Source organism: Chiroxiphia lanceolata, chromosome Z, assembly GCF_009829145.1.
Source record: "Chiroxiphia lanceolata isolate bChiLan1 chromosome Z, bChiLan1.pri, whole genome shotgun sequence".
In the NCBI taxonomy this organism is placed as follows: domain Eukaryota; kingdom Metazoa; phylum Chordata; class Aves; order Passeriformes; family Pipridae; genus Chiroxiphia; species Chiroxiphia lanceolata.
The window spans coordinates 22635396-22923753 of NC_045671.1; the positions used below are offsets into that span (position 1 = coordinate 22635396).

At 41.7% G+C, this 288358-nt stretch overlaps 6 protein-coding genes and 2 long non-coding RNA genes across 23 annotated transcripts; 3 read left to right on the forward strand and 5 right to left on the reverse strand.

Annotated features, from left to right (window-relative positions):
* Positions 1–44718: 44718 nt before the first annotated feature.
* On the reverse strand, positions 44719–57295 carry LOC116780534 (translation initiation factor IF-2-like). The gene is made up of 2 exons (XM_032675679.1): positions 56588–57295; positions 44719–44877 (listed from the first exon to the last, which is right to left on the reverse strand). The coding sequence occupies exons 1-2, from the start codon at positions 57293–57295 to the stop codon at positions 44848–44850; spliced, it is 738 nt and encodes a 245-aa protein (XP_032531570.1). The 3' UTR covers positions 44719–44847.
* Positions 57296–83624: 26329 nt separating this feature from the next.
* LOC116780697 lies at positions 83625–90365 on the forward strand. The gene is made up of 3 exons (XR_004354580.1): positions 83625–83736; positions 83890–83895; positions 90355–90365. It is a non-coding gene; the product is annotated as an uncharacterized LOC116780697 (long non-coding RNA).
* Positions 90366–99434: 9069 nt separating this feature from the next.
* ARHGEF28 (Rho guanine nucleotide exchange factor 28) lies at positions 99435–209187 on the reverse strand. Of its 10 annotated transcripts, none has more exons than XM_032676555.1 (28): positions 209126–209187; positions 153980–154110; positions 151293–151570; positions 148665–148809; positions 147228–147339; positions 142346–142391; positions 141664–141787; positions 140136–140268; positions 139721–139776; positions 138224–138275; positions 137514–137658; positions 137292–137413; positions 136288–136428; positions 135585–135835; positions 134580–134702; positions 134081–134198; positions 132989–133243; positions 132005–132081; positions 131155–131333; positions 130401–130501; positions 129387–129569; positions 126740–126871; positions 126075–126160; positions 122678–122716; positions 122541–122588; positions 120284–120763; positions 116734–117034; positions 99435–100585 (listed from the first exon to the last, which is right to left on the reverse strand). In XM_032676555.1, the coding sequence occupies exons 2-28, from the start codon at positions 154028–154030 to the stop codon at positions 100425–100427; spliced, it is 3939 nt and encodes a 1312-aa protein (XP_032532446.1). In that variant the 5' UTR covers positions 154031–154110; positions 209126–209187; the 3' UTR covers positions 99435–100424. The 10 variants fall into 10 exon arrangements, with proteins under 10 accessions (XP_032532446.1, XP_032532445.1, XP_032532443.1 ...); XM_032676554.1 differs by lacking the exon at positions 209126–209187 and adding an exon at positions 180822–180884; XM_032676552.1 differs by lacking the exon at positions 209126–209187 and adding an exon at positions 177486–177532.
* A 4869-nt stretch (positions 209188–214056) lies between these two features.
* On the reverse strand, positions 214057–222599 carry UTP15 (UTP15 small subunit processome component). The gene is made up of 12 exons (XM_032676560.1): positions 222370–222599; positions 221934–222026; positions 221665–221849; positions 220326–220504; positions 219417–219542; positions 218644–218779; positions 217470–217554; positions 216314–216463; positions 216030–216131; positions 215700–215833; positions 215178–215236; positions 214057–214685 (listed from the first exon to the last, which is right to left on the reverse strand). The coding sequence occupies exons 1-12, from the start codon at positions 222457–222459 to the stop codon at positions 214462–214464; spliced, it is 1563 nt and encodes a 520-aa protein (XP_032532451.1). The 5' UTR covers positions 222460–222599; the 3' UTR covers positions 214057–214461.
* A 60-nt stretch (positions 222600–222659) lies between these two features.
* Positions 222660–231099, forward strand: ANKRA2 (ankyrin repeat family A member 2). Of its 4 annotated transcripts, none has more exons than XM_032676561.1 (9): positions 222660–222699; positions 223402–223790; positions 225742–225900; positions 227261–227326; positions 228707–228804; positions 228966–229091; positions 229485–229551; positions 229641–229721; positions 230764–231099. In XM_032676561.1, exons 2-9 carry the CDS (start codon positions 223502–223504, stop codon positions 230817–230819), a joined length of 942 nt encoding a protein of 313 aa, XP_032532452.1. In that variant the 5' UTR covers positions 222660–222699; positions 223402–223501; the 3' UTR covers positions 230820–231099. The 4 variants fall into 4 exon arrangements, with proteins under 4 accessions (XP_032532452.1, XP_032532453.1, XP_032532454.1 ...); XM_032676562.1 differs by having other exon boundaries at positions 222697–222748; XM_032676563.1 differs by lacking the exon at positions 222660–222699 and adding an exon at positions 222744–222766.
* A 2020-nt stretch (positions 231100–233119) lies between these two features.
* On the reverse strand, positions 233120–240700 carry LOC116781032. 2 transcript variants are annotated; one of them, XR_004354750.1, is made up of 3 exons: positions 239185–240700; positions 234456–234613; positions 233120–233652 (listed from the first exon to the last, which is right to left on the reverse strand). It is a non-coding gene; the product is annotated as an uncharacterized LOC116781032 (long non-coding RNA). The 2 variants fall into 2 exon arrangements; XR_004354749.1 differs by having other exon boundaries at positions 239108–240700.
* Positions 240701–247828: 7128 nt separating this feature from the next.
* Positions 247829–255387, reverse strand: BTF3 (basic transcription factor 3). 3 transcript variants are annotated; one of them, XM_032676566.1, is made up of 6 exons: positions 255285–255387; positions 254879–254947; positions 251580–251693; positions 251181–251382; positions 248730–248786; positions 247829–248187 (listed from the first exon to the last, which is right to left on the reverse strand). In XM_032676566.1, exons 2-6 carry the CDS (start codon positions 254945–254947, stop codon positions 248141–248143), a joined length of 489 nt encoding a protein of 162 aa, XP_032532457.1. In that variant the 5' UTR covers positions 255285–255387; the 3' UTR covers positions 247829–248140. The 3 variants fall into 3 exon arrangements, with proteins under 3 accessions (XP_032532457.1, XP_032532458.1, XP_032532456.1); XM_032676567.1 differs by lacking the exon at positions 255285–255387 and adding an exon at positions 255053–255177; XM_032676565.1 differs by lacking the exon at positions 255285–255387 and having other exon boundaries at positions 254879–255031.
* Positions 255388–266130: 10743 nt separating this feature from the next.
* On the forward strand, positions 266131–269076 carry FOXD1 (forkhead box D1). Its single transcript, XM_032675807.1, has 2 exons — positions 266131–267417; positions 268787–269076. Exon 1 carries the CDS (start codon positions 266151–266153, stop codon positions 267393–267395), a length of 1245 nt encoding a protein of 414 aa, XP_032531698.1. The 5' UTR covers positions 266131–266150; the 3' UTR covers positions 267396–267417; positions 268787–269076.
* Positions 269077–288358: the final 19282 nt, after the last annotated feature.

Consider the following 288358-nt stretch of genomic DNA (forward strand, 5'->3'; position numbering starts at 1 on the left):
CTTGCTGTTCTTTAACATCTCCCACTTGTTGACTCAAGCTTTTGGGTTAAAAAGATCCAAATTATTTCAAATTCCAAAATTGTTACAGCACTCATTTTTTTCAAAACTACCACACTGGTTTTTGTGTGCTACATTGTAAAGCTAAACCCTGGTATCTGAGCCATTCTGAACTTTTATTCCCTGTCCATAGTGAAATACAGATCTGACATTTTCCTGCTTTGAAGTCTGATTTTACAAAAAAACTCAAAAATAAAATCTGTTCTCTTCACCTCATGGAGTGATGGCAAGATGCATAGATTAAAATAAACAAAAACATTCTCTTCAATCTTGATTATTATGATGGTCATCCATATGGATGTGAGAGTAGGCTAACCAAGACCTCCATTTGAAGTTGCAGTGGGAATTTTAGTTAGAGAATTACTTAAGTTGATAGCGGGGGTTTGTCTCAGCCGGCTTTTGTCTCACTCAGGTTCTTCATATGATAGATCACCATGAGATTCACAATGATCACAAGTTCCCAAATCTCAGCTTCAGTCTCTAGTGAAAGTCCATTTCTTACAAAATATGAAGAATAAACAATATTTCCTTACTGTTTATGTGGAAAAGATCTACCACTTCAATCCATGTGTTTGTCTTTTTTTTGAATCCTCTATGTCTATCACTTTAAATGACTTCTAGGCAAGTAATTTATCCACGCCAGTACATCTGGATAATCGTATCTTCCCACAGGTCCAGAGGTACATCTTCCTGCACTACCTACCTGTTTCTTCATACTCAGGCAAGACAGTGTTGAAATGCAGAATGATAAGTAATGGTATAGTTTTATATAAACTGTGAATTTTAAGTTCTGTATTATTCAAGCAGTCAAGCAGTCTTGACACAATAACATTACAGCAGGAGAGCTGGAGACTATGGTTTCCATTTTCCAGTTTTTTGCAGTAGATACAAATTTCAGTGTAATGCTGAAGTCACTTTACCTTTCAAGTGGGAATTCAGTGATTTTTTTTTTAATACCCTTTTGTTTATATTGCATATTCTATGACTGTAGGAGCTCTGTCACGGATACATTATTGTAATTAAACAGTGCTGAAGGACTTTATCCTGGAAGTAGTAATTATGCAACAAGCTCTGTTCTCCTGCAGTGGACAACAGGATGAGGCACAACCTTCAGAAATTTTTGGTGTGAAGGATGGTAGGAGCTCCTGAGCCAGAGGCTCAGCTCCTCAGAGGTCTTCCTACCAAGAGCTATGACTAAACCAGAAAGATTAACAGAATTAGAAGAGTCAGAAGGAGAGAGAGAGAGAAAGATGGGGGGGAGGAGGAGGGGGAAAGTGTTGAAAATGAGCCTGACATCTTCACTCAAAATAGAAAACTCTTTCCACAAAGTTTATTTTTCAGCATTGCAACACTGTCTAATAAGAACTGAGTTTTGCTCAGAAGAAAAAGGAAAACTTTTATAATCTGACAAGGCATCAGTGTAGAGACACTATCTGACTTGACAGAGATAGCTGGATTGCGAGGGGGTCAGGGTAAGAAGAAACTCAGACGAATGTGATGCTTCAGACAGGTTTATGGACCTACTACATTTTTTACCTTCAGGACCACAGTGATCAGTTCAGATCTTGTACATGCCAACACTGCCAAATTCTGACTTCTTGGAATAATGAGTCTTTTGTCAGAATAGAGATCCTGCCACTCTCTGAAAAGCAGAGTGGCTGCATTTTGGAAAGCTGAAAGTAATTTTCTCTGGGATTACATGGTTCTAATTGTGCAAATGATTGTACAATCTTCAGATGGGTTTTCAGGAGGGACTTGTGCAGGGCACAGGTAAAGATCTCATGATTGGGCTCAGAGTGCCTAGAGGAACAAGTTGTTTGGGCAAGAACAATGTTTTACGTTTTAGCAAGCTACTTGGCCACTCTAATCCATGTTCTCAATTTAAAGAAAAGTGAATTTGCTATCACATGACTAATGTTGTTTCTTGGACCTGCTGAGCTTTTGTATGCATATGGCACATACTGAAGAGGGAAACTGGCACATGGCATATTTCTGGGTCAAAGTTCCTCACTACCAGTTTTTGGTTTCACATCCGTCTATTTCCAGTTTCCTGTGCCAAAGCAACAAGTTCACCTTGTGTCGTGCATTTGACAACATACTACAGACAAGTTCCTGAGAGGAAACCAGAGGAGGAAAAACAACAAACAAAACCAATACCAGCCAGAGAACATAGGGACATACTCAGAGAAGCTGCAGCTTGTCTTGTGGTAGGAGTTTGCTCTCATCTTGCTTTCCTGCCAGCCTGCATCACTTAGCAGAAAGCTAAAGAATGAAGCCCGAGAGGCTTCACCATCTCTCACAGGCTATGGAAGCTCCTTTGAAAAAGAAGGTTTCTCTGTTCAAGTGACTCTAGCTTCTGTCCCCTGGGAAAGCTGAAATAAATTTGCCTGGGAAATGGTCAGTGCCTTGTAGTGCCCAGTGGGACACTACTTATAAAGTGCCTGCTTTAATGAGCACCCCCAGGAATCTCCTGCTCCATTAACACACAGTTAATGGATTCATTCATTCAGAACTACTTGAGCAGGCAGAACAGGCTGTGAACTGTAACTGTGAAGTATACAAGACTAGAATACCTTGAAGGTTCAGCACAAGGATATGGCTAGTTTGTGGGTACAGACACTTGAACAAGTTGTGGGGTAAAACAAGACTGCATGAACAGAGCATCAGAACAACCTCCATTAGCTGCCAGTGCAGGGCAGGGAGGGGGGTGGTGCTGTTTGTCCACAGTGAAATTGCAGATAATTGCAGGTTATTTATCTTTCAGTAGAAGAGCAGTTTGAGGAGTAGGAGATGGTACACAAGCAATTACAGCAGGTCAGTAGATACGTTGAAAGTTCACCTTCTAATTCACCCTGCAATGATTCATTCAAGTGCCTACACGCAGTGTTTTTTCCAAAAGTCCTTCAGGTTACTTTAGCTCATCTGTTTCAGTTCCTTCTAGTGTTAAAGGCTGTTTCTCACATTAAAGGTTCAGCTGCTGTAGTGCTTCGCTATTGTAGCCCTCAGCATGGAGCATGTGTCAGCATGGAGCATGTGTCAGCATGGAGCATGTGTCAGCATGGAGCCGGCTCCAGCAAGACAAGCAAATGCCATTCTGATACCTTGGGGGGGAATGGTTTAGTAATTTCTATTTTCCCATCTTTCTCTTTATAAAAAGTACTTTCTTTTCCTTTTTTACAACCTTCTCCTACTGATTTCTTCCTTCTTTGCTAAAGGAAGACAATTAAGGATCCTTACACTTCACATCCAGATGGAAAACCTTGGAGCAACCATCTACTGAACTTACTCTCATGAACCAAACAGGACTACTCCTTGGCATACTCTCATAAGTATTAAGACTACCACGTTATGATTAGATAGCGTATAACTGGTTAAATAGCACCCAAGTCTAGTTGCTCTTAGAAATATAAGACTGTAAATCGTATTAACATAACATCAAAATACAAACCCTGGCATTGTCACCTGAAACGTGGAGCATATCATGTATCATCTATTCCCAAAACTGACTACCAGCTGTAGCTGAAGGTTTGTTTAGGTATCAATCAATATTTTATTTTTTTAAAGAGATTCAATAAGCAAAAAGTATAGGAAAAGAGAAATCACAGATGATCAGCCTATTCCATCTGGATCCAATTTTATTTAATCAATTGTTTGGGGTGGAAATTACCGAGTTACGGGCACTTGGTATGGGATGACTAATGTCCTTCAGGTAGACTCAAGTTCTGACTCTGGGGACAGAGATCTGTTGAGGTAAGATCTGACATTTTGCCCTAAAAGTGTAAAGGAGTTTTTGAGATTACAAATGCTTTTACTTGAAATATACTCAACTTCCTCAAAACAGATGGGTCTCGCTAAGAACAGAGCCAAAGCAGGCTGCTGGTGTAACTCAACTTTTTTTTTCAGTACAGAGCCAGGTAACTTTTCATTTTCCCTTCACTCACCAAGTTTTCTGTCAGCCAGCATGGTTTCTGCAGTTGCTTGGTGTGGCTGTAAAAGCTGGAGTGACTAAGAGTAACTGAGTGAGCGTTACCCATTTTCTAATTGACAGACAATATTCCTTTGAACACATGAACTCCAGCAGGAGTCAAAGAGAAGCCCAAGAAACGTTTGCGATGAAAGAGCCTTCATTGCTCAGTCTCGGTCCTTCCCAGTTGTGATTTCAGGAGGCAGGAGAAGAGCACGACCCCAGGAGCACAGGAGGGCAAAGCTGCTGGCTGCCCATTGCATTTTTTATTACAACTAGAGTGAAAAATAAGAGATGAAACAAACTTCGCTTCACTATGTAGCTCTAATAAAATCTCGATCCAGGGGACTGAATCCAACAGGTATACAGTGCTCAGTGCAAGTTAGAAGGTTTTCTTGTACAGTTTGACTGCTTTTCTGTTGTGTAGCCAAATTCTATCTCTTGAGCATATGGAATAGGCTGGAAATTATATGCACAAAATCCTGTCTCTGTAAGGCTTCTACCTTCTGTTGTGAATGGAAACATCATAGTAATATCCTGTGATATCACAGTGATGTTGTGCCTGGGCTTCCAATTTCTGTCATACCCACCTTTAAGAAAAAGATAAATAAGATCCGTTTATTTTTTAACTTCTCTCTCTCCCACTCCCTATCCGTAACATATTTGCTTGCACCTTTGTGAAAATCTTTATGTTTTTACGTTTGTTCTAGTCATTCACTCCTAGGGAAAAGAATACTTTAGCATAGGCCAGATCCCATTTTTGCTGGAGTTTGTGCTCTCTCTGCCGTGACTGTTGACAACTGGATCTGCATGCTACATGTTGGCTGTTTACTCAAGCCAGAGTACTGTCTTCCTGCCTTCTGAAAGGTTTTTAGGCAGCCTGAAATGTAGTCTTGCTACATCTGGGCTTTATGATATATTATTTACTCTAGTAAACGGCTTTAAATTCCTTACGGCTTTTCATCCCATCTGTAGTTGCACGTCCTGTTTCTACAACCTGACTCTGGTTCCCATTTCTGCCTGCTGGTTGCCACTCCCTGTGGCAACTGGAAGTTACTGGACCCTCTTGCCCACCCATTAAGTCAACCCTTAACACTTCAGCCCGCGCAAACTGGACTAGCACAAGTCTACTACTTCTGCTAAGTACCCTGCACATTGGTGTAACTGGGGGCAGAGCTGATGCCTGCAGCCTGGCTAGCTGCTACTAGAAGGGGAGGAGAAAGGGAGCACAAGGTCCGCTGCCCTGCGAGCACAGCCTCCTGCTCCTCCTGCACTGTTCAGGGATGGATGCCTGGATTAGAATCTTAGCTGCTGTTCAAACACTTAGCATATGTGGGCTTGCGTAGGGGAGGGTTTAAGTAACAAACAATTTATGCCTTCTCCAGTTTCATTCTTAATAATATTCTTTCACATGAAAGCCAGAGCGAACTGCAGATTGTAGCCAAAAAGAAGCAAAGCCTGCCCTTTTATGAGTGCCAGTTCCCCTTTGTGCAGTCCTCTCACATTTCCTTATCTGCATCCTCTCTGTAACTTTTCAGTGCCCAGCCTTACCACTACAATTTTTCATACCCTACAGAGCAATTATAACCTTTAATAATTACAACTACTTGAGTAACTTTTCCCTAAGGCAAACAGAAAGCTGGCAGCTCACCAGCAATCTGTGTGAAAGAATTCTGTATACCGTGCAAAACACATTAAACAGTTCAGCGTTACAGTTGGGAGAGAAATTTCATTTATGTTGGAGAACACTTTCATCCTTACAAAATGTACATGATGTAAGATGATTTATATATGTGGTAGGTCCAAATATTTGCAAATACAGACACATGTATATTCATATACCTAGAAATATTCCTAGTGCACCTGCCATCAAAGCAGTCCTGGGTATACGCATTGCACAAAAACTCTGAGGCTGACTGTGGTATCTCAGCTCTCTTCATAACTGACTGCACACAGTTTTGTGGATGTTCTCCCCAGACAGTTCAGTTTCCACGTAGTAACTCTCTGCGTGCAGAGGTGATATTATTTAACATATACAAATTGAATGTTGATCATGTTCATGCTCAACATGTAGACACTGTACAGAGGCAGTGTGGACAAGTGCAAGCAAAAACATGTTGATGCACAGAGTATGGAGGGAAGCTGTTTATGCTCTACAGTGTGCAAGTCACACTCATTTTCTTTAAGGATGCCTTCACTACTTGTTTTCAGAGTTACTCCTCTGTTTCAGCCCTTAAAATATTGGGGAAAGCCTATAGAAAGACAAAGTAAAAAATAACCTTCATGATACAGATGAGTATGAAGCTGCACCTAGCAGGGCAAGTTTTATGTCCTGCAAATGTTGCACGAACAGGGCACACAGCAATCATTTGAGTAATAATAATAATAATAATAATAATAATATAAAGGTAACATAAAGGTAATGTAATCATTTAATATAAAGGAACCTTATTCCATTAGGGCTACAGAGTAAATTGAGTTTCTATGCATTTATATCCTGAGAATCTGGACCACTTATTTCATGCTGTATTTTTATTGGCTTTAGCATAATATTGCTCTGAAATGTGCAGTTAATTACACAACTTCCTGTTTTAAATTCCACAGTAACTCTTTCCCTACCAGAAGTGGATTGCTTTTAATAGGATTGTGTCCCTTTTTGGCAGTATGGTCTATGTATACTCTGTTCCCATCATTATTATTTATGTTCTGTGTCAAGAGACTACAAGCTCACAAGGTGAAATTCAGCCTTTGATAAAGCTAGTGGCAAGCCTCCCAGGCATTCAGGAAGGCGATGTTCCCACCCGGTTGTTGCATTCCCGCCACACCCTTCTGCTTGTCAAGCTAATGAAGCATTTCCAGTAATTGCACTGGAAGAGAAAGCCTGGTTTGTCTATAACCCTAGAACAGTCACATCATTTCTCCTCAAAGTGAGTAGGCTTGACTATACCCTTTGAATCTCACAGTCTTTCCTGCACTTTTAACCTCTGGCTGTAGTCATGCAGCAACCATCGGGAGATGCCTCCCCCAGCAAAGTTCTGGAGCAACCAACAACTCCTAGCCACAACTGCCTAAACACATAGCAGGTGAAGAGAACACCTCCCAAAGAACACGTGAGGAATGAAGATCTGACAGCACAGACTCTGCTGTCACCAGGGTTTTTTTTGTTCCTGTCTGCTCTTATGTTGGATAGTTCCCTTTTGAAATGGGGATAATGCCTGTGTGTAATCTGGCTGCCTTGTAGATTCAAAATACGCCTCCAATAAATTTTCTTCAGGGTTCATATTCTTTGTTTTTCTCATTGTTTTAATAAGCTTTTGTTGGGAATTTCAAATGCTTTAGTAGCAAGCCAAGTAAGTACCATGCATAAGACTAAATGCAAATCGACTACTTTGTGAAATGTAACAAATACAGAATAGAAAGACAAGCACATATATGCATATATATATAGATACATTTTGGTATAGCACAAGACAGTATATTCTATTTATCATAGAAACTTAATACAATAAGATAATAACGTGTAAGTGTAAATTATTTACCTTCACAAATGTATTGTGTACTAAGTGTTTGTGTTCATACTCTGGACTTTCCTCTGGAAAGTATTGTTTGAAGAACTTACTGTCAGGGCAAAACATTTGCTACAAAAGTTTTTCACAAGCAGATTTTTGGAGCTTTATGATGCTAAACATGCAAATTAGTGATACCTTTCTTGTGAAGGCTTTTTTGTTTACAGAAACAGAAGGAAGAAAGGAAGAGATATTTCCATGTATTTTCAATTAAAACATTTTATTCTTTATATTTGAAGTACTATGCCTGAGATGGATTCTTCTCCAGGGCATATGGAGCTCCTTATTCAAAATTGATACTGCTATTCAAACAACAAGGTATCTTCTGCATGCAAAAATGGATAACTGAGCTAGTAAGACCCATTAGTGAAAGGAGTACACTGTGAAGCCTTAAGATATGAAATAAAAGTAAGGTCAGGAAGTAAATGTTCAGCTGTTAATATAGCTATTAGAAAGAAAGAGTTTTAGAAATCTCTCAGAAGTATCAGGAAACTAGAAGATGTGACAACCCCATCCTAAGAATAAGTTATTTCAGAGTTGACCCCAGAAAATGTGGTCTTCAGGCATTCATTTGCCAAGTTTTGGGCCAACAAACTACTGGAAGCATTTTCCATGGACCACCGTGGCTCTTCTTTGCAACTGCTGAGCTAAAAACATTCAGAATTGAAGAGAAAAACCCCACTGTGGATCTCAAGGGCTGCTCACCACTCACATTATACAGTGTGGGAACTGCTGCTATAAGGTAATCAAACACCCAGCTGCCACAGCATTTGATTCACCTGCTACTTGAATGCTGTGAAAATGAAAACGAAGCCTCATAGTTCCTGTTCTCACTGGAGACCCACAGTTATCTTGTCTACTCGGGGCCATGGGGAATTATGTGGGAGTGCTAGAGAAAATCATAACAAACTCACAGTGCCTATCTCTCCTACTTCAAACACCACAGTACTAGCAGTGGCATTTGAGTGGGGAAAAAGTCACCATCCTGCCGTGCATTTGTGTGGGAAAAGAGGTGACGAGGTCTGGTCATTACGAGACAAAGTTTGATGTGTTTACACTGAAGCCTTCAACATACTGCTCATTCCAGCATAAGCAGATCAAAGCAAAGGGCATTATTATATATTTGTGTAGCCCCAACATGTGCTAGGCACTTAATTTGCCATCTGAGGCTGTTCCTTTTGCTGTGATATTTCAGGCAGGATTTCCCATTCATCATATTGATCCCATTCTAGGGCTGGAGCACAAGGTCAGCTATCATTGGCTCTGTCATGCTCAAAGGCTGCAATGCTCTGGTAATTAAGACTGTTAGATGGGAGGGCCTCTTTTCCTGCTATTTGATGTAGAGTAGGTGCAGATGAAAGATTTATAGTTTTAATTCAAATACAGGATTTGTCTTTGACAATTTAATTGTGTTTGCAGAGAAGTTCTGGACCCTTTCTCTTGCCAAGTCATTACAGAAAGGGCTCACATCTTGGATCTACCAGGAAGCTGTTTGGATTAAAGAAATAACCGAGGGGATTCTGCATTAGTGCTGATAAAAGCAATAAACATTTGCTTGTCCTTCTGCTTGTAGCAAATATGTTGCTTAAGATAGTACATTTTTATACTTTGACATCAAAGTAAGTATATGTTTCCTAACTTGTTTTCTGTGTCTATATTCATCTGTCTAAAAAAATTTTCCTTTTTTATAGCGCCCTTATTAAAATCAGTTACAGGCTGGTAAAATGAAAGGCTAGACTGAACAGAATTCTAAAACCAGATACTTGTTCCTTTAATAAAAATGTGATTATGAGTAACAAAATATGGTTTAATGATATAAGCAAAATTGCTCTTACATTTGTTTTGTTACACAAAGTCATTGCAACACTTCACTTTTATCAAAAAGATTTTCTTTGTACCCACTAGTAAGTGGTAAACATCAGAACCACAAAGAAAATTCCCTAAAAGTCAGGAATCACCCAAGGCACCAAGCCAATATATGCAGCTTTCTCATGGATGGGTATGTAGTATTTGAGCTCACACTCTTCATCAGCATTGGCTTCTCCTAGCAGCTGCTGACAGAGGCAGGCTGTTGCACTCCGCATACACAGAACAGCAGATTGTGGAGTCAATCCCAATATGTGAGTTGGGAAATTCCTGGTACAGGAGCACCTGAGTCCTGTGCTTGGTTCTGGGAGAGGTGATGAATGGTCAGATGGCTGGAGATGACACACCTTGCTCTTTGTTTGGTTCACTTGTTTTGGTCATGGGACCTGCAGAAGTGCAAGTTTGGAATCCTGGACCTTGCTCCAGCTCTGTTTGGTATAACCCCTCAGCCCTTCATGCAAATTGGCCCTTTTAAAGCAAGGAAATTCAGCTTGTTGAAATTTTTTTTAAAAAAAGCTTCCTACATTTTTTACACTGGAAAATGTAATGGAACAAAGTTAGCTATTCCATTTATGCAGCTGTCATTACAGAGCATCTGAGTGTTTTACAACCATTGATGCAATTTGTCCTGGTAAGAGGAGCTGAAGCACAGAGACTTGAAGACTGGCATTTAAAAAGGCACTTCAGCCTCTAAAGTGGCTAGTAGTTTCCTGGTGAGATTATCCAGAAGTCCTTAGCCAGGCATTTTTCTCAGCATAGATGAGTATCTGCAAGCTCATAAAAGCTTTCAGACTGTTGCTATCCAGAACCTTGTGGGAAGCAGAACAAAGAATTTAACCCCAAGCTCATGCACTCCCATTATCCAGCATTTTCTCCACATACACACACTGCCAGTGAGGTATGGCTCAGGGCATAGGATACACTCCCTTGCAAGTCCTCTCTGAAAGGAAACGCAGCAGCAATATGCAAAGGAATGCATATGCTATTGAGAGGAAGCGTGAGTGCTACCAGTGGGACCCTCTCTGCAGGGAGATCCAGGGAGGAAAGGACATGTCACCTCCCCAGGACCCTCAGCTCTTACTGCATTTGGACAATGGTACTTTCTCTCTGATCCCACCATCCCAGTAGCTGTGGAGAACAGGCCCCATTTAACTTGAAGGAAGGACAGTCACTAAGTGCAGGCACTTGGAAAAGTTAAAAGCAGTTGGATGCACTGGAGAAAAGACTTGTTTGTTGGGGTTTTCTACAGCCTAGTATTCCAGTGAACACTGGGACTATGCAAGCTGGGTGCCACCGTGGATTCTTGCCTGACACCTCAACATGTGGCCATCCCCCACACCAGGAGGCCTTCTCAAGGGCTGCTCCCCTCCCACTCCAGGGCAGCCTGCATCCCAGGCAGAGGTGAGCCATGCAGTTTGTGTTTCAGTGTGGGAGTAGGAAAGGGAAATGACCTTTGCCATTTCCTAAATGTCACCTAGGGTTTGGGTGAAGGGTTGTGACCTCTGAGCCAGAGGCACACAAACGCAAGGAGAGGAGAGGAAGCAGAACAAGAGCCCTTGGCACCTGCACACAAAGGCAATCAGACAGCAGTGGGTGTCTTTCTAAGGCTTAGGGGCCAAAAGAAATGTCATTTATTGGAGTGGGACTGTCCACTCCAGCAGATGAAAGCTGTGCCCTCTTGCTTATCAGCTTGTCTATCTCCCTCTTCACTTTTACCACATGGTGGTACAAACTTCTTCACACATCTTAAAATCTAGATTCGGGCTGTATATCAATGGGACAAGAAAGGTCTTTCAATCAAGAAGTGTTTTTCCCTCATCTCTAAGCATGTACTCACGAAGTTGCCATGTCACCTCTGCAGGACGCAACCTGAGGAGAAGATTCTTCCACCTTTTGCAAAAAATGGCAGTTCTTTATGCACTGATTTGGCCTCCCAGATCAGTATGATCTGGAGCCAGGGCTGCCCAGTGGTGTTTTTCCATCAGATGAAAACACTGGATCTACTCTTGTGGGGTTTTTTAACCTCATAATTTCTTTTAAGTTTATACATCCACAGATTTTACGTTCCAGCCAGGTGTAAAATCCAACTTTCCTCTGCAATCTGACAGCACACACGAATTGCACACACATGGTTGTAGAATATGATTTTATAAAGCAGGGAGTTTACAGTCCTTGGTTGTAGTGTGACTCACACTACAATTTAACGGTAGACCAGAGCCTGTCATGACACCACGTGCCAATGCTCTTGTGTTGGAGAGCAGGAGCCATCCAAGAAAACATTTGGTCCACGTGTTTAAAAAGGGCTCAATTTCCTTTAATGAGACAATGTTGACAGAACGAGAAGTGTATTACCAGTGTAAAGGAGAGAAACATCTGTAGGAGATGAAGGTTTTGATGTTTTCTAAAGTTTTCTGATTAAGGTGATCTGTGCTTTGTGCACTAGGAAAGGAGTGCTGGAAAGGCAACTTTTCACCACCTCTGAAAACCTGAAAAATTTTTCTTTAAATACCTGAAAGTAGATTTAGGAGCTTAGCATTAGCCATTGAGCTTTGTAAATGCTGGCCAATAATGACACACTTTCCCAAGTGTGTCTTAAATCCATCACTTCTTGTTATAACCTCATAAAATTACAAGCATGATAGATATTCCTTTAGCACATCCTTTTGTGTTTCCGTAGTCAGTTATCATCTATCAATTATTCTCCACAACATTCATTGTATGTGTAACACTCTCCTGAGCTCTAGACAAGGTCCCAGATAATTCTAGCTCCACAGATGTGAGATTTTGGCAGGACTCCTCATTTGCTCTTGCCTGTTCCTCAGAAATAATCCTATCCTGGCAGAGGGATGAAATGTTGCAGTGGATCCTTTCTAATTAGCTGTGAATGCTGAAGGGAGAAGTCCTTCCCCAATGTAGTCATTGCACTGCTGGACCCTGCTCTCTGGAAGGTGGTAAGAAAGTGTCAGCTGAAAAAAATCAGATGCAAATAATTCAGAGAGCCTTTTAAAAGGTGAATACAATTTCAAAGTATTAATATGCATCTTGATTGCTTTTTAGCAGGGTACACTAGTTTGCACTGAGCTCTGAGCTGTCATGACAAGGCTATTATCAACTTCAAACCAGTTCATTCGAAGCTACCTCATACTCTCTTCATGTCTAAATAACTTTTGAAAAGACACACTCTCACACTGTCTATGTGTGATCTGTTTTGATCAAATACATGCCCAAAAATGCCACAACATAATAACAAATCTTCAAAGCTGTTTAACTGAGTACTACTGTTTAGACCACCTGGAGCCCTAGGATGGTAGCAAACAGCAGGAAGCCATGAGCTAAATGTATGAACATTTCTGACAATGTCACAGCATGTCTGTCTTTCTATATCTTTCCAAATATCCCACATGTTCTGAAACAGGCCAGCCATTTGCAGCTTGGAAGTATGGAAAAGAATACGTCAGAAGAAAAAATGAAACAATATAATGACGCTACAGTGAAGAATATATTTCTACCAGACTATTTCTTAATCAGATCTGACTTTATATGTATGGACAGCCTATTTCTTTATTGAAGATATGGCAATTCTCACCTTATAGAGCACTATAATTTAAAAAACAATTCTGATTAATAAAACTCAAAAATTAGACATAGAGATAGCTGACTTCCTTCCTTCAAATCCACTGGGAAAGTTGCAGACAACATGTGTAAACTCTGTAGAGGATGGAAAAATGATGAAACATCCCAGAGCATCATTATTCCTCACTACTTCCTGAAATCTGTTCCTCAAATCCCCCAAACTAACAAGCCAGCAGATTTATGATTTACCAAGAGGTCCATGGTTTTCTGAGACCATTCACCTAGCTTTGTGAGGAAGTGAGGGATTACAGGGAACTACACAAGCAGGTCAGCCAAGGTTCGTGTCTTGACTTCAATGTAAGTTGATGGTGACATTTTCCAGATGTTTATGGGGAGTTCATCTTGGAAGATGCTCATTTTATAGACAATAGGTGGAATTTTCTGAAGCAGGTATTTCCAATGCCATGTGCATCCTTGCAGATTAGCAAAAAACTTCTGTCCCACCAACTTTTTCAAAGACACTTGGAACACTGGGCTCTGTAGGTTAAAGAGGAGAAAGCCCAAACGTGCCCTTTGCCCCAGGTTGTCAAAGTGATGCAAGAAAGCAGTGGAAGTCTAGTTCCCTCCTCTCCACACCAGGAAACTGTGAAGGTCCTTCCTTCACAGGAAGCCTTCAATTGTACCAGGCTGGTACAATTCTTCCTAAAGACCTGAAAAGCACTGATAACTGTCAAACAGTGTCACTGTAAAAATTAAGGTTTATACCAGCAGCAGTGCAGGTAGGGCACTGCCAAATGCAAATGATTTACTTGCAACTATAATTGTTTTGCTATTCTTTGAAGGGCCAAATGGTCAGTTTATGCAATGATCTAATTGTTCTTCATAAAAAGCCAGAGATGTGCATGTTGCTTTACAGGTAATTTAAAAAAGGTCCAGTCTGGACCATAGATGACTTCCAGTCTGGATTGGACATAACACAGCAAGGGATGGGAATAACCCAATTGTGAGTGAGGGCTGGAGAAGGTGAGGACTGGAAGAGTGAGGGAGCCCTCAAGACCTTTCTTGCATACACCGGTTGTTTCTGTTCTCAGGAGTAATTTTGACTAGGTGTTTAAATTAAGAGATTTTAAGCAGGACAGTGCTCTGTGGACATGAACTAGTTCAGTACTAGCTGGAAAATGACTGTCACAATTCTTGCAGATGCTGGATTTCAGTGTATGCAGATATAATATTTGTTGAAAGATAGGATCAGTTTTCTCTTGATGAATATGTTATTCCTGCTTGCTGCAGCTGTTCATAAGTGTTTCCAAAAATGATAACCACTCTTGCCAGCCCTCATTTGCTATCATACTCTTTCACAATGCTGAGAAAATTTGTGTAGGCAGATTTTCAGGTTATCATTGCTCCATTTCTCTGTAGTCTGCACCCACAGAAATCTGCTTCTCTTACCTGTTGGCCAGCAGTAAGTTCTTCAAGGAAATTCCACAGATATTTGGTACACCTGGGAGCATGGTGGGGTGCAGACTCAACTGACACTGTAGGTTATACTCTTCAATACACAGAAAGATATGGCCCTTCAGATTTCTGATTTTTATTGCAATATTTATAGGTTTATCTCTGTAATCTAAATGTAAAATCTATTGAGTGAATGATGTTGAAAGGAATCCATTTTATTAGATCTGCATAGAACAAGGAAGATTTTATACATGATGTGAGCCCAGGAGTGTCTTGCAGTTAGCAGTACTTAAAGTGACAGCAAAGCACAGTTCACAATTCAGCAAAGTGAGCACCAGCATATAAAGGAGGAAATGCTACTGTATGATGCTAATATGCTAGCTATTCTAAGTTGGACAAGCCTGCAGTGGGACTATATTCTTTCTTTCTTTCAGAGAACTTTTAATTTATTTTTTTTCTTTTTCACATCTATTTGGTCATCTGGTGGTCACACAACTATATAACTTTGAGAAAAGGAGCAAAATGTTTTTATTTTTAGGATGGCTCTCTGAAGAAGGAAGTAAAGGGCTTGAATTATTCTGACCATGGCCTGCTGTTGCATCAGAGTCACTTCAACCAATCATGAAACCCAATTTTTTTGCTTCAACAAAAATATAATTTGCAAGGCATAGTTCTCTGTCTGTAATAGAGAGCACAAATCCCATTACCTATAAACAAGATTTGTGGATCTACCTCCCATAAAGGGACTTGGAAAATGTATTCCCATAGGCCTCTGCCAAGGAAGTTCAGTTATGCTGGTGGTTTTAAAATTGATTTAAAGGCAAGACCATAAATTTTAAAATGTGGATGTTAGCACTGGCGTGTGTGAACCCTGAATCAGGGCAACAGCGTTTCAGAAAAGAAAAAATCTATTAACAAAAACAATTTGTGGAAGAATGTCATTGGCTTAAGTTACAGTATCTGTTTAATTGAATCAATTCTGCTGAAATCTATTAAAGTGTGGAAATCACTATCATAAATTCTTTACTTTAGTCAAGGTTGTATAACCATAACAGCTTTTGGAACCCTTTCCTAAACCTCCTTTTATCTTTCTTTCTCCTTTGGGGTTAAATAAAAGGTAGAAACAGCATCTCTGAATCGTTTTCTGCAGTGTCTACGCTGCGAAGGAGGGATGCCTTCAGACAGAAAGTACTGTAGTGCCAGTGTAAAAGTCTGTGACCCATTTAGATAGTCAGCACTTCGCAAAAGCTGTGGCTGTAAAACATGAATGGTGTGTCTGCATTTCACATACAAAGATGCACTACTTTATCTTCCTGCACAGTACTTCCCAGCTTCTCTGTTGTACATACTCAGCATCACATTACGCTACAAACTCTAAAGAGTTTGCAGAAACAAAGTACAATGAACTCCATGCATGATGCTTCTAAAAGAACACAGCATTATCCAGTTCCCCAATCCTTCTGTCTCTGAGTGCTTATGTTCTAAGATGCAGAGAGAGTTAATTACCACAGTATTGGAGCTCTGAGAAGGCTGGATGTGCTCAAGGAGCCAGTGAATCTTGCCTATCAACACAAGAACCATGCACTGTAGGGATCTTCTACCGGTAACAGTAGGTGGGAATCTCTTGGTCCACTTCATTCATATACTGATGTTTCCAGATACAGAGATCTGCAACTGGGATCCATCAAGGAGTCTGACTGAAGGGTCCTGGTCCTTTAAAGTCAGTGGAAACCTGGAAACTACAATAGATGGAGTCATAAGTGTTTGTCATCATATCTTCAAATGTGTCTCTAAGCTGAATCAGAATAATTTTAACTCCTCTAAATTCAGAATTATGACTAATTAGGAATATCTAGAGTTTGAGTATCAAATGAGCCAGGAGAAAGACATTTCTAGCCTTAATAAAGGTGGAGAAGCAATAAGAGAAATCCTTTAGTAACAGAGATTCTCTGTGTGCTATCACTCCTCTGGATCCCAAACAAACAGTGCTGAGGCTTAATTACTTTCTCACGTGAAGCTTGCCGGAGTTCAGATAAGTGGATTTGAGATAAATGCCTTTACTGGTCCACGCAAGGGGTGTCTGCCAAAAGCTTTACTGGACATCCACGTATTCACCTGCTTTGGCAAAGAAGCATTGTGTACATGAATGCTCCCTTTCTGGTTGGGCTTTTGCAAGTGCCTAAGTGTCAGCTTGCAAAGCTAGTGTCATCAGTTTTTTCCAACCCTTTTGCCATTATAATGAAATCTAGTTTCAAGAGGAGATCAAATGGTTAGAGATTTTTTAAATGGATTTATTTAATATGCTTTTCACTTCAGTTACGGCAGGAAAGACTTTTTTCTTCATGAGCATCTGGCTCTATGGGCTTCAACTCTCTGGGCTGAGCATAGTAAGGATCTTTTACTTTCGATTTTGTCAAGAGTTCCTCCCATATGGTAATCAGGAAAGTGCAGAACAAAAGAGTGTTTCCAACAAACACCAGCTTCAGCAAAAGCTTTTAAGTTTCCAGCCAACTTTGGGTCTACATAATAAAGCAAAAGGAATAGTAAAACGTGAAGAGCTGTGCTGTGTAAACAGATTGCTCTTGATGTGTGTTCCACTGCTGGACTTAAGGTTGCATTAACTTGTTCTGATGTGATAAAATTTTAACATCCAAGCTTCACGCGCCAGCTGATAAATGATGGGGGACAACTTGAAACCAGTTTGTTTGCACAAAACAACAATGTATCAGGAGTCTGTCGATTAGTTGCTAGCACAGAACACTGTCATTATACGAGTGCCTTCTGGCTATAAATACTGTTGAGCAGCTCTACTAGAAACCTGGGTCTACAGAATTGCTAGTAGGAGGCTGTTTTCAAAGTTCATTAGACTAAAACTCGGCAGACCAATTCTCAGGCCAGATGTGCATTTTTTTTATTTTTTTAAAAAAATTCTATCAATCTATTTAAGCACCTTTGATCTAGAATCTGGCAAACAGCTCACAGTTTTCAAAGTTTCACATGGATACTTTTACTTCAAATTTACGGGTTTTTTTCCTTAAAAAAAAAAAAAGGTCTCATAAACAAAGCCTTCAAGATAGCTGTATTGGACTCCTACATGTTTCCCCTTCCCCCTCCTCAAATATTGCTTACAAATGGCAAACAACAAAAAAGCATGAACATGCCTTGTCGACTTGTTGCCATGCTTCAGTGCCAAATTGAAACCATGCCACCCAATAACAAACCTTGACCTGCAGTGTAATTGCTCCATTTTTCATGGTTTCCTTCCCTGTCCTAGCCACTTCAAATTGCGCTGACCTGCCGCCCACTATTCCAGACAAGTTACCAGTTAGGAGTCCGACTTTTAAATGAAACAGGGTTTTAACTTTAAAAAAGGCATGAGGAATTTAACTGCTTCAAGATGTATCATGTATTGCTAACCAAAGCCTGGAGTGCTACATAATATATGACATCCCCATGGAAATGTCAGCAAATGCTACTGCAGTACAGAAATAGCAGAAGCTGCCTACAGTAAAGAGAATAAAAGGGAAGATTATAGCTGTACTGGTGAACTTCAATGCTGAAAGTTTTCAAAATAGGTAGCAAATAGAGATAGATTTTTACTGAATCATGTCAGATCTCCAGAGGATTTTGAAGACTGAACAATATAATTGTCAATACGATATAAAAAGGCACTGGATCATTAAAATCTATTTTTAATGGACAACTAGTCTTTTAAAGCAGGAATGAGTAAGCCTCAGTAGAGCCACAGTTTCATGCTGACATCTGAAACCACAGATTTTCTACAGTCCTCTTGACAATTTTGGAGGTCTCTGTTTGTATTTAGACCTGGCTTAAAGGTGCTGCAAATACTCTTCACAGGACCCTAGCTCCTACATATACACAAGGGTCTAATTTTCACTTTCATTAGTGTTTAGGATATAATATCTGTTTCTAGCCCAAGCTGATACAAAACACACCTTGGAAATATAATTATCTGCCTTTCTCTGCAGGCAGCCTGGGACAAGTGTTTGTGCCATATAAGCCATCTGGGCGTCTTAAGCTTTGTAATATTTAACTCCATTGATGTATCAGAAACAGGGGGAGTCTGTGGCAGAGGAAAATGCTGGCTGGCCCAAAACACTCTGTAATGCAGACACAGCACATGCCTAGGCAAGTTTAGTGCAGGACAGACATATGGTCTGGCCTTAACAGAGTAACCCAGCAGTGCCACTCAAGTCTGCCTGAAGAAGGCTACTGCCCTGCCCAGAGAAGAGGAGATGTGGTTGTGGGATGCTAAGGAGTATTCCTAGGCTGGGAGGATAAGCCCATATTGCCCCAGCAGACTGAGCTCTTGGGACCTCCTTAAAGATGGTGATGGCTTGGGAAGGGGTACTGGCTCTCTGAGCAGTGCAGGTGCAGATGGCTTCTTGTGCTGTCCTAAGGCAGAACAGCATCACGTGTGGGGAAAAGCACCTGTTACTCCTGAAATCTGTTTGGCCCTGCAGAGACTCTTTTGACTTCAAAGAGGGGCCAGGTGTTTGTATGCTGTCAGGCTCTTCAGCATTGCTTCTTCTTTAATGGTATTAGTAAGGCAGGTGTAACACTGCCCAGTTGGTGTTTGGTCCCTGGAGAGGTGTAATACAGAGGAGTGGGACAAGGATGTTCATGTAGTAAATCTTTTACTGTTTAAATAGGAAACATTTTTTATGGGGGATATGAGCGATATTTAAAAACTGCAGAGCTAAACACTCCAGGGATCAGATGTAAAAGAAGGGTAAGCCTTGTGAAGGCTTCTACCATGGCTTTTTTATTGGGATTGCTATAGTGACAGAGGCCTTAATGTTTTATAGCCCTGACCATATGTCTACATGGTTTTGGAGAAGAGGGTTTCGGTAGGTGAAAGCAGGGAGGGAAGGAAGGTTGTTGTTAATGCTGTAGTGCAACAAATACGCTCAGTTTTCCCATTCTGGTGTGTCCTAACTTAGAGTATATGGACACCAATTCCACGTTCTTTACAGGGAAATCACACGGGCATTGTTAAATCATTTAATCTAAACCTTGAACAAGAAAAATAATAAGATGATTAAGGACAATCTGAAGCTACTTGATAATGTTGTGCAGAGTGGATGGAGTCACCTTTCATTACCAAGCTAGAATGAACATTAGCTGCTGGATGCAGGGAAAAGGTAGATTGTGGATTTTTCTGATTTTTTTTTTTCAACAGGGGAGCTGCTTATGTTCTTTCCATTATGAGACAGATGTAAGAGGTTCAGTGCCTTTTACAGATAGCTCTATTAGTCCTGAGCTGAAATTTAACCATGCTAATTTTAAAGCACTGCTATACAGCCATTTTATTTGCTCCAGCTGTGAGTCTTGAGTTTCATTTCGAAAGAGGGGGTAGAAAGACAGGGTGAAAGAACTGCAAAAAAATAAGATACTAGAATTGAAAGAAATTATTAAAGTATTCTTCTGCTTCTCTTGGAAATGAGCACGATCCTTGATCTCCTCTAAATATTTAGGATGGAAGATTCAAGAATTCCTTTTCCACATGAAAATCTTGTTAGGATGTTAAAAATATGGGGAGTGCCTAGAGTCCTTACAGAGTGCATGCAGTAAGGCTTGCTATTCCAGTTCTTTTCATTGTAGGTAGCTGTGGGAAACCTTTACCTAGACACAAAAGGGAATTGGGTATTTACTTCCCACCCAGTGTCTAAATCCCCTCTGTGCCGATGGAGACCTCTCCTTAGAAAAATAACAAATGAACTCTGAAGAACCCATTTCCAGATGTGAAGTAGGATTTATGATACTAGAAATTCTCAACAAAGGCAAAGTACTGAATTTGTAGTTCACATTTGGATTCTTTGAAAAAGGCTCACTCGGTAGAACTTGGTTGGAGGTTTCTTTCGTAGTCATTATAAAAGTTAAGATGGGAGAAAAATCAAGGATTGATAGGCAGGTGCCCATGTGTTTTCAGGCATTTGATTTGATGACACTTATGAAATGCTAGAGAAACTGAGTGTTCCTGAAATATTAGCTCGCACCTTGCAGGAAGTCTAAATAATATCATTCTACAAAAAAACCAAAAAGCTTATCTTACTTTAAATCTCTAATGAGTTGTGGCACAAGCTGCATGAAGGATTTAAAAGCTAAAACCACTTTGAGAATGGCATTATATCTCTGCTTTTTTATTATCTGCACTAAATAAATGCAGTTTAATGCATTGTACTTAAATTATAGTGTTGTTCAGTCTTATTTTTTGAAGTAGTGTGTCTCAGGCACTGCACACTGGCAGTGCGCAGTTTAGGTAGTTCTAAGGATCTTTCACAGTTTGGAAGTGAGTAAACATCAGTGACGAAATTGTCAAATTGCTCTGTGAGTGTCAGTGCTTTGGTTTTGCCAAAACAGACACCTTCCATCTGTATGCTGACTGCAAAGTAAGAAGAAATGGGAAGAATTACTGAATAACTCCTGGAAGTGACAGAAGGGTGGCCGCCATAAAAGGAATGAGTGGGGGAAAATGCTGACCACTCTAGCAGTACTGTAGGCAAAAAGGGCTTAAAAATGCATGGGAAGTCATTAGACAATTCAGTCTGAATTCAAAGAAAATGAGAACCTCTTGGCAACTAGTAAAGAAACACTGGGTTCCAGAACTCAGTGTCCTGTATCCTTTACTTAGTCAAACTCCAGCTTCCTGCCTTATCAAATCTTCTGATCCTACTGCCACCACATGAGTGTTTGTACCTGTCATATACACTTTTCAAATAATTTTGAGTTGTTTCATATTATACCAAAATACCTGTCCTTTGAGAAAGGCCTCTGCAGTGCACCTGAGGGCTGATGATTACCACTCCAGTCACCATGCTGTAGCTGTTTGAACCGTTTTTAATCTGAACTGTGAAAGTCCTGGAGTACTTTGTGTAGCAAAACTACCACCATAGTAACCATAACAATATGGTCACTCTTCACCAAAATAATAGTTAATTTTTCACAGATCTTTTCACTCAAGTCCTTGCTCTTGATGAAGCTGAAATAGTCTTTTTAGACACGTGAGAAGGATCAGATTCATAAAATCGTGGAACAGTTGGTGTTGGAAGATCAGCTCGTTCCAAACCCCCTACCATGGGCAGGGACATCTTCCACTAGACCAGATTGCTCAGGCCCTATTCAGTCTGTCGCTGCCTACATTGCGTAAACAATTTTAAAGGAGATATACCCCTTTATTTTTATTAGTAGTTCAACTTTAAAATAAATTACATAATACATTCTTTGGAAAGGAAATAATTTCTGAGAAAAAACAAAAACCCAGCTTTCTGGATCTTAGAAATAGCACTAAGATCTGTTGAAATGCAAACCAGCTGTTTAAGAAGCTCCTCAGAGGCTTCTAAAAGACATAAAAGATTTGACAACTGATCTTCAAGCAAAAGTGTTTGCATTAAAAAATAAGTAGCATTAACATGACTTTAATGTCTTATTATCTAAAATTAGGCACTTCTTAGCTCACTAATTTCCTCTGGTTTTCATAACCCAGTGCCTTAACTAAACACCAACTGGACAAGATGCACAGATTGACAAGATGCAAATCACAAACAATACAATTTCTTAAGAGGTCTGTAGAGAGCAAAAAGTAGCTTTTGTTCCATTCATCCAAATGCACTTGTGCAAGAGCTCTCCCGGTTATGCTAGCAACCCAAAGCTGCCCTACCAAATCAGTTAGCTTCTGGGGTTTAATCACTTCAAGTAAATGAGCTATTCTAGTTACCAGCAGGGAAACAGTTGCCAATCACAGTGGAGAAGAAAGCAGACCAACTGCAGGGCATGAAATTAAATTTTTCAGGTAGTAGCCAGTAATTGATATCACGATGTGACCTTTGCCTAAAAAAGCCAATTTAGAGCCATATGGAACTGCAACTGGGGTAGGACAGAGTCTGTGACCACCAGCAGGCTTGCTAGAGGAAGAATTACTCTGACAGTACTTTCCATCTCTACCTGCACATAATTCTGTGGCTTTGTAATCTGCATGAAATGAGGCTCTAACCTGATGCAGACAGCATCCCAAGACTATTTTTATATTATTTTAATATAAATTTTAATAGTTATTTTATAATATTGCAATATAGGTGTACAGTAGATTTGCATACAAATGACAAGGAAGTGATAATTTTCTTTGATACTAGGATATTGCATGTGCCATTAAGCAATGATTTTTTTTCCCAACCTTATAACTCAAAAATTAAGGAATAACCTGTTGTAGTACTCCTCATTGTACCCCCTTTAGAAATCAAGCATAGCTTCTTCCAGGAGGACTCTGTATGTGACTTTTAAAGTGCCAAAGTCTCTGGGCTCCCACTGACCCAATACCAAGTGAAGCAGGGGATTCTCACATGAAATACACACTTAGCCTCCAGCTCTACCCACAAACCAAGGATCCTGAGTAAGGCACACAGCGGGCCCTGCCATACCAGGTAAAAGAAACATGTATTGATGGAAGGGTATTTATCTCAGCTGCACATTCAGGGAGCCTCCAGAGGTGCCCATATCACAACTGTTGTTGCTCAAAGAGAGAATCAAGAGTCACCAAACTCCCAAATCAGGCCCCTCAGTTAAATGACCGAAGCAAAGATGGATTAGTCTTCATCTATACGCTGAAGTCAACAAAAGCTTTTTCCAAGAACTTCAGATGAGGACCTAAACTCATCATCTACCAATGAAATCAAGAGAAGCTTTGTCACCAAAATACTGCTGTCCAATTCAGGCTAAAAAGCTGACAGCACACATAAGGTAGTTGCTGTAATATGACTGTCTTTCACATCTTACAAGATGCAGCAGCTGCTTAAAAACAAGTCCTCGTGCCCACACTACTGAGAGCCTTCCTATGGATTTTCTCCAGCACATTTTTTCCATAGTACTAGGACTACTTGTGTGTTTAAAAACCGGCACGATTTACCAAATTGCTGTCTGGAACAAACCCAGTGTTACAGGGGCTTCCACACAGAGCACCATTTGTAGTACTGAATATCAAACCTGCTGCTGACATTTTTACTTCTCTGCTGTAGGAACAGCAATGCATTCTCTTGTGCCACTAGAGTCTGAAACTTTGCACCAAATATGAAATTAATAGACCCAAGAAATGCTGAAAATGTTATCAGCTGAGAGAAACTAGATACATATAATTTAGAAATGCTTCTCCAATCCCAGTTGTTTCCCAGGTTATTTCTTCTTACAAGTATGCATCCATAATGAGACATGAAATTCTAGTTATTTGATTAGAAATGCTTTCTCTATTTGAGCCTATTAGAACACAAAACTAAGTGCAGAAGCAGGAAGAGATTTTTTAAAAAATCACCACACAATTAGATTTAGCTCTCTCAGCCATGCCATTTTATGATTGCGGAAAACTGGGAAATTATAGCTCTCTATTCAATTTAGATTGTAATCAGATACAAATTCAGATTTCAATTAATATTCTAATTTTAGTAAGGGAAAAAAGGGCACAATAGCAGAGAGAAAAATGAGCTGCAAGGACTCTCCATGCAGTATGAAATTAAGGTCAAAGTTCAGAAATGCAAGGATGAATAGAAACCCCATGCTGTTCATTATGACCACTGCATACTAGAGAAGACAACTAAGGAGATGTCCTTTTCCATTTTGCTTGGATTGCTACAAAATAACTTCCCAACTGTCTCTCATCTCGCCTTCCTGCAAATGAGACCAGTGGATGTCATAAACTTCTTTGACATGGTGGTAGGACCAAAAAGGAAAGACGACACTTGGCTGTCCTACTATCATAGCTAGACCTCACTCTCAGCCTGCTGTAACTGAACTATATTACACTAGCACAGATGGATCAAGTGTCTCTGAACCACATATAAAAACTGAATTTTGCTGCTCCAGGAAAAGGATGAAATTACTTCCTGGTGCAGGGTATGTGTGACATGTTTTCTTCCACCCCTGCATCCACTCCTATAGGCACACAATAGTCCTTTTTTCCTTCCTGGCACTGAGCAAATCTTCTGCCACAGCCCCTCTGCCTGGGGTGATGCAATGTCCCCTGCTAGGGCAGGCCCCAGCACCTCCCCTGCACCCCCTCTCCTTGCAGCCTCTATTTGTGTGCCTTTTGTACCTACTCTTCTGGCCCAAATGACCCTGCAATGTACATTACCTAAATAGCTAAATCCATGGAAGAGCGGCTATGGACATACATCAGCATGTATAATCAGGTAGGCTTCTGCTTCTGCTTGGCTTTCAGGTTAGTTGTGGTCTTCTGCTCGTTCAGGAGCTTCCAAACTGTGAAAGCCAACACAACAGGGCTAATGGAAAATTATAGTGCTGAGGACCTATGTACAAAGCAATAAACATTTTCCCTGCCTTTAACAGTGAGAGAGTCATAAACAGTTTTCTGTGAAGCAAAAGCAAATTCATTATAGGATATGGCTAGAAAGAGAATTTTTTGTCAAGAAGCTGGTTGAAGTCATGATGTGGAAAACACCTCAGATAGTATACAAAGCTGAGATATAAAGCATAGGATAGCTTTTAACTGACAGCTTATTCTTATTAGTGCAGGCTTGCAAAGTCAAAAACATTTGGACATTATGCTCTGCCATTTGCCCGTGACTATCAATATTCAGTGTAGTTGAGCTAAAAGTACCCCCAGGCAGAGGTGATACCATGACGCTGTCTGCTGTGGCACTGAAAGGCAGTGCTTTCCAGCACAGAGATAGAGGCCAGGCACTGGGAGACTGAGGCCAGCCTATGCCGGGGAGCATGGATAGATGCCTCATCAGAAACAAGGTGCTGGAGCTCTTATTTCAACAATAGCTCAGGTGAGGAGATTGCTAGTCCAATGTTCCAAGCTGATAAAGCATTCAAAAAATTAGGGCTTATCTTCTGAACTCCCAACTGGCAGAGCAAGTCAGCACCAGCTTTGCACAGCCCTATGTTCACTCTTTGCTTTCCATGACTGCTTAGGCTTCCCAGTGCTGGTCCTACCATCCTCTCTCTCACAGTGTAGCTGTGCTCTGCGCCTGACATTGAAAACCACATTCCTGTGCTTTGCTTTCTATTTCAAGCCACTTGCTATTGAAGAAAGAGGGAGCTGCAAGTGCTTTGCTCCATGTAGAAATCTGTTTATAGGACCCAATGACTGGAAACATGATTTCTACCTTCACATCATCTTGCCAGCACTCCTCTCCCTCCCTTGCTTTATGATTTGGGTTTGTTTTTTTTTCTCTGTCAAGCCACGGTATTTCAGTGTAAATCCCTATGAGGGATAAAAACAGACAGCCCATCTCCCGAATTTACTCATCATCAACTAGACAACCTCCTCATGAAAGGAAATTCAGCAAATGTATTATTTCTGTCCTAATTAAGTCCTCTTTCAGTTGAGTTAAAGGCAGTACACCCTTGGCCAGCCTTTGGTAGCCCTGACCTTTTCAAGGTGCCTAGGCATGGAGATTGACAGCCAGCTCTCTGCATAGTCAGACTGGGACCTTGTTGAACTGGCACAATGAGGAGTTCAATAGCCAATCAATAAGACAGCCATCAAAATCGATGTTAAGGGCTCTCATACAGAACATAATTAATTTTATGATAACATCAATGAACCAATAGTGGAGTGTCATTAAGAAATGACTTCGTGCTCAGAGACTTTGGTGAAAGCAATTATCTAGCTGTGTGGAGATTATTGTTCTGCCTACATCAAAAGTTGAGGGAAATAAAGTGTGAAAACAATAGTTTCTTTATAAGCAACAGTATGAACTGTGTTTCACAGCTCAGTGCTTACATTTGTGTAGCCATGTGAATCTTGGTGTCAAGTTTTTGAGACCTTCTTCCCTAGAGACTCTTGTTTGGTTCACTGGTACAAGCCCTATCCTGAGCTAGGAGTTAACATTTTTTTTAAACTGTTTCATAAGGAAGGGTGATATTTTAAAAGTGTAAGAAATAGGTTTAATTTATCTAGTAATTATGGTCAAAATTAATATCCTATTTGAAATGCCATTGATGTCTATATTTGTTATTATTATTATTATTCCTTTATATGTATAATTATGCATAAACATACACATTTTTGTACCCATATAGCATTTCATGAAATAAACAAGTTTTTTAACCTCAAAGAATGCTTTTATCCACATGAGCCAGTAAAAGCTTTATTTGGACAAAATCCAGATGCAGTTCTGAACTTCACAGCCGTCACTGTTTCCTTCAGCAAGCAAATCCAAAATACCAGGTTTTAAATGCTCTTCCCATACACAGCAATATGCCTTGATCAGGGTCAGAAATTCCTGAGTTTATGGCTTCAGTTTGATCTTTTTGTATGTCTCTCATTCAGATACAGCCCAAAATGGAAGGCAATATAAGAGGTTTTCTGCTTCTCAAGATGGTAGAGTTATCACAAATTTGACCATTTCCCTGGTATTTTTATTTTGGGATAAAATTTAACAATACAGATTTTGAAATTTTGACAGGATTAGGCCCTAGTCTCAGTTCAGATGTGAGCTCTCAGCTATGCCAGCTTCACACAGCCTGATATTTTCCAGTCATATTTTAGAACATTACTCCATCCAATCTCACAGACTTCTACTGTGCTATTCATCAATATTCTAATTTCTCTCTTTAACTATCTATTTCAGCTGTTTCAGAATATGGACTGAACCTGCTTTGCTGTGAAACCTCAGGTAGGTTTTCTTTTCTCATTGTAACGATAGTATAATGGATTTTTTTCTTTTATTTCACTGATGATGGGAAGTGGCAGATTTTTTAATGAATTTTTTGTGTCATGCTGGCCTTCTCAATAATCTTTTTACCTGATGGTGGATAAAGAAGTAACACAAGGTATGGTATTCCAGTTGAGGTCTTCTGATCAGAAATAACTCAGTTTGTACCTGCAACATATATGAGGGGGAAAAAAAGGAAATAACAGAAGTGAAAAGGCACTGTTGAAAAATGTGGAGTTTGGGTTTCTTTTTTAAAAAACCAGACTGTATTTGTATTTATTAGGATTATAACTGTTGTTTGTGTGTAATTTTTAACAAGAAATAGAAATAGTCCATATATAGACAGTTCATGGACTTGAATTTCTAGACTACTGCAAGAACCAAAATCTGCAGGGCACCATCTCTATTGCTTGCCTGATGAGAATCTTGAAAACAGCCTTTTTACAAAGAACCACTGTGCCACCTTAATTACAAGTTTAGAAAAAAGCGTAAGGAAATTTCTGGCAGCACTCACACTGACAGAAAATTCAAATGTCTTCAAGCACATAAGCTAAGCACATAAGCCAATGAAGCTGCTGAAACAGAACTCAGTCAGAGCAGGACTTTGTTTTGATGTGTGTGAAATGAGCCTGAGGATGGAGGTGACTGTGTCAAACAGAATGAAAGAGAAGGAGCGGGAGGAGGAGGATGGAGAACCATAACTGTGTTTGGTGGGTATTTCCATGCCCAGCCTGCTGCCACCCTGCTCCACCTGCAAGAAGCCGTTTGTCCTCGGGCATGATGCCAGTCTAAGCAGAGTAGCTGGTACTTACCCAGCAGGAAATCAGCATTTCCTGATGCCCTTTGGGGCAGACGATGCTCAGAGGGCTGGCATGAATTCTCCTTTCCAATATGTGCCAGCAATTTACAGAGACTGACACTGTTATTTTATTGCCTTTACATGTTTCCTCTGTTGACACATGGTGCACCATCTCCTCAAATTGTTAATTATCAGTACAAATGCTCTCTTGATTCTTCTGAATTGTTTTTTTTAAAATCCTACATTTTTTAATCTAGTTGTATATTTATTCTTCCTGATCTCATTTGCATTTATGCACATATACACAGACTCATCAATTTTACAACCACTATTAACATCAGCTTAGGGTGAACTCTGTCAGCCAGACAAAACACAGCCCATTTGATCTGTCAGGCTTCAATGAGTAGGATCTATTCAACTGAAAGCAGTAACTGCAAGGTAATACAATGGCGTGGAAACAAAACCTTTTACATATTGTATAAGCTAAGATTATTTGGGACTAAAACATTAGGAGAATGAAAACATGCAGAAGTCTAATTTGCTTTCCTGAGCAGTAGGGGGAAAAAAAAATCAAAACTAAAAAACAACCAACAACAGATCACAAAAACAGCTAACTTTACCATCAGTATGCTATTCAGTCCTTTACTCACATCGAGGAATTTGACTTAGGTATTTTCTAAGTCTCTTTCATTTTCTATAGCCATTGTGTTCTTGCTATTGCATTTACATGCCCTGCTCTCTCTTCTGGGTGGATTATTCCTCACAGCTCAAATAGCTGTGAGCTTTTGTTTCTAAAGTGACAAATCTCTTTTCACTTTATTAAGATTTCTTGGCAAACACGAAGTATTTTCTTTCCTCACTAATAAAGAAACTACACAGTTATTTTCTTCTTGACAGAGAATGACATCTGGAGGACTATTTGAGCTGAATTAGTAATCTTAGCTAGTGACTCATTGCAAAGTGAGAAAGACTTCGCACAGGCAAGCTCTCCACATGCTGCTTCCTATGTAAGAACTGGCAGCAGTATTCTTCACCAAGCTCCCATCAGCTCAGGAAGGGACACAATTGTGATGACCTACTGGCCATTCCTGCTGCTGAACAACCAGTAAAGCTGTCAGGGGCAAAAAAGACTGCACCCTGAAATGCAGCTCAGAGAGCACATGCTGCCCCCTTACTCATCTGAAATTTTAAGGAACACTCGGTGACAGGGTCTAACAGCTGGAAAGGTTGTTTTCTTTTAGGAAACAGCTGAGCATATAGCATTGAAGGAGGTCTGCTGAATTTAGCATTTAAATTATTAGTAGTAAATCTACACAAAAATGAAACATTGATGCTTCTGCATATTCCACGTGTGGATGATATTGAAATGCTGTCACAGAAGTTGTAATATTAGTGTCCAGAAAATTATGATTGCAAATCACTGTACAACTAGACCTTAACAGACCAGGAAGAATTAACAGCTAATTTTTGTGTTATCTGAATGCATATATCAGTTCCTTATATTGTGAATTAAAATACAGCTCTTCACTGGGCTGAAACCAATGACGTTACATTTCTATAACTGAGAAATCAGGCCTTGACCTTTTTATCTGCTTGGAGCCAGGTGCTATTCTGCTGCCTTCTGCTACTTGCTCCTATGAGTTCTTTTCTCCAGCCTTAAGAGGGTGGGGTTGTCCCTATAGGGACAGCAGTAAGTGACAAATTCAGGTAAGAAGGCTCCTTTACCTCAGTTGCCCTTTTCTACCCTGAATTGACTCTACTGTGTCTCAGCCTCCCCTGGAGGCTCCCTCAGCATTGCCACTAACTGGTAATGATTGCTATTCTGCAGCTCTCATACATTCTTTCCCACCGTTTACTAATGGCTGTCTTTCCCAAGCATTTCAAAAGTGGAATAACACATGCTTTGCAATTTGGCTTGTATATGTCTTTAATTAAATCTTCCTGTTCTGCTGAACTTATCTCACACTTTCTGCACCCTGCAGATTAGTTTGCTGTTCATTTCTCCAGCTCTCTGATGAGACAGGCTCTTTTTCAGTTCTGTGATATTGCTTTCATGGCTAATTTACTCCAATAGAATAGGAATTTTATGAAACTACTCACATTGCAAATCTTCTTCCTCATGTTCTTAAGGATTTTCAAACTTCTAAGAATTGAAACTGTTCCTTTCTCTCACTCAATTTCATAAATATTACCATTTGCTACAGTATATTTTATGGTGTGCTTATGCAGGAGTAATATGTATTTATAGGACACCCATAATTCTATAAGCATTAGGCAAAGAATCAGTGTAGGGAAAATGAGGATGTAAGTACATTCACCTACTTCTTAGATTACTCCTCACAGTTTATAAAACACTTGATGTCTAGACCATAACTTCAGTGGGAACAGAGGGTCAGCTCTGTAGCCAATAAAAGCAAATGAAGCTCAAGCAACTCCCGTCATTTTATCTGTGTGCAGTAGCTGGGACTTGCTTACAAGTTGGAAGCATCTGGCTTCCTCAGAAAGAGAAAAATCCTGCTTTCAATTTTTTTCTCCAAATTGTGTTTTCCAAAACAAACAAACAGAAGGAAGGCTCTGGGATTCAGTCTGAATCCCTGATCTGGCCCTGAGCATAGTTCCACACCTCACTGTATCAGTGGCCAGGCAGGGAGTGAGACTAAATGTTATTTGGGATCAGAATGAGTGGCCAGAGGTAAGAAAAGGTGGGAATCTTTTGAAAAAATTATATTGAGTCATTTCTCTACTAGATTATGTGCTGGTCATTTAGCTCAAGAACACCCACAATCCAGTAGTTATGACTAGTCCATAACATGAAGCAGAGATATAGCTCGAATTTTGCTATCTCTTCCAAAATTGTGACAAAAATCTCCTCACACTTTACCCATGTGTTTGGGAGTCAATGGGCAACATATTCTTGAAAGTTGAGGTGTTTAGGCAAATTGATGTTTGGGTTTGTGACTGAGAAATTAGTGATTCATCCTGATACAGAAATTCTTATAGTATATTTACTATGTATTAAGAATACTTTCTTCTAGGAAATCTGAAAGCTTGTTCAAAATAGTGGCAAGGAACACATGACTTCGGGCAGAACTGAGGGGCAGAACTGAGGCAAGGTCAACAAGGAAAGAAACTCACTGGCAGACCAGAGTGGCCAGGAGGACATAGTGTGTTTATATGGGCTCCTCAAGTACATTGTGATATAAGAACCATGATGCCCCTAAGCAACCTTCTCAATGAATTACCCTGGAGCTTATTATCTAACTTTATTTGGGTAGCAGTTTGGCAACAGCCCCTGAGCTGTTCAGCCTTTGATTGCTGCCACTTTTCCCAGCTGGGCTTTCATGGAGACCTGGGATTTCCAGAGGCTGGACTCTAGTCGGAGACTGAGGACAGAAGGTCCTCCTGACACTTGAGAGCACAGTCCTGTACGAGTAAGACCAACTCATTCATTGTGCTTAGAGCTGCCTCAGATGTCAGCAATGGAGATGTCAAGACCTGCAGTCAGCTGCTGTCTACCTGCTCTGCAGCAAGGCACAGCAGCAGATGTGAAGAATGTCTGGGCAGCTGAAGACAGCTGAGTGCTTTTGGCTGTACAGACACCGTGCTTTCTGCTGGCATCTCCTGCCCTCCAGCCACTTGTGGTTACACTCAGTGTAGGAACCAGCTTTACAGCGGAGACGTTGACAGTGGGTTTGCAGGATTACATGGTAGTTGTGTATTACAAGATAGCTCAAGTATTTCTCCTTGTCTGCTGCCCTAAAACATCAAAGAGTAGAAGCAGAAGTAATTGATGCATCACTGTTTGTCATAGAAAAGCTAAGTAGGAAAGGGGTCAGAGGGCAGCAGGGCCAGGATAAAACCCAACATTTTCAGTAGATGAGGGAACTGTAGTAACCTAGACAATGGCTCCAGGGGTCCCTCTTGCCTATAGCATGGCTGGCATCAGGCTGTCCCGGCGGGCACCCATTCAGAGCACTGATTTTACTCCTCAACTCCATGAGATCTTACTGCTGAAAAAACAGCCTTTATGAGGCTAAAGGCTTCATTTCTATTCCTAGCCACAAGTGCTCCCCCTCAGCAATTGTTATTTATGGGCTGAAGTGCTGCTGAAACCATAAAAGTTGAAGGGCTTGACTGCTTTGTTTGCCTGGGGTGAGAATGAGGTGGCAGCTTTTGCAGCCCCACTCTGGCCATTTTCTTCCTGTCAGGGTGCAAATGCCAGCTGAGGTCCAGCACCTTGTTTTATTGTGTGAAGACTGGACAGAGATTTCTCAATTAGCTTTAAATTAACTGCCTCTTGTCATTATGAGTTCCCTCAGGATGGTTGTGAGGGTGGTCTCAAAAAGGTTCTTAGGCAGCCCGCCTGTGTGTCCACTATCTGGGCACCTACCAGACTGCATCTGCCGTTTCTCATCTCCAGGTTTAAAGCTTTAATTAGGAACCTTCTGCATGTCTGGTCTTCACAAGGACCATCTGGCACTCCGCAGAAAATATGCTCCATTTTAGTTATTGGTAAATCCTAGGGAAGTCATTTTTATGTGTTAGAGGCAGGGACTGGAGGTGCAGAGGATAGGGGTAAAAACTTCCCAAGCATTTCAGAGTGGAAAGAATCTAATGGTAAAATGAAACCTGCATCCAAGTTTGGGTTAGCACTAAGAATATTTATGAATATGAAACTCTGTGCAAACATTTTCATTGTTGGGATTTCTGCATATACACTGTGCTGCAGCACGTTGGAGAATGACCAGGTTTACCACTTCCCAGGGCAGAACTGGAAAATACAAGACTACTTCTTTTTTAAGACTTTGCTTTTCAGTGTGTATCATCATCAAGATTCAACATTTTGTCTCCTCAGAATTCAGGTACATAATGGATTTTGTTACAAGCTAGGGCATGTCTGGTTAAATGCAAATCTTTGAACTGTCTCTGCTCCAATTTTGTAATACCTTCCGCTCGGGAATGTCTGTAACTTCTTCATAATAATACATATGTCTTTCATTTCTATCCCTCCTCCCAGTAGACTGCTTAGCTGTAGATTGTAATTCTAAATACCCAACTGTAGCTACTGAGACAAGACTCTGATTAGCAAACCTGTGAATGAAGAACAGCCACCACTCTGTCCAAAGTCTTGAAAGCCTGTCAGAAGGTGGTTGTCTCTGGTTGCCTGCAATATCTGTCAGTCCAAAGGATAACATTTTCCAAGGCATGTCTTGGAACCATTACATTAGACAAAGAATCCCACAGACTATGATTTGTATTTTAATGCCTCTTTCTCTAATAGTCTGCTTTTGAGATGAACTGTGATTGCTCCAGCCTTGCCTACCACAAAAAAACCTGCAGCAATGGGACAAAAGTGTATCCCAACCAGGGCTGGCTGTTGAGAGGTCAGATTTATCCACAGCAACCTCCATGACAGCAGGTAGCACAATTAAAAACACCACTCCTGAGATCTTTATTCAGTGCTGCATATTATACAGAAGAAAATCTGGAGTTTTAACAATTCTCCTTCAACAAAAGCATCATGAGTCCAACTAGAAAAGGTAAAGAAAATACAATTAGGATAAAGGGACAGAGCCTTAGAAAAATATGTAGCACTTGAAAGGAACATTGGCAAACACAGACCTGGTTGGATTACATTTCTTATTGCAGGAATACTTTAAAAGGTGTCTCTTCTTGAGGTTTATTTTGGACCATTATCTCTGCAAGGGGCCAGCGAAGACAGTTTTGGATGTGACAGCTTTCACAAAGAGAAGCAAAAAGGTCCTATTTACTTGCAGTCATTTTGAAGGGTACCTGCAGTGCAAGTAGAATTGTTCAGGCTAAACTATAACTGAGCAGCAGTTTCTCTCAACCCTCCTTCTGACCTTGTGTTTAAGCCTGTTTTTTTCTGACATCATCAGATGTGATATTGCTGTAGAGCCATATTTTATGCTGGAATTGGCTGTACTTTCATGATTAAAGTATTTTATATCAAAAATAACTGCAGGATCGTTAGCCTAATGTGTGCTAAAATATTACTAATGTTCAATTTAGTTTGAGTTTTGGATATACGTTCCATGGGAACTGTTGGTCTTAAACCAGAGTTTAAATCGTCAGGTGATAAAAAATGCCATACAACCTTTCTCACTGAGGAAACCAAAACAAATTGGGCCATTATTATTTGTGGTTGCACACAGAGGGGAAAGAGGTACTCTTTTCTCATCCTTAATTTGGTTTCCTGGTATTCCCTAGGGAGATCTGGGGGGGCCCTGCAGACACATATGAGAATGGCACTCAAGAGTTAGGTTTCCAAAACTCACCTTCGATGGCTCTTCACCAAAGCATTCACAGGGGGGCTTTTCAGAAGCAATCAGAATCTGGTGGGTGCCTGCTCACTCTGTTGAAAACCCACCCCTAATTGCAGGCAGTGAATGGTCTGGCAAAACTGCTCCCTTCTCCTCCCCTGGAAACTCCCATGCTTTTGAACTCTCTGGACGCAATTACAGGTCAAAGTCTTTGTGACCAGTTCTGACACTATGGTTTCAATGGCATTTTGCCTGGGGGCATTAACATGTTCTTCTCTCAAGTCGAGCTGAGAGGAAATCTATTAGCACTAGATTAACTGTTGTTTTGTTAATCTAGTGAATGGCTCTTTAGGAAACAACAGAGAAAATGTTTTTTAGTGGTGAATGCTTCACCCATTATAAAACACCATGTCTCCAAAGAGATCAGAAAATTATGAAATATATAAGGAAATGTTACTTTGACCATAACCATCAGTCTTAATTATTTACCATAGCACAAACATTGTTGGATCTGTAGAGAAGGTAAAGGCCTGCAGCTCACAAACCCATGGTAAAAGGCAGTGACAGCGAAATGGTTATTTAAGTGAGGATTTTTGCCACAAAATAACATTCACTGCTGGGTTTGGCTAGCATACTGCACAGATATATTGTGCCAAGTCAAAAGTGAGCAGAGAACTGGATTTTATGTCACTGATACTCTGAGATGTCTTTATTATTTTTTGAAAGACCTAAAATGTACTAATGTTATCTGAAAAAACCCTTTTTTCTTGGAATGTGAGGCATTTTTTGAAACTCAAGCAGCACTTACAGTGCTACTCCTATTCCAATAGGAAAAAATAAAAGTAGAATTGCTCCTTACCCCATACCCTACTATATGATTTTTCACATCTGATTTATCACACTTAACATAATGACTCAGCTGCACTTCTCTCGTACATTATTCACTCTCAAGAGAAAGATGAAGCAACATACTTGCTTTTCAGTTACAGCCACAGAACAATTAACATTACCTCATTAACTTCTGTGGTTCCTTGAAAGAAAAAAATCCCAATTTTCCTCTCTCCATCTGCCACTATTATTCAGCACAGATGGTTGGGTGAGAAGTGAGTTGTCTTAATTTGAACAAAATCTTCAGGGCAGGAACCCATGACTGCTAAAGTGACTGTCCAGACTATCCTACTGCTCCCAGACTGGCTAACTTGGAAGGCAAAACTCCATTTGTACACTGGTAATAAGGCAGGAGACTATTTAATTCTCTCTGATTCTTTTTAGGTTTTTTTTTTTAATGGTGGCACAAGTGAAACACTTTTGTAAAACCCCAGAAGAGATAAGGCAAACGTACTGCATAAACAGTCTCCTGTTCAATTTGTTCAAAAGCCTGTTGTTCAGGACTCCATTTGAAATCATTCTTTTTCCATGTCACATGACAGAGAGGGCTTACAAACTGACTGTACTCTGGAATATGCATCCTCCAAAAACCCATAACGCCTAGGAAAGCCTGTGTTTCCTTCTTGCTGGTTGGTGCGGACACAGCTGCTATTTTGTTGACCATGTCCAGCGCAATCTGATAATGTCCATCTTGCCATTTTACTCCTAAAAACTAATTCTCTGGGCAGGTCCCTTGACCTTACTTTGCTTTATGGCAAAATTGTCCTTCAGGAGGACACAGATTATCTTCTCCCCTTTCTCAAAATCTTCCTCCACTGTGATGCCCTATATGATGATGTCATCAATGTATTGCAAGTGTTCTGCAGTCTCACCCTTTTGCAGTGCAGTCGGGATTAGTCCACGGCAAATAGTGGAGCTGTGTTTCCACCCCTGGGGTAATTGATTCCAGGTATACTGGATGCCCCTTCAGGTGAAGGCAAACTGTGGCCTGAACTCTGCTGCTAAACGAATGGAGAAAAATGCATTGGCAATGTCAATGGTGGCACCACTTTGCTGCCTTGGACTTCAGCTCCTACTGAAGTTCCAGCATGTCGGGCACAGCAACACTCAGTGGTGGTGTGACTTTGTTCAGGCCATGATAGTTTACTGTCAGTTTCCCCTCTCCACTGGACTTACGCACTGGCCATATAGGACTATTAAAGGGTGAGTGAGCCTTGCTGACCACCTCCTGGCTCTCCAGTTCACAAATCATTTCATGGATGGGGGTCACAGAGCCCTGGTTGGTGCAGTATTGCTGATGGGGCACTGATATAGTAGAGATCAGTACCTGTTGTTCTTCCACCCTCAGAAGTCCCACAGCAGAAGGGTCTTCTGAGAGACCAGGCAAGGTATTCAGCTGTCTAATTTTCTCTGTCTCCACAGCAGCTATCTCAAAAGCCCAATGATAGCCTTTTGGATCCTTGAAGTACCATGTCCTGCGGTAATAATCTATGCCAAGGATTCATACAGACTCTGGATGTGATAGACTGGAATGTTAATGATTAATGACTTAAAAGAATCCTCCATTTGCAGAGGCAGCAGGGTGCTTCGCTGAGGCCAGGTTTGCACGCCTGCTTAACCAAAGGGGAGGAGGAGAGATTTTTGTGCACTGAGTTTTGAGCCAGATAAGGGAGAAGGCTGATAAGAGGCAGACCCTATGGAGGCAGGATAGTGTTTTTTATCATATATGTCCTCACACTGACGTGAGAGGCAGCTGTCATGTCTTTGAAGGTGTCATAAACCACCAGAGAACCCCTGAAGTGTCTCCTGACTTGTTTCTGGCGCTTTCCACCAGGGGACTGCACAAGATCCACAGTGTAAAACTCCTCTCCCCAGGAGAGGTATTTGGGTGTTCTGCCTAAGCCTAAACTTATACTAATCTTTTGAACTTTGTGTTTCATAAGCTTTCACCCACCCACGATGGATCAAGACTGTGACCATCACTTCGACCAACAGACAGTGAAATTGCAACAAAGCAATCCTGATTCCTCTCCCTGCTCTGAAAAAGATGCCCACAAGAAGCACATATGGGAATATATATAGGGTTAGATATCACACCCCCATGAGCAGAACAAGCAACATTGTCATCATTGACTCCATACCTAATACACAAATGCCTAGATCACATTTGTTTCCAACCCACTCTGGGCAGATCTGTTGTTGCCTCAACCCTCGTGTCCCACACTCATCACCAATTAAGGCTGCCATGGTTTAGGAATGGTTTAGGGAGTTCAGTGCTCCCACCAAAACTGCTCCAGCATTGGCTTCCCTATACCTCCAGCTGATAAGAACAATTTACTAGAAACACCAATGAGGTAAGAAAATGAACAATAACGACAACAATACTAAAAACTAAAGTGTACACAGAGGGAGACTGACATGCAAAATGCTCACCAAGCCTGGGACAATGAAACAACGGTTGACAGACCCTCTACCTGCAATGCTTTTTCTTAGCCAGAAAAGAACACCTTTTCTGGAGAGAGTTCCTTTTACCCAACTGTTAAGGATCTGATTCAGTTGTGAAGACAGGGTAAATTGGTGTTGAATAACATAAGATGGTGTTGGATAACATAATGTCTTGGCCACACCACACTGATTTGTGCCAGAACAAGGACATGAATATAGACAGTACCTTTTAACCACCTACCCAGTCATAACTCTTAATTTTTTTATTTTAAGCAAGAGACTCAGTTTCAGTGAGGTAGTGTGGCTCATGGCTCATGTATTTATTTCGCTTACACAATCAAAAGTTTGAATGTGAGTAAAAAAAGAGCAGCACAGCAGCAGCACTGCACTGCATATGACAGAAGATATGCAATCAGTAAATCTATCTGGAAGGTAAGAGGAATTCAGCATTTGCTATCAAAACCAGAATTCACGTGGAGATCATTACAATTCAAACAGCTTTTTGCCCTTACTTTTAAAAAGACCAGAGTAAAGCAGTTCGATTGGATTCCCCAGGGAATCTGGTGTTCAGCTGGGGAGGCTTTAGCTTTGTTAACTGTCTATGCACTGGCAAGTGTTTAAACTGGAGTAATAAGGTTTGAATTGCCAGGGTCAGCAGGCAAATGTAAAGTGTATTTTTAAAAGAAAAGCATGCTTTATAAAGCAATTAATGAAACTCAGACCCTAAGGTGGCATCTGTTCCATTCATTTCAAAAAAGGCCTTACAGAGTATCAGCAAATTGCCTATTTCTTTGTTTGGGTTTATCTGAAAATGTATCTAATTGTAAAACAGTCCCTGGAGGTTTGCCATCGGGTACAGCAGTCATATGTAATTGTCCTGGGCTGGCTTTGTATAACAAACCATAAGATGCATTTCACTGAAACTGAAACCAAACCCATTGTGTGGGCGTGACAGCCACACATTCTCATTTTCAGGTAGGTTGGTGCTACCAGACAGAGCAAACTAACTCTGTTCTATTATTATTATTATTATTTTCTTTTATTTTTTTCTTTTTAGTTATAATAATCCACCAAGCGACAAAGAAGTAACACTTCCCATTTTAGGACATCTCAGTCTGGCAAGAACTGTAATTACATGGACATTAAACTTATTAATCATCTATGACTTTCGCTCATGCATCTGAAACATTAATATCTGGCTTGATTCATTATGGGTTATACAGTAATCTTTTATGCAACCACCACTGGCTTGATCATATAGATGCACTGTAAATCAAAGGCATCTTTAGGTTACCACAGAGTAAGCCTTGTCTTTGTACATATGCTGTAAATGCCACAGAGCTTTTATAAATCAAATAAACTATTGGACATTGTCAAGATTTATGTTTGTACCGCTTTTTTCACAATTCTAGGCTTGCAAAGAGTATTTCAGTCTCACAGACTCAGTCAACAATTAAACTGCATTAACAAATCATTACAAATTTGTCACAGAAAGTAAAAAGTAAAATAAATATACATTTTTCATCTTAGAAAACATTTGTTTAAATTTCCCAATATAGCGTGATCACTTACATCATTCATTTCAGGCCCTGATGTGGATTTAGCTGCACTGCAGAGACTGTGCAAGTAAATTAACAATGCATTCATAACCTGACCTCTGGACCTGAGCTTATGGAAGGTATTACCATGAGAAGCCTGCAGATGTGATCTGAGTGTCTGCACAGGTGATAATCAGAGAATGTTTTCAGGAGGACACATGTTACCTGCAGGGTCTGTTTATAGGTACCCCTCTCCTGTTAAACTCGAGGTACCAACATATTTTCTCACACATTTATCTAGTTCTTATGGTGACAAGTATAAGAACCAAGTATATGACAGTTCACTTGAACTGGTGTTATGCAAGAGTTTACCCTGACCTCACAACTAAATCAGATCCTTAACAGTTGCAAATGGGCCGTTACCCTGTCCAGGCAAAATTTCTGCACAATAATTGACGCTATTAACTCTGCAGCAAAAGTGCATCATATGGAACAAACTATGTCTGAAAACACAAATCTGAGACATTCATTTTTATTTATTCTGTAAAGTATATATTTAGAATTAATATTCATGGTTGTTTTTCAAAGAAAATTTGACCAGTCAAGTCCTACTTCAGTGAAAATGCTGTTCAGTGCCTTAAGACAATCCTTCTCCTTGCTCACCCTTTGAAGATAACTTCTACTAATCATTGAAATGTGTTAACCTTAGCAATTATGGTAGTTCAGTTGTGTGTGAGCCTGCTTGGAAGATGCAGTTTTTACCTGCTAGTTATAACAGTCTTGCAGAAAACTATAAAGAGTAGGAAGAGTTTTGATTACACTTTTTTGGATGTGAAATAAATTAAATCCAAAGTAAATAATGGGCATGGGATTTCCAGGGTTAACTCACTTTGAATCAATAATCACTTCTTTTACAATCACTGTCTAATCCTGGCAGTGATGTTCATGACTCATTATCTATAGTTAATTCTTCAGAAAATTGCATGTAGAGGGTCAGCTTTGTTCAGCTATTTTTAAAACCTCTCCCTGTGGGTATAATTGATCAAAACTACTTCTTAGTTAAGCTCTGTGTTCATAAGATAGTATAGAACAGCATTCTATCATGAAACATAAAAGGACTCAGTGTTTCTCCCTTGGGTAAACAAACATCTTATGCCTTTAGAGCAATCTAAAGCCTAAGGTAGGACATGAACTTGCCTCCTTGTAGTTTCTATACTAATCACAGAGTACCCTCCTCAGCTTCCAGAGGCAGGTGATGGGACACTCTTCAGTATTAGATGTCAGAGTAAAAGGCCCCTACCCTTCCCTTTTGTCATCTCAAACAGAGTCATAAGGAAGTAAAGTGAAGGGTGTTGGCTTGACACAAAGAGCTATGATTTTCAGTCATTATCTTCAAAGCAGGCAGCATCTCGTCACCTGTTGTCTGTTTTACGTGCTGATTAAGGTAAGACACCTTCACTTTGATGTATAAGGTTGGCCAACAGCATAGCTTCTTCATGGCATTGTTCACAGTATGAGGAAATGTTTAATTCAAAGCTATTCAATGTTTATTAATAGAACAAAGGAAAACACACCCATGTCTCACTTTTTCATGTACATAAAGCATTACCATGGAATGCTGACCTGTAAATTGGCTTTTAAATAGTATTAGTCACTTGATTTGGGGGATAGCTAAATGTCACTTCAACTGGGGAGTCATGCTTCTTACAACCCCATCCCCTCACCCCAGATGGAAACATTGTCACTTACAGTACCACAAGGATGATGACCTTACTGAATTTCTCCAAATACTGACACAAAATGGAAAAGCTGCTAGTAGTTTAGCTTTGTGTGTTTTCCAGATGATACTGTTGCTCCAGGACTGCAACAGGAATTACAGCATCCCATGTGATCTACTCTTATCCCATGTGAGTTGCTGGTTGCTTAGCGGTTTCCCAGGCTGGTCACTTAGGCTCACATTTAAGAATTTAGGATGGCAATTTACAGTGAAAACTTTCAGGTACATCAGTAATACTACTTAATGGTTGGAACCTTATTTATAGGAGTTTCAGCAGAATAACTGTGTCCAGATATGGAAATCTTTTGTGAAAAACTGTTGTTGCCCCTTACAAGCATGTCCCATTATGAAAAAAACACACAGGATTGAGGAATAACATCACTAACACAGAATCAAATGAGTTCATCCCATCAGGGCCCATGGACTTGAGGACATTAAGTTTGCCAAGGTGCTCTCTAACCTATTTTCCTTGACCAAGGGAAATTCTTCCCTTCAGCATTCATTTACCCTTGTCTCCTAGGTCAGGAATTCCTTAGGGCTTATCCTGTCAGTGAAGACTGATGCAAAGAAGGTGTTCAGTAACTGCCTTCTCTGAGTCCTCTGTTACCAGGATCACGTCTCTGTTTACTAATGGGCCCATATCATCTTTAGTTTTCCTTTTGTTAGTGATATATTTGAAAAAGCCATTTTTTATCCTTGACATCCTGAGCCAGATTTAACTATAGACAGGACTTGACCTTTCTAGGCTCATTTCTACTTACTCTGACCACCTCCCTAAACTCATTCCAGGTGGAGACTCTGCTTCCACCTCCTTTGTATTTCTTGCTTATATACTTGAGTAATGGCAGGAGTCCTTTATTCGTCCATGGAGGTTTCTTGCCCCACTGATCCAATGTTTTCTCACTGGGATGCATCATGCCTGAATGCAGTGATTCTGGAATACTGAACCACTCTCTCGGACCCCTTCCTGTCTGTTCCCATGGGACTTTTCCAAGAAGATCCTTAAAGAAGCTAAAGTTAGGTCTCCTGAAGTCCATGGTTGTAAACCTCCTCACTATCCTGCTACGTCTTCATTCGATACCAAACTCTATAATCTCATAATCACTACAGTCAAAGCTGCCCCCAACTTTCATCACTGCTGAGTCATTGGGAACAGGAGTTTATTATAATCTGTACAGCAAATCATAGTGGATAACATTAAAATCCCATCTTTATCTGCATTCCTGTAGAGCATTTTGTATTTTAATTCTAGGAAGAAATCAATGTCACTGTAAGTAGTTTGGATAGTGAATTTTACAATACTGTTCCATTTGGGAAAGTACCAGTGTTACTGTCATTGCTGCTCCTACTAGCTAGAAAGACTCACAGTCAAAAAAACAAGTAGTGTGAGATACCCCCTGAACCTCCACGTAAATGGATGGACTGGGAGAAGCAGGACACACTGAAACTCTTCTCTTGCCACTGAGGCTGCATGTGGGAGGGTGAAAATTTTGTGTGGTATTGGGCTGAGATAAACACCCCTCACCCAGGTCTAAGGAAACTTGCTAAAGGCAAAAGCTCTTTCAGTAGCATATCAAATCACTAGGTTCATAGAAAGGAAACTTCGTGGCTTGAAAAAAAGTAGAAAAATCCTGCGTAAGGAAAGCTGAGTTCTACAGATGAACATACCGCCTTCTCTAGGAGCCACAGATTGTGGTATCTGTCTGACTCTAAGTGGGGAGATGCATACAAAGAGACTCTAGCTGTCTCTCAGGCAGCTAAATTTCACTTTCCTCTGATTTGTTGTTGGATACTTCTTTAAACTGCATTTTGATCTCCATTTGAGGATCATAAGTTGCAGTAAGAGCATTCAGTGGCCTAATATTTTAGGATGGTGACAGCAGGAGTAAGTCAGTATCTCTTTCTTCAATAATTTGCACAGTGCCATGCTTCAAGACAATTTGACAAAATTACAGCCAACCCCTGTGATCCCTCCTCCTGACAAACCCTGCAAGTCACTGCCAAATTCAATGCAATCCATCATTTTTGTTCAATTTCTCTCTCAACATGAGCTCCTGCTTTCTTACTTTGGCTTCTATGAAACAAAGCCTTTGGCTAGTAAGTAACAGCAGATCCTTAGCACTATACCAACAGCTCTTTGCCCAATAAAAGACGCTGCATGCAGCCATGAGAGAAATGCAGCCAGCTCAGATGGGTGAGACCCTTGTTGCAGGCCATGAGAAGACCCACCCTACTGCCTGTCTTTCCCTCTGTCAGGTGACAGAAAGGACAGCAGCAGAGCTGCCAGTGCTTGTTTTTGAATGATCTTCAGGGGTCTTAGGTCACATGCCCCACTCTGCTCCATCACCCATTTCAAAGCCAGGGCGATGTGCACAGTGCCATTTGCAAATGCATTTAACAGTCTTGTTTTTCACACCATACACTCCTGTTACCATCCTACAGCCCCTTCAGTATTTATACTCTCAGCAAGGGAACCCACTGCCTCTCATTGGCTATAAAAGATGTGAAATGGTAAGGGCATAAGCCTCATGACTGGCCACAGCTGCAGGGCATTGGCTGTTGGCTGCCCTTTGTGTGTGGCCCGCAGCCTCGGCGGGCGCTAAGGACCACATGCAGAGTCCTGCATGTGGGTTGGGGCAATCCCAAGCACAGATACATGTTGCATGGAGAATGGATTGAGAGCAGGCCTGCGGAGAAGGACCTGGGGATGCTGGTTGACGAGAAGCTCCACATGACCCAGCAATGTGCGCTTGCAACCCAGAAAACCAATTGTATCCTGGGCTGCATCAGAAGTGTGGCCAGCAGGTTGAGGGAGTTGATTCTCCCCCTCTACTCTGCTCTGGTGTGACCCCACCTGGAATACTGCATCCAGCTATGGGGTCCCCAAGGTAAGAAGAACATGGACCTATTGGAGGAGTCCAGAGGACACCCATGAACATGATCAGAGGTGAGGGACACTTCATCTATGAGGACAGACTGAGAGAGTTGAGGCTGCTCAGCCTGGAGAACAGAAAGCTTTGGAAAGATCCTGTAGCAACTTCCAATACTTAAAGGGGCCTGCAAGAGAGTGGGAGAAGAACTTTGTACAAGGGCATAGGACAAATGAGAATAATTTTGGATTAGCAATTAGGAAGAAATTTTTTACTGTGAGGGTAGTGAGGTACTGAAAGAGGTTGCCCAGAGAAGTCATAGATGTCCCACCCCTAGAAGTGTTCAAGGCCAGTTTGAGTGGGGCTCTGGACAACCTCGTCTAGTGGAAGGTGTCCCTGCCATGGGAGGGGGGTTGGAAAGAGTTGATCTTTAAGGTTCGTTCCAATCCAAACCACTGTATGATTCTCAATTCTATGAATTCCTCAGCCTCTCCAGGGATGGGCCAGGACTGGAAGTGGTACATACCCTCCCCAGTGGGATGCCAGGTGAGAGTGTCAGTACAACTACTTTGTTTAGGAGTAAGAAAATACAAGGATCTCTAGAGCATAATTCAGAAAAATAAATAATTAATTATTTAATTTCAAAAAGAGCTGATTTTAGCTGGATAACTCCACTTCTACATCACACTACTGGGATAATATAAAGATCTCCATTCTTAATTCCTGAAGAGAGCACTGTAGAAATAGATGTTTCAGCCTAAAGGACAGTCTCTACTCAGCAAAATCAAGGAAAATAAAGGATATTTAAAAACTCTTTATGTTCAAATGATCTCGAAACAGGCTATTTTAGCTGGAGCCCCAGAAACCACTGGAACAATCTACAGGGTAATCTAATCTATACTCACTGCCCACGTCGACAGAAAAACTATTTCTGATGAGTTCAAACAAGGTCCATGTGGTGCTTCTAACAGCTTTACCAACATCCTGCAAATAGAGAGGTCCCTCCCTGTGGGGGAACATCAGCGAGCAGCCATGGCTCTGCCAAGATGGAGGAGTTCCAGCTGAGGAAGCCATTATCTGGTGTTTGCATTGGTCATGGTCATCTGAAAAGAGAGAGGAGATCAGCATTTAGTTTTCTGGAGTTTTTGGGAGAAGAAAAGAGAAAAAAATATGGGCAGGCAGAACTAAACTCTCCCTCAAATCTCCCAGCTGTCACATTTGACAGGACAGCTAACATAATAGAAGAGCAATCAGGAACCAGGAATCCTTGGAGCAGAGTTACAAAATGTCCAGAAAATATGCTGTCTTGGCTTGAAGGGCTCCCACTTCCCACACTGGGCATAAAGGTGGGAGACCTGCCAGGAGCTGTCCGTGCTGGAACAGGGTGGCAGAGAATTCAAACTTAGATACTCAGTGATGTGTAAAGCTTTTGATAATCCCAGAGCTGCTGTTTTTTAAACAGGCTGTTCAGACAGCACTGCACCTGACCTTTCCGTGCTAAATCTTAGGCTTTGCCTCTGTGACTTTGATCCTCCCTCATGTGCTGTCATAAAACAGCATGTTTTCTTTCACAACCCACATATGAAAAGGTGATCTTTTCTTCATTCTGCACGTTACCTGTTGTAGGTACTTTGGCACATGTATAGTATTTGTTCTGAAAGCAACTCAGGAGGAAGGAGGCAGGAGTCACAGTTATAATTCTTTTCATTTCCATAACCAGCTGTACCAGTGGTCTTCAAAGTGCATGTGAATGAGATTCAGAGATTTGCTGCTACACATTCACCCTTCTGCCAACCAGCATTATTCTGTTATCAATATTCTGCAGGCGCCGGCCCTTGGCTTTTGTGTGTGTGTGCCTGCATTGAACATCACCACTCCCTTCCCTGGGTATGGCTGTAGTCAATTATAATTATGCAAAGCAAACATGTCAGCTCACACAGCAGCAAGCTCTGAAGAATGAAGTCTCTACACTTGCCTCTTAGCAATAGGAAGATCACGAGTCTTTGGTGTTTGATTCTGATCTCACACTTGTTCCTTGCTAATGGAATTTCTTTGACTTCAAAGCAGACACAATTTAAGCTGGAATGAGATCCTTGTACGGCCCCATGAGTGTAAACTGCTCTCACACAGTCACATATGCTGGTCCAGGAGAGAAATAATCACTGCAGGACAGAGTTCTTTCACTCATTTAATAGCTACATCCCACTGAAGAGTTGTTAACAGCAGTGAGTGTGTGTGAATCCTTCATTTTCCAGTGTCTGACATCGCATCAACACCAATGGCATTAACCAGTCAGGGCCAATCACATCTGACTATGATGTCAGATTTTAGACCTGCCTCAATGCTAAGAGCTCAGCACTCATTTCTAGTGGCCAGGGACAAAAACATGACAAGGGCTTAATAATGACTAATACAATAATAATCCTGATGAGATCCATCCGAGAATACTTAAAGAGTAGGCTGATGTCATTGCAAGGCTTCTCTCAATGATTTTTAATGGTCTTGGGAATCTGGACCAAATTCTTCAATTGACTGGAAGCTGGGTAATGTTGTACTCATTTTCAAGAAGGGTAAGAAGGGTGACCCTGGAATCTACAGGCCTGTCAGTCTCACTTCAGTGACTGGCAAAATTAGGGCAAGATTATTCTGGGAGGTATTGAAAAACACCTGAAGGACAATGCAGTTATTGGTCAGAGCCAGCACAGGTTCATGAGGGGAAAGTCCAGTGTGTCAAACTTGATTTCCTTTTATGACGAGGTAACCCATCTAGCTGATCAAGGGAAGCCAGGTGATGTAATCTTTTTGGATTTCAGAAAAGTTTTCAATACTGTCTCTCACAGTATCCTTCTGGATAAACACATCATGTGGGGGTGAGCAACTGGCTGATGGCACAAAGGGTACAAAGGATTACAGCAAGTGGGGTAACAGCACGTTGGTGACCTGCTGTGGGGTTCCACAGGGCTCCATTCTAGGCCCAGCTCTCTTCAACATCTTCATAAACAACTCGGATTCAGGACTTGAAGGTTTACTAAGTTTTGCTGATGATACTGAAGTGGAAGGAGCTGTTGACGCCCTTGAAGGCATGGAGGCCCTACAGAGAGACTTCAACAAATTAGAGGACTGGGTAATCACTAACCATATGAAGTTTAACAAAGACAAGTGCCAGATTCTGCACCTGGGAGAGGGCAACCCTGGATATATGACAGACTAGAGAATGAGAGGCTGGAGAGCAGCTCCATGGAAACAGACCCATGGGTCCTGGTTGAAGGCAAACTGAATATAAGTCAGCAGTGCCCTGGCAACCAGGAGGGCCAACAATGTCCAGGGGGGCACCAGGCAAAGCATCGCGAGCTGGTCAAGGAAAGGGATTGTCCCGTTCTGTTCTGCGCTGGTATGGCCTCACTTTGAATATTGTGTGCAGTTTTGGGCACTGCAATGTAAAAATGCAATGCAATGTAGAGCTATTAGAGAGCATCCAAAGGAGGGCTACAAAGACAGTGAAGGGCTTAGAGGGGAAGCCGTATGAAGAGTGGCTGAGGTCACTTGTTCTGTTCACCCTGGAGAAGAGGAGACTGAGGAGAGACCTCGTTACAGTCTACAACTTCTTCACGAGAGGAAGAGGAGGGGAAGATATTGATCTCTTCACTCTCATGATCAGTGACAGGACCTGAGGGAGTGGCATGAAGCTGTGCCAGGGGAGGTTTAGGTTGGATATCGGGAAAAGGTTTTCACCCAGAGGGTGGTTGGGCACTGGAACAGGCTCCCCAGGGAACTGGTCACAGCACCAAGCCTGTCTGAGTTCAGAAAGCATTTGGACAATGCTCTCAGGCACATGGTGTGATTCTTGAGATTGTTCTGTGTGGGGCCGGGAACAGGACTTTGATGATCCTAGTGGTTCCCTTCCAACTCAGGATAATCTATGATGATATGATTCTAATATTAATTGCAGTTTCCAGCTGGAGAACTATGGATCTGGTTAAATATTGTTATGGGCTTGTAAAAAAACAAAAGGCCATGAATTAGTAATGGCAAAAAAATATTAGAAGCTTCTTCAGGTACCAGCAGAATAAAAAGCATGCACAATTTTATTTCTGTGTACATTGTTTGCCATGCTGAAAGAAAATGGTCTGCTGAAAGAGCCAACATATTACAAGGGAAAGTCTTTATCTCTTTATCTCAGACCTATGAATAAACACAAGGCCATGAAGGAGATGAATAAGAAAATTGGTTTGCTACTGCTTTCAGATGCTGTGTGTTTTATAATGGGAGTAGGTACATGGCAAATTTTACAGAGTCATAATAGCTTTCTTCATGAGGAAGAACAATGTAAAATAGCAAGCCAAATCTTTATTAGATAAAGTATTCTACAAGTGAGTGAATTCCTGCATCTAAATAATTGTTTGTTCTTAAAAAACCCTCTAGCAATAGATGCTGACTAAAATGACGCATTGGAATATCAATTTGAGACAACAATCAAGATCAAACCTGATAGCTGGAAATTTCCACCATAAAATTTGCACTAGTACTGTTCATGTAAAAAGCATCATGGCAACATCACAGCAAGCTATAGGAAAAGGACAATAAAAGACATCAGAAATGGATAGGGAGGCTTCAGACTACCATCATGGTCAGATGAGCTTGCAGACAGCTTTCCAGATTCCACATAATGGCAAAGAGAGAAGCACCCTGTTCCCCAGGGCAAAGACCTACCTTCTGTTTTTTGCAGACAGCCACCAGACAGGAGCATGCAGTGTTTCCCCAGTGCAGCTGATGCACTGCCAGCGCACAACCTGCCTTATGCTGCAGTGACTTGTTCCATCTCCAAGCACTTTCTCTGTGTGTGAACTGTAAAATAAGGAAGGTTGTTTCCTGACCATGTGAGAGCATATCAACATTTTCATGTCTTTGCAAACCATAAGCAATTGATTGAGCTGAAAGAACAAAAGTAAAGTTACTTATGAACAGAGGATGACAGGATTGCTCCAGCCAGGACTTGCTGCATCCTCTACCCAGCCTCCACTAAGAGTGCTGGCAGACCCCAAAGGTCTCACTTCTTCCCAAAGATTTGGGGAAACCTTTCCCCAAAGCTTTCAGCATAGTACTGTCCAGCCATCATCTGTTGCTGAGCCTCCAGCCTGGGAGACACATTTGCTCATTTGCTATCCTTGAGAGCTGCATGTTTCTCTGTCACTGCAGCTGGCACCAGTGTGGGAAAATAAAGAATTGATAATGTTTGTTATGGCTGAAAAGCAAGAAGAAAATGCATGATGGTTGGTGGGTGACAGCCAGCATAGAACTAACTGCAGTTCTGCTGGTTTTTCCAAACTGGATTGATCTAAATGGCAGAAGATATCAGATTAAACTCCATGCAAACTATAGAATATGCATAAATATTACATGCATTAAGATATATGCAGATTACAAGGCATAACAGTGAAGAGGCACCAGATCAACAGAAGCATAGAAATACCTAATAGACTTTTAAATTCCCACTTTCACATTTTACACACTAACAGTTCCCTAAATATCTCATGCCAAGCTCATAAACCCAGCAGATTAAGCAATAGATTTTGTCAGACTTTCCCACTCTCCCAAGTTATCTAGGTTTGATAAACCTTAATGATGTCAGTTTCTCCATTTCCCCACAGTGTTTTACCCTCCCAAAAAGGTTAGAATTCAACTTTCTAACACTGCTGTAAAAACAGTGTCTAGAACCGCAGTGCACTGGAGCCTCATCTCTGTGCTGCCACATAGTACAGTGAGTACTTTCTTTAAACTGAGGATCCCAGAAACCCCAGAGAATATGTGGAGTCTGCAGAAAGCAACTGAGAAAAGTAAGACTGTGTCATCAGGCTAAAATTTACTATGTAGGCATCTGTGCTATCATTAAAACCAAACAAAAAACACCCACACCCACCAAACTACAACAACAAAACCCAAATAAAAATCCTCACCAACTCCCCAAAAAACAGCAAAACAAAACAAACAAAAAACCCCCCACCAAGCAACCCTACTCCCCAAAAAACAACCCAAATACCTGGTATAGCATAAATATAAATTACAATGAGTTTTTTGCCTTAGTGTCTATGCATATGGGACTTGGATTTTTCCTCCAAAGAGGAAGCAATATTTTGCACTTAAGATAGAAAGAGAGGGTGAGGTTTCCTGTTTGTTTGTTCTTCAATGTCAATAATAATCTACAATCCACGTCAGAAATTACTTCACTATAAACTACAGAGGATCAAGGGGTACTTGCATTTTGGTGACACTCCTATGTATTTTGAGGATTTTCAATGTTTAGAAAACTGTGTGTGACCACTGCCCCAGAGAGATAGTGTAGGCTAAGAAGTCATGGACCAGTTAATTGACTGTGGAGAGCTGGGCTTGATGTTGGATTGGTCCAAATGGTTTGAGTGGCACTAGTCTAACATCAAACAGTATTCAATACCTCAAGAGAGGAACAATTTGGAAATGGACACATTTTCAGGCTCAGTTATTTCTCTTTAGCTCAGTCTCAGTTCATTCATCACTACAGTGATGTTATTGTGAAGCATATTGAAAGTTTTAGCAGGCATCCATCACTGAAAGGGCTGCCCCTTCCTTTGGGGGAGGTACTCATCTTTGCCTCTGTTTTCCTCTCTCAGCTGTTGCCTCTGGCTCCCTCCTCCTGCCCTACAGCACTCCCCTCTCTGTTGGCGCAGCATTCAGCAGTCAGGCTTGCTATCGGTCTGAAGTGGGCACAGTGTCAATCAGAGAGCTAAAAATAGAAAGATGGCTGGATTTTTTGTTTCCTCAGTAGTCTATAATACCTGTCAAAAATGAAGTAGTTTGTTCTTAGGCTAATGTTTGCTAACTTGTGTTCCTGTACCAGGCAGTGATCCCTGAGACCCACGTTTCCATTCTTAGCCTACCTATTACAATGAATCAAGCACCCCATGACAAGATTGGTATGTATTTTATAATAGATATAGGTTAGGAGATGCAGGAAAGAAAGGACAGCTGAATTCTGGAATTCATGCCTCCCTTTGTTTAAATGCCAATACAGAGGAGCTACACATGCAAATAATTCAAAGCATGTCAAGTGTAAGCAGCTATTTAGCACCAGCTAACACTGCATTAATATTGAATGAGTAGCAGCACACTATCAGGAAATTATTAATGTTGTATGGTCGGTGGCAGAAAGCCGTTACAGACTTTTTTATTATTATGACTTTTTGCTGAAAAACTTCACCTTTAACCTTACACAAGTGTATTATTTTGCCCTAAGATACAAAATGTCCTCATAGGTAACTGGCACATTTCATTTGTGCTATGATCCTTTTGACTTCTCTGTCCTCCTCTCCTCTGGTATATCTTTAGATGCTCCTGGTGATAGAGATGTGGTGTAGTGTACTGAAGAGGGGAAGAAGCAATGATGATCTAACACTCTCAGACTGTGTAATCTTGCTGTCCAATTCAGTGTGCTACCACTTTGTCAAACTTTGATATCATAACTAGCCTATGGCCCCTTTGTAGCCTGCTCTGTTCAACTCACTGGAGATTTTGAAGATTGGTGCTGGTATCTCAGTCTCTCATTACTGTTGCCATTATCTGAACCCTAACTTGTAATCACCACAAGTAGGAGGACTGGGAGAGTCTGGGCATGCAAATAATCCTAAGATTATTTGTACCACATCAAATTTTTCTTGTCATCTGATGCATACAAAAAGAAGAGGCTCTCAAATGAGGTAATGCACTTGGAAGGCATTGATAATATATTGTGACAGATATAGTAAATTAATCTGGAGACTACTATGAGCAGTGTGAGAACACAGATTTTATTGCAGTTTCTTCTGTGGAAAGATGGCAAAATATCTCTTTTCTAGTAATTTAAGAGACTGTAGTTGCTTCCAAAAGACTTTGATGAAAACTTCCGCTTCTGAGACAAGGGAGACTCCACTTGACTGGCCAGAGTCCAGCAGAGCTGTAGCAATTTAAAGCAGCTGAAACCACGGCCCATAATGTTGTGTTTACACCCTCAGCCCTGGAGAACATTTAAACAGGACAGATCCAAGTTTCTACAACCAGTGGAAAGACTAACATTAATTTCAGAGCTAAACTGAGCCGTTTGCCAAGCTTTTAGATGAAATGGAGGCATAGATGGAAATAAGTCAGATTACCAGTTCTGAAAGCACAGTTTTCAGAAGGTGAACTGATTAGTGAGGTCAATCAGTCTAAGGAGTTGTAAGGTACTTCAGTTGAAGGAGAACTATAATTTATTTTCAATAAAAGCTGCAAGGAACTCTCTGGAATTCATTTCACGAGGAAAGGAGGAAAACTTGCGAGAAGGGGCTACAGACAAAAATGGATGGAGAATCCCCTTAGAAAGTCCAGCATAGCTAATAAGCAAAGAAAACTTTGGTTTGGAGGCCAGGAAGCACAGGGCTGGGGTAAACATTGCCAAAAGTCAAACTGAGTTAGAAATTTACAGAGGAAATTAAATAGTAATAATAAAAGGAAATAATAAAAAAAGTCATAAAATATTTTAGAGACAAGAAGTCTCTAAAATAAAAAATATTTTAGAGACAAGAAGAAAAGAAGTGATGTTTTTACACTGAGAGGATTTGAGTTGGTGTAGGTGTGTGAAAACACTAAATGAACCTCAGCTTTGGTTTTCTGTAAGAACATTAAAATCTGGAGAAAAGGAGGACAGATATGGGATGAGTGTCAGGAAACTGAAAATACCTCCTTGGTGGAGATGCAAAACTCTGAGAGCTGGCAGCGAGCAAATCCCTCACTGCAGGACTCTCGGAGACCTGGCAGCCAGTCCACATAATTTTGTCAAGCTGTGAAGGAGAGGAATCCACATGACTTGAGAACTATAGTAAATATAGTAACCCTAATTAAGAAAGTGAACTTGTATCTAAAGGCCCATTAGCTTGATTGTAATAGTATGCAAGAGTACATGACAAATTTTAATGGAAGGGAATGATTAATGATATGATGATTAATGAAAAATGAAAGAAAGAACAACAGCTTGTTGTTCTTCCAGCTGAAGGGTATCAGGCCAGCATAACACCTCTGCTTTCAAGAGAGCTGGTTGATTGCTTTAAGGAAGGTAGTTGCATCCAAGTGAAGCTGTCCAAACATCTGAGAAGTGCTTGGGATGTGGGAAATCATTAGGTGAAATGGAAAAGACAAAAAGGAAAAACACACAAACTGTAGAAAGAAAGAAATGGCTTTAAAGTGAGATGGCAAGGGTTGTGCTGAAGGACATCTTGTAGCTTTTTCTGGGAACCAGGATCTTTTCACAGCTCTTTCGATAAAGGACTATGGTTGAAAAAATAGATGTGTGTTAATGAAATCTGCTCTTTAGGCATTTGCAGGTGACAACATGGCGCAGAAACACATCTGAACATGGTGCAGGTAGAAACAAATAACCTACAGGTCTGTAAAATAGTAGTACACTCATTTCAAGATCTTGCCTTTAACATCTAACAGGAGGATTTCTGCAGTAGTCTGGGGGTTCACTACTACATCTCTGCAGGAGTCTGAGGAAGTGACAGAGAAGAAGAAAGAACAGCTACTACTGTAATTCACTTACAGGAGTTACTGTGAGTAATAGATTCATGCTCAAAGTCATCCTCATGGCTGGGCTTTGCAAACAAAGATTTGAGAAGGACTCTACCCACATTTGCTACAAGCGTGCTGATGGCTAAAGAGACCAAAGCGAGATAGGCAAATACGGTTGCAAAAGGCACAGCAGAAAGACTCCTTGTATGGTATTGGCAAGACATGATTCTTTGTGCATTGTATTTTCTCCTCTAGAGTGATCCTGCGTGCATTCTCAAAAGAAGAAGCAGCATTATAGTGTGTCTCCAGCCCCTCATCCAGGAAAAGGGTGAAAAGGGCTGAGTGCTCTCCTCAGCCTGTCTGTCCACATTTCTTAAGAGGGGGTTCTAACCTATAAGATGTAGGTGAATCTGGGGTATGGACATAATTCACCTTTTGTGTTCAAGTAATGCCAATTGGCATCTGAAAACTAAATCTTTGTGAGGTTAGGGGTAGAGGAAGTCAGAGAAATGAGCTTATAAAAAAGGGCTTGAGTGAGAGGAAGATAGGCAGGCAGAACAAAGAGCATGAACCTTGTTCTCTTAAGAAACTGGAATATATAGTTAATTAAAATGAACAGTTAGCCCTTTCCCAGAGACAGGACTTATACATAAAGACATAGCTAGTGTATCCCATACACACATGGGTGTTGGAATGGGTGACCATCCAGCCATCTTATCTATCTGTCATTTGGGTTAGCTCTTTGGGTGGAATTCATACCACCTGATCAACATGGGGAGTTAGGTGGCAGCTAGTTATCCAGGTGCCTCCATGACCAGAGAAAGGAGACAGGGGTTCAGCATTCCTGCCTGGTATGCTCATTCCACATTGAGGCCAGCTTGCTGTCTTCACAGGTATCTTTGATGGTTAGAGGGAGAGCTGGACAGCCAGCTTAGATGACATACCCCGTGTCTGAGAGCTAACAACAAGTGAGACAAACCCCACCATGTGCGCCTTAGCGCACAAAGATTCCAGTCATGAAAACTTGGGCTCCTCTGGGGTTCAGCTGTTTTGGGGAATTGTACCTGGCAAAAAGTGGGATGGAGAATGAAGATCAGCCTGCCTGTGAGAGACTTCAGGCCAAACAGTTGTGGATCAAATAGTTTAATAGCTCAATTTCTTCACTGGCAAAGATGATAGACTTTTGCGTGTTCAGCAAACCTAATCTCTTCATTTAACTTCAAAAATTTACAAGCTCTTCTGGCACAGTTGGTGGAGCTTGTAACCTTTGTGATCAGATTAAGCCAAAAGAATATATGTATTATGATGTTCGTTTCCCCTCCTTCCACATTTAAAACAGAAGGAAAATAAAAGTAAACAACTACCATCAAGAGTAAAAACCAGATCATTCAAATCCCAGAAATCTCACAAATCAGAGAGCTCACTGCAGAAATAATTCTCATCCCATTTATCTATCTCCTTTCTGTGAGAAGTGTTTATCATCTATATGTAGCAATACCACAGAGATTATTATTTTACAGCTGGCGACATCCACTTCAGAAATATCATTTCTATTTCAGGGCTTGATTTCTCAACCTGATTTTTTTCATTATCTTTAATGGTTTGCTTTTCATTATCTTCCCATTAGGAAATGACAAAATAACTAGGAATGCCAGTTTTGCGCAGGAGTTAACTTACCATACACCTATTCATTTTCCTGTTTGCATTTGTGTAACTAGGCTCAGCATGTACAGATAAACAAAGAAGAGTCCTGTAGGTCCACACATAAGTCAAATATAAAGAAAGAAGCAAGTAAGCCAAGCCAACTCCTGCCAAATAATGCCAAATACTTCTGAGTTCGTTGGATACATCAGTGTACCCAAGAAGCTGAAGTAGGTTAACAAGGAAAACGCTAAGATGGAATATTGCAGGGGGTTATGCCTACTCTGCATTCGGAGGCCAGTCTTGCTGCCCCAGTGTGTGCCACACACAGCAAAGATGCAGCAGTCCTAGGGAGAGGAGCAGTGAAAACGTACCTCCTAGGCACATGGGAACCCTGCACTTCAAACATCCCTGAGTGTCCATTGCCCACGCACACCTCTGGTACAAGCCACCCACAAGCAGCCTCTGAAGGTTGCCACTGCAGTGGGGTGGACTGGGATAGGGTGGGAAGCATGGATGTCCTGGAGAGTATTTTTCAAGGCAGTAGAAAGCTTTTGAGTACAAAGTTTGATTGAAAAAGACTCACCTCAGAACACTTTACAGGGAAAAGCAATATCAAAGCCTCAGGAGTGCTTAAGGTGGAAATTCTGGTATCACCTTTAGAGGTTTCACACTGTGGGAGTCTGATCCAACAACCAGGATGGGAAGAGATTAGTCAGGATCCTTTCTATGGGGGTAGAGAAGTACCCAGCACTGCAAAGGTGCCATTAGAAAAGGAGAAAGTGTCTTTCACCTCTTCTTCTTCAACTTATCATTGTTGTGAGGATTGTTTAAAGCAACAGCGTTCTTGTGCCTCCTCTGACCCTTGTGTCAAGATGAAGCTCTTGCTACATGAATAACACCCCAAAACACCTCTGGTATTGACAACCCACTGCTTAACTGAACGGAGCCCTAAGCCATGGCAGTTTCATGAACACCTAATTTTTTTTCAGAAGAGATAGTAAGTATTGGCTTCCAGGAGTCAAGATTGGTGAATTGTTGAGGGTTGACCTTGGCCAGATTCTAGGCAACCATGAAAATCACTAAGAGCTGGGAGAGGTCACACAGGCAAGACAGACTCAATATGGGGATAATACTAAAATTTAGTATTCACAGGATAAGAGCTAAAGAGTGAGAAATAAAACAGTCTTAAAAACACTTTCCAACCACCTCTCCTTCCTTCCATGTTCTCCCTCCTCCCCCTGCATGAGTGCAGGGAGAGGAGTCCATCCATAGGGCAACAGGTCTTCCAGGTTTGCTGTCCTGTGAGTCACCCTTCCATGGGCTGCAGGAGGACAGCCTGCTCCACCACGGTCTTCACCACGGGCTACAGGGAGCTAAAGCTCTGAGTCCTTCCCCTGTTCTCTGGAGTCCGTCCCAGGGGAAACAGTCCTTGATGGACCTCTCCCACGTGGGTTCCCCTGCCAGGCCGCAGGTCTTCCATATCTGCCGTCCCGAAGTTCATTCCTCCATGGAGTGCAGGGCATCTCTGCACCTCGATGGGTTTTCCATAGGATGCAGTCCTTGATGGATGAGTTGCATCGATGTGGGTTCCCCACATGGCCATGAGTCGAGTCTTACTTGGGAGTAACCTGCTCCAGCTTGGGCTCCTCTCTCCACGGGCCACAAATCTCCTGCAGGAGCCCACTGCATACTGGGCCTCCCACGGGTGACTGTCTTCTCCCATGCACCCATCTGCTCCATCATGGGCTTCTCGTGGGGCGAGCCCGGGGGCTGCGGGGCCACTCTGCCTCCCTGGCCTAGGCCACGGCACCCCCACGTCTCTCGGCCCAGCCGCTCCCGCCCATGGTGGGGAGGCGGCGGGGCCGCACCAGCCCAGCCGACTAGGCTTAGCCGACAGGATCGGTTCCAGCACAAGCTGTTCGTGGGGCGGGCCCGGGGGGCCTGTCTCTGCGGCCCCGGCCTCGGCCCTGGCCCTGGCCACCCCTTCGCAGGGGCCACTGCTGCCTGCTTCGGGCTGGGTGCCGAGAGGCCCGGGCCAGCTTGCCGCTGCCCTCCCACAGGGGGCGGCGGCGGGGCAGCCTGGGAGCTTCGGTCAGCTTTCCCTGGCTCAGTCATAGTCTTTTTAGAGTATTGAACAGCAGCTTGATAGGCACAGGCCAGGCCCCAGTACAGGGTGAGAAGTTGCTGGTTTTGATCGGGGTAGGCAAGGCATCCTTCCATCAAACGACGTGTCAGTTTGTTGGGGTTGAATACTTGTTCTGATGTGAAGTCCCAAGCAACAGGGGGTGTTAGACGCCCTAAGAACCTGCTTAAATTCATCCACATCCCTTGCCACCCAGGAACTGGCCCCTTTGCAGAACATCCCAGTAAATTCTCTCTCGAGGTTAGTTTTGTCCTAGTACAAGACAACAAAAACAACACTACCTTCCCTACTCCCCATAATGTTTTAAGAGCATTGGTTATAAGCAGTAATATAGCCAGAAAACTCAGGTAAGGATTAGTAAGAATAGCAGGTCCTTTCATTACCAGACCCTCTATGTCAAAATTAAGAAGGGAAAAAAATTGATTTTTTTTCCCCCTTCTATGTCCTTTAAGGGATAAGGTCCACATCCTATCAAAACTGTTAGTAAAATTACAGGAACACCCACCAGAACTGGGCGAACTGCCATGTTTTTGTTATATGTTTCCAGGTTAGCAAAACAAATAGATAAGTGAGGCAGTTGTTATAAAAACAATCTTCCCTTGGCAATCCTGCCAGGTTTCGGCACCAAAATTTGTGGCTCTTTACTTTGGCTGAACGCCAGGTGTCCACTGAGCCTGCACAGATTCCCCCCACTGGCCCCCAAAGGTGAGACGAAAGAAAAAAAATGTGAAAAAACCAGGGCTTATCAAGGAAAAAAGTTTATATTCACATGGAGAAAAAAGAAGAGACTAATAACGCTACAAACACACAGGCAAAGAAAAATAACAGTAAAAAAATTCTACACCTCCCCCCCCCACATGGAGTGGCATCTCAGACAGGTGCAGCTGTCTACCGGGCCATCCTGGAAAGAGAAGAAGGGCCGAGTTAACTCTACCTTCTCTTTTATAGCTGGACAGACATAAAGTGGTGTGGAATATCCTGTTCCTCCCGGGAAAAGGAAGTGTTATTTAACTACACAAACCCACTATCATATTTTCCGAAAGTGCAACTGTAAGACAAAGATCATCATGAGAAAGGACCCACAATCTCAGTCTAGGACTTTTAGCTTCTGTCTGGAGTAAAATGTGAGGAGTAGTAGTAGTACTAGTAAAATCCCTACTACACGTCAGGCATGTCAGTCTCTGTGAGCCATGTTGAGTTCATTGCTGAGTTAGGACATTTGAATATGAATCTAGGTATACATGTTCTTTTCCATAAAATCCAGAAGAGACTAACTAGAGCTTTGGTTTGAGCTTGTCTTAAGAAAACTCGTTCTTTGTTTTCACTGTCTAAACTCACTTTTGAAGCTATTCCACCATTTTTGCCTATGTGCATATGCGTTCACATGCATATATATTACTCTTCCACCTTTTTTAAAGAATGACCTTCTTTTCATAACTAAAAATCAGTATGTATGCCTGCATTTGATAGCTTGCAACTTAAGAGCTTGCAAACTGATTATTTTTACCATTACTTCACTAACCTCCTAAAAAAGCTGGATTTTACTATCTTTCTCTTAGGCCATCTTTCACAGGAGCTTTTCGACTCACTGCTCATTGCAATCACATTTGACAGAAGGACAGAAAGTTTTGATAAAATTAGTATCTATGTAGAGGAAAAGATTCATTTCTTCAGTGAAGGCAAATTTTCAGGGTACCAGTTCCTCCATCAGCTGGCATATTTCACCTGAACACCAAGCTCCCCAGCTATCTACTGGTGGGATTCAGCAAAGAGTTCAGATGGGAGGACTGGGGCATGAGTGGGTGGAGGGCAGGGGAAGAAGCTGGAGTCTTTTTGGGGACCATGACCATGAGTTACTGATGGTGTTGCTCTGAGATAAAGATAGGCTGTTCTCATATGCTGAAACTAATTAAGAAACGTGCTACAACCTGGCCACGTTGTAAACATGGAAAGAAAATGGTATCACGCCCCCTTCGAAGACAGTGTTAGTATACCTAAACAGTTCCCAGACAACCTTTGTATTCCACCAAACTCCCGTTTATTTTTCTATTGCTGGGAATAGACCAAAAATATATCACTTAGAAGTGATTTTTCTATTTCTGAATGAAGGGGAATTTTGCTTTTTATATGTCTTCTTGGTTGGCTGAATTATATACAAGTGCCTGCTTCCTGTGGCTAAATATGGAATTAACCTATATGCAGGCCAGCAATCTCTTTTTGATATATTTCTACAGTGGAATAATAATAAAGTTCTCACTAGATCCCTGATTTTAGCTCTTTTTAAAATTAAATGTAGTGTCTTTTTTGCCCTTCTTTAGAAATAGGGTGCAAAAGAACATTGGTGACTTGTAGATCAGCTCCGGTTCAAGTCTTTCACAAACAGGACAACCCAATGTTGCCAAGATCAACAGTACTTATTTCCTTATGTGAAAGTGGATGTATTCATGCTTGCTCTTTCTGATTGACAGGCTCAAATCTTTGCTGTTGCCACCCATAGTAAGCTCTGATACGTGTTTAGGCATCAGCTTTAGCACTAGGGCTCTGCCTGCATCAGCACAGTGCTATTCTGTTCCCCATCATATGGATCCTGAGCACTTTTTCTCTTAGTGATGTGGAGTCCAGCTCAAGTTTCAGTTTTATCTTCTCCCAGGACAACATGTTTTGGTGGCAACATACAATCCTCCTGCAGAGCATGGAGGAAACTTCATGGTCAGCTGCAGCAACTTCTACTGTGACATAGTTAATGCTGACAATAGGCACCATTATTAGATATTGAGCTGATCCTGCAGGATGAACCTGCAAGAGGAAAGTGCAAGTGATTTAATCACAGTTACGATGTCACTATCATCCCCCATCTTCTTTCTGCTATTTCTTCACTCTACTACAGTTTCATTATGACTCTCAAAATTCCATCATAGGTGAGTTCATAACTTGTTGTGTCTGAATTAGTGGTAGCTATGTAACTTGTGCAACAACTTATCTTATTCTTAGTAGTGGCTAAAACTTTGCCACTTTTCTTCCTGGCCATATCTTTACATCAGGTACCAGGAAAACACCTTCTTGCAGCATCTCAGAGCACCCAACACACACATGTCTCTGGCTGTTTCCTTACGTGCTGCATTCTGCTGAGCAGGAGTATTCACAGTCATGAGTCAAGCCTCAACCCTGCTTGAGAGTCTCCTAAAAAACAACAGTAATTCTAGGTAATTGTATTCTCAAGCAAATTTTGGGGAATTACAGCTTGCAACTTGTTTTATAGGAATGTAGGAGGCATTGTTCTTATGTTCCTGTGAATCAGGTTCTCCCATCCCCACAGGAGCCCAAGAATCCCACTATTTTAATTGCAGCCTGCTCTGGGTCCGGAGAAGCATGGAAAGCTCCTGCAGTGCCTTTTGTTCTGGCCTGCTCTGAATATGAAGGCAAATGAGACTATAGAGTTAATCTTTACCAGGGAAGGCTAGACAGAGGACCTTGAGCTATCTAGCTGCCAGCTAGTGCTGCCTTGGCAATAGTTTAATGGGCAGCAGCCTGTACTTGGATGATTTCAAGAAGAGATGTAATCAACCATTCACTATCTTTCTTCTTTCCATTAAGTTCAAAGTACTATATAATCACTTCAATTTTCTTTCAGTGGTGATAAGGCTCAAGTATAAACCACAAAGCCTGAACTCTCAGTCAGCTTCCATGATTTATCCTGGATTTATCTTCAGCCATCATCAGATTCTGTCTTTCTGCCTGACCCCATATGGAAACTAGCCTCCAAGGAGGGTCAAGTATTCACTTTCATACTCCTCTGTGCTGAAATGCTTTTCCTGGCAAGATTAGATAAAGCAATTCCTTTTCATTTCAGGCCATCCCAAGTAGATGCTTTATTAAAAAAAAATCAACCTTAAAGCAATTCTTTTTCTTATTTGCTATAGGTTTATTGAGTGAGACAATGGCCAGGCTATTTTTATAGTCACTGGGCCAGGAACAAAGCCCAGTAATTTACTCTGCTTGTAGGAAAAAACCCACATTTTTATCTCAAAAAGGCATTTAGAGGGTACTGTCAAAGACTTGTTTTCCAGTCACTACCTGTTCAGAATCTGCAATATGACTCAGACACAGACCCAGTAAAAGCATTAAGGGGTACAGTTTAATTAAGTACAAGTTAAATAAAATTTGCATTATTCATGCATTTTATATTGAAAACCCATTGATGGAATAGAGTGGCAATGTTGGCAATGGAGACAGTATTTTCCCTTCCCTGAGTCCATGTGGCGCTCCTCTTGCTCAGCAGAAGCTTGTTTTCCTTGCAGCGGCACCAACCACGCTGGAGAGGAGAGTGTCACTAGTTTTCTAACAGCATAGAGTGGGAACACCAGCTGGAACAGTCTCCTGATATGTGGGAAATGAAAGTTAATACCTCTGTGAAGAAAATATTAAGGACCTCCCTTCCTGTGTGGATGTCCTTGCCACTTGGCTCTCAGTGAGTTTGTCTTTTAAAGGTGGGATCACACTTTCCAATGGTTTCTACAATGTGCCTGAAAGCCTGAGGAACCACCACCTTGCAAGGACTCATGCACATGGTGATTCTCTGTCTGCCCAGCTGCTCCTCAGCCCCACTGGTCTGTGACTCCTGGACCCCACAACTGCTACCCTAGACCTGTGCAGAGCAGCTGCTCCTGCTCCCTAGACACAAAAGAGTGTTACGACCATGCTGACGGGTGTCGGGCTCATCCTTCTGTCTGGACATCAGACAAACATCCACCTGCAGAGGTACATAGCCCATGCCCTCAGCCTGGTAGTGATACTGCACCACTTTGAATGATGCTGCTGTCCTGCCATTCTTTGCTGCAGCTCACAAGAGGGATTTCTACATCTCTGCATCTTTGATGCAGTGGCTGTGATGCCAAAATGTGGTCAAATTGACATTCTTCCTTGGAAAGAATGTCTCCACACTCTTCCTCTCCACACTGTCTGAACTGTAGCAAGTGTGAAGACAGGGTCTGATGCATGCAGTGCGCTGTTGATTTGGCCACACCATGCCTCCTTGCCTGGGGGAAATTTCTGGACCCAAAGGCCATGCCTCCACTTTAAGTGTGGAGGCTACTGCAGAGAAACTGTCATGAGCAGCAAGGGGTATTGTCTTCACTGGGGAGTGAAACAGCAGAGTGAAACCTCCTACTCTGAAACTCATTGTCAAATACCAGGACACAGTCATAGATCTGGAGTGAAATCAGTCATGGGGTAAGTATCCCTAGCATCCTTGCACATGTGTATGCATGTATGCTCACACACGCTTGCAAGTATCTGCACACACGCATACCCACCTCCTTCTGTACACATGCAAGTATGATCCGGTGCACAGCTGGTGAACCCCACTAGCCAAATTACACCCCAGAAATGAAACACAGGTGTGTATTCCCATCAGAGTGTCTTGTTCATATAGAGAACAAGGGAGTTTTTGCTGTGTAACAACATGACAGGACATACAGCAAGGACATAGAACACTTGTGACATGCTTCAAAGCAGTGAAATTTAATATTACAGGTAGGGCTGGAATGGGCTTCACCCATTCTTAAGATTACTTTCCATTGTAAGACCCTCTTTTCAATTTCTTATACACGGAATGCCTGGGCTGCCGTTTATGTGTGCCAGATGTTTGTGTCAGGTTTTTGCAGTAATGTTTTCTGCAGTTGTATAAATCACATAAAGCTATAGCTCAGGCACTTAAAATTACATAAATAGGGAAGATACATTGCTTTTCATTTGTTAAAAAAGTCTTCCTGAGCCCTTTACTCTGAGCAACTGAGGAGTTCTGTCATCTTTAGGCAAGATTGACAAGCTAAGACTGCTTTCTCCCTGAACATCTACCTTCTTGTGAATTTGTTCACAAATTAGTCTAGCTTGTAAATTGAAAAAAATCACCCCCACCAAGTGGAGACCTTAATGTTATCAAATGTAATCCTGAAGACTATTTAATTACCAACTGCCCTGCACACATCATGGTGTGTTCATACTTGCAGAGCTCTTAGGTCCCCTCTCCACCCACCTTCAGTGGCTGAGTGACCAAGTCCAGTGGGGGAACAAAGCTCTCCCTTTTACTTCCTTTCCCCATGACCAGGGCATTAGAGCCTTCAACATTAGATACAAGCTAAAGCTGATCTTCACCCATCTGCATGTAGCTTAGCACCCGCTTCACCCTGCCTTGGATGGAAGAGACCTCATGAGATTGAGGAACCTCTTTTGATTGAAGCAGAAACAAGGGACAGGTAGCCACAGGAGTGAAAGGGATCGCAGCTCTTGGAGACACCACATACACACTTGCCCACCTGGAATCATACTAGCCTGCATCTTAAAAGCGCCTTTCTTTGCCCATTCTTTGGGTGGAAGGCTACTCCATATTTTTCTGATATTTAAGTATCTTCAAATTATAGCATAAATGTCTCAGTGGGAAGTTGGTAACTATTTGCTGTCATGTCAGTGAGAGCAAATAGTTACCTAATGTCTTTTAACCATGGTTTTCTTGCTTAGGTATTTTTCCTTGGATACATTTGTAGGCTGCAGTAATATTGGTAGACTGAACAAAGACAGGGCCAGCATGAGGATTGCAAAAGGAGAGACTGGAGTTTCAGTATGAGGAAAAAGCCCTGACTCCAAAGTAGAGATGGCGTAAGTCGGTCACGGTCTAAGTCCTAAACTGGAAGTGCTCACTATTCATCCTCTACTAGATTAAAAAAAAAAAAAAAAAAAGGTGAAAAATCTAGTAGCTCATATACTCAAAAGTAAGTGCCTAAACTTAGGGCATACTTCTGATCCTACTAATTCTATACTTTAACTTACCAGCTTTAAGATGGAAGTAACTCTCACCGTCATCCTACAGAGCTAGTGGGAGAATATATTCATTATTGTTTGCAAAACAGTCAGGCTTCATAACAGTACATACCACAGAAAAGCCTGTAAAGAAGTTGATATCTTCATCCTCACTTCAGGATTTATAGGTATGAATAATAAATAAGGTGTAAAAACTCATATTGAATAGCAAGGATAGACTAAAACACTGAATAATTGTTCACTAAAAGGACTCAGCTGCCCTGTGCACTTGATGAGGCATAGGTATATGGGAAAGTTAATATGTGATATTCTTAAAACTGTATATGCTGCATATGGGTATAAGAGCAACAGAGATAAGAGTGCACAGGCAATCTTCATTCTGGCATTGCCTACATTTTAGTTAATTGATAGAGCAACCTTAATAATGCGCTTTATCATGGTTTCCCATCTGTGTGTGTGTGTGTTGTAACACAAACATAGAGAAAAAAAGATACCCATTTGTACACCTTCAGTACTTTTATTCTTCTGGTAAGCTTTTCACAGGGTTTCTCTATAAGGCAATTGAGTTTTCTGATACAATATCCTGGATTTAGGTGCTTGTCCCACAAAAAAGAAACAAGTGCCAGACTGGGTCTCAGCCTGCCCAGCAAGTTAGATAGGAAGACCTGCAAAACTGCAGGTTTTTTTAAAACCCTCTCACACCAATGGGATATCTGACCACAGTGTATTTTTCAAATGTTTTTAAAAAAATGAACTATTAAAATTAACATTTTATCAGTACCTACTGAGCCAGCAACTTTCCCAACACCAGCCCTTGTCTCTGCTCACAGTGGATTTGCTGGCAGTGACAATGGCACGTGCATACCTCAGCTTGAAATGACCAATTATTTTTTCTCCTGTCTGATTATGGAACTGACATTGGAAATGGGATTTCTTATACTAGTCCTTTTTAACTGCTTGCTCTGGGTGAAAAACCTGTGAAGGAGTGAGTGACAAAAGTAACTGAGGTCTGTTCCCTGCTGCAGCCAGTTGTGGTGGTACAGATGGGCCTCAGTGCTGGAGTACGGCATCCCCTCCAGCCAGCACTAGCACAGGCAGAAGCATGGATAAGGACTGCAGGAGGGCATGATCTGATGGCTGATTCACCATATCTCGGGAACGTCCTGTAGGTGTGTGGTGTCTCTTGAGTATTAATGATCTTGAGAGCTACTAAATCTAAAGTAAAAATTAAAATGGACAATGCAATTTGGTTTTCCATTAACACAAACAACTTGCATTAAGCATCAAAAGGGGAAAAAATATAACACTCCATGCATTCATATATATGTACATATACATACAAACAAACATATTTATTATGTCTCTGTGTTTCATGTATAGCACAGTCATAGCATGTATCCTGATGAGGAGGTAGCACAGTGTCCATAATCACACAACAGGCCAAGGGCGTGCCTAGGTAGAGCAGGCAGGTTCCCTATTTCCAGTTCAGCCTTGTTCCCAGGACTATGCTTTTTAGTATCACGGGAAAACAGCTTGTTAACAATACTGGCAATCTGCAACTCAAGCAGCATGCTGTAATTAAATGATGACTGTTTCTTCTGCTGCAAAGAAGGGCTAAGAACTTCAGCCATGCACAAAGAGAATACTCACTCTCTCAGTGCACAGCCTGGACCTCTGGAGCAATGATATGGACATAGTTGCCAGTACACAGCCCTAGCTCAGGTTTCCAAGGCAATATCTGGAGCTTAACATGCTGACGTCTCAAAATACAGGTCCCAAACCACCTAGTGTAGTGGTATAGATTCAGCATTGTGTTTAAGATAATTTTTAATATATCTCCTTTATTGTTGTTCTTTCCATTTTTATTTCTCCTTCTGTGCTGGAATAAGTATTTCATGTGGTTTCTTTGTTTTCATACTGAATTTTAGAATTCTGTCTCTTTTTGTTGTTGTTGTTGTTGTTATTGTTGAACTGCCTGCTCTGTTGCAAATTATTACAATATTCTTTTTTTCTTCTTTTCTTTTATAGGGCAGCTTATATGGTTTCCTTGATGTCTCCCTGGAGATCATGGTTTCAATAAATTAGTTTCATGTGGCTCTTATATTGTTTCTTCTTTTTTATTTTATATTCAGGAGATAAAGAAAACTAGATCTGGAAATCAAAGAACACATCCAAAGTGATAAGTGGGAAAGAACCTCATTCTCTCTGGAGCAACAGCATCACTTCCCAGAAACTGCTGGGCAGGTCCTTCAGGACCAAAACAGGAGATGAGGCATTTATGTCTAGCATCACTCTCTCCTTTTTTTATGAGTTGCTTGTTGTGGGCACTTAGTTTATTTCTGAGCTACTTCTTTCAGGCTTTTCAATAATTCATGTTTCAACAATTAAAATTGCCATCTGCTGTACCTCCATAAATTCACTAATGACACCTCAGCTTTTGAAAGCTGAGACTACAAAATCCTCCCAGTGATATCATTTAATGCCAAACTCCTAACTTCTTGACAGCTTTCTGAGACTTACATGGACAACTTTTATTGTTTAGTTTGGCTGACTGAGTCTTGGATGAGGAAAGCAAGCTCCGTTTTAGAACTGTTCAAAGCCTCATCTGAGGACTGCTGATTGTATCAAGATGCATGGCAAAGGTCTGAACTTTTGTGGGTCTTTCCTCAGTCCTTTTTTTATTATCTCCATCTTAAGAAAAGCAGGCCATTGTCTATACAAAATGACTTCGTGTTATCTCCCTTTGCCTCATGTTCTGATGCAGATGAGGCCATTCTTGGCAGCTGCCAATTTGTATGACAAATACAATAAAATGCATCATCTTTGCGACAGAGAAGTTGCGAGGGAAATAAATCTTTGCACCAGCTGATTCAATCAGGTGTATGAGAGAGATATATAAAGATATAGCAGTCTTCACATGAAGACTACACACAGCATATTGCATGCAGTGTCTAATAAAACATGAAACGTTTAATGACAGTGAGAGATTATCCTCATTTCTTCAGAACCCCTAAATCTGTGGTAATTTGATGAGGGAAGATTTGAAAAATGATACATGAGAACAGAAATGATGAAATATACCACACAAAAAAGTCTCCCACCTAAACAAGGGCACTGTAGTACTTTTGAAAGAAACCTCCAAGTTTTCATCCAAAATTAAAGGCATCTCCTCTAAAAAGAGTAATGTGCTTCTGGATCAAGATACAACAAATGCCACTGGTTACACTTAGAGGCTTCTTAACAGATCTATTACTTTTCAGGGATAAAACAGATTCATTAGTAAAATCGGTGGAATGTGAACTCTCATGTGTTTAATCAAAATTATTATTCACTTGAAAGTCTGTTGTAAGGCAGCCTCACTGCATTGTCTCTGCTCAGCCCTGCTCATGCCTTTATACCATCAGGATTACAATAGACGTGTGATTTACTGTTCTATCACCCAACACCATATTTTAGAAGGGGCTTAAGACAGAAAGAACTAAACTAACTAACCTGTCTGGCTATTTTGCAGAAGAGCTGCCTCCCCATCAGGGCTCTGAGAACAGTATGGAGGGCTGTGATCTGGCAAGGACACGAAGACCCCCTTATGGTCCTTTGCAGAGCACCCATGCTGATGTGGTAGTTCTGAAGAGATGGCTCCAGGAGGAAGACCAGGAAATGGAGTCATGCAGAATGTTAACACTGCATTCACCTTTCTCCTTTGATGAGTTTTGCATTTTGGTCTCCCCTGCCTTGCAAGATACCACTAACTGATGACAACTGTTACAGTTCAGGGGCAGTACACAAGTGACCACTTGAATTGTACACGTTAATCTAGTGCTGAGTATGCAATGGTGTGGCAGAGCATGAACACAAGCAGCTACAATTTCTTTCAGATGCCAGTTTGCTTATTTAAATGGAGTAAAGCTGTGCGTGCTCCTGAAGTAGCCACTTATAAATGAGATTGGTAGTAATTAAGCTTTGCAAGTAATGACGCAGCTGTGATGGCATCTATCCAAAAGTCCTTAATGCTCGTCACCTAGGTACTAGGAGATTCAGTCCCTATTTCCCAGGGTGTCTGATAGCATCTGGGGTCTAGCCACATCTAAGTGCCTTCCTTTTAACCCTGAGGCCTCTGATATACAACCATAGTTCAGCCTCTGCCCAACAGCCTATTTTCTACTCTCTGTTCCTCAGATGCAGTCCTTGAGTGTAAGCACAACCTCTCCTAAAAAGCTGAATCTTCTGTCCTACAAAATATCTTTTTGAAGCCTTGGACAGAGACGAGCAAGAAGACATGCAGATATAAATAGGCTTTGTAGAGACCATGTAAATACGCTGTTGTGTTTTCTTAAAAAATAAACTGCTGGAGATTCAATGGTATTACAAAAATCAGCATATCCCCTAAGTGAAAAATCCCCCAAACCAGCTACCCTCTCTTCCAAGGTCCCTGGGACTCCACAAGAGGCTGTCTTCTCCAGGTTAGAAGGATAGCCAAAGCCAAGTTTGTGTGGTCAAGAAGCCCATACCTGCCTACATCCTTAGCTTCCCCTGTGTCTCTCACAGTGATAGTTTTAGTTTGCCTCTCTTTGTCTTGAAGTTGGTAATTTTTCATTTTCTCCATTCCTTCAGACAACAGGAAGGCCACTTCAACCCATCTTTGATAAAACACCATTCTCAAGCCCTTCATCTTCTGTAGGTGATGACAGTTCACACTACCACCTCTGATGACAGTTCACACCACCACCTCTGCCTTGACAAAGACCTCATTGAGCTTGTGGGTCTGTACAGGTTGCCAGGCAGCACCAAATACAGCAGTTCTATGGGCAAAAATCTCATTGTGCCTGTGTGGATCCACCAGCCTTACAAAGGGGCAGTCCTGGCATATTAACTGCTTCTTTACCCAAAAGGCCATAGACTCCAGACATAGGCAGGATTTCTTGGCTTGCCTTGTTCATTTGCCTCCTGAGTGGGATTTACACAGTCTGTCTGATATAACTAAATGGTAAATAAATAAAGAAAAAGGTAACACAGCTCTACACCACGGGCATTTCTACAGCTAGCTGACCAAAAGATACTATTACAGGAACCTGAACTTGTAGTCTATTATCAGTGAAAAATACTGAAGACGCTGAAATGTTTTTCATGAGATTTTTTTTAACAAGACTAGGAACATCTAAAAAGCATGATTTGTCAGATCCTATCAGGTGAATTTTTGATTCATGAATATATATCTCATTTTTATTGCAGATTAAAAAGAAGCAAAGACAAAGCATTTAACTTTTCACCTTGCACTAAGATAAGATATTTTTACCCCTATGCCTATGGGCATAATGTAACACAGGTGAGGCTTTTCGGGAATAAGTTGTCATGAAAAATATCTTGCATTTTACCTGAATATTGATCAACAAACTTTCTCTTTGTGAGTTTGGCGCATAGATGAGATACACACACTCGGACTGCACTCTCTATATTACTCCATGGTTATTTGGGGTTTTGTGTTAATTGCAACACTTGTAAACTGCAATTCTGAAACAAGAGCCATGTGGCAGACAGAGCTAGCACAGACAAGTTTTATGACAAAGACCCAGCAAGCCAAATATAAAAACAAGAGAACAAGAGACATTGAAATAAATGCTGGGTAAGAGAAAAAAGAATAGTGTGCATCAACATCATGTACAGTTTTAAAGAGGTCTAATCAAAATTTTAGCTTGGACTGAAGAACATGGTTCTGCAGCACAGACAGAGCTCAGGAAACATTGCAGAGCTAGCAGGGTTAAAGTTATGTTCCTGGATAGAACTGCTCAGAGATAAGGGGTACAGAGAAATGAGAAGAAACCAACAGCAGAGCTGTATGGGGTGCCGCAGAGAGATGGTGAAGCAGCTGGATGTTCTTCACTGGGCAATTAGGGAATGGCAAATTGCAAGGGTATCAGAGGAGGATGTTCAAGTTCCATTATTAGTGTTAAGACATTTTCTTGAAATTAAAAAGTTTAGTTTAATGGTCTGTGAGGTAGTTTATTCTGAGCATGACCTCCTCTCACAGCTCCGTGCCAGCAGGCGGTACCATCAGATTCCCTCACATCCATTTCAGGGCAATTACAAAACAGAGAATATCTTGTAAAGAGAAGCTAGGGTTAAGCATTACTATTTAAACCAGTTAGAATGGCAGAATGTACTTCCTCTCTCAGATGGATTTTGCTATGGCTTAATCCCATAACAGAACACCTAGGTTACATGCCTGTTGGCCACCATGAAATTCTCCTTTTCAGTCCTATAATGCACTCCTTTCATCCAAACATTCCAAGCTTTGTAAAAGCTTATCAACAGGTTTCAGGGTGTTGTGATTTTATAATTTGAGAAGTTGAGTGCTTGGTATTTGTTAGTCATGGGCTTTGCTGAGCTAAATTTACCTTACCACAAGGAATGCACATAGCCAGACAATTTCCTCCCATCTTTCCATCACACGTCTAGGCAGGCACCCAATTTTGGAAGATGCTGAATTAGTCATGTGACACTGCCTCTGGCTATTAGGAAATAATTCTCACATCTGCTTTCTTGGCATCAGACAAGAAATGCACTTACCCTTCAGAAACCTGGCTCTTAGGAACCTAAAAGTTGTACACGTGTTAAATCTAACCACTGCTGTTGAGGCAGCTTTTTAATGCTTCTCTCCCTTCAACTTCATGTTCCAGGTGTGTTCTTCCTCTAGTGGAGGAAGCCTCACTCCCATCCCAACACCGGCACCTGCTCCAATTGAAGTCAGAAGTGAACATGCCATTATCTTTGGCTAGAGTCTCAAAGGGTATAAATCAGTGTAACCTCTCTCTTCATTACATGGGAGATATGCCAATGTACACTGGTTGCAGATCTGCCCTTGCAGGTTCATACACCATCTGCTCTGCAGTTTGCTGATTTTCCAGATTAAGAATCGGAAGACATGAAGACACTCTCAGAGGAGATGAGCACTTGATGTCATGGCTATACTTACCTTGCAGTGCTAGACAAGCTGCAAGTTGCCAGAGAGAAGCTGATGTCATCTGGGAGTAAAAATCTGTAAGAACTTGCCAGCTCTCTACTATATCAGAAGTAAGGGCTCACATTTCTCTTTCAAGTCCATGACAAGCCAATGTTGGAAGACTTCAAAGTCTTCCCTTTTATTCTGTGGAGATCAGCAGTTTCTCAGCTCAGGGTGGGATGAGTAATCAAAGCTTTGTAAGTGTGTTATAGCATTTACAGGGGATATAATTAATACAGAAATAATATAACCGGACATACCTGTCTCGTATTGGCCTTTTTAGCCACTAGCACGCTTATGACAAACGTGGGTAGAGACCTTTCCCTAATCTTCGTTCGTGAAGCCCAGCCATGATGACGATGATGATGATGATGATGAATATATATGTATTTGTATGTGATTTCTGAACTTTCTGCAGTCCATATGCAATGAAAGAAAAGAATGAATGTAAAACCTCAACAATTTGATGTGACATGTTTTACAGCCACAGCTCACTCTTCCCAAAAGTGCAAATATCTCTGTATGATACCACAAGGAGAATGAATCATATAGAAATAACTAAGAATCACTACATGCCTAAGTCCTAATGAATGTCCCATGAATGAGGCAGACTCTACACCTGCCTCTGGAAAATTTACTGTTCTGAAAAACTTACTGCCTGCTTCAGTAGTAATTTTGAAATAAATGCAGTAAGACACTAGGGTAAATTAATTCAGCACAACAGAGACAAACTGTGTCATAGACACACCTTTTCCTCAGGCGTAGTGTTTGGGGGTTTTTCGTCTTGCTTACTACACGCTTGCTGTCAGCCTTTGCATTTCCTTCATAACAGCTCCTGCTTTTCCATGTCAGTAAGTGCCCATACTCACAAGGGAGAAAATGTTGCCCTAAGGAGCCCTTTTTTCAACACATTTCCCCAGTTCAAGCTTGTCAGCACCATTTTAGCACCATATTATGTTGTGCATCCAGTAATCGAATGCAAAAAACATAATATCTCTGCAGACTTCCTGCTTGCTTTTTTTTTGTCTCAAGCAGAATATGTGTGGTGAAAAGCACTAAATTACTTTAGACTGTCCCTAAGAAAACTAAAGATTAATTATATTAGAGGTAAAGACTCATGCCCTGCTCCCTTAGGATGATTTAACAATGTGTAGAGCACTATAAGAGATTTTTTTTCCCCTGTGTCTCCCTCCAATTTTTCCAGGAGAATTATCATTTTATCAACATATACACATCATTTGGGAGTTCCTCTTGTTTGGAAAGCACTGCTATGATTCAGTCCAAGCTTCAAAGTAGCACAGAGAGGGACACTTCCTCAGGCTGAAAAAAAGCTGGCCTGGTTTGAAGGGCTGGAAGACAGCTTGCAAAACCAGGAGCCAACCAGACCCAGATCAAAGCTTGATCTCTCCCTTTCAGGCAATGGTAAACACTTGGTCCCCATGGAAATCAGTGGCAACATTTCTGCTAACATTCTGTTTTAACCCAGCAGCATCATAACTGGTCATTCTTTTTCTAGGGCAGCAAGCAAATACAAACACCAAGCTATTTTGCCATGTTGTCATGAGGGGGAAAAACTGATAAATGAATTTAAGAAGCACTCACTTGTACAAAAAGAAAATGCCAAGGTGCAGGGCAGGCGTGCATGCTGTGAGCAGATGGGTCAGAAAATGTTCAAGCCCTGCCAACACATCCCAGCACTTTTGACTCAGTTTCTGTGTGTAGAAAATCTTTGTTAGGAACTGAGGGGAGTGGATTCCTGGAGGAAAGAAGCATCTGAAACATCAAGGATCCTTTCTAAGTTTCTCATAGAATCTCCTCCATCTCAGGAATGTCAGGAATATCATGTGTCAACAAAGCAAGAGTAGCAGAAAGATGTCCTGAAGGTCCAAAGATCATCAAATTACTGTTAATATTTCCATGATTTTTTTAGTCTCTAAAGCTATCCTGGTGATGGGGGCAAATTGCTGCTAGGTTTCTTTGCTGCCATGGTACTTATTTGTAGGAATGTGCCAAACCCTGCTTGGAAACCAAAAAGATCCTAAGCCAGGGGGTGTCAGCCCTGAGCAGAACCACAGCGTCGCATCCTGGTGATGATCAAGGACCACGAGCTTACTCAGTTTATCCCTGAATCCACATAGACTTATAGCCCTTGACCTGAGCCTGGTCTCCTGCCTTTCAGACTACTCTCCATGTAGACAGGATTTTTAAGCTGCTGTTCCCTTCCCTTTGGCCAGGCTGCTGCAAATCGCCTGGCACACCCTCCCCTGGACATTCAGTGTGCAGCCATAGCTCTGAGTTTGTGAGGCACAGAAAAATCCAGGTGGCAAATCTGCAAGAGAAGGTTGTGGGGATGGGACCTGAACCGGGCAGTAGTTGCCTCTTTGCAGTGTCACAGTTTAAAGCTTGGGGTGTTATAGGGCGAGGATGTGTGGGCTTATTTTGAGCCCAGGAACAGATCCACTGCTGAAAGGGCACAGTCCTACCCCATCTTCTGCTTTTCTAGGTATTAGATGGAGGCATGCTGCCGACTCAAGCAATTAATCTCATTCCTTAAACATTGTGAACAGAGGCTTGTTTCTCATTAAACCACCTGAAAGCAGATCTCCTGACAGTCTCAAGAGGAAAATAAAGAAGAAAGGTATTTGTTTCCAGACACAGTTCAAAGGTAACAAAACAGAAACAATTATTGCTTTTTTTTTTTTTCCTGCAGCCTGAGATAAATTCCCCTAGTGATATCCTATGAGGGAGAGAACTACAGCAGATACACTAGTCTCCTATTTCATGTCTCCCACATGAGGTGACAGGAGTTAACTTGAGCATTGCCAAGCTACTCTCAACTCCAGAAATGTACATGGGCATGAACTCACCGAGGTCAGAGATAGAGTTACAGGCTTATACCAGCATAATCAAGACTGGTTCCACATCTGCTCAGTGAAATACAGTCAGACAAGTACATACAGATGTGTTTAGAGAGAGATACATAGATAGATAGATAGATAGATAGATAGATAGATAGATAGATAGACAGACAGATAGATAGAGCAGTGCACCTGAATTTTCGTGCCCCCACTCTGTTGGCAGGTTCAGCTGCTCCAGTACAATGCTGATCTGAATTAGCTGAGTGGAGGATGCTTACAGTCAGAAGTGTCAGTTTTCTTATGCAAATAGCAGGCTAAAATCCTTGCAGCTAGTGGAAGTATGGGAGGCTTGATGTTGGCTGGTTTTTTTTCCGATTTTTTTGTTTATTTGTTTATATGGATTTCCTCTGTATAAGTAAAAGACACCTGTTTGTGTGAGAGGACACGCTGCAGGACTTCGAATTCTTGTTTCTCAGAGTATGGTCTTATCTCTGTGCTTCCCAAAAGACTTCTGCAGTCTGGCATGTGTTAAAGAGCTTGCTGTCTTCAGGAGAGTCTTGGGAAATCCTATAGAAGAATTCCGGCTGTTAGCCCTTCTGTGGCCTCAAGGTCTCCATTATAACTTTCCTAGGCCCTTGAGTTTTACAGCATTCATGGCCTCCTATGCTCAGAGGGTTGGCTGCATGATGAATATGACCAGACCTCTGACATCAGTCGTGGGTGCTGCTGAAACTTTGTCACTGCTTATTTTAGTAAATCAGTTCTTACTCACCTCTTCAGCATAAAGTAGAAAGGAGCTTCCCTTACTCCCTGCAGTTGCACCAGTTGGGCTTTGCAGTGAAGACATCCAGGTAACCTCCAGTCTGAGAGGGGATTAATCATGCAACCTATTTCCTACAGAGAGCAAGCACTGGTGAGAGAAAGGTCACATAGGAATGGCCAGATGAGTCACAAATGAGGCAGATCCCTACCTTCCTGCCCCTCTACAGTCACAGAAAGACTGCAAACCTGTAGTCCCTCATTTCCTTCTAGCACACAGATGGTTGAATGACGTGTCATCACTAAACCAGTTCTCATCTCCTTTTCTCACAGCTTTAGTTCCACTTGGGCTTGAAGGGGAGGGGCATGCAGCTATGGGTCAGACTTCCAAGAATCTATAAAGTTTGTAATTGCTTTTGTTTTCCAAACAATTTTTCCTGGTTGTCAAAAGGGAAAGTCACTCAGATACTAATACTAGAATATCAAAAGAAACAGTGACATTTAAGAAACTGAGCAAATGAATATATCATCCTCAGATGTGACAGATGCTAGACATACCCCATTAGCCTTTGCTTTTTCCTTTAGCAGGGTTTAAAAAAACTTTCATGATTAATGAGAAAAAAATATATTGAAAATACCAAATAATACATCATCTCAGGTCAGTGTAGCCCTTACACACTATGCTTCACACCAAGGAATAGCAGAGGTGATTTGATTTTTGAAAGCAGTTACTAATTGTTCATCATCTGTCAGAAAACTCATTATCTCCTCTCTGCTATGATTTGCTAATCAGTTGCATTCATTCCCACAGCCTATTCTTTAAGCCATCAGCTACAAAAAGTGCAGTACTCAAATGCTGAAGTCTTCGCTTGCAAGACCTGAGCCTTAGCAGCATCTCCCAATGTCCATGTGCAGTACAACAGTGTAGGAGGTGCACACTATAGCAGGAGCAGTCTGCAAAATTTCTCCCCAGAAGCTGTCTTAATGCTCAGCATGCAGGATCCAACATTCCTTTTACTAGTGCTAAATCCAGCTGTCAGAATCTGGTTTTTCCTGAACCAGCCCAGAAGCAGTGGCCAAATCCTTTAACCTTCTTGAGAAAGAAAGGCCTCACACACTGTCCCACTGGTCATTAAATAATATGGATTTCATCCCCTTCTGCCAGCTCCAGAAGGGAGCTAGGGATATCCATGCCACTCCTGAGAGGCAGGATCTCCGTGTCACCCCTCCGAGCTGTGGCTGCAGGCAGCAGTCCTGGGCAGCCCCATCAAGGTCAATGGAAGAAGGACCAAGTGCCCCTACCATCTTTGTCACTGCTATGGTTGACATTCCATGTGGTCTGGCAATGGCTTTTGCACCACTGGTGCTTCTGTCCCTGGTAAATAAAGGGACAACTGTGTATCTGGCTGACACTGTCCCAAAAGGGTATTTGTATGGGGCTCATTAAAGCCAATGAAACTCTTCCTCTTTATTTCAATAGATTTTTTAAAAAGCTTAAAGAAAATCCTACATAACCTAAAGCTACACATCAGCCCAAGTGAAAGAACTTGGCATTCAACATTGAAAATAATTAGGAGGATTTAAATGATAAAAAAGAGACACAAATTGCTTTGAATAGGTGCATAGTTGTGTGCAAAAACACATGTTAAGATCCCAGGTTTTTGGCAGGAAAGTCTATGTTAGCTAATATTTTATTCTGTGAAACAATATGAACTCAAGTTTATCATGTATCAGATCCTTGGTTCCCTTAGATATTATTTCTAGATAGCATGTGAAGCTGAGGCTTATGTTCTTCAGTCCAAGAAGGAGATCTTAAGAAAAAATATTCTAGCCCACCTGCTGGATCTACTGCAGAAGATCAGCAAACTTGAAGGTGAAACAAAACAAACCATCCAGAGAATCAAAACTACTTTTTGATATTATACTTAAGGTAACACAGTTACATATTGTCCCCTACAGAGATCAGTTAGTGTAATAAAATCCAGGGTAAAGTACAGTGACCTATAGAATGTATTGATAGAAAATAATTCTGTGTAACGCAGAGTATGGAATTTGAAATGAGAGTAAAGACTTACCTGTTCACAGCCCTAAGTATTTGTTACATGCCTTCTAAGTCAGAATCAGAATGAAGGAGGAGGTAAAACCCAAATGAACATCAGACTCTAGTGGAGCAATGCAGACAATAAAATTTTTATGTAATGGTACATGGGATGGAATAGATTAGATTTAACAGAATTCTCACAAAATCAGAGAGTAATCTTAGCTGAAGGAGATCTCTAGAAGTGGTTGATCCAATCTCCTCAAAACAGGGCTAACTCTAGGGCTAGAGATATTTTGAAAATATCCAGGGATGGAGGTGCCACAGCCCCTCTGTACAAGCTGTTTCAGCATTGTTCCCTACTGTAGTGGTTTGACTTCGTTTTCCCCAGAGGATAAGAAAAGTGGTAGACCCCAAGGGGTGGAAACCCCTGGAAGTTTGAATTTCTGTCCAATGAGCGCTCCTGCAAAAATATAAACATATCACAACCAGACCGGAAGAGAAGAGTTGTAGTTGGAGGTGGTTAGAAGAAGTGGCCATGTTGTGAGCCCGAGGAAGGGGCTCTGAGCCCCACAGGGGGCTTCGGCCCCCAGCCCCAGCTGGGGCCTGTGGGGACCTGGAACAGCATAATGCTGGGCTAGGTGCCTATAGTTATACTGGGAGATGTTTCTTCTCCATCGTGGGCAGTGGCCGTGGCAGTGGCCGGAGAAAAGCAGCAGCCAGAACTGAACCAAAGAAGCAACAAAGACATGCAGCACCAGAGAAGGGACTCCTGGAAGGAGACCTGAGGGAAGGAGAGTCAGCAGCTGAGTTCTACAGAGTTCTTGGGGGTAAGAACTGATACCAGACCCCCCAAAACTCCTTTGAGACCTCCTGGAAGGAGGAAGTTGATAGACTCTTACTTGAAAGAGCCTTGAAGTGCAACATGCACTGCAGAGAGGAGCTGAGAAGCTCGGACGTCCTGAGAGCTCAGCCAGGACGGTGTGGGAGGTTGGCCTTGAGGCCCTCCCTTGCTGCAAGCTACAAAGAAGCTCGCAGCCTGAGACAGGGCACAGAGGCCCTGCAAGGAGCTTGAATCTCCTGAAGATACCAGACCGTCACAAAGACCCCCTGTGCTTCGTGATATGACGTGGTGATACGACCTTGTCTGGGGTGACGAAGCCCACGGAAGACCACTCGTTTGGAGAGACGAGTGGCCGAGGGGGATACCCCCCTCGTGTGTGCTGGCAGAGATCCAGCTATCAGCTGCTACAAGAAACAGAAGAGACAGAGAGAGCCTGCTGCCTTAGAAGATGCTGCTGCTTAGTGACTGCTACTCTGAAGAAGCTGCTGCCCTAAGAGACTGGAAGGGATCTGTCCTTCTTTCCCTCCTGGACTTTTATTTGGAGGGGAGAAGAGATCTGATCCATTGTAAATACTTATGTCATGGTAGAGATAGTTGTAGTCGTGTGTATAATGTATTGTAGTATTTATTTGTATAGTCATTGTAATATATTCCCTTTCCCCATTCTGAGTCTGGTTGTGTTTTGTCTGGAAAAAAACCCATCTCACATTGGGTTGAGATGTGGGAGGGGGGATGGAGCTAGGGAATTGGAATTTGGGCTATCTCAAACCATGACACCTACCTTAGTGAAATTTTTCTTTTAAACACAGTAGGAATTCCCCTTGCTGCTGCTCACATCTGCTGACTCCTGTCCTTTCTCACAGCAACTCTGAGAGAATTCTAGCTCCATTTCCTCTATATTTCCCATTAGGCAGATGAAAACAGAACTAAGATACCAACTCAGTTCTATCTTCCATGGGCTAAGCTACTGTGGTTACCTTAGACTCTCCTTGTATGACACCCAACTCCATCCTTCTCTGAATCCCCGAACTCCAGTTTCCAGTAACTATCTTGTGCTAGGTCCCCAAGCTGGACACAGTATCCTTGAAATAGCCTCACAAGTAACAACTGGAGTGAAATAATTACTTCCCTCCCTATTTGCTGCTCCACTGGGGCCCACCACTCCTTTTCTGGGTCTCCAGGTCTCTTGAGTCTTGATGTCTCAGATCTCTGTTACGGTTAAGCATTATTTCAGCACAGACACAAGACTTAAAATTTGTCTTTGTTGACAAATACCCTCTCCTTTTTGGTTTCAGGAGTAATAGCAGTCATGTCAAAAGCCTTAAGTCAAGTCATAAATTCAGTAGTGCTAGGGAAAGAAATTAAGGTAAGTACAGAACACGAATGCCTATCCCTGCCCCACTCCATAGTTTTATCACCAAACAATTCCTGAGACATCCTTGGGCTTTTTTTACACAGAAGATGCAAAATGCCTTAACAATACCCAAGCTCTATTTCAGCAAATTAGTTTGGATAGCACAAACACTTCAGACACAGCTGTATAGCACTTACTATGGGTCATTCTCCCTGCCAAGGCACATGTGGCTCCTGATGTTGTCACACCTATGTTTTGTCTGGTGTCTCAGCCTTTCTGAAGGCTTTTAATGGTGTTGGTTTGTGCAGGCATATTCCAAGAATCTTCAGATACAGATAATTTCAAGAGTCATCATTCAGTTACTATTTCATTAGGGAAGACAGAAAAATAAGGAGCTCAGGGAAAATAAAAATTGATTTGAAGGCTAGGAAGGAAGAATAGTATGTGAGGGTGATCTAATAAGGAATTGTAGGAAGGCTTTCATGTAAATATTGTAAAAACATAACAATATCCCACTGTGTATTGCTAATGAAAGGGAAAAATAGTTTTTTACAGAAAAAATGGCAAATATCTGAAAGACCAGCTATCAAAAACCAGGAGCAGGGACCAGGTCAAAATAGTATTTGGACATTTATCTAAAACTGAGAAAGCATCTAAACTGTCATTGAAATCAAATAGGTGGTAACTAAAAACATGTGTTTCGAAACTATTCATTTAAGAAAAGCATGGAGTAGGAAAGTATGCCCTTGTGAAACTGCTCTATGTGTCTAAAGAGATAAGCTTACACGTACTTATAGAGATGATACAGGTTTCATTTGTTTAAGGGTTGAGAACTGGGGCAGAGACAAGTATAAATTTACTTGAACTAAATTCACTTGAATTTCATCACAAATATGAGGACATTGTTCCTAGCTAGTTCACTTATTTTCTGACTTTCCTAGTGACATGGTAACTGAATCAATATCTCCAGTCTATTCCAGTCCGATCTACTTAAAAGGTTGTCTGTGATAAACTGAGAAAATGATTCGAGCTAATTAAGAGAAAACAGTGTAAGGTCAATATGACCTGGAGAGAGAAAAGAAAAACAAATTGTAAAACTTAATTGGGCCCCTACAAAGAGATAAAACAAGTTACCTCCCTTTACCTTGTGTAGGATTTATAGTGAGAGAATTTTGTTTAGTTAGCTAGATAATAGCACCTTTCTTAAAATTTATAGATAACAAGCAAACATCTGCTGCATGTCTGATTAAACATATATTATGCTTATAGATAACATTCTGTTAAGAAATAATGTTTATACTCATGTACCTAACAATGTGTAATGTTTATACTTATGTAACTAACAATGTGTAATGTTTATACTTATGTAAAATGAATATTCATGTAGTAACTGGAAATAAATGTAGAACAACTGTCTTCTTTGGGTGTGACAGGCGTTGGGAGTTGTTGAACCCCTTCCCTGATCACCCAGCGCTGATTTTGCTTTTATCATATAATAAATTCTGATTGGAAATTGCCCGATTGGGTTTCTATTTCTCACAAAACTTGGTGACTTCGCCCGACGTGATACCCTTTGTGTTCTGGGAGATACTTAGCGCCTGAGATAGGAGCGCGCCCGCTGTTTTTCAGCGGCCTATTCACAGGCCTAATATTTCAACAAGGGCCAAGGGTAACGCATGCATATGATAAAAGCAAGGAATTAAAAAGCTCCTGGAGTGCTGCAGCAAAAAGCCCATAATTCTTGTGCACGAAGACCCGAGTGAGAAAAACGGACTGTGAGTATCACTTCGGGGGGCGGATAAAGAGGTCGGAGTGAATGAGTGAATGAGACGCAGCGTAGCTGTGAATCAAGAGTGGAGTCCTTCTAACCTCGTTTCTGTCTCGCCGCGAGGAGAGCAGCGGGTGAAGGGATGAAGCGGAAGAATTGATGAGGGGACCTCTGGGGTCGGTGGGAGTTTTTCAGGAAGGACCGCTGAGTCAGTGAAAAATCCTAAAAGGGATCCCAGAGGATCGGTGGGAAGGTAGGAAACTTTAGAAGGGACCTCAGGAATATGGGGCAGGGAATTAGTAAATTCAGTTGCCCCAGGAAGGAAAGGAGCAAGCAGGCATTGCCGGATATACCCTTAGACAGTCCTCTAGGGGTGGTACCTATTGGGTTAGTTAGCAGCTGCGGGAAAGTTTTGTGTTTTGTGTTCCGGGAGATAGGGAACACGGGTTCCTGAAAAGTTTGCTTAAAAGACTTGGGCCCTCAGAATAGTCGGAAAGTCACTTTTCAGGAGGCGAACGGGTAGTTCGCCATCCCAGGTCAGAACCAGTCAGCCTAGGGCTGTTTGGTTTGGAGGGGACGCCCTCCGGTGCTCTGACACTGTAGAAGAGCCGGTGGGGCTCTGGAGTCAGTGTGACTCGGTAAATAGCTGAGAGGTTACGTTAACAGCGTCGTAACCCCAAGGTAACAAATTCGAATCTCAGTTGTGTGACAGTGGTTTGTTTTTGTTTTGCAAGCATGGGTTGTGTGGATTCAAAATTTAAGATCCCTGAAGAATCCCCCCTAAGTCTGGTTTTAAAACATTGGAAGACTTTAACTGGTTCTGAAACAACTTTAAAGAAGGAAGAACTGTGTAAGCTGTTTGTAAATACCTGGCCGTTGTTTGGACAAATGAGAGGAGTAGCATGGCCAGAATTTGGTCCGTTTGAACTGAACACAGTGTTTCAATTAATCTCGCTTTTACATGTAGAACAGAGGTGGCGGGAAATTTGATACGCAGAGTTGTTTTTATTCCTATTAACGCGCCCTGGATTGGGGGTGGAAGATAAGAGAAACGAAAGCTCAGAAAGGGCAGAAAGATCAGAAGTAGAATTAGAAAAAGAGGGAAAAGATCGAGTTAAAACTACCCCCGTCTCACGAGTTTTATTTAAAAACATGGAGAATGGTGATTTAAACGTGTTAATATCACCGGATGGGAGAGAAAATAGCCCGGGAGCTGCAGGGGGAGCGGCCCCGGGACCGGCTCCTGCTGAGCCGGCAGGAGCCATTGGCGGACCCCCTGGTGTGGATGTGGCTGCACCGGGAGGGATTAGGCAAATTAAGGCCTCTGGAGAAGTTAGCTCGGGTCCAGCGGGAGCAAGTCCTGTCGTTTTGGCTGGAGTACGCACAGAGGTGCAGGTGAAATCAGCTTTTGTTGAAGCTGCTTGCAGCGCGGCAGAGCAGAGCGAGAGTTATGCAGATGCTGCGGAGCTTGCTAGCCCAGAGATAACATCTAGTTTAGTTGCAACAGGAGTAATAGCAGAAGAAACTCCTGGCCCCACAGAGGCAATAGTTGTGGAGGCTGCCCTACTTGTTCCAGTGAGCAGAGAAGCAGTCTGTAGCTCTGCAGTAGCTAGTAGCTTTGCCGGGGCAGATAAAGTTGTCATAGCAACAGCAGAAGTGAGCTCGGGAGTAGAGGAACAAGTAACAGCTGAAGTTGATAGTTGTATCGGTAACGGAGTAGTGAAGGCTGAAAAGTCAGCTTTTAGTAAGATTGCTTTTGGTGTAGTAACATCAGAGAAAGTTATTATAGATGCGGCATCTGTTGTAGAAACAAGAGAAATTTTAGAGGTCACAGCGAAAGCGCCGCCGGAATTGGCCAGTGCAAACGCAGCAGGCGTAGGAGTCGCTGATCTAGACAGTGACAGTGAAGCGAAGGCGTCGGCCCCAGGGGGGGTGACGGCCCCAAATGTAGAGGTGTTTGTGAAAGCGAGTAGCCCAGCACCACAGATGGGTGCTCAGGCAGTTGATTTAATCGGTGGCGATAGCAATACGAGAGTTGTAAGAACGGAGCTGCATGCCCCGAGTGCAAGAGAGACCCTAAAGTTTACGGCGGACTGTGCTGTTGTAGAAACAAAGACAAGAGAAATGAGTTGGGTCAAAATGTGTGAAACCAGGCAAAAAGCAAATGAGTTGCCCAGACTTTTCAAACAGATTGAAAGATGTTGTTAGAAAATATATTGATATTGATTTAGAATCAGACTTGGGAAAGAGACACCTGGTATACCTGTTTGTGGGACAGCCTACAAACGATATAAAGAGGAAATTATTAGAGATAGCTTGGGCAGTATATCAGAACAGAAAGCAGAAAGCTAGTACGGTGGGCGGAGAGGCGCTTATAAGAACAGCCATTGCCGCGGCAACGGAACTCCCGGCTCAGAGAGCAGGGGAGGCTTCTGGAATGGCCGTTACCACGGCGACGGAACTGGCTGGCGCCGTGAAGAAAAAAGTGTTACCTGTGTGTGATACAGTGAGAATGCGTGTGACAGGGAAAGATCCGGGGACAGAGAAAGCGAACTTAGAGCAGAGAGCGATCCCGAAGTTTAAAACTGTGGCGAGCACAATCAAGCGGAGACAGGAAAAGCTAGTCCTAGTTGTTGCTCTGACTAGTGAAGAAGTTTTAGTTCTTGCTAGTGTGGTCCAGGCAGAGACGGCAGATGCGAGTGTCGGGGCAGCGTTAACCACGCGCACAGAAAGAATGGGTCCAACTGCGGGACAGGCAAAATCTGGGTTTGTTACAGGAGCTGTTGCCGCCTTTGCAGACAGAGCGGGGGCCGCAGCGGGGGCAAAGGCAAATTATTTCCTGGCTGTGGCCAGCACGAGCGGAGCAACTCATAACACCTTAGCGGCTGCGAGCAAGAGATCGGCTGGGGTGCAGAGGCTGCAAGAGAGCCTAGAATGGTGTCTGTGGCTGGAGTCCCAGCCCAACCTAACACAGGACCCTCTGGCTGCGCCATTGGGGGCGAAGACGGAGTTGTTGCTTCCACTCCAGCAGTCCCAAACCTGCATAATCCGTGCCCTCCCATCAGACCGAAAGGGGGGAGGGGAAAACAAAATCAGTGTAAATTCCCGGCGAACACAAAAACTAAAACCCGCCGGTGCAAAATATGCCATAAGATGATAAGGTGATGCTTTGAAAACTGTGGGAGCTAAGTCTAAGGGAAAAGAAACTACCTACTAACCCTTGCATCCTCTGTCTTTTAAAACTGCCACAGGCTCATAACCTGTGAAAGAACATTCCTACCCTAACTCAGTAAGGGGGGAATACTGATTTGTCTTAAATATAGACTAACAATGTGTCAGAAGTTAGCTGTTCACAGACAGTTTGTTCCAGCAACCAGACCTGAAGCTGTACCACTAAAATTCAAGCTGAGAAGTCATGAGAACAACTTTTAGGCAGAAGTAGACAAATGTCTCAACTGCAAATGAAAAACAGCACCATTAGATTTCAAGATACATAAAATAAACCCTGGGGATTGGGTCCTAATAAAGAGATGGAAAGAAACTTCTTTAACCCCATTTTGAGAAGATCCCTTCCAGGTACTGCTCACGACAGAGACCGCAGTGCATACAGCAGAACGAGGGTGGGCACACACGACTGGAGTGAAAGGACCTGTTGCTTCACCACCCCTGAAAGAGTGGACTGTGTCATCAACGCCTGGGGACCTACGACTTAAACTCCAAAAAAAAAGACCTTTATGAATTCATCACCTGAATGGAGAAGACATATCGGAGGCTGGAATGAGTTATCCCCAGAACAAAGAGACTTAAAGGCCCGAGAGGTATTTCCTGAAAGTTTCTGTATAAAACCTAGCCTAAGATCTTGGTTTCAATTAGTCCCAAGACAAATTCTTAGGAGACAGCGGTTTGTTTCCTGGAAAGAAAGAGCCATCCCCTGGCAGAGTGGGGGGTCAGGTGCATATTTTACTAATCGCTTAGTTAACCCAATCCTTGTGTTAGCTTGTGACCTTGAAAAAGAAGATCCCCTAACTCCCGGACCGCCACCACCAGATCGCACACGCTGTATAAAACATCCGTGGGCTCAGCATGATGGTTGGGTAGAGTGTTAGTGTAGGCACTGTCACCGTAAATGGTCCTGTGTGGCCTTTAACCGACATATACATTGCCCTGAGTGTCGTGACACGCAGGGAGATCAACCCCAATTAGAGTCAGTACAGATAAATAAGCTGTTTTGTGGGTGGGAATTGTTATTACCAGTAAATTGGGAAATATTTGAAACTGACTGGTATGCAGAATTAAGGTACAGTATGATGAAATTTTCTGGAGAAACAGCCCAAATTGACTGCCCGCTGGATGACTTTAACTTTATAGACCCCATGTAAAGAATGTCACAATGGCTAACAATTTATATATTGATTAATTAGTGGGAATAATAATTCTGTTGACAGAATCTGTTGTTGTGAGATAAAGTGAACCTTCACCTGGAGACGAAAAACTGGGCCTCAATTAAATTAGAAAATCTAAAAGGGGCAAGACCAGGTTAACCTCTGAACCTGCCACTGACAGCCAGCCACGGGATGCAACCCCGTTCGGGCATGGGCCGTGGAGGCTTAAGTTATGCTGGACCCTTTTGGATACTCTGCTGCTTTTGGGCTCACGTCCTGTCTGACGAGTGTACAAAATGCTACCAAACTACACGATATAAAGGCCGTATGATTCAAAGCTTAAGCTATCACTCATTTGTCAACAAAGTCTGCTATGACTATAGACAACTGAACACTTGCAACACGGGTTCTCGGCAACTATGGGTAGCACAAAATTTAGGAAAAGGGGGAACCAGGCTGGGACTTAGTTGTCCTAAGGGAGAGGAATGGATTTGTTTCACTCAAGAAGGCCATTGGGACATTTCTGACGGTGGTGGAATGCAGGACTTGAAAAGGGAGGAAATAATAAAACAGAGGGTGCAAACTACATTAAAAGAAAGAACACAGGGAAAGCCTTCCAACACAGGTGACTTATACCAGAAATTGAAAGACAAACTAGGAGAAGATTGGCAACTCCCGAGTTATGGAACTAACCTATATATTGATCTAATGGAACATATTATTCAAACCTTAAATTTATCCAAGTGCTGGATTTGTAGTGGACCTTTGATGACAGAAGAGTGGCCCTGGAAAGGTACTGGTCTCACCCCATGGGAAATTTTAAAATGGAATCACTCCCAGAAAGCATCAGAATCTAGGCCCCAAGGTTGGATTTTAATTTCTGATGTGGTTGGGCAAGAATGCATTGAACGGAGAGGTAGGGAAATATATAAAACTAAAGTAGGAGAGTCCCCATGCCTATCAGTGAAAATAATCAATACCACAGGAGAATACTGGTGGCCAAAAGAACCATTAGGGTATTGGACTAACAATATGACTGCAGACTGTACCTGGCATGATGAAGCTCAAAGCTGGTGGTGTAATGAAACAAATTTAAAAAACCCTTTTGAGAGCATGAGACAATTAAAAACATATTGGGACCAAGCAGGTAGTACCAATTTAGAATGGGTAGCTCCGGAAGGATTATTCTGGATATGTGGAAAGCGAGGATATACACAGCTCCCTAGAGACTGGAGAGGAGTCTGTACACTAGGTATAATCCAACCGGGGTTCTTTTTACTGCCCCCCGAAAAAGGTATGAGTTTAGGTGTACCTTTGTATGATGATTATGGAACCATATGCCGAGAAAAAAGGGATGACATTGGAGGAACCCAAAAGTGGTACGATGATGAATGGCCTCCTGAACGAATCATTGCTACTTACGGACCAGCTACTTGGGCCCAAGATGGGACCTGGGGTTATCGAACCCCTATATACATGCTAAATAGAATTATCCGCCTTCAAGCAGTCATGGAAATAGTAGCCAATAAGACAATTCAAACTCTGGATCTAATCACAAGTCAGCAATCAAAAACTCGAGCAGCTGTGTATCAGAATAGGCTTGCCTTAGATTATCTGCTATCTGAGGAAGGGGGGGTGTGTGGTAAATTCAACACTTCAGATTGTTGTTTACAAATTGATGATAATAGACAGGCAGTTATGGATATTGCAAAGGATATCAGAAAACTGACTCATGTACCTGTACAAAATGGAACTCTATGCTCGACAGCCAGTGGTGGGATAACTTGTTAGGAACAGCTTGGTGGAAGAAAGTAGGATTCTTTCTATTATGCGCATTGGCCAGTATAATATTTTTACCATGTTTAATCCCTTGTTTCATTAGATTAATAGTTTCTGTAGTACAAGGAATGCAAATATCAACAATGCCGACAGATCCAAAGACAGCCCAAAGTGCCAAGGTACTGTTAGTCACCAGAACTCCACCTTCCCAAGATGAAGAAAATGTCAAATTAATATTGTCCAGATTAGAGCAAAAAAACTCGAATCAATAATTTTATAGAAAGAGAGGAGGGATTGTGATAAACTGAGAAAATGATTCGAGCTAATTAAGAGAAAACAGTGTAAGGTCAATATGACCTGGAGAGAGAAAAGAAAAACAAATTGTAAAACTTAATTGGGCCCCTACAAAGAGATAAAACAAGTTACCTCCCTTTTACCTTGTGTAGGATTTATAGTGAGAGAATTTTGTTTAGTTAGCTAGATAATAGCACCTTTCTTAAAATTTATAGATAACAAGCAAACATCTGCTGAATGTCTGATTTAACAATATATTATGCTTATAGATAACATTCTTGTTAAGAAATAATGTTTATACTCATGTACCTAACAATGTGTAATGTTTATACTTATGTAACTAACAATGTGTAATGTTTATACTTATGTAAAATGAATATTCATGTAGTAACTGGAAATAAATGTAGAACAACTGTCTTCTTTGGGTGTGACAGGCGTTGGGAGTTGTTGAACCCCTTCCCTGATCACCCAGCGCTGATTTTGCTTTTATCATATAATAAATTCTGATTGGAAATTGCCCGATTGGGTTTCTATTTCTCACAACTGTCATTGAAATCAAATAGGTGGTAACTAAAAACATGTGTTTCGAAACTATTCATTTAAGAAAAGCATGGAGTAGGAAAGTATGCCCTTGTGAAACTGCTCTATGTGTCTAAAGAGATAAGCTTACACGTACTTATAGAGATGATACAGGTTTCATTTGTTTAAGGGTTGAGAACTGGGGCAGAGACAAGTATAAATTTACTTGAACTAAATTCACTTGAATTTCATCACAAATATGAGGACATTGTTCCTAGCTAGTTCACTTATTTTCTGACTTTCCTAGTGACATGGTAACTGAATCAATATCTCCAGTCTATTCCAGTCCGATCTACTTAAAAGGTTGTCTATGTTTAATTTAAGCAATGTAATTTAACCACCCAATCATTTCTGTGGATTTTTCAACTTTCTCTCAAAGGTTAATTGTTTCACATTGTGGATTGGACTATACTTTTCTTTCGGAAAAAAAAAAAATGTTTTCTAAATCAAAGTAAGAACAAGCAAGTCTCTCATTAACAAAAAGAAAACCAGAAATAAATCCAGACTCATTCAAAAAGCAGGCTGCAATCTTTCCTAATTATTTCCATAACCCTAGAGAAGCCACATTTCCCAAGAGAGTCTGTGAGATAATCTTTGACTATTAAGAAACGAGTGGAAAATGCAGCAGATTTAGCTGGCAAATTGGAGAGCAAAAGAGAGGATTGAGCACCTGGGAAAGAGATATGCTTCATCATTCACTAGACTAGCTGTTATTTCTCACAATCTGGAAAAAAACATTCATCATTTTTCATTTCGCAGTCACACAGGTGATTCAGAGAGTTTTACACTACAAATAATTCTATTTAAAAAAAAAAAGTATTTCAAGTCCCAGAGTGCTATATGAGCAGCAGACTCAGGTATGAAATTTTGCCAAGAGTGCTTAGAAAATTATTTTTAAAAATAGGATCCAGAATGACAATTTGTGCTGCAGAAATATTTTATTTAGTAGTGCTCAGTAAGTTAATATCCTTGCTTTTTCCCTCTACCTATTTAGATAAAAATGTCTAATTTTGTCTTGCTACTAGGAATGGTGGGAACCCATTTTCTAATCAAGAAATGCTGGAGACTTGTCCTCTGAAAACATGGAGCTATTGGGCTTTTGCAAAATTTCACTTGGAAACATTGTAATGATTTTTCCTCCACTGCAGAAAATGTGTGCAGTTTTGAGAAGTGGATTTCTTCTCAATTGAATACTCATAGAAAACACTGTGAATACTTTTTGCAGTTCTTTTTCAAGCAGCAATGCCACCAGGGAGTCACACAACTGTGGCTGCTCTGAGGTAATGTATCCCTACTTCCTAAAGGCCCAAAAGAAAAAGTTCATGTAATAATTTTTCATGGGATAGCTTTTGAATATTTTCCTCCCTCTTCTTTTTGAATGAGGCTTTGAAAAATTGGGACTGTTCACCTCTCCTTTCAAAGGCAGAGGGAGAACAGGACTAGCATTGGAAGAGCAGATGTCCACCACCACATCTATCTCCCTCTTTGGAGAGTGCTGCTCCTATGTGTGGTCCCTTGTACCTAAAAAACCTTCCCTACGAAGCTCAGGGCATGTGCTGAAGCACTGGCACAGAATTGGGCACTACTTTCTCACCATCCGGCAAATCGGAAAAGATTTAACACAGTCTTAAAGATTTCAAGCCCTGCTGTAGCAACAGAACAAATGCTTATTAAGCATTGGAAGAGGAAAGGGATTTGAAATGATATTTCACTTCTTCCTTAGAGCTCAGCAATTCCCAACAGACTTCAGTAAAACAGCAAGGAGACCTAAACTTTACATAACACTCACATAATAAGCTATCCCCTCTCTCCCGGTATGCATGTAATTGTATTTGTATAAACTCCCCTCAAATCTATGATATGCTTGAGCTTTTGAGGCTACCATTAATGATACTCTTTAATTTTAATCTATTTCACAGGTGAACTGGCTCTTCTGAATTCCTAAATTTTGTAGGAACAAGGAGGGAAGCTTGTGTCTTTGACTCTGGCATTCTCATATTAAATAACTAGATGCTGATTTGAATACTCCCTTTTTTAATCTTTTTTTTAATCTGAATTTTTAGCTGTGTAGAGGCATCACTCTACGTATACCAAAAATTCACTTTACCGGAAAAGATATCACACAAAAATTAAAGTAGGTATCTCTCTCTTCCCTTGTTTCTCACCCCATACACATGCACGTTAATTACAAGCAGAAAGCACAAATGACACTACACACTACACAGCATCTGCTCAGAACTTAATTAATCCAACCTTCACACAGTCCCCATGGCAACAATGCTCAACAGACTACTCTGATTTGGAATATTCAATAAAGCATCTTACACTACATATTTTATTCAAATTACAGCTACAGAACTAGTTCCACGTTAGCAATGCAGTGCTGATGGAAACAGAATGATTCCTTGCTCTACTTGAACCCTCCTCACACATTACCTCATTAAAATGTGTAATGATGTTTGAGCTAAGTCACATTAAAGCAGACATGTTCTTTTTAAAAGCCTAGAAAGAAGTCTATTACCACATTTTTATGTTTAAAGGAAAGTCTTGGGCTTCATAAAGTAAATAGGAGTATTTTGCAGTGCTGTGCCTGCAACTCATATCATAAAGGTGATCATGAAAATATCAGTAGCGAAAAGGAATTTCTGTGGTGTGTTTCATACCTTGCTAGTTCTGCTATCTCATCAGCTTAGGCTCCAAACACATGTTTTGGCAGGGTATGACCCCAGCGATTAAATGTTAATGGTGACTAGAGTAACAACGGCTGCTTCAGCTAAAGGGAGAGCTGGTTGTTTCAGTTGTTCAGTGGGCAAGGGGGCCCTATTCTCAGTTTTCATTTGTACCTAGCTACACTGAAGGAGGCACTGGATTGGATTACTCCACCCTGATGGTGACAGGCCCCCCTGTCAGGAGTTAAAAGCTTGTCTCAGCCCCCGATCCCCCACAAAAGTAGTCCTGATGGCCAAAGGTCCGGAGCAACCCATGGCCTTTCCCACAGCCAGCATAGCACTGGGAAGCTGCTTAGGCAAAACCTCTTATGCCAGCCTCGAAGTGGGAAGCACAGCTACCCCTGCTGTTTTCCACCTCGCACATGCTCAGCTGGTGCCTTCCGGAAGGACAGCTGTGGGAAGGGTCCAGCAGAGGACCTCTGTACCCCTCAGCCAGGTTCCCTTGGTGGGACTAGAGTGGCGTGCTGCATAGGGCAAGGATCATATCCACCAGTTACCATCCTGTAAACTCACAAATTATCTATTTGTTGAAAAAAAAACCAAACCAAACCAAACCAAAAACCCCAACAAAACAAAAACAAAAACCCCCAAACCAACCAACCAACCAAACAAACAAAAAACCCCACCAAACCAAAGCAAAACACCTTCAAGAAAACTCACAAGACAATTGACTCAAGTAGGGATTTGGATAAAACAGTGGATGGGGAGGAGGCAGGAGCAGGCAGCTTCAGGCTGTGACTGTGCATCAGTGACAAGTGGATGGAAGGCACACTGGCTTGGAAAACCTGTCAGTGCTTGCATCTCATACACTGCCATATCTTTCCTCTGGGTATTAAATCACAACTTTAAACACTGACAGCAATCATACAGAGTTAGAAAGGATTACTTTGCTATCGTATGCGTACAACTATGTTGGTCTGAAAATATGCGCAAATTAAATGTTAATCTGAGTCCAAGGATAATCTAATTATTGCTTCCTTTTGAAGTAAGAGGAACAATATTTACTGAGTAAATTATGGACGTCTAAAGGTAAAGCTTGCTTTGAAGATTAAACAACACACATGTTGTTAATTATTATAACCATACTTGACCCTTGTTGCTTTGCAAAAATTTGAATTAATTCTGAATTTTCACAGAGATGTTGCATTTCAGAAGGCAATACTTCATTGTCAGCCGTCTTTTATTACATGGCAACATAACAAAGAGTGCCAAATATATGAGAAGCTGATTGTGTGATATGTGCAGTGCATAGCTACTCTGCAATATGGAATAAAATACTTATTTTACTATAGAGGGGCTGCTGGCAGCGTAGGAAAGACGTTCTTATCACCGTGGACCATATTTGTGGGCCAGTTCCCCACACACTTACACCTCTGTCCTTGGGGAGACAAGCGCTGGCCAGATGCCTGCTGCAAAGGGTCCCGAGCATCCTGGTTTTGTGTTGTGGGGGCAATCATGGGATAGCAATGGACACAGAGAGGCAAGACTCTCTCCAGGAGAGTTTAGCTGCTCTGGCAGGACCAGATGGTATAATCTCACTGTCCTCCTCTGCCAACTGCGGATTCTCAATTCATAAAAAGCCTTCCTGCTGCCTGACTGTGAAATCTTGCACCATATTAAACCCAGTAGACCCTATTCAGCTTTACTTTCCTCACTAGAGCTATCTCATAATTTAATTATATACTAAACCCAAGTTAACAAAACCCCTAATCAAACAATAACAAATAATTTTTATAAAAATGTAATGTCACAGAATACCTATATGGATTTTTTTTCATCAGTGACTCTCTGAACACTGTACAAAAGAAGCAGTCTCCATTGTTGCTTCTGCTGTTTATTTCCCCACTCACTTATTTCTGAGTCCCTATCACTTTGTCTGACAGTTCATTACCTGACTTCGAAAAACATTGTGCAGAAGTGAAGCATTTTGTCTGAGTCTTTCAAACTTAGATCCAGGTCTGCCTGTTTCAAATATCTGATGTCCTTCGGAACTCTTTTATTTTCAGGCCCATGTCTGTAATTACCCCTGAATCGCTGACTGAAATGGCAGAAATAATAGGTTGGAAACATCTGAGCAATGTTTATGGAAATGTTTCTGCTTATCAGAAGGCAATCATGAAATTAAATGGTAAGCACTAGTTGAGTTATATTTAATTGAAAGTATAGATGGAAGAACTGTATTCTGGTGAATTTCAGCTGTTCAGGTGTTTTGACCTCCAAATTTCCCAGAAGGAAGAACATTTTGAGCTTGGTGTCAGCAAAGCATGTTCTGTATAGTTGAGAAGCATGTTGGAGTCTTAGCCATCTCATGGGAGTTTTAGTTTGTGAGACTCCAATACAGTTCTGCCTGCAGGACAAGCAGAAGTTACCAATCACTTACCAATAACTTAAACTGCTTCCCATCTTTTTAGTGGTCCCGTGCAATGCTCATATCTTGTCCTTGAAAGTTGTTATACTGCTTTCTTTGAAGAATTATGCTGTAAATTATATGAGAACAGCTGGAATCAGAATTAGAAATTGAATTGCTTCTGCTGTGCAAACTGTGATTTCCAGTAAAACAGCTGATGCACCAAACTTCTGTCAATAATTTGTGTGAAATATCCTTCAGCACTCAGCATTTATTCTATATGCCAAGAGAGGTTTCCCAAGGCTGCAAGTCACCTTTCATAACCTGCACACAACCATTCAACCTCAAGACAGGCATTGAAAGGTTGAGAGCCAGGCAGGGGGGTGACCTGATCGAATCACAAGTTCCCCCAGGGCCCCAGCACTCTGCTGTGTGGTAAAGCAGGGTTGAACATGCAGCCAACTTGCAGCATGACCTGTGGCATCAGGTTCAGTGACACTTAATGACTCAGTCTTCGCACAGCCAGGTTTTCCAGATTACTAAGCTGCCAGCATTGTTCAGCTGATGGCCATGAACCAGCCCCAGAGTTGGAACCCTTCCCTCAGCACCCATTGTTCTTCTTAAGGGCCATACAGAGGAATATGCCTTGTAGTTTACCTGCAACATTAGCAAGCACCTGTAATTTGTGAGGGAGTGCACTCCCCATCTGTGGCTCAGCCACAATCAAGCTTTGCCTCCTGTACCCCTGAGTTTCACCTCATGAGGGGAAGAGGGGGGGCAGGCACTGATCTCTTCTCTGTGGTGACCAGCGACAGGACCCGAGGGAACGGCCTGAAAATCTCTCGGAGGAAGTTTAGGTTCGATATTAGAAAAAGGTTCTTCATCCAGAGGGTGGTTGAGTGCTGGAACAGGCTCCTCAGGGAAGTGATCAGAGCACTAAACCTGACAGAGTTCAAGAAGCGTTTGGACAACACTCTCAGGCACACACACATAGTGTGATGGACATAGGTTTAAAATCAGACCACATCTGGTCATGTGGGACTCTGCAAAGAACAGGAACATTAGCAGAGAGGCAGTTTCACCCCTGACGTTTTTGTTTCCTCTGACAATTTGAGTATGTCGCTCTGAAACCTTGCTCCTTAACTAAAAGCTGGAGAGAGGCCCCAGAGGATAGGAATGGTTACCCTCCACTGACTGAAAGCAGGTAGTGTTCAGTCAGCACTGTTGGTTTTGTCCTCTTGGCTGCTTTGTATCTGGACTGGGCTTGGTTTGATAAGTTTGACCTATAATGGCTTGTTGTAGCATTCATTCAGCAATGCTAGGAAAACTGTGTAGGAAAATTTTCATTTCAGGTGAAGCATTACTTGCTTTAACCAGGAGCAAGACTCATTTCTCACGTTTCTTGCACTATTCAAAAGGAGCACAAGTAGGTCCACAGCTTGGCCTGAGCATCTTCAATGAGCAGGAAACAGGGAATGCAGACATCCTGTTTCTTTACTTGCATAGGAGGGACAGAGACTCATGCTGATATTTACAAGCCATCTTCAGTTCATGTGATTGTTTATCCATGCAGGGCTTTGTTGTTAGTGGTAACCTGGGTGAGCAGAAGGTTCATGCCTCTGCATAGCTCCTGTAGTCATGGTTTGGCAGTTTTATAAAAATCTGGTAAGTTCCCTTGGGTCTGGTAAGCAACCTCCATAGGAGAAATTCTTTGTTTCAACTTGCATGCTTCACTGTCCCTTTTGTAAAAATCTGATCCTCACTCTGTTTGGCACTGGAATTGAAATATGTGACATCTAACAAGTTCTCAGATTCTCAATTAAACAAACAATAAGTAGTGTGATAAATACCAACTTTTTTTCTCTGAATAAAAAAGTTTGTTCCATGAAGGAGCTTAGAAACACTTCATGGCAGGGGACCACTCCTCCTGTCTTCTCTACACCCAGACCACCTTTTTCATGTTTCCTTTCTTCTGGTCTCTACCCAGGATATTTCAAGATTCAAACTCACAATTTGTTGGGTGCTGCAGACCGCCCTGTGGCAGAGCCCTTCCATATAAGGGGTGGAAACATCCTGATCTGAGCCTGAGTGAAGAGGAAGAAGCTTCTGCATAGATGATCCATAAGATAAGAAACATAGCTCTCTGGGAATCTGGGAGCCAACTGCTGGCCTGAATAGAGCTGCTGCCAATACTGCTCTACATGTCAGTGTAAAACAATGACTGGAAGTTGGCAAATATCACCCCAACCCATAAAAAAGGCTGCAAGGCTGACCTTGGTAACTACAGGCCTGTCAGTCTGACCTCGGTGCCTGATAGAGTTATGGAGCAGATTATCCTGTGTGAAATCACACAGCAGCTACAGGATGGACAAGGGATCAGACCCAGCCAACATGGGTTTTTAGGAGGGGCAGATCCTGTTTGACCAACCTGATCTCCTTTTATGATCAGGTGACCCACCTGGAGGATGAGGGAAAGGTTGTGGATGTGGTCTATCTGGACTTCAGCAAAGCCTTTGATGCTGTCTCCCATAGCATACTCCTGGAAAAGCTGTCAGCCCATGGCTTGGACAGGGGCACTCTGTGCTGGGTCAGGAACTGGCTCGAGGGCCGGGCCCAGAGAGTGCTAGTGAATGGTGCTGCATCCAGTTGGCAGCCGGTCACTAGTGATGTTCCCCAGGGGTCAGTGCTGGGCCCACTCCTTTTTAACATCTTTATCGATGATTTAGATGAGAGGATTGAGTCCATCATCAGCAAATCTGCAGATGACACCAAGTTGGGAGGGAGTGTCGACCTGCCGGAAGGCAGGAGGGCTCTGCAGAGGGATCTGGGTAGACTGGAGAGATGGGCTGACTCCAATGGAATGAAGTTCAACAAGGCCAAGTGCCGGGTCCTGCACTTTGGCCACAACAACCCCCTGCATCGCTACAGGCTGGGGACAGAGTGGCTGGAGAGCAGCCAGGCGGAAAGGGACCTGGGGGTGCTGATCGACAGGAGGCTGAACATGAGCCAGCAGTGTGTCCAGGTGGCCAAGAAGGCCAATGGCATCCTGGCCTGCGTCAGGAACAGTGTGGCCAGCAGGACCAGGGAAGTGATCCTTCCCCCTGTACTCTGCATTGGTGAGGCCACACCTTGAGTATTGTGTTCAGCTCTGGGCCCCTCAGTTCAGGAAGGATATTGAGGTGCTGGAGCGGGTCCAGAGAAGAGCAACGAGGCTGGTGAAGGGACTTGAGCACAGGTCCTATGAGGAGAGGCTGAGGGAGCTGGGGTTGTTTAGTCTGGAGAAGAGAAGGCTTAGAGGCGACCTCATAACTCTCTTCAACTACCTGAAGGGAGGTTATAGCCAGGTGGGGGTTGGTCTCTTCTCCCAGGCAACCAACAATAGGACAAGGGGACATGGGCTCAAGCTCTGCCAGGGGAAGTTTAGGTTAGATGTTAGGAAGAAATTCTTTACAGAGAGGGTTATCAGGCATTGGAATGGCCTACCCAGAGAGGTGGTGGATTCACCATCCCTGGAGGTTTTTAAAAAGAGATTGGACGTGGCCCTTAATGCCATGATATAGTAATTGGAGTTGGATCAGGGGTTGGACTTGATGATCTTGGAGGTCTTTTCCAACCCAATCTATTCTACGATTCTATGATTCCCAGATGAGATACCTGGATCATTTCATTACCACAGAGTACAAAACTCTTGCAAGTTCTTCCACAATCCACTTAGTCTTTGATGATCTCCTGATACAAGAAGACTAATAGTCTATTTTCTGATGTACTTTTGCAGAGCAAAGGGCTGTATTGTTGAGAACACTTCAGATTAATCCCAGGAAGGTTATCCTTTGAGGTTTTTCATTTACATTGAAGAACTGAAACACTCTGTTTGACATAAGCCTGCCAAAGGGATATTTTCTGCAAAATTCAAGACACTGAATTCAAGCCAAATTCACAGTCTTATCTCAGAACCTGGCAGTGAAACAGAAAAATCTTTTTGGAGGTTGACATGTAGCTATCCTTATGATTATCAAGAATATTCACAGCTACTTCTGCAGTGTTTTTACATACAAACCTTTATTAAGGATGAGAAAACCAAAAACACATCCATTTACTTTGGCCAAATGGCACAAATCAACTGCAATTCCATAAGAAAGAGCACACATCCAACTTGTTTCAGTGTGCAAACACCCCACAGCCTAACCTGTTTCTACTTCTGTAATATAAACTGGGCGCAGTGAAGGATTTGGATGGGAAGGATTTGGGGCTGGAACTCTTTTCAAACAGAATATTCATTAGAAGGTATCCAAGTAATCATGTTATTTCCCCATTTGTCCTCAAAGTCATAAGGAAAACTGCCTCATCTGCAACTCTTCATTGTGTTCAAAATTCAGTCAGAGCAAGTTGTACCTTACTTAGCACAGCTCAGCCTCTTTGCGTTTCTTTGAATGAACACTGCCATGAAAACATTTTTAGCAACAATATGGAATATTACTACAGAAGTTGCACCTACTTGATTAAGCAGCCGTGAAAATATTACTTTTTAACCTAAATCGGCGGCATATAAATTAATGCAGCTTACAGGCCACTCTAAGCAAAATTATTCATGTTCCTTACATGAATAATCATCAACAGATATTTTTTTCAATCACTTCAGTAAATAACCTTCGGGGAGTTTTGCTGAGAGCCTAATCTGTATTTAATTTAGTAATTTGAAAATAACATGGATGACCTTTGTGAAAAATCTCTTAAAAATGCAGCTGTGTTGTTTACCTTAATAGTTCAACAGCAGCCAAGTGAAGCATTTGCTCTATTCTGGCCTCATCCTACAAAAGACTGAATATATAAATCCAAGATTCTGGATCCAGGCCACTGTAAGCCTGAGCCGTTCATTAATTCCTTCTTTACCATTATTATAGACTTGCTGAAAAAAGATTTGTTGCAGGTTTCCCTTAAAAATATCTCAAAGTTGTTTGATATGACAGCTTTAAGAGCATACAAGAAACATTAAGGAGAAAATGCTGGAAAACTCTAGGTACTACAGAAAAGAAATACCCCTTTTGTTAAATGATGGAGAAAAAAATATTTAAAAGAAGAAACAAAGAGAAAGCTCATCCCACTGCCGTGGATATTTGTAGTAAAGCAACTGCTCCTATAGCTTAAGCACTGAAATTAATGACTAAATTAGATTCTGAGCTTTCAGAGGCAAGATGCCTTGAGAAGCATAGTAAAAAAACCCACAATATAAGTGATGAAAAGCAATAGGCCTTGCAAATAAGCCGCCTTCAAAATAATGTAAAAAAGGTGAAGAGAATTTCTGAATATATTTTTCTAAATAAAAAGGAAGGCACACCATTAATATATGCCTCATGACAACTGAAAATGCATCCTGCTACAATGGCTGAATCTCACTGGGGCTGCGTTTAAATTCTGCTAAGCATTAAGAAATGCCTAAATAATGGACAGAGTTCAGGGGCGCATAATACATCTTGTTATAAAGAGCACCTGCCAAGACCATACTGGCCTATATTTAAAAATTTTTTACAATTAAAATACCTAAATCTAGAGGCCATCTGTTTCCTGCCTCTGCCTTCCTCAAGTGCTAGAAGCTTTCCTGTAAACACAGGTGAGCTGCGTGATGTTAAAGGACTTAAAGATTTGCACATCTGAAGTCCTGTCCAGCTGCTTTTCAACTCCCAGCCCCTCAATTAAAACTGATGAGAGAAGCAGTATCCTCTCTTCCTCTCCCAGTGGCAAGATCCTTACGTGGGAATTCCCACACCAGACTGGGACAGCAGCTATTCATCCAGCAGCCTGGATTTGACAGTAACCAGTACCAGATGTTTCAGCCAAGACACAATAAAATGCAGAGAGAGTAACTGTGGAGAAAACTACTCATTTTTCCCCCAGTTTCCTGCAGGTCCCTGGGCAACGCACATATCCTGGGACATACAGCATCCCAAGAAACTGGTCTGTATACTCAGAAATTTGCCAAAAAACTGTTCAGATGGCAACTCTGAATTCAGTGCTGACTGGTAAAACAGAAAGGCCATGGACTGTCCTTACTGCAGAACCCTTAAGAGAACTTAAATCCACATTTTAATTTTAGTCTAATTGTGAAAAGTACAAAAGGTAAAACAATTCTAGGAATTCTAAAAGGTTTTTTCTCTTATAAGAAGACATAAAAGTGCTGTTGGGTTAGGATGAGTCTTGAAGGCTGGACACAGACACTGGAAAATATATCTGCAGGCCCAGTCTTTCCCTGATGACATTTGCACGCCAGTTAATACCAGCTGAGAATCAGGTCCTGCTCATGAAGAAAGTCAGGTGCTCAGTTGTTGGCCCAAGATACCACCTGAACAGCTAGTCTGGTAGTCCAGTGAGATGCAGCTCAGAAAGCTCTGCCTTTGAGTATTCCCCACAGCCCACCGGTCTCTGGAAGAGAATCTTCTGCATCAGGAAACCCTTGCTGACAAACATACACCATCTAAAACTCTACTCCCTGAAAAAGATTTTGGACAACTCAAGGCTTAGGGAAAAATGAAAACCATATGACACTTGGGGCTTACCCAGACAAATGGGTAGGACCAATCCTGTGCTTTTCTGCCCCATGAGGGTAGAGGTGAGGCAGCTCTGACTCAGGAGCTGTGAAGCCACATTCCTGCTGTGCCTCTGCTAATCCCATCAGCCACACAAAGCAGCAATAAGCACATGCTTGGTTTTGCCAGCTGAGATGCATGGAGGACAGCTTTGGCTGTGCTGGACCAAGGCAGACACATCTGCAGCAGAGCTGAGTGCAAACAAAGTTTGAAGTTTATTTATTTTTTCATTTTCCTCCTGTTTTCCTATTTCTTTGGAGAATCTGACAATGAATCAAAGTTACAGTTTTGCAGAAACACACAGAAAATTTATTCAATTTGACGGAAGTGTACAAATATTTCCGAAAGACGAAAAGGCATGAAACAGGTCCTGGTTTCTTACTGCCTAACACACAGACAACCCCAGGAACCTGAAAGCAGAAAGCTACCTGGCTCCTACATGGGAAAGCAGTGGAGTTTCAGAACTAAAGCCTACTATTTCCTCCCTTTCTTGTCTTTTGTCCAGTGAGATGGTTTCATCTGGTAAATTTTAATGCATAAGGGCACTTACTGAAATGAGATATAATACAATAATAAACGGATTTACTGCATCTCTGCACAGAAACTGGCACTAGTACCGTAATGATGATAGGCTTTGGGACATGAACAAACACTTACACTTATGCATAAAAAACATCTTCTGCTGAACAGTTCCTGAGCCAGGGGATAAAGAAAATGACCCAACAGTGAAGTGTACATGGCACATTTCAGCTAAGACTATAGCCATCATTCTTAGATTGCTGTCTTCTCATGTTATATCACAACTGTTAGAAGGTTACTGATACACACTCTCAAATCTCAAATAGCAGGGCCTGTCTCTCCTAGTTTGTCCTTTTAAAAAGAGGACTCATGAGAAAATCAACATCAGTTTTCACAATTCATGGTGGCATCTTTGCAATTCCAAAATGTCTCTCCTGCTACCCATTGCTTCTTGTAAAGCAGTTAAAATTAAATCATAAATTAAAGATTATACAACAAAGGCTTTGAAATAACTTAATTGCTGTATTTATCAAGGGAAAAAAAATTTACATTTAATATTAAACACTATCCTTAAAGCCAGCTGGTCATACAGAAAGCAGCTACAGATACTTAGAAAAGCAAACATGGTTATATTTCCAAAGTGCTACTGAGATTAGAAAACAAGCCATCAGAGGTAAACAATCTTCTCTTCTACTCTGCCTCCACCTTCTGTGTCCTGCAGGCTCTCAGGCTGATGGCTCAGCACCAGTGCGTCTACTTGTGGCGACTGGGTGGATCCCTTGTTTGGAATGCTTGTTTCAGGACCCTGGGTCTGTGATGTGTTCAGATCTGTAACACACAAGAGAAGGACATGAGACCATGCATCTTCTGCCATGCCGCTGCCATCACAAAGAGAGATTTCTGACTTTTTCATTAGCACCCTTTTCTAGTTTGTTGCGTCTGTCTAGAAAGGAAAACAGCATTCTAGTACAAGTTATGCTACAGTTTGGTGAGACGTACCTTACACAAGTTTACTGAAATCTGTTCAAGTCTGTCCACTGTCACATGAAGAATGCTCACTGTCATTATTTTTATAATAATAATTTGAAAAAATGAATAGCCATACTTTACTGAACATACGCAATAATGGAAAGGTTTAAATGATGTCAGAGTTGGGCTGAATGGAAACATACAGCACATAATCAGTACCTTTGTTAGTAATAATACAATGGTAGAATTAATACAGTTTTCATCATTACATAAAAATTTATTTGCAAGCCTTCCTTTTACAGATGAAAAAATCAACTGAGCAAACCCAGTTAAAAGTCTACGTGGCTGGCACTTGCATTCTGATGTATAAGCATTCTTTCTTTTCTACCAAGTTATTAGTGCTTATTTGCACAAACTACCTACTCTATTCTTGTCTCAATCCTTTAGGTGTGATGTGGAGAGAATACTTGCACCCCAATACTACAACATTATTTCACTCGGATCTTCATTTGTTATCTTTCCAGTCTTCTCCCACAAATGCAGAGAATCAGGTACTTGTTTTCCAGCATTGAGCAATGGAGACTTTTGTGATGATCTGTGTATGGCTTAAAAAAACCAAAACAACACAACTATGGCTGGGTTTTATCCCTAGCCAGCATTCTGTAGCACTTCCAGCCCTACATCTTAGTTGTTGGTTTTTCTACATCTGTATGTCTTCAAAGTAGTTTTACCATAAAAACAATCTGCATAACAAGGGAACATGTATCCTCATGCATAGTGATGAGAAAAGTCTGCAATATTTTTCACCGTAATCTTGGCCTGACCAATCTCTACTATTACATCAGGAGAGTTAAATTTTCATTCTTCTGTCTCAAAATAGGACTCTGCAAGAAGAAGGGGAGCTTGGAATCCTTCCCATAGCATGGTAACGCCAGAAGCAAGCAAACTCAGAAATGGGGTCCTTTGAGTCTTGATCATTCATGCAAAGAGCTGAAGATGTCATGCCTGCTCTGGTCCGTACTTCTTCTCACATGTATGTGCAATAAAAATCTATTATAACTCCTCTAAAAAGGAGTTATTTGGGGTTTTACACACCATGTCACTCTAACTGGTGGCAATTCAAAATGCCACCTGCCTGCATTTGGCACTCCCCTTACACATGTAGCTTTCACCAGTCTTGTTCACTGATGCAGGAGTTTAAGGCAAAACAAGCTTGCTGGCACCCTGAAAAGCTGAGGCTCCCCAACTGTTCCCTGCCACGATGTGTGTGGAGCAGTATGAGATGATTATGTGATGGGCATGTGGGAACACATCGTATCACTGCCTCTGCATTCAGCATCTTCTCCTCTTTGATATTCACACAGCTGCGGGGAGCAAACAGGTTTTGGGGCTTCAGCTCCCAGGGTAAGCCACATGTACATTATAAAGATTGCTGCCAAGACTGCAGGGTCATTGGCAGGGGCAAAGTATTATAAACAAGCAGTGCTTAGTCATAGAGGGATGACATGGGACCTTACCACAATTAATCCCCAAATGTCTTTCTTTTACTGTTTTATATTGAATTTAACAAATTAAGTTTCAGCCTTGACGAAAATTCAGAGTAAGTCTTGACTGCAGGTGAGTTATTTGCAATATGTAACACAGCAGAACTTAAATCCCTAACTTATTTGAACAGCCTTGATTTTTGTAAAGATGACTTCTTAATTTCTTTATTTTTGATAGTCATATTAGAAAAAGATTACAATTTGCATCAACAGAGGAAAGCAGGAGTATGTCTGCTTTTCTTTATGAAAGCTGGATACATTGAGTTTATTTATTTATTAAAAAGAGCCCTATTAGTGGAAGAGCCTCAGCTTCTAAACACTTACATTTTTGGGTAATTTTACCCACATTAATAGTCCTTTTTAAGTCCTGTGAGTCTATTCACTTTACCAAAGTTATGCGCATAAGAATACCAGGCACTAAACATTTATTTGAAAGATCTGTTTCCAAAGAGTATGAAGTACATAATTGGAGAAGCCTAATTACAAATTTGAAAAAAAACACAGAAAAGAAAGGGAAGCACCTTACAAGCAGTTATTTTCCACCATCAAAACTAAACAGTAATTGCTTCACCAGTTAAAACAGTAGCTGTTTCCAAGCCATTTCTCATTACCTGTTACAACTCTAAGCAGTAGGGCTGAGCAGTGGAGACCATCCAAGTTCTGGGAAAACAAATCAGATTCTGTCACTATCAAAATTAATGATTTATTACTACTTTAGCTGCTTTTTCTTTTTTTTTGGTTAATTCTGCTGCATCTGGAGAATCTGAACAGCAGAAGAGCATTCAGGAGGTGACAACGCAGCTGCTGCTGGGGTGACAACTGGCTTCAGGCTGGAAACGTTGTGCTTAATCCAACTGAGGACGGAAGGAGCTGGTTTTGGATGCACTTCAGGTGGCACTCAACACAGACTCTGCCTAATAAAAGCACAATGTGTCTCCAAGGCAATACACTCACCCTGCCGCTGGGGAGAGCGCCTGCTGTTACTCTGCCCGATGCCATGCTGGAAGCAGCTGAGCCAGGGGACCAGCTGTTATCACAGGCAGCAGTGTGATGCGGCTCGAGAAGAACTGCACATAAAGGGTGTAAGGAGTGACAGAAATGATAATGAAAGTCTCAGATGAAAGAAGAGTAGGGAAAGGGGACTGAACCACCAGCCAGCACCGTTCTTGTAATGTAGAGCACCAACAGCAGCCAAGCCTCCCCTGAGCTCTCTGGTACAGCGTGGGGGAAATAAGCCGTCCTCGTCACCAAGTAGGAGAATGCTGAGAGAAATTTTCCTCTTTAAATGCTCTTCCGAAACAGAGAAGAAACTTCCAAAACCAGACTTAAAAACATCAGCTCCTCTTTACTAGAGAACTCTGGGAGCTGAGAATGTTTAATAAAAATGCAAACCAAACTGATTATCTGTGCAGACATAAAGGCTGCTACTGGAAAAGTGACATCCAGAAAGCTCTCCTGGGCTCCCCAGGCAGCTGGAGCATCCAGGGGAACTCCCCAGACCCTCTCCAGGCCCATTCTCTGCTGCACTGCAACAGATAGTCAGAATTCACTATGGATCAAGAGTCAGGTAAGGACCTTTTTGAGCCTGCTTAAACATCACTGTAATTCACCTGTCTACATCAGCCAAAAAATGAGTTTTGTATTACTCCCTTTCTTTAAATTCAGCATTTATTTATCCTTTCCTCTGCTCCCTTCCAAGGTGCCAAGGGATGCTCCCTCTGGTAAGCTGTGTTTAGCTCAACAGCGCACCCACCAGACCAGCACCCACATCACCAGTGCCTGGAAAAAGCTCTCCCACAGCCCCTACGAGTACCCTTCCCACCTGGGCTGGGCTCTGCCTCCTCTCTGGCTCCCACAGCCTTGCACAGAAAGGACAAGTAAAAGAATAAGACACAGCCCTTCTCTTGCTCATTTACACTCATTTTTTTTTTCCTTCGTATTTATGTAAGTGCAGGAAATATACTCAGATTTCCAAAGCTTTAATGAAACTGATCTGCAGCTGAGACACTTCCACAGGGTCTACTGTGAGACTCACAGCAACCTACTTTCTCCCACTTCTACACCAGCCAAGGGCTGTTGGTATCTCTCTGCATCCTGGACCCTGGAGTTTATGGGCAAACTGAAGCCCTCTTTAACTGTTTCTCACTTATGTAAAATATTTTTCTCCTATGATGCTCCAGGTAACTCTTTCCTAAAGAGCAAGCCAGATCCGCAGCTGCATCATGGGTACCCCTAGACAAAAGTAACAGCAAACCAGAGAAATACATTCTTTCAATGTTGGGCTGGTCAAACACCCCAGAAAGAGAGATGTGCTTGAGGCTGGAGACCAAATATTAGGTAATCTGTGATATTAGGTAATATTAGGTAGACAGCACTTCAACATTTTGGTCACATGTAGTCCACCAGTGCCACATCACAGCACGAAATACCCCAAAAGTACAGCTTTTTGTCCTTTTTATCTCAGCCAAGACCATCCCATTAAATAAACTCCAGGTATTCCCTGTTGTGTACCTCACCAATTTTCTCAAAAGGAGTCAGAGGCTGTTTCTAACAAATTCTGAAAACAATTACAAATTGTCTAATTCACACAGCTACCGCCAAATCCAACATTAAAAACAAATCCAATTTTTTCCCCATTTTCCATGAGTTTAGGTCTGGTATCATGAGGACAACCATGAGGAAACTGCAGACACTCTTTCCATGCTTTTCTTAGACAACCTCAAGTTAACAGTAATGGCAGTTCTCTAAATGGATTCAGGATCCAAACTCTGAGAAATGACAGCTCCTGGCTAAAAACATCCTACTGTTGTATGGGAAAGGGGAAAAAAAGCATTCTGCATCCTAACTACCATACCCTACCTTTTCCATAGCACTGAGACAGGATTAGTGGTGTCTCACAAACTGCTGAGAAGGTGAAGGACAAAGCAATTGTATTTGCAGGAATCTGAAATCAATACATATCAAAACAAACACAGCCCATGTTCCTGAGGGGGGGCAGTCAGGGGATGCAAAAGCCAAGTAAACAACTCATTAGTCACACTGATTCTCACCTCCTGTCTGTTGTCATAGGATGTAAGCACTTTCACATCAAATAAATGCCACAGATTTTCTCCTTCCCCCCTTCACCCCTCCTCTCTCTCTCCCAGGATCAGAGCTCTTCACCTAAGCCTGGAGTGCTCACAGCGATGACTATGGGAAGGACAGGAGGACATTATCAAGGCAAGAAACACTCCAGGCAAAAAAAAACTCTCTTGATCCTCTGATTCAAACTCCTCCTCAAAACTGGGTCAGCTCTGAGGTCAGGATGGGCTGGACACTTTATTACTTCCTAGCTGTTTCCAGAAAAAAAAAAAAAAAAAAAGGAGAAAAATTGAAAAAAGAAAAAAGAAGGAAAAAAAAGAAGAAAAATAAATGGAGGTTTGGAAGGAATACACCACATGGATTTTGCAGACACTGAATTAATTTGCTGTGCCTTTCAGAGATCTGTCTCATTGGCCCTCTTTACAAAATAAAATTTCATTAAATGAAGAGAGATTTCTGCCATTTTTAGCAACAAATATGTCAAACAGTCTCAAAGCCATTATTCCTCTGAAAATAATAAATAAAGTTAGGTTTTGGTTTTACATGTATTTATAATAACTGGTACCCAGTTCATCTGGACTGACAGCTGACACATCAGCTTCAGGCCACCGTTATGTGAAATGGCAGAGCTGCTCTATTTAATCCCCCCACTGGCACTCATGCAAAATGCAAAGCAAAAACAGACACCTAAAAACCAGTGCTAAGTCTACCAGGTCTGGGATATTCAAAGGAATTCAAGGGTAACAGGCTCTCATTTGCCATTACTGTTCAATGTCTAACGACAACCTAACTCCCACGGGCTCCACTGAAAGTCCCCATCGGCAAATCCCACAGTACCTCTTTGTCTCTAACGATGCCCCCAGTGGTTTCCATGCAGACTCATTAGTGACAGTCAGCCAATTCCCCAGGGACCTCCAGGCACCTCAGCCTCTTTCCCTTTCCTCACCATGAAAGGCAACAGTTTTGATTGCTTTTTTTAAAGCCTACTAAGACTTTCCTAATTTGCGATGGATTTTCCATACCACAGGTTTAGTCGTTTATGGTTGGTGGGAGAAAGGGAATAAACATCATGTGCAGCACTGCACACCTGGAACGCTTTGCCATCACCCTGGAACAACTAGGACACTGCTGCTACTGTGCCAGTTCAGAACACTTGCTACAGACAAGTCATCTGTAAGCCTTGAGGATCTGAGAACAATTCCCAGCAATTTCACTAGGAGCTGAGATCTCATATACCATCGTCAAAAAAGGCCCTTCGCACCTCAATAAAGCTCATTTCATAGCAGGAACTGAATTTGGCACCAGGCCTCAAAAAACACTGGGAAAAATATTTTTACTAAAGTTACCAAGGAAAGAGGAGCCTAATCCACTTCCCAGCTGACTGAATAAGGCAGGAAATCAATCTGGGTATTTTAATGCTGTTATTTGCTTTTAGCCAGCCCAACCCTGTGAAAAAGCAGCAGTTGCATTTCTTAGGCAAACAAGCACCTTCATGAATAAGAGGTCTTTACACGAAAAGCAGATGAGGAATTATATCATAATAGAGCCTACATTAATTAGCCTTATCAGCTTTTGGTTCATTTTTTTGTTACAAGACAAAGAACAGAAAGAATTCAAAGTCTATGATGAATAAGGTCTGTAACACAACTCTTCTCCATGTCTGTACTTTGGATTTTTGATCATGGTAAAATTACTGGGAATGCCATTATTCTGCATGTTTCTGCTCTTTGTGTAGTTGTTGTCTTGGGTAAAACAATGCAGTTCAGTTTTCAGGTTTTGCCTCATAATTCTTTTAGAAAAGTTTGGTCTAGAGAATTTGGATCAAATTCCTGACTAAGACAAAATATAATTTATTCCACCAAAACTGCACTTATCATAAAGTTCTAACTCATACATGTCTTAAAGCTCCAGGTTTTGGAGTAACGTGATGATACGACCATCTTTTCTTTTATTAAAGCACAATACACATACTATTTCTAACACTGGTGTTACCAAAGAAAAGATTTTAAAAACAACTCAAGCTCAGACAATGACAGTGACACCTCTTTAACATCAAGTTCATAGCATGCCCCTGGGTCAATTAAAATTTTAACCTACTTACATGGCTATGTTATCAGCTATTTTTGGCATGCTATTTTCTAATGCATACCAATAAGAGAGACTTAAAAATAGGCCTGGCTGAAATCATAACTTGTCTGTGCATTAAATGCCCACAGTCTCACCTCAGCAGGGCATACTGCCTGACAGCTGTCTGTTTCTGCTTAATATTAATTTATTTAGGTATGAATTCCTTATTAAATTGTCTTTGCGCTAAGCTTTGAAGCTTTAGATGGTCAATTACAGACACACACATGGTCCAACAGGTATTCTGCTAACAATGAACACATGTTTTATTGACCTACTTCTTTTCCAGCTCATTAAACACAGCTGCACTCAAATGATCAAGAGGAAAGAACCATAAAACCTCAAGAACACCTCTCCTACAAAGGATCACAAGGAACGTGACCAGCTGCCGCCTCGGGCCACTGCTCCACCCAGGGCGCCCACACAGGGCACGTCTCCAGGGGCATGGGCAACTCGCCTGTCCACTGACAGCAGTGGAATGCACGGGAAACCAGCCTCCCAGTTTGAGTGTCTAATGTGGGTGTGTATGAAGTGGGCTGCAACCATTTCCTCTCGGCCCATAATCTGCAGAAGCCATTTTTGCCAGCAAACTGAAGTCAAAACAAACTACCATCAGTGAGGAACACTCCTGTTTCAACGTTTGCTGGAGAAACAGAAACCCCATAAAGTTACAGACCCAAAGAGCACTTTCAAGGACTCAGCAGATGATGAAACCAGCTCCCCTTTCTGCAGCTGGCCAGCACATCCCCACACCTCCCTCACACTCTGCCCCAATTTGCACCCTGAAAAGAAAACACTACAGTGAGGCTTTCTCTCCTTCCCTCCCCAAGAGAGAAACGGTTACCATATTAATCCTGAAAAAACACTGTCTCTGGCACATGAGTTCATTCCCTTTGAAACAAAAGGGGACATTTACACATCAAAACTGTTCTTTTGAGCTCTTTGTTACCACACACAGATGTTATTCTGTTGATTAACTTTGCCTCATATTTTATGGATGCTTTTAGGTTGTGAGTTGTTTTGTTGGGGTTTTTTTAACTACAATTTCACTTTGAAATAAATGTGAAATCAAAGACCTTGGCAAAAAAATCAGTTCAGTCCCCGGCATTTGGCCAGTCTTTCAGGTGCAACACAAAGGAGTTTGCTCTGGAGTTTGGCAAACATTTTCTTGAGTAGCAGAAGGATACAGCTGGGTTACAAAAGCCAAAAGGGGGAGGTAATATATAAAACACTCAGGTCTCCTCCTAAGCACCTTGGTTTTACAGGGTAATGTCCCAGCAACAGACCAGATCCACTACTTCTTACTCATAAAAGCTCAAAGAGAGTAGCAGAAGAACACCAAGTTAATATACAGAATTGCCACAGAATTAAAAATAAGGCAAAGCACCTGTTTCAAATCAATTACATGCTAATCTTACCCTTTAATAGAACTGTGGATCTTGATTAATAGAGGAAAAAATATGGGCATTACTGCAAGAGTGAGCATCTGAGAGAAGCCTCTTATCTGATAATCACAGAGGTAATTGTTCTGTTCTGAGCTCAAAACTGAAGGAAATATTGGATAATTTTCTACTGCAGTTTGAGTATGAGCACAGCCCTTTTTATCCGTTTTTAGCCAGATTGGCAGGAAGTATATGTGCTGATGTTTTCTTCTTGCAGCCATTGAAAAAAAACCCATCAAAAACTGAAAAGCAGCATATTCCCCAAGTTTTGCATCATAAGCATAGGAATTTTCAGGGTGCAACTGAGTATTTTGAAATGGTAGCCCTTTTTAATTGCTTGCTAAAAGTTCTGTGAACATGTAACTGATGTGAGAACAGTCTGCATAAAAGTGAAAGGAAAAATTGTACAAAGTCAAAAAAAAGCACAATTATCGAATAAGCATCTCTTCAGCCAAGTGCTTTGCAAGAGTGCATGAAGAGTGCTCAGATCCACTTTCCTTACTTCTGCTCCCACTTCTCTCTGCTATGAGCTACACTGGTCTTATCCTTAAGCCCAAATTCATCACCTCATTCTTCTACCTTGCCTTCATTACAGGTTTTAAAACACCCTCCTGTATTAATTTTACTTTCAGTTCAAAACTGTCTGTTTTTAATGTAGAAGCCTTTCTTAGACCTTCATCACCTTCTCGATGGCATTGTGCTGCAATGGCAAGTTGCCCTGCACAGGAGATACCTTCTCTGAAGTTTTGCTTTCAGGAACAATTACCCTGCAATTTTCAAGCTCAATTAATAAAAGAAAAAAAAAAATCTCTTTTCATCTTTGACAAATATACCACTTTCCCTGTCTGTCATGTATTCTTTATCACAGAGTAAATTCAATGATATTTAAAGGCATATATTTTTTATTTTTCTATGACAGACCCTAAACAAATATGGACCAATTACATCTATCGTTGTATGATTTATCTTCCAGCTCTAGATGAGACTTCCACTGGACACTCAAGGAATCTCAGCAGGTGACTGTTGGAAGTCTTCCTATTTGATTAAACTGAAAACAACTTCCATTCCAACCACCTCTACTTGGTGATTCAGCTACATGATTGTAGAAGGTGTGTTTGCATGCTCAGTGTCTTGCAAAATTTGATCGTCCATAAACAGCTTCTCCCAGACATTAAGATGCATTATTTATTCACACTTCTGCATCTATGTCAGGTTCCAACTCTATTACAAAACACATACAAAACATATTTAATGTACTAAAGCAGGGTACACAACCAGGTCTCCACCCACAGATTACATTTTCCAAGGAAACAAAGACCTCCTAAGGTATCTTCCTACCATCAACCAACCCACAAGACTCTTGTTTTGTGACTCTTTTCCTCAGAGATCACCTCTTTTCCTGCGGATTTGCTGTCAAAGTCACAGCTCTGCATAACCCTGAGCTACAAACCAACTGTCTGGCTAAAGACCCTCTGCTCAGGGTCTTCTGCTTCAAAATGTGCTCCTTTCCCTCCTCCTACTTCCCTGAAACAGTCACCCACTGGAATACGCTACCTAAGTAAAGAATAAATCTGCTCATAAGAGAGATGGTCCAAACCACTCCAGTTTCACTGACACCAATAATTCAACCAACTTCAGAAACCACTATGCGAAAGTTGTTGGAACCATAAATGAGAGGAAAATGAGAAAGATTTGGCCCATCATCTTGTTGCTGTTTAAGAAGTCTGCAGACAATGAAACCTAGTGTGGTGTGCAGATTTACAACACCACCAGTGGTACCTCAAAAGACAGGGACTGACAGTGCCTTTAATCCATTCATCGCCTTAAAGATGTGCACTGTTTTAAACTTCCCTCCTAATGAATAGACTCTAAATGAGAAGATACTAGAAAGAATAAAATCAGATAGGCATTACACAGGAAATTCTGTACTTATATTAGTGTACAAAATAAAACCAAAATAGCATTAGTTGCCTTAATTAAAGGGTTATGTAATAGTGCTGCATCTACTGTGGTTACATTCAGAAATGAGAAAAAGTGTTTTGAGATGAGAAAATCAATAACAGAACCACAACAAACCTGAGTGCTGCAGAGGTGAAATGCAAATGTTACTTGAAATATACTAATTGCAGGTGACATACAATGACATATTTTTCACTTTGGTATCACACTGCCATGTGATTTAATCCCTTTTGCCATTTGGTTTAAACAAATGGAAGTGTGATTCCCAAGAGGAAAAAAAAAAACTTCCTCTCTTATTCACTTCCACCAAGTACCCGAGAGGCACTGATGTCTTCCAGCAGAGCATGAAACGCAAGTGTTTTGTGGTATGGAGAAAAGGCAAATTTGCTGTTATATGTTGCAGAGTTAAAAGTAAGATCTTAATTGTTCTAATGAAGGGATGTGATTTTGAACTTGGAAGATGAGGGTGTTGATGTTGCTCAACTTCATGTTCTTATATATTTCCATTTAATTTTATTCTCATTGTAACTTACATTGAACACTGAGTGGGCTCTGTGCTCACCTATGTAGCCATTCCATGCTAAGAGTAGAAGGCGTCCGTTGAACACAGAAGGGGCAATTTGGAATTAATTGCACATTCTCAGTGTGGCATCTGCTCAGTTAAAAAAGACAAAAAATTGAAAATACCTCAAAATATCACATCGGCTAAGGAGGCTCTCTGACTAACAGGGAGCTCCACAGGTCATATTATCCTTTACTTTTAAAAGATTTCCCTCTTTCCCTCTTCTCAAATGAAAGAACAACAGAAATAATTTTTTCACTGTGCAGGACAAACAGTGAAAAAAAGGCAGTATTAAAAATATCATGAAACACATCAGCAACACATTAAAATAGGCTGAAAAGCATCTTCACATCCCATTCTGTAGGTGATAAGGGGTTGGCTTGTCATTGACTACAAAGGATGCTGTTTAAACAGGAGACATGTAAAGTGTGTGCTATATGGGGTACAATTACATTTCCAGCTCAGAAGAGGAACAGTCAGATGTACTCAGAAGAAGTTATTTCATCAACATGCTCTTTCAGTATAGAAATTAATTCACAATGGTCACGTATGCAGAAATGCGACAACTTTTTTTTTTGGGGGGGAGGGTGCAAGGAGGCCCTAATCAATTTAACAGGTAGTCCTCAACACGGGATCCCATTAACCACCTCCAGTGCTGGCAACAGTAGCCACGGCTCATCTGAGTAAGTCCATGAGTTAGAGTTCCGGTGCAAACAGCCTGTATGTGCCAGGCCCGTACAGCATTGTTCTCAACCTCCCTGATGCAAACATAGAGGAGGTACTTCCATACAATGTCATTAGGCCATAACTGATGTTAAGATAGCCTGTCCTGGTTTAGCCCCCGCCAGCCACCAAGCCCCATACAGCTGCTTTCTCACTCCCCCACCAGCAGGACTGGGGAGTCAGAAGGGTAAAAGTCAAAAAACTGACAGGTTAAGATAAAGACAGGTTAATAGTGAAAGCAAAAGCCGCACAAGCAAGCAAAGCAAAACAAGGAATTAATTCACTGCTTCCCATGAGCAGGCAGGTGTTCAGCCCTTTCCAGGAGGGAAGGGCTCCATTACACAAAGCAGTGACTCAGGAGGACAAATGCCACTCCAAACATTCCCTCTTCCTCTTTCTTCCCCTCCCATTACATACTGAGCATGATGTCATATGGTCTGGAATAATACGCTTTGGTCAGTTGCAGTCACCCCTCCCAGCTGCGTCTCCTTCTAATTTCCCATATACCCCCAGTCTCCTTGCCAGTACACTCCTGTGTCAGTCCAAAAAGGAGAAAAGGCCTTGGCTCTGTGTAATCACTGCTCAGAAATAACAGAGGCATCTCTATGTTATCAACACTGTGTTGAGCACAAATCCGAAACACAGCCACTGTGGAGAAAATTAACTTATCCCAGCCAAAACCAGCACACAGACAAAAAATGTGCTGTTCTAAACCTCATCTAAATTACCAATGGAAAACCAAAGCAAATGAATGTGATCTACAGTATTAAGAACAGGTTCAACCAAGCAACCACCATTAGCACAATTTGCCTTCAGAAATAGGAAGGAAATTTCATATAAAGAATAAGGAAAAACAATGGAGTTATAGGATACTACACATTGTTTCTGGAATTTTTGTTTTTTTCTATTGTAAATCAAATATCTTACATGTCTAGAAACCATTCACTTTGATGGAAACCACAATAAATTGATTATTTTTCTAAAATCAAACTATCTAGTTTGCTTATATGTATATATGTACAAATTTCTGTCCTTTAAAAAATATTAAAATTATATTATTCAAATTGAGTCCTATTTTTGCTCCCTAGTTTTGCATTTGGCTGTTTCTGGATGTTACAGATTTTTGTACATTCCCCATAAAGATTTAAACTATGTTTTTCACTATACCACACATAAAGATCCTTCATGCTAAATGTCTGAGGAAAAAACCCTCCCTCAATCCAGTGCAGTTTTCCAGATCTATCACTTTTCAACTCTATTTCTGTAGCTACAGCATCTGAATAAAAGAAGTTAAAGGTAGCATCAGCAAACAATGCTGTTCACTTCAAAGTTCAAAAGAATTAAAATTGCACTGATTCCTGAAATCAAAGAGGTGAATTCACAGGTAAATCCTAAGGCATCACTTCAGCTAGGTAACCTGACATGTCAATTAAATGCAAGAATAATTTATTGAATTCTCCATCTAGTCTGACACAAAACCTATACTTCCCGATTCCTGAAGCCAAAGTACTTGTCTTCTTTCATGTAGATAATTTCATAACCATTAGCGTAAAGCATTAACACATTTTTCTTTCAATCATATTTTCCTCCTGTTGACTGACACACCTTTTCTAGAGAGTGTACTTGTGCCAGTTTCAGCTTTGTGGGAACTTGCCTGAAGGTCTTTGGTATAGTTCCCTCCCATACACATAAAACAATGATATATAATCATGATGTTACCTATGTGAAGAGACATATGTCTTACCTTAGAAAATATAAATGGAAAATTATGCACTGGAGGAATGTAACTGTTTCCATTTGTGGATATTTATGAAGTTTAATTGAATAGTACATAACATATGGTAGAATGCAGTGTGATTAACTCCTTGGAAATATATTCAGGTGGTGCTTCTCTATAAATAATTTAAAGGGTTTTTTTGACAGGGCAAACTTCTTACAGAATGCCTAATAATTGTGGGAAAATTAATCAAATAAAGAAATTCCTTTTGTGTATACAAAAAGCTTTAAATATACATTGGGTCTGGCAGGTATGTATGTGGTATGTAGACATATACAGTAAACCATACTCAGTATTTGTTTCTTAGTTCTATTTTTACTTATTATTTAGAAATGTTTTTTGAAGTATGATTACTAGACTTTACAAATAAAGCTGGTTGAAAAATGCATGAAAACATTATGAAACATTCACCACATGAAAATATTAAAAGTTTCAGCTAACTTTCAAATATTTTCTAGTCTTTCATTGGATCTCAGCTGGTTTTCCTTCACAGTGATCAGAACTGACTATATGCTGCAGAGGTGTAAGGAAGTGGAGGCACAAGGTCAGAGATCTTAAACTCTCCTAAACTCTCTGGGGAAAAAGCACAGCCAAAAATACCCAGCAAAAAGAAAATCAGCTTCCTTGTATGAAATGTTTGTACTGTTCAATTTGATTCACATAGCTTAGGAACAAGCTATCTACTTAATTTTCATGTGCAGAGCCATTTCCTAGGGCTTTGTATGCCATCTGTCTTTTAGGGGGAAGTTTAGAATTCTTCTCATTCCCCACTCCCTGTGGAGTGGCTCCTGATGCATGACAGAAGCAAGTCTGAACCATGCAGTCTCATGCACTGCACGATCAGAGCATAAAATACTTGTCACCTGAATCACAAATGCAACTTAGAATGCGACAGTACATCCCTCTAGGGAGAGGCTTCCAGCCCTGCCTGCTCCAGCAATGCACTCACTGGTAGGCTTGACAGCATCATCTGCACCATGAGGATGCTGCAAGGATTTGCTTCACTCCTTTGCATAAGGCACCTTGTGGCACCATGCAGGCAGTAACTAACTGCAGGTTTTACTGACATGAATTAGCCAGAGACTTATACTAGCCTGCTAGCCTTTTGGACAGGCTTTGTAGCCAGTGCTGGTCCCCAAGCTGCTGGGACTGCCTTGGTGCCCTGTTACCAGGGCAAGATAAGGATGTCTACACAAGATGAACTGACAACAGCTTAACACAAAGCTGGTCCATCGTAGGTGTCTTTATATACAGAAGCTCCCCCAGGTTATCTTAAGATCAGTGCAATTAAACTGGTACAAGCCAGTTTAATTAAACCAGATTCTCTCATGTGGGCTCAACAGAAAGTATTGGTTAGCTTGCATCTGAATGCTTGCCAATGCAAGCTAAGATATTTTTGAGAAGTTTAAACCCACATATGTGTTCCTTTTCAAATTTGCACTAGCTTAGCTAACCTATCACTAAAATGACAACTTCAGTCAAACTAGAACGAGTTTCACCAGGCTAATTATTTAGGCATTTTTAGAAATATTAATCTCTTTTACTAATCAGCTTGGTTTGCTGATTTTGGTGATGTGACTAGTCTGCCCTACCTTTGATTATAAAATGCTATTTCGGCAACCCATGTACCAAGGACTAATAAGGCTGTGGTGGATGCCTGCTTAATACATCACAAAGAATACTAAGGCACAAGTTCCTTAATCAAGGCTCTAAGACAATTAAAATCCATTGAGACTGTGTATGTTTTCAACTCCTAATTCTGCTGCCCACTGGCCTTTGCTATGACCTGACCTACACAAAGCTGGTGTGAAAACAGAAGTTATTTTGCACTGCCAGTTGCAGGAAAAGGGGAGCTCAGGTACTGCTGCAGTGTTGACTTGCCATGTTTCCCCTGAATTTCACAACTGTGCAGGAAAACCCCAGCAGATTACTTAATCTATTACACCAAAAGTGCACCATTGTCCCCTAAGACTTTTAGCTGTTGTGTTTGTTTTTACATGCTGCTCTACCTCTCACACTAATGAAAGAAGTTCGATCAAAACTAACATTGTGCAACACAAGAAATAAATCCCAGACAGTTTAGAGTTTCTCATTAGTGTATTTTTAAGTATTTCAAAGAATTTTCAATGCAATGCAGTGCTCAAATAGGCAGCCTCTTCCTCTCATTTTGGTAGCCACCATCAATAACTGCCATGCAACCTACATATCTTTGGAGGTTCTGGTAAAATACAAGAATAAAGAAAGATAATGCAGAAAGAGCTATTTTTAGTAACATAGCTTATTGACAAAGATTACATTATCCCTTAGAAGTGATATAATTTTTCTGTTCACAACTAAGAGTCTTTCAAGATATTTTTATTTTTCAGTGAAGAAAGAAAAGGGTACTTGAACACTGATTATCATTCCAGGATGGTAAATCAAGAGGTATTCTAACCAGAAATCATGAAGTAATGCACACATGCTCTAAAACAATAAAATGCACTTGAAAAAAGAGTGACTTCAGCTCACAGAAAGAAAAAAAAAGTAGCCTTGGAAAAAGATTTGCAGAGAACAAATTCTGAGTACTGTTACACAGACATAAATAGGAGTTTTGTGGGTTCTTACAAAAGTTTTCTGTACTTCTGTTCTGCTTTCTTTCTCATCTACCCTCAAAAAGCTTGCATAGAGGCATGCAATTGTTTTATCAAAATGTATTGCTTCCACCAATATCAAAATGTCTTTGTTCCTAGAACTATTCATCCTGAGAGATGACAAACCGCTCATACTACTTCTTAATTAAATAAAGTGTTAATTACCATTATTAAAGGAATCCTTGTTGTTTTTGCAGGAAAGAGACACGTGCTGGTAAGGACCAGTGGATTTCCACAGTGCACTGGTTAATGCTGGCTGACAAGAAGTGTCCATTTTGAGGTCCACCTGATTTTCACTAGTCCTTGCTACATCAGAATTTGAGATATTCAGCCCAAACACACCATCTTCATAAACAAGAGAAGAATCTGATCTGTCGAGACTCCTTAAAGACACACATACTACAGCTTCATTGAGGTAGAATTCATTTTCACCATTTAAGCTGTCCAATTGATTATGTCCCATTATCTGCAGAAGGGGGAAAAAAAAATAAAAATAAACAAAACAGAAAACAGCATTTTCACCTTTGCTGAGCAACAGAATCATAGAATCACAGAATATCTCAAGTTGGAAGAGACTCATAAGGATCATAGGGTCCAACTCCCTGCTCCTCACTACCTGAAACTAAAGCGTATGACTGTGACTATCATCCTGAAGAATCTTTATACCAAGATACATAAAAGTAACTGCCACACAGAATGAGAATTCATAGCAAATAGTCACCTAATTTGCCAGACGTTAACCTCAAACATGATAAATTTGATGTATGTTCAGGAATAAACAGCAATAACCTAGCAGATCTTGCCTTAGCTCACCTCAAAACAAGTAATAATTGCAAAATAACAAATAATGAAGGACTGCTACTCTTGTTGTGATGCACTGAGCTCTGACGACTCCTCTCAGAGGATATTTTGACTTACGGATGAACAAGGTACCACTTCACATATGTAAATCTGGGTACTCTGCAATCCAAAAATAACACTGTGCCTCACATAGACAGGTAATCACAGAGAACAGGACAGTAGCAGTCAACCTAGGGATGGTAAACAGCTTTCAGCAAGCAAACCATGGCTCCCAGGGGCCGAAAATGCAAATCCTGCAGACCCTTTGCCTGTAGGTGTTTGTTAAGGCCAAGATCACAAAAAAAGCAGGCGTAGTAGTGTGAGTTACTGCAACATTTGGTCACTCAAAACTACCTAGGTTCAGTATCATAAAAAAACAGTGGGCTGGCAAAACTGGCTGACTGGCAACCACTCAGCTATCTCTGCTGCAGCAAGGAGTATGGTAGTGGAAAACACAGGCCAAAGACAATCTCAAGAAACAGCTACAAAGCCACACAGTCTACTTGTAATAAAAATACAACTAGTCTTACAAATTAAATACTAGATTACAAGAACTACCACTGTCTGACACTCAGCATTTAATAATTTTGCCTCTCTGTGCGATCCTGCATCAGGCAATCAAGCTTCAGCTTCCCCTCCTCAAAAGATTGTAGAAATCGCATCCTTTAAAGCTGATGGGCAAGTTCAGTTTTGCTTTCATATCCACTTCTTAAGCACTGCCAAACAAGTCAAAATGGTACCACATGCTACACTAGTAAAAAGTGTCTGCTGCTTGGCCTGGCAAGCATGTATACGGCTAAGTCATGTTCACAGGATGTTCACAGAGGCTGGATGAAAAGGGGGAGGTCAGAGGCCAATCCTTCAACCCTCAGGCAGACACAGGCTTAGACACCAAATGGTCTCTGCCTGTTATGGGTGCCAGCTGAAAAACTATGGTGGTGATGGCCTGAAGAAAAGCTCTACAGATTTTCTTGTGAAAACGTGAACGTGAGGGGAAAAAAGAAGTTGTTTGGGTCAGTGAGCTTTCAGTATATGCAAAAGCCAGACAAAATGTTTTGAATTTCAGATGCTTTAGAGAACAGTAATGGAAACCAACACTGTACCCATTGAGGAGGGGATTAGAGATGAGGTCCCACCTGGCAGGTGAGCACCAAGACAGCCACCTTCAGAGCCAGACTGTACCCTTCACCTTCAACAAAAACGTCATTGTTTTTAGTGTTAAACCCTCAAGCAGCTTCAGAGCTACTTTAAATTGCACCCCCTAATAATGGCCATCTCCAAGGATTTATGCTGTCAGGGATGGAGCCACATACCAACCTCTTCCCCTGAGGGGCTGCTTTTTTCAGGGGAACAGGACGGCAGGGCCTGACACATGGGGGTCACAAGAGCTTGGTGTTTGCTAGTCCTGGAGGTGCCCCTTTTCTTCACTGGAGACAGTGCTGTGGTCCAGGAACAAGGACAACAATCAAAAACTTCATTAAAACCATATATGCCTAAGCATTATAATATTTTAGCTTTCCTACAAGATACAGAGACACAATGTATCTTGAAAACACAGTAGCAAAACAGAATAAAGCACAGATTCTCACATTTAAAATTTCGTTGCCTCAATTTAAGGAACATCAGCCTTGTTTTTTGTAGGGCATCCAGCTTAAAATTACAGAACAGTTTGGGTTGGAAGGGATCTCTGAAGGTCATCTAGTCCAATCCCTCTGCTCAGGCAGGGCCAGTTGCCCAGGACAGTGTCCAGGCAGCTTTTGAATATCTCCAATGATGAAGAGTCTACAATCCCCCTAGGCAACCTGTGCCAGGGATCAGTCACCCTCAAAGGAAAAAAGTGTTTCCTGATGTTCAAAAGGAACCTTCTGGGTTTCTGTTTGTGCCCATTCCCTCTGGTTCTGTCACTGGGCACCACTGGAAAGAACCTGGTTCCATTTTCTTTAGACCCTCCATTTAGGTATTTATATAGATGAATAAGAACCCTCACTAACAAGAATCATTTATTCTCCAGGCTGAACAGTCTCAGCCTTTCCTCACTGAAGAGATGGCCCAAACATCTTTGTGGCACTTCACTGGACATCCATCACACCTTCTCTCCCACCTTCACCCCCCTCTCCACCCCATAGCTCTTTCTGGTACCGGGGAGCCAGACTGAACATAGTACTTCAGGTGGCCAGAGAAGAGAAGAAGGATCCCCTCACTTGACTTACTAGCAATACTTTGCCTAATGCAGCCCTGAAGACCATCTGCCACCTTTATATCAAGGTCATGTTGCTTGCTCATGTTAAACATGGACCCCCAGGATCCACATGTCCTTTTCACAGAATCAAAGAATCATTAAGGCTGGAAAAGACCTCCAAGATCACTGGGTCCAACCTTTGACCAAACATCACCATATGGTCAACTAAACCACAGTACAAAATGCCATGTTTCCTGAACAATTCCAGGGATGGTGACTCCACCACCTCCTTGGGCAGCCTGTTCCAATGCCTGACCACCCTTTCAGTGAAGAAATTCTTCCTGATCTTGAGGCCATTTCCTCTTGTCCTGTCACTAGCACCACTGGGAGAGATGCCAAACCTTCACCTTGCTACAACTTCCCTTCAGGTAGTTGTAGAGGGTCAAGCCGGTTTCCAGTTGGTGTAGATCTACTGTACCTGGGGTTGCTCCTTCCCAGGGGCAGGACTTTGCACTTTCCCTGGTTAAACTTCCTGAGATTCAAAAAAAATCCTTGGATATGCCTGAATCTCCAGTTTCCCACATGCTCACTTGTTACATTAACAACCAACAAAATCCAAGACGTACTGGGCTATTTATCAAGGCAAGTCTATAAGTCTGCAATCAGGGTTACAATTACAGTGGGGAACCAACATACCTCATTGACCACTCTAGATGAAAACAGGTTGCTTTGCTGACCATGCTTCCAGTGCCACAGGAGTTTCTTCTGCATTTTCACATTGTCTCTTTCTCTCTCCACCATCTTCTGGCCCTCCTGGAGCCTCTCCAGGCTCTGCTGGTACTCCTGAAGCTGCAGTGCCAGTCTCTGTTGGCTCCTTTCCAGCAGCTCCTCCTTGCACCCACACTCTTGCTCCCGCTGCCCCAGACAGGCCTCCTGTGCCTCCCACTCCCGTTGCCGCTGGTCACATTCACGCAGCCATCGCTGCTGCTCTTGCTGAAACTGCTGCTTCAATTTGTGTATGTTGGCCAGTTCCACCCTTTGCTTTTCCAGATTCCGATATTTTTCTTGCTCCAAAAGGACGTTTAGCCGAGAACCATGGCCCCGACCAGTCTTCTCATTCTCTTGCAGGAGTAACCTATGGAGCTCTCTGTGGCTGTCCTGGATAGCCAGTGCTGCCTAGGTCCCACAACCAAATCAGACACAAATGTTTAAATATCAGCATTAATCCATTGCTGTGTTTTTACGTAGAATCATTATATAAAAATGCTCCAACCTCTTGTAATAGCAGTGCTTAATACTTTTTGGGGGGTAATTCCTCAAGCAAGTACAAAATATTCTGTGATCATGCCTTTACAAAGAGCTATTTCTAGCTCAACTGTTTTGAGTACTTTTAACATGGTTCTGGTTTACACTTAGTATTACTATACATGTTTATGTTACAGCTGTGGATATGCACTTCAGTTACAGCTGGGGTCCTGTTCTGTTAGAGGATATTAAAACACATAGAAAAAATGATTTTTCATGGGTAAAGAGAGCATTAAGGCATTGGGAATGCTATACTCACCCAAGTATTCCTAATGTGCCTTATACACATAAAACCGTACTATTTCCAGCACAGCTCACTCCAACCCCAAGGCTCCCCTTTCTAACCTGCAGCACCACAATCTAAATAACATCAGTCCTACACCTGTCAACAGAGCCATGTCACCAGGACCATACCACTACACACACCTGATCAAGGTATCAGTACAAGCATAATCTGCAGTATAGTAGTAATTTGAAATCTGAAGTTTCTATTTTACAGTCGAGGGCTCTATGTTCCATCCTTCACAAGAATGTTGTGACATTGCTTGCATTAAAGATTGTGACACCCTCCAGTAACACAAAAATAAATAGCTGGGATTAAGAAGAAAGAAAAGCAAGAAAGCCCTAGATCTGCTAAAGCACTTATTGCACCGTCTATCTTCAAGAGCTGGCATGGGAATCTATTTCAGCAGATATTCCCAGAGAATTCCCACACCCCCATTGCCCCATGCTGTTCACCCCAGAAAGTTTTTAACTTTATGCAATGTGCAATCCCCACTTTCTTTGGCTCTCCCTCCAGTATTAGGTTAGTTCCAGTGATCTGTAAACAGGGCAAGGACAGGATCCTCTGCTTGTTTCTCTGCACCTTACTGCCAGTTCATGGTCTGAACAATCAAGGCATGAACCCAAGCCTTATTTTATTATCCCCATTTTTCAATTATTCAAAAATTTTGCCTGAATTACAAGCTTTTTATTTTGCTTTTGCATTGCTTCAATCCACTTAAATTCTAAGCCCAAGGTTTCCAGAATTTTTATGAAATATGCTAATGTCAATAGGGTCTAAAAATTAAAGCACACTCAAATTAAAAATGTAAAATAAAATTATAAAACTGCATCTAAATAAGAAAAAGTAAGTTAAAACATTCAAAGTTAGCATAAAAGAGGAAAACACTTCAAACTAAGGACCTACAGAATATACAAAGTATTTAATTGAGATTGAAATATCTAAAATGTGTTGAGTTTCCTATCTAAGTGGCAGAGCCTCTGTTTACTACTAGCCAGAAGAACACCCAAAAGAAAATACTAAAATTTTTCAATATTTTGTACTATAATTTCAGAAATCTGTATGTGAAATGAGATCAGTTCAATTAGGGCCATCATTCTACTTTCCTACTAGATTTTTAGACTGTACAAACATCCTTTTCTGGGAGGGAGGCCTGATCTTCAAGCAAGTAAGCACTACTCAGTTCTTAACAGAAACCCACCACTGATGTAGACTACAAATATATTCTATGACAACTTATGCAATAATCAGTAGAGATCAGTATGCAGCGATGTAATGTCTAAAAGTAGGGCGACATGAAGACAAATCTTAAGAAGTAAATTATTAAGACTAATTACTCTATAAAGTTAGCAGTGGAATAGTCACCTGTATGCTGTACAAGAGACAGGTTAAGTTCTGGATTGCTTGTACAATCTAGAAAATAAAAGAGAAGGATTTTCAAAGCTTTGACCACTGTGAACTATATAGTTAATACATTGTGTCTGAGGTTTAAATAAACTCACTTCTGTGCCTGTATATCCTTTGAAATTCATACTTCCTTCCTAAAATAAAAATATGTTGCTTTAAAAAGTAGGTTTTAACTTCAAAATTGTATCATCTAGGTAATTATTTTTTTTTAACTAGTAGAGATATTCATATTTCCAAGAAATGCAGTGCTGAGTCAAACCTTTCTGTGGCTATGTGAAAAAAACAGAAGCAGTAACCTATGAAGGCTAATAATTCATGAACACTGGAGTTTCCATGGAAATCACTAGAGATTCTAAGCACAACTGTAAAAATAAAAATATTTCATCCACAGTTTTAATCTCTTGTGACAAATGCTACACAGAAAAGACACTTCCATTCATTCGTTGTTTACTTGACAGTTTTGAAAGACAGTAACCAGACCTCTGTATATACAACACAGTAGGTTTAGGTTACTTACAGTAGGATGAGACAGCATGAGACTCTTCAACAACACAGATACTAACACAGTAAGAAACTAGCAGGAGTCATGTCAGTGGGTTATGGCAAATGCCTTAGATGTTCTGCAAGATGCTTGCCCAGTATGTTCTACAAAACGCAGTAGCGTGGTTACTACTCTGCCCCTGCAGCAAGGTACAGCCACTTCACACTTTCCACACTTTTTCTTTTTTCATAGGAGCAGAGCAGGGTTTGAGGAGTATTTGTTTTCTCTCTGATTCTCCTAAGTTCTCTACTGAGTCTGATTTAACACCACAGAGAGCAAAGCATCTGCTACATTTAGCTGCAATAACCGAAAATGAAGATGAAAAAGGTCAGGCTTCCAAACACAGCTCAAAGCAGACATGCATGGGGGAAAGGGAACACCAGCTGCAGCATTTCCTCCACTCCTTTCTCTCACATTATCTCTCTTCGGTATTTCCTTCCATTCCCCCTCCAGATCTTCATCTCCTCCTCCTCATTGCATCCACAAGCCGTAAAACTGCTCAGCTCTGCTATGAGAAACAGCAGATTTTGCACAGATGTCTCTGTGCAGCACAAGGACAGGTACAAAGCAGCTCTGCTTTCCCTTTGCTGGACAGTGAGTAGCAGGCAAGGAGGCAGAGCAAAGCCAAGAGAGAGAGAAAAAGGGTGATGCTGGAAGGATGAGGGAGTGCACAAAGTAGAGCCCACACACTGAACAAGAGTAGAGTTTCTTTCAGATCTTGAAGCCCTTTCTAATTTGAAAAAAATGTGTAGCAGAGGGAAGCCTTAACTGGCTTTGGCTTGATCAAGGAGCTGCAAATTGCCAGCCCCAGTGCCTGTGGTCCTCTCACTGCACCACTGAAGCAATGAGGGAATGAGGCTGAGGTAGGTTTAGCTGAGCTGACCAGGTGACAGCAGCATCACTGCTGCACCACTACAGCTTCAGCATATGCCCTGTAAGTCAAGCTAGGAGCAAAGCAATAATTTCAGGTGTTTAACTGTGCTTAGGGCTATCACCGCCTCCCTGCCACTGTTCCCCAGCACCCTGGTTCAGAGACATGAGGACAGTCAGATCCCAGAGCATTTTACATTGTGCTTTGGACAACTCCCGCAGGGGTGTGTTTACAAGACAGGAGTAAGGAGACAGGTGACCATCTCTCACAGCTACCGGCTTGGGACCTCTCAAGTTTCAGAGGCAATGCTCTCCCTTCCAGTGCCTAGTCAGCATCTAATCCCCAAGCTAGAAACTCTTGCTCAGCCTGTCTCAGCTTCTGTTTTCCCAGGCTAGCTGGGCTGAGTCCAGAACTGGCACTCCACAATCCCAAGACTGCACACCCAGCTACTGACAGAGGGCAGAACAACCATCACCCTGGAAAACCCTTGCCTTGCCTCTTTGCTCATTCTGCCACCTCCTGGTAAGTCTGATTCTGACATGGTAAGATGTGACACAAGCCTTGCTCAAATAATAGGCCATAAATAACAGGATAATGACTTGGTGTGGAATAATAGGATAATGACAGGGTGGAAGAGTTGGGTGCAGGTCCCTTCAGCTTTTTGAGCAGGGATAGCTTCAAATAAAAATAGATTAGAGGAAGTTTCTCAAGTCCTTCTCCAGTCAAATCCAGGAAACCTCCAAGGACAGAGACCCTCAAAACCTTTCTGGACAATCTGTTCCTGCTTGCTCATCCTTGAGGTGCATTTTTTTCCTTATATACAGTCAGAATTTCCCTTGCTGCAGCTTGGACGCTCATCCTTTTGCTGTAGACCTCTGAGAAAAGTCTGACTCTATCCTCTCTATAACCTCATTGGCAAAGTTTTCATGTGGAGCTACTGGAACTTTTAATGGGCTCGATCTGAGCCCCTCTACCCTCTGTTAGGTTGTTTTATTTTTCTTCACCTAGCTTCTCTGCTCCCTCACTTGGATTTTTGTTTTCAACCCATTGTTTCCACTCACAGTCTTCTTCCTTCTCCCTTCTAACACAGTAGACTGGTAAATAGGATGATCTAGAGTTCAAAATAAGGCCAGGTTATCAGGAAATTAGTGTATTAGCAAAAGTCTTCCAGATACAGAAAACAAACAAACAAACCCAAGGTTTCAGGCACACAAGCCTCCTTTCAGATCTGATGAAAAGACAGTATGTTAATGCTAAGTAATTCCTTTTCTAGAGAAGCTTAATTTCCTTTTCAAGTTACTTATCTTCTGTTCTTGTCTCTTCCCTTTGTTCCTTTTGTGGTCTTTCTTCTCTACCTAAGAACTACTCAATTACAGTTCACTTTTTCCACACAGTAATTCACACTGCTTACTCCAACACTCTACTGCTACATGTAATTTATCATTCCTAATTTTGTCCAGTACTGACTTTTGATCTTGCTTTTTTTCCCCAGATCTGCTCATAGAACTTTGAAAAATGGGAAATTTCTCTTCTATTTTCTAACTGCTTAATTTTGTTTTAATTCAAAATTCTGAAGCAAGTTGGTGTAAGAAAACCTATCCTATTTTATGTGCCTGTTCTTAGAACGAAGTTCTTCCAATGCATAAGTCTTCCTTGCATTAGCTGAGGTCTCTGTCATTGCAGGAGACTTTCACTATCTTATGGATAGGAGGAGGGAGTAGAGGGAACACTATTGTCTGCTCCATAGACATGCATCTATTGAATGACAACAGACAAGGAGGAGGCTTTGAGTGGCCTGAACCAGTGGTTTGAAAGCACTGCCTGTTATTACAACTCCCTGATCTGTAAGTCTGGCAGGAAAATTGTTCTGCAGATCGTTTACGACTGCTTTTCAAAATTTTACTATTAATTTCAGTGTCCTCTATTAAACTGAATTATCTGGATCTGAGTGAAATATGCCTATCCCATGCCTTCTGTTTTAGAACAGCCTTTAGATACACCATAAAAATTTGGACAGCATGTACATGCCCAGTGCTCAGAATGCTATGTGCAATGCAGAAAGAAAAATTGATTACAATACCTTATTCTCAAGATTGGCACCTGCCATTTCCTTTTCAACACTGAGATCAATTTCTGATGATTCTGCAGCTTCTTTTATTTCTGCATCTAACAAATAAAGCCCCAAGAACATGTAAAAGAAAGGTATCAAAGTATATCCTGATTAGAAAAACAGAAGGTGGCATCCTTTTTTACAGTTACTTACAGGATGCTGAAATAGAGATTGACATAATTTGGCATCACAAAATGGATTCTAGGCTGGGTAAAAACAAATTTGGAAGCCAGGATGGCACATATGGCATAATCCAGTTTTTCTACCTTAAAAATTAGCACGATTTCACAGGACTTTATTTGCAATATTTTTGTAAGAAATTCATGCTACCTTTTACAATTGAAATTATTGGAATGTCAATCCTGGTTTCAGGCCTCCTGACAAAAAGTAGCTAACCTGGGAAACGGCCTATACCGCAATATAGATTTGCTGTGGAGCTGAGCAACAATGACAAGAAAGCATACCTTCAACCAAGTTATATGACAATTTATACTATTTGAGCACCTGCCTAAAGACAATTTTTATTGTATTATTTGTTATTGATTCTGCCACAGACTGAGAAACTTTCCAAAAAAACAATCCAGTATCAATTGTTTTAGCACTCTGAATATGTAAAAGTATCAAATTTTACTCACCATCCAGAAGAGATTCCAAGATTTCATTGGCAGTAAATCTATGCTTCACACTTATTTCCTCAATACTTTCCTCTGGTGATCTGTCTGTTTGGCTCACATGTGATGTTATGACAGCTTCACGGAGACTTTCAACTAAAGAGGAAAACATGCTGAATTACAGAGGCCCTGTAAATAGCCCCTTAATGCATAAATCAATGGCATAGAACCATAGAATAATTTAGCTCGTAAGGGACTTTCAGCGGTCTTCTAGTCCAACATCTGACTTAAAGTTGGTCAAACTAAATTGCACTTCTCAGAGCTTTCCAAATACAAGCTCTTAACTCCTCCAAAGATGGTGATTTCACAGCCTCCCTGAGCAACTTCTTCCAGTTTTTAACACCCCCATGGCACATAATTTTTCCTTTCAGCTAACTGGAATTGCAGGTGTTCCAATATCTGACTGTTGCATCTCACCCAAGTGTTTTTCTTTTATCATCACATGACTCTGCAAAAAACCTGGCTTCTCTGTATTCTCCCATTAAGCAGCTGTGGACAGTAATGAGACCCCACAAAGCCAGCTACCTCAGCTTTTCTCAGATGTCATGTCCTCCAGCACCCTAGTCATCCTGGTGCCTTTCACTGGATTTGCTCCACTTTGTCAATGTCTCTCTTGTCCAGAGAAGCCCAGCACTACTTCATGGCACCTCCCTCAATTTGCTGGCAACTCTCCTTCTATTGCACCAGCCAAGGAAGCAGTTGGCCTTCTTTGCCACAAGAGCACACTGCTGCCTCATGGTCAATCAGTTCTCGAGTAGGACTTTCAGGTCCGCTTAAACAAAGCTGTTTTCTATCTAGTCAGTGTCCAGCCTGGACCAATACACAGGATTACTCCACCCAAGATGCAGGATTTTGCACTTGTCTTTGTAAAATGCCTAGATGTTCCTCTTAGCCCATTCTCCCAATTTGTAGAGGTCTCTCCAGCACACTAAACATCCCACCTCATTCAATGACAGTCATGAATTTGCTAAGAGTGTGCTCAATCCCATAGTTAGCTGCATTAATAAATACGTTGAACAGTACTGGTCTCCAAATCCATCCCTAAGGGAATCCCCTAATAACTTGTTACTGGCCAGACATCATATGACTGATCACAACCCCTTCAGCTCAGCAGTCCAGCCTGTTTTCCATCCAGTTAAGCAGTTCACAACAGTTCATATGTAAGGATACTACAGCCAGTGCAGGTAATTTGAAGGTCTCACAGATGTCAAGGTAACCAACGTACCCTGTTCTCTCATCATAAAAACCAGCAGGCTAGTCAGACACAACTTGCCCTAGATTAATCTGTTAATCTCTGGCTGTTCCAAATCACCTTCATGTCTTTCATGTTCTTGGAAATGGCTTCCAGGAGGATTTTCTCTATCACCATCTCAGAGATGCTGGTGAGACTGACTGTTTGGTAGTTCCCTATATATTCTTACTTGAAGAGAAGTGTGAGGCTTGCCTTCTTCAAGTCATCAAGAACCTCTCCTGATCTCTGTGATCTTTTAAAGCTGACAGAAAACAGCCTCACAACAACATTAACAAGCTCTCTAAGAAGTCTTGGATTTATCTCATCTCATCTCATGGATTTGTGTATATCTAATTTGCTTAAGCCCTCTGTAATTCTGTTCTTCTCTGCTGTGAGCAATGCTTTATTCTTACAGAGTCTGCTATTAGACTCTGTAAGTCTAATAGCTTACAGGGCTATTTCTGTCCTGGAAAATTGTCCCCATAAATTGTCTGCACTGTAAACAACTGTAAGCTCCCACAGAGTGCTGTAGAGTACTGAAATCCAAGACATCATCAACATCAACAAAAGCATGAGAGAAAGTGAAAAATAAAAAAGTGGGCAGAATAGTGTGTGTAAGTATAGGCTGCCATTTTAACTATTTACTGTTGCATCACAGATTTATATTACCTACACAAGTTTAATAATTTTATCAATAAAAAGCACTCTGGTTTTATAATGATGATGGAGACCAGGCTTCACTGCTTTATCACTTGAAATGTTGTTAGTAGCACACAGGTCTCAATTTAGGTGATTAGGGCTCAGTTTACCAGAATTCTTTTCAGCTGAGTTTAACAGAAGTTTAGCTGAAGTTCCAGCCAGGGAAGGTATCTACAATTACCATTCCTTCCCTTCCTTTCTTCAGAGGACATTACTGTAGCTGGTCCAAGGTTATCATCTCACTGTTAAATAATAAGCAGAAAAAGCACAGTTCCTACTGTGATTCTGGCAGGTGTTTCTTGGTAGATCTGAACTGGTCTGTATATGATCATACATGATTCTGATGTGTCATCAAATTAGCCCAGGTAGGTGAAGGTCAGGGACCAAGTGCAGTATCATACTGCAACTTTTGATGTGCTTCACAGATTTATACTGCAAGGAGTACAGCTAACAACCTAACTCCATTTCCCTGCATGCTCACTTTTGATGCTATGCACTAAACATCCCTTATTTTACAGTCTGGTAGATTCCATCTCCTATATCTGACAAGAATAAACTTGAGAAATTTCAATATCCATTGACAAGTTTTGACACTGCCAGTTCTTGAGACTTGACAGAACTGCAACACAACGCACTGTCCATGTGAAGAGCCACCAATCCACTCTACCCACGCAAACGCACCTTCTCTCAGTGCTGCTGCCAGCAATGGAGCAGCCTGTGGAGTTTCTCCTGAATCAGGTTTGATAAGGAGGTGAGGTTCTACACGAACATCATCAAACCCACACATATCTCCCAGTTCTGCATACAAGTGCAACTTCTCTTCCAAATAATTGCAGATTTGCTGGTCCTGGTTACTCAGCAACTCTGTCAACCAAAATTGAACACCATATTAATATTTTTTTATCCTGCAGGGAAACACATTCCTCATTCACCTTTCTAAGCTTTATGCCACATAGATATTGCTAATTCAAGCTAAACCTTTCTTAACTGGCCAGGAAACAAATTCATCCCATAGGCCATCCTAATGAAAGCTGGCACAGACCCTGATAGAGGTCCAGAGCTCTACCCTGACCGGGTGGCCTTGGCTACCTTCTTGGGCCCTCAGTTACCCATTGTTGCACTCACAATTACAAGTGAGTGCTGCATCCTGGAAAATTACTTGGCTCAGGTGCACGGATTCAGGGCCTCCACATCAAAGAACACCTGCTTCCAGCAGAGGGTGCCCTTCCCTGTGGCTCTCTACAGGACAGACTGCTGCAATTTCTCGCAACAGTACAAAGATTGGGAGTTAGATGTAGGGGAAACAAGGAAGCAGAATTTATCTCTATTAGCTATAGTTTCAGATAAAAATAATAGCAGCAAAGTGCATAAACAAGCACAAAGCCACACAATTTTGAAGATTTGAGGTATTTCCACAAACACAATACTACCTGGTCCTGAGGCTAATCTGGGAAATTCAGTGTTTATTTTGAAAACATCCATTTTTCTTTTCTGGTCATGGTAATGTAGAAAAAAACATTAAACCCTTTGGAAAAAAAAAAAAAAGCTTCTCTTTCAATACACACATCATAACATCAGACCACCTCAGCTGCGACTCTGCCTATTGAGCCAGTTTGAACCCATCAGTCAATATTGGGCACATTATTAATTCATCCTGATGCCAGAGCTCTCAGAGTGGCAGAAAAGGTACTACACCTTGATATTTCTGAATTCTGTGTGCTTTGGCCTCAGCAATACGCCTGTCTTCATCAGATTCACTCATTTTTACTTCTTCTTCTTCTTTTTCCTCTGGACAACTTCAAAGATAAAAGACAAAGGTGGACAAAGCAAAATTGGCTATCATCTATTAATCTTCAACACAGTGTTATGTTCACAATAAACAAAACACAACATCAGCAACAACTTTTGCAATAATCCAGAGGCAAGCCATTTGTCAGCCTCTTTAAGAAGCAGTAAGTGGACATAAACCATACTGACTCTTTTTAATTCTGGTAAGGCTGCATTCTGTAGCAAATGGGTGGCTGGCCCACACGCAGGTTTGCTGTCCTAAGCAGAAGCTTGGGCCCCATGAGAGGCAATGGCTTCCCTACCTTTCTTAAGGCACTGACACCAAGATAACAGGCATGATTCACCATTTTCTCAAAATGGTTGTAGGGACACCTGCAGGACTCTGGAAAACATCCAGTGCCAAAGGCAAAGGTGCAGGTAGCTCAGAAGGATGTCTGATAAGGAATGGTAAGGGTCTGCTGCTTCAGTAGGAAATCAGAAGGAATATGAGAAGTTTGGTAGAATTGGTGATGAGGTTTTGGCATCCGTGAACTTTGAGCTTGGAGAAAAATCCAATCTCACAGATGCAATGCAGAATAAAGAGCACGCTGTTGGGAACATCCAACTGACCTCCCATCTGCTTTGGGCTACCAGGATGAAAACCAAAACCCTTTTTCCCTACCTTTCCACTGCATCTTGAATATGCCTCATCCAGTTGTTACGCTCTTCTTTGGAGTTCGTATGGACCTCATACATCTCAGGCCCTGAAGATGAAGCGCTAATCAGAAACATCCCTCTTTCTTCATTGGCTACTTCTCTTACTATAAGCCTCTGAAGGGAGATAACTGAAGGCTTCTGGTCCTGAGGGAAACAGTCACAGCACATGCATAACAAATGACTTTCTTATCAAACATCACACTTCAGGAAGAATATGATTTTTCAATTCATTGAACTAATTCCAGTCCTGGTAAAGTCAGATTACTGAAAGTTTTCAGTAATCAGACATCTTTTTAAGCTATTTTTTAAAATATGTTATAGTGTTTATGAACAAATAAAGCACTGGCTATGTGCTAAAAAATAAATCTCAGAGACTCAATGATATGGAGACACAATATTCATATAATGTTTATATTTATATACTTTGGGAACTTCATTACCTTGCATATCTTTTATGTGTGTTTACTACTACATTTGCTGTTAAAATTATTCTTCTGTTTGTTTTACAAAACCAGAAATTCATACTTATTTTAGACAACTGAAAGAGCCTGTATCACTTCCCACCTTCACGATCAGATGAGGCATGACACTAAAAATACAATTCTGTTATTTTCATCCTTCTTCATAAAAAAATTATTTATTTTTGAAAATAAACTTAACATTCTATATACTGACATATTACAGTTCCGAATACACTACCAGGGTTTTAGAAAAAAAGAAATTATGTGGTAATAACTTATATAAGGACATAACTTTTGAGAAATATACAAATAAATGTGCAATGTATATATTCAAATATTTGATAATATACTCACAACAGCTGCGAAGATGTACTTTTGATCCTTTTCTTGTAAGAACAATAGTATATCAGTTAGAAGCAGAGCCAAGGTGTCTTAAAATTTTGAGAAAAGGAAAAAAATGGGTTTTAATTAAAGATAGTACAATTATAGATAATTTCTTATTTTATCTTTATAAAGGGAGAAGCCCTGATCAATAAATATCTCATAGAATTCTATAGTAAACTAAACAGGAAATATCTGAATTAGCCAATGGTCTGCATGAAGCACTTGCACATCACCACTTTGTATCTCCCAGGCAGAGCACCATGCTGGAGCACTGGCCCAGGAAAAGAAGTCCTTGCACCAATGTCAGCGCAGCTTCCCTAAGCCATTCACCTGGGAATGACTTTCTCATGCAAATTTTACTTTGTCTATGCTGTAACTACACTCACAACACAGTATTATACTGGTAAAAGTATTTCTGGAATAATAATGAGCAGACAGCTTTATAAAGTTGTACAGCAAATATTACTAAGCTCCAAAAAACCCCAATCCCTACTGTGTGATTAACACCAAAAATCCAGTTCTGAGCTTGTATGTAAAAATTGTGCTCCAGGCAAATGTGGCTTCAGAACTTCTTTTCTACAGCAGATGTCCCATTACCACTGATTTTTTCATGAGTTATTTTCCATGGCCAATACTGTGAACAGTAAAAATGGGCAAGTAAGACTCTATGTTATGAGATGAAACTGAGAAACAAAAACACTGAAAGGAGGGCACTGGAAGAAGAAATGCAGTAGATGGCTTTGTATGTGAACTTGTCTTCTTATGCAGATTACCCACAAACCACAGCAGCTTCTGGAACTAAGCTTCTAGCAATTAGTGGCACATTTGCAATACCATTACCTCAGACATTCTTATTCGCAATACAGTGTAATAAAGTATTTTCATTCTTAAAACAGTCTTCATACACTATTTGCAGATGAAGAGTTAAAGGACCTTACTGCTCCGATGAAATACCTTTGAAACGACCAGTCGCTGTCTTCCAGTACACTAAACCTTCATGAAGAAGTATCCTCTCTTTCCTCATCAAGTCTTGCTTCCTAAAGATATGGCCATTTTTCAGCTTTGTGTATGTTTTGTTTTCAGTTCTGCAGAGAATTTCCAACAACTTTTGCTTTTTCTCATACTCATTCACTTTCAAATCTACTGCTGCAATCACATCCTTAATTAGACAAAGAGCTTTGCACAGGTCTTTATGTTCCTCTGTTCCTTCTGTATGAAACAAAAAATTAACATGACAGTAGTCAGCATGTTCAAGAAAAGAGGTAATTCCTTACTTTCTGGGAAAAATCCACATGATGCAAAAGCTTAAACTGATAAATATTGGTAAACATGTTATTTTAAGCTGAACCTGTCAACCAACTTACTAGAAATATTAGAGGCATATACCTTTGTTCGATTTGCCTATTAAAAGATCACACGTATCCAAGATTTATTCATCAGCCAAAACAATTCATTGAATAATTTCCGCCATATTTATGAGGTGTAAGCATTCAAAAAAAATTACTTGCTAAGTAAATCATACAGTATATTACTCTTATGGCTAAGTGAAAAGTACCCTTGAAACAGGATTGCAAATACTGAGGGTTTGCATTCAGACATACAAATTTCTACAATGCTCATTTAGGGGGTAAGTTTTTGGTATTTGTAAACTGTTCTACAAAATTCCAGAGGTTGTTCAAGCTCTGCTCTCAAAACAGAAAGTGATGTACAAAAAGTTTGCCTAGCCCTACTTACAAGAGACTCCTCCAGAATTAATTCCAAAAGTGCAGATGTGTGTCTGAACTAGTTCTCATCCTGCAGTCAAGGTCTTTTCCTAAAACAAGGATGCTCTTCTGGACTTCTACCTGACTGGGATATCAGAAATCTTCACAGATCAGCCTTGACAAAGCCTACATACACACTGAACAGTAGGTATTTACATTGCTCTGGTTGTATCTTTACAGAGCAGTGATTATAATCTTTTGTTATATTGTAGCTGTACAAATTCCTTAAATTAGAAATGCACTAGGATTTCAGACATGAAGCAACATTTTAGCTTTTATTCACCTTTTGAGTATTGCAATATCCTTTCAACCAGAACAGGGTATTTGGTGATTCGCTGGGTGACGAGCAAAATGCACTCGGGGATTCCTCGGCGTCGTGCCAACAGGTTACTATTTCTCAGCTGCACAGATACAAATATATACCCTAAGTAGTAAACGCATATGAAACCACCAACTGACTGATAAGAGACATGATCTAAAAGCATAAGAGTAAGTTAAAACAAATGCTGGGTAACCTGAACCATCCCCAAGGAACAGTTGCTGCGCTGAGGGATGAGGTGTGCTATAATAGGAATGCGTGTAATACACGCTGGATGACAGAGCACTCTAAAATTTGAAAGAAAAATGTGATTTATCAGCTCACTAGTTGATGAGGAAAAACCTTTGCCATTTTGATTAGCTACTAAAACTGAGTTATGGAATATAATTCTATCCGAGTAAAACCTATGTATCTTTCTCCTGGGCATTCTGTCAACAGTGATCATGATTCCACATTAACTTACTTTGATAAAATTCTGGAACTTCTTGTTTTGTTGCAACTCCTTGAAGAGATTAACAGCTTCTTTCTGATGGCTGCAAAACTCTCCATATATTTTCTCCATTTTAGTTGCATTTTCCTCTGAAAACTGAAGAAATTAAGTGAATTGTGCTCAACATTGACTCAGACAGGAAACTGTATACCTTAAATTAATGTATTTTGTATGAATAAGGAATTTTATGCTACTTGTTTCTCAAGTTCTTTGTCACTACAGAATGAAAATGGCCTAGCTGTTTCTAGGAGCAAGGGGAATATAAGCTGGAGAAAGCACAAGCGACCTCACTACAGTCTTGCCAATAACAGCTAGAACAGTTCTTATAAGAGCATTTCCTTCACCTCTTTGCAAACATAACTTCTCTGAGGTTTATTTGCTTTTGTCTGGTCTCCACACTGCTTCTAGACAAGATAACAGCTCAGTTCTTTATTTCAGTGGAGAGAAAACTGACTGACTGAAGGTGAGAAGCCATATTCTCCCTATTGCAAGGAACTGAAGCATGAATGGCAAGCCATTAGTTAGCCATTCTTCAGCCACAACAAACACACTGTGACCACCCCTTGTCTAGTGAGCAGTATCCTGAGATCACTACAAGAAATGAATAGGTAGTTTCTTTTCCGTCATCAGTCAGTTTTTCACACCTCTACTCAGATGTTAAGAAAAGTGAATCCATTGAAAAACGAATCCATTTTTTGCAGTCCCTGGTATGACAGCAGCCTTCTACCACAAACAGGACTAAGTTCATCATTTTCCTTGTCACTCATACCGCATAGGTAGAAGTTCATCCCACGTTCGTCACAGTCACCTGACAGAATGATTTTTTGCTGTTTCACCCTGAATAATCTGGACGGGACAGTTTTTGAATTTTATGAGGCAACTATGGCTGTCTTCTTGCCCACAGATATTTAGAATTGAAAAATTGTTTAAATTGGGAACCTTGAGCATTTAAAGGATTAACAGAGTTGATGTGTCTACCTGCTGCACAAGGATGTCTCCAATTCTGCTGATGACAAAATTACGTTCATTCCCTGCCTCACATGATCCCTGCCGCCTGTCCTTCATTCTGCAGAAGAATTGCCTGTGCATCTCCAGTAGCTCATCTAAGCAGGGGAATATTCTGTTCACTGTACTGTGATCGAGCTGCAGTTCTTCCTTCATCCCTTTCCTGAATATTTCAGACATAATGAAGAGAGTATGGATGTGATGTACTTCTGTTTGCATCAGCTCTGCAGTATAAAAGAAAACAAAATAATGTTGTAATCACCTGAATATGTTGCACACCTTCTAAGACTTTAGTAACATTCAAATATACAATTATAATCCCTTTTCCTGTGTGATCTTAGAATAGAACAGATTATGTCAGGAGGAAGACTTAATTTGTCTGGCTCTGGCCCAGTTCTCTCAACTGCATCCCACTGAAGCTGGGGTTGCAACTCCTTGAGCTGGGGATTGGATGATGTACCTTTCAACTCCAAGCACTCTGTAAACAGATTAGGTAGTCACTACTACCCATTTCTTTAGTTCTAAGACACATCGTAAATTTTATGGCAAAAATTTTCTTTGAATCTTCTTACTGTTTTGAGCTTAATTCATTGTTCTGGACATAAACCATGTAGGTTCCCTCTCTATTTGATTCAACAAATTGCTTTAAACCTACACAAAGTTTTGAAATACTGACCAAATATGACATCCTGACGCTTGATGACATCTTTTTCTTGCTTGCTACAGAATATTGGGTCCACAACAAGACTCCAGGACTCTGCCTCAAACTCTTCTGCATCTGTGCGGAGATCAGTCCACTGAGACAAATCCACATCATCTATGACAAAATTCATATTTCTTTAACACCATGCATATGAAGAGTATAGGAAGTCCTATTCAGGCAGATCTATTCATATAGTAAGAGGAACACATCACAGGGTTGAACTATAGATAAGGCTTCTGCAAACACTGGCACTGGGTTTACAACAAAGAAGTTTACCAGATGTTAATATCATTAACAAAGTGTTGAACTGCTTTTGCGACAGGAAGTAAAGAGAATAAAAACACCTTACTCTTCTTTTCTCAGATGAAATCCTTTTTATAATTCTTTGCTTGAAGAAAATTTTCAAAATAAAATCCAACATTTCCAGCAGCAGATGACCAGTGAGTGATTCTACACCATTCTATGTGATTGAATTCCCTTCAGCTTTGAAATTCAGTCTCACACCTAGCTACAGAAAAAGTCTATTTCTATTCACTTTGCAAGGCTATGTAACTATTGTAGGAGGAAATTAACCAGTAGGATGAAAGACTTTGGGGCTACTGAGGAAATGCAAGTATTGTAGGTCTACATTTTGCAATGGACGCTGTCAAAAGAGGTGGTTGGATGGGTGCAGAAGTAAAGCATATTGCTGTTCTGGTTCTGCAGGAATGGCAAATACATTTATTCCAGTTATTTTAAAATGGGAACAACATACTAAAATATTCTAAAAGTTATAAAATAGTTATAAGGAAGAAAAGTTCTATTTTAGGACTAATATGTCTATTTCATCGTTTTAATGAGGAGTGCCATTGTAATTATCAAAAATAAGCACCCTTCTTTTAGGAGATGAAGTGTCTTCCTGTATCAGGTAAGGGGGTTTCTATTTTGCACTGTCCAATACAGGCTACAAGATATAATATCTGTGCAATTCTTCTCACCTTCCACCATAAAAGCATCCATTGAAGAAAAGGTCCCTAATGCTTGTAACATCTCTTCAGACTGTGACTTGTACCTCCAAGGGCTAGTCTCAGAGTCTTGTTCAGAAAATTGTGTAGGTCTTCTACAGCAGAAAAAACAAATCACATATTTTTGTGGTTTCAATTTTCACAGAAATGCTGAATAATGTATTTAGCATAGTCTCTTAGCAGCTGCCCCTCTACCTTTCAAAACTGGCACTGGGGACACTTTTAGACAAGTAGGACTGTTGTGAGACTTCCCTCTTTCCATAAGAGAGTCCAATAGGCACAGAGGAAAAAGGATCCACTGAGGAGAGCACCATCTGTGGCATGTCTCCAGGCAAGGAATCTGTGAGGCAAAGCACAACACAACATTTTGACAAACAACCAAGAGTATGTCATCAACAGTACACTTAAACTCATACAGGAAAATGTTATCTGGTGTTCATATTGACCTACACCAGATATCAAGAATGTCTGCTTGCTGAGGTACAAGACCACGATGCTCTCTCATGGAATACAGCAATAAGCCTGTAGGCAAAGTGCAATAGCTCCATCATGGATATTATTTAATAAGAAAATAATCTCAAATCATACATGCTCTAACATTGCAATCTGAACACAGGTGCATAAATATTTGTGCACAAAGTAAATTACGTACTTGGACAGAACCGACTACATTTATTCTTGTTCTGACTGAAAATGTGGTAAATTTCCACTTGTTTTAGTAGCAGATGAGTTAATTCAACAGTAATCTCTTCAAAAATTCTGTTCATATTAGAGACACAAATGGTTTCTTATAGATATTGACATGAAAAATAAAAACACAAATGATGCAGCAAAGTCCATGCTGTCAGTCTCATGATTTTTAACCAAGGTTTAACTTAGACGGGTTAGATTTACACCTAACTTACTTGTTACACCAGCTTGGGGCTTGTTTTTATTACGGTACCTCTCCTGGGATTTCTGAAAGAAGGAGAATTTTTTTAAATTGTATAGCTGATAACACATTTAACAGTCAAGTCAGTAACTCTCTTCCATATACCGTCACACCAAGGGCTATAAAAAAGTAGTCCTAAATTATGGTCCTGATTTCTTCCAATAACTAATTTTATTAGTTATTAGTAGATAACAATATTCGAAGTAGAATACTATTTCTACTACAATACAAAACTTTATTCTAAGCAGAGTCACTGAGTTACAACTTTCTACTTCCTCTATGTGAGTATTGCTTGTGAAGGCTGCAAGAAAAGTGCACATTCAGGGCTTTATATTCAAATAAGCTCAAAGCATTTGTGACAGGACAGTATCTAAGGAAGCCTGGGTACCAAAGGCAGAATTGATCTCCCTTTCAAAGTGGACTTTTGCAAAATCTGTAGAAAAATTCTGCTGTGCTTAGGCATGTACTTCATTTCAAGTGGGTCAGTGAACATTTTCTGCATCTCATTCTTGTTGAGATTCTTGGTAAATAACCCACCAGCCCCAGTAACAAAAGCTGTCAGTTCAGCTGTCTTAATGCCTTAAAGTTGCCCAGAAATTTGTGCAAGGCTATGACATGACAATTATAACCAAAATTAAAACCACTTGATTTATGGACATTTTATGGCTTTGTTTGTCTTGAATAATCTGTATGGAAACATGCTCTCCTTGCAAGCCACCATGATGCAAAACCTTGCTACATCAGAAAGTCTCACTCCACTAATTTGAAAAATGACTCGTGTCACTGTGGCATATTTCTCTGCAAGTCCCATTTTATTTCAAGACAGCAGAAGCCTTACACATCTGTTTTTTAAAATTATGTCTTTGTCATGATAATCTCACCATGTACGCATTTCTACTTAACAGTTAAGGCAGTATCCATCCGACCTAGTGCTGATTTTACCCTGTCTGTAGTGGCAGCTGAACACTGGGAATGACTGTCTAGGCAGGCAGCTTTGGAATCACCTTCTCCAGAGATTTTCCAGAATGGGTCAAACAAACATCTGCCTACATTGCTACCTAGAAGTGAGACTGCTCAAGGTTGAGGAGATGGATCAGGTCATCTCCCAGGGCCCCTGTCACCTGTGCTTTCCACTATTCCAAACATATGGGACCCCCCCTTCTACACAAGGATCTCTCTATGGTTTTGACCTTTTCTTTTCAATCCCTTTCATAACCCTTCAGGCACACCATTTCACAATTTGAGCTTGCAACTCTTCAAAAATATAAATACCACTTCAAATTCATTCTTGATGCCCTACTAAAACTTGTTCTTTAAGTACAGTGTTTGCTCACATTAGACATTTTGACACCCTTGCAGCCCTTTGCATACTGAGTCTGGGCAGGCTGTCTGTATTTTCTTTTTCCATTCATGATGTTTTCAGACCCCTTGGAAAGCAGGTGTACTCCAGTAAGATCAGATAGGAGGTTACCTTGGTGCACACAGGAGCATGCTCCTTGCAGCTTTTATGTACAATGACGTTGCAATCTGAAAGAGAAGGGACATTTCAAAGCTTGGCAACAAATAAGGCCCCCAGTTTGCAGAAAATGTATCCTGAGGCTTCAGTTTTTCCCTTCTCCAGATTCAGTTACTAAAGTAGTCAGGAGGATACTTTGATGTGCAGACACTGGCTAGGAAGAGGTTTCTGCCTAATGAGCTAGAGCTAGAACACGGACTGAATCTGCCACCTGCTGTCCTTTCTCCCTCTCCCTTGTCAACCTCAGCTCATAAAGTGGGTACATCCAAATATAGACAAGGTTTCTTTTTCAAACAACACACTGAACCAGGATCTGAAAACAGCAGTCAGAACACTGTAAATTCACATACAAAAGCCAGCAGCTACTTACAAGAACACTGCAGTGACTCCTTTCCTAGGAGGGCCTTTTCACAGACCATACATGGTATAACTCCTGGTAAGGTTCCATTTGTAAAATTGTGTCTGTTAAGTTTCTCTTTATCTTTGATATCTTTATTTTTTGTCTTCATCCCCAACAGCAGAAGCAGGAAAAAAAAAATAAATAAATGAAGAAAGATACTCAAAAATAAGATAAAGTGATTCAATCTTCAAACCAGTAAAATGCTCCCTTTTAAGAGCAAATTATTCTAAAACATTTATTCCCTGTTCTGGAAGACCTGCAACAGCATACTGTACTATTACACCCAACATTGCTGAAGTCCTAAAATGATATAGGCATTGCTTTCACTGGCAGCTAAGCCAGGAAGCATTATCAAGGAAGACTGGCATAAACACATTTAAATACCTAAAAAAAGGAGAGGGCCAGAAAATAAAATTTAAACGCAGTGTTATTGACTCACTGCACACACAAACAAATATCAGTGCCTACATCCCCTACTATATACAGCTCATGCCTCTGTAGTTAAAGCTGCAGTTATGCAAATTTATACAAGTTGTCTTTAGATCTTAGAAGACATTAGAAACAATCTAATTTTAATGAGCAGTAAAGAAGTTGATAAATTCTGCCTATTTTTACAGTACTCTCTTTAGCATAAGTATACATATAGACTACTTGTAGTTACTGACAGTTATTCTTTAGGAGAACACACAGACACAGGCCAGTGTATGGCTGCGGGACCAGAAATCCATGCTCATGGCCAGTGCTCACGTTCTTGAAGATATCACCTCACACAACCATCTTCACATCCATGCAACATTAGGATATCCTGGGGCACAGGAGGGCATAATAGGGAGCCTGCAAAACTGCCAAAAGGCCAACTGGAAAAAGCCTGTAGGTGAAATCCATCTCTCAAGCTGCTAAGTGATGCCATTAATCTAAGACATCTCAAAATCAAATTACAGATGTTCTAATGTACCTTCCATACTATATAAGTTCGGCTGTGCAGACCTCAAATCTCCAACTTGTTAATGCTAAGCAGTGCTTACTCATGCAAGAAGTCCCATTAACTTCAAGGAAATCAAATTCAACAAATTGCGTACTAACATAGAAGTTAAAGACTTAATTACCTATTGTGAGCAATTCCAAGAACAGGCCCATATCTCTTAATTTTATTTAACAAAGAAAATTATTTCTTAAATGCAATTCATAGAATTAAACTTCTGCTAAATCATCAAATGAAATTACTAGTAACATAAAAAAATGGCAGGGGAAATACTTCATATTGTTCAGCTAAGGCTATTGTTTAAAAGGAAAGCTGGTTTTTAATATGAAGGCCATTTCAGGGTATCCTGCATATGTTTTAAATTTTAAAAATAAAGGTAAAAGATTCTTCCTATTACTCTTGTGGTTTTGTAATAAACAAATTAGCTTTACATGAAAATTTAGATTCCCATCTATAATTAATTTAATTACAGTGACATAATTATACATAATAGTATAAACATAAATCCCAAGTTACCTTGTATTTATTTCGTGTGCTGGTCATTCTGTTCATCAGAAAACTGAAAGTCCGACTCACTTTACATCTTTCAGATTCATTTTTTGAGGGTACAATATATTTATTCCATTCCTCCTCCTGAATCCTAAAACAGAGACCAGTAAAAAAACTCATTCCAGAGGGAACAGCCCCTTTATTAACACACAGCAGAATCTGGATGGTGCTTGTGCCACCTAACATTTATAATTACATGTTTTGTTGTGGGTACAGCAGACATTATGAAAAAAATTGCAATCCCTCTCTAAAAAGGAGGAACTCTTGCCCATGGAGCACTCTGCTTGTGCGAGGTGTAACAAGCTTGCCTAGATTATAGTTGGTATCAAAAGCTCCGTTGCTCTTCCTGCAGTGGTTTGGATGCTCCTACAGTGGACAGGAGCCGCACAGTGGACAGGAGCCCATCCCTACTTAGCACATTCCACAGTGGTGCACAGCAAATCCCTGCTACAGGATGTGTGCGGTGAGAGCCAGGTTGAGCTTGGCACAGGGTTTAGGCACGTGCCCGCAGATGCCCTTGACAGGGAGGGCTCCTTTAAATCACTGCTCACATCTTGGCTAGAAGGGGTGCCAACGCCTCTTCCCCGCACGGCTCCCTAGATGGCAGTCTTGCGCAGCACCTTGTTCCCCGCACCTCCACGACACATACCCGTACTTTTTCTCTCGGGACTGCTCGGGCAGACTGTATGCTCGCTCTGCAAGACAAAAACAGCCATCAGGCACTCAGACTGCAAGGTCATCGAGTTTATTTGAAACTCACAACCTCCATCAAGCCATAAGCTCGCCATTAAAGGGTTGCAATGTCATTTGAAAATTAGGAAAGCAAAAACATACACACACGAGAAGCAGCTTTTCCTAGGTTAATACCACAAGCTTTTAGTTGACAGAATCCGCCAGAACTGAGATGGGTATCAGTGAATGCCAGTCTCTGCAAACAGTCTGTTTTTAAGAATAACAAAACACTTTTTTTTTTCTAAACAACACAGACTTGAACGATTGATGCTTCATTTTGCTTTTTGTCATAATTTGTTGTAAAATATCTTAATGACATTCTTCTAACATTCGTAATTACCTGTCTTATGCAGCTTCATCTACAGTATTAAAAAAATTCAAATCCCTCTATGCAAAGAGGAATACTACTACCCTATGTACTGGAAAGGATGTTTAATGTGTTCGTATCCTCTATTTCTATGATCCTAGAAACAGAGGACTCAAGGAGATACTCTTCACAAACTCTCTAAAATGAAAAAAAAAAAAAAGATAAGATATTCAGTTGAGTTGTTTTGGAAGAAAATAAGCCCAAAACTATAGAGACTATTTTCAAATTAGAAGCCACTCCATTTTGCAGACAGTTTTAGCAAAGCTATCACAGATATGGTTCAGAAAGATTCTCAAACACTTGCCTAAATCAAAGAATCAGACTATCTTTCTTTAGATACAAACTTAAACACTCTTCACTGAAATCAGCATCTCTTCAGGTGGATGTAGACTTCAGGTTAGTAAATAGAATATTTACCAAATAAGCAGCAAGAATAAAAGGGCATTTCAGTTCATTATCATGCATAACCTGCGCTACAGGATGCTTTCATAAGAAACCAACACCAAGCATCCATGGGACATGAAGACAGTCTTGTGCAAAACAGCACTGGGGCGTTGGCACTGATGTTCTTACTAGAAGGGTGGAGCTGAGACACTGACTTAGAGAGTGTAAGAGCCTGAAGAAGGGATGGACCGCTGTTCTTGAGCCCACCATCTACAGAGAAGGGACAAATCCTTTACCGTTACAACCTGGTAATACCCTCTCAAAGAAAAGCAGGTAGTTGTTTTAGACCTGAGCATACTGGAAAGTTTTCCATCAGAAATGGATGGTCCTTACCCACTTTTTTCTCATACTTCATGTGAAAAACACCGTCCTGTTGCCATCCTGCATCCATCTGCTTTGGCTTACGTTTCATCACAAGGTACAAGGTCAGCAGAGCCTCCCTCCTGCATAGCTAAGCCCTGAGCAAGATGTCAAAAGTGCTGGCAGCTGGCAGAAGGGAAGGGGCAGGTTTTCGGTGTTCAGTCTCCTACACAGACCTAGACACAATCCCACTACAACCCACAGAAATCAGAATGAATTATTTGACCTAGCTTCTTGGACCAAGCTTCTGGGCTAGACTCATATGCAGATACAAGTGTTTGAAGTGAATACAGTTATGCCTGCCTCAGACACTGATCATCACTGCCAGTTGCCAAACACTTCAGTACTCCCATCTTTGCAGAATGCTGGACAAGGCAGGACGTGCTGGTAGCAGGGAAGTGCCAGCAGGAACCTCAGCAGACCACTACCCTCCCTCCCAGCATCACACCACATCCGTAGTGCAGAACAGCCTGGTTCCAAAATATGGACGAGAAAGTGTTTCCACCTTCTCCACAAGATATGTAAAGGTCCAGCACTGATTGTCCCAGGAGGAAGGGGAGAAAGGATGAAAAGGAAACAGGTCCAAGCACAGATCAGGTCAGGGCAGATAATGGTGTCTGGGTGAAGCTTAACGGGTTGTGACACCTTTAGCTGCGGGATCAAAGGAATTCTGTTTTAAGCACATGCCACAGGGCTTTGCAGATCTGTCATCTTCTAATTCTGTGACATGCCTCCTATTTTTTCTTCTGCTTTGTTTTGCTTGAGACTTCTCCCCTGATCTGCTGAATACAAATGTTTACATATACTTTTTTTCATTCATGGCTGGGCTTCGCGAACGAAGATTTGGGAAGGGCTCTACCCACATTTGTTGCAAGCGCATTGGTGGCTAAAAAGGCCAATATGAGATAGAACATATACTTTAGGTGATAGGGAAAAATACAACATGCTGAGCACATACTCCTCCTTACAAACCGACATGAAATCTTACAGTGAATTTGAGCAACAGCAAAGAAGTTATTTGCTGCACAGTTCAACATGGTTTCTTAAGGAAAAAAGAGGTTTGCAGTCACTGTATGTCTCACCTTGACAACAGCTTTTGAAGTTAAATGATTTCAAAGTTAATGATAATATTTCCACAATATTGCATGTTTTCACGTTCAGTGTCCTAGAATCATAGAAAGTTTATGTTTGGTGTCCGAAGGGACCCTAAATATCATTTAGAGTACAGAGACAGCTGGTAGAATTGCTTGCCAAGTCATCCTCCATCCTTTACCATCAGTCTGGGTTAACCGGGGAGGTCCCGGATGACTGGAGGTTGGCAAACGTGGTGCTCATCTACAAGAAGAGTCAAGGAGGATCCAGAGAACTACAGGTCTGCCAGCCTGACCTTGGTGCCAGGGAAGGGTATGGAACAGATTACCTTGAATCTGACCACCTGGCATGTGCAGGACAACCAGGGCATCATGTCCAGTCAGCATGGGTTTAGGAAAGGCAGGTCCTACTTGACCAAGCCTATCTCCTTTTATGACCAGGTGACTCACCTAATGGATTAGTGGATGTTGTCATTGTCTACCTGGACTTACAGCAATGCCTGTGATACTATCTCCCACAGCATTCTCCTGGAGAAGCTGACATCCCACGGTATGGACAGCTGTTCACAGGGTTAAAAACTGGCTGGATGCAGAGAGTGGTGGTAAATGGAGTTACACCCAGCTGGTGTCTGGTTACCAGTGGTGTTCCCCAGGGCTCAGTAGCAGCACCAATGCTGGTTAATACTTTATGGACAATCTGGATGAGGGAATTGAGTGCACCTTCAGTAAGTTCACAGACAACACCAAGTTGGATGAGAGTGTTGATCTGCTGGAGGGTGGGAAGGCTCTGCAGGGGGATTTGGACAGGCTGAATCAATGGGCCAAGGCCAGCAGTATGAGATTCAATAAGACAAAGTTCCGGGTCCTGCACTTGGGTCTCAACAACCCCAGGCAGCACTACAGGCTGGGGAAGGAGTAGCTGAAAAGGACCAGAGGGTGCTGGTCAACAGCAGCTGAACATGATCCAGCAGTGTGCTCAGGTGCCCAAGGCGGCCAGTGACATACTGGCCTGTATCAGCAATAGCGTGGCCAGCAGGACCAGGGCACTGACTGTTCCTCTGTATTCGGCACTGGTGAGGCACACCTCAAATCTTGTGTTTGGTTTTGGGTCCCTCACTACAAGAAGAACATTGGAGTTGATGAAGCACGTCAAGAGAAGGGTAATGAATCTGGTAAAGGGTCTAGAGAGTAAGTCATATAAGGAGCAGCTGATGGAGCTGGGGTTGTTTAATCCGGAGAAAAGGAGGCTCAAAGGAGACCTTATCACTCTCTACAACTACCTGAATGGAGGCTGTAGACAAGTGGGGGTCAGCCTCTTCTCCCAAACAACTGGAGACAAGACAAAATGGCCAAGAGGACAAGATAAAATGGCCTCAAGCTGTGCCACAGAGGTTCAGGTTGGACCTCAGGAAGAATTTCTTCACTGAAAGTGTAGACAAACATTGGAATCGGCTGCCCAGGGAGGTGGTGGAGTCACCGTCTCTGGAAGTGTTCAATAAACAACTAGATGTGGCACTTAATGTTATGGTTTAGTTGACATGATGGTGTTCAGTGAAAGGTTGGAATCAATGATCTTGGAGGTCTTTTCCAATTTTAATAATTCTATGATTCTATGACCTAGTTCCAAGACCCTTGCCATAGGCAGGCTTGCCACCTACTAGACCAGGTTGCCCAAAGATCCATTCAACCTGGATTTGAACACTTCCAGTGATGGGGCATTCACAATCTCTCTGGTGTCCATTCCATCTGGTTCACTGTAACTCACATGTCCTACCTCCTGCTCTGGACTACTGGACCACTAAAGGTATACTGGAGTGAGAGACAAGCTGGAAGTATAACAACTGACAGGACAAGCCTCTTGAAATGCAGGTGGTTTTTAACTGATGTGAGTTGTATGAAAAGCACAGTGTATGTATTTCACACTTCACATGGTTTTCAAACATAACCCATAAAACATACACTCATTGTAAAAAGTGTGGGTTGTCTTCTAAATATGAAACTGTGTCTATAAATAATGTATGTCAGAAACAACTTGTGAAAAATTACAAGCTTCTTGCAGAGACATCTCTGACTCCACTTGATGAAGACGGTGGATTTTGCTTCCCAGCCTGTAGAGATGACCACCACCCATCTGTGTTTCAGAGATTCCCTAGGGTCTTTGGGAAGCTAGATTCGCCTGCCCTCTTTGACATCTCTTCTGTGTCATCCTGAGTTTCCTCCTAGTCTTTGTCAGGCACTCAGCAGGAGGCTGGGGTGAGAATCTTCCAAAGAGAAGATTACTGCTCTTGCCTGCACTATTTTTTGTGATTATTGCTCTCCCAGTTTGTGTGCCCTCCCAAGGATCAGCAGATGTATCAGGGGAGGGCATGACAGGGTTGTAGACAGGAAAAGAGTGAGGGACAACAGCAGGGCTACCTAAAGGCTACAAGACCCACACACTGGTGAGCTGGGTACAGGACAGGTCTGAGTAAAGCCATCAGCACTGGGACTGAAGCAGGCAGGTATGGGATGAGGCTGTGCAAAGCCAGAGACCTGACCTTGATTTGAATCCTGAACTGCAAAGTCCCAAGGAATGCGAGGTCTTCCTACCAAACCTTTGGGTGAGGAGCAGGAATAGGAGCGTGACCGAATCCCAAACACTGTGCATTCCTACAAGAAATTGTAACAAATTAAAACTTTGTCATTTTTAAATGCATCAGCAACAGAAACAAAAAAATCAGCAACAAAATTTCTGAGAGAAAGGCAGCTGATCAGACACATACACTTTTCTGGTTTCATTAAATCTTTGAGTTGAAGTAAAATTTTTGATGACTTCATGTGAATTCTTAGGAAATCTGTCATATTTCCATCACAATAAATTTTCGTATGTTAGAGGAAATGATTTGTGGGTGCAAGTTAGACTAAGAGAAAGCTTACATTTTTCTCCAGTTTGGTGACAGGCCACATCCAAAGAGTGTTGTTGGCCATTATATCTGATGATGAAACTATCTTCTTTTACCAATGGAGGCATTAATCTTAGTACTTTAATACCTCAAACACACTTCATGGAGACTAAGGCCATGCCTTGATAATTACTAATGTCAGAGCTTCCAAAGAAAGGAGTTGACCTCTTTCCCTTTCCTCTGTGTTGTTTGTTTGGCTTCTTTTATTACTACTGTGTATGAAAACATTTTCCAATCCCCAAATACATCAACAGTAAGGCTTGAAAGAAAATCCCATAATTTTTGATGTACCATTTACATTTCAACAGTCTACTCCTAAAACTCCTGTAAAGTGCTCACCTTACTGTTTTTAAAAGTAGCCCTGACAGAATTCAGTGTTTATGCTGAACTCTTTTTCTCCTTCATGTAATCATTTGCTAAAGGTCAGATAAAGTTCTACAGTGGCAACAAGCGTGTCTAAAAAACCCATAAAGAATCTCTACAAATTAAAAATAACTCTGTATGTGTCTGAAGATCTCAGAAATGGCACCATGGTCTAACGAAAGGTAACGTAGACAGGATACTTCAGAAAACCGTAACAAAGAGGAGATATTTGCATTGCTCAATGTATAAAACCCAACTGAATTTCTGTGAGTGTAGAAATTGTTTTAAAACAGGCAGCAGGACAGTTCTACACTTTACAAAGCTGTTACTCTTTCACATAACTACAGCTGGTTAAAAATTTCCTCACTAAATATATTTGTTAGGAAATGCTGATTCACTGAACCTGAGATATTTCCTTTGAAATACTTCCAATAAATGACAGGTTTTTTTAAACTCGAAGCAACGTCTCATGCACCATTTCCATAGCTGCTATCCAGCCCAGCCATAATCAGGGAGTTTCAGCTTCACAACCCTGTATGAGTGTTCTCTGGTGACACTAGCAGTGCCAACTGGGAACTCATTTTTCCTCTTCAGATTCAGATATTTCTCACATAGTTTCAGTGATTTACTTAAAAGGAAAACAATTCAAACCAACATAGTATCAAATACCTTGGGCTGCAGACTGGTAGATAAGTCTAATCCATCTCTGCTAGAAGCCATGGCCTCTGAAGAGCCGAGGGGAGGGTAATAAACATGGGATCTGTCCAAAGCACCTCCACTTCCACCATTTACTTCAAGGTCATCGAGACTTGAACTGAAGCAGACAACAAAGTCTTTAATTTCCCTGAATTCCTCATAAACAATTTATCTCAACCTTAATGTAAAAAGCAAAGATACTGCTGAATGCTCTCATCAATGACAATCCAAACCACCATCATTATGTCAGTTAAGTCGTGCTCTGAGGCCTCTCTCAGGTCTGCAATCACCTGGACAAGGTACTCAGTCACTCTACAGGACTCCTCTGACTCAGCCTTGTAGATCTGCAGTGCAGATGCCAATACCGCCGACGATCTTGCAGACTCCCATCACAGCCAGACATCTCTGAAGGATGATTTTTAGACCCATGTTCAGCATTTCCCTTAAAATATAATGTTTTGTTCCATGCATGCACCTGCCCCTCTATATAGATGATAATAAGAACTAAGACAACAGCAGAATTGAGACAACTAGCTCAGATTTCAGTATTAAGATACATGGGTATAGATGGATATTTTGTGCATTTGTATATTTGAAGGATATGATGTGGCTGTTCACAGACATATTTTTTTCTACATCTGTGACTTTACAATGGAGAACAAAAGAGAAAAACAACAACAGAGATGAAGCAGGGTCTAAGACAGTTTATAAGATTCATTTCAAAAGATATAAATTTAAAAACATATAGGACTACAAACAGACTCTGGCTAAATCAATACAACAAACACCTAGAGACTACTTGATTGGCAAGAGTTCCTGAGCAGAAGAGTGTCCTAAGGTTTCTCAGCAGTACCAGGGTTTCCCAGGATGGGTCCTGTTACCTGCAAGACCAAGTTCATGGTCTCTTGATCAGAGTAACTGGAAGGAATGGTTGACTGCTTGTAATAACATTCCAACCTTCAAACATAAAACTTCAAATTATGTGTGGTATTTCTAAATAGCCAGGGTTCCTACCAAGAATAATAGCATAAAAATTCCTTCACACACCACTACTTTGTTGAAGCACAGATCTATCAATACTGTCTGAAACTGCTTCCTTATTACAAATCTAAAGACAGTATTTCACAATGTTGCCTAGTAATAGCCCATGTGATGTCTCAGAAGCAAGTTATTAAAATGCGTTATCAGTTACTGTCACAAGTTAAAATTGAAAAGGCAATACATGCTTACACTAACAGACAAGTATCCTTGACTTACTGGAGGTAGCTCACTCAGGGAATTTTTCTGACATAAAAAGCTGGTTTAAAAATAGAATTACACACTGTTAGTCTTATTTTATGTGTAATATTTGTATCACTCACATATCAAATGACATATTAAGCCCAATTACATGTGTCTGGAAATTCATATACATTCCTAAAGTTCTGATACAGGTACCTGATCCAGGTCTTTAAAACGGTGGGAGTACCTAAAAATAGGATAAAAACACTTCTGACTAGAGGCAGAGGAAGTTTAGATCATGTAGATTACTAGAGGAAGAGTAATCTGCATGATATCCCTATAGTTAGCAAAGAAAAAAGAAAAAGAAGACTGGGAAAGAAAAAGTCTTCTTCTGACATTTACTGTGTTATCTATGTTGAAGACTCCTCCTAGCGGGACCTTATAGTTGCATAAGAAACTCAAAATGAAGGTAGAGAAAATTTTATTGCCCATTTTAATTAACAGTTGGCTGACACTACTGCTTCCTTATTGTTTTTACATAGATCTGATATGTTTTTACATAGACTATCTCCAACGAGTCCTAACACTCTTGAAAGCTGGGAACAAGACTCAAATTTCCTCCTGTACAAGAAGGAACTGATTTTGTGTCTTATCTATCCAGAGAAACAATAAAGCCTTTTCATCAAGAAAAATAATTTTTAAATTGTTTAAATTTTAAATTAATTGTTAAAACCCAATTGTTAAAACCAAAATAATAGTTTCATCTTCAAAATTCCCTGAATTTTGGAAGCCAAGTTCTCACCATAACCTAAAGCCATTTGGAAGAGGCTCCTTAGACAAACAGCTCTGTTGCCAGCAATCCTTGTGTACCAGCAATGGAGCAGAAAACAATCTGAACCTATCAGAAACAGCTGTACTCTGCACTGTGTCTTTTGAAATAAAAAATATATATGCAATCAGAAATAACTTGGTCCTCCCACAGGCCAATGCAAAGAACAGAAAGATTCTCAGAGAATTCCACAGATTTGGGACTATTTTCTTAATGGAAAATATTACTACGGAAAACCATAGTGAAATTCCGGTTTCTGACAAAAATGACACAATGGCAGTGACAGGGTTGACTGTTTTTTTGTAAAGAGTACGTGCATACAAGGGAAAAAGATATAAAAGTATCCATTTGCGTGGACAGTTTTATTTGTTAAAAATGTCTTCATAGCTATTTTATGAAACAGATCATTAGGACAATAAATATCAGTGATACAAAACAGTGATTTCACCTCAGTAAAAATATTTATTACTCCAGATTCTGCTTCATCTTTTGAAATAAAAGGTGTTATAAATATTCCTTATTCTGGCCATATTATCAAGTCAATTCCATACCTTCTTTTCATGTCAGCATGAAGTTGGCCCCGATCCTTAATAAATCCATGGGTATTGAATGGAAGATACGTATCTGTTACATACAGATGAGAAGGTGAAATGGTATGTCTTAATCCTGGTCTTTGACTTCCTTCATTTGGAACATATATATATTGATCATTCTCTTCAAGGGAGGGAGATGAAGAGCTCTTAGCCATCGGGACTGAGCTGGTGGGATTCAGACACATTTCACTGCTGACACCATCTCCACGAACATAGTTAGTCTTTAAATTTCCAGTCTGTAGGTAAAAATGAATGCCGGTAAGAGGCAATAACAAGATGTACTGTCAGGAAACAAGAACCAGAGTAGTCTGCCATTTTATTTATGGGTATATGTTTTGTGGGGTTTTTCCCCTATTACTTTTTATACAACATGAATTGAAGGCAAGTTACATGGCTAAGAGATTCGAGACCTTTCATTACTTTTTTCCCTAATTGGAATAGCAAGGAATTACTATTTGCTATTACTATGCTATTGCTATGAATTACTATTACTGAATTTCTCCCTCATATCTACACCTTTTACTAAATGTGCTGATGCATATACTTAGAGATTTTATTAAAAGTAACCTTGAGTCAAGCAAAAAATATGCATAATACATTAGTGTGGGAGACAGATGGACAAAAATTCAAACACTGTGCAAATTAATTTGGAAAAATCAGCCTACAAATTGAGCACTTTTAAATTTTCAGCACCAGTTTCCTAAGCTTTGAGATAAACAAAAATGACCTGGAACAGAGTTTCTCCAGGGCAGGAAGGGAAAAGACTCTTATTTTTTGCCATTAAGCAATTATGGGCATGAAGCAACCCTCCTGTTGCACGAAGACAAAAATGGAGTTGGGAATTCTGTTTTCTCAGGTACAGGGATTAGAATTTAGACTCTGGTAACAACTCTTTGAATTCTCCTGTTGACTCTGTAGAAGATACTAAAACACATTTCATTGTTAGTCTTTTAGGTAGAGGCTACTGTCATCTAAACCCATACTAAATAATACTGAGAAGTCACACTGCCAGTGAAAACATTCAATCTCCGAAAAGCACCTGTATAAAAGTAAGAATAAAGGCAGGATTGCAAGCATTTGCAAAGCCCTGGTCTTTCAGATTGCTGACTTCATCCTCTCCCATCTCTCTTGAGATGTGCTTTCATCCCCATCTTAATTATGTTTCTCTTAGTAAAAGACAGAAAGACCTACTGGCATTTTTACAGCAGCGCACATTTTCATTCAAAGATATGGCACATGCAGATCTGGAAATACTTCTGTTGTGCTGTGCAGATGAGATGCACAATGGTAAAATGCTTTTCCCAGATCTTACGCAGCTGTTCCTCCTTGCAAAGTTATTCCTGCCTGGGCAGTGCTCCCCTCCAGCACCAGAGGGACCTTCTCCAGCAGCCACTCTGGCTCCTGCCGAGTAGTGCTTAAGGGAGAACTTGGCCCAAATCAGCAATCTAACAAAGTTTAATGTGGCCACATATTAAGCAAAGGTTAGCAATCCAAGCTGAAGGATCCCTGAGCAATACACCTGGGTAACATCTGCACCTATAATGGAGACACAGTCCTGTAGCTCTGTCTTTCCAACCTCCTTATTCAAAATCAAATGTACATTATAATCCCCCTGACAGCTGCTCAATCCTTGGTCATTATTACATGCATTTCTCTATAACTTTCAGTGCATTTTGAACACACTTGGCCTCTCACTTAAACTTCCATCTCAGCTGTCACAACGAACTGGATCTACAGGTGAACGCAGTGGGTGAAGTGTTTGAGGGAATGGGAGTGGGAGGGGAGACAATAAAAAGAAAGAAAAAAATCACACTTGCAAAATCTCAGACTTCTAACATTATGATCTGGTAATTTCTTACTCTTATATTCCATCTTTCAGCCCAGGGAGAGCCCACAGCAAGCTACAAATAAATAAATCATTTAAACCATCACTGAAAAATAGCTATGTGCCACCAGAATCTTGCATCCGTTTAGCTAGACACAACCAGGAGTTAGACTAGTTCTCCCTGCCCAAATTATGATATCTGTGTGACCATGGAGAATGATTTCAGATGCAGCACAGTGATGTCAAATACAATTTGCTCTGGACACTTTGGGTCATCTCCAGTGTTGGTGACAAATTAGAAACACGAATACTAAATCAGAATCTCCTGACTTTTCCATGACAGTTGCAGGACATCAACTTCATCTCTTCAGCAATATCTTATTTTTACTGATCATATAAGGTTTGTTCTGAGCTTATAATTAACTTCTGAAATTATCCAGCAACGTCAAATTCATCTCTATTATGAATGTACACAGAATTCAGAAATCGAAGTGCACACGAGTAAGTAATATTGTTGATGTTTCTTAGAAAGAAGCACACGCTGTTTAGCTCACCAACAAACAGAAGAGACAGGAAGAGCTGCCTTAGGGTTTTCCCTATAGGCAATGAAGAATAATTCCTGTCTTCAACTGAAATTGTTAAAAGGGATCTTATAAATAGGTTACAAAATACAGCTGAGAAGGGTAATGTATTACTGGTTTTATTTTAGAACTTCACTAACTGACAACACACCACTGCTGGCACATCCAGAATATCCTACTATTATGCAAATAAACAGAGGATGAAGAAAAATTTGCCAAAAGTTCAAATATAAGCTTACTTGGTCTACTACCATGCAGTTTGCATATACTTCATCACTTCCACTCAGCATGGCAGAAAGTCTGGTTGCAGCAAAGAAAGTAGGGGGATACTTCAATTTCCTAAGAAGATCAAGGGTAGAGTGTCTGTGCTCTGGAAAAAAAAATGTGGAAAATATGGTATTACATCTCAAACCATTTCTTTCTCATGTATATATACTGTCATAAAAATGGCAAAGTCAAACATTAAGCACCAAATCTTAGCATTACAATTTGAGTAATATTGGTAGGACCTCTCAAAGACCTGCTCATTTCATAATTGCCTAACAGTTGCTACATGTTCCAAGAAGCCTATAGCTGACAAGACTCTAAAAGTTACCAGAGAATCATTCATATAACATAAAACCAAGTGTTCTTGTACCCTGGTTAGCAAAAGCTTCTATTTTCCACCTAACCTAGAACTTTGCAGAGATTTGTGACTGCAGAAGAAGACAGGGATGAACTATGCATAATTATTATACATTAAATATCTAACATCTGATACATTATATGACTGAAATACTGTTCAATTTCAGTCAAATAATGATTCCCCTAAAGCATTCTACCTATTAGCAGCCACATAAATACTAATCTTAAACCAGTAAATCAGATTACTGTTGTTAAAAGAAGAAACACCAATAAAATTGCAAAATGGATATAAATAAAATACTACTGATATTGCCTGCACAGAATGACTGCTATCAATCAAGATTTGAACCATGAACAGGATGCTTGGGATGGATGCTGCATCTGCTCTGCTTTTGCTACTGATCAGTTTCACCAGAAACATTAAAAGAGGTCCAGAGTTTAGTTTTCAATAGTGTGCTCATTAATACAAATATTATAAAAAGCTGCATGGGCTGAATATTTTATGCCTTTGAGCAGCAGAAATCCTCTGCTCTGCAGGCCCACTTCTCTTAAAGCTGTTTGTAAGTATGAAGAGAATGCACCAATTCAGCATTTGAGCTGGATTATCTTCTGATTGCAAAAAGAGCAAAATTTTACAAAGTCAAAACCAGTCTTATTCTAGACTGTGTGAAAACAGGTCAAAAAAAATCACAACCGTAATCTAATTTTTGCCTATTTTAAAATGCTGTAAGTCAAGCATAGCAATTGGAAGTGAACTGAGACACACTAGCATAAGAATGATGTGACAGAGAAAAGTCTCATACCCAGAAAAATATCTAAAATCAAAACTCTCAATAAACTTAATTCAAGTTTATCTGTTATTGAATATTATTTAACAAATCCTTCTTAGTCTACATCAGAAATTTATTTTCTGCAAAGATGTAAAGGAAAAGATACCTCTAAATACTTTCCCCACACCATATTCCTAAAGCAACATAACTGCTTTTGGAAGATCACAGGGCCATATAGCATGGTTTAGGTTGAAAGAGAACTTAAAGATCATCTAGTCCAATCCCCCTGCCAATCAAGTTGCTCAAAGGCTATCCAAGATGCTTATAGCCACTATACTGCAAGAAAATTCATAATGAAGAAACAGAATTTGATTAGAAACTACACTTATTACAGTCTGGGGCATTTGTTGCTTTGAAAAAAAAAAAAGTCCCAGACTATGGCCAAATCTACAGTGCTACACACTGCAGTTTTTATTAAATTTTAAGATGCTATCACATAAAGCCCAAGAACAGTAAGCTGTAAAGCTTTCCAAGCGTTGGTCTTAAACCAAAAACCACACAGAAAAAAATGTGAGGCTCTCCATTTCTTCTTCTATGCTTACTACCTACCCCAGCCTGTGTTCCCACTTGTGTATAAACCCACTGGGTACAGCTGGTAAGGGTGATGTACAGCTCCAGTGCTAGGTTGCAAACTTTCAATGTATATCCCTGAAAAACAGCCCAAATATCAGGGATTTCCTCATCATGGTGTAAACCTGAGTCTAAGGAGGCAGTTTCTTGACTTCAACAAGAGTCGCCACTGCTGGGGTGTAGAAGCCTAGAAGATAAAGGGGCTGATGTGTGTCTCTCAAACACTGGTAGCTGGATGGTTGTGGAGACAACCAAGGATTGTTGGTAATAACCACTGTGAGACAGAACAGGATGTGGCTGGAGAGGGGGGCCATAGGAAGTAGGGCAACACTTTTCTGGAACAAATATTCTGGATCCTGGAGTCAAACACAATACAGTGCAGAGCAGATGCAGAAATGAGGTTAAGAAACAGATATGGACCATAGAGGAGGATCAAGACCGCCCAAGAACCCCAAAGCCCTCCCATCCATTTCCAGAAAGGTCTAGAAGAATGGACTGTGCATGATAACTAATTTGCATAGAAAGTAAGAAACTTAGCTCCAGGGTGGGGAAAAACCTATCTATAAAAAAGAATCCCCACAACCTGGACATCCCATCAGTTGGATCCATTCTGAAGTCAGGACTGTTGATTTCTCTTTCTCCCTTCCTTTCTTTCCCCCTCTTTCATTCATCTCCCTCTCTCTCTTCCCCTACACTCTACTCCTTTACCCAAAACTCACTTCTATGCACTTATAGGAGGAAATCAGGAACTAGCTTACAACAATTTCATGACAAGATTGTAATTTACTAATAAAACTTCGTAAGCTTTTGTGGAGTCTCTGAGGTTTTCCAGCCATTTTGACCATAAGCATCTATGAGCATCTTGGATGCTCACTTCCCCTTGAGGGTTGCCACGTTGGGTCTCCACAGTCACTTAGTTAACTGCTCAATTAATTACACACACCAAACTAGAAACAATACAAATCCCCCTATTACTTCAGATTTTGATTTATATATATATAGCAACTTCTAATAATGCATTTTATATTATTTTAAAATTCTTTAAGAGAGTAACAGCCTAAGTAACAAATTCTGGAGAAAGCTACTGCAAATACAACAAACTATATCAGAATATGTTATCTGCAGTATTTTCGGTCTGTAGATCTTTACAGCTTATCACTGTTAAATGCCATATGTTTTCCTGGCAATACTCCAGTTAGTCTATTGTTAAAAGTGAGACATCTAAATGGGGTTTATTCATTGGGGTTTAAAACGAACAGACAAAAGCTAGCAAGTTATCTTGGGCTTCACAGAGTCATAGAATAGTATAGGCTGGAAAAGACGTTCAAGATCATTGAATCCAACGGCAATATCACCCCACTGTACCTCCTTACTCCCACTCTCCCCCCACCATTTCAAACATATGTTAAGGGATGACTACATCAAACTAACTTTGTAGCACAAGAAGTATTTAAAGACTTTGCTGAATGCAGAGGAGAGCAATATTAATTGCACATTGACTGTGCTAGTAACTTATTTTCACCAGACAGGCCCACATAGGTTAAAAAGTGACAAAACTCTCACAAACGTCTGTATCACATACTGCATTCCTACAGCCTCACTAACTTTCTCCAGCTCACCCTGCTGACTACACGTTCTCTTGATCTTACAGTGACCATCTGCAGTTCTCTACATCTTTTGTAATGTTGTGGAGTTATACGGCAAATGCTGCACATTTTACCAGGCACAAAAGCTTATACTTTAACTTTTTATGCTTTATAGTTTAACTTTAAAAAACACATACTCATCATAGCAATAATTTAAAGCATGCTTTATGTTGGCATAAGAAAATGTATAGCCTTGAATGACCTGTGTCAGAAAACGGCAAGAACATAACACTCACTGTTTTCTCACAAAAATCAAAACTTAAATCTTTCTATGGGAGAACACAACAAAACAGCAGTGAAATTCATCAACATGACCAAGCCAAGAGCCAGGAAAGAGATTACAAATTACCTTTTCTAGATACAATGAATAGTTTTCAGACAGCTCATCATATTTACCCCCAGCAATCTGAGCAGGGGTTAATATATAACTGGAAGTCAATGAGAAACACAGACAGTTAAGCACATGGATCATGTGGGACTGCAGAAATACTGCTCTAAATCCAGAAGATGTTACCCGAATTTGACAAAAGAAGTCCACATGTTCCTAGCAAGGGGACAACTGAAGAGACACGCATATCTGTAGATGTGGATCATACAACCAGTTTCAATGGGGGATCTGCACCCCTAATTCAGGTGTTTTAGGTCTTCATTCAGACAGTGCAACTACCCATGACAACAAAATTAGGCAAGTACATAAGAATAACACCACATGGAAGGTAAAGCAAGGTGGACATTAAAGTGCTATTGTCATAAAAATGAAATTTAATTGTCTTAAATCTATAAAGCAGAAACCAAAGCACTGTGTTTCCTATGTACTGCATGAGGAAGATGAGGCATACAGATGATAGAAAATTATGCCATCATGTTCAAGATGCGGTCCAAAAGTATCCACTAAGAATAATGGCACTTGTCAATCATTGACATTGATCTTGGTCACCTAAATGCGGGCTGTAAGAAAGCATCCATTTCCAAAATGAGATTCACAATCCTGACTCCCTTCCTGAAGAAGGCACCTGACCTACTATACAAATGAATATAGAAACAGAAATAAGTTGGTGTCTCATTTTATGCAACAGCACAACAAATAAAGTTGTGGATATGAGACTCTTGGTTTCACTTCCCAACTCTGCATGAGTGGATTTGGTGTATAGCTCTCAACTCCCCATGCAGTGGGACAGACTTGTCAGAGACAGATATTCTCAGCACTCCTAAAGGTTTTTAAAACCCCAAAAAAGGCTCCGAGAGTCACTGCCTCTGAATAGGTAGAACTATGCAGAGCAAAGGCAGGGGAGAAGAAAGGTGCCTTGTGGCAATTTCACATAAAATAACAAAATAAATGCATTTAGGGTCTTGCAGCAAGGGAAAAAACTAGGTCCTCTCCCTAGCCTAATCACTAAGACAGAGTCATGGCCACATTCTCTGCTGAGCCCAATTACTCTTTAAATATGTCATGCACAGCAGCTTCAGCAGGAAGTGGGTAATCTGCAGCGTGTGTCCCAAAGGCGTGAACCTGCGCTTGGCTCCTGACAGCCTCCAGGAGTTCAGGGGAAGGGCGAGGGATTTGCCAACCAGTCTGGAAGGTGCCTGAGCAGGGATGAAAGCTGACCTTGCACCACACAAGGAAGTTAAAATCTGAAAACACTGATGCATATGGTGCAAAATGGAGTGCGATACTTTACATTTTTGACTCTCCATTCCAGAGAGTGGGACAGTCTGCACAGCTCCCCTGCCTCCCATGAGGAGCAACCACGGGCCAGGAAACCAACAGCCTGATGCTTCAGCAGGGAAGGGAGGTAATTGAAATTTCGTTGTCCAGATTAGCTGGAACACCCAGCACAGGTACTCGACTTCATGGCTTTTGGAGTGGGCTGGAAGAACCCTGCACCATTTCCAGCGGTGCAGGAAAGTTTCTTGTTCACTGAGACCTGAGCCACTACATGACAGAAATGCAACCATGAGCTATGTGCCCCACACCTGCATGCCATGATCAATTGGGCATGTTCTGATCCTACCAGAAAAAAACATAGATCATGAGCTTAGATCATGAGCCTGCTGTCTTCTTGAAGAGGCACTTCTCCCACCCCATGGGCAGCCAGAATTTCAATCCTCCAAGGTTCAAGTGAACCCTTGAACTTTACCACTAAAACAAGCACTTTCTTTCTTCAACAACTCCACAGATATGCTCAGTTGTACATACAAGCCACATATATTGGAATGCGATTAACAGGGATGGAAAACAAGGTGCAATGCTGTAATATGAAAACACCACATCTCTATCCAGTTCTTTACAACATGTTAAGTATTAAAAAAAAAAAAAGCTGTCTAAACAAAACTGAATGAAGGATGGGTGCACAGCTACAGCATTTACAGACAAAATGAGTCCTTGTTAGAAATGGAAAGAACACACACTGTGCAACTTGCAACTCATTTCATCTTCTTTGCAAATCACATGTGCATCCACATATAATGCAGAAACTCCTATGCACTGAGAAAATATTGGATTTCCCCATGGATAAATGTAAAAAGTTGAGGAAATGTCTTGCACATTAAAACCTGCATCCTGTACACATATTTCACTCTAAAAAGTAGGTCAAAGTCTCAAGTCTGTGTAAACATGATTCTCTTGGCTTACTGAGTTTAATGACAGTGATGCATCTTACTTCTCCAACTTGCTTTTTTTCCCTTTCTGAAATACAAAAACCACCAGTTCTATGAAGAGAAGTACAAATTATATTTTTTTCAATTCTTTCTCTTCATTTTTCTTCTTTTAAATGTAGTAAAAATTTGTCTTTCCCCATTAAAGCTTCCAGTCATAATTCTTCCTAACAATAACTTGCTAGTCAGTGCCTTTCAGCCTCCTTAAAACCCCCTTTAGCATACTAACAACATTTATAATGCTAACCTCCAAAGACTTCTGCATAAAGAAGGATAATGTCTAACCAAGACAGTAACTGACCCTGCCACCAAAACTAGAAACTGACCCTTTTCCTTTTCTTTTGCAGATAGCAAAAATTTTTTCTCTTCATTCTGGTGAGATTTTTGTACATAATAAAAAAAAATCCTGTTAGCTGTTGAGGACAGTTGAATTACCAAATTCTCCCTAAATGAAAATAACTGCAACCAGCAGAGCTTTTTGCAGCCACTGCCGTGCCATATAGCTTCAGGGTGTCAGAATTGTTCAGTGAGAGCTACACATACAACGAAAAGGGGGGAAAAAAGCCTTAAGAGAGTAAAGAAACACAAACTGTTATAAAGAACAGTACACAATCTGTAGAAAATACTTCCTTTTTACTTAAAAACATTCCAACTCCATTATCTAAAAGAGCATAAGAAACAGTGAGGTGGACTTTTGATAGGATGAAAATCTACCTCACACAAGCTGTTTACAGCCACCTGCACAGAATCAGACAATGAAAAGGAGGTAGAGCTATAAAGCAAGAGTCATTTAAAAGAAGATAACTTTTTCTACCTGGTTTGGATGCCCTTCTTCGAATCCTCATTTTAGGTAAGGAAGGCCAAGAGTAATTAAAAGGTGAATCAGAGTCTGAGTCCATTTTTGTGCTAAATAAACAGAGAGAAGATTCCCAAAGTTGCACTTTGTTGTTCTCAATAGCAAGTCAAGCCTAAGAGTGATGTGAAATAAAGGAATGGACAAAGAAGGATCAAATTGCCCACTAAACAAAGGGGAGGGAGAAGCTGTAAATGTTTGCTCTCTTCAGGCGCCCAGGCATGTAGACAGATGAGGCTGCAAATATCAAGGCAGAAGCAAGGAGGTTAAAGTATGAGCTGAGCCGTTGAATTGTGGTCCAGAGTTATTTGAAAGGTCACTGTGTGCCAATGAATCATTAACTCACCTTTCCATTTTGATGTAAATGAAAACAACAGAAGCAGAGTAAGGAATGAGAAAATACTTCTCAAAAGCAAACTACTGCAAAGCTTTGTTTCCACGTTAAAAGTGGGGTTTAGAAGATCTCAAATTAAGGACAGGCAAAATGCTGGAATTAAAGAAGGCAAAGATTAACACCAAACTAAGAGGACTAATCAATCTACTGACTCTATATAAGTGCAGAGCAATACCCCTCCTGTCAGTGTTTATAAAGCTGGCTGACTTTGGGATGTTGCAGATGGAAAAGCAGAGATAACCCACTCAAAATCTGTTGCTCCCATCTTTTAAGCTCAAATGAGCTTAAAGCTTAAGTGTCGTGAAGAAAGATTACACTTTCATTAGAGGAGCATTTTTTCCAATAATATTTAGTCTGCACAGTATATTTTCCTTCACACAGTCACCAAGTTAGACAGTGAATCATAAGGATTTTGTAGAGCTGGCACCTTTACAGCGCTGCTCTAACCTCACTGCAATGCACAATACAGCCAGTGACTAATTTACAACAAATCTTCCATTCAGTTCAGTCTCCCCGAACAACTTGTAGGCAATTAGTATTCAGAAGGAACTCATTATCCCTTCCCCCAACATCTTTACTCTACACAAATTACATGTTTTTTTAAACAGGCTCATATGTGCTAATACAAAAATAACATGTCCACTGTTTCTTAACCAACTCCTGCAAACATTTCTTTTAGCTACCCCACAATGTATGCGGTTTTGTATTCCACATAAAGGAGGAGAGGGAATGTGGATCAGCTTAAATGTCAGTTTTTGGAAGATGATGACATTTGAGCTTGTTAACATTCCTTACTTCAATTATTTTTCAGGCTGCTAAGGTCTGCAGCACTACTTCTGTATTATGTTTCAAGTGATTCCTTGATCCATATTTCAGTCAGAGATAACAGCGTATTTGTTGAAAGAAAATAATGCAATTCAAATGCAAATTTAATTCAAAACCCATTAGAAAAATATCTATCATATTTTCAGGGATAAAATAATTATATAAGCCCTTCATAAAGTGCACAAATTACATAAAACACAGTGAAAACACATCATTGTTCTGCTCTTCCCTTTACTGAGGTTCTGCCAGCTTTGTTAGGCCTGAAAAGAATAATTCCCCCCAGACGCTGGAAGCCTTAGACTTTCACTTTAAATATTAGACACTCACATAGAATTTGTTTGATTGATATATATATATAATTAACAGCCCCAGGACTTACAGCAGACAATGGAAAATACACGGAGGATATAAATCCATGCTTTAATCATCCACTTCAAAATATCTCTACTCCCTGGAATGTCAGGTTAAATTGTACTGATAAGTCTCCTGGGCATACAGGAACGCAGGCACTGACGTACACCTTCCCATCTGCACACCACCCAAGGCACTCGCCTGCCTCCCATCATGGTCACAGTCTGAGAAAAGGAAAGGACAGCGTATTTGTTGGATAACTTGTTCGCTTAAGGAATGTCTTCCCAACTGCCCCAACACAACAGACTTCCCCTCTACACAGCAATTCTCCTTACACAAGTGTGCTCTCTTGCTCGCTGGATATATTTAATGCCAACCAGAATAAAAGTCTTCATTTCAGACATGCACAAATGGCAGTGCTCCATGGACAAATAGCGGTTTAAGAGAGAGATGGTTTTTTTACACGAGCTTTAAAATTTCTCACTTTTCAATTTTATCAACTATTCTTTTATTCTACTTTTTGAGAAGTGGTAAATTTTGCTTACTTCTGTAGTATCTCCATTTGTACATCTTTTCTGTAAATTAACCAATTCTGGCTTTTTTCACTTATACATTCAAGTAAAAGAACTCACTCCCATCAGTCTTCCTGGACTTCTGTTTAGTCCAGGGAGGGATAACTAGAGCCGAACGAAACACCCACCATGCAGAAATGCACCCAGTGTATTTAATGGCATTAAAATATTTTACATGCCGGGACATTTACTTTGCTGAATGACCTCTGTACACTGCATAGATGTTTTCACTGACTGCTCAGTTGTTGTCTGCTCCCTCCCTTAAACCAGCTGCATTCATTTACAACATTCTAACACAAATGAGTAATTAAGGATTGTTAAACTATTTTTCAACAGCAGCCCTATTACACAATATTTGGAGAATCCATATACTAAATTTCCACAGTGATAAAAGCCTAATCATTTACTCCCGCCGTTTATCATCTATTTCTTGTCTTAGGCTTTTCACCTGCTTACTGCAATCTTTCCTGAGTGGGATCTTGCATGGGAATTTGTCAATGGCAGTCTGAAAGTACAGATAAATTATCAACTTTAACCCCTATTTCTGAAGGCTTAATTGAATATCACTCACATTACTTGCTCTGTTTGGGCCTTGTGAAAAATTTTTTTTTCCTTGTCTGTAAAACTCCTTTATACAACTGTGAAAGACATCATGCTGTTCTTTGCCACAAAGAAGGGCTTTGCCTTACAGTCTTTGGCTAAAAATATTGTGCTTCCCCATTCTCGCACCTCGTAGGATCATCCAACTCACTTTTCACCTTCCACTCTTCCTTTCCAAAGTCAGGGCATTTGCAAGCAGCTGCCACAGAGATCTGTCTGCTTACGAGATAAAAGGTGCTTTCTAGCTGAAAATTATTAACCTCACTTGCCACTGAAAAAATGTTTTCAATTATATATACCAAGGTACAGATGTGAAGATAACAAATAAATGGGGGATTTGTGTGTACTAAGGCTAATGCTTTTGATAAATAATGTAATGCCTTAAATTCTTTCACCCAATGCTTGCCAAAACACATCCATAAAATCTAAATGTTTTTCAGAGATAGCCCAGTCTATTGTTTATTGTCTGACCATTCCTGTGGCTTGTGGCAAGACGGAAGGAAGCAGAGCCATGTCACCAGCATCTGCAGTCTCTATGGAAAAGCACTGTTGCCTCCCCAGCACGCTCACCGGACAGCGCCATGCTACCAAGCAAGTGAGCTCCTCCTCCCCACACTGTTAAATCATGGGCTAGCAGCTCTATCTCTCAGGCAGATCAGAAGGAGACAACCCTGCTGGGCCTAGTGCACCCCCCCAGATTGAGAAGGGACAGAAAAGGGGTTACCAACCCCAGAAATGGGACTGGGGAAGGTTATTGTTGGTCACAGTTAGGATGAGAGCTGCCTGAGCAACAGCTCTGCCAAAAACACCCTGTTCAGTTTGCTCTAGGCAGGGTCTCCCCTGATATTAGAGATGAAATTGATTTGCCCCAGCTTGATTCTGCCCCACGCCCAGCAAGGCCTGCAATCCTTTTCCAAGGCACTGAGAAGGCTCTGACAAGGTAAGATGGCGTAGAAAGGGTTAGGTGACCTTCACCATCAGCCTCTGTGGTCCACAGGTACATGTGGTTTTCCTACCTTCTTCACTCCACTGTTCTTACTAATTAGAGCATTTATTCCCACAGAGAGGATGAGCCAAACTATCTGCATTACTCCACATCAGAGTTAACAATCATGTTGAAATCTCAGCGAATGTGAACTAAAGGCAATTGAAAGCAAAACACTACCAACCAGATCCTACACACCAAGCGTCCTCCAACTCTAATACTCTTTCCATCTGCCCCCAAAAATGATGACATGGCTGTGCAGACTAGAGCTGGCAACAGCCTCATAGGTCCTGTAGGATGGCTTGTCACATACAGCTTTTACCACCTTGCTTTTTTACTGCTTTTACCACCTCACTTCTCTGCCAAAGACCTAGGTATTTCTTACGAAAGTTTATACAGGAATAGTCAGAAAAACTTTGCCACATTGCTATTCTCTCCCCCTTCCTTTCCCAAATCATTGACAAAGTGATCACTGAAAAACACAGAACCAAGCCCAGATCCTTAAGATCTTGGTAGATGACATCCTCCACTTGTTTTTACGATGTTCCTTATTGCTAAATTTCTTATGGGTGATTCATATATTTAGTTTAAGGAAGTGGCCCATTATTTTCCTATAAGAAAGAAGCCTCCCACAAGTAACGTGACAGTGTGGGATTTAAACTGTTCAGCAGTAGATCCCAAAAGATCCAGGCAAGCAGTCACTTGCCCATCATCACTACCCGACATTATGGCAGTATTTGGTGGATCCCATCTCCCTCAGTAACAACCTGTGGCACGCTACCCATCCTACATCGCCTGGAGGGGAATAGCGCTGGGAATGGCATGGAGCAGGGCAGGTGAAGGAGGAAGAGGGGGTTTCTTGTACTGCCTGCAAAGAGATTCACTGAATGGGTCAGGTTGGATAGGACCACAGTGGGTCACCTGGCCCAATTTCCCTGCTCAAGCAGGGTCACCCTAGAGAACATGGCACAGGATTGCATCCAGATGGTTCCTGGATATCTCCAGTGAGAGAGACGCCACAACCGCTCTCTGGGCAATCTGTTCAGTGCTCAGTCACCTGCACAGTAAATAAGTTCTTCTTCAGAAGGCAGAACTTCTTATGCATCAATTTCTGCCCATTGCCTCTTGTCCTATTGCTGGGCACCACTGAGAAGAGCCTCACTCCATCCTCTTGACACCCACCCTTCAGGTATTTATACACATTAATGAAGTATACACCTGCTTTCTACTATTTCAACCCTGATGAAGCCACAGGTTTGAATAAGGTGAAGGATCATTTGCATTCAGCATTGCATGATGTCTTCCTCTAACTACAAGTTTAAAGCAGCAAATTTTGCACACCCAGAAAAGCACACTCCTGGGTGAATTAGGTATCAAACCTAGCCACATTCTGACATGAAATTAAATGGCCCTGATCCCCAGCCCACAAACCTCCCATTCACCCATCCCCTCACACTCCATTTTTCACTCTTCCATTCAAATAGCTGATGACAAAACTCACCCACATTAGGGACACCTTTTTCCTTAACAAGTGTCTTCTATAGGTGTTGTGTAGACAGATAACAGAAATATTAATGAAAAATACAATGTAACAAACAGTACTACAAGTTTGGGTCAATTTTTCATTGACTTACTTGTGGAATTTCTTGGGACACTATCCTGGAAAGGAAGACAGAACAGCTGCTGCCTTCACAGACACTCTGCTGGGAGCAGCAGACCACCCTACAGTCTCTGAAAACGCTGTTCTACACAGAACAAGTTTACTGAAACACTCTACAGTCATGGCAGCCTACAGGGAAAGCATAGACAGTTTGTATGCACTGCTTTCTGGATTGCTTTAAGCTAGACTTCAGTTCAAGAGTTTTTCTGCTTCACTGCACTTACTTCCACATGGATATACCCTTTTATCAACCCCAGACAAGGCACATAGGATCACAGTATTACAGCATACCATTCAGACTGAGAGAAGACCATGCTATCTAAACTTATAATTACCTCCTTACTATTCCCCAGCAGGTATATTTCTAACTGTAATGTGAATTATTAAATGAATTGTTAAGACTGTTCTCTTAACGCTTTCTTCAAAATCAGGGCGACAACTACAGTTAGAACAGCTATAATGAGAATAATGCTTTCATGCTAAAAAGATCTTTGTGATATTCAGTGAATTATGCATTATCCTACTAAGAGCTACCAGCTATAGGTATCTCTTTTGAAAAGTAACTGTTAGTAAGTGGTGGTACTTAAATTTTGTTTCTTCAATAAACTAAAAAGCAACATATCTTTAAAAAATTAAGAGAAACAGCTTTGCAAAAACTATACTAGTGCTACAAGATCCTTGGAAAACACCTATCAGACTGGGATAAAGAAAGGATCAAAATCTTTACGAAAGTGAGGCAAAAACATGACCTCTGCCTAATTCTGCATAAATGTAACTCCAAAGACCCTGTGGGCATACACACTGCATTATCTCAGGCTTTGTCTCAAACTCTTCATGTTGTCCAGTTCACTGTCCTGCTGTCAGAATTTCACAGCGTTCTTCCAACTCGGACCTTTCTGATGTCTGGTTCGTGACTGATGGTAGATATTAACTTTTTTTTTCCTTTTTATACAACACCAAGCTCACTCTAGGGTAACAAGCAAGCTCACTTTAGGATAACAAGCTCATTAATACTACTTTCACCTGACAGCGGTCAGTATGCCCTGACCCTTGAAACAACCACTAAGTACTTCCAACAAAGTACATAAAGAAATAATTTGCCTAACTGCTCTCCTTGACCAGTATCTATTCACATCAAAAGACTAGCTGGGATATAACGCACAAATGTGGATGGAAAGCTCGTTGTTTTTTTCCAATACCCTGATGAAAAGCTCCCTTGAGTTTATTTGCAAAAGCCTGAGAACTAAGGGGCTAGTCTTCCTGATTTCGGCTCCATGGAGGCCTGTGCAAGCAGGAATTGGGAGGATACACATCTCCTCATGCAAAAGCAAACCCAAGTTTTACTTGGACCTCACTCTTACTGCAGCTGTGCCAATGACTTAGTTGTTGAATCTGCACTCACACTGGCAGCCTCTGATGCCAAAAAGTTCACCAAAGAACGATCTAATTAAATATTCAATTTTCTATGTTTCAGTGAAGACTTCAGGGGAAGGCTGCCTCTCAAGAAGGAGGAAAGCTGAGAAATGTTTCCTTGTGTGTACTTTCAAGACTACAACTTGTTTTTTTTCACAAGGTATTTCTGGATTATATTTCACATTTAAAGAATAACTTGACATTAGATATATTCCAGATTGTTTATTTATGTTAACATGAAATGAAACTGGGCACAAGACAGGCAAAAAAGCTTATGTAAACATTGGGGGGGGAATGGGAGCCTCTTTTTGAAGGATTATTTTGCTGAGCAAATTTGTTTGGGATTTCAGGCAGAGGAAGAGAACAAGTTCTGGGAAGGCAGACAGCATATGTTTGTAGCTTTTCCATTTTTCTTGCCGTCTTTCTCTTGAGATTAACTTGAATTATAATGTCTCAGAAAATCAAGAGTGGAGGAAACTCCAACAAACAAGAACAAGCTTGTTTTAGTGCCTAATGTTGCTTCTTCCAGATTTCTCCACAGCTTTTTAATTAAGCTCAGTTCAGGCTCACATCCCAGGAAGACTTTACTTCCCACATCTTCTGTAGCTCTTAACTATTTGGCAGTCTTCAAATAACTATTTAGTTGTTTATATACACTCTAAAAAAAAAAAAAAGAAAAGGATAATTTTTATCTATTGAAATAAACTACTGTTACATTTAAATGTTGTTTAAAGGTTGTTGCCAGCAGTACTCTGACAGATCAACCCCAAATTAAGTCTCCCTAGTGAGAGGAATCATGCAAAGGTTTTGCAAAAGTAGAAGCAGTAGCATAAAGATGTCAAAGCTGCAGCCCAAAAGGGCAGAGTACAATTGCCACAGTCATTAGCTGCAGCAGTAACCCTGCAGTTTTCTTCTGTTATTATTTTTCTCTGCAACTTTCATATCATCTACCCTTTGGTTAAAAATGAGTTTTTAAAAGGATCCTTTACCACAAACTGAGCTTCTTTGGCACAACCAGTCAGAGTATTTGCACATCTCCAGTCACCCAAGTACTGCAGTGCCTCTTTATTACCTTGCTCTCTATGCTCTTACTTCTTTCAAGCAAAAGACTGAGTTACAGAGGGAAGATAAATGACGTACCCAAAGTCCTGCTGTAAATTCGTTAAGGAGAGAAACTGAAGCAAAAGTATGCAGTTCCTGGACTAGAGATGCTATGCTGGATCACCCAGCCTCTCTCAAAGCATACATAAGGGAACAATAGGATTGAAAGCTGCCAGAAAAATACAAAAATGACCACGAAGAAAAAATCTGCATAGCCTGAATCACGGGATTCTTGCAACTGTCTCAGATAGGCAGCACTTAGCAGGTAATGTTCACTCTTATCTATCAGTAACCATTAAATTATTTCCTATAGTTTTAGTGTCAATATAACCACACTTAACTCAAAATACGTCCAGAAAAAAACCTCAAAAGCAAACAAACACCAACAAAAGAAGCAAAAGATATGACAACAGTAAGTACAAAAAAAAATAATAATTTTACAGACCTAACAAAAACTGCACAAAGGTAGGACTCGAGGCAGCAGGATTATGTTCTTTTTCTATCACAAAAAAATCAAACCAAACCAAACCAACCAAACAAACAAAACACAAAAAAACAACCAACCAAACAAACAAAAAAACCCCACCACTTTGAAGTCTTACCAACCATGCTGAGGAATATAATCAAAAAAGAGAACAAAACAGCAACATCAAAACCAGATTTTTCTGCAGAGTACAGTACAGCCCCACTGGTTTACAGAGAAGATCATTATGATCATTATGTTCTGTTCCTTAAACTGATCCGTGGTTAAACTAGGATTTCTGTGGAACCATGAAAATCAAAGGGCAGACTACTAAAAATGTTTTGTAGCTGCCTGGTCACACAGAGTGAACTGCCAAAAATTTGGCATGGGTAATTTTATCTCTCACAAACATGGTTTGCAGAAGTCTTTCACCACCGGCAGAGCAAACAGAATAGATTAAGACAGACACTACTAGGTCACTGGCACTGTAACTAGGAGATCAGGGAAAATATTTTGGAAAATTATCATCATCCTGCCTTCCTGAAGTTTAAGGGCGGGGGGAAAGTTGTATGTACTTGAAGGAAAAACAAGTTAGGGGGTTAGATTTCTCTTATCAGAAAAGAAAAACTTTTGCAGCTTTATAATGGGCTTGTGGGCATCCACTTTCTAAACCAGCCAGGTAAAACAGGAAGGAATTATAAATGTTTAAAAACACATACCCAGCTCACACTGTCACATGCCCAACAGTAACAGCATTCATTTGTCACCTCCTAGACTCTCTTTCAAAATGTACAGGGTTGCTGAGTCTGAGGATGACAATGTCTGGCAATAATACATATGGCAAAACATTGAAAGGAAAAGAAATCCTTTTTTGTGTGTGCTTTCCGCTTATTTCTTTTATTCATTCTCTCCAACTAGATATTGGGTTTCTCTCAATGTTTCTCTCAATGCTTCCCTTCAATGAAAAAGAAAAAGTGTTGGGATTTTTTTGGTTTTGTTTTGTTTTGTTTTTTCTCTCTTGTAAACATAAAACAGATCTCTAACTATTTTCAAAGGACACCAAGAGAGGGGAGCGAACACTGGCAAGTGTGATCAGAACTGAGATGTCTCCATACAGCCTCCTGTTTAGCAGCATGGTCTAGTAGCCTGTTGTGCCCCACTCCTATTGCTTCCATTCTTGAATACTGCAAAACCAAAACCTATCATCTTCTTGGCATCTTATTGGCCCATCACACTCACAGGGCTGGGATCCCAGGGGCTCTCCAAAGATCCTGGAGGATAAGAAACCTCCTGCACAAAAAAATTGAACTACAATTCTCGAAACTGAACTACAAGACTCATTACTAAATCTGATGCCTAAGGCAGCCAGGTCCCAACATAAAGATGAAGAAGACAAGGAGCAAGGAGAGTTGTGCCCTTTTAGCATCCTACTAAATGTTGCAAGCACCCTGTGCAAAGATAATCCCCAAACTTTGTTGAGTGTGGGGAAAGAGCCATAACAGTCAAGATGCTTGAAAGGGCAATCTGAGGAAGAGAGCAAGAACAGGAGAGTCCCTCCAGGAGCCACTGCTTCTTCAAAGGTCTCTGCCAACAAAAACCATTCCATGAAAACACTGATTCTTGGTACAGAATCTAAAAGCAAAAGCCACATGGAAAAAGAAGTGAGAAACAGAAGTGGGGGACTTTGCACCCATTCAAAGAGCATTCACATTGTCAGTCTTAGAAGTCCTCTTTAATTTACACATCCAACTACTACTGAGATTCCAGAGTTTGCTTGTTTCTATTCATTCTTTTTCATTCAACCCCTCTTAGCTGTTTTCTCTCTTCCTCTCCCCCACTGACAACTATTTCCTTTTCTTTCCTTATCCCCCACTGTGTGCTTTTCTGTCAAAAACATTGCCATTTAACAACGCTGCCAAACGAACAATTTTTTAGAAATAGTTCAAAACAATCCAGGGTAAGGGGACCATGATATTTAGCAATAAGGTTAAATGAGTCAGGTTAGAATATATGCTCGTTTTTACAGTCAAAAAAACCCAGTAAAACCAGCTCTGGACAACTTACAAATTTCTGGCTATCATCAAACTCTATATCCATCCTTCTTCATCCTCCCCACTTTCACCTTTTATTGCATGCCCAACAGCCCAGTCACCTCCCAGCCTGCACTTCAGCTCCATCAGATCTCGTACACAGTACTGACTGGAAGCCCTCCAGGCCCTGCTGAAGTCAATAGCAAAATCCCATTGGATGTCTATGTAATGAGTATTTTGACCAATTTGAGTACGCACCCAGTGGGCAAGGAGGGCCCAGGGTGCAGCCAGCAGCAAGTCCATGCTCCAACCTCCACACGAGACAGCCAAATTTTCAGTTACAGTGCCTTCTAGAACAAGTAGAACCAAATTTCACTGCAGCTTTTCCACAAATGACTTCTTAATTGTAATATAAAGTAATTAGAATTTAGGGTAGAGACAGAGAGTTTGTTCTTTTTCATACAGGAATTACAACAAGGAATTCTCCTTAGTTTAATACAAGATGATCCTGTGCTCAGGAGACATTTCATATACACAGGTGCATGACCAGATACATGTGTATTTACACATTTATGTATATATTTATAATTTTATTTATATATAACTAAGACACCTAAAAAAATATATTTAAATCAAGTTTTAAGCACCTAAATCTTGTCCACATCATAGGCAAATTCACCATTCTTTTTTTACCAAAAAATCTCCTCTAAGAATATACACTCTACCACTCCTAACATTATGAACTGTGGCCAAAGTCGCTTGCTTGTTCCTTGAAGAGGACTCGGGATCTGATGCAGCTGCCCACCATCAGAGAACAAGCATCAGAGAACAAGCTGGTCTGAAGCCAGAGGACCTGGCTCCTGTTCCAGCTGTCACAAGCAATGCTGTGCAAATAACGCCTTAGAAGGAAAAGGCATTTCAGGGGCAAGAAAAAAGAAGTATCAGCTATAATTTCAGGGTGGAGAACTTCCACTCTGTCAGCTTCTAAGCTACCATATGTTCTGTCCAGATGGTATAAATGGAGCAGAGACTGAAGCAAATATGGCTTTCAGATGAACAAACCAAAATCACCCCCAAGTGGCTCCCTTCTACACTGAGATACAGGCCAATCCTTTTGGTCTTGCTTGACAAAAGAGATTTGAACATATGGGCACTAACATCTCACATACATCACATTTCAGAGCAAGACAGGACTTCTTTCCTTGTGACACTTTGAGGATAGTGTCCTATCCTCAAGGCTAATTGTGAATATTGATATTTTTGCTACTAGCCCCAATTCCCTTATGTAGCTCTCATATTCCCTGGCTGGGACAGAGAGACAAGCAGTGAGACAACACGATTAAATGGCTGGAGTACAAGTATTTGGCATAATAACTAAAAAACCTGATTAATAGATGCTGATTTTACTGAGATAACTATCTGCCAGCTTCTTATCTTACAACTGTGTCTATGTCAGTTCATTTCCCTCTAACATATCCCACCCTTTCTGCACACACAGAGCAAATCTTCATTTTGCAGCACCAAAGTCTGTGTACAGGCTGTCTGAATGCCACCATTTGGGCTGCTCTTTCTGAGCTCAACACCGAACCACAGGCCAGTGATGTCAGTCTCCGCCTGGCACAGCAGCTCCCACTAGCAGAGCTTAGTTACTCATCATCTTTTTCTATCTCGTGCTTCTCATGAGCTGATGTTTGCACATTGCTCTTGGAGCTTTCTGCAAAACTTGGAAACACCTTTCCACCTGAGTTTCAGTTTCTAAATGTACCGTTTATATTGGCTATATGTACTGGCTATATTATCCTACCAGCCCCACAACTCACTGTTGTATCAAAACATTTCCACATGTTTCGTTTCACTTTCAGTCACATACATGGCTTTATCAGATAGTATTTTCAAGACTGTTGTTGCTACAACAGCTAATATACTACTGAAAAATCCTGGTATCATGATACGGTCTGATACACCACCAATGTATGCTAGAGACAGTTTGAAAGATGCTCCCTCCACTGACATAGATATAATTGATTGATCCTTTACCAAGTTAGGCTGCAATGTCAATTACCTTAACCTCTTTTAAAGAAATTGCCTCATGTGTAATTGGCATCACAGTATGCCTTTTGGAAGTCAAAATTATTAATTCTTTCTTACCGATGCCCAATAAGACATGATCTTCGTTTTCTTTCAAAGGAACCACATAGTCTTGGAAAGGCTAGGAACAGAAAACTTGAGCTCTATCTTTGAAGACAAATAGTTGCATTTGTGCTTAGCTGTAAGCTGTCCTATAGGCTTTCAGAATTTAGTTCAAACACTGTCAAGCAGCAGTCATTTCATTGTAGCCATTTTCATAAATGCAACTAACATGGTATGTTACTTCCAGACTCTAAGATATGCACCACAAACTTCAATTTTCAGCCTGTTCTCTTACAAGTTTAATTGTACTCTGACCAGCCAATATACTGTGCTTTGGAAGAAACATCAACGTGTTTCTAAGATGCCTATTTCCAGTGCCTGAGCTGCTCACATCTGTCGCAGTTCAGTTCATGCTTTACAAAATCAGCTACAGCCTTTCTGCTAGATCAAAACAAGAGGCAGAACCAGAATCTTTTCCCCTAACAAGAGTGTTCAGCTGCAACACTCTGCTCCAATATACACTTTCAACATAGACACCAAAAATGAGTGCATACTGCAGAGAAACACGTGAATCTCAAACAAATGGATCCACATAGGTGGTAAGTAAAATTAAAAACAAGAAAAAACCCCAAACCAAAACAAACAAAAACCTTACAGTCGTCACCACATTTATAAAAATGACCTAACAAAAGTGTCACTCAGCAATATTTCACTAAATTCAAACATTATTAAAAAAAAAGAAAAAGCAGCAGTCACTTGGTATTGAGAAATCTTCACCAAATTTTCCAGATTTGATCAGATTTTGTTTCTCTCAATTACTGAATTACTATTTTAGTGTCATACCCAGGTAATAATCAAGCTGCTGCTTTAACAGGTGATTAAAAAATACCAAGACCAAGATCTTCTGGTTTTGTAAGCAGATACCTATAAACAAAAAGCAGAATATAATACTAGAGATCAAATATGACTAACTGTAATGGGACTTCTCACATATATTCTCTCCCAAAACTCTTTAGATACCTCCAAGAAGCCAACAATGGGACCTTACGTATTTTTTACATCAAGCATTTTTCCCACTTCAGTCCAGTTAAGGACTCACAGTTACCCACAAGGTCTCTCTCAGAGACTAACTGCTCAGATGTAATAAACCATCCTGTCTCAAGGATGAAGCACTGCAATTTGTCAGCCAACTGCTGATTAACCCCCACACACTAAGAAAACCAACAGTTCCAGTGCTGTGCCTCACACCAACACTGCTGAGCAGATGAGCTCTGCTTTTCTTCTGCAGGGGTTTCATGCAGTTTTTCTGAAATTAGACCTCGTATTTTTAACCCCAAAGAGTAAAAAAATAAAAAATAACTTCACTTCTGTCACTTGTTTTCTTCCTCCTCACCCCCCTTTTTTTTTTGGTTTCTTCGAAGGGTTGTGGGGAAGGACACAGTATATACCAAAAAAATCTCCCATCCTTTCCAAGTTTTGCTCAAATGCACTCTGAAGGACTACTGTGAAACAGCAAAGAGGAGTAATCTGGCTACCTGGTTACAGGAATGCAAATGAACAAAAGCATCACTCAAGCTTTCAGGAACACATTATCTAGTAAATCTATTTTAAATAATGAAATTTATTCAGAAAACAGAAAAATAAAAGCACCAACTACAGAATTACCACCTTATTTCACTTTTTATGCTGCATCCTCAGTGGACAATATTTCACTCCATGTATTTGAATTTAATTAAGTTGCTATGGGAGATTCACCGTTAAGCCAGCAGCACCACCTTACACTGACCCACTGCTTTCATGATTGCATTTCACAAGAAGCAAAATACTGCTATAGCAACCTCCTCTCAATAACAGCTCAGGGCTTCTGATAGCATTGTGTTCTAAAGGTCTGCTGATCTTGACTTTGAGTGGTTACTACTTTTAGGAATGGCAGCAGTTTTGAAATCTGAGGGGGATACTTTCATGATATGAATATGCCAAAATAAAGTCCTGAGCTTAGCAGTCACTTTATAAAGGAGAATGTAACTGAGAACATAGCAAAATTGCAGTCATTTCATAAAATTTCTGCTTCTAGAAGCAACAATTTTAACTCAGTCTCAAACAAAGAGTTTTTTGATCTCCTGAATGCTGGCCAGTGGAGAGTGTAAAACAAGCTACTAGTTACCAGTAATCACCATTCACGGGTTTTTTTCAGTTTGTTTGATTTGGTGGTAGCTAGAGAGAAGTCTTGTTTACAGAAATATGGTAACCTATGGCAATATTAAAATGCAAGAAGATGAAAAACTTCATTGCCTAACAGTGTACAAACAGTAGTTACAGACTTCTTATGTCTACAAGTAAATAACAAAGTGTAAAACATGCAAGTATGCTTACTATCATTTGTTTGTATAGGTCCTCAATACTAACAAAACGTGGCATGCTTTTCCTGCTGTTGAATTGAAATGTATTTTCTTTTTAAAACTAGGCACAAAATAAGTCTGATGCATGTAGGTACAAAAGTGTATAGCTTCCACAGAAAACACATAGGTGGGTGTGCCTATGCCACTATCTATGCCAAATATCTTTGCTGCTCATCCTCTAGGAGAAATGTATTTGGCAAAGAGGATGAGCAGCTTTATAACCAGAATCCAAAATGAGAGTAGACACCCTGAACTGTCAATTCTCTTTCTGGGTAATGAATATTCACTGATGTTTGCACTCTGCTTGTGTCAAGTCAGACTGAATTAAAACTGCTTTTTTGAAAAATATTGAAGTAATCATCACCTAGGAGTCACACTGGCCAAGCTACTACCACATATAGTGTTACCAATGCAAGCCATTCACTTTCTATGCCCAAGATGCAGCATAAAGATCACGCTGGTCAGAGCACAGCTCTCAGATGAACACCCAGAATTAATGCGTTTACACACTGTGTCACCAAAGTCATTCACAAACCTCATATGATAAATAGTCACTTACACTTACAATAACAGATGTAATTGCTAACAATTGCTTAACATTTCTTTGCAAACTTAACTTCTAATGGCCAAACACTTGTTGCCTGAACACTGCCAGAGAAGCTGGGTATAAAACTCCTTTTCCAATACTAACAACAGCAGCATACATATTTAAATACACAATGACTATGTCCCTATTTTACCCATTCACTTGAAGTTACTAGCTAATGACACCTGGATCTACAGTCACTTTTCTTTTCCTCAGTCTGGTCCTGGTCCTGTCAGTAGTTTATGCAGGTGTTCACGTTTCTGCTGCAGTCAGTAAGTGAAGCAAGATCGAGACTCTCTCTCACAGAGCTCTCAGTTTTCAGCTTGTTGCTTCATCCAAATATACAGTGCCAGCTACACAAGCAAATGGACAACTGATGAAAACTTTTAATTCATTCCTAACTATCATATGTAAACCCCCAAGCCTCGCACGTCTGACACTGAAGAATGAACTTTTTTTTTTGATATTTTCTCCTCAGATCTAAGACATGCTTGCTCTGAAGTACACATGGAGATATTCTGGTAATGAGCGAGCTTTCTCACAAGTACAGTCCTGCAACCCTTAAAGGTAAACCACTCATCAAAATAGTGAATGCCTAATGGAAACAAATGAAAATTGTGCCACATTAAGAAGTCTGGGCTGGATCCCAAAACTACCCATACAAAACGTTACTCTGCTCCTATCTTTATTAACTTATTTGGCTTTACTGGAATTTGCAGGCTGGAGCATTCATTCAATTAAACACTGCCCTCTCCTGGAACTACCTCACATTTTTCTGGCTTTTTAAATGAAATCAGTTAAGGCTTCTCCAATCACTATAAATGCCATAATATTTTGTGAACAATTTCAGTCTGACATTGGAAAACCGATGCTCTGTAAGGAATATTACGACTTACACAACTCTCATAATGTATGACGTACATATTCCACTGTTCTTTACTTAAAGTTCTCTAACATCATGTGAAATGTGATCTTCCTGGGTAAATAAATGCCGTAGAAATCTGTGCCGACTTTCTAGAGCTTTTAAAGACTGCAACATTATGGAAAAAAACCTGTACCTTCTACAGAGCTTGTTGTACTGCAGGGCATTTTTGGACCTTCCACTGTCTCAACTTGGTTGGAATTAATACTCTATAAAAAAAAAATAAAAATTACAGTAACTGTATTTGATGCCCATGACATTTATCTGAAAACTCAAGAATAATATCAAAGACTACCAAATCAATATGTTATAAGCAATACTAAAATCACTGATAGAGATTCCACTGGGAATATTTTATTGGCTACCTTCTAGGGGAAACCGACAGCAATTCCTCAAGAGGGAAACCAATAAAATATTTCTAACCACAGAGAGAAGTTACCTCCTGCTTACAATACACAGAGGATATAAAGGATCAGATTTAACATTTGTACTTCACTGCTTAGAACCTCCTTCTCTATGAGAAAAGCAGCACTGCACATTTGCACAACAGCTCTGTTCAGAAGTCTACTTTATACTGAAAGCATCCGCAAGCAGTTTTGATGGATAGGCAATATAAAGACAATAAACCAGGTCTATACACTAGCTATATGGTAAACCCAGCCTGGAAGGCAGGAGCCACTCTCTTCCCATGTCTGTGGCCCCTGGCCAGTCTGCCCCCTCACTCATATGCACACTGCCTATATCACTCCTACTCAAAAGAAACTGGGGACTAGGATCCAGACTCTTATTTCAGCAATTACCCTCGGAGATTACAAGCAAAGGGGCAGGAAGAAATAATGTATCCTCTTGTGTGGTTTCATCTACAACTCCGCTTGCTCCTAGTGCCTCGCTTATGTATCTGCCACCTACCAAGAGAAGCAGAGTAAAGACGTGGTAATCTAAACAGAAAAGAAGCAGTCAGGGATGACCCTGGGCTGAATATTGCAGCCAAACTGATTTGAAAGCCATGAAGCTGTCAAGCTATCTATGATCCCCAGCTCAGTGGGGCTAGTTGCATTTTTCTTTGCTCATCTGTTGGTGTGCTAGGCAGTTTCCTATTCCCATGCCTACCAGGCAGAAGTCATCTCCTCCTTGCGAAACCACTAAATCTGTTCACCACCATGTCATAAAATTACTTAAATGATCATAAATTATCTTAATAATTTCGGATTGTTATCCTGGTTTGACCTTTCTGGTTTTTTCATTACTCTGACACCATTTCAAACGTGTCCATCAGTCCCCAGATCTCTCTTCCGGATCTCTCTTCCTCTGACCTCTCCCCTGCACTGGCTGTGCTGCCCAGCAGCTGAGACAGCCAAGGGGATCACCTTTACACCCTGTCTAGGTCTCCAGGGTTGGCAAAATGAACCACACAGCCCCACTGACGGGCACCACTACCACCATAGCAATCTCTGCCCCAAGGAGGTCACACAGAGTTCAAGCAATTTCACGTTTTTCCTCACCATCTTCAGAAATCTCTCTTCTGTATTGCCTAGCACAGCCACAAAACCTGTGAGTTTTCCCTTTCTGAACTGTTTAGTGGAGGCATGGCTCCCCTATAGGTGACTGTAGCTTACTGACAGTTTGCTTGTTTTAATTTTTCCATTACCATTTTAGACTTCTAAGGAATACTCAAGGAACTAAAAGAGCTCACAGAGCAGAAAATGAAGAATGCACTTGAGAAAAATTAGTATTTTATTGCAGGAATAAATGCTCCTCCCTAAGTCAGCCATTTCACACAAATCCACAGCTACATGCCACCATAAATGAGACGAGCTCCTTCTCTTAAGTTCATGACTCTCTGACTCAAGCATAAAATAGCAATGTGGTCATTTATGCAGTCTCAAGATACCAGTTATACAGCATTAGTCTGCTATAGATGAGATAAATACTCCAGTACAGCAATAAATTCTACCTCTATTTTAAAAAGATTATGTATTGTGAAATCTTTAATGCCCACCAAAAATCTCTAATTCCCTACCAGTGCTTTGGATATAATTAAAGTGCTCAAACCCCTTGTTTACAATAGAGATAAAATTAATTTTACCTTTCCTTTTGGACATAATACATAGTCTAAACATGACAGTTTGATCATCTCCTCACATATAATCCAGGATGATATCTGGTGTATAAGAAATTGACTAAATAAACATGTGATCTTCCAAATTATTTTGGTTTCTTTCTGCTTTGTTAAAAGTGGTGCAACACTGATGCTGAGTAGAAGGGGAGCAGGGTCCCCACAATAGAATCTAGACTGCAGCGACCAGAGGAATGAGCAAAAGGGGAACTCACAAATCCACGGCAGTAGGTTTTTTCCTGAAAATACCAAGTGCAGAACTTTTAGCCTTTAAGAGTCTTTGTCTTTGAGAATACCTAACATACCACACTTTTTTTTCCCATTTCACAGACTGAAGGAAAAATGAAGATTTTACGAGTGCAAGAAAAATCCAATTATAAAAATAACAATGCATTCTTGATTACAGCCTTGGTTTTCCTTTGGGGTTTACTATTGTCTCAATGGAAAAGCCACACACAGTTGTAGGGATCCTGCAAGCTGCACAGAACAACTTCTTTGTATTGGAACAAGTAAAATTCTTGACAATGTAGTTACACAAGATTATACATAAGGACTATACAACATACCACACATTAAGTTTCGATGTTATACACAATATACAAATCATTTTCTAAGTTAAAAAAAAATACAGAATGCAATAAAGATAACTCAAGAAAATCAGTGCACAAACAAGGAAACCTGAAGCAAAGCATGAAAAAGAAAAGCTGAATTTCAAGACCAGGAAAAAAGCCAACTTTTAGTATGTTTTTAGCTCACTAGGTTTTATATAGTTGTGCAATCTCAATTCTGTACTGCTATTAAAGAACTTGTACATGCAAGCATTCTCCTCCTTATTTTACTGAAATTGAGATGTCCTGAAGGAGATCAGAATATCAGACAGCTTACACTGAAATAAGACCAACCATATCATAACTAAACTCTATAGCAAAAGTCTATACTCTATTTCTGCTGTAAATAATAGACCAGGGCTGGCTCTTGATCAAGGTTCCCAGGCATTACAGTACCAAACAAAAAAATGGAACTAAATTAAATATTTCAAAGTATTAAAATGAATACAATGGTGATGCCATTGAAGACATAGAGATTTCAGGGAAAGATACTCACCATAGAGTCCACCATAATTAAAAAACAACTTGGGAGGCAAAGGAGGCTTTGACAAAGCTTCAACATCTCTTATGCTCCAGCTTCAGTCATACAATGTGTTACACTTACACAAAATAGAAGCCCACAACAGCAATCATGCAATTATGCTGGTGATTAGTGACACCGGCAGCTTAAACTAAAGGGCTACCTGAGAAAAAACAAATCCAGCCTGAAAAGTTTAGAGCTGGAAATTATGAAGAAAAGCTATAGTACCTGGTAAAGAGGAGGTCTATTCCAGAAGTATTTTCTGAAGAGCTTAATGTGCAACTCCAGCAAGTGCTGTGCAGTGTGGCTAAATGTCAGCATCAGAGCTCCCAGTGCATGAACAAACCGCACGCAGGCACCATCACAGATCTCTGCTCTTGAAATGTCAAGCAAGTGACTGCCCTGGAAGCTGGAATGAATCACTCTTTAAAGTGCTCTGTGTACAGGTAGAAGTAAAGCATGTCCTTAGTGAGCTTCCGGCTCACCTTCGGCACAACCCATCAGGACCCCAACACACCCACTGCAAAAACCAGAGGCAGAAAATCCGAAACATTCACTGAAAGCACAGCTGGACAAACAAATACCAATTACTCCTCTGAGCCTTAAGAACACACAGCTACTTCTAGCTAACAACTGGGAAAAAACAATATTAGCTCTAGATGGTTACTCACTAGTAAAAGAAGCCAGAAAGAGCAAGCTGTGACAATACCTATTTCTCCTGATTGTTATAAGTGAGCAATAGTACCTTTTCCTGTAAATGTTGCCATATATAGCCATAGGACACAACTAGCAGCTAGCAGATTTGTTATCCCACAACAGTGAAAAACAAAGTATCTCAAGGGAATACAGTATTGTTTGGACATTACAAATGAGACAGTCATAACAGAATGCACCATACTGAAGTATAGATAAGTCTCACGTAAACTGTAGGCTGCATGGAGCCAGAACCAAAAGAGCCACATACTAGAGTAAAAATGTATCCCAATTTTTGTGTATTTCTATTTGCAAAGAAAAGCCAGGAGTAAGAAGGGGTATCTGATGCTGAATATTTGGTATCCCAAGACACATACACACACACCCCCCATGCAGCTCCTCAGGACTGTACAGATGGAACTCCAGGCAGCTGAAAGGTGCCAGAAAGCACTTGTCCTGTAAGTCATTTATCAGTGTGGCAGCTCTCCGGCAAAACAGTCAGAAATGCAGCACTGTCTTTATTGCTGACTCTCCTTTATTTGTTCAAACTTGAGCTTTAGAGAGATCGCAGTCTGCCAAAGTTTCATGAAAGTCGGGTCCTATGATTCTGCTTATAACAAATAATTATATGTATATTTTTTAAGGAATGTCTTTTCTTGTTTGTAATGCATCAGGATTCAGCTGCAATAGTTGTGGGAGAGGTACCTGATGGTGCAGCTGGTCCTCTGTCATTTAACTGACTGTTAATTGACTTGCAAATGTACTGGAAGATGCAAATAACAAACTTCCTTTAATTGTAAATACAAGTTTACCACTTAAAATTATAATATTGGCAAAAAGCAGCAGAAACCAGCACAAAATAGGCAACTCTTTCAAGATAAACAACAGTATTACCCACATTCCTTAACTGATAGGACATTTTCAGAGGAAGCAGCAAACCATTTTACTCACTTTGCGAAGACCCCAACTAGTTTGGAGTGTCCATGTTGTAAAGCCAAATCTAATGGTGTTGCTCCCTCCTCACTAGATAATGCTAATGCCAATGACCCTCCAGGCTGGGCTTCCAGGAACAGCGAAAGCTTAACCAAGCCCAATTTGATCACAAGCTGGAGAAGAGTTTCTTTATGCTTAGACTCTGAAAAAACACAGCAAGCAAAACAAAATCATCAGTAACAAAAACCAGCATTTTATTTGCTAGGAGGCATTAAAAGACACTTGTTATCATCTGCAGAAGTATCACAGCTCAGGTTCAGACTTAAAAAATTACTTCAGCAGAAATACTTTTGATCTTTCATTGAAATCAACAGTTAGATAATTAATTGCATATGTGGAGCTAAAGGATATCCAAATACCATCTAATTTCATCAGTCAAAGAAAACAGTTTGAATTAGATAATCCATTATTTATTTATTTCTTTATATATAGTATAGTATTTGGCACCAATAAATACCCCAATATACTGCAGAACCCTGGCCCTTATTCAAAGAAAGATTTATCTGTCTGCATACATTCTCAAACAAAAAGTCTCTGCAATTTAAAAGCGATAAATAAAATATTCTCAAGTGCCACTCAACCTGTTCCATACACTGATATTTTAGTATGAAATTAAATATGAGGGTACTTCCACAAGGTCAAGTATTTAAGGGGAGTTACCCTACAGCTCTTAGAACAATCATCTGAAATCTACTAGGCTTCCAGTTATTTATGAAATTTCATTGAAATTTATGATCCCTATTCAACAGACTTCTTCTTCCCTTGTACCCAACCGCTTCAGAACAAGCAATTGAAAATTATACACTCCAGAGGCAATGGCAAGGTGAAGCTCACAAAGCATATGTAGGTATGTGCTCATTTTGGTACAAATAATAAGAACTGAAGTCAACAGCAAAATTGTTGCCAAATTTCCTCTCTACATCAATATTTACAAGACAAACTGTCTGACAGAACGCAATCCCCTAGCAGAGAGACCAGTTATGTAGTCAAAAAGCCAATAAGCATTTTTTTCAGAAACACTTATACACTAAACAAAGCTGTCATCTACTTACACTCAAATATAGTAGCTCACAGCAGACTCCTATTCAGTTTAAGTACTCCCTCTGAAAGTGTCAGGTATATTTAATTTTAAAAAAAATCCTGAAGAATCCTCAAGTGGTCTTTAGTCCATTCTTTGCCTTTAGCCTAATTTTTGTCTCATCTCTTCTAAACACCTTCCAACATAACTTCCTTGGGCAATATTCACCAGGGAAAATTTTACCCTCACCATAACAACAATCATCTAGCTCACCCTTTCTCAGTATAAGCCTGCTGCTTCTTTTCCCATCTGAATGAAAAATACTTCATTTCTTTCCCTTCACAGTTTCCTTTCACATAATTGAAGTCTGCTGTCATGTCTCAGCTGAGTACATCCTCTTAACATCTTAACAGGAGAGCTGCCTTCTGCAAAGACCTTTCTGAGGGCAGAGGGAAAGTCATCAACCCCTTTTTGAAAATGTTGGATTTAAAGTGTTATTATATTCAAAAGAATCCTTTATCTCCACATCGCATAAAGCCAGAATGGCAAGGAACCTGAGGAATTTGCTCTACCACTCCCCAGAGAAAATTACTGTAGGATCTCCACTGGTGATAAAGTTTTTGCTCTGAGTATTTGATGACAGTCATCCAGATGTTTTACCTTCCATTTCAAGCATAATTAAAAGTTTCAGACAGTCAAATCCCAGAAAACCAGGCCATGCTTCCTCCAATAAACAAAACAAAATCCAGACATCAGAGTAAAAGGGAGCTTCAGGACATGGACTCTAGCACTGTAACAGCCAGCAAACCTGCACGTATTATCTGAAATCCATTTTTCACTGCAGTTCTAACAGAAACAGAACATTAACATTTAGATGCAGGAAAAATTCTTTAAACCAGAATATCTCTAAACATACACAGAAAATGTACCTAAGTATTTCTAGAACACACATATGAAATGTTATGTCATTATTTATAAAAAAAAATCATGTTCAAACTCATTCTTACTTGTGGCTAGCCAGCATGTGACCTGGTGCATTAGCCTGCCTATGCAACAATTTTCTCCCCAGGTTTTGGGCAATAAAATTTTTTCTTGGTCTTCCCATTTCATGTTCTAGTCAAAAATACATCCAGCTGGGCATATGATCCAGGCCCACAGGGGTTTTTCCCTCCAAGGTCTACAAAATATTTCTGATTTCAGTTTCTGGAGTCAATGATCATTGCTATATTTTAGTTACCAACTTTAATATGAACTATAGCGTTTACACCACTATTAAACGAGATAGCATGTATGTTTCAAACTTTTCAAGCATGTGCAACCTTGAAGTCCACTGAATTCAACTCAAGGCTTTGCAGAATGCTTTGCTAAATGGAACTACATAAAGCCTTGGGTCAAAAGGAACCTTCAAGGTTAGTCCAAACTTAGGTGAACTTAGGTGAACTTAGTCCAAAGACCCTGCCAAGGACAGGAACACCTTCCACTAGATGAGGTTTATTTAAAGCACTATCCAACCTGTCCTTGAACAAATTCAACCCAGAGGATTTGACTCCAACTCACAGCTTCAAAGCCCAGCCAAGCACTACGCATCAAACACCCTGGTGTGCCTGGATCTGAGACCTTCTTCTATGGAAGCACATTTAAATGAACAGGGCTCAGTCTTCCCAAAACATGTGGCTGATGTGCCACTTAAAAAATGGGAGCCCTCAGTACAACTTCCTCCTCAGCTAGATGGGATTTGAACGCACACAACTTCAAATTTCCCCTGATCATTCCTCTAGTGGAAGCATACCCTGCCTCCTCTGTTGCCGAGTAATTGAAAATGGGTTATGGTGCAGAAGGAAATCCAAGGGATGCAAAGCAGAAGACCAAGAAAGCAGCAGACTGACTACAATCACTCAGCTATGAGAAGCCTCTGCTGTTTAGACATGGATGCCTTTCTCATGACACACATCAGAAGTGAAAAACGATGCTCAAAGCCTGGATCTCTCACTTGATCAGAGAATGACGTAACAATTCAGTCACAGTATGAAAATGTTTGTTAGTATCTTCCCTTTCCCAAGTTATATTTCTGAATAGAGACTGGTAACACCATTTGTGATTTGCACTGGCCCCAGTGCTATTTCTGTACTTCAGAGACTATCCCTCACAAAGACTGTAGCAGACTCAACTCTATGCCACCAGTCTGGACCCCAGCAGAGCACCAGCCAGTGATGAAAGTCACTAGCACTCCCTAGTGTGCATTTATATGTACACTAGGGTGCTGAAATACACAGGAAATGCTGTGGTCCAGAACCAAGACCCTGAACAAACATCACGCATTCAAAGATTAAAATGTTCACTAAAAAAAATATTTCAGGATTGCTCTTTGATCTGAAGTACTTAAATTCTGCTAAAGTCCAACTTTAGACACCAAAGTGGGCTCTTTAGATGCTTCCAACTATATATTAACTATATATTTATATATATATATTGCTAATGATGAGAGAGCAGATAAATTAATCTAGTTCAAACATCAACCAATATTAAACACACTAAACATCTGAGCAGATACTACTCACACTCTAATTCTCGGATTAAAAACACAGAAACAAAAAGGTAAACTTTACTCTCAACTTTGGCCTGGGGCCACTGGGTTTCAACGTATATTGTAACATCACAAAAAAAAGCCAGGTAAGCTTGCTCTGAGCATGATAAGATTAGGACTTTCCCACTCAGCAAAAACAGAGCCTGTAAGAAGCCTTCCCTGATGAGGGATAGCCTTCCCTCTGCTCTGACACTGCAGCAGATAAAGTTACCCTTCTGGTGGCCAAATCTGGTGGTAGTATGAATAAGCCTGCTACAAAAGAAATGAGTTTTAAAAATTATAGTAATTAATCTTTGTCATTTGAAAACACCATCTACAACAACAATTTCTATTATCTCACCACAAATAGTCTAGTAACTGATTTTTATCTGCCCACCCTAGCAACCTTCATCTAACCTTATGCTAGATTTGTTTATGACCAGCTGGAACACACAGAGTAGCGAAACCACCAAGAAGCTTCATTGGCTGCTTTCACCTCTAGTGAACTTAGAAACAGCACTCACACCCCTCCCCATAATTTACTTCTCTAGATGATGTGTTTGCTGGGCTACCCTCTTCTTACCACTCCCACATGGCTTACCCAAGAGTGAGCAGAACCTGATGACATAAAGTGATAACTAATAGCTTCATGATACTAAAATCTGAAATACAAATTGTGAAGTCAGAAATCTAAATGGAAAAGTAAATGTTCTTTCAACACTAGCAAAGTATTTTTTACCAACAGGATGGTCAAATGCTGGGACAGGTGACCCAGGTAGGTTACAAACTGACTGTCTGTGGAAGTGTTCAAAACCTGATCCTAAGTAACCTGATACAACCTTGAAGCAAGCCCTGCTCTGAGTGGAGGATAGGACCAGGGATCCCTTCCCCCAAAATCTGCTGGAGTTGTATTCCAGGATCAGCAATATCGAAGCAAAAGAACAAAAAAGACAGGATACTCACAATAAGCTTTTTAAATAGATCTGCCTATAAAGAAAAGATTTGCATTAAAGAATGGTAAAGTTTGGAAATAACAGGATTTTAGCAATTTTTTCGTAAAAACATTTTCTAGTTTCAGTTCTTTTACCACCTCTCTTATAGCTCCTCACTGTGACAGAATAAATGTCATTTTCCCCACACTTTTCACTTTATTTTTCCATTCCCTTGAGGAAGATTTCAAATGTGGCACAACAGAGGGGGGGCGGGGGGGGGGGGAGGAGAGGGAGGGGAATCCAAACAAAAAAACCTAACACAACAGAAAGAAAACCGTCAAAAAATAGACACCACCACCCCCCCAACAGTGGAAAAAATCCAACGTAATTAATTTAACTGCACTCTTGGAAAGCTGGAACAGAATAAGGAAAAAAAGGAAAACACAAGGCTTCTACAACATATTCATATTTAAATGGTATAAAATACCATTTAGTTTAAATGGTATAAAATGCCATTTTTCATCAATACACAAACCCAACGTTTCTTAAGATTTGAAAGCCAGCACTGCTGGCTGATTCATACAAGGTCGACTACTGCAAGACAGGTGGTGCTGTAAATGATATGCACTATCAAGATGTTGTTTTGCATTGCATCCCAGTTCTCCAGCCAAAACATTCTATTTGAGTTACACAGAGCTGAGCCAAACTCAGTCTGTTTTAAACATTAAAAGAATCCTTTTGTTCTTCCTTGCACCTGAATCCCTTCCTATGTCCAAAAAAAATAAACAAAAACCAAGTATTTCTCTCTGACAAAAATGACTAAGCCTGTTCCAGGCTCTGAATCTCATTCATTTCCTGGAGGCAGACTAAAAACCTCAAGGCTTGACAAGCAGGGGGAGACATCAAAACTGTCTGTAAAATTCCATTTTTTTCTGACTTCATACTTTTATGCATTACTGGTAATTTTTCCATTTTTCCCTTAGCTATGAGATTATTTTTAAAGCTGTCTTCGGTACACCCCACTTCAACGCACGAAGTCAGGTATGTGACAGCCCATCTGAGAGCACACCTGTGTGAACACTCAAAGGCTGGCATCAATCTACAGAAGAAAAGGAGATGAGGGAAGATTAAGCTCCATCACAAAGGTGGGCTTAAAGGAGTTTTGCTCCAGCAGTTTTAGCAGCAGGAGGGTTAGAAAAGGTTCCCATCCACCGGCTCCACACAGGAAAGGCTGCCTGTGGTGCCCCACCTACACTATCATGTGAAGTTTCAGTTGACTCTGCTGCTTGGGTGACCCCAACAAAGATGCAAAATACCACAGGATATTCTTTCTGGAGGGGTATTCCTCATTCTTTAGTACTGCAGCCAAATGCTCTCTCCAGCGGTCTGGTTTAAGCGCTTGTTTACTGAGCACCACCCAATGCCAGGTGGGGACACCCTTTCAGCTAGAAAAGCAGGCTTCTCCAACCTAGTGCCAACTGAAAGTTGAGGCTGGGTCAGACCACAGCTTCATATCTGGCCTCTTGAGCAACAGAGCCAGCTTCTGAGTCCCACTACTTATATATTGTCTTAAAAAGGAAACTTTATCTCTTGTATCTCTGACATTACTTGCTCTCTTAACACTCTGAGCATCTCCAAGTGCTCAGCGCTTTTCCCAAAAAGCCCCTTCGTGATCAGAGGAACCTCAAATGCCTCCTCTCTGCTGTTACTACCATTGACCAGGAGATGAGAATCATACACTCACTGGGGACCCACAGGTTGAAGCATGCTTGCCAATATCTTGCCCCATGCCACAGTTTTCTGGGTCAGCAGCCTGCACTGAAAGACATTCATCTGCTTCCCAATGCACAGGCTAGCATCCTACTCAGTCTGCCATGCACAGCTTCCAAAAGGGCAAATTCATACTGGGCCAAAGATTTGTCTGTTTCTCTAACTCCCTGAACATTCTGACCACAAAACAATTACCTCTCCTCACAAATCTTACCAGATCTATACATACTTATCCACTGTTCCCACTGTTTTCCTAATTCCATGAAGGAGAACAGGCAGTCCTCTCCCTTTCCTTCCACAGGAATAAAAAGTAATCTAAAATTCTCACTGAGGAAAAGACAAAATTTTCTATAGTTTACATCAAAAACATGCATCAGTCAGGTTTGAACTTATGCACCTTAGCAGGAATGTGTTAACACCAAGTGGAAAGAGTAATGCGATTTACAACGAAAAGGACAGGGAGAGGGCTATAAAGTGAAAAATCCCATAGAAAAAGGAAAGATGTCCCCCAAAGGCAGACTATAAAGCAGCAACTTTGGGTATTTCAGTTCACCCCACAAGATCTATTCCTAGAAAACAATTACAATGCATTTATGAAATAAAATGGAAAATCTCCTTGTTCATTAGAGGGAACTAAACATGTACAGAAACTGTTCCCTTCCCTGAGATCCACAATTTGTCTTCATAACGCAGGCTCTAATTGTATTGCTTCTATTAATAGCCAAAAACCTAAAAGAGCAGTCTTCCTCTTGAAAATAACTAAATAGTGGCAAAGCTGGCTTCCAGGCCCCAGGAATTCAGATCAGGTTTTGTTTTATTCAGAGAGAAGGTAAAAGACTATGCCTTCATATAATAGCGTCAATTTAACAGCGTTAATTTAACAGCAATGTACAAAGGGAGATGTCATCTCTTCAAGTGCAACAGTGCCCACGAGGCAACCCCAATGCAGCATGCTGAAGACATGCTCATCTAACACTTCAAATGTTCAGAGAGGCTCTGTATAGCAACTGGGGCACACATCTCAGCTTTTTCACTGTGTTCAATTTTTGTTTATGTATATATATAAATATATATAATGTAATATATGTTATATGTATGTATATATTTAAATCTGAAAAGTGAAAAAGTATGAAAAATACATGGAAACAAAAAAATACAAGACCTGTAAAAGTCTCACAAGGGCAACATACTCTTTTTCCATAAAAATGTTGTTGTAAACCTGAAAATTAACAATTAGCATAACTAAAAATTAGAGAATTTTGCTACGTGGATAGCAGCTGCCTTGGCAGAGCTTATTCTGGTACCAGCTGAGATGCGCTCTGACTCTCTGCACTAACAACACACCGAGGATAACTCTTCCCTGTGTTTCAAGCAAGAAGGTACCCAGCTGGCTATGCCCAAGCATCTCTCATTACCACTCCTGGGTTGGGTTTCAACTGGTTTTGATGGAAAACTTAGCCAAGCTTGTGAACAAAACTACAGCTGAGTTCTTCAGGCTTTGACTTAAGGTACTCATTCCTAAGATCCAACACTTGTTCCAGAAGTTGAGTAATGTGAACAAATATTTACTACACATCAAAATGAAACAAGTAATGGCCTTTTATTTTTTTCTCTCCTGTCTAGACAATATTTGAATGAGACTTGGTACTTGTTTTCACGTCTGTTTAAAGAATGGTTTACAACAGACAGACAAAAAGCATCCTTCAGATTTCAAGCTATATGCCATTAAGAATTAGAAATATTTAAGACAGGAAAAAAGTGCTCACCCAAAGAAATGGGCTAAGTGCTGTGTTTTTACTTCCCAAAAGCGTGCTTGAATATCTATTCCTGTTTGGCTCATATGGAAGCTGCCTGTCTTCCAATTTTTAGCAATTTAAAATACTAAAAGGAAAGCAGCTAAAAGCACCAAATATTCAATGAAAAACATGTGAAGCCATCAAGTTTCCAATCTCAGCTACAAATCAGCTGGGTCTGCAAAAAAAATTATACTCTTAAGCAAACCATAACTACAGGGTTTTTTTGCAATGAAACCTGAAACTTGGAAAATTTCACGTGGTTTTCTTACAAAAATTTCAAAAGCATACCCTAATGTAAAGTTTCACATATATTTTCACCCCATTCTTCTACAATTAAAAAAAGCCACAAAAGAAACTTGTTTAATGATATGCTCCCCAAAGAATGATCATAGTCATAAATAAAGCATAAACATTAACAGAACAGTGACAAAAATTACATTTACTCTGTATATCAGAATGCCTACAGTAACATATTCTTCTCTTTTATTACCAATTCCTTTTTGTCTGTGTAGATAAAATATCTCACTTGGTTAGAATCACAGCAGCAAAACTTCACTGCTACAGCTTTTGCTTTTTTTAAACAGCCCTTTAAAGCTTTTAAAGCTCTTTAACCTTTCGAAGTCAGAGTCCATTTATAAATAAAGAACTACATTCACAGATAGTCAAGGTAGAAAAACTTCCAGGAGAGACAGAGTTACAATAACCATTATTATCCTTTTTAACTCTCTGGGCACAAACCAAATCTTTGATTACCCCTCTCACACCTGAACAATTTTTTCATGTTAACCAAAAAATAAAGCACAAGGATTGAGAACGTGGATAAAACAGTGAGATACTCTGCCCTGAAATGTGCATCAAACCACTGTTAAAAGCTTTCTGACCTAAAATAAAACCCTACCACTTTCTGGGCAGTGTCCAAGGGTGTTCCAGGTCAATGGCAATTCTTCGTAAGCAATGGCCATCCAGCAACTGCAGATCTTTCATCCTTAGCCCAAATTTATCCAGCAACAACTTTTGATTAGTGGCAGTGAGACATTCTGCATGATTGACCAGAAAGCAAGACAACTTGCAAGACAGATTCTCTCTGTAAGTGATGGGACAGCTGCTGAGGACCACAGGTGAGTAACTCCCTGTGTACATTAATAGAGACAGAAACTGCTTCTTGGCATCCATGGCCTGTAATTTTAATTTAAATTAATCACTAATATTATCCATGCTCAGAAAATACATGTTATTTTTTATTCCCCTTCACTTCTAAGAGCTGTGACTGCTCATTCAGAATTATTTTATTCTTCCCTCTCATTACATTTATTTGTCATAGGGCATCCACCAACCATTTCTAGCAATGAACTTGGATTCAACTAAATTGTGAACTGCCATTCCTCTAAATTATATCAACATGATTAATTCTAGAACCAGTCTTTTTAGGTGAGCATTCTTTAACTACAACAGAAAGAACTGAAGGTTCTTGGATAAGCGTTAGGAAAAATATGATGCTCATGAGAAGAGTGGGGGAGTGGCCTGCAACATGAACTCTGAGTAAAATCTATTAACATCCTTTTTTGTACCTATCTAGGCCAAAACCCCAAAACTTTTAACTAATGCATGTTTCAGGCTCTTGGCAGACTTGATTAAATGTTGTATCAACTCTCTAACTTACAGCTGGGACCCTTAAAGTCTAAGGGAGTTTGTCTCTCAAACCTCTTCAGGACTTTGTGTTTCCCTCCTACTGCTTTGACATCTAAGGGAGGGTGGATGTCATATATCTGAAAGAGGTGCAAGCTGTACGTCTCACTGGAGAGCTAACCATAATGTACTAAGGGTACAAATCTATATTTTCCAACATACTCCTGTATACCTCTTGTATAACTACAAGTATATGTGCAATCTAGTAATTGCAGAAAGAAGCAGTACTTACCACAACTGCAATTGTTTTTAAAGTGCTCTGTGTTCCCTTATGTTTAATTTGGCCACCACAAAATAACACTAACATCAGCAGGCTATATTTTAACCTCACATTTTACTTTCATCTGTTCATGCCTTCTGCCATGATTAAGTGTTGCCTGCAGCCCTCTGTTTTTATTCCTAGCCCAGAAGCAACCATTCAACAATGTCATTTCAGGCACTTTAAAAAAAAAATTTAAAAAGCTTTGGAACGAGCCTAGCATTGCCTTTTCTCCAGTTGTAATCCATGACAATCATTTACCATTTACAGGATTAAAGAAGCCACCATGTAATGGTGATGAACTTTCCTTTTTTATACTCTGCTCTTATTTTCGGACTCTAAATCCCCTTTAGAACACACAAACAAATAACAAGCAGATCCTATTGCACAGGTACATCACATACGTAGCCATCTACTCACACAAATGAAAAGGTCACAAAGCACACAACAGAGGTGACAAGTAGGGTTCATGTTACATCTGTGAAGCAGAAAATGTCAAGGCAGAAAGCCAACTGAGAAGCAACACATATCCCCCTGTTCGCAGTGAGGCATCCTGGAATGGTTTCACAGACACCTCTGTACCATGTCCAGCTCCAGCAGAGCTCCAAGCATTGCAAGCCTCCAGCAGGAGGATCTTGCAAGCCAGGCTGACTGCTACACTGAGAGAAGGCTCAGAAAAAACAGGACTTTTGCAGATGTTAGGATGCCTAGAGGCAAACAGGTATAGCATAGAATTAATGCATTAAAAATTATGCCACCCCTGAAAACTGCACTTTAATGCATAGCTAACTATGCAAGTCCAGTAACATCGTCTACATCACTGATACTGCACTCGCGTGGATTGCTACAAAAGGCAGGATCGCCCCTGGTTGGTCAAAGGCCATCAGGCAGGATCACCCCTGGATCCCAAAGGCCATCATTCGAACTCCTGCATTTTCTCCAATACAGAGCCATAAAAGAGTTATACCAAATCGTCCGGTTATGCGCAGCTTTGAAAGGGGGGTTGAGTTTAGGAAAGAGTTGAAAAATGTAAACAGGAGTTGAGGCTCACCTGGAACTATGGACTGAAGAGCGTTGTCACTAACTCGCTCAGCAAACATTATATATCTTTTCAGGGATCCACCATAAACAAAACTCGGCGTCCTCTGGGAGGTAAATGTCCTTGTCAAATTTTGCATGTATAGTCACCTGTCCCTGAAAAAGGAGACTGCATTGAGAAACATCTACTAAATTTCTCATCTTCAACAAATCCACTGATGTCCAGTTCAGATGCAAGTTTATTATAACCTTTATAACTCTACTATAGAGAGGCTATGATACAATGACAAACCTGCAGTTTTCTACTTCCACTTAGAAAATAATGCTGGTTTTATGCCTGCTCAAGCAAAGGTTGATTTTAAAAACTGCGTTTTAAATAATGTCTTTCAACTAATTCCCTTCATCCTGACCCACAAAAATGTAACTGACTTTTTATTTAAAATGCATCACAATAATTCAGTCAGTGAACCCAAATATTAAAGCAAGTTTCGTTTTAAAAAATAAAAAATTCAAAAGTGCTTTAAATGATCTTAGACTCAGTTTGCAAAACAAAAGCACCAATGTAATTCTACAAATGAATATGCTGCTTTCAAAGAATACTAGTTCCCAGATATCTGTTTATGGTTTTCTTTATAGTAAATAGAAGGCAACCAGCCAAGAAAAACCTGTCATACAATAGCTTCAAAAAAGAACAGGAAAGGGATCTGAGAAGCAGCAAACAATAACAAATGTCTGACAAGTCTGAGGGAGGAAATGTAGATCAAGCTGCACGGGCTGCAGTGGTCTCAGCTCCAGCAGCTGGAGCACCTCCTCCCCCTCCTTCTGCACTGACCTTGGTGTCTGCATTGTTGTGTTCCCATGTTCTCACTCTGCTCTTCTCTGGCTGGAATTTTCATCTGCGCAACAACCTTCTGTTCTTAAATATATTATCACAGAGCCATTACTATCACTCCTAATTGGCTTGGCCTTGGCCAGCGGCAGGAAGTCCATCCTGGAGCTGACTGCATTAGCTCTACCAGCTCAAGGAAGCTTCTAGAAGCTTCTAACAGAAGCCACCCCAGTAGCCCCCCTACTACCAAAACCCAGCCACAGAAACCCACTACACACACTTATGCCCCTGACCGTCCTTACCGTCCTTGCCTTATTCATTATATGGTAAACACACATTTCACTTCAGTGTGACTGTTGCCACCCCACAACATGACATCTTAGCCTGCCTTCCCCAAGGACATCATTCTCGTCACTCATAACAGTGTGAATCCTGCATTTGTTTTCCTCTTAAATATAAGCGAGTCTAATGAACCGGGATGAAGAGACAAAGGCTAGTTTCCAGCACAAAATCTTCCTCAGATAGGACTGTCTCCATAAGAACAGGTGTAAACAACATTATGAGTCCAATATCAAGAGCAAACATATCTGTCATCCCCAGAAACTGATAATGCACCTCTTTTTTAGTAGCCTGAAGTGTTGTTATAATTGCCAAGTGTTTTCTCATATTTCTCTTTGGGTTTTGCACTATTGTAACCAGAATATATTATTATTATTATTATTATTGTAGTTGTTCTTATTATTGTTGTTATTAATTTATCATCTTTTTAAAAATCTTTTTATGTTAGTTGCAAATAACCCTTTTGGTCTGTTGAGTAATAATGTGGATGGCTACTTTGGTCTGCAAAAAACTCTGGTATTGGCAGGTAATTTTATTAAAAAAGCATGAAGAAACTAAAATTATGGTTATCGGCATTTAAAAGTACGTAATTAAACCCTAATTCATGTATCAGTTCAAAACAGCAAAACAAACAGAAATAAATTACAATATACACACTATCTGAAATGGGAACGCTGTCCTTCTACAGAGTGATGTTTATTTTGAGTTTGTTACAGAAACTGAAGCTGGAAACACATCCCAACTGGCATATTTCTTCTGCATTTCTAAATACAAAATTTAGGTTTAACAGTTATCCTCTAGGTAGCAAAACTCAAAATAGATAAGTCACACAGGTGCCTTATTTTTGGAAAACTGGTCAAGTGGACTGAATACAAGGCAACTGGGAGAGCATGGACCCAGAGGACTTTGCTGTTGGAGGATTAGGGAGAGGAGGCTGCAGCTATGGCAGCATTAAGAGAGCCACTGAACCAACTCTAAACACATTAAACCCGTGGCTGAGCAAGAGTTAGTATTTACCTCTCTGTGATCCATAAAGTAAATTATACCTTTTATTACCAGTGAAAACACTGCCCTGGCACTGCACTAGGGAGGAGATTAGCAAGGTTTGTATTTTTAACAGGAGTTATAGGTCTTTGAGCTCTTTTAATGTAACAGGTTTTCAGACATATTTTTTCTTGGTTTCTCCAGAGCACTTGAGAGCTGACAGTGTTCAGCACACAGCAGCAGGGTCTCCTGAACCCCACATCCTGGGTGGGGAGCAGAAAGGACCAGACTCCCCAAAGCCCTGGGACAAGAGTTCCTATCTCCACACAGTCTGACCCTATTATGCATCCCAGTAAGGGAGTGACTCTTCATGAGGAGAAGAGGGATAGGTAGGTAGCAATCCCTCATGGCTGAAGCATGGCGGCATCCAGGCAGGCAGGAGGAGCTGAAGAGATGACCATGGCACTTCCAATGTGCTTGACAGCAAGACAGCCCATGCCTTAATTATTGGCCATTAACCTAAACCAAGCTTCTTCCACTTCAGAATCATTTAGAGAACACCATCTTCTTCACCAGCAACCTGCCCCAGCAAAACAAGGGCAATACGAAAAGACCTTTAGTGGGCTTCCAGATCCAGCCCACCACGCTGCCTAACACTCAGATTTCAACTATTGCTCTCTATTCTTGCATACACAGCCCGGATAATTCTATTTTCCCAAACTTTTACCATGAAAATTTACATTATCTGTAAATGTAATGATATAAACAAACACCGCATTTGTACTTACTCGCTCCATGAAAAATATCTATGTGCTCGGGTAAAATAATGGTTTATTTGTTCCCAAAATGCAAGACCCAACACATCGAAGTAAATGCAAATAGCCAAGTATTTCCAGCAATAATGGGGCTATTTTCCTCTATGTCAGCTGCTACTAGCCACTACAATTTAACAATTATTTTTTCACTGTTCAGAAGTCTCACTTCAGAAAATCTTTATATTTTACTTGTGCTCAGACAAGAATAGTGGCAGCCATACAGTTTTAATGACCTTTGCTGCAACTTAGCTGCAACTTAGAACACTTCTACACAAATGATGCAAAAAAAGCAGTAGGGAAATTCTAAATAAACACAAGCAACCATACTCAAAACCTTAATAACACGGAAACAGTTTTAAACATGACTTTCTAATGTTCAGTGATATTTTTATAATGTCCACTAGGCAGTTCTTGTTGACAGATTGCAGTAAGCACTGTAATGGACTTGTTTAAGAAAGCATGTACCCTAATGGAATTGAATGCAATGGGATTCAGCACACAATGAAACAGCATCTACAAGCAAGCGAGGAGTAAGAAACTGAAAAACAAGATAGGAGAAAAAAGCTGAACTTTTCTCTAGAAGCATTAGCTTTCTAATCTATAGCTAATAACATTCAAAGTAAAAATAGGGTGGTTTTCCCCCTATTTAATGACTTGAGAGAAGAAGCAACTGAGTATGATTAAAGTTTTTTCTATTCAGAGTAACAAGGCAAGCAGAATTCCACATACAGACTGGAGACAAAGTATGTAATGATAGGGTCGTATTTAGTATTACATATTGCCCAAAAGCCTATACACACACTTTTATAAAAATTAAGTGGACACAAAGAGTTGCTTGGAGAAGAGCCAGTCCTCTGCTCATTTACACTACAAAACTCCAGCAGCACCCCGAGAACCTCACTCTTTTGCACTTTTCAGCCCCTGAACCTGTGGACAAGACGCTGACCGCACATGGGAAATACACCATGGCAGGTTCTCCAAAACACATCAGCTTTATGCACCAACTACCTGTAGGTACTTTCTCAGTGTGAAGCAGTTTTTTCAGAAATGCAGAGGATGTCAAAAGAGTGAAGAAAAAAGCATTCAGTGACCATTTGAGTCCTAGGATACAATCTGAAAGATGCTCCTATACAGGTCCCAGCACAACCCTGAAGAGAAAAGCACTAACAGAGAAATTTCCTAATGAAGACAGATAAGCTGCTCTCTTCTGACATGAAATATCAGCAAGTTCCTCACTTTGGTTTAGATATGGTGCCTTTTCCAAAGGAAGTGCTGGTAGAAGCTATAGCCATCTTTTTGACTGCTAAGTAGCCCACATAACCTGGAAAAAAATGAAGCACTCTGTTAGACCCAAACCAGTGACAAAAGTACACTTGAAGCAAAGATGAACGAGGACAGAAGAGATCCAGAGATGTTAACTAGCTGATTCCCCTGCCTCAAGGCAGGATCAACAGTGCCCAAGCTACTCCTCAAAGATGAATTTTGCCCACCCTGTTTGAAAGCACCCCTCACATGGTCCCCTAACACACAACACAGGGAACTTCCTCCCGCCCAAACAATCTCCGTCTGGCCTCTCCCACCTTCTGCAGCTGGTATATACTTCGTGCTTCTTTAAGGGCTTAACAAGTCTTTGGCCTTGATAATAGAGTAGCCAAATGATACAAAATGGCCAGAGATGTGCCAGAATGTTACACTAAATAATTATGCACAGCCTCCATTTCTGCACAGCTGTTCTCAGCCACAAGCTGAGCTCCAGCCTGTTGATTACTTAGAAGCTAGATGGTTTTCATTTTGTTTTGAAGGAGAGGAGAGATGAAGGCTTGTGGTTTACTTTGTTGGGGTTTAATAGGAGATCAGCCTTAAACCTTGTGGTTTTTCAGTCAAGCTTATTGCAATACTCCTCCCTCAGTGATACACTCAATACATGTGCCGTATTGGGAGTTTCTGAAATTGCATACACTGGGATTTTCCCAAAGCTGATGCATCAAAGTAAGTTACACCTTCTACCTCATCACTAGCCTCCACCTAGGCTCACTCTGTTCACAGACACAGGCAGAAGAACAAGTTTTTTGTTGAGAACTGCAAGATTTGCCTCCAGGAAGAAAAAACAAACAAACAAACAAACAAACAGCAGTAGTCATTTAAAATACTTCAAATACTTCTCGTTTACTGCAAAATAGATATATTTCCTCTAAAAAGAAAAAACACAGTAATGGGTAATAACATGCATATGTCAACAAGTCTCCATGCTATTCCACTCTAGGCTAAGTTGCCTCTAATATCACCCACTTTAAAAAGAAACATGTATTACACATATTGATGCACTTCATTCAGTGTACATGCAATATGCCCAGGTTCTTATTTTCTATGGCATCATCTTATCACAAAAAATTGTCCTCTTCAGTCCTGTTTCTTTGGTTTAACTCTCTCAGTCAGCCCTTTGCTCAGTTTAAGGTACAGCTGGCAGCAAGACCTTTTAGAAGTCACCATGAGCAACATCCAGCCACACTAATGACCCATGCCAGACCTGGGAACACAATCTCATTTTTGTTGAATTAGCACATGATACAGAGCTTATGCTGGCTTTGTGCTTTTTATGCCTGCTGTATGTCAGCAGCAGGATAAGAGACAGTCATGGATCTGACTGCTGGTACAGAATTAATCTACCAGTGTTTTTAAACAATCTGAACCACAGAGCAAGTCAGCACTTTGCATCAAACAGACACTATTTTTTTTAACTTATCACCACCAATCTTAAAGCTGTGTTTAGCCCATCATCAAACTGTGACAACAGGTAAGGTGGAGAAAAGTTTTCAGTCTCCATATGGCAAAGGGAGAAAATGAGGAGAAAATATCCTGCATGTTTTTATCAGAAAGCAGGGGAGTAGGGAAGGAAGAACTAAAAAAACTTTTTTCAAGCCCAGTTCCAAAACATATATTAACATTCTTGCTGGTCTGTCGTTAAAAATATCATTCAGTGTTTTGCTGTCAACAACAACAACACAATTTATCTCCATGCATAAAATAATACAGAGGAATCAAAAAGCTTGGGAATGAGCTCTTAACATACATAGGTCAAAAAAACTTCTGCAATAAGGCATATTAATAGAAAATTACTATCCCTTCTGACATGCAACCATTGACTTAAAAGAAATTATCTCTTTCAGTTGACTTGCTTTAAAATACACAAATCTACGTATTATTCTCATGTCCCATGTGATATCAGAGCTCTACTGTTGCAGACACTACACAAATACATGTAAGCACAAACTCCCTGCCCAGAAAAATCTCAATTTAGGGACTGAACAGGAAAACAAAGAGTGGAGGAGAAACAATACACCATGGGAACAAAAGTTATCTGCCTGCTGATGGACACAATTTGAAGCACCTGTTCTTTTCCTTTGTATCTTTTAAAATAGATCCTATTCTTTCACATGTATTTCCTCAGTCTCATTCTGGCAGCAAGTCGACATCCAAACAGAAGTCAGCCAGTGCACGCTCTGCTGTGTATCCTCATGCAAACTACCCATGACAGACCTCACCAGGCTTCCACAGGGGTCAACAACAAAATACTCATGACCCCAGCCAGAGCTGGATCAGGCCAGTGAACACAGCTCTGTGCATTAGCAAATGCATGCTGAAAGGCCAACACATATTTACATTTTAAACCACATTTCTCTTCTGTGTTATGAAATTACCCTCTAAGTAATTTCAGTGATTTCAACCTGGATGAACACACAGATGGGCTCGGAATTATGGCCAACCCTACTACAACAGCAAAGAACATGAAAGCTCAGAATGGACAAGACAGGCTAGAAATTGTCTTCTTTCCGCAAAGGGCTGGCCAGCAGACACTGAACACATGGCAAGAGCAGCAAGTACAAGAGCTATATATGACCATGGAAAACTATCCCTTCTTCCCACATCAACTCTTAGTTCAACATGGATGAAATGGGAATGCAAACATCTTGGGAAGGTAGACAATCAATTAGTCACTTTAGAATCAATAAGTAAGTCCTACTGCCACTTCCTACTCAAATCATGCAAAACCACACTGGAATCAGGTATCAGTTTGAATTTCAATCATTTAGAAAACAGAATAACATCGTTAAATTATTTCTGTTCATTCTGTTTCTCTCATGTTTCTGTGACGAAGGTAACAATTACTGCTTATTTGTCCCTCTAGCTCTAACTAGCCATACAAATAACATATTTTAGAAAAAAAATTGGAATTTCTTTCTGTCAAACAAGATGATTCACAACTTTTTAACTGCCTAACCAGGTGTTTTCAGAGTCCCTCTGCCTATGAACCTCTGAACATTTTTCAGCAGATATGCTCAAATTATTCCCAGACACACTGCTAGAGTACAAATAAAACCCTGTTTATTTAACCACCTTTTGCATGGAGTTCAGTGCAGAACTGAAGAATTCAGAAGAGTCTAGGACTGCATGAATATCACAGTGCACTCTAACCCTGTCTTCAGCTGGAACAATATCAACCAACTCAGAGCACTTTGGAAGACTGTCGCACTACAGCCCAAATAACTACAAGTTGCTGACAGAGTACCAAATTAGTCCAATCCCTGCATATGCATTAAAATCCTCTTTCCAATTTGAACTTTCTACAACCTTTTGCTTTCTGATCTTTACAACAGGACTTTGACTCCTAATCTGAAACTTTAGTCTTTAATTTTCTCCACTGTATAACAGCCATGCTGTTGTATTCTGAAGCTGACCTGGAAGTAGTTTATGCAGATGTCCATTATGGAATTCTGCAGTTATTTTTCCCCTTCCATGTCACTGCTGTCAAGTATACAGACAGAACACTAAGGGAGCGTGAAAGCCAGCAACGGGGCAAGGCAAGATGGCCTCTGGCAGCTGGCTTGCTTCATTCGTTGGCCAGTGTCAACTGGCTTATGTCTTTTTTTTTCCGTGAATAATAAAATTAACTTATTTGTCAACTAAGATGTTTTAGAATTAACTCTGTTTCACCACATTTCTCACCTACGGAAATCCAGGTAGATGGTAGCTGAACGGTACAGCAGGCTTTGTTTTTAAGAACATTAAAAATCACACCGGGAATTTGCTGTTGTTATCTGCACCCCCCAGGTGTGAAACACATCCCTCGTTTCACTTTTTCCTCTCTGTATGGAAATACAAACTCTTTCTACGCCCAAGGTACCTGTGAATTCATAGGTGGATTTTCAACTGAGTCCTGAGGTATTATGTCAGCCCATCCTTGAGAGACCACAAGATCACAGATTAAGAAAACAGCGAAGATGCTAATGAACCTGGCTGTAGCGCAGCTGTTTGCCCAAAAACTGCTACAAAGAGAGTATATCCTGTGAAAAGTAACAAAAGATCAAAAGAACTTAAAAATTGTTATTTATTAGCAAAAGTAAATAAAACAGTGTGGATCCAAGGGACAATTAACTGAGGTTGTAATACAGACATGCCTTTGTAGGGATAGGGTACAGGTATATTGCATGTGATAAAAAAGCGGCCAGATTGTGCCCACAACAGCACTTAATTTCCAAGTTGCACTCCCACTGTCTTTCATGAGAGCCAGTCTCTTGGGTCAGCAGTTAATGTGGAAACAGCAGGGAAGCTACACTGTCATCTCAAGTTGCTCAGAGCAGAGCACCTTGAAGGGCAACCATGGCCACGAGGCTGCACTCACTCCTCCTCCTTTGCTCCTGCCTGAGCTTTGGCAGCATGGTTCCTCTGGCTCCCATTTATTCTCAGAGGGAAGGGAGCTGTGAATGCAGACTGAATGCACCTCCTCCTCTCTGCCTCCATCTAAAGCACTCCTTTCTTTGGAAGAGTAAATGAGATGGGACGCACCTTCTCTGATGATAGGGCATGCCAAGAGCAAACCAAATTAGGAGCAGCTTTCACTTGCTGTCAAAGCAAAGCAAGATACTGCGCAGAAGAATGTTCTTCATACAGGTATCTTTTACTTCCAAAAAGGTTACCAAGGAGGAACACTTCCCCATCCTAGAATCCTAGGTTAGGATCTAAGAAATCTGGATGAGATAGTGTTTCACCACATCTTTCTTACACTTGCTGCACTTAGATCACCTCAGACCTCCTTTGTAAACAAAGCTAAAAAACTCACTCCTGTTAGTACCTCTTTTTTAACTGTGAGTTCATCTATTTTAAGCAATCATTTCAGGATTTGCAGAAAAAGAATCCACTTGATTACAAACTTCACCTTCTTTTTTTACATAACATACAAGTTCCTGCTTTGTGGAAGCAGGTAGAATGGTAATTTGGGGGTTTATAGGGAAAAAACAGTCATAAGTTGTGGGAAAGAGGGTGAAAGGTGTCTCTACACAGGCTCTGCTTTTGAAAACTGCAAATGAGACTGTTGCCTTAAAGGATCAGCCAGGAGCCAAAAAATTACTCACCAGGCAATTATTATAGAGATAAGAGAGCAGTTTTAATAGAATGCCTTCAACTACCACGGGAGTACAGACACACGGGCCCATGTCCTGGGGGTTCCACAATACCACCTGGGGGTATTTGTCCATCCAATCTCAGATCTGTCCAGTCCCCACACCTCCCCCCTGGCACGCCTCTCTGGGAATTGAGACAGGGGGCTCTGGGACCCCCTCTTCCTCATCTTCCTCTTTGTCACAGCACATTCAGGCCATGGAGCTTCTCCAAAGCTCTGGGTTTTGAACAATGCTTTGTCTGTGGGGTATCTTGTTCAAGCCAGGGTGCAAATGTTCTTAAACAGAAACAAGGCTTACCTTGAGAGAAGTCTAACAAACTAAGGAATTTAGAAAGTTAGATCCGAAATGGGTTGGGTAAACGTGTAAAGTACTGTGCTAAAGGGTGAGCTAACTACAGCTACTTCTAAAACCAACAAAAAACTAAAAATCAAAAAAAATCCATAGGCATTAAGACTTTTTCACTCTTTGCTTGTGCCACACTGTGGATCCCCTGGGAGTTTGTGCAATTGGAAATAGTAAGTGCCTAGCTCAACATGAATCCTGAGAGGGTAAATAACCCGAAGATTTAGCTCATCAGAAGCAATCAATGCTATTTATATAGCACTGCCTAGAACCATGTTGAAATACAATCAGTACTTTCCACATGTAATGCCCTGACAAACCAGCTTATATTGGTGTTTCCTGGATACAAAGGGGTACCTAATGGTACTCATTGCTTCCTGCAGAAGAACCACAAAATGTCCACACACAGCACTGAGTGGCCTTTTCTGCTTTTCTCACACTATCAAGAGTCCTTGTTGTTTAGAAAAAAAACTTACACGAATGGCTCATGTCTTTCCTCCAGCTGGGGATTACAGTAACTCAGCCTGGCTGCTGGAAGTGGCTGGGAAAGGCAGGAAGAGGATGCACGTAGGGAGGAAATACTCAGCTCTGGCTATAGTGCAGCTCTTGTGCAAACTCTACTTCAGAGCGAGGGACTGAAGGAGACACTATCACATGCATCTTACCACTCACCTCCTCTGTATTGCAAAATGCTGCTCAAGTCCCCAAAAAGTGGGGTCCACAATGCACACAAGGTGCCACATAGACAAATGCTCTCCAGTAATGAGTAGTTGTACTCCACACAGCAAGGGAAGGGTCGAGCTCCTGACATCATGAGTGCATGTAATTTCACAGAGCAACACCTGATCCCTTCCGCTCATATATGCATCTCTGACACAGAAACCAGCAGGATGGGCATCTAACAGACAAACAGGTCCAGTTTCAGGCACTGCCCACATTACCAATGGCAGCAGTAGCAGGATTCATCTATACACAGAAAAAAACCTTTTCAGCATCCAGTTTAGCAGTAAATTTATTGGAATCTTTTACTGTGATGTGCTGCAAACTGGAGAGACTTGCAGCAGACATTTCATTCAAGCAAAGGCAAATATACAAAAATGAACAAAAAGTCTATAACTTTATTTAACTAAACATTTTTTAATCTACAAAAACCTAGTGGTAAATGCTATTGCCAGTCCCTGACCAGCTCAAGTTATTAAGACAAACAGCAACATGTAATTTAGATTTTATCAAAGATGCAAGAGATTTCAATAATCCTTCAAACACTTTTCCTCACCCAATAATTTATTTATTGGTTGTCAATTATGGGACTGTCATATATCCGATTTTTGCAACATTACAAATTTTAGCATTTTACAGCATGGTGTCCCTGATTATCAAGATATGCCAGAAGGATAAATGGAAATAAACCAATGGAAAATAAAAACACCCAGTATTGGTTTAACTGCATTTTAAGATGCGAGTTATCAAACATTTTTACGCTGTACCTACCACATAAATTAGATAAGGGGAAGCATTATCTCAGCAGAAAGGCATTTCTACCAGTTGACAAGGTGACCCTCCAGCCAACATTGTGACTACTTTTTGGCTGTCTTAGCACCTACTGTCTATCATCAGCTTTTTCCTAAACACAAAAGAACACTTTTTGATCCTACAACAACCCAGCTCACAACCTGCAACTTGACTCTCTCCTCTTCCCTGTAAATAAAGCATATCACTGTGGGAGAAAGAGACAGAGAAGGTGAAGACAGGACTCTGGCTTTGATGCTGCTCTGTGATCCAGCAGTCACCCCTACAGACTTCACTTAATTCAGGGCCCTGTGGCTGCCAGAACGAGCCTCCATGGCTCATTAAGCAGCACCAGACCACAGTCTCTGCAAGCCTTGCAAGTAGGTGCAAAGCAAGAGCAGCAGTACAAGACATGTATTTCATACTTCCGTGGATCGATTCAAAGATAACAGAACACGAGGTCTTTGATCATGCTCTGCTCACTATATTCTCCTTTCACACCATAATCCCACACCTCTGTGCCACAGACCTGCTGTTTCATAAACTGTAAAGCAACTCACTGAATGTCAAAAATGTCATACCATGTAAATAAACCACCAGTGATGCTTCACAGATGGCTTGGAATTCAATTCTTCCTTTCTTTAATTATATTTCTTTTTGGTGATGGTCACATTGAAATTCATGTCTACAAAACACTGAAGATTAGTGTTACAACAACCATCAAGACAAGCACATTAAATCTTTATTTCTGGTCATCTGAAGCAACAGGAACCCAGAGGCAGGCAGGAATACCCAGAGCATCCCATGTGATGCTTTAAAACGTAACAACTTTGTCTAAGAAAATGTCTTGTGCACTGTAAAAGCTAGCAGCACATGCATATCGAGAGGTCTACTGAGTTCTCTGTTGCCTGTTGACTGTGTTACAGTCACCATTATCACTGTTTCATTATTTTTAACTATTCAATAGTCTATAGGAGGTAGGTGCTACATCAACCCAAAAGACAGCCTCTAAGATGGACAGGAATTACTGTAAATACTCTCTCTATATCTCTCAGATCTTAATACTCTTCAAAACCAGTAACATTTCATTGTGGTGCTCACAGACCAGCCAGTTTCTTTTAATAATACTCATCCCACAGATTTCTGTAAACAAGCACAGCAACAGAACCAAACTATATTTCTGAATTTACAGATTCCATCTGATTTACGTTAAATTAGTACACTGAAGGCTCGCTCACAGTTTCCCAAGAACCAGGAACTGCCTCTGGGATAAAAGTGGTACAGAATGTTCTTTTAAGTCAGATCCTTGCTCTGGACCTGACTAACAGACTTTGGAAGAAATAAATTAAAGGAAAAAGTAGCAAGGTGAAAACACATGGATAATAAATACCACATTCCTAAAGTTTTAAACTTTACAGACAAAGATTTTGACATGACCTTTTTACATCATTTTTACACTTGGGTTTCCTGAACATCTAAAGCACAGTGAATAGAGAGGGGACAAAGCAAAACCCTCAGCTAGTAGCTACACAAGCACATTCAATTACTGCCTTCTGACAGTATTCAAACTGAGAGGTAAAATAAGCCTTTGCCTATTAAATTTATCATGAAGCAGCTTGCACCAGTGTTGATTACTTCACCAGACATTAGCTGCTCTTGAAGCAAGTGAACAGAAGAAATGCAGCTAAACACATTTTTAGCTGTTTTAAAACATCGCTCTTTTCAAGAATTGGAGAAAAAAGAAACCTAGATCTTTCTCCAAAACAACATCATCCCATTCATGGTTATCATATTTCTTTTAATTTCTTAAGGGGACAGCCATTTTGTGTTCCTTAGAAGGGAAAATATTTAAAGAGTCTCCAAAAAAGGATCACATTTTTTAACCTTTTAAAAATAGGCTTGGGTTTTAAAACACAGAAACAACTCTAGGAAAAAATGCCTCTTACAACAGAAGCCTGCTCCTGAGGTTGGCAAAATACATTCTTTATGCATTCCTGAATTAAGATTCTTAATGTAGCTTTTTCATTTCAACTAAAAATAAAATGGGGCTCTAGATTTTAGAAACCTTAAAAATTTAAAAGTTGGTTATACATTACTGAAAGAAAAAAAACCTCCCAAATGTATTTGTAAGGTTACTGAAACAAAATAAAATATGTTTGATAATATTGCCAGATACCCGTCTTACCTCCCTTACCCTTTCAACACCCATTTTGACAGAGATAGTAGCTATCTAATTATGAAAGTTTTAAGAGCTTTTAGAATTTAGTACTCCATAGTTTGGGCCCTATGAAACTGTGGGACCAGAGGAAAAGCAAACCCTTTACAGAGTTCATGTAGCACAGTTGTACAGTTTACTGGCAAGGTAGAAAAGAAGTGGATCAGAAATATTTGGTTCTAGATAGGCATTCAATGCATGCTCCAGTGCTATCTGTGACACTTCATCATTACTCAGGCTTGGCCATCCACCAAACTGCTATAACTAACAAGGTAAGGGAATATTCTGTGTGTTTAATGACCCTTTTGTAACCTGTATTCCACTTTTGTGGACAGTTAGAACTGTGCCACATTAGCCACATTAAGAGCTAGAAAAAAATTTTTGATACATAATTCTGATATTCAAGGAAGCAGCTTCTATTGAGAAGGGCAACTATTGCACCTTATAGCCCTCTTCTAACTAGTCATGTAGTTTGGTGGTATGTGCTTGTTTTAACGATGCTAAACCTGAAAGATACAACTCACAGAGCTCAACTAGTTGGTACAGAAATCTATAAAATTTTGAAATTTCTGTAATTTTTGAAGAATTTCAACAGACGACATTGAGGAAAGTTTCATAAACATTCCTAGACAGGTGGTGAGAAGATGCTACAGGTGTAGTAATATTCAAGCCAATACAGAAGAGGAAAAAAATAAAAAGGAGCACTTCAGTCAAAAAGTACAAAAACTCCTCATACAAGCAAAGACTTTTGCAGCTTCAATACTTGGGCACAAACATGCATTGTGATAAAAATTCTCCTTTCTGTTCTGGGCACCACCTTGGAAACTAAAATACTTATTTGCAGAAGGTACACAGAACACATATTCCTGCCTTGAGATTACCATATTCCCCATATATAACTTTCCCAATCAAGATATGCATGTGCTGACTGATGTGTGCCCATGCAAAGAGCTGCTTTTGGATGGTAAAGCCAAAATCTGGGCAAATCTGAATCACTGCATCAGTCATAGTGTATCCTTCCTATATCGTGGTGCAAATTCAATGTGTTATTCAGATCCAAAGAACATCAGGTCACTACACACTGTACCCTTTTGAAATGACCCCACAAAGGAACTATTCTCAGGAGGAGAGAATGGGAACTTCTGTATAACAGCAGCAGCTTCAGATCAAGCAAAAGGAATATTCATTCATGATATTACAGAACAAAATGTTGGCATAAATGTCTAATTTGCAAGTCAAATAAGAAGGCCAGATGAGTTTCCTGGTAGACTATTAAGATACATCTGCACAATCACTTTCTTAGTTACAGTCAATATTCAAACATCACTCTGGAAAAATAAAAGCACTTAAATACTAAAATATTTTCACCTTTTTGTCCTGTCAATTTTTCACACTGAATTCACAGAATAAAGTTAATTTTTTACCTACGTAGAAAAATCCCTCTTACTCAAATCCTACTTCCACAATATGTCGTGAAGAGCTATTATCTCTGTAAAAGAAAGCATCTGTTAGATTTTCAATCACATTTGTGTACCTTATAATGACTTATGAGGAGAACTATCTTCATTTTTGTACAGGACCAGATACAGAGACAGGAACAAATCCATAAAAATGAAAGAGAATTTTAGAGCCCTTTTTTCTATAGAAAAATCACTGTGCAGGTTGAAAACTGGCCCATCTCTAAGCTCTGCAAACCAGTGTCTCAACAAAATGCACCCAAGAACTGCTTCAAAAGTTGCTTATTATTTTACCATTAGAAAAGCTTTCATTTCCTTTACATTTTTTGGGTGTTAAAGAAGTTAAAGTAAATAAGTTAAAAACTTTTGCTCTGTCTGAGAAAGGCAAACACATTTATGATCAAAACTGAGTACCTTGTCCACACTGGGGCAAGAACTTGGAAAAAAAACCACGAGTGGCTTTTACTGCAAAATAATGACCTTAAGAAAAAAACACAACATATATTTAAAAAAAAAAAACCAAACAAAAACCCCCATAAACAACAATAAAAAAATCCCACAACATACAAATCCCTCTCCCCCGTTTTGGGGCTTTGAAAGGCAAATGACAGCCCAGGCACACGCTTTGCCGGGACACTGGTGGAGCCTGGCCGGGCGCATCGCGCACCGTCCCAGCCGGGGAATATCCGCGTAGCTCCCCGGAACTCGACGTCGCGCCCCCGCGAAGGTTCAGGACAACGCGGCGCTCCGCGCCCAGCGCAGCAGCCCCGGGGCTGCTGGGCAGCAGGTGCCGCGGGCTGGGCTCCCCGCTCCGCCCGAGACAGAGGCCGCCTTACCTACAGCGAGCGTCCCGGGAGCGGCTCCGCCGCCACAGCCGCCGCGGGAGGCGGCGGCAGCGCTGACGAGCCGCCTGAGGGAGCGCGGCGGAGCGCGCCCGGCCCCGCGGATGCACCGCCCCTGGGCCTCGGAACCCCGCGGGGCGAGGGAACAAAGCTGTGTGACGGTCCCAGGCAATGGCAGGGTGGTGCCCGCCTCTTGAGAAGCAGACTCCGGGGCAGTCGCCCAAGCTCCCCCCCCGGCAGCTGGTGGGACAGCGAAGGGACAGCGGGAGCCCGGCGGGGAGCCCTGCGCTGCCCCGACTGCGCCCCGGTCCCGGGCGGGGAAGCCCCGGCGACTTTCGGAGGGGCGCGCTGCCCTCTCCCGGCCGGAGCGCAGGGTGTGAGCCCGCCGGCGGGGCAGGGGCTGCGGCAGCCCCGGCACTCCCTCAAGGCAGCCGGAGCCTTCCCCTCCCTTCCCGTCCTCTCCGCTCCGGTCCGCTCGTCGGGCGGCGGTCCCGTAGTCGGCAGTACGCGGCTGGGATCTGCCCACGCAAGGCGCTGGTTGATCAGGCTGCTTCCCGGCCGCTCCAGGCGTGTTTCGTGCGGCATAGTGCATCGATCCCGATAAACCACACCGCATTTCGGCTTTTCAGCTGCCAAGCATATGCAATACATAATTTCAGCTGTTCTTAAAATCATCTTATGTTGATTCCCTAAGCCTCTTCTGTCAGCCTGTTTCAGTGGTAATGACGGTGAAGCACTGAGGATGTGGGGTTTGTGAGTACCAGCTTGCGGATAGGGACTTCCCAAGCTCCCTCTTACTGCACTGTAATTGAATTCGTGTCCTGTTTGCTGTTGATGGACAGTATACTTTCTTCATAACAGCAGCATTTTAGCACAATGTCATGGGGATGAAAAAAAGGTTTACCCAAGTGCTGTAAGCAGTGCATGAAAGAATTAGTGTTTTACTGTGAGACAGTGGCTGGTACACAACAAAGGTGTTTATTTCCTTGGTAGCCCAAATATCTGGGAAACACAGGATCAGAGGAAGAGAGAGAGTGAGAAAGCATAAGAATGCTGGGTCTGTTCAGCCCAGAAGCAGAGTTTAAGTAAGGTCCGAGTATTAGTTTATTGAGCAATGCTACCTCTTTAAAACTAACTAAGCCAATACTAAAAATGTTATCCAAGTCCTCCAGTGCTGTCATCTGAGATCAAAGGTCTATTGCCATACTTTTCCATCCTGTACTCTTTTCCCATACCTACAAAGATTCTTGCAGCTCCTGACTCTTAAATGGGAAACCACTTGCAATGAGAATAGTAAGCACATTAATAGTGTGTTGATAGTTTAAAAAAATTGTACATAGAATAATAAAATCCATCTGACAGCTGATATTCCAAGGCCTACATATTGCCTATTCAACTGATAGAAAAGTTGTATCCAAGCTGGTAAATGCACTGGAAGACCCTAGTTAATAGCACAAGATCACAACTTGACTCACATTTCATAATAAAAAATTGAAGCTTCTCAGTTATGTATTCTTACCAGATGTCCTTAACACAATTAAACTCTGCTAATTCACTTACCTTGAACCATCTAAATGCATTATAGTTTCACAAGCATTTTCAAAAATTAAGCATATTAGACTGCTGTAACAGAGCACAGGTCACAAAGGTACTGCCCTGGAGGAGAGGTAGAAGTCAGTAGAACCCCATTACCACCCTGACCGTTTCAGCAAGAGACTCATGGCTTTACATAGGTGTGTGTTCATCTCTAAAGTTTAAACGTTTTGGTGTTTTACTTTGGGTAGCTGATCACACAGAAAAACATCTCTGCATAGTACAAGGAAACAGGGACTTTTGTGCTGTCCTTGTCAGAACAAGTCCACAACTCTGAGCAGCAGAGATAACCTGCTGGTTACAGTGTGATCAGGACTTTGGAAAGTTAAATATACCAGAAGGAAAAGGTACAGGTGGGTGCAGCCAGGTTAAGGGTGGGTTGCAACCATCTTAGAGCACCTTTCCTTTACATCCAGCCCCAGTATACTTTACTGAAAACATACAGAGGGATTGCTTTACTTCAGTTGCCATATTCACTCACCACTGAATATAGCAAGCTATCCAAGTGCATGTTATCCTAGAAAAGAAGACAAATATAGGTGCATCTGCAGAAGCTGGAGACTCAGGATTTCTTCCAAATTTTCACAATTGAAAAAGATACAAAAATTACTATCTAAAGGTTGTAATTGAATTTACATAATTTCCAAAAGGATGTAGTATTACTATAAGATACTGACAGGCCTCAGTTCCAGAGTAAACCACCTCCTGCATTTCTATCATGCAAATCTGTTGAAATACAAAGGTATTTACCCTCAAGAAGTTAGAATATGTAAGAGATCTAGCAATAAAAGTTTCACTCATTAGCTGAATTAGCCCAGGGAAGAGAGATCAATGCCTTCCCTGGGGAATGTTCAGTTGAAGGCTTGATAAAATCAACACTGACCAACCAGCTCTTCTCTCCATTTTTCTCACATAATTCAGGTGTCCGAACACAGGAAAGGGAAGTGTTTACTATTAATTCTAGGTGCATTAGAGAAGCCTCCACACTAACTGTGCTCCTGAACCACAACATTCAGTGATTATTCCCTCTTTCCAACAAAAGTGCATTATATAATTATTATGTATTATATAAAATGAGAACATGAGCAACAGGCACCACAGTGGTCATAACAGTATCTTATGAAAGCTCCTTGATAACTTGATTATGTTGGTACTGAAGAAAAGCTTGCATAATGTAAAAAAATCTTATTAAATGGGAAAAAGAAGCTATTACTTTTCATTACAGAGAATAACAGAGACACAAAGTTTAGACAACTTTGGCAAGTTTGTCACCTGAACAAATACTAGCTTTCAATGCAGAGGTAGTAAATCCAGTAGAATTCATAATACAACTTGTCAGTCAAATAAGTCTTCCAAATTTCTTTTTACTAGTCTTGTTAGACATCAAGATCTTAAATAGCATTTGTTTCCCCTATGTTTTCATTAGATTTCCACTTGTGTAGACAATATCTAACATCTGTTTTCATGTCTACCTTGGCAAACTCACTTGGAAGAATATCATGAATGGTAAACATCATAACACATCAAATTACTCTAAGATCTGAGAATCATCGAACAGTTTGGGTTGGGAGAGACCTCTAAAGGTCATCTAGTCCAATCCTCTTGCAATTACTTCAATGTTTACAGGGATGGAGCAACTACCAGCTCTCTGGGTAACCTGTTCCAATGTTTCACCACTCTCATTGTAAAAATCTTTTTTATGTCTAGTCTGTATCTACCCTTCTTTAAGATTATAAAAATTACCCTTTGTCCTGTCACAACAGGCCCTGCTAAAAGGTTGTAATTGTCCTTTTAAGTATTGAAAGGCCGTGCGGTCTCCCTGGAGCCTTCTCTTCTCCAGGCTGAGCAACCTACCCCAATGTTCTACCCTCCAAGTCCCTCAGCCTGTCCTAGAAGAGGTACCACAGCCCTCTGATCACCTTCATGGCCCTCCTCTGGACTCATTCCAATAGGTCCATATCCTTCCTGCACTGAGCACCTGTCTTGGGTTACACAGATTCTGGTATCCACCTTTTCTTTTCTCTTTTCCCCAGATATGTCCTTTTTTTTTTCTTTTTGGTGTTTTTCCTTCTTTAAAGAGACCGATTACTAGTGATTACTGACTCAAACATTTGACCATATACAGTGACTGCCCAGGCACTGTAAGACACTGGACTATTGGTGCCTATGGCTCAATCAGCAGTCTGCTTTGCTAACAATGTGCAGAGTGGCGACCCAGGCCAGGGGCTAAAGGCGAGCACATCCGACACCTCAGGCTACAAGCTCCGGTCACATTGAGCTTCTCATCCACCAACACCTCCAAGTCTTTTGACTCAAAGCTCCCAGCTTGTGCTTGGGATTGCCCTGACGCAGATACAAGACCTTGCACTTGGACTTGTTGAACTTCATGAGGTTCACATGGGCCCACTTCTCAAGTCTGTCCAGATCCCTCTGGATGGTATTCCGTCCTTCAGGTCTGTCAACTGCACAACTCAGCTTTGTGTCATCTGCAAACCCACTGAAGGTGCATTCAATCTATTGTCAATGCAATTGATGAAGGCATTACACAATAGCGGTCCCAGTAGAGACCCCTGAATGACACCACTTATCTATCATTCATCTCTATCTGAACATTGAGCCATTGACCAGTACTCTCTGGATGCGACCATCTAACCAAATTCTCATCCACCGAACAATCCATCCATCAAATCTCTCTCTCCAACTTAGATCAAACTAATCACTATTTTAATCCAACTTCTTCCTATGCTTCTGCTAGCCACACATCAAACTTTGAGACACTAAAATGGATACATATCTTAGACATGAATATTGTCAGTAAGAACTGAGAATACGCTTGATGTCAAGGTTAGTAGTTTTCAAGCCATGGAACACTACGCTGCCAAGAGAAATGTGTGCCTTCAACTCCAAGCAATACTGGTTCACAGAATAAGGCAGCTCTAGGAAGAGCCTAGTGTCATCCTAAATGTACTCAACAGCCTTTAGCATACCTCTGTTTCCAATGTGTACATAGTGATACAGCACTGCCTGAAGTTAAAATAAACCATACCCTACCATTCAAACACATACTGATAACAATGTAGACAGAAAGTGACAGAATCAAACAAAAATTGAGTTCTGACATTTAACTGAATATTTTCTCACTGCTGTGTATTTTCCTTATTACAATAATTTATTTTGAATTAATTTCCCTTTAGAAGTATTATCTACTTTCTATATAATTCATATTTTTCAATATACATAAGCATGCACTTCTCTTCTTGAGTCATTCTGCGATTTCCGATGAATTCATGGAAGTCTGAAATGAAGATGAAGCAGGGAGAGAAAACACAATGTATCAAATGCATATGCCGTTTTATTCCTATTTCCAAGGATGTGAGACAGGATACTAATCTTAAATAAGGGCAATGACACGTTAAAATTAGACAAACCTCAATTATTTTCTAGTAAATAAAATCAAATCATTATAGTACTGGATGCCAAACACACACTTTAAAAAGTTACACAGCTCTGGAATAAAACTTTAAAATTCAATTGTTCAAAAAATTTTGCAAGGAAAATCTTGAAAACTTCCTTCTTTCTCTGTCTTCAGCAATCAAGCCTATTCAGCAATACAGTTTGGAAGACAGATCTTCAACCTAGAAAGGCTTATTTTGACAGTCACTATTAGAAGTTACAAGGAGAACAGATCATATATTCCAAGTTCACAATATTTTTGTGACAATTTGCTGTGATGGCTGTCAGTCATTCCTATTTGTTTCCATGGTCTCTGCAAGACCATTACTTTTGTTCTCTTCTAGATATGTATCTCTTTTCTCAGTAAAAGTAGCAAACAGTGTATCCATCATTCCCAAAACTTCTAGTAGTTCCTCTTGATAGTCAATCTCTTTTCCTATAGCTTCCTGAAGTTTCAAGAACTGTTTATCAACAATCGCTGACTGCCCAACCACAGGCTGATAAATATCTGTAAAAAAAAAATCACTTAAAAATCCACATATTTATAAAAAGGTGAAAATTATAGTAGCTAGTTAGAGATGCTTTTAAGTAATCTGGCATAAGTCCAACCCTGTGGACAAATAAAACTTTAATGGTGTTCCATAAATAGTGGTCATATGTACTCAATGTAACAGTATGTCAAACTAATAAAAACATGTTTTTATGACCTCTAATACCATTTTTACCTCACAGAAGAAGTTACTTGTACTATGTAAGCATAGAAACATGAAGCATTAAAGGTACTTAGAGACCACGAAGAGCTTCCTGCAGGCAGTGCAAATCAGATACTGACTGCAGTTAGAGTTATCTGGCAATGTCTCTTTTTGGATCATTCTCTTGACATTGACTTCATACTTATAAACAAACCCATAAAAGTTTGTTTTCTTTAAAATGTAGCACTTTCAACCTTATTTCCAAGCGAGCTATATAACTTCGAGAATCTTTTTTGTGTTGCCCTTACCAGTGATCATATCTGCAACAGTGACCAGCACAGGAGTAAATCGTGGCTCAATCACACGCCTGCAAAATTGGAAGACATTCTAGTTTTACTGCTTTTATCCACTGCACTTCTACCACCAACAAGCAGCTTTTTCACACAGGCATACAGACAACTTCTTCATGAAGACACAGCACAGAACAGCAGTCACAGATGCAGGTCAAAAAAAACCCCTATATGTGGTATTCACCCTCCTCCTTTTGGGAAGATAGTGGGGGTTGGAGGACTGGCAAAAGTCTCCGGTACATGACAACATAACAGATCAAGGGTTGAATTTCTGTTAAAGAAGTAGAATATCTCATACTATCAGCAAAACTCTTCTGTGCTAGTTGGTAAACTGTTTCAGACCTATCCCAGCTTGCGATCAGAATGCAAAAGGCTTGTGAGAGCAACAATGTTCTACCTGTGATCTGTTGAATTCTATGACAAGGTATTAGAAAATAAAAGTTTCAAAATAGTTAGAGGGAACTCAGGTTAAAATAATACCTTGCCACAAAGGTAAGGAGGAGATTAACTTGCTTCTCATCTCGGCCTGCAAGTGCACTCCTCAATGTTCCTCTGCGATGTAGTTCCTGCATAACTGCAACTGTAACTTCAGGAGTATGAAGCATGATGGGTGGCTGGACACACAAAGAAGAGTTTAGTACCAAAGCAGTATCTTTACACACAACACAGGGCTGATATCAACAAAACCAAAATGGAACCCAAGTTTGATTCCTTTCTAGTTACACACTAAGATAAAATTAGTTTGACATATAGGAAAAATTCACATCAGGTGATATCACACAACTCTGATGAGAAAAACCAATGCCTCACCTCCAGGACTGCATCAAGAGCCTTGGAAGACTCAAAGCTCTTCAGCAGCTTGTCGTATTTCCTCAAAACACGTTTTACAGGTTTACTGACACAGAAATCTTCCTAGGATTCGAAGAAGAGTTCAGAATTAGACAAATACACACACATAATAGATTAGACGTATTACCATGAACAAGCTTGTATGTCTTTATACATTTCCTCCCTTCCCTTTCTCCAACCCAGCACATTCCAAAAAAACAATTTTTGACAAGGGCTTCAGTACATATTTTCTCACCACCTCATACCTGTTTTGGCATGTAAGTTCTTCCTTTCACATAGGTCCTATATGCTGGTTGTCTCTTCTTTTGTGACTTTTCATTCCTTTCTTCAGGTTTTCTGTGTTTAACATTTAGCACCCCATTGGTCATGCCTACAACTATAGTTTCATCTTCAGGCTAGAACAAAGAAATCACAGAGTTAGGACCCAAGTATTTTATTTGCTGCTCTATCATGGAGATTTTTAAATTTTTATGCTTTGTGATAAGGCTCAAATAATAGTGTGACAGATACCTCTTTGAGGTCCCATGATCAAATACTTTGTTCAAAACAGGGACAGCTTCAAGACTATGTTCATAAGCAATATTACAGACTAACTAGAGAATCGAGCTCAATTATGCATTAACATCCTTCTGTAAGTGTGAGGTTTTGTTTTTTTCAATGGCATACAACTGCCTTTGGCCTGTTGCCTTACAACAGGCATGACCACCACCTAGGAGAAAGCAAAGCTATCATGGAACAGCAGAATTTTGAGAAACAACTGAAAGTTTTTCAAAACACTGGTCACTTGCATAACAAAGTAGGTATAAATTTCACTCAAAGAAGCTGCGGATGCTCTGTGCCTTTAAGTGTTCAAGGCCAGGTTGGATGGGGCTTTGGAAGGTGTCTACTGGAAGGTGTCCTTGCCTCTGGCAGGGGGGGCTGGAACTAGGTGATTTTTTAAGATACCATTCAAGCCAAACCATACTATGATATAATAAAAGGCTATAGAATTATGACAGTTATGATGGAGATCAGCGGGCCAATGTCTCATTTAAAGGCATCAACTGAAGATAATGAAGGTTCAAGTGGAACAATAAGAAGCAATTCTTCACACAACAAGTATGAGAAATGTGGAGCTCCTTGTCAAGGAATCTAGGCAAAGTTTCAAGTTTGCCGAAGCTCAAAGAGAGACTGAGTAGGCTCATGCAAGAGAAATTCTTTAACTTACACAGAAATCACACTCTACTGAGCTAATTTTTCATGTATTTATTACTCAGGAGGAATATAATCAGTCATCCCACTTTGCATCCAACAGCACTCTTCTGAAACACTTCCAATAGCCACGAAAGCAAAATTAATTACTTTAGTGACTTAAAAGGTATCAGTAATTACCTTATCTAGGAAGATGTCTACTGTACTTACCGATAATGCAAGACTGAGGATGGATGTCGCATAATTAAAGCTGTGGACTACTTTGTAGGATGTAGTACTGTAAATCTTCACATGCCTATACAGAAAAGTAATGATAGAACTATTGTTAGTAGTGCCTTATCATAGTCACTTTACAGGAATTTCATCACTCTCAACTTCTATAGATCATTTAAGGAAACTGAGTATTGATACGATGCATTCCCCAGACTACCACTGAGCTTCTTAGTAATTACTATTAAAAGATATCCACAAGTCAAGACAGGATTGCTCTTACCCCAGAAAAGATGAAAATGGGGCAATGACAAGAGAAGAAACTGAAGGCAGATGTAGTGACTATCTGACTTCAGAAATGCTTATTAGGAAATAGCATCACTTCAAATTTGTTCTTAAATTTTAAAGGTAAGATCTATTAGCAATTTCTGGACGTAAATCCACAGATATTGTATCCAGCTCCTCCTTAATGATTTCATTGAAAGTATCAAATATTTAAAAAATGGGAAAACAAAACATTATCTTACAAGGATGAACTGTAGTGTTATGTAATCATAAAGCCTGAAGTAACCTAGGAATTACACAAGGGAGGAGGGAAACAGACCACTGTAATTTCAGACCACTTCATAATGTTTTGGAGACAACAGACCAAGTACCAGTATTCACCAACTTAAACCAACCAAACAAAAAAGGAGGTCATCTTTCACCTGTCATCTCAGGTATAAAAAGCAACAGTACGAGACAGAAAACTCAGGCTTTTTAAAAGTGAATACTAATACACTTTTAGCTATTTAAACTGTATTAAAGAATAGTTACTTTACAGAGACTGCAAAGGTCAGTTCAGAAATTAAAAAAAAACAAAACACTTATTCAGAAGTTGTCCATGTGCATTCCCACATGGCACAAGCAATCCTTACTGACATTCAGGTTAGTAAGAAGAAAAGGTTAAGGCATATCATAGAATCATAGTACAGTTCAAGGTGGAAGAAACCTTTCAAATGTCATCTAGATCAACCCCCCTATAATAAGCAGGGACATTAGTTAAATACCTTGGCCCCAAAACCTGTTCTCAAGTAAAGCCCAAAAAACATGGACAGATTCACAAATCCTTTCCTTTCAAAGAAATAAAAGTTCTAAAGAATTTAAATCTCAAAAAGCCACAAAATGTACTAACCTGTCCAGGGATCCTGACAATAACCTTTGTCCAGAGCTGTTCAGGCATAAACAAGTTACAGTTTTGTGGTGATTTTTAAGTGAAACTAGTAACTGTCCGCCTTTTAGTACATCCCAAACTTTGACATATCGACCTCCTGTGAAAAGGAAGCACATAAAACAGTCTTACATACATACACATTTACGCTTCTCTGAAGTTCTCACAGAATAATACAGTACCTCCTTCATGACACAGCTTTCTGTACCTACTCACCATCCCTTCCATTATGACTGTCTCCTGGGACAAGACACACTACAAGCCTCCTCCTTTTTAGGCCATTCTAAATGGAGTTGAATGATTCAACATACTCCTTACCAAAAAACCAAAAATCTGTAAACCACTGGGTCACAGGACTTAAGATGCAATGGCAAGAAGAGACTAAAAAACCTTGTCAACATTAAGAGAAAGACACAGTCTCATCTTTTCAAAACTTCTTAAGTATGTTTATTCCTTCACTTCAGCACTGAGCTAATTAAAGTCTGTATTTTGTCATTAAAAATGTCTTTTTTCTGGGTGGGCCTACTACAAGAATATCAAAACAGACAAAAAGAAAAGACCCCTACTCACGCCCTCCAAATAAACACAGATTCCTAAAGAAGATATTTGAGAAATCTAGCTGTTACATCACTTACCACTTCATTACGAAACTAAAGCACCACACAAAAAATAAGTAGCTGTAGTATTTCTCAAATTACGACCGCAGAAAAGATATTTATTTCATTTTATTGAATTACCTGCAGATACTAGAAGTCCACCAGAAGGGAACAGAAGCACGCTCTCCACGGGATGGCCATGTTCTATTGTCATGACACTACTTTTTGTTCGTGCATCAAATAGTTTCACAGTGTGATCATAGGAACCTAGAAACACCACCATAAATGGCTTCAGTTTCATAGTTTCAATTATGTCAGGAACTAAAACAGCCATGTTCTACAATCTAAAGGAGCTCCTGGCTAATAGTAACGTTTTAAACCACACACTTAAAAACTCTATGTGGTTTACCTTGGTTATTTTATAGCCTTCAGGCAACATAAACTTTCTAATTCTAGCCCTAGCTTCATCTCAGTCCTTAAAAGTAATTTGCTTTAATTTTATTTCACTTCCATTAATGAAGTGTATTTACAACAACAAATACTAGGCAACCTGATGAAACCTAGACTCTTGTGCCTCTGGATGTAAGGAATATTAGGGTTTTTTCACAGCAGCTTACCACAGATTAATAGAAAGCTACTGCCAAGAAAACCAAAAGGAATGGTTTCAAAGAACTCTTCACGTGACCTTTCATTCTGGAGCCAGAAACTACTGTCCTGCTCTGGAAACCTGATAAAATACCTCAGTCAACTCCAGCCAAAGGATACATTCACAGTATTTTCTTAACTTTCAAAAGCTAGTTAGAACAGTTCTGTTAACCCTAATAGGCTAAAACAAAAGATGTTAAAACTCAGTTCATGTTGAGTTTCCCCAAAACGTCAGTGTCAAACTTAAAAACCAAGCAAAAAAAGGAAACAATAAAGTAGACATTGTGTAGGAAGACTAATTCTCCACTATGAAAATATAATAAACAAGATCCTACTGAATGAAAAATCTTCTTTCTGCATTTTTCTTCAATCCAAAAGAAGCATAGATAAAGAATAAATTTGAACCTGTTATAAAGACATCCGCATTCACTTTACTTGCACAGCCGCATCTCACGTAGTCAGTATGCTCACTATATGAGACGATTTCTGTGGCACTTGGAATATCCCACAAATTTGTTGAATAATCATCACCACCAGAAAATATCCTGTATTTATCGGACAGGAAACCCACTAGATGAACCGGTCTAGAAAACAAAGTCCACAATACCCAAAGTCAAAATACAATGTGTTTCAAGAAGAGTTAGTCTGTATGAAGAGTTTAATAAAGTATGTTAACTTAGAAGTGCAAGGTGGTTTTTTACATCAGAAGTTACAAAGCCTTACTTTAGTGGTTAAAATATTTTAGGTTTTGTATTTCCAGGCAGAAAAGGGTCATGCTGCCAGATGCTTACCTAAGCACTGATATGGTATGCTTTAAATGTTTTACAGGTCTCCTTGAAAGCTCATTCAAAAGTTCTAAATTCTGCACTTGTTACTTAGAGGTCTGTGTGCTAGCACTGTACTTTAGAAAACATTTACAATAGATTTTAAGAAAAATTTATTATAGTAAATTTTAAGTACGACTGGTTTGGACAATCTTCCCATCCTTTAAAATTGCTATTTAAATCTTTATTGTCAACATAACATCCCAATAGAGAATGATTTTTATGGAAAACACAGATACACAGATCTTACTACAGTTAACCTTGTCATTAGAACGTAACACCTGATCTACAAACACAGACCTCAAACAGAAACACAACATCAACCTGGGTGATTTCCACTGAAAGGGGGGTTGTTGTTCTACATAGATGAAATACGCATTGGTCTTCCACAGCACAGCAACCTGTTCAAGCATTGTCTTCTCCTCACTGATACACAGAACTTCTAACTCCTTCCCCACCCCACCCTATCATGATGAACTTTTTATGGTTTGGTTTGGTTTTTTAAGGGATCCCTTCTCTTCCTGGCATATTTCTTCATTGCTTTTGTTTAGACACTTTTTAGAACTCTTTTCCTGCCAGCATCAAATATAATATACTTATCAGTGCCAGGTAGTCACAAAACTGCATCTACACAACATATTACCAGACACCTACTGGAAACAGAAAATGTATTTACTCTTCTCTATACTCTATGCATATTTAGCATTTAAAAAAAAACCTCCCTCCAACTTAGAATTTAACTGTAAAATCTGCTTTTCAGTTAAGATCTGAGAGAGATGAGACAGTTGCAAGCAACATGTAACAGTATTACTCAGATTTTCAGCAACATGGGAAGCAGGCACATAAATACTATATGCTGGTGAGGCAGTGGCACGGGTTGCCCAGGAAAGTTATGGAGGGAAAAGCCAATACTGTCTTACTTAGTGTGCCCATCAAACTGCCTCAGTGGTGCTCTCCCACTGACGTCGAAGAGGCGGATGCTGCTGTCCTCGCTGCCCGCGACAAGCAGCTGCCCATCGTCCCTGTACGTGGCACTATATGCAGCATCTCTGAAGCGAGAGAATGTTTTGATGGGCTCCTGGGAGTAACGGCCATAAATGTGGATCTGGAAAAACAGAAAGGCGTTAAATTTTCTTGTATCATATCAACACAAGGACAGCATCATAAAAACCTCAGAAAAGCCACTTACCCTCGAGGAGGCTGTGACAGCATAGTTGTATGGTGGGACTGGGGAGAAGTCAATTTTACTTACTGCACCAAATTCCTTTATCTGAACGGGTGTCTAAAACAATAGTAGCAAAGATCATGAAAAAAACATTACCACACCATCAAATAGGAAAACAGCAAAATAAAAACTACTTCCTACAGAGAGTTCAAAACTCCTTTAGAACCAAATCGTTTCTTAATTACAACGATACCGAATTTCACTTCTGCCAGTCTCTACTCCGGCTCTCGTAGTTTTTTTCCAATACACTCATAACAACTGATCCATTCGTTACGTGTTTTCATGAAAAACAAAAAAATACTAACTCACGCGTCTTTACAAAATAATTCGATTAGTTGCACGAAAGCGGTAAAAAAAAAAATTCCAGGGTAGTAACTGAGGCTGTTGGGCCGCCTCCTACCTTGTACCCTCGCCAGTACAGCGTGTCCTGCGTGATCTTCTCGCCGAGCTTGGGGCACGCCTGCACCACCACCGGCTTGTACGCGGCCATGGCGCTCCGGGCGCGGGGCCTCCGGGCACGGCGAAGGCTGCCGCCGCGTCTCCCCTGACCTCTCCGGGTCAGGCGGGGGCTGTCCGGGAGAGGCTCGGGAAGAGCGATGGGATCGGGACACGCTGCGGGCGCGCTATGGCGGCACCGGGCCGGCCGCGAGGAGAGGCAGCGGGGGCGCACAGGCAGCGCGTCATCGCGCGTCACTTCCCCGCCCGCGGCGGCCGAGGGAGCGCGGCCCGGGTGAGGCCGGGACGGGCCGGCGGGAGAGGGGACGTGGGGTAGCGGGAAGGTGGGAGCGGTGTTGGAGGTACCGGCATCTGTGGGACTGCCAGGTTGGAGCGGTTTCCGGGTGGCGGGTGCTTCGCCCCCCTCCAGGGCGCAGGGAGGGCTCCAGGCGTGCCCGCGGCTGCGGCGGATCCCCTCCCGATCGGAGGTTTCCCGCGGTCCTGTGAGCAAGCCCCTGCTATCCCGGGGTGTCTGCCGTCGGTGTGGAAGGGATTTGGGGTTTTTCCTGCGTGTGTGGTAGCAGCCGTTTATTTTACGCAGGTTGCAAAAAGACACAAAGGGGCTTAAAGTCACTTTAGCTTTTCATTCAAATTTGATGTTTTTAGGAAATAAAATCATCTTTATGAGCTTTTTCGTGGTTTAGTATAAACCAGATTGGTTCTGGTGAGGGGGTTTTTGTTACAACCAGACAAATATTCTGAAGCATCACTTAGATGAAACTTCTACTGGCTTCATTATGGAATTTGGTTTAAACATCCACGTGATAAAATGTCAGTGGAGAATTCAGTCATTAGATTGTGACAGCAACAAGATTGATATTTCACCAATGTTTTGACTGTCAAAACTAAATACCATAAAATTAAATGAAGCCAAATTTGGTGTATTTTTATTCATTGTTTCACCAGAACGTTCTTAACCTGTGTTACGTTTGTTCAGTTGCAGCTTGTTCAAAAAACTGGACTTGGCTGGACAGAATTGGACTTAGCTGGAAACTGTGAAGAAACATTTTGCATGAAACTTTTACGTGATTGAAGCCATGGCATCGTCAACAAACTTAGACGTTGGGGCCCAGTTAATTGTGGAAGAATGTACCACGAGCTACAGCCTGCCGCCCATGCCAGACATTAAAGTGGAGCATCAGCTAGACTCCAGCACAGAGGAAGGCCCAGCTCAGAGTGTCACCATGGGGATGAAATTCATTTTGCCCAATAGATTTGATATGAATGTCTGCTCACGATTTGTGAAATCTCTGAATGAGGAGGACAGTAAAAATATTCAAGACCAAGTCAACTCTGACCTTGAAGTCGCATCTGTCTTATTTAAAGGTTGAATTTATGGTACAAATTGTTGTCTGTGGACTGTGTCATCCTGTTAAACTATTATGTTTTCTTTAAAAAAAATCCACTACCTTATATGTGGTATTCCCCTTCTTATTATATGATTAATGGATTATTAATGTAAAATTAATTTCCACCAAGATTATTTTTTAAGTCACATTTCAGTTTTTCTTTTAAATTGAAAAAGCAGTGGCACAAAAAGCCCAAGTTAACAAGAGCTGATGCTGATCATGGAAACATTAGCGTAGCATGTCCTACAACAGTATGGATCTTCACAAAACACTACTGAAAGCACTATGCAATCACTTTAATTTCAGTAGCTTTTAGCGGCATGTTTTATCTTTTCACTAGTATGAGGAAAAAATAATGTAGGTCTTGTGGTTGCTTGTTTAATCAGTGTGGCTGTACAAGGCCTGTGGTTGTAGAAATGGGCTTGTCAGTTCAGCTTCACGCTACTTGAAAGCAAAAGCCGCTCCAGTTCTGAATGCCTGCAGCTAATCCAGCCATTGCTGGGCAGCTTCATCAGAACTGATCCATGCTTTTCCACAGCTGGGGATATTGATACAGAACAAAATTAAGTCTTTAATTTACTTCCTCTTAACAACTGGGGTTTCTGGCACTTGCTGTCATATCTCAGACATGGTGTGTCTTCTCCTGAGGTTGAATGTCACCCATTTCCTGAAACAAATGCAAACACAGGCCTATTGTGAATTTTGATGGTTTCACTGATCGGTATTGTTGGGCTGCAGTTCAGCCATTGTAGTTTTCAGACTTTTTTGATTTGGAGGCCCTAAGTGCTCACCAGCAGACCCGCAGGTCTGAGCAGCAGATGTAGATCTGTCAGCAATAAGCAGTTTACTGTCTTAGAAGTAGTCCTGCAGATCCAGGGACCACAGGTCAAAATCTGTAGTAGGGCACTTAGTGAAGTCAGCTGTAGCTATTTGATTGGCAAACAAAATGTAATGTAATTTTTATTCTGTGAAACTGTACTCCTTTTAGTTGGTTCTTTCCCAGAATTTGTGCATGGGTTTATGATCACAAAGTTCTCTATGGTGTTAATTCAGTGTGTTTGTTAATTAGCTTCCAGGCATTAATTACTGCTTCACACTGGTGTCAAATCAATGTGGAGTTTAATCCTTCAATGTCTTTCCAATATTTAATCAGTTAGCTTCTTAAAAATTTCTTGGCTTCTCAGCTACTTCTCAAAACCAAAAGCAACTTTTGAGAATTAGAAGCCAAGGCAACATATAAATATATTCTGTAGTAAAATGCCATTAGCTTCCAAGAGAAAGCAAGGAAGGTTAGTATGAAGGAACACATTAGCACTGCATGACTTCCTGAATTCTAAGTGGTGACCTGCTGTTGCATTTTATATGTTAGTGTGGAACATCTCTTTTCCTGCTGGATAAGTATTCATAAGGCTGTCAAAATATTACCCAGGAGTGGGAAAAGCCCTGCTAAAGAAAGTTAGTGAAGGTCATCTCCACCCAGGCAGTGGACTGGTTAGGAGCAGGCAGAGGCATGATCTGAGCAGTTACCAGACTGCATGTCTGACCAGAGGTGCATCATGTCATTGCGTTGGAGTGTCCGTAAGGATATGACAGGTTGAGTGGAGCCCTCCTACAGATAAATCCATTGCAGGCATGTTGAAAAATCTAGACAAAGGCTTACCTCATTTAGGGATCAACTTGTCTTTGGGTGAGGTTATACCATACTGAATGTATGTGGTAGCAGCATTGTTTTATGCTAGAAATGAATGCAGCCTTTTATTCAACTTTCACAATACACAGTGGAAAAAGCACATGTCAAAAGCTTTCTTAACATGGATTTTAAAGGTCTTGTGATACTGGTGCTTTCTAGTTTGACTTAGAATCTATGGTTTGCTTTTAATGCTCTTATTAGTACTGAAATCTTGTCTGGTTTTTTTTGTTCAATGTAGCCGAATGCAACAGCCACACTTCTCCTTCCCCTGGTATCCAAGTAAGACATGTTTATACTCCATCAACTACTAAGCATTTCTCACCAATAAAACAATCAACTACCCTAACTAACAAACACAGGGGAAACGAAGTCTCTACAACACCTCTGCTTGTAAACTGTAAGTATCCTTCTGCCTTACTAATTATTTTGTGAACTGTATGTTGAATGCTTGACAGATTTTTCCAGTTTTTGGTGTTGCAATGAACTTCAACACAGGAAGAAAACACTTAAATTAGTCTTGTCTAATATCACATGGTTTCAACCACAAAATAGTCATCCACCTTTTGTATTGAATTAATGACTGAAGCTTACTTTCCAGAAAGAATCTAATTATTGATTTAAATAATATAGGTAAAGATTTTTCTCATTTTTTTCTAAGCTGTAAGTTAATGTGCCTCATACACGTTTTCAGAATTTGTGTGTCTTGTAAAATTTATTAAAATTAGATGATTGGTGAGTGCTACAGAATACTGCAAATATGATTGTCATGGATCTTGAAAATCAAGAAAATAGTATTATTTATGGTGGGGGGGTTTTCTGAATTTTCAAGCATTTTCTTTATAAATTAATTTGCTGTAATTTACTTTATCTGTAAATTATTTCCTCTATAAATGATAGGCCTTTTTTTTTTTCAAAAAGCCACTTGCATGGGAAGAATTAAGCTGAAGCTGCAGTGTAGGGCTCTGAATAAAATAAGACGTCTATCTGAAATTTTCATGCAGTGACTGAAGACAGTCACATTTACAACTGATGTAACATTAGCTGATTTCATTATTATATAGTGTGGATAATTTATTACATATTCCCTCCTGAGAATCTTTCAGGCCTGCTCCAAGTTGCAGTTAGGAAAACCATAAACCCATGCAGCTTGCTGTGGGATTGGAGATTTTTTTCTTCATAATCTCTTAAGAATTATTCTGCTTTTAAAACATGGTACCTTATATTAAGGAATTAAAAAAAAAATCCCACAATATTTTCCTTCCTCTTTGTATGTCAGGTTGTATATAATTTTGTAACGTCTGATCTATTCCACGTTGTAGTGAGTGTCACACAAGAGGTTTTGTCTGTTGAATAGCAGGAGAGCTCTCCTGATGTTATGTATATCATTGACATATATAAATTATACATCCTTAATTTATCAAAATACATTTATTTTCATTTGATAAATGGTCTTAATGTGATCTTGGTTTGCTGACCAAGCAGTAGAGAAGAGTGTGGAAAAAGTCAGTGTGGGAAGTATGTATCTTTGTTTTCAAGTATGACTTCTACAATGATTAAAAAATTACCTAAACCTATAGAACTCTTTGAAAACTTCAGTTTTTAAGAGAGTGATTTCAGTTCAGAGTATAAGGTGAAACCTATCTACCCCCTCAAATCCAAGATCAGTAGTGCTCGAGCCAAAGGATATGTTATAGCTTCAGTCAGAGTAGAATGAAAACTGGTGTGTGTAACACATGCTTTTGCTTCCTTTTCTGCAGCTTTATCAGTCCATCAGCTGGCTGCTCAGGGAGAAATGTTATATCTGGCCACACGTATTGAACAAGGTAAGACAGAGGGAGATTAAGTGCCTTTCTTTTTCCTTTGGGCCATTTATATGCTGTTGTATTTGACCTTTCTTTAAAGCTATATTAAAAAATAAGTCCTCAGTTCTGGTACAAATTGAAGGATATTTGACATATCTGTGCTTTGCAGATGTGGACTGTTGTTTCGCATCAGTCTGTTATTCACTCATTGCTATGATTTGCATTTAAATTAAAACATTAGCATTAATAGGAGTAGTAGGTAAATCCTTTCCTCTCACTCCTCTCAAGCTATATAGGTAATCCATGGAAATGAGAAAGGAATCTTAGTTCTAGCAGAGGAATTAATTTTACTTTATTTTTAGATTTTCATTGTAATTTAAAACACATTTCTTCTAATGATGGTTTTCCAATTCTGTTTAATCAGCAGCATAAGGACTTGTGTGCTGCTAATTTAAGCCATGGCTGACACCTGCACTATCATAGTACTACATATTCTGAGTTGTATGGTAGTCTTCAGTGTGGCATTTGTTGTCCACAACACATATACAAAATTTCAACTCTAGATAACATATTAAATTTAGTACTATTTAGTTAATAGTATATTCTTGTTGTACTAATAGTAATTAGCCATGCTTTCAGTGCATCCTCCTTGAAATGTTTACTGGAAAGGAGGTAATGAGTCACTAAGTCTATATACTTTGTAATGAGCCATGTATATGAAAAGCAGATCAATTCTGGAGTGTTGGTAATTATTAAAAATGCTTATTTTGTTACTATGATAAGCATGAGATTTTTAAAGTATAGGTATTTTTTAAAAAATCCAGCTGAACTATTTCAGTCAGCCAATTGTTAAAAAAAGCTTTTTTTTTTTTCCTAGCTGCACTAGATGTAGACCTTAATTATTTTCACAGACCACCTTATTGATTACATGAACTTTGAGGGGAATGAAGTTGTTCTATCTATATTGCTCTATAGGCACATTCTTTACAAGATTGTGTGGCTCACTGTATTGAAAAAAACCACTGCCTACAGTATAATACAGAACGTACCTTTTTATGTTTCACATATCCTTTCTCTTCTTTCCAAAGATAAAGCCCAGATTACAAACAACTTGTAACATTTCTAAATAAAAAGAGTTTATAAAGTTTAAAAACTTAAATTTTAAACTATTAAACTAAAAGTTTAAATTTTACTGTGGTCAGTTGGATGTGTTTTTTTTTCTTGGACAAAGATATTTCCACCACCAATGGGAGAGAATTTTGTTTTTAAAGTTGAGATGCGAATGACTTTTAGGCCACACTGGTACCTGGTGAATATATGGTATTCACCATGGATACATCAACAGCTCACACAGTGCATTAGTGAAAGGGATTACTAAGTTATATATTTTTCTTTAAACAGAAAATTTAATCAATCATAAGGATGAAGAAGGATTTACCCCTCTGATGTGGGCTGCAGCTCATGGGCAGATAGCAGTAGTGGAATTTCTCCTCCAGAATGTAAGGAAAAAACGACACTACATTTTAAATTTATTTACTCATTAGTTCATTTTGCCTTCTTAAGTTTGTCAATGCTGCTATAGAGTTAAATGGTTTAAATTTAAGTTCTATGTAAAACCTCAAATTTGCTTCTTGTTTTTAAATTGATACTTTTATTTCAGGGTGCAGATCCTCAGATCCTGGGGAAGGGGCGAGAAAGTGCCCTCTCACTGGCCTGCAGTAAAGGGTACACAGATATTGTCAAAATGCTGCTTGACTGTGGAGTTGATGTCAATGAGTATGACTGGGTAAGACTCTAGCTTAAATTTATGTCAGAGGGTGCTTTGTTCAGAAAACTGAAGCAGGACATAGCACTGGCTTGGGTTTAAAAATTGTTCTACTTCTTCTGAAATATTTGAGAGTTTCAAAACTTGCATAGGATAAGAGAAGTTGGTTCTGCTAGTTCTGACCTCTTGGGAGAAAAAGAATGAGATTAATGCTGGCTCCCTGTAGAAGTGTGAGCTTAAAGTTTAAAAAATAGACAAAAAAAGATGGAAGTTGTGAAGATCCAAAACAACCTCATTTTCATAAAATCTATGAAGTCTCTTACTGATACATAGAAGCATATTGGTGTGTTAGGGAATTAAAATCACAGACTGTTTAATCACTAAGTGTCTTAAGGCATTTCTCTGCTTCTGCAGAATGGAGGCACGCCCTTACTATATGCAGTACATGGGAACCATGTGAAATGTGTAAAAATTCTCCTTGGTAAGCAGACTGTCCAAACAGAATTACCGGTAATAATGTACTATCAGTTGTCATTGTCAGAAATACAAGTCTGTTCCTATTTTACTTAGAAAATGGTGCTGATCCAACTATCGAAACAGATGCTGGCTATAATTCCATGGATTTGGCTGTAGCCTTGGGCTATCGGAGTGGTGAGTATTGCAAATGTAAACTCTTCTAAAAAAATTTTAGTTTTTACAGCTCCTTGTATATGTAGCTGCTGTAATGGCCTGGTAGAGGTTTTGCAGCATTCAACATGTTACCTGTCCTACAAGTCTTAATACACCTAAATGAATCAGGCCAAAGTGGGTAGGGGCTTCCATCCCTTTTTCAGAAAGCCAGGTACCTAGTAAGAAAATGTCCCTGACCTGGATCTGCATCAGTGGGCACAAATATCGGTGTTTAGGGCTGATGCAGCCATGATTTAGACAAGGGGAGCCGAGCTGCTCCCCCATCCCTGTACAAGCAGTGTGTTGCACTGGACAATTTTAAGAGGCCTGCAGCTGTCCTGAACCCCTCACTCTGGTTGACTGGCATGTAATGATGTAGTTTGCAAAACCTTCTTCCCCTGTCAGACCAGCTCTATCTCTAGTTTGTCTTGGAGGCACACAGTAACAGGATCAGTAGTGAATATACTACCTCACTTGGTTATGGAAAACAGAAGCATTGTTTTTTTTCCTCATGCTGCCTTCATTTTGAAAGCTGTGAAATGTCTGCCATCACAGAAATGAACTGAACCAAAAAATACTCCCAGCACTGGATGTGCTGCTTCTCCAAGCAGAGCCCTGTGCTTATAAATGAGCCAGTAACTTCACAGATGTCTAGATGTAGGACTGCTTTGAAAGCTCAATCTCAGAATGTTCCACAGAAGACATTCCTAATAATTTTTTTCCCTACTTTCCATTTGTAGGCTAAAAATTTGCTTTCCATATGCTATCAACCTATTCAAACCACAGAACAGATGAGGACCCCCAAAACCCATCATCTGCCTTCCTGGATGTATTGTTTTTGCATTATATAAGGCTTTTATTTTCTGAAGGGATGCAAACCCTCTTCACAGAGTAAATTATTCCTGTCTGGCTTTTAATAAATCATTATGGAGGACAAGCAGGCATCTGGCAGAAAAAACAGTACAACCCTAAAAAATGAAAAAAAATGAACACTGATTAACCTCATCTTTTTTCTCTGCTTTAGTTCAACAGGTTATTGAGTCTCATTTATTAAGGCTACTTCAAAATATCAAGGAATAAGGGTTGGCTCTTCTTTGGGTGAGAGTTCTTGGCTTGGAGATTTGAACTGCTTTTTAGCCCTGTAATCGGTGAAAAAGGTTGGTTGTTTTGTAACTTTACCTCAGTTCAACTATTTGCTGATTTTAGTTAAACTATTTAGTATTCTTCCTCTTCTTTCATTGTTACTCATGCAAATATGTAGTGTCATCCTTTTCTTAATATATTTTATATAATTTTAGAAGAAAAAGTCAGTTGTCATGCATGAAAGTCTTTGTAAATAAATCCAGTTTTGACCATCTAAATGTTTACACTGAATGCAGTGGGTGACACTGTGCCAAGTGTCCTACTTCGTCACATCACTGATACGTATTCACATGATGAAATGTGTTTAGGTATTGAGGTATATCACCACAGAAGATAGATGTCTTTATTGTTATTAATACTAACTAGTGTGTGTGATAGTTTGTGATATTCTCAGTTCATATTTGTCCTGGCTCTGGCCAGGACAGGTTTAATTTTTCCAGTAGGCAGGAGGGGGCATGGCTGGGACCCTTTGTCATTACCAGGGGCGCAGGGGAGTCTCTTTCAGAGAGAAGAGGTTCCTTTCACTTGGGGTGGTGTGGCTGCAGAGGAGTCGGGTCAAGCATTTTTGCATGTCTACTTTTTTTTGTATACTTTTGTTATTAATATTGTTATTAATATTGTTATTAATACTGTTCGTTTTCGTATCTCATTGCTGTTTCTAGTAAATTGCTTTTTTTCTCAACCTGTGATCCTTACCTTTTGTGCCTCCAATTCCCCTTTCCATCTGGCCTCGGAGGGAGGGGAGAGGGGGTGGGGGAGTGAGCGAGCGGCAGCATGATTTGGAGGGTCTCATCAGGAACACTACATTGGGGAGTACCCTTCCTAAACCAGGACAGCCTTATTTGGCACCCAATGTGGGGCACAAAGGGTTGAAATAACAACAGATCTGGCCAGAGCAGGTTGGAAATAAAATTGATTTAAGCATTTGTTTTATTGGGTGCGGAGACACTGGTCACAACGTTCCTTAGTCTGTTCGTGTGGCTGAGGTACCTAACCCTGTATATATTCTCATTTGTGCCCCTCATGATGTAATTTTTTTAGAGTAGGAAGAGGGATCAGGATCGCTTTGTTAATGTACTGTGGGATATCAGTTTATGGCATGATAACATCAAGGACAGTGAGGGTCATTTGGGATATGTATCCAGTGCTGCTCTCCTATCCTTACCTTGGGTGCTGCCTATGGGAGCCCATTAGTAATTGTACCTAGTCTGTGGGTGGAACAGGGAAGGATGATTTTCCCCAGCTTTTCAACCCCTTTTTCTACTTCAAGCGTGTTACAACAGCTTTTGAGAATTGTGAATTGCCTCTGGATATTGAGGAAAGCATGATTTTGTTGCTAAGTCTGCCAGGTCTCCTCAGTGCAGTCCACACCATGTTTAGAATCAAGGTAGAGATTTCTAGGAAGGTCATTCAGAGATCTGCAGTGAGTCATGAGTGACATGGGGATAAAATGGCCAGCTTTGGAAGGATTACTCTGCTCTAACGGTTTGGAAGTTCACCTCTGAGCAATTACAGGACCCTGATAAAGTGGTAGAATATGTGAAGGAAAAATGTTGTGGCAACTTGAAAGAGGCACAAAGTTATGCAATGTGCTGGGCCCTGGCTACTATTTATCAGACACTGATGGTCACTAGATGGCATCCTCAGGGGGAGGAGGAGGAAAAGCAGAACAATAGGCACTGTAGCCACTCAAACTGCAGCTGAACCACAGGAACAACTCGTGCTGGTAGCAGTCCCACCTATACAGAAGAAATCCAAGACCAAATCAGTTCACAAAGTGAGGGATGAAGAGGAAGCAGGCCCTCATGACAGGAGGAAGAGCCAGGGCTAGAGATTTCTGTCTGATCCCTATCCCTGGGTGAGCTGTAAGGTATGCAGAAATATTTCAGTCACCAGTTGGGTGAGCTCCTGGTGACCTGGCTGCTCCAATGCTGGGATATCGCAGCCCACAATATGACACTAGACGGTAGTGAAGCCAAGAAACTGGAATCCCTGTCCTGGGATGTGGGAATTAAAAGAGGATTGGGAAGAGGAATCTCTCAGCCTCTGGAGGCAACTCCTGTCAAGCAGGAGGGAAAGTTATTTTCTCAAGGATGGTCTAATAGTGCACCCAAGCAGGTGGAAGACCATGAAGAAAAGTAACCAGTACAAGGTATCCAGTCCTGAGAGAATCAGCTGTGCTGGTGGTAAGCTACAGAGATTCAAATAGTGAGCAGAGGTGTACACAATGGTGGAGCACACCATTGTCATATACCAATTTATTTGCATTCATGTCTGTTACAACCCACCTCTGAGGACAAGGATAATTCAAGTTAATACATCCCTTTGGGCAGATTAGAGTGAAAAGACACTGAATGACCAGTGTTTATAAATATGTAGGTATATATATGTATGTAGGGTTTATTTTAGAACAGGCTGGTTGCGATGGAGAGCAGGTATGTAGCCCTTTTAGTTATTATTATCTAAAGTAATAAAATAATATAAAAGCATAAAAATATCACTTAAGAAAATATAAGGAAAAGAAAGGAAGGATAAGAGTAGAAAGATATCACCACCCGTGGATCCAGTGACAAGACTTGATTGTTGCTATTTCAATGTCTGTTGGTCAAAGTGATGGTTGCAGTCTTGATCCATCATGGATGGGAGAAAGCCCACAAAACACAGAGTTCAACGGGTTAATATACCTTTAGGTTTACTTGGGAATGCCCTGGTAACTCCCCTGGGGGTGGAGCTTTACACTCTGATTCAGCAGTGTAGATCACCTGCGGTCCTGTGGTGGAAAGATCCAGAAATGAGTCTGGGGGTGCTTTAGGGGTCTTTGATGGTTTATGACACCTTCTAAGACATGACAGCTGCCTCTCATGTCAGTGTATTTGAGCCAATTATGCCCCATCAGAAGGGATGAATACCTTCAGGCCCATATATGAATGCCCCAATATCTCCCCTGGGGGAGTTTTACAACTGAGCCAATTGTAGAGGGGAGGACACTGGCATGATGAAAAGCACCATCCCACCTTGAAGGATCAGCCTCTTCCCTTATCTGACTTAAAACGCTGTTTCTTGCTAAACAAAGGTTGATTTGTCATCATTATCCTCTGCTGCTCATGCCCTCTGCATCAGAGGTTTCACCACTACACACCCAAAATTCTCCTCTCCCCCTCGGCAGGGAGCTGCAAACCCAGGCCCAGCAAAGCACCCTGCCACCTCCACAAATGGCTGATTGATTGTTTTGAGTCATTAACCATTAACATTTCCGTCTTTCACAATATCAGTGAAAGAAGGAGGAAAACAGTGCTCCAGTGACTACCTGACTCCAGCAATATGAAGATCATCCTTTTTACTCCCTACCAATCTGTACCTTGGCTGTGGAAAGACTGTCCAAGAATGGACAGATTTGAAAGACTTGCACAAACGAGAGGAAATGTCCCATGCCCCACCGGTATGGACCAGAGCTTCTGCTACTGGGAGCAAGCACCCCCCCGTTTGAGAGAGTGGGTACACACCACAAGGTAACCTGTGTTTTTATCTGCATGACCAAGGAGAGGACATGAGGAAGGGGGATGGAAAACCCACCTCTGTCCTAGCAGATGGGTACATGAGTTGAGAGGAAGAACAACTACTGCAGGAAATTCTTCAAGGATAAATGCTGCTCCAGTTTCCAGTGGGCAAGTCCTCTGACGGAATAGAAGGGCTGATGTTGTTTCTGGTCCTCTTGAAAGAACATCCAGTTCCTATTTACAAGAAGTGAGCAACAAGTACTATAAACCAGAACTAGAGAGGCCATGCCTCCAGCCAGGTACTGGAAAGGGACAGTTGGATCTACTGGACTAGATTGTGCCAGGCTCCAGTGGCCTGGCACATCAGACCCAAAAGGGTATAAGGCTTTAGTTGACACTGGCACACAATGCCATCAAGATGCCTGATGCCATCAAGATATGCAGGGGCAGAATCCATCTTTATTTCTGGGGTAACAGGGGGATCCCAACAGCTGACTGTACTGGAAGCTCAAGTGAGCTTGACTGGGAGTGAATGGCAAGAACACCCTGTTATGACTGGCCCAGAGGCCCCATGTATCTTTGGCAAAGATTACTTCAGGAGAGGGTACTTCAAGGACCCAAAAGGGCATTGTTGGGCTTTTGAGATAGCTGCTGTGGAGACAGAGAAAATTAGACAGCTGAATACCTTGCCTGGTCTCTCAGAGGACCCTTCTGCTGTGGGACTGCTGAGGGTGGAAGAACAACAGGTACTGATCTCTACTATATCAGTGCCCCATCAGCAATACTGCACCAACCAGGGCGCTGTGACCCCCATCCATGAAATGATTTGTGAACTGGAGAGCCAGGGGGTGGTCAGCAAGGCTCACTCACCCTTTAATAGTCAGTCTTATATGGCCAGTGCGTAAGTCCAGTGGAGAGTGGACACTGACCGTCTCCATGGCCTGAACAAAGTCACACCTCCACTGAGTGTCGCTGTGCCCAACATGCAACACTTCAGTATGAGCTGGAGTCCAAGGAAGCAAAGTGACAACACCACTGGTATCCTAGGTAGAAATTTCCTTGGTATAAGAAAGCCTAATTGCAAGTACAGAAATTCTTAGCTCCTAAATATCTTTCATGCAGTGGCTGAAAGGAGGCATCAGCTGTATAGGAAGAGAAACCACAGTCTACTGCATTCCAGCCTTCTTCACCCACAGTGTAGTCCTTTGGATCATACAATATGATTAAGGGACCCATAAGGATCACTGAGTCACACTCACTGCTCCTTGCAGGATGATCTTTATAGGTCCCTTCCAACTTGAGATATTCTATGACTACTTCAAATTTAACCATATGACTAAGCATCATCCAGATGCTCCCTGAACTTGACAGGCTTGGAGACTACTTTCCTGGGGAGCCTGTTCCAGTGATCAACCACCCTCTCAGCGAAGAGCCTTTCCCAAATGTCCAGTCTAAACTTTCACTGATGCACTTTCATTCCATGTCCTTATGTCCTATGACTGGTGACCAGAGGGACCAGTGCCTGCCCCTCTGCTTCCCCTCATGAGGAAGCTGTAGGCTGCCATAAGGTCACTGCAGTCTCCTCCAGGCTGAACAGACCAAGTGCCCTCAGCTCCTCCTCATACAGCTTCCCCTCAAGGCCCTTCACCATCTTTGTTGCCCTCCTTTGGACACTCTCTAATAGCTCAATACCTTTCTTATTTTGTGCTGCCCAAAACTGCACACGATATTTAAGGTGAGGCCACCCCAGTGCAGAGCAGAGCGGGACAATCCCCTCCCTTGACCGGCTGCCTGATGCTCCCCCCTCACAACACAGCTGGCCCTCCTGGCTGCCAGGGCACTGCTGACTCATATTCAACTTGCCCCCAGCCCAAAACCTCACATCTCTTTCTGCAAGGCCGTCCTCCAGCTTCTTGTCCTCCAGTTTCAGGAATGTCTCACTATAGTTGTTGTTTAGTTGTTTAGTTAAAACAGCAATTAGGATTTTGAAATTAATTGAAAAAAATCAGGTAATGTTAACGGATTTTCTGGAACCCCTGCACTTAAAGCTACAGTGAATGATGGGACATGATATTTGTGCAGTTTTGCACAAATAATAGATAAGCCTTTGAAAGAGACTTTTCAGCAGCTTTTGCCCAACAGTACATAGGGTTTCCCCATGAAGTATTCACGTTTCCATGAGCATTTCTCCATTGTGTCCACTAGAGGTCTGGAATCTACTGACAACCATACACCCCGAATCCCTGCGTTCTTCCCCAGTCCATGGGTGGTAAGCCCAGTCTCCAGTTTGCTCTCACTTAGAGTTCACAATAGATAACTGAACCCAAGTAAGTTACTATATTCCTATTATAGTGTCTCTGCCTTGCTTGTTTTTGTATTTGAAAAGCATTCCATACCCAAAAGAAATTAATACCATTTAAAGTACATGCACTGTGATCCTGACCAAAGATACTGGAAGGCTGGAGAACAATCCAGCCAGGTTCTCTGAGTCAGAGCCACAGAAATAATGAATTAAAAATGTTAACTTTGAAATAACAGAGTGATTGAATATATAATAGGGGAAAATGTGGGAAAAAAACCCCAAACCTACATGGATTAAACCTGAATTTCTGGCTAAATTTCTCTCTGACTCTGTACTGATATATCTGTGGTGCATAGAAAGTTTACATCAGGTCAGAATTAACCTCTGAAAGGTTGTGTGAGAGCCAGTCCAGAGATCCATTTCTTTCATGAAGCTGAAATCTGAAATGGAATAAACCTTAAGGGAGATGAAGCTAAAAAATGTAACTGGCCTTGCAGGTGTTGGTGAAATCCTTGCTGCATTGAGTATTACGTGTCTCCTAGGCTTTGACGCCTGTATTCTTATGTAGCATTTACACCACTTTTATTGTATGATTAAATCAGATGAAAGAAACAGCAAATCTGGCATGCCTTGGAAGCAACAGGGAAAATGTTTCATAATCAAAATCCAGAAAAATACATCTTCTTGTAAGTAATTTTAAAGTAACATGAAGTGGCAATTACCATAAAGTTGCATATTAAAAATACTGAGATTTAATCATTCTAAAAACAAATGCTGAACTGCCATGTGTGTTGAAAAGCAATGCAAATAAAATGCAAATTGTCTTTTCTTGAAATACCATAACCTGAACCATTTCTTCTTAAAGACATCTCATATATAGACAAGCTACATAAGTATGCATAAGGAACAAAATTTCCTTTTTCTGAATTATTTGTGTTACAGGAAAATACTTGTTCTAAATAAACCTTCAGTATCTGCTTGTATTTTGTCTTGAATTTCAGTCAGCAATGAGTTAATATATAAGAAGTAAAACTTCTTAACTATTGCCTGAAAACATACCCTAGAAAATACATTTATTAATTATATGCAAAGACATTGGAATAGAGGAATTCTAGATTAAGAAAACAAAATGTAAAATTTCTTTCATCTTTTTGTTGTAGAAATTCAAGCAATTGTCAGATAGTCATCACCATGCCTGCCACAAGAGTGAGTACAAAGGTGAAAATGGTAATCTTTCAGAAGGTGTTTCCTCCATTTTGTACAGTTTAACATTATGCTGCTAAAATGGAATTGAAGATTTCTGTATCTCTTGTGAGGGCCCTGCAGGGATCAGCCAGCACTATTTCATAAGATATGATTCAGACACCCTGAGGAAAACTTAGTCAAGAGTTAGCAACTGGGAAGGGGGAAAAAAAAAATCTATGCGAAGCAGCAGCTTTACTCGCAGGAAAAAAATCCCTGTCAAAAGAGCAGAGACAGCTGTTGATTATGCAATACTAACAGCATGCTTCGCTCCACATACTTTGTGTTCCTCTGATGCACAACACTGATTGTTTGTTTCTCTTGGTGTAAATACTTCTCAGTATTCACTTTTCTTTGTTTATAGTGGTAAAATTTGTAAAGCCCCTGATTCAGCACTGGTGTTTTGAAATGTCAGTCTGCTGATTTTGCTTTAGTGAAGGATTTCTGTAGCCTTTGATGGCAGTGAGGAGATATTAGGACTTACCTTTTGAACCACACCCATGAGTCCAAAGGCAGCCAGTGTTTCCTTGCCACAAGACCAGGAGTTTGAAAATTCTGCAGTCAACATCTTAATTCCAACTGATTCTCTCCAAACATTTTACCAAAAGCTCTTGCCAATCTAATTTCTTACAGTAATGTTAATCTTTTACATTTGAACTTCAATGACAGTATACTGTCTTTCAGAGTGTTAGTAAACAAGTTGCTTTTCCTGATTAACTACATTATTTTTGCCAAATTCAATGTGCAGCATGTAATCACAGATGCCATGAACTCTGCTCACAAAGCAGGTTGCCAGCAGTTTCATGTAGCAGTAACAGCCAAATGCTTCAGAGCTGCACAAAGTCTTTGTCTTATTCATTCCTGTTTGACTTTGCAGGGGATTCTGGTTAATCATGTACAATGTTAGCATTACTATTTGCATGTAAATTTGATGAGCACTTTGTAACACTCTTCCCTGTCTGCTCTGGTTTTCCCTGAGGCTGTTACTAGTTCCACTCTGTTGCCTTCTTTGTTCATCTGTCTTGTACTTTGAATTCCCCACTTGTATTTCTGAGACAGTTACAGAAAGCAGCAACCTCCTGCCAGACCTTCCCAGGGTAGAGCCTAATCTCCCTTCAGCCCTCCTGTGGGTTTTTCCTTGGTATTAAAAAAAAAAAAAAAAGAAAAGAAAATCAGTATCTTACACCTCCTTATGCCACACAGGGAGCAGGTGCCCACAGCAGGGAGCCAAGTGATGGAAGATGGGGCCTCTGCTCTTCACCTTTTGCATGATCCAGGCAAGGTGACCACAGCTCCCCACTCTGGTACCAGAGATAAACTCTGTCTGTCCCATTACCATGATGGAAATGCCCCATGGCACTCTTTTTTTCCCAAGAAAATTCAGCAGTTGGTATCCCAATGGTATTCCTGCAGAAAGAAATAATGTTACACAACTCCAAGATGAAAATCAGCCACTTACTCAGCTGAGAAACAATATGAGACAAACTTCTACTTAAGGCATGCACCAGCTTTGCATTTCCAAAGCAACTTCACTGTGTCTTGGTCCTACAATCTGTCTTTAAGCAATCTTGAAGCTTGCTTCTCTAAACCCTGATGCTGCTGCTTAGCTCTCAGCCTGAAAAGACAGCTGTAACTAGAGCCAGAACTAGTACTTATTTTACACAACTGTTTTATAAGACTAGTTGGAACAAAAAATGTCAGAAACAGAGCAAACATGGAAGATTATCTGAATTCAAGGTAACTTGTTTTGCCTAAGCAGTTCATATTCACAGCTCTAGCCCACCCCTAGCATCAACCAGATGCAATTCCATATTCTCAAGAAACTGGAAAGAATATGGGATAGAAAAAAAAGAAGACTGTATTAACTGGGATGATAGACTCAAATATGTTCTGCATTTTTCACCAGTAAGCTGATTGTTAGGGACATTCCAGCAGAGTTTTTCCTGAATACTGTGGACTAGACTTTTTTCCTCTACAACAACAGTATAAATCACTGGAGTGCAGACACTGCCCATCACTAGAATGATCATCATTAGTATTGTTATAGCAGTTCCGCTTGCATGCACCTCCTGCTGTGCAGCACATAATGCTTTCAGGAAGTACACTGCTCCATCTGGCAATGAATGTATATCTGGGTGAATTAGGAATCCAGTCACTTGGAACTTTCAAGATCAAAGATATTGTTAGGGGTTAGTCCTAGGAATGACGTCTGAATAGATCTTTCTGTTGAGGGTTATTTGTCACCAAATTAAGCTAGCAACTCTCCAGGCATATAGGACTGTAAGGCACGTCAGTCAGTCTTCAACAGATGAGCAGTCATGAGGCCAACCATGTATGCAGAAATCAGCAGGGAAAGTTGCAGAGCCCATCAGAAAGGGAACTGGACGCAGCAACAAGGTGGATTACAGCTGTGGGACTGCACTGTATAGCTCATTCTTTTACTGCAAGAATAAACCTAAGTAATCCCCGAATAATCCTCTGAAAAAAAATCCTGACCTGCATTGTGGGAGATATTGTTTTGATTCATTATGCAAATCAACTGTACATGCTCTTTTTTTAGCACTGAAATCAAAGCATAGCAAATACAGCACCATCACATGCTTTATACAGCCTACAAAATTTTCTAGTACATCAGCATTTCTATTTCATAAATAGAAATTAGAGCTTACAGGACAGGATCATTTTCACACAAATTCTAGTATATATCACTTGCAAGCATTTTAGGAGGACCTATCATAGGCTGGACTCAACCTTTGTGTGTTGTCAGCTAGAGGACACTGAATGACATGCAATCTGCAGGGAAACCTGATGTGCCAGAACTTACTCAGGCTTCTAGAACCATGGAAATATGGGCAAGTTCTACCTAAACCCTATAAATCCCAGAACCCTCCCTTTGTAGCCATTAGGTTACATCTAGACTGTCTTAAATGTTACAACCTATACAACTCAACACACAGTTGTTTCTGAAAATGCATCGCAAAACCAGCTTGCTTATCTACTCTGTACCTGTGGTATCATGTCTATCCCAAATACAGGGTAAGATCACAGGTGTAACAACACTGCCATTGTCTCCAAAAATGCTTTTGTGTAGAAGTGTTATGGTTTTCTGTTCCCATAAAATGCAAAGGTTTCAAGAAGGTCCACAGCCTATATGAAAAATATACTGGTGCATCCTTGAACTCTTGCATCCCCCTTGAAATTTCAGTTACAGCCTGCTGACATAGTTGGTCAAATATACTGTATTTCCTGATGAAACCAGAGTGCTATCAATGTGGGACATAATTGAAAAATGGAAAGTAAAAACAACTCCACGTTTTGAAATAATCACCTAATTTTCAAGGTACAAATTATTAAAATAGGACAATGCTAAAATATGAGGAACAAATATAATGGGAGTAAAGGGTCTGTTCTACAAACGCAAGGGCTGAATGACACACTAAAGCAGAATTACAATCCATCTAGACTACAGTTCCTGACAGAGGTCAGCCTCAACACCAGTGTATACGTGTACAAGGTCACATCTAAGCAAGTCTGAATTTTGTATGCTGGTGGAAGATGATGAGTCAGTGAATTCTGAGACCTGTAGGCTATTCTAGCTTCTACACAGTAAAAACCACACACACACACACATACACACAAATCTTAAAGATCATCACCCCCGGGTAGTAATTACTGGAGCATGAAATGCTGCAGATGTACATGGGGATTGTTTATCCAAATGCTGTCCCCAACATACAGTAAAGGCAAACCCCAGCTGTATGAGCTGGCTATGCTGGTTTCACACTGTTTAGGAACCTCCCTAAACCAGAAAGGACTGTACCATCTCCTGATTCCTAACACTTAACTGGTGCAAAGCAGCCAGAAGGAAAATAAATGAATTATGAAATTAATTCCTTCCTGGTTCTTTGTATACCAACTGCCCCAGGAACAAAAACTTGTAATGGATGCCTCAAATCAATAAGTCTACCCCTGTGCTAACAAAACTGTTTGATTTTTTCACTGTATCTCATTTTTACATTTGAATCCTACAAACGCTCATGTTCACATCATCTTTATAGGATCAGGAGCTTTGAGGCAGTAGTTGTCTCTCACCATATGTTTAGGTAAGACTCCTGCCTAGGGGGGCAGATGAATTTCCTTCCCCAACTATAACACAACCAAATGAGTTGACTGACCTGTATAGGTGAAGCCAAATAATGTTAGAAACCAGCACAAATGCAGAAGTCCTAAAGACGTACTTGATCATAGTAAGTATTGTAAAAATTTTTCCTACCCACTCAAGTCTGCTGACTGCTATGTTACTCACCTACATGGCTCTAATGAGGCATTACCACTTTTAATTCCCACTAGTCCTCCACATTCAACAATACTGAAGAGACAAGGAAGATCTTCATCACCACATGCATTTTAACACTATTCGACTGTGACTCCCAGTCACATTGTGTGTGTAATACCACAGATGTCACGTCAAACACCAACGTCACACATCTAACATATATTCTGGCCCCCAAAATGATCTTAATATTATTTCTGTCCTGCACAGTCACAAGTTAAGAGTGCGAGAATCATAGAATCAGCTGGGTTGGAAAGGACTTCTGAGATCATCAAGTCCAACCCTTGGTCCAACACTGCCGTGGTTACTAGACCATCCGGTCTGATCTTAAAAACCTCCAGGGATGGAGAATCCACCACTTCCTGGGCAGCCCATTCCAATGCCTGATTACCCTCTCTGTAAAGAATTTCTTCTAATATCTAACCTAAACCTCCCCTGGCACAACTTGAGACCATGCCTTCTTGTCTTACTGAGAGCTGCCTGGGAGAAGAGACCAACCCCCACCTGGATACAACCTCCTTTCAGGGAGTTGTAGACAGTGATGAGGTCTCCCATAAGCCTCCTCTTCTCCAGGCTGAACAACCCCAGTTCCCTCAGCCTCTCCTCACAGGACTTGTGCTCGAGTCCCTTCACCAGCCTTGTTGCTCTTCTCTGGATCTGCTCCAGCACCTCAATATCCTTCCTGAACTGAGGGGCCCAAAATTGGACACGGTACTCGAGGTGTGGCCTCACCAGTGCTGAGTCCAGGGGAAGAATCACTTCCCTGGTCCTGCTGGCCACACTGTTCCTGATCCAGGCCAGGATGCCATTGGCCTTCTTGGCCACCTGGGAAGCCCTCCTGCATCTCAGTTGGGCCCTTAAAGATGGCAGGAGTCTGGCTTATACAGTTATTAGGACTTCATCACAAAACAGAAGCCCACAAAATGGAGATCTGACTGTCAAGTCATACTCAGTTACCTATGTAATTGCCTAATGCATGTTGCTGGAAATAACAGGAAAGAATAGCAGGATTAGCCACAGTTCCTGAAGTCGCAGCCTAAACCCAGAGCTCCTCCTGTTTCAGTAGATACTTCCAACAACTCCAAACCTTGCTTAAATCTTATTGCATCATTTTAAACTCAACAATAACATGCAGGTGCAAACACTTGCCACAAGTTATATGTTGGTTGCGAAGCAAGATATTGATCAGCTGTACGTGGCTGAAATTTTTGAGATTCCAGCATAAGCCTGAAAGACATTAACTCAGGTGTGGCTTACATAGAGAATGGAAGCATTTTTAACTCAACTTCAGGTATGTCCTAAAAATTTGGAGTAGGATACAACCCACAGCTATATTTTTTCAGTATTCAGAAACAAACAATAGAAATGCAGAATAAGGATTTCAAGTGCAGCAGATACTTTCCACATTTATCTGCCAGTATCCTGCAGTGCACATCAAATCCCTGACTGTGTGAAACACGTTGCAAATGTTGGTTATTGAGTAGCAAAAGCAAAAGCACTGTGCATCTAGATCAAACTGACCTTCAACCAATCCAGTAACTGAATAGCAGTAAGGTGTCCTAGAATTCTGCCTTCTGCCCATATAAGAAATTATAGACATTCACTATAAAAATGATTAGTGCTTATAGCATTACAACACTACTTGTTCAACAATTGTTCTGATTTGTCCAGATTCATTAGCAATTCAAAATGTTGGGCTGTAACTTGCCTGTAAAAGTACTAATCCCTGCACTACACAAACATTGTTAGAATGTCTTTTTCATTGCCAGGATATTTTTGGTGCAATGTAAAGGCAGTAAGTTATATTTGTTATATCTCCTTCTTGCAAAAAAAAAAAAAAAAATTACAGCAAGACAGTACAGTAACAGTATCATATAAGCTGCCTTCCTTCTATTCAATAACATTTTATTCTAATGATAATCCATGCATGAAGGCAGAATATTAAGAGAACAATTAAAACTTTCATTATGAGACTGCATGTGTCATATGTTACCACGGAACCATAGCTTAAAGTCAATTAGAATACACAGAAAGTTATACATCTGATTCTCAGAGCTTTAATGTGCATCTGCTTTTTATCCATTTTTAAAGTTACTGAGTTCAACTCACAGTCAAACTAATCATCTTACTGTCTCGTGCTATAGACTGTTCACCTCAGCTAAGTAAACTTGCCTCAGCTGCACTGTCAGCTCCTTTTCTGTAAAACAGACTTCCTTCCAGAGTTCAATCTCTGTTATTAGTCAGGATCTTTCAATTATCACATCCAATAGAAACTGTTTTCAGAAGTTCTCACAAATTTCTGGATGCAGCTAAAATGACAGATCTGAAAAGGAATAAAGAATAGCTTAGAAAAATCAGAAGCCACATTGCATGTATTAGGTAAGGGCAAGACATGTTAGTATTTGTTAATATTTTAAAATATCTAGCTTAGAAATCCCTCCTCTTTACATATACCACCATCTCGCCAGTCACTTAAGGCTGTAATTTAGCCATCAACATGGACTTCCCTATAGGCTTTCCTATCTGTGCTGAATATTAACTGTCTAGTTTCCTAACTTGTTTGAATCCATTCTCACAAACAGGATGATCAAACAGCTTCCATGTTCTGGCTTCTCATCACTTCCTCTGCCTTCCTTGAAAAATATTAACTTCTCCCACTCACCTTCCACCACAGAAACTTTTTCCCTAGCCACTGTTCTGACTGCATTGTGTTTCTCCTTACATTCCTCCACTGCCTCTGACAACAAATACAACCTACTCTCTTTGTATCAAGAAGAGAACAGCTTATTACTCTATCCGTACCGTAACATGACGTTTAGGTTTTCAGCAGATACAGCAAAACACTTCAGGAAAAGTAAAGCATGTATATGATGTGTCACCTACAAAACAGCATCAGCACAAAATTTCAAAGGTGGCAACTACATTGAACTTCCCTCACATCCCCAGCAAATCAATATAATAAGATACAAAAGTACTGATTTGGCATTTGAGGTACTGAGCTGTGAATATTTTAAACCAAGTGTTCTTCCTTTGTCACATATGTTAAACGTGCACTACTAATTATGTGAAATTCTCACTGGTTAGATTTCCTAAGAGACACAATCACAGACTCACAAGACTTTAATAATAAAAATAACAAACCAACCTGTAATAACACAAGGTGCATTCTAGAGCTTTAAAAACAATATTATTTTAAAACAACAGTAAGAAGCTTTTTATTTTTATATATGCACCACACTAGCTTAATAAAATACATAGTTTCACCACCTTCCAAGAGGGTTGTTTTTTTTTAATATCAGAATATACTAATTTTAAATCAGTGCAAAGCCCGTGAAGCAAGATTAACAATTTTGAAAATATTTCCAAAAACCTATTGCAAACATTATGAAAAAAATCTCACTAGCAGCCACTACTGCATTGAATCAAGCTATTTCAGAGCTTAATGTGACAGAACGTGAACATTCTCTTAGCTTTAAAAAAATAAAAAACTCAAAAACCCCTTTGTTTCAATAGAAACACAGGCAACTCAAAAAACCCTTTATTTCAATAGAAACACAGGCATCTGTTTTCATTTCTCCATAGTCCAAAATATTTGGAATGGAAATACAAAGCCATTTTCCTTGAGTAAAACTACAGATGTGAATCCATAATGACATAATTACATTATGGTTACATAGAAGTTCAACCTGATGAGAAACATCATGACAACTATTCTCAATTTCTAGCAGTTAATGACAGACTAGGAAGACCATAACCAAATTCTCCTTAGCAAGAGGAAATCACCACAGCATTGAGGCCAGGACTGAGCATTTAAGTTAGTCATTATACACTTCCAGTTAGAATCTGCAATAATCAAGAACACATTTTGCTTGCATCTTCGTCCTCAGTCAAGAGTCTGGGGATGCAGATAGGCCAGTATTTCCGGACTGGGAGTGTGCTGGGAGCATACCTTGCACACAGACTTCCAGACATGTCACATGGCTGTTTATCACTAGATTAGCCTTACTTTGCATTTCAAAGACACTGCTTTAGTAACAATCTTATTTTTTAAGCATCAAGTATGTCTGTTAGTGGGGAAAAAGCTAACACTGTCTGGAACACCTAAGCAAGACACTTAAGTCACTTCATAGGAATCCAGTATGAGGTATTTCATTAACAGCAGCTACAGGGGCTTAAAGTACTTATGAGGACTTACCTATCTGAATCACGAAACAGGTAACACATTTATTGACTTCTAAGAAAAACCCAGCATGTCATTTATTGATTCGACAGGTCACAGGAAGTCTGGTAAACTACTCTGTAGAATTTGGTTACCTTTTACAGGGCAATTACATTCACCATCCTCATTTCAAAACGCAGATTCACAAAGTCTAGTTTTTCTACCATACTTCCACAATTCAAATTGAATTTTAACTAATTCAATGCTAGAAGTATAATTCACTGATTGCACTTTGCAAACTGAGACAAGCGCACTCATATTGTTACTCTTAAGTTCTCGTACTTGACTTCAGCCATGTCATGCTCACATCAGACTGTGTCTGACCTCAAACCACAAGAGTTTTATGGCTTGAATAAGTTCCTCCAGTTTCCCAGCAGTAATGACTTACACCATGATAAACGTGCTTGGCAAGTTAGACACAGACCCACCTTTTCCCAGGCACAAGTAGACTTCTGTTATGGCTATAGCAAAGTCCTACCTGGATTTTATCCTGGACAAGTCAGGGTGAATTTCCACTTCCAAAAGTACTTGCTCTTGAAATAAGCTCAGAAGGCCAGTAGCTGAGTGCTCTTCTATCCTAGCTTACCTTCTGTTATGCAAGTGATCTGATCTATCATTAACATCAATGACTCACAAACATGAAGTTTAGCTCTCATCCCTGGAAGCTCCAGCTATACGAAGGTCAGAATGGAATTTGAAAAGTCTTTCCTGTGCCCTAAAACCAAGTTATTTTTTTCTCTGTAACACACAAGAGCAATAACATATTACTGAAACATTCAAAGAGAATTATTAGTTAATAGATCTGGAGTTGATAAATACAGACTTAATTAAGACCCATTATTAATTTTATTAAGGCTTTTCCCCCTTCCTATACTTCATTCCCCCACAAAACTGATATTTTCAGATAAGTAAAATTAAAATAATAGGAAAGTATTGTTTAACACATTTAACAGTTATGCCCTGCAAATATCTATTAAACACTCACTGAAGATAAAAATTTAACACTCAAAGTTCGCCAAGATGCCAATTGCTTGCTGCTGTTCTTCATGGCCAAAATTTCTTTCTCAACTTGCATGTTCTATATTAAGCCACCAGTAATTGTGGCTAGAATACAAATTTATTTCTCAAATTCGGTAGGTTACAAAGCGACTTACAACATATGTAGCTCTGATCTGCACACACTGGGAATTCATTGATTAAATACAAAGTGCTTCAGAATGCTTTTTTTTTTTCAGAGGCCAGCTTTTTAACACAGCAAAAGGAAGGTGCCCTGCAGAAAAGCAAAAGCTTTTAAGATTAATACTTAGGGCCATTTCTCTTTCTGCTTTTCTGAAAAAAAGCCACACCAGAAACTTTTTTTAATGTTTTTATTGTATGCCAAAGTTCATTAAAGATAGGGTTTTGCTTGTATACAAGTTACTCAAAAAATGTGTCTAGGCAGAAATTTGTTAGCAATCTGACTTATTTGAAAGCATATGTCTGTTCGGGCCACAAAAATAATATTGTGTACAAGCATTAACTAAGGAGCTGCAGATTCAAGGAGTTTCCAAACATGACAGATCTTGAGATCTCATCAGGAAATAAAATCAAAGCAGTCACAATATAAAACAGCAGCTCCATGTAGCTTTTTCAAGTTTCAGTTTTATTCAGAAAGTGACACTTAGTTCAGTTTGCCTCATTCTTCGAAGCTTCATCGAAGTTTTCAACAAGATCTAGAAAAAGAAGATTCTTGGAATTAAAATTTGACCCACTTTCCCTTTTCCAAACATTTCGGGTTTGGATTTTTTTCCGAAGTTCCACTTCATATCAAGTTTTTACAACATAAAAACTTTCAGCTTATAAAATACAGACCAAATAACCTCTAAGAGCTTCATGATTCATTCTCTTTGCTTAACCAAGGAAGTTTTTGATGACTCATTATAAAGCACAATTTTAAAAGCATTTAACTTCACTATACCCACAACTGGGCAAAATCATACTGAGAAGGTATTTTCTTCACACCCTTCTTATGGAATATTAAATAATTGTCTTAGCCATAGCTATTAGTTCTACACAAGACCAGAATACTAGCTCACACTACTAAGTCTCTCATGGTATCTGAAATCAAGGAAATAATCTGCCTGCAGAAATTCTGTGGCAGCAAGTGACTAGTCAATACTTTTACCATCCCCAGCCTGATCTTATATGCTCTGCTTATGCTGAGATCTCTAAGCAAAATTCACTTCCTTTTCCTCCATTGTATGGTTGTTCTTACCTGGAACTTCATCATCATCATCTTCACCAGTAGCAAGAGGTGCTTTTCCATCCACAGCTGCAAGAGCAAGAAGTTCAAAAATGTCATTCAAACTCACCATAAACATCTTCATTAGCTGTTTTGCTTTGTGTTTTTTGAAAGCATTATGTAAGACCCTGAGATAAGATAGAATTCTTTATCCAGTTCCCCTGCTGAACAAAAATCTTCAACTAACCTAGGAAGTTCACACTCCCTTTGTTACTGATAATGCTCAAACAGTCCAGCAGGGAAATCAGAAGATGTGTGCTAAACCAGCTTACTAGTCACCATCTGGTATCTAACTATACTAAGTGCCCCGCATGGTAGTAATTTTCAAGTACAATGCACAGACTGATTTTACCAATTTCTCTTAAAAGTAGGTTGGTTTATTGATTACTGCATGTTTCTCAAGATTTATGTATTTTACATGATCCATTTTAAAGGAAAAGAAAGGATCTTATGATCCTAGACATTCAAAGAAAACTGAGGTGCAATTGGGAAGTTGCATGACTTAGAGGTATTTAAAAGACACTAATGTTCCCTGGCAAAGTCAGAGAATTAGGGAACTGGATGCACAGTTTTACACTTCTTAGGTGGTTGAGGTGACCAAGTCTTCTGGTCCCCAAGTTTGCTGACTCAGTAATTTCTTTAACCATTCCCACTGTATTTGACAAGAGGTAAGAGTTGACCATATCCACAGTAGCAGACCAGCAAGCATCTGCTGAACTGCAGCAGTATAACGTTAAGAACAGATATCTCAGGTGCCACTACTTTTACTGCTACTCTTAGCTCTACTACCAAGGGTAAGCTGTCTCATATTCTCTATCACCGCAGTTTTGTTCTGATTCATCCTTCCTAGATTTCAAAAAAAGCAAGAGGCACAAGACGGGTTCATACTAGACCTGTACAATAATTTCTAGACAACCAGAACCAATCAGTGTATAAACTTTGGTTTGAAAGGGCTCGGGATAAGGACACCACTAACCTTCATTTGCTTTTTTAACAGCAGAAAGCTCTTAAATCTCAAGTGCATCTTAGTGTCAAATAGGACATTTTAAAAGCAAACCATGTTATTTCCTCCTAAGTTGCCTGCATTGTCTCTCATCTCCACGTTTACTTTAGCACCTGCAATCATCACAGATGTTTCACTCACTGATGTTAGGCTTCCAAATCTAGCTGACAAGACTGAATGGCAAGTTTTGTGCATATTCTGCCATCCACCCTAACTGGAAAAGAACTAGGTCATACAAAGCAATCACTTCAAACAAACCTCCCTCTTATTATAACTACACAATTTATCTTAGAATATAACCACCTTGTTATGAGAAGACAGAACTTCAGGGAAGTTCTTTCAAGTCTACTACTATCACAAGGAAGCCACACACAGATGATATTAGGAAGAAGGGACCCAAGGACCATGGGGAAAGAAGCACTTTACCCTACATCCTGAAGACTACTTCTAGCACGATTTTTTCAGCGGGAAGTTGACAGGAGGGAACGATCATCAACTTTAGGAATGGAAATAGAGGCAGTTTCATTGGCAAGAGGAAGAAAAAAATTAACAATCTAGTTAGAATTACCAGAAACTGGACACAATTATATTCCTCAATTTTTTTTGTATTTAGGATGTTTCATACCTTAAAAGGAACAGGCTTAAGGTACTTCAGAAAGTAGGAAGACTGTACATGAAGGACATAAGGAATGTTCCCAGTGTCAACAAGCCTGTCTTTCACTCCTAATTCTCATCCTTAGTGGCAGCACCTTTTCCAAACACCACATACTCAAGTCCCTCCTCTACTATTGCCCACACAGTTTTAGAAAGAACAAACGTTCAAGTTGTTTTACTAATTTAAGGATGGAACAGGAAATTGGTGTATCTGCTTGATGCTCATGCCAGTCCTGTTCTCTGCACTATTCTATGCATACTGAAATGACAATGTACTTCCTTACAAATACAGTGTAATTCCCTCCTACTTATTAAAAAGCTCATGCAAGAAATACCTTCACCACACCTGTGAGGCAGAAAAGCAATTGCAAGATGGTTTTAAGTCCCTTTCCCCACTACTTATATTTCCATTCAAAGTGTCAAAAGAGACATACTGAAAGCTTATCTTTCTTTAAAACCTAACTCTTCAAAAGTAATTCATCCACCTAGCTTTAATGAACAAGGTACATCAAAATATGGTAGCTACATCAAGAAGTAAACTACTACAAAATCAAGTCTGGCTACAGCTTTCCAGTGCTAGACTAACTGCAAGACATGCCAACAGGTGACTCTACTTTACGGAGTTATACTTGTTATTGGATTTGAGCTATAAATAAGATCTAAGGAGCTCCATTTTTTATAAGCATTTTACAGTATGCTTGCAAACAGCAAGAGTGCACTGCCTCACGTCAGCTGCCAGCATGAAATGCATTCAAGTTTCAACTTACATTGCTTGGGTAGGGCTTCTGCCAATCTCCTCAGGCTGGTCAAACTGTCAGCTCCAAGCTGGTTTAGGATGCTAGGAAGCATTTCTGTCAGCTGCTTTGTCTCAGCATGGCCAGTGATAGTGAAAGTGTTAGCAGCCAGAGATGCTTGAACTTTTGGGTTATTGAAGTGAATGACTGTTCCTTGATTGGTAAACATGTTTACCTGCAAGAAAAAAAATCCAGTACTTGATGCAGTTTAGCAAGATCTTTCAATTCAACATGAAATTGAAGTTCTTAAAGCCCTATGAAGACCTATCGATATTTTACAGATAAGTTTAGGAGCTATGTTACTTACCAGAAAATCGATTTTAACACATTTTCTATTTATATATAGAATGTTTTTTCCTTTAAAGCAATTACCTCTTCGATTCCAGAAATATTGTTGACTCCTAGTTTCTTCAATGAAAACTGAAGTTTCTTGTCATCTGCTGTAGCTGTTCTGTGAACAACCTTCTTCTTTCTGCGGGCAGTACCCTTTGCAAAAAAACCAAAAACTTAAGTAGTTCTTCATAAACTCTAATCCTCAGGGCTGTATAACTACTTTACAACATCGACAAATCAACTCAACATATAAAATTCTACTACTGTGTTTCTGTGTTACAGTGCATGCAACCCCGCCCTCCAGCTGCACTGCAGCAGTGTTTCCCTTGCTACAAGGCAATATTTGCAGAGTCTGTGAGAAGCATGAGATTTTAGGAAGCAATGTACCAGAAAAGATTTATTCCACAAATCTTATAGTATTCTGCAACATCTTAGAAAAGAGAAATTGCAAGTTTATCATTGTTAACGCAAGCTATCACAGACATAAAACTTTAGGCAATTTCTGAAGCTTACTACTTTTTCCTTAGATCATCTTTCTTAAATTAGTCAAATTTTGGTAATAGTCAGAAGCCATAAAGTTATAAACACATGATTAATAAATGAATATAAGAAAACTCAAAATACTCCATTTTTATTCCAGATAGCCATGTCCCATCTGATGGACTTACATATTTGAAGAACACCTATTTTTCTAAAATATTTTATAAATTAATTTGTAAAAAATGTTCCAGACCAACCCGATTTATAAACCAAACAAGAAAAGGTTAAGTTCCCTACAGACCCAGAGCTCTAGATTTCTCCAGGGAAATTACTGTCCCACATTAGAAGATTAACTATACCCATGAAAAAGCACAAAATGTCATTCTATACTCCCTCGCACAATCATAAGGGTTCAGTAAAATATGACATAAAATGTCTAGGAATAAGTGAAACTAAGCTCCTCTTTTATGTCCTGTAACTATGAATCTAAGTTCTCCTACTCGAGTTGCCCATCTGCCACATGATAGCACTAAAAGAATGTGTTGCTGCCCAGTCGTACAAATACCTGGAATATCTTTTCAGTTTACTGTCAGAAGTTAGAAAACTGGGTGGACACTAAAAACTCTAACATAACTCAGTTACCAGTAACAAGGAGTGTTAATCACAAATTCATATGAAACTAACATTTGGAAGACCACATCTCAGAAGTTTAGGGTTTTGTCTAGAAAGTTTGATATTCATTCCCTGCTACTGTCAGGTTAGCACATACAGTGGTTTGGAAATGATTAAAAATAACAGAAATGGCTTCATTTTAGTGCCTTGTCTACCCAGATAAGGTATTTGCTAAGTCTCTCTGGACCAAAGACCTCAGTAAATTTCAAAACATTCAAGGACTATGTAGAAACATGTATCTCCTCCACACCCATCTCAATTTACATGGCAACAATGCCATAAAGAATCCCAGGTATAATCTGGAACTACAAAAAAAAAATTAAAAACTCTAGTTCAGGCTTTCCAAATATTTCACGGGCCAATTTTAAAACTAAACTACAGCACCACCATTCAAAGCTTTGCTTAATGTCTCTAAAAGACTTTTTTGATATTGACCAGAGAGCTGTGAGAGCTGTAATCTGAACACATGCTCTTATGTGACAAACATTAAAAGCCTCTACAGTCAACATACACTGGTTAACATGCACAAAATCAGCAACGTAATACAGGAGTACTTTAATTAACCAGTAACTCATACAAAGAATATGCAAAAATCATCAAGGCAACTAATAAGTACACTAATCTTGATTTAAGACTGCCTAAATCTCCAGCAATCAGCCGAAAAAGAAGAAAAAAAGAAAAACAAACCCCACAGGAATGAAAGCTCCTGAAAACTCCTCAGCAAGAGTTCTGTTGAATAATTTGTATTCTAGAATATTGTGTATGCTCCCACAGGTATAAAAACATTACTGACAAATTCCTGAATTAAGACTCACACTGTAATTAAAATATATACTGCCATATGACTATACTAAACATCCCTTTTTTCTTTTCAGATTATAAGTAAGCACATAGGTACATATATTCAGATGTCTTAACAAAATGAAAATGTCTTCTGAGCGTGGTAGTCTAAAATTACAGGCATGTGACAAGTACAGAATTTCCAACTTGTGCTGAAAGACAAAAAACCAGCTTTGAGCAACCTTAATATTTCTGACAAGAATCTGTAACAAATCCTTCTACAATTTGTTATGAAAACTATACCCAAGCTCACTTGCTCTAAGGTCTACTCACTAAAAATCTTTCATGTCTTCTAAAATAGCCCATACAATAATCATAAAATCATAGAATGGTTTGGATTGGACCATAAAGATCATCTTGTTCCAACTCCCTGCTGTGGGCAGGGACACCTTCAACTAGACCAGGCTGTTCAGAGCCCCATCCAACCTGGCCTTGAGCACCTCCAGGGATGGGGTATCCACTACTTCCCAGGGCAAACCTGTTCCAGTGTCTCACCACCCCCACAGTACTTTTTTCTAATATCTAATTTAAACTTACCCTCTTTCAATTTAAACCCACTCCCCCTTGTCCTGTCACTACACGCTCTCATAAATAGTCCTGCCCCATCTTTATCGTAGGCTCCCGTCAGGTACTGGAAGGCTGCAACTAGGTCACCCTGAACCCTTCTCTTCTCTAGGCTGAACAATTTCAGTTCTCTCAGCCTTTTCCCACAGGAGAGGTGCTCCATCCCTCAGATCAACTCAGTGTCCCTCTGGATTCGCTCCAACAGGGAGCTTTTCTGGGGACCCCAGAGATGGATGCTGCGCTCCAGGTGGGGTCTCACCAAAGCAGAGGGGCAGAATCCCATCCCTTGACCTGCTGCCCAAACTGCTTGTGATGCAGCCCAGGATACAATGGGCTTTCTGGGCTGTGAGTGCACATTGCTGGGTCATGTCCGATCTCTCATCCACCAACACCTCCAAGTACTTCTCAGCAGGGCTGCCCTCGATCTTTTTCCCCCAGCCTGTATCAATAGAGGGGCTTGCCCCGACCCAGGTACAGCACCGTGCACTTGGTCTTATTAAACCGCATGAGATTCCCGTGCGCCTTAATATCGGGTGTTAAGTCTGCTTTAACATAAGAAAAACAAAGCGAAATAGCTGGAGATTCAGCTACTGCATACTGTCCCTAGGCATGTGACTCCAGAGTGCCCTGCAGCAGTGCCGCTATCCCTAAGGACAGTCCAGCCGAGCTGGGAACGCTCAGGTCTGCTCCCACTCCATTTCCACGACCCCTCGTGCCAGGCCCAGTGTGGGTGCAGGACACGCAGTCCCGAGAGCAGGGCGGGACGAGGTGGCCGCTCCTACCTTGCCACCGATGCGCACTTGGGCCTGCAGCTTGGCCAGCTTCTCCTGGTTCATGATGGTCTCCTTCATCTGCGGAAGCAATAAGAGCGCCGGCACAGGCGGGTGTGGCACGCAGGTGGGGCAAGTGGGCATAGAGGGCCCCGCAGCCGCCCCTGCCCGCACACCCACACGCACCCTCAGGGGCCGGGCACCCCCGCCCCGTCACAGGGCCGGGAGCGGGCTCAGATCGCGGGCAGCGCCGCCGAGCCAGGCCCAGTCCAGGCCAGCCCAGCTGAGCCTCCCTTCAGGCCCAGCCCGTAACCGCCTTTCCTTCCTCTAACCACCACGACCGCCGCCGCTGTACCACTGCCCACCGACCCGCAGTCCCGGCCGCGCCACACGCCCCACCGGGCCGCCCCCGCCGTACCTCGGCGGGCGGAGGCGGCGCCGGAGCGAGGCAGGAGCGGCGGGCAGGGCGAGGGGCCGGGATTCGCACGCGGGCGCAGCGAGATGGCGGCCGGAAGGAAGGAGCGGCGCACCGGGACGCGCGTGCGCCGCCGCCGGGGCCGAGAGGGGGCGTCCTCCGCCCGGCGGGGCGGGGCCGCCGGACCACGGGATCAGGGAGGCGGTTGGAGTGGGAAAGGCAGTCGGGGTCACAGAGTCCAGCCTGTGACCAAACAGCACCGTGTCAACTAAACCACGGTACTTCAGTGCCACGTCCAGTCTTTTTCTTAAACATTTCCACGGATATGGCTCCACCGCCTTCCTGGGCAACCCATTCGAACGTCTAATCACCCTTTCTGTGAAGACGTTCCTCCTAATGTCCATCTCCTCCGGTGCGGCTTAAGACTATGTCCTCTCCTCCTGTCGGCTACTTACCGACCCCCACCTTGCTTCAGCCTCCTTTCAGGTAGCTGCAGAGAGCAATAAGGTGTCCCCTGAGCCGCCTCTTTTCCAGGATGAGTTCCCCCAGCTCCCCCAGCTGCCCCTGAGTGGCTCCAGACCTTTCACCAGCTTTGCTGCACTTCTCTGAATGTCCTGCAGCACCACAATATCTTTTCTGTAACGAGGGGCCCAGAACTGGACTGAGTACTCAAGGTGCAGCCTGTCCAGTGCTGAGTATAAGGGAAAACAATCACTTCCCTGGTCCTGCTGGCCACACTATTTCTGATACAGACCAGGATGCCACTGACCTTCTTGGCCACCTGGGCACACTGCTGGCTCTTGTTCAGTCAAATGTCAACCATCATTCCCGAGTCCTTTTCCACTGAGCTGCTTTCCAGCCACTCTGCCCCAGCCTGCATGGGATTATTGTGACCAAAGGCAGGATCCAGCACTCACCACACCTTGCCGTGCCATGCCTGACGCACTTTGCTGCTCTCTTACCTGCTCTGCCACCTGCAGCCTTACCAGAGAAGTTCCTTGCTACAGGTGTGACCAACCCCAGTTTGACATCACAAAATCATTAGGGTTGGAAGGGACCTCTGAAGATCATCTAGTCCAACCCCCCTGTCAAGGCAGGGTCATCTAGAGCAGGTTACACAAGAACATGCCCGGGTGGATTTTGAATGTCTTCAGAGAGAAAGGCTCCATGACCTCCCCAGGCACCCTGTTCCAGTGCTCTGCCACCTGCCATGTAAAGAAGTTCTTCCTCATGTTGAGGTGAAGCTTCTTGTGTTTTAGTTTATGGCCATTGCTCCGTATCCTGTTGCTGGGCACCACTGAAAAGAGTCTGGAATTGTCCTTTTTGCACCTGCCTTTGAGATATTTATATGCATTAATGAGGTTCTGTCCCAGTCTTCTCTTCTCTAGATAAACAGGTCCAACTCCCTCACTGGACATGGTACTCCAGATGTGGCCTCACTAATATTTCTCTTCCTAGAAAATATGTAATCGTTGTGTTTCTCACCTGTGCAGTGCAGGCCCCCTCCCCAAACCCATGAATGTGCTTTTCCCCACTGCCCCTAGTGATTTGCCTCCTTCCTTCCAGTGAGCCATCACAAAGATCCACAGTGGGGCTTCTTAAGTGAACCACCCCTATGACACCTTCATTGCCCCTGTCCAACCAAACTGCTGAGGCTTTTTCTGTTACCACCACTTATGTGTCAATCCTTGTCCTCTTTCATGTTCCTTCCACCTCAGGTGTTTTCACTGTGGCTTTGCTTCATCTGTTATGTTACCAGGCTGCTTGCTGCTAGTCACTGGACACCCTCTGCATGCCCCTGCTGGACTTCTCAGAGCTATTCTCCTATAGCCGTGTTTTCCATCACTGAGGCCTTAGTAATGTTTATGTTATCCAAATGCTGTTCTGAGAGCCAAGCACACTCCCCGCAGACCCTAACTCAAGTAGGTACTGTTGCACTTGAATATATGTAAATCCTGTTCCCAGCCTGTGTTCCTCAGGGCACTAATCATTCACAGCCTAAAACTTCGGTCCCCCACAGGTTTGCCAATGTGTTTGAGTTTGCTCTCTCTCATGAGTCTTGTGGGACTAATCTCATGGTCATCTGAAACTTGTATGTTTGGCTCCAACACAAAGCTACACAGTCTTTGCAGGGTCTGGACCTTTGTTACTTATCAGACTGAAGGAGTAGATTTTTGGGGGAAGAAGCCTGGCATTCCCATCAGTGCTACACGTGCTCACGGAGTGATGCAAGAGGAGTTGCATCTGTTGCTCTGTGACCCTGCTCTGATCGCCACTGCAACCAAAACCAATGCACCCACTGGCATCAGCAGAAATACTATTGACGTTGCCATCTCATACTGTATTTTAATGCCTTTTATACCAGTTCTTCTCTGAAATATCCTCAATAAACTATTTCTTTGTTCTTGTTTCTGAAAAACTATGTTAATAATTTATACATTTTGTTGATTAATATTAAGTCTTCCTTGTTAGTAATCCCCAGAGCCAAGGCTTTGCCAAGGCAGTGCTTTTTATGTGTCTATAAATTTTATTTGCTCTTATGTTATCTCTCCACTGCTCCAGAGCTGTGTTAATTTTTACAAAAGATTTTGATGTCTATTAAAATTGAGACTTATAATTACTGAAAATTTATGATAACCCTGAAATTACTCCATCTGGTGGTGACAGATCTCAAGGAAGTGACGATTCGAAAGGTGCTGCTGAAGAGCAACCTGTGCCTCCCAGCAGATGCATCACAGATGAAAATTAAAGGATGATCAAATAACTGTAAAGGATGGTTAGGGACCTCTAAAAATTTGGTCCAGCATATCTGCAAAATTGGAACAGTGAATCAGTTTGAGCAGAAAAGATGGGGGGAGAAGCCTGTATTACTGTACCTGAACTAGCAAACCCAGTATCTAATTCAGAAAGAAAAAAAAAACAGATTCAAGAGAAGGGAGTATTTGGGGATAGTTTGGAGAAGACAGAGTTCATTATGAACTACAAAGAAAGCTTTTAAATTTATTGCCATATGAAACTGGCAATATACCTGCAGCAAAAGGGAAGAGAGCCACAATGAAAAAAAACCCCCAAACTTAACCAGGATCACTGCAAGCTATTGAAAATAAAATTGAATCAGCCTCTGATTTATCACAATTTGCCATCAAGGTACAAGAAAGATTTTAGAGTTACTAGGCCAAATGATAATTACAAACATGCAAAATTATTTAATAGGCTGAAATACTGAAGTGAAAATGAGTCACAGAAAGATTATTCCAAGACAGATGCTGTAGAAAATGCTGTTCCAGCTGTCATCTTGGGATTAACTGATCTAGAGGTATGATCTCATATTCCCTCATGGGAGATTTTGAAGGTAAATTATATTGAAAACCACATCACTGAGTTGTATCAGGAATCAACTAAAGCAGCTCAAGAATGACAGTTCAAGAGACTCTAAGATTTGGTTACATCTTGTGGATCTCAAACAGCAGACCTTCAAAAAACAAACTTTGCATCAGAGAAAAAAGTTATTTGAGAATGCTAAACAGTATTGTCTTGTTTTCTTCAGTTGTTTTTGTGTAATTGCATAATGGAAAGCATAAACCTAAACCTGGATTTAGTTGTAGCAGAATTTCTACTGAGAAATGAAACAGATTCAAAAGATATAGCACTGAAATGGAGCCTGAGCTCAGTAAGTGTCTTTTCTGTTCTGTAAAAGAGTGAAAGTTATGATCTCAAACTCATCAAAGAATATGCATTGCTAAATAAAAGCTCATTAACTGCAGAAAAGCAGCATAGGAGTGGGAAAATTAAACCTTAATTATGCGAAATTTTAAAGACAGAAGAATGACAACATTTGCTATCAAAATGCCAGTGGTAAAGCTCTTCTGAAAGTCATGGCCAGTGCTGCATAAGTAACAACAGGGTATGTTGAGGAGATGTGTTAAGTTAGTATCTAATCACAGGTCATAAACAAAAGTGATCGGGCTATAGTGATAGTGTCCTGATAGCGTCCTGATTGCCAGTGACAACAAACTAAAAAATGTGTTTTCAGGGAGTGAGAGAAATCTGTCTGATAGTCAAAATCTCATTTGGAAACATTTGTTCAGAAGAATACTGTGTTTAACAACAGGACATAAGGGAGGAGAAGCACTAAGTTACTTGGGAAAATATCCATATGTGTTAGTAATTTAATGGAGGAAAATAGCTGCATTATGTGGTAGAAGAGCAAAACTCTTCAGAGAGAGACAAATGGAAAAGAAACTACCTTCAGATATCTGGACATAACACTCACTCAAGAATTCATAACTTTTTAAGAGATACTAAATATATAAACATTGAATAGGAGACCGGGAAGATTGAATGCAAGTCCGGTGCTGTTTTCATCTCATATGTTGTACCCCATGCTGCTGAGTTGTATGGAGTGATCTGTAATAGAATGCAGTGTGAAGGAAGAGAGAGTGCTCCTCAGCAGTGTCCTTTTCTCAACCATACCTGTAGCTCTTAAACTCAGCAACCCAAATAACTGGGCTTAAAGCCACGTCACAAGCCTTTCATGACCTGTGGGATGCCTCTCTCTGTTTGTAACATCCTGCAGAGGCCGACTGGAAAGCAGTCAGGGAAGTGCTATATCAAGAATCCCCTGCCTTCACTGTACATGGTTCAAACAGGCTTTGCAGAATGCTTGGGAGTTCATGTTAATAGGACTGGTAAAAGGTTGCTAAGAAAGGCCTACCTGTTAATCTTTGACAATAACCAAGATCTTACTAGAAAACAGGTAAGAGCCAGAAGTCAGCGTATTCCTTGCTGTCAAAAAGGTGGTACCTTAAATTTATGCACAGATGTCAGAGACTCAAACAAACAGTTTATTGCTGTAGGTATCCTATACACAGAATTCAAGAGGACTTGATCCTTTAAGCCATTACCACAGAAATGTTTTGACTGCTGCTAAGACAGTGGTCTTTGGATTGTCTTTAAACCGTTAACACAAGTCAGAAATGCTGTTGAGACATAACCCAAAGTCAGCATAGTTCCACTCAGGCATAGCACATTTACCGCAGGATGAATAAGAACTAAATTTGGCCCACTTTAGAAGTATAGGTGTCAGTGTGATAGCTTTGACTAATGCCTTGGCAGCTGCAAAGTTGTGATTTATTCTGGAATTGACTTCAAGTTTCTAGTCCAGCTGGTGCTCAACAGGAAGTAAGTGGTGAGAGCAAGTGGCCAGAGGTGGGAAGGCTGGACAAGGCAAGGGCCTTCGTCTTTCTGCAGCAGCTAGCTGTTATTTCTGCTCAAGTCCTGGCAGAACCCACCACTCACTTAGTTCTAGATGGAAAAATTTTCTTCTCTATCTTCATTCACAGTGTAGCTTATCCCCAAGGATTTCTAAGTGAAAAAAGAGCATACTTGCCAATATTCAGTGCATTTACAAATGGGTTCATACTCCTTTAGGGCTTACTTCCATCTCTACAGAATGAAATGGAAAATATCTCAAATATTTGAGATATTAATTGTGGGATCTCCCTCTTAGTTTGCTAAAGCTTGTCTACAAAGAAGAACTTAGGGCTTATGTGGAAAAAATCTGAAAGACTTTTGGTAGTTGGTGAAGTAATGAAATCAAAGGTAACCTAAAAATACCATGATTTGTTCATATGAAAAGCACCCTGCTATATTGGTTCTGACAGCCAGTGCTCCATTTTGAAAATCTGATATCCTTCCATTATCATTAGACATAGGCACTGGCTTAAAAGCGTAGAAATAATAAAGTGAAATTAAAAATGGAAAAGCAAATTTAGGCATCTCATGCTGTTCAGAAGGATTATTGCAATAATAATAGGCCTGAGCTGAACAAGAAAAGGTAGAGAGAATTATAAGGATTGTCAGGAGTACGGAATTACTTCTGTGCTAATCCATTGATTCTGAAGCAGAACCCTTCAGTCTGAAAAAGAGATAACCAAGGAAAAAAATTGTCATAAAACGTAAAAAGTCGTGAACAGCAGGGGGAGGGTGTTTAACAACAGTTGTTCCTTCTCTCTTCTAGTACAAAAATGAGAGCACATTAGATTAAATGAGCAGGTGACTTGCTTAAAGCAAATGAAAAGAGACACTTCATACCACACATGGTTAGAGCTGGGGAACATTCCGCCACAGAATATGTTTAGTGGTGTAGAAGTACATGATTTCAAAAGATGACTGGAGAAATTCACAGAAGAAACTCCATCAGAGGCTATTAAATTCAGCTATTATCTCTTGCTTAAAAAACCTCCAAATCTAAAAACTAGATTTCTGGAAGTAGGAATCAATTTTACACATTTACTCTGTTCCTATATTCTTCCCTAGACATCTGGTCTTGGCTGATGTTGAAGTCAGCTTATGCTGCTACACTGGTCTTGGTCTAAACTGGTGAGAACTCTCCTTAAGTTCAAAAGGGTTGTGAGAACATTAAAACACATTTTAAAAGAAATTAAAAACCCAAAGGGCCTGAAAGGAAGTGACTTTCACTTGTCAAAGCAAATGTACCAACCTATAAGAATTATAGAACTGAGGAGGGAAAACAAAAACCAAAAACCAAATTCAAATAAAAACCCAACGGAACCAAGCAAACAAACAAACTTGGTCAAGAAGAAAAATATGTTCGACAAGAGGAGGGGGGGGTGGGTCGTCTCCAAGGGTGACAAACTCTTTTTCAGCACTAGGCGTGGCTGGAAGCCACAGATTTTTCTTCAGTTTTTCGGGTGACTGCTGCCAACCCTCACCAATGCATTGTGGTCACACAGAGACTCTAATCCCAGCCTCTGCAGAAGCCTTAAAGAAAGTGTTACCTTCCCCAAAGCTACATGGTAAGGGAAGAGGGGCGTAAACCCCTAAAAAAGTGGAGCTAAAATGGATCACTGTTATAGTGGGCAAAGAAAACCACAGCTGTCACTGCCATTGTCCCTGTGACAGATAAAATCATCCTTACGAGGGCGTCACCGGAGATTTATTCTTTCCATGACACAAGCAGCTCAGAATTCAGTCCAATCTTTGGCCCAAGACAGAAAAAGTAAATTATTAAAGAAATTATTATTTGTATAATATCAGGAAGTCTAGTTCTGCAGGTAAGACATGGATCTGTGTGTGGAGAACTGCAGCCTTTGGTTTTGAAGACTTTCAAGGCTGAGATGGCCCAGGAAAGACTTCAGCTCCAGCATGTGTCACTAGTGGCCAGGCTCTAGCTTGATTTCTACTGGCTGCACCCAGACAAGTACTCAACATATTGCCCAGGGGTGCACACCACCACCAGACACCTGACTCATGTGGTGATGAAGAAGCCTTTGGCATCCTTCTGCATGGTCAGGATCAGTTCTAGAAAACTTGAAGGACCTCAGCCAGTGTGTCAGTGTGCAAGTATGGTTGCTTGAAAATGCCCTAAATGGTGCCCAGGGTGCTCTTTGATTTTGAATAAAAGACCAGGGAAGGTGTATGGGCTCATTTATTCCTTGTCCCAGCATGGGCTCCTGTGTGTCCTTGGAAACAGGCCCCCTAGCTGCAGAAAGGTGTGTGGCGTGGAATGCTATGGCGGTCCCAAGGGATACTGTCTCCCATAATAAAGGAGACATCAAGAGGAAGTCATGGCAGGTCCACCCAGTCTGGCTTCTGCCCAGTGTCCCTGGACATACCATGTGAACCAGAATACTCCTGGTCTGGCTAGTGTGCTACTGTAACATCACATGTCACATGTGCATGTAACATCACATCATTCACAACCAGCAGGAAGCCACAGAGGGCAGCCCCCGAGGTCCTGGGCCACGGGTGGTCCTTTCAAGGTTGGGTGTGTGGACAGAGAGCCCCAGGGTGGAGGTGGGAAGGTGGTCGTGGAAGTTCCAGCCATTCCATGGAGGGGGGTGTTCTCAGGGCCCCTCCAAAATGCTTCTTTTTCCTTAGGGTTCTCGGGGTCCCACTCAGTACCTGAATGCGGGGTTTCTGCCCGACCCTGCCCTTCCTCTGGGGGCTGCTTTGGGCACACGTCCCTGCCCCGGCGCACAGCGTACCGCAGCCGGCGCTCCTTGCCGGTAGATGGCATCCACCGTCTGGGTAGAGCAGCGCCGGGAGCGGAGGGGCGCGGAGCGGCGCGGAGCGGGACCGGCCGCGAGGTGGGGGACAGGGCAAAGCCCGCGGCCCCGAGAGCAGCGGGTCTTACCACGGGAAATGCCACCCATAGTTGTACCGCCGCTGTTCGCCTTCTCTCTTTTCTTTCTTGCTCTTTTAAGACGGCACCTGCCGGGCTGGGACGGGAGCGACTGGAAGATGCTCAAAGACAAGTCGCGATCAGGAGCTGTACTAACACGAGGTCTTAATTGTCCACACTGGAGGCTGGCTTAACTGACCCCTAGAAAAGAATCCCCTGAGCAGCCCCACACACACACCACACACCCTGCACCAATAGGCGAGGGCTTGGGACTACTGCCCAGGTCTTTCAAGGGGGGTACCCACCATCACCCTCCGAGGCCACCCCCGTCGGCCACGTTCAGGAGGAACCACACCCAGCCGGAGCCCCTGGGGCCCCGGTGCTACCGAATAACCACCGGTGTCACTCGCTCAGTGAAACACCCGTGCATCCTGCGTGGGTGATAACAGAGGACCGAGGGCAGAGCCGGTTCTTTTGGTTTGTCGCTACAGCGATTCTTCCCCATGCAACATTTAAACTCCGCCGTTCTTCATACTTCGGAGGCTGTTTTTTTGTTTTTAAGATGGTTTTTAAACTTCAGCCTGGGAGAAGACGAAGAATAAAAGGGGGGGGGGGAGGAGTAAAAAGGAAAAATACTAACTTTTCGTCAAGAGAAGTAACCTTTTGAAGAGGAAAAATCCTCTGTCTGCCTTTCTTTTAGTAACTTGCCCTAAGACCTCAAAACTAATTCGAAGAGGCATTTTATGAACTGTATGAACTGTAAATCTCTATTGACATCACTTTTTCTACAGAAAAAAAAATAGTAGTCAATTACTGGGGGTACTTTTTTTTCCTTTTTTTTTTCCCTTTTACTTTTTTTCCCCCTGTTTTGTAACATTTGGTGATATTCTCCTGTAGGCGTCTTAGTAGTGAACAAAATGTAAATAGGATTATTTGGAAATAGTAGAAAGGATTATGTTGTAAACCCATGGAAATGGGTTTGAAACAGGGTGGCTTGTAATTTTGGGTTAAGACAATATATCCAAAACGTATTTCAAGAAATGGGGTTTGTACTTTGTTTGAAAAATGAGATTTGATCCGTTAGACTCTATGCGTCAGCCCACCCTTCTCACGATGATTTCTGCAGGAGAACGAAATGCTCCCTTACTTTTATCCCAGTCGAATCCTATTGTGGTTTATCCTGCCAGAACTGGGAACGATGGGATTTTTCAAAGCTTTTCTTTTGAAGACTACAGTAATTGCATTTCTCTCCAAGTTTGTGGGGGTTTTGTTTTGTTTGGGTTCTTTGGTGGGGGTTTTGGTTGTTTTTTCCCCTGCTAGCCCTTACATAAAGGGGGGCCCGCTCTTCTGTCGTCGCATGGATCACCTGAAACGGGAACCCGTGCGACTTAGTTAGCAATTAATTAACAATCCTCTGTGTTACTTTCTCAGGGGTGTTGCTCCTACTTAGAGCAAAATTCGCATTTTAAAGGCCGGCGAATTGTTTTCCTTTGCAGACGAAAGAAGTAAGCTAAGTCTCTGTTAGTGTTTTCCATAATGGAGAAAGCTGCTTCTCTCCCTTTAAAAACAACAACCTTACAAATAAACTGAGAATAGCGGTGTGATTTGGAGGCTGTTCTTTGGCAGCTTGTGAGGTCGACTTGGAGAGATATTTTATTTAATTCTTAAATAAGTTAAACCCTGGATGGGGGAAGGAGGAGAGGAGGGGAGAGAGATGTCTCTAAAGCATTCCGCGAACAGAAGTCTGAAGTTTATTAACTCACCACCTCCCTCTCCGGCCTGATTTTTTTTTCTCCTCCTTCCCACGGGAAGCGGCACCCCATCTCGGAGGGCAGCCCTGGAAGACGCGGAGCTCCGAACGGCTCTTGGGAAGATGCTCCAGCTCTTTCTGACAGAGTTGCACTCCCCCCCCCCCCCCCCGTCCTCCACAGGGGTCATATGTTATCTTTATTTCCCCCCTTTTCCACTAAAGATGGCCCTGGTAGCCCCGCGGCCCCCCAGATCCCCTCCTAGACGGGGTGAGGACGGGGGGCCGGGACGGTCGCGAGGCGCCCCTCTTCGTGGGGGGAGACACGGCGCCGCTCGCCCCGTCGCGCTTTGACGCTGGGAGCCATGTGATGCCCCCCCCCCCCCCCCGCTATAAGGCGGGGAGGAAGGCCGCCCTCTCTGGGACTAAGCCCCAGCCTTTTCACCGTCTTTCCTAAGGCACGGCAAGCCACCCCCTACGCCCTCCCTCCTCGCCAGCCTCCTCCCCTCTCCTCCTCCCAGGACTAGGCGCACTCCCTCCTGACCCCCATCCATTAATGTCTGGGCTTTGAGGTGAGGAGAAAGAAGGGGGAACCGACTTGCAGGAGCGGCGGCACAGTCCCCCTGCGCCCACAAACCGCGACCCCAACGGAAAAAAAGCTGAGAAGGATCCCCAAAAAGGGGGAGGGGAGGGAAAAAAGAGAGAGACAGACAGACAGAGAAATCCAAACAGCAGCAAAAAATACCCCGAAACAAAACCCAAGCCAGCCGCCGCCTGTGAGCGAGCGGTGGGAACGCTCCCGAGGAGCGGCAGCGGCGCTGGGGGCCGGCGCGGCTCGGAGCGGCCCGCCTGCCCGTGGCGGCGGCGGGGCGGCTCTTCGCGGAGCGACGCGGAGGCCTGGCGGCGGCGGGGAGAACGCCTGCCCGCCCGCCGCGCCGCGCCGGCCGCCACCGATGCGCTGCCCCGCCGCCGCGCCATGACCCTGAGCTCGGAGATGTCCGAGGCGTCGGCGCTGGCTGAGGAGACCGACATCGATGTGGTGGGCGAGGAGGACGACGAGGAGGACGACGAGGAGCCGCAGACCCGCCGTCGCCGCCGCTCCTACGCCGAGGACGAGGAGGAGGAGGAGGAGGAAGAGGACGAGGAGGATGTGGGCGACCTCCACGACGCCGCCCTGCTGCCGCGATCGTCCGTGCGCGGCGGAGGTGGCGGCGGCGGCGGCGGGGCGGGCGGCGGGGACGGTGCCGGCGGCTCTCGGCCCCCCTCGCGGGGTGGCCCCCAGAAGGCGACGGCGAGCGGCGGCGGGGCGGGCGGCGGCGGTGGGGCGGGCGGCGGCGGTAAGAACAGCTTGGTGAAACCGCCCTACTCCTACATCGCCCTCATCACCATGGCCATCCTGCAGAGCCCCAAGAAGAGGCTGACGCTGAGTGAGATCTGCGAGTTCATCAGCGGGCGCTTCCCCTACTACCGAGAGAAGTTCCCCGCCTGGCAGAACAGCATCCGCCACAACCTCTCCCTCAACGACTGCTTCGTCAAGATTCCCCGGGAGCCCGGCAATCCTGGCAAGGGCAACTACTGGACGCTGGACCCCGAATCTGCCGACATGTTCGACAACGGGAGCTTCCTGCGCCGCCGAAAGCGCTTCAAGCGGCAGCAGCTCCCGGCTCCCGAGCTTCTGCTGCGCGCCGTGGACCCCGCCGCCTTCCTCCCGCAGCCCCCGCCGCAGCCTCCGCAGCAGCCACCCTGCACCTACGGACCCTACGGCTGCGGCTACGGTCTCCAGCTCCAGCCCTACCACCCCCACTCCACTCTCTTCGCCTTCCACCACCCCTCCCCACCGCCCCGCCAACCGCCCGCCGCCCCTGGCAGCGCCCCCGGTGCGGCGCTGCCCCCCGCCGCCGCCGCGCCGCCGGGCCCCTTGCTGCCGGCGGCGGAGCTGGCACGGACGCCCTTCGGCTACGCGCACCCGCTAGGCACGGCGCTGGCGGCCTCGCTGCACTCTGCCAAGCCCGGCAGCGGCGCGGCGCTGGCCCGCTCGCCGTTCTCCATCGAGAGCATCATCGGGGGGGGGCCCGGCCCCGGCGCGGGCAGCAGCTGCGCCTCGCAGTCGGCCGCGGCGCCGGGGCTGGCCCGCTCGCTGGGGAGCGCCGGGGGCGGCGTGCCCCCCGCCGCCGCCCTGCCCGCCGCCCCCGGCTTCGCGGCACGGATCTCTAACTGTTAAGTGTTTGGGAGTCTTTCCGAAGGTAGGATCTGGGGTATCTCCTTTCTCCGCCGCTCGGATGCCCGGCGGACGCCGCTCGCAGGGGCTGCCTGTCTTTGCGTGGGGATATTGTGACGGGGATCGGGGGGCGTCCGCCGCGAGCGGCGGACCTCTCGGGACCTGCACGAGTGCAAAGCCAGGTCTAGATCTAGATACTGCACGGGCAGGCGGTAACTACATCGGAAAGTTATTCGTTACTCCTTAAAAGTAAAAAAAAAATGGTGATAAATAATGTCTCTAAACCGTTAAAGTTCAGAGATTCTCAGGTCTAGGAGCTTGAAAACAGTAATGTACAGGAAAAAAAAGGCTTGAGGGAGGACAGCAGAGCAATACTTTTTCATTTTAGTACACTTGTCTCATGTACTTTTATAAAAGAAAAGATTAACGTGTTTACACAGAAGAAAGTCAAGATTATCAATTCTTATTTTAATCTGTGTTTTGTATTATAATAGACTTACGGAGTTTTTTATTTTGTACTTTATGCTTATTCTTTACAAGGAATATTGTTAAAAATTACTGGCAAGTATTGTACCATTTTAATGTAAAATTTTTACACATTTTCAAAAATAAAAATTTTAATTTTAAAAAAAAAAGTCAAAACCAAACCCAGAGACCAAAGGATTCCAGCCAAATAATTGGCTTTGGATCCTTCCCTCCTTAATATTTCTCATTTCTTTGAGACACTGATAATTTTTTTCTTCGGGATTAATAGCGCAATAGTCAAGGAATATTATAGCTTGAAATTCATTACATCCGGATTTAATCATAAAGAAGAAGATCAGAATATGGTCTTTGCAGTCAATGCGTTGTTAACCCTAGCAGAGAATGACTGACAACCCCCCCCCAAAGAAAAAAACAAACAAACAAAAAAAAAACCTCGCAAACAAAACCCCCACCCCAACACAAAACAAACAAACAAAACCAAAAACCCTAAACAAAAGACTACAAAAAACATCAGGGACAAAAGAGAGGATAAATAGAAATAGGTCTCTCTGTAAGGCACCAATCAGGGGATTGATTAAAAAGCCGGTTTAAAACTATTTTTATACTTTTGGGTGTGTTTTAAATCACAACTACATCACAGTTTTGTTTCCAAGAGGCCCAAAGGAAAATACTACTACTGAGAGGCACGTACTGAACTTAAGACAGATTTGCCCTAGACACTTATATTTCTGTGATGATAACAGTGGCCAGTGATTCTACTTTTCAATACATATAATATAAAATGAGCTTTGGAATATCCTTGTGTGATGAGTTGATTAAGTGTATAAGCTGTTGAATTAATGATATATAAGTATATGGAACAAACCATGAAAGCAGTTTTTCTGATTCCAAACACTCGTTTTTAACAGCGTAATGTCAATATCTATTTTATGGACTAGAAATTTTTTGACCACAAAGCTGGCTTCAAATATTCTGAACTTGGGCATGGAAAAGAGAAACACAGATTTTAAGAGTAGGGATGTGGTTACTTGTTGTGGACTAAGAATACACTTTTTTCAAACCAGGGAGGCTCTTTTCAAGTACGACTGTATTTATAACAATTGAGGAGACTCGGGGATCAATTATGTGAATTTTCTTAATAAAAAGAATTATAAAAGGTAGGGATGCCTTTTAGTGCTCTTTGAAGTGAGGAGGGAAAGGTGGGGTAAATACATGCATTTACATATCGAAATACTTCGTCGCCTTGGCTTTAAGTGTTTTCGTAGATAGAAAAGTGACGCTTTTCTGTTTGGTTTGTAGCAAGGTAGTGTTAAATTAGTAGCTTTGAAAAAGCAGAAAGAGTGGACGTAAGATCTCTGCTCGGCTCCGTTTGCAGTCTGCAACTGGAAGACTCCTTTGGGTGTCCCGAGTCCATTAGAAGACGAAATAGAGTCCGTTTTAATTTTTAAAACTAAAGGGAAAATACCCCGGAGGCACCGTGTATGTACCGGTGGTAGCGCGTCTTTGTCACGAGAGACCGATTAACTCGCTTTCTCCGGGACTGGCCAGGGGGATGCGCCGGGCCTACGGCCGGTCCAGCGCGGGGTTCCGAGCTCGGCAGAGGCCCCCCTCGGACAGTCAGATAAAATCAAGCAGGAAAAGGTTTTGCCGGGGTGAAGGCAGCTGTAGCAACCGAGATCGGCGATGCCCGGCTCCCCGGGAAGGGACGCTGCCGGCCGTCAGTCACTATTCCGGCTTCTCGACTCCTCGCGCTCTCCACGAGCAGTTACACGGGAATAGTAGATTCCAGCGACCCGCCCTGTGTTTGTTTCTGTTGGCTTCCCCGCAGCAGACTCTGGGGAGCCCAGCGACTCCCCTGCGCGCAGCCGGGCCCGGCCCGGCGGGCCGCGGGGTCGAGCGTGCCCGCTGCCTGTCCCTCAGGTCTTCTCAGAGGTGCATGGCAAGCAAACTGCTTGGCCGCTTGTTTCTTCCACGCTTTCCGCCGGTTGCCTTCATCCCATACGGACAGGGCCTTCCCCTGAGAGCTGGTAGGGAAGCTGGCAGGAACAATTTGCAGTACATGGTGTAGATTATTTTTTTTTCCTTCAGGGAAAAGGGGATCGGGGAAGAGGTTTGTGGCGTTGGTGGAGGACCTTTTCGCCTGTTCTCCTCGAGTCGATGGGGAAGCCGCCCGGCCTCGGCCTCGGTTCCGGCGGTCCCTGTTCCCAAGCCGCTGCCCCGGAGCAGGTGCCGCCAGAAAAGGCGCCGGCCCCGCAGACTTTTGATGAGCTCGCAGCACCGCCGGGCCGCAGCGCCTCATTCGCATGCTAATGGCCCGCCGTGGTCTCCACGGCTTTCAAGGCTGAGAGAGAGGACGTGTAGTCCTCGCAAGGACCTAGCCCGGACGAACAATTCCTCCAAAATAGTCCGGGCCCCAATAAACAGTTTGTTAGGACAAGGAGTATAGTGTCGCCTCCTTCTCCTCCTCCCAGCGGAAAAAGTGTGGATTCATTAACCCGTTTCCTTGCTCATTATATCCCCGTAGGGCTGAGACACGAATTACTGGATGTGAATTAGGAGGGGATTGCTCTATGAGGGGGCTAATGTTTCAGTCAGTTCCTCCAGAAGGACCACACAAAAAGAAACTTTTTAGTTTATGGTGCTATTATGCGGAGTTTTAATCTAGGGATAGATTTAGCCAAATGTTATCTATTGGGAATTTAATGAAGCCCTTATGTATTCAATCGTCTTTCATGCCACACACAGTGTCTCTATCCAGAAACGTTTCCTTCCACATTTTCCTTTGTTTCTGATGGGTGATTTATATATTTTTAATTAGGTTTTAAAAAAAATATTTCTTTTCAAGCATCTTGTATAACGTTTCTCTCAAGCAGGACTGTGTTAAGTCCCTTCCCACATCCCCTATAAAAGAGGTTTCCCCTTCCCGGTTTCAAAGATGATTAGCTTGCACGTCTGCACGCTATGCCCTTCCTGCCGGAGCATTCCCCCTGCCTTATACAGAGGGTCCGGACGTGGTGCCCTCTCGGTCATCACCGGCGTGGGCTGTGGCGAGCAGCACAGCCCGGGTATCCGGCCGAGCCCCGAGCCCCCCGTGCACAGATCCCCGGCCCTAAAGTTGCCCTCCTCACAAACCTTCCCCACCCGCAGCTCCTTCGGACCACACCTTTAGTCCTGTTTGTATTTCTGGTGCCGTGAGAGGCACCCCTGGGGACAGCGAGGTGTCAGCTGGTGCACACCTCGTCTTTGTAGGCTCGTTTCAAGTACCCGGGACCAGCTCCATCCCCGATTCCGGAGGATGCAAGTGGAGTGCGAGGCCCTCACCTGCTCTCAGCTGCTCCCTTTCTTTCGGCGCTGGTGGCAAGGGCAAAGCGCACGGTCACTCCCATCGAGAGTGAGGCCTCTGCGGGGGATCTGCTGGAAAGTAGATCTGGTTTAACTGTCCCTTGGCACGGCCCAGAGATTCCACTCTGTATGCAATACTTTCCTGCAGTAAGTACTGCAGTAGTCTCTGATAATATTGTATTTGACACAAATAATGGAAATTATGATCGTGGTCAAACGCTCCCCGCTCTGGAACTTGCTAACCAATGTAGATCCGTTTTTCAGCTTGCTGCCAGTGTCTCCCTCTTCCGCAGCGGTATTCCTCCCACTTCGCTTGGCGCCGGCCACACGCACCATTGGAATCCGGGCACGGGCAGGAACCGGCCGCCTTGTGCTCGCAGCCGGGCGCATCACGAGCAGGTAGGTGTCTGCTCGGCCTCCGCCGCCCCTCACCCCCAGGCTCCGATGATCTGCCGCAGGTGATTTCAGAGTCTCTACGCCCTTCTCCACAAGTCCTTTCTGCTCTGCAACCCCCACCGTGAGAGCCACGTCGAGCAGCCGCCGTGAGCTCTCTGCTCTCTGCCCGTTCCTGTCCTGCGAGACACGACCAAGATGTTTAGGAGACATTCACCACAAGTGTGTGTGTGTGTGTGCGCGCGTGTGTGTGTGTGTGTGTGTGTACGTGTGTACGTGTGTGCAAAAGGCACTCCAGAAGGTAACAAGCTGCTGCCGGATCCATGCTGCGGCGACAACCATTCTCAATGCCTCTTTAATCTCAGTGCCATCTTTATGCAGATGGGTGCATGTCGATTTTGGGGACAGGCAGAGAAATGCAGGCGAGCCCCAAATCGGTAAACCTCTCTTTCCTGTTTTTCACTTGCAGGACAACTCTGGTCCCCACCGCCGGCCCCCGCCCGAAGGTGTGCTGTGAACTACCGGCCCTGGAGCCACGCCGGACCCCTCCCCGCCGCCCGGCCCAGCTCGCCGCTCAGTTCCCGGCACGCTCCAGAAGAACAGAGGCAAAGGCTGTGGGGTTTGGAGGGTACACACCTCAGCAACCTCAGACCAGCCCGGCTGCAGCAGCATGGGTGGCACCGAGGGCTGTGCACGACCGCGCAGCGGCGCAGGGCCTCCGCGGCCTCGGCCGTGCTCTGCCCGTGGGAGCAGGGAGGCACCCGGCGGCGTCTCAGCGAGAATCACCGCGTAAGGCACACAGAAGCTGCACATCGTAAGAAGATGTGTTCTAAGTGCAGAACTCCGGCTCCGCGGACTGTCGCGGCGAGGGACAGAGAGGCACACACTGCGCTCTGCTCCACGGAGGAACCTACCGGCTAGGCCTCGGAGTGCACAAAAACTAGAAAAACATATGGACTGGAGTGTACTAAAGGCACTTTTTTTTTTCCTTTTTCTTTTTTTTAAGTGCTGAGTCTCGCCAATTTCAGAAATTGTACCGCTGAGCTGAATTCAGAAGGAAAGTTGTGGATTTTTTTTCAATCAAAATAATTAAACTTGCCCTTCCTCCAAGTCATAAGAGACCTGTTGAATTGATTCTGAGTTTCTCTTTCCCTGATGGAGCAAACGGCATGCAGATGTCTGCGGGGCCCCATATTCAGATGATAAATTATACAATTTATGTTGGAAGCAAAAGGATAAATAGATAATTCAGCTTTTGCATTAATTCGTTTTCTAAGAGTGGGAAAACCTTAATGACAGTTAATCCGAAGGTATTTCTGTCCCCTCTGCACAACAGAAAACCATTTGCATGCATCGAAACGCATGTGTACGTTCGCATGTGTACGTGTGCCCCTCACCCAGTGATGCCACCTTCCCGAGCAACTGTAGCACTGCAGTGGTCTCTCTGGCAAATTCCTAGGCTTTGGAAAGTCCTTGTAAAACCCAGGTATATGTCTCTTCGTACCGCGGTGGTCGTAGGTCTGCTTCTCTAATTTCATTACATGCACACCTGTATACACGAAATACATGAAATACACACAATCAAGATAAATGAGGTGTCTTCCCTGGGTTTTCTTTTCGTAAAATAAACACTGTCACGTCTGCTTATTCAGCAACCACTAGACGAAACAGATAGCTTTCTAATGTACGTGTATACAGTGAAATTCCACCTGTCGGCTGCACTAAGAGAGGGACAGAGGAGGACAGTCTCTTCGAATCAATAGCTCACGATTAAAAGAACCATTGGTGAGGAAAAAATAATGTCCAGCTCTGAGTGAGGAGGGACAGATGTGTCGGGTGACTTTGCCCTAAAGTAGACGGGATTGGAAATTACGGACCATGGAAAAAATAGTTTAACTTTTCATTGCAACCTGCCTCTGATTGCACAAAATCCCGTCTGCGAAAGCTCGGTGGTCTCTGTCAAACATCCTCCCCTCCTTCCTGGAATTCCGTAACTTGTCTTTTTCCGTGCAGGTGGCGCTGGCTATGGGGCGGCGCACGCAAATGTGTATCATCGCACTGTCCCGCAAGCGCTCGGCAGCCGGTGGCCCCGCTAACACCAAACACAGACCTCTTCCCCTCTACTTCCCGCTTCTGTATGAGAAGCCAAAGGGCGGCCCTTCTCTGGAAATTAACCTCTTTAGATCGCTTTCAGTACGACTTCCCCCACCATGGTTCTTCTCCGGGTGCTCAAACATCTGCCGGCCGGGACACCATTTTCGGGGGAATCCTTAGTCCCACCCGGCCGCCCATGAGGGAGGTACCCCGTCCCCCACACCGAAGCGGAGCTACCGACAAGCCACATGGAGTGAACGTCTCTGCTTTTTAACAGACTACCTTCCCCTCCAGCCTCCTCCCCACCCACAGGGAGTCCGCAAAAACTTGCTAACACACGCGGGCAAGCCAAACCTGGCGGTCCCACAAGAGCTTTTGAAACCAGTCCCAGAGATGCTGCTGCGCCTGCGGCTGCAAGACGGCGCGGTCCGCCCGGGTGAGCGGCGCAAAACTCCGCGGCCGCGCCGGGGCGGAGCCTGGGGCCCTGCGGCAGACCGACTTGAAGGAACCGTATTCTGTGCCTCCTCCCGGCCCCAGGTACGCTGCCGTCCTAACTGGGCTGCGCTGGGCCGCCCGCTGGCAGAGCAGACCACTGCCGCCGTCGAGGGAGCGGCCTGGGTTGAATACTCGCCCTGACGCGGACAACTCGCGGCCCGGTCCGGTCCTGCTTTCGGCAACCACGCGGGGCATTTGGAGACACTGTGGGGCGCCTGGGGGCGTGTGGGGTGAGGGGAGCCCGCTGCCGACGCTATAAATCCCTCGGCAATTGAGTTCTGCACCTTTGATTTGAAAAATCGGATTCTTTGAGTGGAAACAGTTGACAGGAACCTAAAAGGATTAGCTGCATTCCACACAGGATCATTTTTACTCGTAACATTTTGAAACGATTGATCCCTTCCAGACCATAAACAATGTCCAGAAAAATGATCTAACGAGACTTCCATTGTTTCCTTTTGTCTACGAATCCCCTTGGCCAGCAGTTTGATTAGAGACTTTGACAGTTGGATCTTAATTACACACACACACCCTTTTCCCGAGATAAGTATTGAATTTGAAATAGTTCACTATTTGGTCCGTAAGCTTAATCTGCCAGAAATCGAGCAAGTGCGGAGAAAGCCAGGTAGGGGAAGAAGGAGCAAGGAGAGCGGGAAGGGAGGGGTATGGGGGCTCAGTTGCCACAGGTTGCCGTTATGAGAGGTGGGGGCATTTCCCATGCTTCTCCTGCTGCCTTTTATGCCGACCTGGAGGAAGAAAGAGGAGGGGAAATCCCACAGGTTGCCCGGGACATGGCGAGTAGAATACCGCACACGCGGCCCCGTTCCCTATCGTGGCCCGAGAGGACTCGAGATCCGCGGGCACTGCCTTGTCCCCCACCCGTCCTCTTCCTCTCCCGTCTGAAGGCAGCAGTGTTAACGGGGAGACACTAGTGGGGGAGGGAGCGAGGAGGCCCTGCCCTGTCGTGCTGACCGACTGACTTTTCCTGTTTTGACACCTGCGCGCACTGCCCTATGCTCGTCTCCTTGATTTATCGTCCATTTAAATGTTCAGCCTTCCTCGAACCGGCCGCTCTGCTTCCGTTCGACGGGTCTCCGCAGGTGCCATCTCCCCGACGACAGCACAGGAGGCGATGGCCGAAGTGTGGACCTGGGAAAGAAGCCGCTTCTCTGCATCTTCCCTTTCTTTTCCTTCCCCTCCTCACGTGTGTGATCGCGGGGCCCAGCTGCGCAGGGGCGAGACGGCGGGTGCTGGAGCGGTGCCCGACAGCGTGTCCCGGCCCAGAGCTGCGCCGTGCAGCGGGCAGTGCTTCCAGCCCAGGACAGAAAACAGTCAAAATCTGGGGGAAAACCCGACCAGGAAACGCACCTCAATTATGTCTCCCTTCAATTAAGAGACAGCAGCTTCTGCCCCTCGGATTTCTCAGGATTTCTTCTTCCTATCAGGCTCCAGGATTCTTCTTCTTTCTCTCTTTCTTCTCTCTCTCTCTCTCTCTCCATCCTTCCCCCCCCCCGCTTTTTTTTTTTTTTATTCTTTTCCTTTATTTCTTCTTTCCTCGCACTGAGAACAAGAGATTCGCCGGCACATATTGGTGTATTGAGCATCTTCGTATCTTAACTGTGTCTTCCCTATATCTATCAATCCACCTCTCTAATTAGACTAATTAGAAGATATGTGGAGTGTTGCTGGGTCCATAGACTAAACTGCTTAGGGCTTCTGAAAGGAGGGCTGAATGCCCGCCATGGGAGGTGGCCATTCAGGGAAACGGTAACAGTTGCTACATTTATCTCCTGCCATTGAAAAGAGCTCTGCTTAAAGCTCGATTAAAATGTTTGGAAACTAATGCCACCCTGGATCCGTCTCTAATTAGAGGGCCTGGATAGATCACCCTGAGCAGTCAAAAGGAACTCCTTCCCAGGCTTGGCTTTTCTGTTCAGCAGAATTACTTCTCTCCCGACAACCCCGCCCCTCCCCCGCCCCCCCCAAAAATAGAAGGAGAAAAAAAAAAAAGAAAAAAAAAGAGAAAAAGATAACGCAGCTATAAAAACGGAGGGCAGAAAAATGGCACTAGGCCAAAGTCTTCCTGTCTAAGGGTTATGTTTGGTCCCTGCTTTCCTGACGGGAGGCCTAGGCTCTCCTTCATCTAACTTTTTTAAGCGGCCAGGATGCTCCCCACCCCGCGGAGCGATAGGTCTGGATTGTGCTCCCTAGATCCTTCTCCGTTGCCTGCTGCAGGCAGTCAGGAACTCTGTGAAGGGGAAAGGCCGTCGTCGTCCTCCCCTCGCACAGAGGCCCCACAGCCGCTGTGCGTCCACAGGTGCAGAGCGCGGAGCCTGGCTTTCCTCCTTGCCCCGCTGCCCCCGCTGGGCAGAAAGCGACGGTGGACTACAAAAAGGGGTGGAGGGAGCGTGGGGAAAGGTCACCCGCCGAGGTGGTGGCTCCTGCCCCCCAAAAGCTGAGTGCGGGAAGCCCAGTCGGAGTGGCTGTTTCCAACAGGCCTCTGGGCGGAGTGAGGGAAGGGAAGTTGGAAATCCCTCCCTGAGGAGCCCTGTGCCTCCAGGTGAGCACACCGCCGCGCACCCAAGCGCGCACACACGCGTTTCTGAGCCCTCTGGGATATATGCAGGGGCAGGGGCAGCCCTCGGGGCGCCTTGCTCCCGGGAAACCCAGCCCCGGCCGAACATTGCAGTGTTTGGCACCTCGTAAATTCGCGGAGCAGTTTCTTCCCCTACGACAGAGTTATATTTTGTCCTCATAAACGCGAATAAAAGATTGGTGCTGACGGGGGAAGGCATGAGGAAAAGGTTCTCTTCATTAACACCGGCCTGCTACACCCAGATGTCTTAATTTACGGGATAAATATGGCCAAAAGTGCCTGAAAAAACTCCTAGTCATGACTCGGCAGGCGACGAGCCCGCGACTGTCAGATCTCACCCGGGGGAGCGCACCGCCCTTGCGCCGACAAACAAGTGTGTGCCTGCGGCCCCGACGGTACCAGAGGGGGGAGGGCCGGCGGGGGGTGGTGGTGCGGATTTCACCTCGGGGTCTTTCGCGATTGCAGAGCACCAAGTATCAGCAGAGGAGAATAAAGCTGGTGTGTGATTTTTGTTGTTGTTGTTGACCACAACCCGGTGGGCCTTCTGGAGAAACTGTCCAATCTACCAGGGGAACGTATCCGCATCCCGTTCTCCCTGTCTTCCCCCAGGAGAGGCTCTGCTGAGCCGCTGACGGGTGGGGTCTCCTGGGAGAAAGACCTTAGGAAGTGGCAGGCGCAGAAACCAAAGTGATATCTTCCCTTTCTTCCAAGTCTCCAGAGTCACTTTCTCCAGAAACCCTCTGCACGGAAGGGGCACAGGAGAGAATGGGACAGGTTTGCTCTGTGTGCGCCTCTTCGTACCAGTAGTCAGGCGACGTTACCAGCGGGAAAAGGACTGACTCCATGACCCGGATGAGGCTGCAAGCGGTAAGCGGGGCAGCCCCCACGGTGTCCCGGGTCTGCTGTGCTCTTCGTCGGCCAGGCGGAGGGCTGCTTCCGCTGTATCATGTCTATTCCCAGTGAATTTAGGACGAGACTCAAGGACAAAACCGATCAAATATTTCCCTTAGGGACATACGGGGAGCTGCTCCCGCTGTATCGTATCTAATCCTAGTGAACTCAACAGGACGAGTCCCAAGGACAAAACCGATCAAATGTTTCCCTTAGGGACATAGAATCTACTTCCCCGTCCCCCGCCCCACCCTCCCCCCCCCCCCTTCAAAAGCGAGCCCAGCTCAGAGGACAGATTTGTTCGTCTGCAGAGAGGGTATCTCTTCATTAAATGCTCCCGGAGGATCTCACCCCTGCTCCGCTGGGATCCGCGGGTGAAGGGGCACCCTTGGGACTCACCTGCGGGAGTGAGAGGGGAGGCCTCTCCGCCAGAGGGTGGGGTTTGGCCCTGGGGAGCGAGCAGGAGACTTTCTCCTGGCTGCTGGGCCGGGTCAGGTCACTGAGCAGGTAAAGAGAGAGCACACACGCAACACACCCTCCAGAAGGCAAGCCTGTTGCTTGCCCTTGATCGTGGGCTGTGCCCGTGCCCACACCCCTCCAGCATTGACAGTATGTAGGGCACTTCATCACGAAACTCAACTCCGGAGGTGCCCAAGATACAGTCAGGAGGGAGTGCCCGGACTTCAGGGTCAAAGATCTACATGAGAGATAATAGAGTTTGCTGAGTTTTGCTGAGTTTTACTGCGTTTTAGAGTTTTCTTAGTTTCAGAGTGCAGCATCTTCCCAGGGCCAGTGTCTGCATTTCTCGAGCCCAAGGGTAGACCCTGACACTGGTGACCTCTCACTTTTGGCAAACAAGCAGATGAGGACAGAAGATGCTTCCTGTCCAGAGCCAGGGGCAGCTGCAGCTGTGTGCCTGGTAGTCCGTCTCAATCAGCAGGTGGCTTGAGCTGTTTGTCTACATTTTACATGTTTCACATTGTTTTCCTCGTGGGCGTTATAGGGCAACTTTCCTTGTTAGCACTGGGATTTTCTCTCTTTTTTTTCTTATCTTTTTGTTTGTTTTGGGTTTTTTTGTGGTTTTTTTTTTTTTTCTTTTAATAAATTCTCATGTGAAATTTCTGCAAGTAACAGGGACACAGGGGCAGAGCTCTGGGCTGAGTGGTTTAGCTGAAACCTGTGCCCTGGCACTGATCCACTTTTCCACTCATGGTAGTCCTGGGCGTGCCTTTGCCTCGGATGTCTTTTGTGTAGTTGTGTCATTCACCCCAGGCTGGTCAGGAAGGGAAGTGGTGGGAGAAGGGGTTGGGGAAGGCTGAGGACAGGAGGAGAAGATGGGTTAGGCCTCTCTGAAATCTAGTCCTCGGTGAAAATCCCACGTAGGGAGGGGCGCAGGGTCATAGCCGCCCCGCGGAGAAGCGGGAACTCTCTGGGATGTTCGGAGCCGTGGACACTTTTTTTTTTCCAGCGAGTCCTCCGGATAGAAGCAGGTTGATGCAGGGGGCCCCTCGCCATCCCACCCCGCTGGGGGACGGCCTTTCCCAGGGCCCCGGGGGCCGCTGCCGCAGTGATGGTGGGGCGCGAAGGGTCAGGAGCTTTACTAATGGAAATTTCAGAGGGACAGAGATCTGCGTGTCTGAAAACACGCACTCCTCGCCGTCTCCCGCCAAAGTACCCTTGTGATCTGGCTATCGCAACCAGCCAGAACAACGGCTTTCCCCAGATGCTGATGGCAGAAAGAGATAAAAGGAGAATTAAAATAAATATTTGTCCTTCAGGAATGGAAGTTATTAAATTAACACCCCAAAGTTTGCCCTATCTAATGAGTTTTGTCAAACATTATTTTTTCAAAAGAAAGATCAGAATATGTGAAGTTTTGCCCTTGACCGGTGCAGTGGAGTGTAAGAAAAACATATTAACGTACATCATCGAGCCACGCAAGCCACTGCTGGACATGTACAACAGAAGGTAAATAGATTATTTTGTTTAACAATGCTGACAGCTTGTATGGAGCAGAATTGGAGAGATCTAAATATTAATAGACTCATTCAAGTGGAGCAAAAGTTACAAATCATTAGCTGAAGAAAGTTGGCTTCCAGCCCACATTCTATAGGGGCATGAGGAAAGCGTGGTAACTGTGCTGTTACCAGCTACAAAAGGGCAATTTTTGTATATAATTTATTTAAATGAAGTGTGCAGAATGTTTTTATTTGTTCTACTTCTAGCTGTCTCACCTCTGTGTGAACTCCCCAAACCCAGATCTACTCCAAATACTTCTGCTCCCCCTTCTGCACACTTCCCTCCAACGTGTTTGCTTTGGCAACTTTTATGTTCTTGCAAACAATTCTTCCAAAGATATCAATCACTCTTGCACCCAAAGAGAAATACTGTATACTCAATGCGATGACAAAATGAAACATGTTTGAAGCAAACCATGTGTTCTAGTGTGCCAGGGATTATGTTATTTGTTCAAGGAATACGTTCGGAATATTTTAGGCTTCTGTTACTCCTGTGATACTAAATTTTATTGTCTGCTGTTAGGATTTATTATTTCGGAGAGAACCCAAATACCTCTTTACACGAGGAGAGCTTCTAAAGGGGGAAGCCTACTCTGCGTCGCTCTGGGGGAATTTATCGGCCCGTGGTATTGCGTTTTGTAATGCAGTTCGCTCCATGAGACGTGCCGAAACCGCGGCAAGTGGGCCTGGTGCGGGCAGCGTGAGGCGAGCACCCCGCCTGCTCCCACGCGTGTTCTCAAGGCCCCGCGGGTGCCCCATGTCGACCAAGAGAGTGGAGCCAGCGACTTTCTACCACGGAAGCCCTCTGCCAGCGGCGGGCAAAGCAGAGAAGACGGGACCCGTCTATATAGGGCGCCCGTGCGGAGCCAGACGGCAGGTAGGAGCCCCGGGGGCGACGGCGATGGGGCGGCCCGGAGAGGCTGCGTCGGCCTCCGGCCTGTGCGTGGGCACTGATAGCCTGCCCTGCTTCCTGTGAAATCCTGATGTTGCGGGAGGGTTTTGGGTGGGGGTTTTCTTGGTGCATTTTGGTAAGTTTTTCGTTTTGTTTTCTGGGTTTTATTTGTTTGTTTTTTCCTCCCCGGATTTCCGAATAGCCTTGCTCGCCAGGGAGCGGAGCGTCCCAGAGGGGTGGTCACCGCGCGGGTGGTCCCACTCGGAGAGCTGTCGGGCGTTCTCCCCGTAGCCACCGCCCTTTCACGTGAGTCAGCCTCCCCTCGCCTCGGCACCGACGGAGAGGGATCGCCCAAGAGTGGTACCCTATCTCCCCTGTAAAATGCATTAATGTTCCCCTCCAAATTTGCACGGAGCCTACCCATGCAACTGCAGAATTACTGTTCTCAACGCCAAGTGGCCTCCAGCCCCTTTCCGCTTGCCCTCCTTGCGTGGGTGGCTGTCTGTGCCGCGGCACCCTCGCCTAGTGTGAAGGTCGCGCCAGGCCTCATTGCATCGTTTCTGAGGAGCCCCCCCCGATCCCACATCTGCTCTGCAGTAGCACGAAGAAGCCGTAGTCAGCGTTTGTCTGCCCCCTCCGTGCGAGCTGGCCTTGCGTATGCACCTTCCCCTTCACACAGCTCCCTGTCCACCCCTGCGCCTGTGGCAGTGAAGGCAAGGGCTCAGGCTGCTCGAAGGCAGCTGAGCTTCACTTACTGTTGGAAAGCCAGCCTGGTATCTGCACATAATTATGCCATGCTTCTGGTCTCCCAAAAGGCTGACGGGGCTGTTGGATATAACGGATCTGAAAATCAGACGTCGTTAAACTATCGCGATTATGTATGAGCCAGTGCAGGCTCATTTTCCTAGTTTGGTATTGCTGACCGAAGTTAAAGTGGTAGTGCCTTGCCCCAAAAGAAGCAGATATGCCCGGAAGCAGAGCTGCCGTGTGAGGGATGCCAGGGTTTCTGATCAGGAGCACATTTCAAGCGCAGAATACACACATTTCCCTGAAACTCATTGTTAAACTTCCTCCGGCAGGACTCTCACTTGGCCTGTGGTCAGGCTTTGCAGTGACTGCTTCAGATGGAATAGGTCTTACTTGATTCTTCAGGGAAAGAAAATAGGTTATAGGTCATTAGAGCAATAAAGCCGGTTTTGGTAGCTTGAATTGCCAATGTCGCCTTCCCAGGTGCGCCGCGGTCAGCTGGCGGGGACAGAGCGTATCTACTCAGGACAAGAACAGTACCATGGCTTACGGGAGCGCTCCACTTGCCCTCGAGGAGGACAGCACTGCTTTCGGAGGGTACCTTGGAGCATTAAACGTCCTAGGTGGGAAAGGGCTTGTTAATACACAGAGCTAATCCAGGGATACCTCCCCGGGAAATATCATTTTGTAAAAGGTTTTAACGGGGAAAGCAGAGTAGACACTTCCTCCCCGCCCCCACCTCCCCAGTAAATTTTTAAAAATATCTGTGTTTGTGTGTGTGTGTGTGTGTTGGCCCCGCAAGAGTGAACTGGGAGGGATATCCTGTTCTGAAATAGTTGACGCTTTCCCCCTGCACACCTTGGCCTAAGGATGCTCAATGTTCAGTGTCAATGTGTTTTATTGACGTGTTAGGCTGGTTTCAGCAGTGAGCTCAAGCCATGAGCTACCGCCTGTCTCAAGATAAGGGGAAGTATCTTCCATGATTACAGGTAACAGTGCAGGCAAAGAGTGCCAGCGTAAAAGATAGAGCATGGTTTATGTCGTCGCCAATTCCTTCATAATTGATAAAAAAAGCATACTGAGAAGAATACGTGCAAGTCTGTAAAACAAAGAAGCAACAAGCAACGCCCACAGACCAATCAACTAATAAAAGCTCCAAAATGCTATAGTAAAAAAAAAAAATAATAAAATAACACCAAAGAAAAAAAAAAAAGAAAAAACCCCACACAACCCCCCCCCCCCCCAAACAAACAAACAAAAAAACCCCAACCAAAACAACCAAAAACCAAAACCCCACAACTTTGCAGGGAAAGTAGCCTTCTGCAGATGTCACGAAAGGGCAGGAAACCTAAACGAAGGCTCCTTTGGTGCTCAGCTCGGTATCTTGGAGGAAGCTAGAAGCGCTGAGAGGAGCCCGACCCCAACCGAGTGGCGAGCCGGTGCCAGCCGACACCCGAGGGTGACCACCGCCACTGCCTCCTGCAAGTGAAGAAGAAACAAGGGAAATAGTGCAGTGCTTATTATTCCTGGAAGGACGGCTGGAAACCGGTCTGCCCGGCAGCGGGAGAGCAGGCAGAGGCTTCTCCGGGCAGCTGCACTTATCGCAGCTTCTCCTGGCCCCGGCCCCTTCCTTGCGATCTTATCACTGACAACACTTTGAGTAACAGAAGTGAGCGCTCAGGCCTGAAGGCAGAAAATAACTTTGTCGGGTGGAGGTTGTCCAAACCCGGGGGTCCTTCCCCACGTTGGGGTCTGAGTGCCCGGGAGTGAAAGGGCATCTTCCGGGACCCCCCCTCGGGGCGCAGTAACCCGGTGCCGAGACTGTCCGCCGTCCCGGTTCATGGCTTCTGATCTTTGACGTATAGCGGCCAACGCTAAACGCGGTGAGAGTGGGGGCACCATGGGACTGCGTTGATGTCACTGTTTTCTGGATACGACGTCGGTATGTATCTGTTCGCGGGATACTTTTCCTGTCGAGCAATGTTCAGCTTCCTTTAGCTCCGAGGAACATATGGCGAATCACGCTGGAAAATGTAACGAGATGTGCCTATGACTATTCATTTCATCTACTAGAAAAACTTCTCCCGAATGACTGAAATTCAGAGCCGAGGCAGATTAATCTCAACCACATTTGACTTTATAGTAAATTAATACTGCAGTCTATATAGTCGGACGTAAAGCCGAAAGCCAACCCAAAACCCTTGTCAAAATAAATACTCATCAGCAAATATTTTGGCATTTAAAAATGCCTTAATAAGTGTCTAGAATTTCAAAGGGAAATAAAAAAAAATTTATGAGAGAGAAGCGGAGTGTCAGCCCGAGAGCCACATGTCTCGCAGCTCATCCCTGAGCGAGAGACGAGACGTTGATTAGTCTGCACTGTGTGAGCTTATGGGAATAAACCCATGGAGTTTTATTTGCTATTATCTCGTTTAGCGGCCCGCACGACTCCTCAAGCCTCCAGCTGAGTGTGAAGCCCTGCATCGGGAAGGGCGTAGATTAAAACCGAGGTTCCGTAAACACCTCAGACTACCCAAAGGTGTGAAGGTACACTTGTGCGCGCGACTGCGGTGGATTCGGGGTGCCCCCAGAGAGATGAGGTGGCTTAGCTGGTGTCCCCGGTTCCCGGGGAGAAGAAGCACTAGAGCTCTCCCCACTCTGTCCCCGGCTGCGCTGGCTGCAGCATCGGCGCGCTCTCTTCTAGACCTGCTATAAACAGCCCAGAGGCTTCTCAGCTTTGTGTTTCGCAGGGCTGGAAGCTTGAAATGTCCAAAGCTGGCACCATGCGTAACTGAAACCTTTATAAACTTGTTTCCCTTAAAGTCTTTATTAACTACCCCCAAGGACTATGACTGCTGCTACTTCTGCTCTTGCACAGTGGTGGTCTGGCACCTCCACGAAGCACACATGCTAAACAGATTAACATGCTTCGGCTGACCCACACTTCACAAACCGGGGATAGAGTTTCTCCAGCGCCATGTGGAAATTAACCTACATGTAGCAATGGTCAGCTGCAAAGAGGGAGTTCCCCAGCAATCTAAACAACTTACATTTCTTTGTTACTTTTGGCCTTTCCCTCCCTTTCCATGATTAAATATTTATTAAAATAGGAAACAAAAATTTAAAAAAAGGAAAGCAAAAGGAAAAAAAACCCTAAACTAACAACCTTCTTCCTCCCCCTTGGTCCCTTTTCACCTTTCACTGGGATTGTGCAAATACTTCTAAGATCTTTTCGTGCCAGTGCTTTTTTGTTGTTCTAGAAACGCACAGCTACTTTTAAAAAAGGGCTAAAATCTGAGTTGCATGGTTTATTAAATGTTCTCGAAAATCAGGCTAACGGCACAGGTTTGGGAGTGTTATCAGTGTTGGAAAGGCTTCAGTCGCTGATAATTCCCCTGCCGTCATTTACATTTAAAAGCACCCCGAGATAGAGCTATTTGTGGGTAGGAAGGAGGAAGGAGTTTCCAGCATGCTAATCCCACCACTTTCCCTGCGACAGCCTCTTCGCCTTATACCTTTGCTGCATCGATCCGACACCCTCTCCACCACGGCTGCAAGCTCCAAGTTTGCAGAGGGTAAGAACAACTACAAGTAACTGTTGGCTTGTGTCACACGAGGCTGTCATGGTAATAAACACATGGCTTCTCCTCCAGGAATTCCTAATCCTCCCTGTGTGGCTCTAGCCCTGTGGATAATATCATTACAGGACTAAACAAATAAACAGTCTACCCGAATCAAGCAGGAGGCACTGGGGACCACAATTCCTCTCTGCAAAGATGATACAAGCAAATTTACACTCACAGCTTGGAGTAGATCCAGTGGCTATGAATAGCTGCTCAGTTCTACGGCACTGTCTCTGGGCTGGGAAATGGTGCTGACCCTACTGCTCTGTATTTGCTGCAATCAATGTGAGCTATTCAGGGCTGTGTTTTCCTTACTATCCTCTGCTGGGAACATCAAGGATCACTAACACATTTATGAACCCGGGCTCGGGGAAGACGCTTTTACTGCAAAATTGGAGTATTAAACTCAGTGACATGAAGGAGAGGTTAACGCCCTTCTGCCAACCAGGAGTTGGGCTTTCTCATGCAATTTCCTGTTGTTCTGGCTGCTGCCTTGTATTTGATAAACTCGCTCACGTTCTGGGATGCACAGCCACACTTTTCTTTGTCCTATAAAAAATAATAAAAAAATAAAGGCTAATCCAGCTACAATCAAGGTCTAACACACACAACCAAGACATTTTAATAGCACTCTATAAATTTTGGTTTCGAGTTGCTATAAATAACTTGAATGGCATATTGTGAACATTAGTGCTTATACATCTTCCCTTCCCCCTCTGGCCCCAACATACATATATCAAACTTATCTGTATGAATCTGGCTCCATGCCATAAAAATCCCGAATCCCTAGACATTTACCACCCTTGCCCCCCACAGTTGTCAATTAATACATCATATTTCAATGCAGTTTTTTTTCTATGCTCTTTTAAAAAGATCTAGTTATCTAAAGCTGTATGCTTCTAAGGAGAGATGTTTTATTCCTTCTCAGAGAAAGAGAGGAATAAATTATTGTGTTCTCATCTGTAGTCTCTTAGCAAGGATTCTTCTGAAATCTGTTTTCTACTGGTGCAAATGCTGGGGATGCTTAGCTCAAATTAAATATTTCCTTTTCCCCCTCTAAAACCAGCAACAAAAACATCACGCCTGAAGACTGCCTTGAAGCTCCCATGGAGTTGTGCTCTTTCAGAATTTTTATCAACATTATATTAGATTGTGCTGCAAAATTCTTCTGTTCTAGAACTTTTTATCCTCTATGGCCACAGTCTCCCTGGGAGGTGCTTTCAGGAGTGTTGCTGCTCAGGATGTAGACTGTGTGCTTGACTCGTTGTCAGTGTCCTCCAAGATCGGTGAATAACCATCCAGCTTGGGTGACTGCTAACTGCCTGAGAATGCCTTGCATCACAAAGTGGAAAGGAAAGGAGCTCCTAAAGCTTCTCTGCTGTTCTGTGATGTGGTTGGTGGAGCAAGAAGGAGGCATTTAGCCCAGTTACCAGCTTCTTTCCTAATGAAGTGACATTTCTCCCGTCTTTCTTATGTTCCAGACAAGCTCTGGCCTGTCTTGCTCCTTACTTTGATTTTGGATCTTCCTAAAGCTACCTTGGCCAATAAGGCGGAAGATGTCCCCCTGTCAGTATTGTTATGCAGTGGTCCATGGAATGAGAATTGTTCTTGCTTTGGAGGACAGGTTCCAGGCATTTGCTGGCAGTGATAGTGACAGAGCAGGGAAGGGAGGAAAGGCAATGCCTAACTGCCCTTTCCACTAATTTGGATTCAGAGTCAAAATCCCTTTCATCAGCACACAACCATGCTGAACCTGGGGAAAAAATAACACCCTCATAAGCTAACTGTCAAACCCATCTTTTATTTTAGTGCAGTGACAGACAGAAACATCCTGAAACTGTGCTGGGGAGAGGGCACAATTCATTTCCTTGGGATCTGAAAATAAGACTAAAATTTTTGTTTCACTGTCCACGGACATAACTCATCTACTAAAACCAGGAGGTCAGCAGTTCAGACCACAGCGGAGGAGAGTTCAAAGAAGAAATCAGATTTATTTCCTTAATAAGATGAGTTCAGAGTACAGGGATATTTTCTTAGCATGGTTCCTTGCAGCCATCAAATTGCATGGGTGGTTTTAAGATCTGCTTTGCCTTTCCCAAGCTGTGCAATATCCTAACGTTAGTCCAGACCTTCTTGCTGGGGAGCTTATTAGCATGGGAAAACTACATGCCCTCCACTGAAGAGGAGGGCATGTAGTTTTCCATCCATCAAGTGCAATGCAGGGGGACAGTAGTCGAAGGAACAAAGTTGCCAAAGACTTACTGGCCCCCACTGCCCTTTTCCATTAATAAACCCCACCACAGCATGATTGGCCCCGGCCTCCTTTCCATTGTCATAAAGCTGGAATCAAAGAACTTGACTGCTTATATTGGCAAAACTTGTGTTCCATCCGTGACATCAAAATGTAGGAGGCAGCTGAGGGTTCACCAGCAGCTCAGCACAGACCGGGTTTTCTGGGTGAAAGGAGCCTTCTGTCAATGCCCCTCCTGAGACACTTAGGTTTAAGGAAATGTTTGTACTGCTCTAGAAAAAGAACTGGCGGGGTGTTTTTCTTTTGTGCTTAGGCACTCTGAAAGGAATTCCTGTGGGCACAATTATCTCACATATGGCGAGTCAGAAACAAAACAAAAAAAAAGGCCAAAGGGAAAAAGAAGAGAGAAAAGAAAAAAAAATCAAAGGTCACTTGGATGCTTTGGCCCAGCACAGGAAAGGAGAAAATCCACCTTGGAGGATACAACCTACTTGAGGAGACCTGGAAACATATGATCAAAGCAACAGGAAACTGAGAACAAGCAGTGGCCCAGTTAAAACCACTGAAACAAAGCCTTTACAAACTGTAGGAACAGAGTGTCAGCATTGCAAATGAAATGGAAAGTGCATGTGTGTGCATGTGGTAAACTTCAAAGGGCTGTACCTACTGCACCCAGCTCATCTGGAACAAAACAGGAATTCAATGGGGAAGGAGGTTGCTGAGGGGCAACTGCACTACTATCTGCACTGTTCACTGCCAGTTGCTTAATGGGATCCTGCTTGAATCTTGTGTGATGCTGCGCAAAACAGTCCTTGCAGAATGGTTTCAGTGATTTTACCTCTGATGAGAGGCAAAGCAGAATCAAGGAGAGATATTGCTTCAGACAGATTAGCTGTTCAGGGCAGTGGTACTGACTTGAGTCCAGTCACCAGCAGGGATTAGTTTTGTTCCTGTGAGGAATTTTTTACCTCTTTTTAGAACATGAAGATTTTTGCAGAATTATTTTGTAACCTGAATTTAAAAATCCATTGTAATTTTGAAATTAATTATTGTATATTATGTCATAACTTGATTAGATGCTCTCATTAATACTTGTGTTCATTCTTGGAGCATGGCTTGGCCACTTTATTGCATCTAG

Bases quoted from the DNA above. Each gene is read 5' to 3' on its own strand.
- FOXD1 (XM_032675807.1), top strand. From the start codon at position 266,151: ATGACCCTGAGCTCGGAGATGTCCGAGGCGTCGGCGCTGGCTGAGGAG.
- UTP15 (XM_032676560.1), bottom strand. From the start codon at position 222,459: ATGGCCGCGTACAAGCCGGTGGTGGTGCAGGCGTGCCCCAAGCTCGGC. The intron at 222,027-222,369 runs GTAGGAGGCGGC...CTATTGTTTTAG, and splicing joins TGTACTGGCGAGGGTACAAG to ACACCCGTTCAGATAAAGGA. The intron at 216,464-217,469 runs GTAAGTACAGTA...TCTTTGTTCTAG, and splicing joins TCCTCAGTCTTGCATTATCG to CCTGAAGATGAAACTATAGT.
- ANKRA2 (XM_032676561.1), top strand. From the start codon at position 223,502: ATGGCATCGTCAACAAACTTAGACGTTGGGGCCCAGTTAATTGTGGAA. The intron at 227,327-228,706 runs GTAAGACAGAGG...TTCTTTAAACAG, and splicing joins GGCCACACGTATTGAACAAG to AAAATTTAATCAATCATAAG. The intron at 229,092-229,484 runs GTAAGACTCTAG...CTGCTTCTGCAG, and splicing joins ATGTCAATGAGTATGACTGG to AATGGAGGCACGCCCTTACT.
- BTF3 (XM_032676565.1), bottom strand. From the start codon at position 255,010: ATGCCCACTTGCCCCACCTGCGTGCCACACCCGCCTGTGCCGGCGCTC. The intron at 251,383-251,579 runs GTAATTGCTTTA...TTTTTCTTGCAG, and splicing joins ATATTTCTGGAATCGAAGAG to GTAAACATGTTTACCAATCA. The intron at 248,787-251,180 runs GTAAGTTGAAAC...TTGCTCTTGCAG, and splicing joins AGAAGCCCTACCCAAGCAAT to CTGTGGATGGAAAAGCACCT.
- LOC116780534 (XM_032675679.1), bottom strand. From the start codon at position 57,295: ATGTGGATGAATTTAAGCAGGTTCTTAGGGCGTCTAACACCCCCTGTT. The intron at 44,878-56,587 runs GTAAGACTCGAC...CTCTCTTTTCAG, and splicing joins CTGGAGCAGGTTACTCCCAA to ATGACCATGACCAATGCAAA.
- ARHGEF28 (XM_032676548.1), bottom strand. From the start codon at position 160,964: ATGGACTCAGACTCTGATTCACCTTTTAATTACTCTTGGCCTTCCTTA. The intron at 147,340-148,664 runs GTATTTGATACT...AATTTCTTGTAG, and splicing joins CTACCAGTCTGCAGCCCAAG to GAATGCACAGTGTTTGGGAT. The intron at 132,082-132,988 runs GTATTTCATCGG...CAAAATTTTAAG, and splicing joins AGCGACTGGTCGTTTCAAAG to ACACCTTGGCTCTGCTTCTA.